The 288358-nt window shown below is 39.7% G+C and overlaps 5 protein-coding genes and 1 long non-coding RNA gene across 16 annotated transcripts; 3 read left to right on the top strand and 3 right to left on the bottom strand.

The window, feature by feature from the left end:
- Positions 1 to 12089: 12089 nt before the first annotated feature.
- On the top strand, positions 12090 to 13977 carry CKS2 (CDC28 protein kinase regulatory subunit 2). The gene is made up of 3 exons (XM_081943995.1): positions 12090 to 12296; positions 13059 to 13186; positions 13692 to 13977. The coding sequence occupies exons 1-3, from the start codon at positions 12238 to 12240 to the stop codon at positions 13742 to 13744; spliced, it is 240 nt and encodes a 79-aa protein (XP_081800121.1). The 5' UTR covers positions 12090 to 12237; the 3' UTR covers positions 13745 to 13977.
- A 2500-nt stretch (positions 13978 to 16477) lies between these two features.
- SECISBP2 (SECIS binding protein 2) lies at positions 16478 to 48743 on the top strand. Of its 7 annotated transcripts, XR_014174435.1 has the most exons (19): positions 16478 to 16638; positions 19740 to 19888; positions 20815 to 21058; positions 23280 to 23448; positions 23918 to 24150; positions 24953 to 25016; positions 25418 to 25575; positions 26039 to 26188; positions 27808 to 27909; positions 29494 to 29628; positions 29807 to 29945; positions 31126 to 31295; positions 33034 to 33205; positions 34204 to 34363; positions 38587 to 38807; positions 38974 to 39128; positions 42017 to 42215; positions 44832 to 47045; positions 48495 to 48743. XR_014174435.1 is itself a non-coding variant. In XM_081942013.1 (18 exons), exons 1-18 carry the CDS (start codon positions 16609 to 16611, stop codon positions 44939 to 44941), a joined length of 2715 nt encoding a protein of 904 aa, XP_081798139.1. In that variant the 5' UTR covers positions 16478 to 16608; the 3' UTR covers positions 44942 to 48743. The 7 variants fall into 7 exon arrangements, 6 of the variants coding, with proteins under 6 accessions (XP_081798139.1, XP_081798137.1, XP_081798135.1 ...); XM_081942013.1 differs by having other exon boundaries at positions 23280 to 23403; positions 44832 to 48743; XM_081942011.1 differs by having other exon boundaries at positions 33034 to 33199; positions 44832 to 48743.
- Positions 48744 to 68306: 19563 nt separating this feature from the next.
- On the bottom strand, positions 68307 to 180392 carry SEMA4D (semaphorin 4D). Of its 5 annotated transcripts, none has more exons than XM_081942017.1 (16): positions 180291 to 180392; positions 131624 to 131700; positions 95218 to 95599; positions 92472 to 92617; positions 91729 to 91791; positions 87894 to 87992; positions 85002 to 85095; positions 84210 to 84323; positions 83366 to 83517; positions 80670 to 80845; positions 80419 to 80575; positions 78201 to 78423; positions 76633 to 76748; positions 74278 to 74450; positions 72195 to 72238; positions 68307 to 70655 (listed from the first exon to the last, which is right to left on the bottom strand). In XM_081942017.1, exons 3-16 carry the CDS (start codon positions 95363 to 95365, stop codon positions 69742 to 69744), a joined length of 2619 nt encoding a protein of 872 aa, XP_081798143.1. In that variant the 5' UTR covers positions 95366 to 95599; positions 131624 to 131700; positions 180291 to 180392; the 3' UTR covers positions 68307 to 69741. The 5 variants fall into 5 exon arrangements, with proteins under 5 accessions (XP_081798143.1, XP_081798141.1, XP_081798142.1 ...); XM_081942015.1 differs by lacking the exon at positions 180291 to 180392 and adding an exon at positions 179587 to 179901; XM_081942016.1 differs by lacking the exon at positions 180291 to 180392 and adding an exon at positions 179399 to 179541.
- A 56985-nt stretch (positions 180393 to 237377) lies between these two features.
- On the bottom strand, positions 237378 to 250844 carry LOC309387357 (uncharacterized protein; the record flags this gene model as incomplete). Its single annotated transcript, XM_081943830.1, has 9 exons — positions 250822 to 250844; positions 246088 to 246142; positions 245212 to 245371; positions 242471 to 242560; positions 240771 to 240850; positions 240028 to 240136; positions 238642 to 238737; positions 238163 to 238273; positions 237378 to 237440 (listed from the first exon to the last, which is right to left on the bottom strand). Coding segments are annotated over exons 2-9 (711 nt in total). The 5' UTR covers positions 246090 to 246142; positions 250822 to 250844.
- Positions 250845 to 253609: 2765 nt separating this feature from the next.
- GADD45G (growth arrest and DNA damage inducible gamma) lies at positions 253610 to 256003 on the top strand. The gene is made up of 4 exons (XM_081944402.1): positions 253610 to 253887; positions 254148 to 254285; positions 254471 to 254684; positions 255260 to 256003. The coding sequence occupies exons 1-4, from the start codon at positions 253835 to 253837 to the stop codon at positions 255368 to 255370; spliced, it is 516 nt and encodes a 171-aa protein (XP_081800528.1). The 5' UTR covers positions 253610 to 253834; the 3' UTR covers positions 255371 to 256003.
- A 2168-nt stretch (positions 256004 to 258171) lies between these two features.
- On the bottom strand, positions 258172 to 265832 carry LOC309388011. Its single transcript, XR_014174707.1, has 3 exons — positions 265606 to 265832; positions 260888 to 261049; positions 258172 to 259409 (listed from the first exon to the last, which is right to left on the bottom strand). It is a non-coding gene; the product is annotated as an uncharacterized lncRNA (long non-coding RNA).
- Positions 265833 to 288358: the final 22526 nt, after the last annotated feature.

Below are 288358 nucleotides of genomic sequence, written 5' to 3'. Positions count from 1 at the left end.
AAAATATAACAAGTATTGAATAAAAAAGGTTAAGGCATGGGAATGAAAATGAAACTGGGAAAATGCTGTAGATGTTGGTCTTCAAGAAGAAAGTGGACCATACACCAGTGGCAAAAATCTAGAGCAGGGTGAATTCATGTATTTTACTAGAATGTTAATAAAGATGAAGAAATGGATGAAGAAATTTTAAGATGTGCAAATATTGATAGAAAATGAATGGGTGCTAAAATGAGAATTCAGTACAAAAGGAAGTATATTGAGATGGTTTGAATGAATGACAAATAATCTGCAAAACCAATTTATATGAAGAAAGAATAAAAAGAAAGGTTGAGAGGAAGGGGATGGCTAAAAAGTTGTAAGAGGCAGAATTTGTGGGATGAAGAAACAGACAGGTGAGAAATTTGAACGACAAAAGGCAATGCATGTATGTTCTTTAGGGGATTGTTTGATTTCCCAAGTGGGCTTTGGGCGTCAAACCATAAAGCAACGCAATTAAAACTGATTCAATGAAATTCCTACTGAAGGAAACAAAAACAGATAATGGTGCCCTATTCAGCTTGGGTCAAGGCATGATAAAATCAAACCAAAATATGAAACAATATGAATGTGGTGGTAGAAAAGATGATTTGCCAAAATAGGAAAACAATGGAGAGGTGAAGAAAGACATAAATAGGATAGACCCAGTTACAGAGATCCTTGGATGGCATATTGATTATTCTTTCTTTACTCAACAGATTTGCTGCTATGAAATTAAACTTAAGAAAATCTCCCACGTATGGTGCTCTGGACTCTATTTAAATTTATATGTCACTTGGGACCCAGCAACTTTGAATAATAAAACTGGAATCCAAAAGATTGGATAGCATAAGGAAGTTTGACTATTAAAAATAGATCACCACAAAAAAGAGAGGGTGGAACATAGAAGAAGATATACCTTCAAGATAACAGATTGGAGAACATGAGTGAGTGGACTTACAATACTGGGAGACATCACTACTGAGTTTAGCTTCTGGTTTAACTATAGTTTCTGGTGACAAACATGGTTATTATTTCTCTTTGAAGACAATTTCTTCACTGGCTTAATAGTGGATTTGGCCTTAGCTAGCAGTATTGAAAAACTGAGTTTTTATGTAACCAACCATGCTCATATTCTGCCTTAACAGTTTGTCCTCAGCCACACTGTCAATGTTGTTTATACATCAGTATTTGTTTTTATGATACATATGATTATTCTTTAACCTAACTCTGCTTTCCATTTCCATTCACAACACAACTTTCCCTTCACAACACATCGCTGCTTTGTATGAATTTACCACTTACTTTTTTTAAAGCCACAAAACAGAGGTCAAGATCTTAAATAATTGCAAAGCAGGAAATATGACAAATATAGGCATGATATGTAACAGGGTAAGCTGTATCTATCAACTTGCTCATTACAATTTCCTTCTATAGAAACAGGAGCACTTTGTGGGTGGGTATATTTTCATTATCTCCATTAAAAAATTGGGGTCATACCTCGGGATCTCGTTTCTGTCAAGACTTAAGATGATAGGTGATACTCATTTCTTCTGGACTGAATCACACAGCAGTCCCAATATGCTTTATTGCTTCTTTTGTCCTTGCTCTCTATATAATTTGTAATGGAGAGTTCAGATGAGGAGCATACGAAACCTTTCCTGACTTCTCCAGTATCGTATGCTGCAATCCTGAATAACTATGGCCTGCCCCTTTAACATTCTGTCTTGTCCAAGGTGAGACTGACGTCATATGAGTGGGTTGGAATGTTGCCATAGCAATGCAAACCTGTGGGTGGGAGATGTCAGCCAACAAAGTAGGTGTTCCCCATCCTTTCCCCTTCAGATACAGTACATTATAAGAATTGTTCAAATATGATTTTATTAGAGAAGACATTGTTGGAGATAAATTCCAACTCTGTCACCTGTCAGTGCGACTCTATGTCTTTTGCTCTGAAACAGCAATGGGTGAGTGGTACTGTTTTCATAGACACCTGGTTTGCTTCCTTGGCTTATCAGCCTTCAGGAGAGCTGCAGCCATCCAAATTTGCCTGTGATGAGAACATTATCCTTTTTGATAGTTTTGATATTTTATTTTCCAAAGCACCAGAGGCCAGGACAAGAAGCAATGAGTGTAAATTAATCAGAGAGAATCAACCTGAGAAACTTCCTAACAGTGAAGACAATTAACCAGTGGAACAGCTTGCCTTCAGAAGTTGTGAGTGCTTCATCACTGGAGGCTTTTAAGAAGAGACTGGGCAGCCACTTGTTTGAAATGGTATGGTCTTCTGCTTGAGCAGGGGGTTCGATTAGAAAACCTCCAAGGTGCCTTGCAGCTCTATTCTGATTGATTGGTTGATTCTGATTGATAGATAGATATTGGTATTGGCAGCCCCCTCTACCTCCATTTAATGTCAAGAAAAACAAGAAAATGGCACTCCCCTGGATTTGACAATCCCATTTGACTGCCTTAGAATATCACCAACTTGGCACGTTCATTCAAACACTGCATTCCGTAGAGAATGCAGGCATGAGTCATCAGGAGACATGCTGCTTTAGCTCTGCAGCTTATGTCTTGCCTTCATAGCAATAGCTGTACCAGCCTGGGCTATTCTACCCAGCAGCAGTGATTATTCAGTATTATCCAATGGTGGAGCCAGCAGAAAAGTATGCCATCTTCAAAGAACTCCAGCTGTGCTTCCATCCCTATTGTGTCTCAGCAGAATAAAGGTTTTGTTTGCAGAAGAAGGGGGAGAATAAGACCAGGATGAGGAGGAATGCCTCCTTTGTAGCCCATAATGGAGTGGTCACTCCATGGGATCAGAGATGTGTAACAACAGAGCCCTCACTCCTGCTCCTCGCCAGTGTGGCAGAAATCGGGGAAAGGAAGCAGGAATCTCAGGTTTTTTTGGTGCCAGTTCTCTCGGCATCCAAAAGCCACACTTCCCCTGCGCAGTGGATAGATGAAGCCTGTTTTCAGGGGAAGAGATATGGAGATTTGCAACCCACAGCATTGTAGTAAAAGAATCTAAAATTTCACTGTGTGACTGTCAGGTGCAAAACCAGTGTCCCCACAGTGATGTTAGAGCCACTTCATTGTAGGACTGTCAGTTGCAAAATTGCTTCCAAGAATTCACTGAACCTCAGAATACTCTATTGTCCCTGTTCTCCCTTTCATAAGGGGAACTGAATCTTCCTAGTGCTGGCAGAACTGACCTCCCAAAGATCTATATCCCATTCTTCTCTTCCCACTGGTATTGACAGAAGTAAAATAGAGACACCAAGGGCACAGTGGTTACTGTGCTGCTGTCAATCAATAGCTAAAACTAGAGGGGAGGATGTGTCAGCAGAAGCCTCAGATCAGTAAAGCTATACCATTATCTTCACTACTGGTTTGGTAGCGGGAATGCGCGTGCCCACGTGTGAATGAAGCATGTGCAGAAGGTTCTTGATGATGTCAGGGTGGGTGAGTGGAGCCTCGCGCCGCCACTACCGCTTCACCCAAACCAGTGCAAACCGGCAGCATACCACCTATGCCTCAGATGGCTAATAGGAGTTGGACAAGTGCTAAGATGCACTTTGCTTAGATGAACCAAATGGCACCGTTTATGCTGGAAGAAGCTGGAAAACATCATCTTAAAATCAAAGCAGAAAAAGGTTCTCCAAGTGTTGAGGACAAACTGAATATCATGTTATCTGTGTTTTTTATAGAATCTGTTTGCCTAAGCAGAGCCAATCATAGATAGCAGCTTGTGTAGAGGATCAATAAAAAAGAATGTGCTTTCCCTTATCACAAACACTGTAAATGAAAGTGATCCATTTCTATGTGTAATTTATACCAATTGAAGTGTATTTGGATTTGATATTTGTCATGACAGCTGCTAGATCTTCCAGGTATGCCACTACCAGGAATCCAGAATGATATTTAGAACACTGTATCACTGATGCAAGTTCCCCAGTGGAGAGCCCAAAAACTCTACCACTGTACTGGAGTAGCATTCACTGGAGAAAGAATCGCTGGTGGAAAAATAGCAGAAGTCTAGGGAGATGGAGCAATGTGAAAAGAAGTTGTTGATAGAGAAAAAGAGGAAGAGAAGGAGGGAGGAATAGATTGGATGAAGTTCAACCTTGTGGAAAGCTAGAAACTGACTGCAGATAAAGTGGAGGAAAGCAAAGACTTCACAAAGAGAGGACTGAATAGTGGAGAAGATTGTGTCAGAAATCAGGAATGCACTAGATAAGAAGAGTGAAATAATCAATCAGAGATCTAAAGGGTACATTTACTGAGACGATGTATGGGAGGGTAAAGACTGCTGGACCTGGGCGGCATACTTGGAGGAACTGCATTTGGGCCAAGGGCACAGGACCAGAATCGGGGTTGCTGGGCTAGGATCCTGGCATTGCAGTTGTGAATTGTGGGCTGCACTGTGATTGCTATATATCTTCCTAGGGAAGCAAGACAATCACTTTCAGGCCTTGGGTATGTTCATGAGATCACTTGGCATGTTGACCAGTTTGTACAATGCTGATCAGAAGCTTCAGTGGATAACTTGTCAATAAGACAGGGCAGTTGAAAGGCCTCCTCTGTGGTGATTCTTCTTGATCCAACTCTGGCAACAGGCAGAAGTGAGCGAGGTTGAGGCAATAAGGACATTGATACAAATCAAGAGAGATGATGTAAAGTTTTGGTGTGAGGAAATCAGGAAGCTAGAGTGACATACCACGTTGCTACTGTACCAGATTGCAAGTGAGGCTTGAATGGGATTAGCCTTGGGATAATGGTGATAAGATGCTGACCTTGTTGATTGGCAGTTCAGCAGTTTGAATCCCTAGCACTGTGTAATGGAGTGAGCTCCCATTACTTGTCCCAGCTTCTGCCAACCTAGCAGTTCGAAAGCATGTAAAAAATGCAAGTAGAAAAATAGGGACCATTTTGGTGGAAAGGTAACAGTGCTCCATGCGCCTTCGGTCTTTAGTCACGGCGCCATATAACCACAGATGTCTTCGGACAGCACTGGCTCTTCAGTTTAGAAACGGAGATGAACACCACCCCTAGAACCAGAAACAACCAGCACGCATGTGCAAGGAAACCTTTACATTTACTTTAATGGTGATTCATTAGGATCTATCGGTCTTCCAGATATCAGAATACAAGCCTGAACGGGTGAAATTAGGAAAGCAGATTGTGTTCATGACCAATAGGGTTATGGTGAAAATGCTTGGCTAACTATTAAAGAGAGTCCTGCAATTGCTTCTGGTTCCAACTAGATTGACTCTGATATCAGTCTGCTGTTGATAAATTCCTGACCGTGTCTTATCAGTTACTGTGTTAACAAAATCATATTCTACTAAATATGTTAACAAATGAAGACAATAGTCTGTATGCATGATTGTTTTTAGGTTAATTTATATTACACTGAAGTTATACATGTGAACTCTTATAACTTCTGATAGTACTACTAATGGGAGATTGAAAAAAATTGACTTTTTGGTTATAAATTTCTGAGGCAAAATGAAATCACTTTGTTTTTTAAAAAATGGAGTGAGCCCTGGCACATGTATAGTACTATATGAATATCAAAAATGATTTACAGGAAATCCTTGACTTACACTTGTAATGAAGCCTGTGATGTTTATAAGTCATGATGGTTATAGAACAGGTCATATAACTGATCCGATTTTAAACCTTTTTTGTGATGGTGGTTAAGAGAAGCACTGAACATGTTTAGCAAATACTGAGGTTTGTTAAGTAAAATTTATTGAGGGGATACAAGCAATAAGACTATTAACATCCCATGGGAAATATTTTTTTTCTACACAAAAAATTAACCTAAAAACCAGAAGAGTACTTGAGACTTCTACTTAAATACCCAGTGTTGTATTTTTTCTGACTGCAATATCAGTAAGTTCAATAGCGCTAAAGCTATTGTTACTTCCAGTTTGAATATTGTATAGACAAATCAAAGTGCATTCCTCTGTAAAGGTTGAAAAATTGAACACAGTGCCATGATCATTCTATCCTAAATACATACAATTATAATCCATTCATCCAACATTGAAATTTCAAACTGAAGAATAATAGTATTGATTAGGATTATATGTTATGTTGGTGTCCTAGTTTTTTTAAAAAAAACTGCTATTGGCCAAATTCACACAACTCACTAGTATCAAACTAAGAAACAAAATGAAACGGTATCACTGACCAATTTGTTAACCTGGATCTTCAGAATTCCAGGTGACAGGAACTCTGAGTTTATAACCTATTTCTATTTTAATTCCAATGTGGGATAAAATGTAGTTTACTATATTATTCAAGCTATAGGTTTTTTTTAAAGGATTTAAATGTATTTCTTAAAATCTTGCCAAACATCTTGTAAATCTGTTGCAATACACAGTGATTAGATATTTACCCATTAACTTGGAAAGTATTTAAAGTAAACTAATGTAAACAAATACCAGGCAAGGACATGAGGTAAACAACTTGACTGGATGCTTATAGGGATAGGATTGCCTTGGAAGCATATATCCTGGTATACGGAATTTCTAAGCAGCAAGAACTTTCAAAGCTGCCAACATTTATACAGGGAAAATGTTTAAAGGCAAAAGCAAGTTGTGTGACATGCGGTCCTAATATAAGCTACAGAGTTTAACATATTAATATGCCAGTAGATTCCTGTTCCCAATCTGGAATCCATAGTGTCATAAAATTTCTTGCAATCACCAAAGGGCTGTGTCAGCTCTTCTCCAGTCCATCAAACTATGTAAATTATCTATTCTTATTGTGGTCTTGCAAAAAAAAAAAAGAATCCTATTTAGATACCTTTATTGCCAGGTTTTAGGCAAAATGTGACCAAATTATTTAGGTTTCTTTATCATTATTAGAACGCTGTAGAGTTAGGGCTATCAACTGCCCTTTGTCAGATATATAGAAACATGGATTAGCTAGTAAAAGGCATTTCCTATTTCAGCTACCTTAAATCAATTTTCTGATCTGGTTAGAGAAGATTAACTATCCTGTTCTATTCAGAGAATGCAGGAGATCCAGAGTTCAGGATTTCTATTCAGAGAATGCAGGAGATCCAGAGTTCATGTTTGACATGAAACATTTAACTAGATTTCTATTATAAATTGAATGTATTTATTGGGCATCATTTTACAGTATATTTAAAGTAATAAAATATAAATAAAAATCTTTATATTTAAAAAGTGACACATAATATGAATAACACTATTTGGGGAAAAAACATGTTTAATAGTACATCAATCCATACTACATTATGTGTTAGAACTCTTGAAATCTCAACTTATTGCTCTGAGTGAGATATTCAGATCTGAAGTTGTAAGATAATTTAGATATAAAGTTAGATTTAAGATATGGCAGGAGATAATTATTATTGGCAACTCAAGATCACTTCCGGTTCCTGTAGGTGACGGACGTGTTGTCCGCTGCTCGTCTCCCTGGTGGGCTCCGTTCAGGAGCACGGGGGCCCTGGAGGGGTCTTCTGCCGCAGGGCGGCTTGCTGGAATTCCCCATACTCGGCGGGAGCCGGCCGGGGTATTTCCAGCCTCGCCCCAGGTGCCGGGGAGCAGAGGGGGGGGCGTGAGACAGCTGCGGGTTGTCTGCCCTTTCACCGAATGGGCTCTGGGAGGAAAGAGCTAAGCGAAAGAAGAGCAGCTGAAATGCCGGTGGGGAGAGAACCACCCTAATCTCCTTAATCATCGTTAACAGATAAGCAGCAGACTATTGTAAGTTTTGTTCAATCTATTTGAAACTGGAGGATTAGAGGGGGGTGTTTCTTTCTCTTTACCCACCCCCCCCCGGACAAAGCGGCATTTGAACTATCTCTCTCTATATTGGAAGGGAGAGAGAATAAAGGCTGACTTGCCACTTGTACTAACTATATGAGAATGATTGATATCACAGCTGCAAGAGGTGATCGCTGAGCTGTTTTCTTAAAAGGAAAAAACTTTATGGAACTCCTTGTTCTTCTCTCTGCGAAAGGAGGAGCCAAGATGGAGCCCCTCCGTCTTTGTTTTTATATCTATAAATGAAGCCTCCCTTTTAAAACTACCTTTGGAAAAAAAATCTCTGGTATTTGTCTTAATCCCCCCCTCTGAAGGCGCTCTGGACCTCTCCCGTTACGTGGTCTTCCTGATTAATTTGGACTATTTGACTTTTCCTCTTTCTGGTGTACCTTCGTGCCTTGGAACTGTGAAGGAGAACTAACTTTATATTTTTGGATTTGCCTGCCTCCTGGGACCGACACAGCTGTGTGCTCCACTGACGCCATTCTCTTTGTAAAAGACCTATCATCTCTGAACGCAGATAAATGGGGCGCAAAAAACCTCCAACGGGCAAGTCATTCTCGGCTCCTCCCTCTGCCACCTCCAGTCCAAGCATGCAGCAGACGAAGATTACTTCATTGTTACAACAAGAAGGGACTGGAGAGAGCTCAAAAGAACTATCTGTTAACCAAATGTTTCAGGAAATTATGAGGGGTCAAAATGAGCTGAAAAAAGAGGTGGCAGATCTTAAAGATGAACAGAGCTGTACAACAACATTTAACAGAAAACAAACAAAGAATTGGGGTTTTGGAGGAGGGGGCAGCTGGATTGAGGGAGGAGGTTAAGGCAGTCCGGAAGGGAAATTTAGAATTGCAAAATTTTATGACAAAAATAGAACTTGAAAGAATGTCCTTTTTTCTCAGATTCCAGAACCTACCAGAGACAGAAAATGAAGATCTTAAGGATATTATGAGTACAATTCTAGCAGAATATATTAAGAGAAATAAAGAAGAGTTGTGATGGGATATGGATCTGGTTTACAGGATTAATTCAGCATATGCTAGAACACATAATGTTCCAAGGGAGGTACATGTTAAGTTTATTAGGAGGACCATGAGGGATGAGGTGCTAGGGGCCCAAAGGGAGGGACCATTAAAATATAAAGATAAAGAAATCACCATTCTAAAGCAAATTCTGAAAAAAATGAGGGGAAAAAGGAGGAAGTATTCCTCCTTATCAAAGAAATTATACAATAAAGGAGTTTGGTTTAGATGGTTATTGCCAGAGGGAATGTTGATTTTTTGGGAGGGAAACAGAATCAGAATTAATACAGTGGAGGAGGCTGAAGCCTTCATTAAAAAACATAGTTCCCTCCTAGAGGACGAAAATAGGGGAGGTGGTGAAAAAGGTAGTAATGTGCAAGATATGAAGGAGGGGTGTGTGTGGCTCCACCTGGGGACAGGGAGGAGGGAGCAATATCGAAAAGGCTCAGGTCACAAAAATAAATGTATTTGAAATACTATGATAATTGTTGATATACTAGAAAGTGACAAAGAGATGATTGAATATATGGATGATATAATGTAAAACAAGATTCTGTTTATGCTCATCTTTTATACATTGTTTTTAACATTGTAAAAACTGTGAGATTTGGAGGGATTTCTACCACTAGCAGGGGAGCTGCCAAAATTTTCTTTGTACCCTTTTTACCTTTCCCTATAAATGTTCAAAAACCAATAAAATTCTTTTTAAAAAAAGATTATTGGCAACTCCACATAGTATTTCTAGTTGCTCCAATAAAAATCATACTTGTAATTCCCACTTGTCATCTCCATTAGATAGCAAACTAATTTCTTTCTAACTACTCAGTTGGGATTTAAAAACCACTATGAATGAAATTTATGAGTAGAAATTTTGGAGCAGATCTTTTTTCTATTGATAGAAACTCTTGCCTCTAAATTCTATCTTTAAATAACTTTACATTTGTTGTTAAATTAAGCAGAGAAAAAGTACCTTAACATCTCTTTCTTACAGCAATGCTAAACTCTTAAAAAGTAATAAATGACAAAATTAAATGTGTTAATTCACAGACACAGATAGAGACAAAAGTCTGATTAGACTTTTTCTTCTTCTCTACTGGTTATCAGGAAGAGCTCATAGATTATTCTGTTTCAACATCAGCCTTGGTGAGGACAAAAAGATTGAAATGATTCTGAGTGTTTGAAAGTGAAAACAGTAATGGTTTGGAAGTGTGACAGGGCTAAAAACTTAAATTTACTTATCAAGAGTATGCTCACTGGTATTTAACTTCCAAGTTCTATTGTTTAGGGATTGTGCTAAAGATTTCATGAAAAAGCTTTAAAGCTACGCAGACTCCAATAATATGGTACAACTTAAAAAGAAGCATGTATGCTATGCAAATGTTCTGTTAGAAAAAAATAATAATAATCATTTGTGAGTAGAATCCCTTTGAACTGCTGAAGGAAAGTTCATGTCTGAACAGAGAGGTAAACTTTTAACACAGGAAAATAGAAACCTTTGAAGTTAAGACAAGTAGAATGTAGGACGGAAAACAAAAGAAAACCCCCATTTCAAATGTATGTGGGGAAGCAACGTACTTAGAAAAAATTTAAAACGTTTGGCCTACTCAAAAGAATGAAACTGAAAATGTGCATAGGTAGTGCTCAACTTATGACCATAGTTGATTCCAAAATTTATGTTGCTAAGGGAAACATTTAAGTGAGTTTTGCCCCATTTTACAAATTTTCTTGCTACAATTGTTAAGTGAATCATTGTAGTTAAGGTAGTAACGTGGTTGTTGAGTGAATCTGGCTTCCCCACTGACTTTGTCAGAATTTCACAAAAACTGATCACATGACCCCAGAACACTGCAACCACCATAAATGAGTCAGTTGTCAAGCGTCCAAATTTTGATCACGTGACAATGGGAATGCTGCAATGGTCATGTAACCATTTTTGAGTGCTATTGTAACTTTGAATAGTGACTGTTGTAAGCCGAGCACAATTTTTCAGGAGACTTCCTCTAGTCAACACCATCAAAACATTTGATTGCTACTCCCATCATTCAAAGATCCTCAATACTGGAGATTAGAACAGGTAGTCCTCAATGTACGGCCACAGTTGAGCCCAATGTTTCTCTTGTTAAGTGAGACATTTGTTAAGCTATTAATGCCCCATTTTATGACCTTTCTTGCCAGTATTGTTACATGAATCACTTCAGTTGATAATCTTAAGTGAATCTAGCTTCCCCGTTGACCTTGTCAGAAGGGTGCAAAAGGGGATCAGATGACCTTGGGATACAGCACCAGTCATGAGCCAGTTACCAAGCATCTGAAGTTTGACCACATAATCACGGAGATGCTTCAAAGATTGTAACTGTGAAAACATCCATAAATCATTTGTTTCAGTGCCGTTCTAACTTTGAGCAGTCGCTAAATGAACTGTTTAGTTCATGAAGTTGAGGACTACCTGTGTAGTCTGTCAGTGCTCACTAAATTGAGAACTGAGTCACCGTTTCCCAACGTTGGAAAGTCCATCCGTGGGAGGAAGATTTAAATCAGCTCTCAATGGTGCAGAGTTGAAGGATTTCTGGTAGGAGATGCTGGAGCCGAGGTGGGGTGAAAACGGGATCCTTGTATAGCCACACCCAACAGAAAGACTCGGATCCCTTCCCTCTTTGAGGGCACTCAGTAGAGGGAATGAGACAGATTTTTTTTTAAAAAAAGGTCTGCAAATCCTATATGCAAACACTATCTCTTTAGGAAAAGGATGAAATGGCTCCCCGACATATTACTGATTCTAGAATGCGATCCTTGTGGAGTTTTATTCTTAAAATATCCCACTTTTGATTGCAGTTCTGGACTCCGCAATTCATTTGAGAAAATTCTTGAATGAAACACGCCGAAGAATGAAACGACGCGGGCAGAAAATTGTCCTGAAAACAATATGCAAAAGGTGGGTAGCTATGAGCGAAGAGCAGCCATTAAGATAACAATAGTTAAGAAAAAAAATAACAGCTCTTGGTCACCACCCCGCCGGAGATATTGGAATCGTATACCATTCCTTCTGTTCTCGTCAGAGGGAGGGAGAGACAAAACCCGCCAGGTCTCAGCAACCAACGTCTGAATATTGCAAGCGAGTGTGTTTAGCGCCGCCGCCCCTCCCCCGTTGCGCCTCTGCCTCCGCTCTCCGATTGGTCGAAACAGAGACAAATCTAAGAGAGTGTCAAATAGCAACAGACCGAGGCCACGTGACGGCGCGCGCTCCCATTAGTTCGGGCTCCCTTCCAATCAGCGCCGAGATGTCGGATTCAAATTGGGTCGGGTGCTGAGTTGCTTTCACTGCAGTCGGTTAGTGACGAGCTCTGAGGCCGGAGGGGGATTTCTCTGTGGTCGCCGCCGCCGCCATTCCTCTCATAATGTCTCATAAACAGATCTATTATTCGGATAAATACTTCGACGAGAACTACGAATACCGGTATGAGAACGGGGAGGCTCGTGTTACTTCGTTTGTGCCGGTGGGCGGGGAGCGGGGGACGGGGTGGCTGAAGTCGGCTTTCGATCAATTTGCCTTTGCCTGAATGCATAGAAGCGAAACAACGAGCGGTTGGCCGCCTCAGAGTCTGTAACAAAAAGGAGAGCTGGGGAGCTTCAGGGGTTATTTAGGAAACGCCGGGGAAAAGTGGCATCAATGCCCACCAAAATTATCTTTATAGGTAGAAGTCGCCAGGCAAAAGAGCTGAGGCACTGCTAACGTACAGTAACCGCCTGTTGTTTTCATACACTCGATCTCTGAGGGAGTAACTTTTCTCCCTTTTCACCTGAACTCTTTATCCTGATCGCAGCTGGGGGGAGGGGGGATAATTGGCTGATCCGGGTTAACTCTCGGGGAAACCTAATGACTGAGTGGGCGTTGGCTGCAGTAATGGTTCTTCCTTGTGCATCTTCTAGATTTGGGGAAATAGCTTGATTGTGCATGGTGTGAATATTGAATATTGAAGACTTGTTTGTGGAACTGCAAATGTAAAGTAATATTAGATACTTTGGAAGTATCTGAATACTGCCATTGTTGATTACGTAGCTTCAGCCGAAGTAGGATTCTAAAGAATTTTGATCACTTCCAAAAAGCAATGGATTTTTATAGGAGATTTTATTTTACTCATGACTGGGTTCATGCATATTGAGTCAACACTAACCATTTTATGTGTGAGTTTGATATATACATTTTAAATCGTGATAGGCATGTGATGCTGCCAAGAGAGCTCTCAAAGCAAGTACCAAAAACACATCTAATGACTGAAGAAGAATGGAGAAGGCTTGGTGTTCAGCAGAGTCTTGGCTGGGTCCACTATATGATTCATGAACCAGGTAAAATAAATGCAGATGTTACATTTTTAGAAAATATTTTCCCTGTAGACTTCATGTTGCATTGATGTGAATGGGGAGTGTTTGCATAACCTACTGAAATGTTTATTTCATTTGTGGTCAACATTTTTCCCTTTCTATCATTTGGGAATTGAAGGGAAAAATACAAATGTAGTGTCCTATGTCAATTAAACTAAATTGTATAGTTTTTGCTTTGGAGAAGTAAACTTAGTTGTAACATATTATATTGTGATACAAAATATTTTGAATACATTTTGTTTAGCGTGTTTACATGTCTTTTAATAAATGTTAAATATTTAGTTGTGATATGACTTCACAATTTGTTTTGAATATGTTGGACTACAGTCTCATGTTCCATATTTGAAAGGGGATTTTTCTTTCCAAGTCAGTTACAATGGCAGTGATAAAGGGATGGATTTAATCAGCATGATTGGCAAGTGTAAGCTTTCACAACAGGCATAAACAAATTTCTATTTTTCTCTTGCAGAACCACATATCCTTCTTTTCAGAAGACCACTTCCAAAAGGCCAACAAAAATAACTTCTCTAAATTTCTGAAATTTTATGTACAAATGTATATATGTTGGTAGTATTCAGTGAATACTTGAGAAAAATGTACAAATAAGTCATTACCTGTGCATGAGCTGTATTATTCACAGCAACAGAGCTCAGTAAAATGCAAAGTTAAGTTGGCTGCTATGATCTTGAACTCTCATTGTTAACAAGTGCCTATTTGCTCTTGTCAATTTTGTTCAATAAAGTTTACAACTTACATGTAATGTGTTGACTATACAAATTTCAATGATCTTTGGTTTATATTAGCAATGTATCTTTCTATAACTGTTAGAGCAATTCATCCTGTGGCTTTTCAACTCCTAAAATAGGTCTGAAGAAATAAACCTGTTTTTAAAATTAAATCTTGGTATGTATTTCATGGATTTTAATTTCTTAGTCTAATTTCCATACATTATAAGAAAAGCTGTCCAAATTTTTAATAACAGCTGGCTTATTTCTCAGATCCTGCCTATAGATCTGATATTTTCTAATAGATCATCTAGTCATAAATACCACCTGCTGTGAAACTAAGAAAATTATCTATCTCAAAAAAAAAATGAGATTCATGGGCAAAACCAATTGACAAATTCATACTGATTTGTGGTAATAATTTGTTTCCAAAGTGCTTATGGATCAATTGCTCTGTTACCTGTAAAATCTTTCCCAATATTGATGTTAGAGTAAGTCTTACTATTCCTGGAAATGTATGTTTTTGAGAATTTCTCAAGGATAAATATTTGGCTAGACTACAGTAAATTCCTTAAAATCCTCTAGAATGCAATTCATCTGACTGGAGATTTAAACTTAAACGCACATTCCATCAACTTGTTTATCAATTTCATACTTCAACAGGCTGGAAGACAGCTGAGAGTAACACGATATTGTTTAATATAGCTAATTATTAAAGTATTACATTTAGAGATGGTAAAATGTAGGACCTATATGTAACAGGGAAATAATAGTTTGGAAATGCTAGAATTGAGCAGGACTTGGGTGTGGTCATTGGCAAGATGAGTCAGCGGTATGATACACTCATGAGAAGGTAGGTAACAGACATGGTTTGCATTATAAGAATTGTGTCAAGTGGATGAAGTCATTCCATTTGTTACTGGTATAATCACATCTGGAATTTCATGTATGATTTAGAGGTTTACATTTCCTGAATAATATTGATAGGTTATTGTACAGCAGGTGTGTCCAGCCCACAGGTTGCATGTGGTCCTGGATAGCTATAAGTTTGTAAAGTTTTATAATATGTGATTTTTGTGATGTTTATATAAGCTATATTACATACTTTATATGCAGCCTAAGACAAGCCAAAAGGTTGGCCAAACATGGTGTAGAGCAAAGGTGTCAAACTCAATCCTGTCATGGGCCGCATCAGGAGTTTGTTTGACCTTCGACATCTGGGGTGGGCATGGCCTGGTCATCGTGGCTGGGCCTGGGGCGGCAGGAGCCGGTCTCTCACTGTCTCCAGGACAGGCCAACCTGACAGCCTATCAGAGGCTGGATCCGGCCTGCAGGAGGTGTGTTTGATATGTCTACTGTAAAGGATTCAGAGGAGATAATGAAAATTGTATTGAGACGACATGCTTTATGAAAATAGGCTGAAGGAACTTAAGTTGTCTGGTTCTCCCCAGGGGATGGGGAGAACCAAGGGAGGCATGATTTAAAGATGGTTGAAAACTTCCATGGCTGCAGAAACTGACCAGAAATAGATATAAGGTGCGGCTACCTGTATATTGTTTAAATAACTTACTAACAGTGTTAACAATAGTGGAACAGGCTTCTTTTGGATATTGTGAGTTCTCTATGGATAAGTTTTAATAACTGCACAACCATCTCATGGATGTTTTAGTTTTTCTGCACATCACACAGGGCTAGGCTTAGATGATCTTTATGGTCCCTTCTAACTTTACGATTCCATGATACGTTCTTACTAAAACTTCAGAGCATAATGGCAGAACATCCTTTTCTAAGACTGAAACCTGTGAGTAGTGCCACTTTTTCTGTGTTAAGTCTTGTTTTCTCCCAGCATTTGGAATACTGATTCCCTTTTCTAAACTAACCCCTAACCTTTATATGATGTGCCTGTATTGAGAGAATAATGAATTTTCACTATGGAATCTCAGGCTCAAATCCCCATTTATCTAGAACTCATTCAACACAACTTCACACAGAATATTGAAGAGGATGAATGAGACTGTATGTAAACAGCATGCCACTTTAAGCCCTCCAAATAAAATTTGAAATACACCAAAAATACATGCAGTGCATTTAATGAGGCAAACAGGTTCCCAGAATGTCTTCTGCTTAGAAAAATCAAACGTAGCTATACATGAGATCTTATACATAGTAGTATAGGCTTGCTAAATATCAAGTGTCAAATGAAAGAGGAGCTTCCCAGGGCAATTCAGATGTATAAGGTCTTATGTGATTTAATTTTGAAAGGAAAAAAAGTCTACTGACGCGAAGTTCCAGAAAAATTGGAGAATAGCGGTGTATTGTAGCCAAGATTTTTGTCACTTCCTCTCGGAGATTGCGTACCAAAAGCTCTCACGATGGCCTGCTCTGCCTGTGCAGCTGGATGCGGCTTCCCTCCCGCGCAACCGCGACCCGGCGCGACTTCCTCGGGAGAACCGTCGAATACTTCCGCCTGCAAGCTTCTCTTTGCCTCTGGCGTCATGGCGACTGTCATGTGACATCTACACCGCTGCTGATTGGCCGTGATCCCCGGAGGCTCCGGCGTCGCTTCCATGACGGCTTTTGTGCGCGCCAGCGGGGTTTGTGGTGGAGGGTAGGGTGGAAGTCGCCGTTAGCAAGGCATTGACCTTTGCTTTTCTCCCCGCCATGACTTCAGAACGGGGAGCGGGCAATGAGGTAAGCGGGGAAACGGCGGTCAGGCTGGGTCTGCGGAGCACTAAAAATAAAGACCGGCTTTTCTTTTAAGTCGCCTTGGCCGTTGTTATGTAACCGGCAGCGAGAACTCCCACTCCCCCGCCCGCGATCCCGGTAAAGAGAAAGAAAAGGAAGCCTCTGACAGGTTTCTTCTTGGTAAACCACGTCGCTTGCTTTACGACGGGAGCCTCGAAGTGAAGGTGTAAGATGACAGTCGGTTCAGTTCAGGTGGGGAGTCCTTCCTCCTCTGCCGAAGGAAAAGCAAATACAAGCAGAGATCTGGCGGCCGCAGCCAAAGGCCCTTAGAAAAGGCACATTTCGAGTGTGTTTTCACAACCCGCTAAATTGTAGTTAACGAACTGTAGCGGAAAGTCCGAAGCCAAACAAAATGCGTCACATTAAAACATAGTGTGGTTATTTTCGTTTTAGTTCAAGTTATTTTAATACAAACTAGCGTGTTTGTTAACCATGGTTTACTGTTAAAATATTCTTTGAACGTAGCAAATACGTTCAAACGTAGCAAATATACTGTAAGCATTATCATTACAGGACATTGATAGATTCCATTCCGCTTTCAAGGTGGCTAAAATTAAGATGAATCTTGCCTATGGAATTGTTTTTCAATAGTGTATTTCCTTTTGCACCTAATTCTGTTCTCTAAACTGAGAAAGGGTTGCCATTTCTCTCTGTTCGTTTTTCAAAAACATCATATTTTAATGCCAAAACTTCCCACAAAAAACTAAAGTTCAGGAAACTTTTTCCAATAAAAGGAACATTTTACTCACTGAATATATTTATTATCTGACTTTCAAGACTTATCTGAGATAACATAAGGTACCTTACAATACAAAACAGTATTGTAATTTTATTTGTAAATATAAATGATTTCAAATAAGCTGAATTAAAATAAACAAAACAGCTTCCTGAAATTAACCGTATACCCAGGAATTATATAATGTGCAACAATACCATTTTCTTCATGTTAATATACAAATGGTTTGCCGTTGTCTTCTTCCAGAATTTTAACCTAGTCTAATTGAAAATATTGACACAACTATTTAAAGGGGCAGGGAGAGAGAATGATAGGAAGCCTGAAATTGGACTTTTCTTATTATTATTTGATCTATAAGAAACACTCCTTATGTAGTGGGTACTTCTTTTCTTACAAATTACAATGTGCAATGTGATTACAAATATAACAGATAAAAAAAATTGACCAATGCTTCTACTTATGACCAAATTTGTGTGTCTGACAATAATGAACACTGGAATAAGAGTAACATTGGCAAAACTGCAGAAGATAACTATCACAAACAGATGACAGCAAGTAATGATCTTTACATATATATAGAAGGTTATTTAAAATAATATTGGTAGCCAAATTAAAACTAGATGAAGCAATAGGTCATTAGTATTTCTTCTTAGTGACTATGCTTATCTGCATTTAGTAGCATTTCTTCTGAGAGCAAAGTGCATCCAGGAAAAAGTATTATCTACTTTAATTTTGCCATATTGTCTGACACTACTAGTCAAAGAGAGTTATTATTTAAATTTATTTACATCCTCGGTGGTTAGCAGTGCTAAGAATATTTTGTGGATAACATTATACATTCAAAATGAACCACAGTTATTCCACTTGGAGAAAGAACCAACAAGTGTGCAGTTCCATATGGCTTAATAGAACATATACAAGCACCTTAACGGTATATACTGTGATTTCAAAGAGAATAAATGAATTTACTTGAACAATATGATTGGGAATGTTGTAGAAGCTTAAAATAACTGAATCCAGTGTCTTGGCTCATTACATGGTATAGAACAATGGGAATTGCAAGTACTAATATTTAATATTTCACTTGGTTGGAAATTGGCTTTACCACCCCCCCCACACACACACACTCACACTTTGGCTAAGGTTGTATAGTATATGTTCTTTTCTGTTTTTAATTTATGAATTATTTATTTCATCAAAATGATAATTATGATTAGCTAATGGCTGAAAAATATGTGATGCAAAATTGCAAAATTTTCAAAATATGTAATTATTTCAATGTATTCAAATTGTCAGAAATGTAAAAATTATTCAATCATACTTTAGCTTAATATTTTTGTGATGTGATTTAATGTGTATATTTCACTTTCTGATTACATCTGCACTTGCAAGCAATCAGTATAAATTTGCCAGATTATGACTGCACTAATTGCAAAAATAAATAATTCATATTCTTGACCGAAACATTTAAGTTTCCTGCAATGTTTCTAGAAATAACCACTAGAGGGTGCACAGTGAAAGGGCATTTAACTGCTATCTGAATAACTTGCTGCTGTTTGGTTGCAACTTTATAAATGAAAGTTAACATAGAGCCAATGCAAACATACCACAGTGTATATGCATATTATAATTTTCAGCTCAAACCAATCAATTGCAGATTAAAGTCTTTTTCACTGAATGTTACTGATTATAATTTACAGTGGTAATCTAGTACGAATTGGTAGTTATTTTTTTTAACTCCCCTAAGTAGGGTGAAAAAGAGTGAGTAGCCCAAAGTCACCTAGCAATTTATGTTCTTAAGGAAGGATTAGAATCTTGTCTCCCTACTTCTTGTCCAGCACCTTAGCTGCTGATATTGTCTTTCTCTCTACATATACAAACATGCATACACACATAGACATAGATACATAAGCTAGGAATGTGAAATAAGATGTTTTTTTCTCTTTCACAAACTTCTACTTTAAATTACATCTGACATTTAAACTTGTAATGCAAAACTGTAACGGGGGTAAAAGGATAGTAGGGAGATTCCTGCAAAAGAAGAGAGATTGCAGAAAGGGAGAAACTTCCTAAAACCTATAGAAAGTCTTTTAACTTAATTTAATAGCAAAGATAGAAAAAAATATGTGTCTCTACTGCCTATACTATCTTTGCTGCTGATTGTAATTAGAGAATATACAGTTGGTATTTTAATGTCTTCATTCTTGTTTGAAGAGCAGAAGAATCATATTTGTTCTCATGTATATGCATAACATTTGAATTGATTGTGGATAATCTGAAAGTATATGTAATCAAAACTTATTTTGTAAAGCAGGGTATCAAGTTATCAGCAGAGGTCAAACCATTTGTCCCCAAATTTGCAGCAGTAACAGTGGCATGGTCAGAACCCTCAGAAGCATCTGTCTTTCCTGGATATTATACGACATGCTATCCATATATTCAGGAGCCATCAGTGAATAAGTATGTACCCTTTATGTCTCATTTTTGAGGAAACTTAACTTCCCAAGATCTTGAATTTAATTTTTTAAGTTTGGTGAATTACATTTATTGGTTATTTATTTAAGCAATGTATATGGCTCCCCATTTCAACAATAATTCTGAATGATATCATTGAAATGTTCCTTTAATATTTTAGACTATAATATTTAGTGTATTTCTTATGAGACACTTCAAAGTTGATGAGTGACTTGGGGCTTTTTCTCAACCCTAAATGTCTTACTTTTATTATCTATGGAATACTAAGAATAAGAACAGAGTTTAAATGGGAAAAAAAGACGATAATTAAAAGATAAAGAAAAAAAACTTTGAGATACCAGTTCCTTTTTTTGTTAGATTGTTTTGTGTTGGAACAAAATATAGCTTACCATTTAATCATTAAAGGGGAAATCATATTTATATAAAATAATTTATTTTCAAAAATATACAGATAAATGTTGATACTTTCACAACTTGTGATATTTATTATAATGTTATGTTATATGTTGATCAGAAATCTAAATATCTAGCATTAGCATTTAGAACTGAAATATTTTCCAGCTATCCTTTCTTGGTATAGTACTGCTTGCAATTTATGGAAGAAATTCTACATCTACACGTGTATTTTTGAATTTTGTAAATCAGCTTTCATTCCGTATCCCATGTCTTTTTATGTTTATTTCTTCTCAAAAAATTCTTAGCAAAATAAACCAAGTGATTTGTGACATGTTTAGAAAGCCATGTTTCTGCATTATAACAATTGTTTCATAATTTGTTTCATTTGAATATCAAACATACTATGATATAAAATAAAAACATACCTCTAGAGTGGGATTATTCTCCTACTATAGAATGTTGATATGCTTGAGTAACCTGTTCTGCTAAAAATCAATATGCTTATTCTGTTTAAGACAACAGCTATATATTGAAGAAGTACCATGGGATACCTCCACCTGTCTTTCTCAGTGTGCATCTCAAAATACTACAGGATGTACTTCTCTTGAGGAATACACCAATTCTCCATATTCTCTTACTGCCACACCAAGAACACATGCAGTTTCCAGCTTCCAGAGTCAGAACATTTATAGTAAACAGGGTAGAGAGTACACCCCACCACCTTCTTTGATCAGAAAAGAATGTGCTACTTTATCCAGGGTAAGTGATAACAGCTTAGACACCTATTTTCAGTTCTTTCTGTAATTTCACCTCTTGCTGTTCATTTCCAAATAAGGTGTTAATACTGTTGAACACTGCCAAAATGAGAACCTGTGGTCCGCATTCCAGCATGCTTTTTTATCCTTAGCTGTCATTGGGTTCACAAGTAACAACTGTGATTACACAATTAGATCCACTGTTTCAGCTGTGACCTTTCCTAAGACAAATCAGATGTGGTAACCATTGTCCATGCTTTGTATTTCAATGCATCTATTATAAAAAGCACTATAAATCAGGGGTTTCCAACCTTGGCAACTTTAAGACTTGTGGACCTCAACTCTTCGCTAGCTGAGGAATTCTGGGAGTTGAAGTCCACAAGTGTTAAAATTGCCAAGGTTGGAAATCCCTGCTATAGATAGTCCTCGACTTATAGCCAAAAGTTTGGGATCAGAACTTCCATTGCCAAGCAGGGAAATTGGTAAGTGACTGGCATTCAATTTTACATTAGCCACAGCTATTAAGTAAATCACCCCAGTTTTTAAATACATCCCTCACTGACTTTGCTTGTTGGAAGTTCCCTAGGAAGGTTTCAAATGGAGATAACATGAACCTGGGACATCACAGCTATCATAAAATGCATGCAAGTTGCCAAGCACCCAAATTTTGACTACCGTATTTTTCAGAGTATAAGACGCACCAAGTTTTGAAGAGGCAAATTTTTAAAAAAGTAGATAGGTAGATATAGGGATAGAGAGGGAGATAAAGAGAGACAAATACAGTAGGTAGGTTTGGGGAGAGAGAGAGTAGTTAGGTAGGTAGATAGATAAATGGATAGAGAGAGAGTGTGTGTGTGTGTAGGTAGGTAGAGGGATATATATAGAAAGAAATAGAAATAGAGAAATACAGTAGATAGGGAGAGAGAGAGAGTAGTTAGGTAGGTAGGTAGGTAGATAAAGGGAGAGAGAAATAGAGAGAGAGAGAAATACAGTAGGTAGATAAGGAGAGAGAGAGAGTGTGTGTAGGTAGGTAGGTAGAGGGATAGAGAGAGAGAAATAGAGAGAGAGAGAAATACAGTAGATAGCTAGATGTTTCTGCTGGCACAGCACTTGATCAATGTAATGATCAATGTAATTCTCATCAATCAGTTAAAGAGCAGAAAAAGGTTTTTGCACTCTGCAAACCTCCCAATAATGGCCCATTTCCCCCCCCCCCAAAAAGAGGCATGAATAGCCTTGGGGGGGCTTGCAGAGTGTTCGGGAGGGGGGCAAAAATGAGCAAAAACCAGCCCGTTTTTCGCTAAAACGGGCCCATTTTTCATCAAAAAAATTGCATGCATAGCCTTATGGAGGCTTATAGAGTGCTGCTGGGCATGGGGGGGGGGCAAAAAACGCCAATTTTTTGCTCATTTCTGCCCACCCCAGCCCCCAGGTGCTCTCTAAAAGCCTGCTACAAGCTATGCACGGCCATTTTGGTGAAAGGGCGGGGCTTCGGGAGGCAAAAAATGCTGTATTCGGTGTATTAAGACGCACCCAGATTTTCAGCCTCTTTTGAGGAAAAAAAGTGCGTCTTATACTCCGAAAAATATGGTGCATAACCTTGGGGATGTTGTGATGGTTATAAGTGTGTGCCCCAATCAGAAGTCACTTTTTTTTAGTATCGTCGTAACTTCGAAAAGTTGCTTAAATGAATGGTTGTAAGTCAAGGACTACTTGCGCATAGGGTTATCCTTGAAAAAAGCCTCAAAGCCTCAGTTAATACAAAATGCAGGAGCTGAACTGCAAATAGTATTTGAATTATATATAGCTAGATCTGTATTACTGCAATTTGTTTTCTTAGCAGAAATGAAGTAGTTAATATTAACAATTTTTAATGTTTAGAGGAATACTGAGAAATCATCTTTCCTATATGAACATGTCTGAATATTAGGATGTGAAGAAGAGGCTCATCTGTGTGCCTTCTCTGTCTGAGAACCAATTGTTAGATATATGCAAAAAGGCCTTCTTCTGCATTAATCCCAGGAAGAAATATACTCTCTTGTCAGTGTCTTTTCTTTAGCCATAACTTGTATTTTTTCTTCAATGCTCATTTTGTTTTGCTTGTTTTATTTTAATAACTGTTGAATATTTGAATAAATGTAAATAGTATAAATGGAATAAACAGGGAAATAATTTAGAAAAATCAACTTGAAATATGCATTGTTTTTCTTTGTTATTTTGTACAGAGACAACTGAAAAATAATGAAACTAGACTGGAGGATAAAAGGCCTAATAGAAGTGATTTTACCTGCAGATCAACCGAAAATTCCGCTTATATTCCTCTGCATAGCAGGAATCCTATTAAATCTGGTACACTGACTCACATGATTGAAAAAAAAGAGGCCAGAATACACAGTGAGATCATTTTTAGATTACATATATTATTAAACAGTATATTTAAAGATTGTTAAAATGCAGCACTTTCCCATCCACACAGAGAAATTATTCTGAAATGTTCTCTCTATTGAAATGAAGTTCCCGTAGAAGTCTGAGAAAAAAAATCAGATTTTGGATGTAGCTGGAACAGGGCACAGTTGTGTGCATCTACAAATTTGACACTTAAATCAAATGGGAGGGGGATGAAGGGAAACAACCTAATTAGAATTGAGCATGCTTAATGCGGACATAATCATTGGCTGGCTTAGCTGGGGAAAGAGATGAAAATCAAGATAGTATACAGGGTGGTAGAATGCAGCAGCTTTGAGTTTTTTTACATAATAATTTGTTTCAGGATTTGGCCTAAACATAATAACTTTAAAATAGTAAACTGATTATGGCTATTGAAAAAGGTAACCATTAGTGTTTACATTTTGTTTTAAATTAGATAGGCCTATTAAAGTTATGAATGGGAAGTTCAAGCAAATTCCAAACGCTGAGCATCTACCAGAACCTGCCTTTGAAATGACCTTGTCAGATTTCCCAAAACTCCAAGACCTAGAAAGTAACAATCTCCTGGATCTTCAAAAGCATGCATGGGGGCCAGTGGTCTCAGCAGAAGGAGATAAGCTGCCTCTGACACCTCCAGGAAAACTTGCAATTTCAAACATAACCAAAGAGGTTAGCCACTGGATAGTGTTTGAGATGTTGAACATAGAGGTGTTGATACGAAACTATTTGCTGATCAGTACAACTGCCAATCTCTATTAAGGAAAAATGAATAAAAATATATCTCCCATCAATAATGTCAATTCCATTGCATGTTAGAGTAAATTTGGAACTGAATTCTTAGTTACCAAAAATGTTCCTCTAAGTCTTCTTAAAATGACCTGATCATTTTATACATTATGTATAAAATATCCTTTTTGGGGGGAAAGCAAAAACTTAGTTCGATTTATATTTATAAAGAGAAACAGTTGGGTTGGCAACTAAAAATCAATATATCTTTACACTTGTATATATAATAATTTTTGTATGGGTTGGTTTATTCCGCTCTGTAATAATTTTGTAGTTGTCTCACAGTGAGATCAATGCCTTGAATGCATTCGTATAGCTTAAAAAAACCATGTATGTATGTATGTATGTATGTATGTATGTATGTATGTATGTATGTATTCGTATTTTATTTTCAGTGGCTCTTGTAATTTATAATTGAACGTAACTAAATATGGATTTTTCATTGTACATAAATTACACACTGGATCCTGAAGAATTCCTTTAATGAAGCAAGATATTTTCTGCAACAACTGAAGCTATTCTGGAACAGTTTTAATTTATTTTATTATGAACTATTATTTAATTTATTATCATGGTGAGGCTTTATTTTCTGATTGACTCTAAGTAAAGGTGCATATGATAAATTATTTTTAAATTACACTAAGTTGTATATATTTTCAACTAAAGGTGTTAATATTTACTATAGGGTGAAGTATGTCGGAAAAAGCATTTCACAACAAGACCTTTAAGTTCTTCATCAGATCCTGGAGGTAAGCACTATCCAGCATAATATGACCTGGCTTCATGTTGATGCTGTATCCTTCTACTTTAGAATTTAAAGCATTAATTCACATTCCAGTTCTTACTTTATAAATACATGTGCTTAAATCCATTCATTTTGTGTATAAAATATCCATACATGTAATTAGTCTGTTTCAACATATACAGTAATAATTGAGGATCTCCTGTTTTCATTTTACACATAAAATAGAAATCACGATTCCATGTGAGGTCAACTCTTAGTTTACTCTGATATTAGTTTAATAATACATTATGTGCGCAGTTCCTCAGGCAAGAAAATAACCAAACTCCGAGAGCATCAAAGACCCCTGATTTCAACTCTTAGGTTACTTTGGTATTGGTTTGAATAAAATATTCTGTCTGTTCTCAGTTCCTCAGGCAAATCCAGGCCTTTTCACCGAAATACCCTTATCTTGGGCCACTGTGCTTTCCCAAACTCCCAAAATAGTTGTTCCAGTTCCAGCTTCAATTCTGGCAAGCAATCATTCTGGAAGTAAAAAAACAGATAATGCTCCTGAGGATTACAAGGTATGAAGATCAGTTTCCAAGCAAAACTTTAGTGAACCGGCAGTATAAAATATTTAAATTCATGGATTCGTAACAGGAAGAATGATAATTATGATAAAAATCAAAACACATGGATAGTATTCTTGCCTTGCATTAATAAAATCTATTCCTTTAGAATATTTTTAATACAAGTGGTATAAAAATGAATATATGAGATTAAGTAACCCACGTTTTTCTTTCTTTTTCTATGCATACTGACTCTCCTGATCAACTTTCATTGATTTTCACCACATACCTCTTGTAGTTATATTCATTATTTTATCTATGTTTATTTATTTAAAAGATTTATATGACCGCCCATCTTAAATGTCTCCGGGCAACTCACGATAACAATAAACCAATAAATAAAAGGATCACACTCTGCAATACATTCTTGGCTTTGTTTTCTATCTCTCCTAAGAAATATTTACTTCTACTTATACAGAAATCAGAAAGAAGAGAAAATGCAAGTAACCTTGAAGAAACGGCAAATAAAAAAAAGAAAAAAAGGAAAAAAAAGAAAGCCAGACCATGCAGTGAAGTAGAGAAACTTCCTATCCAGAGGATTTTAGTTCAAGACCCTCCAAGAATTCAGGTGCTAAAGCTAATTATCTGACTCAATTAATTATTATGTGTTTGTGCAGGAATTATAGTACAGTATAATTTAAAGAAATAAAAATAATTATAATGTAGACTTCACACGACAATCAAAAATAATATAAATTTTATTTTATGTAGAATAAAAATTAAGCCTAAATTCCAGGCTTTAGTATAAATTTCTTCCCTTAATTATTTAAAATGTTAGGTCCTATTTAAAAATAAAGCTTTGCCCTTTTTATTTTACTTTTTAATGCCATGTGCAATAATGATAGTTCATGTGGAGAAAATCACAAACTTCTTATAAATGTTACACATTCTACTACTAAGTAGAAAATATTTTTAAGTGTTAAACTGATATAGTGTATAATAATTTTCTTTAAGTTTATAACTTGGATTAGTACTGTTTCCACTAAAAACTTTATAATATCTTCAACAACATTAGGGATTTGTTTTCCTCCCTGAATGTGAAATAAACAAATAGAGACACATACACACAGTAAAAGTAGAGGACACAAGAGATTGGCTTTGCTTGATGCCCTTGGTTTAGTAAAACCTACTTAAAATTCATCTTGGAGTGTAATTGTAATATTACATTAGAAATAGATTGCTTTATCACTTACGTCAACTGATTTCAACTGTACATTCTTAAATCTCTCATTGGGGTTTCTTTTGAGAGGGGTGACACATAAGTTTAATAAATAAATAATAGCTTTTGAAAATGGTGGCTAGCTCATGTGCTTTTGTATTTATATTCTGCTTTAGAGTTCAAAAACTTTATCCTTCATAATTAATCACACAAGACTATTGAAAATATATGTTCCATATTCATTTAGTTACTAAACCAATATGCTTATTGGATATATGAAAGATGCATGATGCAATCCTGAGAATTCAGACTCAGAAATTGGAGAGTCTTAGTTATTACGTCAACCTAGTTACAAAATTATATCAAAATTAGAAATGTTGTTTCTTTACATAAGACAGATGTTGCTTATCTTTTTAACCACTTCACATAAAAAGAAGGAAAACTACTCAGAATCTAGAACCTGGCATAATACTATAATGAGAGAGAGAGAAAAGGAAGGTTTGCTTCTGGGGAAAATGTAATATAGCTTAAACCAGAGCTAAATAATCTTTGGAGGCCAATGTCACTGTAGGATAGAACTGTATCAATCAGTTCTATCAGAATAGTCCTTTGAACTTCAGTTTGAGCTTCGGTGGCTGTATTATGGAGTTTTTCTGTGCATTACACATTTTCTTTTGTATTTCCCACTTAAAAATGATAAGAAAGCATATAACCAATATTTGCAGCGTGATTAGAAAAGGCTGTGTTGCCTTGAGAAAGAAAATCCAAGTAGCTTCTATCCTGGTGATATTCAGGGAGCTATTAGGCCTAGCTGTCTACCAAAACTTGGGGCAGATCAATGGCTAAGCTTCTTTTAGATGAGTCTTTTGTTTATATGTGATTTTCTGGGAGTTGGTAGTGTTCTTGTTTTAATTGTAAATGTGTTATTTAAAAATCTCAGGAGTTAGGCAGTCTCTAAATTGTATTTGTAAATAAATAAATTGTTTCCTACCCAGATCTACTCAAACAATCTACTTTGATTTACGTAGGATGTTGAAGAATTCCCAGATTTAGCAGCTGCTTTTGACAGAAAACATAAACAGGCAACTGAAAATATTCCTTGTTTAACACCTATTATTGAGAAGACTAAAGTAAGAATTATTATTTGTCTCTATTTTCACTTTTAAATGAGTATTCATTATTTTTATTTTTTATGTATTTGTTTTATCATAAAAGGTAAAATACAAAACAGAAAAACAAACGAAACAAAACAAAAACATATGTCCAGTACTAATAACAAAAAAGAAAAAAATGGCATACAAAAAAAAGAAAAAGGTGATTCAATGTTAAGTAAATTTAACATCATTTTTTAATGGCTGGGGTTTATTCCTTTCATTTCGAATTTCGGTCATGAGCACTTTGCTCAAGTCAATTAAATATCATGAAAAATAAATGCAGTGGACTTCATTTATCAGTCTAATGATAAATGATATCAGTCATAATAAAGGAATTAGGAATAAAAATAGGAGGAAGATACACTGTCAGAAATTTCCTTTGCCTCCACCAGTTCTCCTGCAATCCAATGAACAGGAAGGTGATATTATACAAAATATCAATATCACCTTTCTTAACCAAAATTCTTGAACTCTGCAAACACTCCTCATAGGGTTTCTTAGAAAATAAAAATAATAGAGAGCTGCAGCATTAAAAAATAATCTTGGAAAAATATCCTTGCTGGTTTGCATTTTCATAAAAGAGTGTCTTGCTAATTTTTATGGTTGGCAATTTTTGTGAATAGGTAAGTACTGAGTGCCGAAACTGGAGTATGTGCGTGCGCACACCGGAACAGTGGAACCCGGAAGAGAACAGCTGGCCAGTGCATATGTGCATGGCGGCCAGCTGCTCTTCCAGGTTCCATCATGCACATGCGTGCCAGACAGCTGGTCCATGCGCACCGGCCAGGTGCTCTCTTCCGGTTTCCAACATGTGCATGCACGCCGGCGTGAAGACCAACTGGCCAGCGCGCATGTGCGAGCCAGAACTCGGAAAAGCAGCTGGTGGTGGCGCGTGTGCTCACTGAGAGGGCTCTGTGTGCCACCTCTGGCACACGTGCCATTGGTTCATCATCACAGCCTTGTGGTCTCAAAACTGCTTCATGGCTCCCAATGTATTAAGAATAGCTGCTCTACACACATTAGAAAATCTTTGATAATTGCTTGGACCCAAAGTTCTTTGTTGATGACAAAATCCCCATGCATGCACAATGGGATGGACAATCTTATCACATATGGCACACAGAGAGATGTGAAACTAAAGAACTGAAGCAGGAATATCACTTGAATCCAAGCATGTCGTCATAATTTTGGAGTTAGTAACTAGAATCCTGTTAACTCATGAAGTTTGAAGGCTGTTACCGCATAAGAACTTAGATCAGTAAATTAAAATCTACAAGTAGTCCTTGTTTTGTACACGGCAACTTAGTCATTAAGCAACATGGTTATTAAGTGAAACAGCAACAATGTGTATGTTCTTACTTCAGTTTTCCTCTTCTTTATAGACCTGCAAAGGTTGTAAACAAAAGGACTGGTTGCAAAGTTTCTTTTTCATCACCATTTTATCTACAAACTGTTGTGAAACAAGTCAATTCCTAAATAAAGACTACTTGTGTTTAGATTACTGAACTGAGCCATAGTTTTTCATCCTTCTTAGCGTTTTCATTGTATTTGTTTTCCAAGGTAATCACAAAGCTCTCATTTGAGTCTCATGGCCATTCTCCTCCGAAGGAATTAATACCTATGCCAGATGTATTATCAACAAGAAAAACAGGCAAACTGGATCCACCGGCTCCAATAGAAAAAAAGAAAATGCAGGTAAATTTGTTTGTTCTGTGTTACACTAACTTGCTTGTGAGTTATACAAATATTGCTGGACAGGTATATGTCCATATTTTATTGTTCATATTTATATGTTCATATTTTATTTCTTAGATAAAATTTGGAATGGGAGAAAATCTGTGGTTTTTTGTTTTTATTTTGTACTTCTTTACAGGATACTCTGTCATCTAAGAAAAATAGAAAAAAGAGTCAGATTCCTGTGCAGCTTGATTTAGGGGATATGCTGGCAGTTTTGGAAGAAAAACAGCATGCAGAAAAATTAAAGCAATCATTTAAACCTCTGGTGCTTTCAGGTATGCTTTTGATACTGTTTCTCTAGATGATGACATTCAAATCTATCACACTCTTTCTATTTTGTACTTCATATCTTCTAAGGTGAGGTAATTATTGAAAGACTTCAATAGAAGGAATAGAAAGAAAGAATTCAGAGAAAGGATATTATTATATTATCTGTTCATAACAATGTCCAAGTCAAAGCTGCCAGTTCTTTAGCTTGTATCGACTGTCATATGCATCACGTTTTTCCATGTAATGCTTTTTCTTACCAGTATTTTGTCCTTGTTTTTATTACATTATTTCAATATTTACTTTGTTGTCCTATACATAAGTTTCAATTTTTAATTTGCATCAATGCTTGTTCTTGGCTGTATTTTACGTAATCAGCCAATGCATGTTTTTCTTCTTCAATAGTTTGTTTGATTTGAAGTAAACCTCTGCATCCATTATGTGGGGCAGGTATAATCTATCAAAACCACTATGGGGATATAGTGCATAGCTTTAATGTTTTTCAGCCTAAATGGTCCACTTTTTATATCATAAGTAAGTCCCAAGTATAGATGGCTTTGATAATATTTCCACCATTCAAATAATAATAAATTATGATTATCATGATTTGTGGGTAATCTACCATTAGTTTGACAGTCTTAAACACTGGATGGATATGAAAGATAAAGCAGACTGCTCCACAAAAGTTTATGGAAGCAGTCTGAATATATCACGCAATATAGTACAATAAATGTGGTCAGACTTTGAAATGCAAGGTGGTAATGACTTAACTGAATTTCAATGAAGTTTCATGACTTCTTAAATGTAATTTAAACATTTAGTGTTAAACACCAAACTGGTTTATTTGCAATAATAAGATAAAATGAAGGTATAAGAGAGAGAACAAACCATAGTATTTTATCATTAAAAAAATAGCAGTGATATAAACAACTAATTACTTTTAGCTAAAATTGATAATAACAGGACAGAAGAAATTGGCAGCAGTTTACTTTTCTAAAAAACTACCATATTCCCAAGGGAAGGCTTATGTATTGTATTGCTACATAAAGAAAGGAAGATGTTGTGTTATACATTCTTGAGTTCATGTGATGAGATCACTGCTAAACCTGAATTACACTCAAATGTAAGTAATGGCTTCAGATTTAAAGCCTCCATCAGATTACATTTATATATTTATATTTGTTTCAGTTGGTAGTGGAGTAACATTGTCCACAAAGGAACCTCCCAGAATGACAAAGGCTTCACCGTCAATTCAGAAAAATACTCCACACAACCCCTTGGACTCTAGTTCTCCATTGGTCAAGAAGGGGAAGCAGAGAGAAGTCCCAAAGCCAAAGAAGCCAACATCACTAAAAAAGGTACATTACCTAACCACTCCAAGTACAGTATAGTGTAACTGTTACTCCTTTGCCCTACCAACATTTCTCAACTGTGACAACTTGAAGATGTGTGAGCTTCAGCTCCCAGAATTCCCCAGGCTGGCTGGAGAATTCTGGTAATTGATGTTGACATGTCTTAAAGCTGCCATAGTTGAGAAACACTGTTATGGATGCTTCAGCCTTATATGAAATTCTTCAAACTGTTGCTATAAGAAACATACTAAGTACTAATACATTAATCCTTAGGGATGTTGGCAGGGGACAGAATGTATCTGCCTTCAGTGTGGAAGGGATTGCCATTCCCAAATTGGACTTTTCAGCCACACCAGATGCTGCATTAGGACCTCTTTTCAGAGCATGATACCATAGTCTTTTGAGACTGAAGGATGCCAATGTGTAGGGATGTGGGTAAGATAGAATTTGAGTGAATTCACTGTTAAGGTAGAATTGCTGAAAGAGTTTTTTGGGAACAGACTATTGAAATGATCAGGAACATCAAATCTATAAGCTACCTTATTTTGACACAATAGCATAACATTAGTACCCTCCTGTGAGCTACCTTTTAATTTAACATTAGAAAGATGCTTCTTCATGTTAATATAATGCCATAGTTTTCTCATAGGATTTATCTATTAATTTAAATGTTGCAATTAGCAACTGCTTGTCAGAGATGTGTAACAGCCCTTCTACTCCTCTAAAACTACACCACCAGGTCTGCCTCTACCAATAGAACAGCTCAAGGTGATGTAACAAATAGTCTTCTGTTTAGTGTGTGCTGCCACCATTTTGTTTTCTTTTTCTTAAACAGGATTGTAACAGGCCAAAAGAATGAAAATGTCCTCCCTTTTTTGCAATTGAAGGAATTTATGGGCATTTAAACTAATACCTGGTTTTTTTCAGTCTGTAAAGACCAAGGCCTTCTGATGCATGTTACCACATTGTAATCTACATAAGACATAAAGTGGCGTATCTGTTTAAAATAGCACTGAAAGTTTCTTAAGAATATACAGTAGTAGTAAAGAAAGCATGAGAGATGTTGGTTTTTTTAAAAAAATAAGGCTCAAAAAAGAAGTATTAACAAAGACACGATGGCTTATTACAAAATGTTAATGAAGTATTAGAAGAAAGACTAGCTTTGAAAAAATTGAATGAGGCTTACTTAGTGCCTGCTCAAAATCAAGTCAAATCCAAATACTATTCTTTCTGGATATTAATGCACATTGAAGTCTGCATAAGTCAGATTCTTTTCTGCATTCTGGAAGATTTCATTCACAATTTGAGCTTAGATTCCTGTTTCTTTCTTCACAGTTAGTCATGGCTCCCAAGAAAATTCCACAAAAGGAAAAGGGAAAAATGTCTAGCCAATTTCTCCCATGCTTCTTAGCTGCCAAGAAAGAGGTGTTGTCCTTCCTCAGGGATTTGGACAAGTGACCCTTTAGATTTTTGGCCCATGGGGGGTCAACATGAATAAAATCTGACCTAATGGGACTCTCTTAAAAGCCTACATTATTAAAGGCATTCATTTCAACCCATCCCATTGAGACGTGAACAGGAATTCAGTATTTTCACATATTTAAAATCTATTCACTTGCCTTACTACCTTTCTTGGAAAGTCAGACAAAAAGGATCTTAATGTAGTTAAATTTTGCCTGCCAACATTTTAGGATCCAGTTAACCTTATTTAGGGAGAGCCTAATGCAAGTATTTTCTTTTTAAGATTATTTTGAAGGAGAGAGAACAGCGAAAACAGCAACACGTTTTAGAACAGATGGCTACACCGAAGAAAGCTGATGCTGTTGAGCAGAATGCAGAATCTGTTCCTGATGACGAGCAATTTTGTAAAGCCCCCAGAGAAGGTGCAGGGTTCATGGACAACGAGTCAGGTCCAGGTGCTTGTAGGGAATGTTTTTTTTTTTTTAATGTGTTAATGAATAATTGGTTTGGCTTGTTTGTGGTACAGCTGCTTCTGCACATAAGCCTAGATATTGCTTTTTCCTACAGTGTGCACACAAAAAATCTTGTTTAAAAATTCTCATCTTCCTTTTGCAGATATAATTGCCACCTTTGAGCCTTTTGTAGATAGTTAAAACCTACAATGGACAAGGTTGGTCTTCATTACACCAGGCTTATATCTTAAATTGGCCTCTAGGATTGCCAGATTTTCTACATGCAAAAGGCACCGTTCAATTTAAAACAGGAACAGTAAAGAATTAGCTTCTCATATAACCCAAGGGACTTGAAAATGCGAAGAAGAGATAGTATTTCTATTTTATGCTTTAATCAAATTTTTAATGTAAATATAATGAGAACTATAACATAGTTACATTTAAAATTAGTTATACATTTAAAATCTATAACTATACACACATATATAGAGATATATCATATTATATACATTTAGTATATGTGTATGTATCACTTATTCTTCATTCTCAAGAAATATATAAAGTTTAACAATAAATTAAATATAAAATGCAATGAGAACATAAAATAAAGGAAAATGCAATGAGAACATAAAATAAAGGAAAATGGGGGGAAACTCATATAAATGTCTCACAGCAACAGAAATTTTGGGTTCCATTATGGTCATTTAGTCCAGGACTACCTGTATTTATAAATATGAAACATATTCCCTTTGAAGGATGATGATGTGATTATTTTAAATGTTAACTATTTGCTTTATGTACAAAGATTACTTAAACGTTAAATAGAAATATGTAAGACGTCCTGTTCTATGGTTTTCATTTCTGTAATCTCTCCTTATGTGGCCTGTCACTTTTCATGCCAGTTTCACTTTAATAATTCCTTAAATTAGTCAATAATACTTCTAAGGCTTCTTATCTATTAAAAAAATAATCATTTGTGTATTCAACTTCCTTTTACTTAGAAGTTGTAAAAGAAGTTGCAGAGTACCCGGTACTTCTGACGCAGAGTAATTCAGAAGTGGACTTGAAATGTACAGAATCTAGTGGCTCCGTGCAAAACTCCATTGCTCCATCACAGTTGAAATCCAGCTTTCCCAAAATCCATAGCCGAAGATTTAGAGAGTAAGTACATTGGTATCAGTCATTCAAACATTGCTTCTGTTATAGGCCTGGGAGGTCTGTGAAGCAAGATGCCTGTAAAAACTTTCAAATTGGATAGAGTAGGAAGATACCATTTCTTATTCCCCCCAACTTGGGTAACGTGAATGTTTGAAGGGAAGCTCTACTCATACTGATCTGAAATGTTACTACAGCTTCCCATGCAGTGCACAATTATGTTTTTTTCACGCTCATGTTCAAACAAGTAATTTTGACTTGAAATCTCCAGCTGAACCTCTGAAGAGCAGAAAGGGATGGTGCTGCCTCTATGGCCCTCTTCTGCATCCAATATGACTTCCTCCATGCGTTCAGTTACATGCTGGATTAGTAAAATTCTGGAATGACCTTAACTGTAAGGAAATTACATTTTAGGGTGGAATGGTAGATTTGCACTTTTGAATAAGCTTGTCCACTGGAAATTTTTGGTTCACCAAAGAAGAAATCAACATTTTTGAACTGTCTTACTCCCTTATATGTCCCGTTTGGTTCCGGTGATGTTAATTAGGTGTCAATTTGGTTCAGCCCCTGGTATAAGTAGGGGCAAATATCTTCCATCTTGACTTGTGCCAGGTAATAATCCATAGCTTGTCCAAAGACATTTCCTAATGATATCCTTCCACCTAATTGGTATTTTTTCCTTTTTCTACTTTGTTCAGTGTTGCCAAATGTAGGGATTTTTTTCCTCGTCCTAGTCCATCATACCACTTGTCCAAAGTATTCTATGCTAATCATTGTTTCAAGGGAGACATTAGATTTTATTTAGTCCAGAACTGTTTGGGGGTTTTTTTGTAGTCCACAGCATTCTTAAAATTGTCTCCAAATCTGAAATCCTCATTTTTTCACTCTAACTTAATGTCCAGGATTAATTGCTTTACATTTCTGCTGGTAAAAAAAACATGTATATATCTTTATTCTTCATGGTGTCAATTTGCCATTGCCATCCTGCTAGGGTTAATCTATTCTTTATTTCTGTAGAATACTGTCCATCCTTATTCTTGACCCTAAACTCCTACCTTCAGTTCTTTCAGCTTTTAGTTGTATGTTCACAATGTATATGGATTGATATGCCCTTTGTTTTCTTACTATATTTTTTCTTACTACATTAACCCATTTTTTCCACTTCTCATTTATTGTCCAATGTTATTTTGAGTCCAGAACAAGCCACCACATTCTAGACGTTCCACAAAATAATTTTAGGCGAGGAACAATTTGATAGAACTAAAATGAGAAATATTTTAGTTATTAAGTAAGTATAATCTTTATTGTCATTGTACTTAAATACAACGAAATTGATTAATCTTTAATAACTCCCTGCAGGTATAGACTAGTTTTTGCCCAACTCTACTGTGGTACTAGGAGCTCAAAGCCGCAGCATCTAAGCGCGCCAACATCTTGTTCTTATTCCATCTTATTCCAGGCTTCAAGCAAAATAAAATCTGGATGGGGTTAGTAGGATATTGTGTGCCTCTCTGTTAAGTAGTGCATCTTATAAAGTCTCCTTACTTTCGGCAAACAAAGTCAGCATTTTATGCACATATCAAATTTTTCAAACTTCCAGGTTTGTTTCCAAGTGTCTAGCCTTTCTATTCTTCTATAGATTGTCTGTATGATTTAAATAGAGCAATGTGTATCCTTTTCATACTTGCTTCCCAATTCTGAACAACTATTTTTTCCACATGTAGTTCTTACAGTGGCTTCTTGGTCAGTATAAAGGTTCATCTGAGAAATAGTTGGATGTTCTGGCATAACTACCCTGTTTCTCTGAAAATAAGACCTATCCTGAAAATAAGACATGTTTTACGTGTGCACATAATATAAGCCCTACACCCAAAATAAGCCCTACTTAAGAGCCTGCGGAGCCAGCTGGCTGCCCATTCCATCTGGTTGCTTGCAGTGCTGTATCCATGAGGCAGGGGTGGGTGGGTGGGGAGCCACCTCATGCACCTTGCAAAGGCTTACTTCAGGGCTTCCGCAGCTAGGCCATCCAAACCCCAACACCTGCCACATGGTGGCAGCACCAACAGCCATGTGCAGCAGGTGGTGTATGCAGGCCTACTTTTTCTGCTTGCTCAAGAGCCGCAGCGAAGCAGGAGGCCAAGTGATGTGCTGGTGTTGTTGTTGTGGCCAGAAGGTGAGGTATGTGTCTGGGCGTGGATGGCCTGGCTGCGGAGGCCCTGAGGTAAGTCAGTGTGTGGCATGTGGAGCAGCTCTACCCCCTGCCTCGCCTCATGGTCACAGCACCAGTGTGTTGCTCGGCCTCCTGCTCCATTGTGACCGCGAACAAACAAAAGAAGTGGGCCAGTGGTCATACAGGATCTTGCTGGATAGGGCTGCTAGAGCCACCTCTACAAGGCGAGGCAGGTGTTGGGGCATGGCTGGCCTGGCAGCAGGGGCCCTGAGGTAAACTGGTGCAGGGTGTGTGAGGCAGTTCCACCTCCTGCCTCATAACTGCAGCCCTAGCGTACCACATAGCCTCCTCCCTCCCCCCCCCACCAGCAGCAACAAGAAGTTTCCTGTACATGGAAAACAATGTACACATGGGTGTTGTGACAGTGGCTGACTATATCCAGACAGAGGGTGCTGGGTATGTATATCTTGGACCCCTTCCATGCTGGGCAGTTCCATTGTGTGAGTGTGTGTTAGTTTTCCTTGAACCACAGATCTGTTAGAAGTGCGGCTTGTATGAACTTCCCCTGAAAATAAGCCCTAGTGCTTATTTTGGAGCCCAAAAGAAAAGAAGACCTGGTCTTATTTTCGTGGAAACACAGTAATATATATTTCACATTCTGGCAAGACTTCTAGTCATAGTTATACTGTGATGAAGCGAGATATCTTAAATTATCTAATTAACTTTACTATCTGTCCCATTTCAGCTAGTTGAACTCATTAATAGAGTGATTCAGTTATTTTGTTTGCAATTATATTTTCCAATCTCCGGGCCTCATAGTGTTCTGTATATGAAGTAAAACTCTTAGTACCTTATCTGTTTCTTCTGTAGCTTTAAACAATTCAGTAGGAATTTCATCTATGTCTGGTGCTATTCCTTTTGACAGCTGGTTTAATGTCTCTTGTCCTTCACTTCTAGGGAAGTCAGTTCCTGAATATATTCCTCCGCAAGAAATGTTTCTATTATTCTGCAATCCTGTTTGTAAAAAATATTTGAGTATTATCTTTCCAACTTCTATTAACCTCACTTGCTTCTATCCAATTCCTTTCATGTTTCTTCCTAAGAAGTCCTAACTTGGCTGAAACCTCTCATGATTTTTTAAAATCTTTCTAAGGCTATCTCTACTTTCTTATCATTTGCTCTTTTTTCTACATTATTCTTTACTTTTTTACATTATTGAACTATTTAATCATTTCCTGCTTGATGTTGAAAGTCTGTGTTGATTTATCATAAATCTTATTGCCAGAGGCTTTAGCTTTCATCCCTTGTCTTTTCTCAGCTATCATGATCCTTAATCTGCACGTCATTTAAATAATTTCTTCTTTGAAATGTTTGAATTTTACAGGGTCTCTTATCTCTTCTGATCTCTCTTCAGGTTTTTTTTTCACATAAGTGTATCCTGTCTGTTCCCTTAACTGAGCTTAATTTCTGAATATATTTCTCCCAGTAGAACTTTCTTTAGCATTTGTTTAACTTTTAAAGTTTAACTTGCATATTTGACGTCAATGATTCATGATTTGTTCAACGATTGTCACCTGGAAATGAAGTGAATCTTCACTTCAAAAGATTGAACAAAGTATACTTTTTTGATCATCTGTTTCCTGTTATAAAGGAGATTTTAGTCTGATGTTGTACATTCAGTGATGTCCATTTTGCTTATGGTGTCCCAAATATTCACATGAATATTGCATAGCATATTTTACTATTTACTATTCCAAGTATTGTATGTCAGAAATCTAACTAATCAGGATATAGCTGTGTCTACATAAGGAAAATTTAAAATGAGGACAATTTGCCTGGCCTTTTCTTTTTTTGTATATATATTTCTCTTGAATGTTTCTCTAAGGCATTTTAGTCAGTATTTTTGTAGTTTATTTCATGGTTTAGAATGTATTTGTTCTGAACACAGACTTCTTATTTATTTATGTGTATGTATCTTTGATTTGAATGGATAAGAAAGAAGGTAGACAGGAGTCTCAGGCATTTGCTGAAATACTGAAACAATTGATTCTTTCTTTAGCTACTGTACCCAAGTGCTTAGTAAAGAGGTTGACAGCTGCGTTACAGATCTCCTAAAAGAGTTGGTTCGTTTCCAAGACCGCTTGTATCAGAAAGATCCTGTGAAGGCCAAGACGAAACGCAGACTCGTTTTGGGACTCAGAGAAGTGTTAAAACACCTGAAGCTGAAGAAGTTGAAATGTGTCATTATTTCTCCAAATTGTGAAAAAATTCAGTCAAAAGGTATGTTTTTTTACATTAAAGTATTTACCTAAAGCAAACAGATGACTTGTGATGTAGTTTAGTGGGACATTGGAAAATCCCTCAGGACATAAATGAAGAGAAATTAGTTACTCTGACCGCAAAATTCTTTTAACGGTTGATTCTTTTGTTTTTTTTTAAATCATAGGTGGGTTGGATGAGACTCTGCATCTCATAATTGACACTGCATGTGAACAGAATATTCCATTTGTTTTTGCTCTCAATCGCAAAGCTCTAGGGCACTGTGTGAACAAATTAGTGCCTGTTAGTGTGGTGGGAATATTCAGCTATGATGGTGCTCAGGTGAGTTGTGCTATAGCCACTGTTTGCCCTCTTCGGTTAATATTTCAGCTTTTAAAAGTCTTAATTATTAGTATTACAACATCTACTGCCAGCATTTAAAAAGATGCCAATCAATACTCCAGGGTATTTTTCTACGCCCTTAAGTAACTTGGTGCTATTCTAAGTATTAGAGCAATGCAGAATGGTTTGTTCATGATTACTTGTAGTAACCATGTTGCCACCCAGCAAATATGTCAATTTTATGCAGTTACTTATATATTCAGTGCAGATGTCTGTAAAAAGAAAGTTTCTGCGTGCATGGCTACAGGTAACTTTGTTTATTAGATTTATATGCTGACCATCTCACTCTCAAAAGCAACTTTTTTCAAATAAAAGTTGACTTTCATTGAATCAGGGCTCTGCACTGAATACATGGACTGCTTAGCAAGCAGGAATCATATCAGTGAGAAGATGGTTTTGTCTCAAATGTGTATATGTCAGATGCTCCTTTGTAATAAGTATTGAGCAACATGAAGAAAATAATGTTTATATTTGAAACTTCAGCAAATTACCGTGTTTCCCCAAAAATTTTCTTTTGCCCCACAAAATATGGCCTTGGGCTTATTATCAGGGAGGGCTTATTGTTTTGGGGTTGCTGGGCGGCTGCTCCCTTGCGAGCGGACTCCCAAAGCAGCTCTCCCAGGACACCGCCGCCACCATGCTCCGAGCATAAAGCTCCAAAGCTCCACTGCAGAGTCTTCCAGCATCAGCTGCTCTAGGATTGCTCTCTATGGTGGGCCGGCTGCTGGAAGACTCTCTGTCCGGCAGCCGGCCAACCATAGAGAGCACTCCTAGAGCGGCCGATGCTGGAAGACTCGGCAGCGGAGTTTTGGAGTTTGAAAGTTATGCTCAGAGCGTGGCGGCAGTGGGCAGTGGCAGTGCCCTGGGAGAACTGTGCAAGGGCTTGGTGAGGCTGGGGGCGGAACAGGCGCTCGTGCAACCCCTCTCTCCAGCCGGGCAGAGCTCCATGCACTGACCTAGCAGGTATCCCTAATGTGCCAAGCCGCGGGAGCTGGGGAGCGGGCAGAGCGCCACGTGGCTTGGCGCCTTAGTGATACCCCCTAGGTAAGTGAATGGCACTCCGCCTGGCTGGAGAGGGGATTTGCCAGGCGGCTGCTCGTGAGCGTGGTCACCTCATGGCTGCTTCGCCCCTGAGGCTGTGCCCAGCTCTTCGGAAGTCCGCTCGCAAGGGAGCAGCCGCCCAGCAACTCCCCCCTCCAGCCAGACAGAACACCACTCCCCAACCTAGCGGTATCCCAAAGGCGGCAAGCAACGTGAGCCCCTTTCCCCTTCCTCCCAGCTCCCGCGGCTTAGCGCCTTCGGGATACCGCTAGGTCAATGAGCGGTGCTCTGCCTGGCCGGAGGGGGGTGTTGTCCAGAGGGTTTATTTTCGGGGGTGGCCTTATATTTTTGCCCACGCGAAAAATGTGGCAAGGCGTTAGTTTCAGGACAGGTCGTATTTTCGGGGAAACATGGTACTTTCTCTTTGCTTTCCTGCCTACTCCTACAGAAATGCCTTTTTGGCTGTAGCAGAATATTATTTCTAACTTATTTGAAGAAAGAAATCGCTGCACTTTCCCCATGCCCCAGTTACTCCATATAATTCAGAACATAGTATATTACAATTGTAAACAAGATGCACTGTGTAGACACATTAAAAAACAGATAAGTGATTAATCCAAGGTCCTTTACAAGAGAAGATATACCTATTTCACAACTGCACCCACTTCCCAATGTCAGTGGGGAAAAAAACATAATTTTCCATTTAATTTTAGTATTGCCTTCCCAGTATTTCAGTCTCCAACAGTAATTGCAGTTGTTGGTTTATTAGCATCAGTCCATTCCCTTATGTTGGTGCAACATCTAGGGTTTTTTGTCAAGATGATAAACTCTTTTGCTGCTTGGTTTAACTTTACATTCCTAGATGATAGCAATAGCACTTAGACTTATATGCCACTTTACAATGCTTTACAGCTCTCTCTAAGTGGTTTACAGAGTCAGCATATTTCCCCCAACAATTTGGGTCCTCATTTTACCCACCTCGGAAGGAGAGAAGGATAAATCAATCTTGAGCCTGGTGAGATTCGAACTGTCAAATTGCAGTCAGCTGGCAGTCAGCAGAAGTAACCTGCAGTACTGCACTCTAATCACTGCCCCTCCCCCAGATGATCAACTTATTAAAACTTAGTATGATGAGTTGCCCTACATTCTTATAAATAAGACCCCATTTGTAAATACTGTGAAGTTACTGATGAATCAAGAAGTTTCATGGCTTATGGATTCCTAAGGTGGACTTTCCCTGAAACAAAAATAAGTAAACTGGTCTTAATTATCTGTACAATTGTATTTGTATCATGCCGAGTTCATGTAAGTAGAGTTTGTTTTCACATACAGTTAGGATCTTGGCCACAGAGTCGTCCAGAGGCACTATAATATGAAATGAATTTTTACATAGGTATCATCACTGTTCAACAGTTTTTTGGTTTCAGTGTACTGCGTTTGTAAATTCTGATTGCTAGCAAATTTTATATAATGTTACTAGGTATTCTCTATTACACAATTTTCAGTAGGCAGTTCAAGCACTTTAATTTCCTGTGTGTTTTATTATTTTATTAAATGCTATTTTCCAGAATCATTTTTGTAGTCTCTTGTGTTTGATGCTTTAGCTTTTAAAAATAAAAAGCAAACAAACCCTTGATTTCCACATACCATTGAAGTTGGGAATACATGTCAGCGTGAGACTGTTGAGTTATTTAATCCCTGAACATGGAACTATGCTATTTGGGGATAATCAGTTATATTTGATGAGAAAGTTCTAAAATGCAAAATTCCCAATTCTTATAAATCAGGACTACTTTCACAAAATGGTGGAATTGACAATGGAAGCAAGGCTGGCGTACAAGGAGATGATTTCAACTTTAGAGAAGGAGTCAAGTGAAGATGTAAAACAAAGTGACTGTGTACTCCAAACTGATCAGGAAGAGAATTGTGCACTAGATAATGGTATAGTGCCCTTTCAAGAATCTGAAGAGGATGCCCCAAATTACAGTGAGTTTTCAGGGTCTTTGTTTAAATACGTAAATTATTTTTGGTTTATCTGTATATTTTCATCTTTAAGGTAAACAGTTTTATGATAGCAGAGATAGCACAGTTCAGTGATTACAGAATGTTCTGGATGACTCGAGAATGTTCTGCTCTCCCACTACAACTATGCCATCCTTGGAGTACTTCAACATTTTCAAAAGTAAATTTCTTTAACCAGCAGTAGTTTTAGAAGCTTCAGAATTGAGTTCCAGGGGAACAGAATATTCTGGAATATTCTTCAATTGCAGATTTGCACATTACTTTGTTGTTGCAGAATATGTCATTTAATTCTTCAAACCTTGAGTACGCTAATCTTGGTTTGTTAATCCTTGCTGCAGTTTGTATTTCAGTCTTTAGAGTGATGTCAGAGGCTGCCTTTAAGCCAGTCTTGCCTTGAGACTTCTATAGCAGAATAATAGTGTAAAGTAGTCTAATACCCAAACATAAATACAGGTATTCCTTGAGATACAACAGGACACTTAATGAACATTCAAAGTTACAGCATACACCCCAAAAGTTAAATACAAATCGGTTACAAAGTTACAAATTCTGCAGTGCCCCATGGTCATTTGCCCTTATCACTGATCATAAGAAATGCTGCAGCATACCCACGCACCTATTTCCCTCCATCCTGTCCAGCCAGGTTCTCAGAAGTGCTGGGTCTGCTTTGCCAACATACTGGGTTCCATGCACTTTTCTCCACCCCCATCATCATTCGCTTACCTTTTGACGAGCTCAGGAAGTTAGGGTAGAGAAGGCCGCTCCCTCATTGGGCAACGTGGCACAATCAAGAGGAAGAAATCCAGTCAGGTTTGTTTCCGTTGCAATTCTTTCCTCTCCAGCTAGCATAAACCACTACGATTTCCTCTTAACTCTGCCAGTGCTAGCTTTTTACGCTAGCGGTGCTAAGAAAAAATCGCACCTATTTTGGTTCCTTGCAAGTCTTTCCATCCCAGTCAGCATTAATTGGTGTGATTGTTTCTTAGCGCCGCCAGCTGTAGCATTACGCTAGTCTTAATGCTGGTGCTGCTAAGAAGAAATCATGGTGATTTACGCTGGCTGAAGAGGAAAGGCTTGCAAGCAGTCAAAATAGGCACGATTTCTTCTTAGCTTTACGCTTCTCTTATACTGGTAGAACAAAGAAGAAATCCCATCTCTTTTGCTTCCATGGAAATCCTTTCCTCCCCAGCCAAGGTAAATCACTACTGATTTATGCTGATTGGGGAGGAAAGGCTTGCAAAGAACCAAAATAGGTGTGATTTCTTCTAAGTGCCGCTAGTGTAAAACTATGCTGGCGGAGCTAAGAAGAAATCGTAGTGCTTTATGCTGGCTGTAGAAGCAAGAATTGCAAGGGAAGCAATCCTGATTTCTTGAGCTTGTTAAAGGATGACTAAGTGAATGGTGACAGGGTGGAGTATGGATAAGGCCCATAGGGCTTTGGGGAAACTGAGGGACAGGAAGCAGAGCATGGGATATTTTAGATGGTGGGGGAGTCCTCCTGGGAGTATCTGTCATTGCACTAGGACTCCCTGAGTTTGTCCCGGTTTCTCCCATCCCTGAGTCACCCCATGCTCTACCTTAGAACCCACACATTCTTTAACAAATGTATAGGGGAAAGCAGGGACAGGGGAGGTCTTTAATTAGGTGCTTCATTTAACACAATAATGGAGCATGACTGGGCAGGCTCCACTACTGTTGTAAGTCGAGGACTACCTGCACTACAGATATCCAGAACGATACTGCCTCTTTAGGAGAAGCCAAGCAAAACCATCATTACCTTGTTGATCTCATTTGTGATAGAACATGTATTTAAAGTTGAATACCCTTCTCAGAGCGGTAGAACACCTGTGTTATGTTTGGTCTCAATTATAAGACAAGTTTGAATCAGTGCTCTAGATCAGGGGTCTCCAACCTTGGCCATTTGAAGACTTGTGGACTTCAAGTCCCAGAATTCATCAGCCAGCAAGCTGGCTGAGGAATTCTGGGAGTTGAAGTCCACAAGTCTTCAAGTGACCAAGGTTGGAGACCCCTGCTCTAGATTCTTCCACCAACACACGTATTATTTTTTCATTTCTGATAGCAGTACTTCTTCTGAATGCAGGCCATATTGTGCTTTACTGACCAAACAATATATTAATACAAGGGTCTCCATCCCCAGGTCTGAGGTATTGGTCCATAGGAACTGGGCCGCGCAAGCAGCGGGAAAGCAAGTGAAGCAAATGCATCTAGGTTGAGTGCAAAACCATCTCCTCCCCCAGCCCCACCCATCCATAGAAAAAATGTTTTTCATAAAACTGGTCACTGGTGCCAGAAAGGTTTATGAATGATTATGTGTATTTTTTGTGATCTGGAGCTCAATACAAGAGTTGCAAGTTTTGAGTGGGAAATAGTTACTAGTTAGCTACTATGGGGAACCATTTTTCCAACTCTAGTATTCTCAAAAGTATAGTAAAACTACATTGCATTCCTACCTTTTACGTTGTAGCCTTTGTAAGAATTATAGTCCATAACTGTTGTTAATATGTCTTTGCCCAGAGGAAAATCTTTTTTTTTTGTGTTTTGTTTTGTTTGCACCTCTAGTTAAGATCTGGAAGCAAAAGCTTGAAAAGGAGTATAATCCCTACATCTTGGAGCTGGAGAAACTGTCAACAACTGACATGTTGCCCTTGGGTGTTGAGGAGCCTCAGTAAATCAAGACTACCTTCTTTGGCATTATTGACTTTTACTTTATGTGTGTGTCTGAGTGTATATAGACTTGTAAATAGTGAGTTACCTAAATTTAATTATCTGTAATATGGGATAGAAAACCCACAGTTGAATTTCTGAGATAATTTAATGCCAAAGAATTCAGAGCCGTCCAATAACTTCCCTCCAAGGACGGATTCAATGAAAGCGCTTGGCTCATCCAAATGGAACACAGAATGAGACAGAAATCGAATCAGGTTTGTTTGTATTTTCATATAGCAAAACTGTAGAGAAAGCACCTTTAGCAGAATGCCAGACAGCTAGTCTCTGCTCCTATAAGCACAGAGTCTCCAATCACTGTTCTCATGATTTCCTATAATTATATCACTGGATTGATACAAATGAACTGCATTGCGCTTGTAAGTGGTTGCTTTTTCTCTTTACGATAGAATACACAACTCTGCATAAAATAATATGAAATGAAAAAAAATTGAAGGGAACACCATTTATTTTCTCTGGGACTTTATTGTAAATATATAAAATATACTAATATATAATGATTCCATTTGGATATATGCAAATTAGCAAAAATGCAATACTGTCAGCTGGTTTATTTTGTGATGGAGCAAGTTGGTATAGGTCATGGGTTTGTCATTAAAAGATGGTAGAAGCAAAGCGGAATTATTAAATACATAGAGAATAATCATTAATTTATTGGTACTGTATTTTCCTATTCAGTCTCGCTCTACAGCTTGATATTAACTTTTGAAGGCCTTTGTAAAGCCTTGGAACTGACAGATACATTTGTTGCAAATATCCTGAACGGGATCATCTCAGCTAGCAACTAAAACTTCAGTAGTTGGTGGTAGATTAGAGTCATGGGGGCTATGACGGTTTAGTGGTGAAGATGCTCACCTCCTAATTCAAGGTAGCATCAGATATTTCCTAGAGCGCAAAGAAAAAAAAATCTGTAAATTTTGCATGGTGTTAGGAAGGGCATCCAACCAGTAAAATGCTCAGCTCCATTGGCCCACCTCTACCCCAAATTAAGGGATTAGAGGGTTGTAAAAGGGAATTTGGTAGTAGATTTTAGTCATAGTTACAAAAAATGTCCATCATATGATAGCTTACTTTTTGCATACAAAATAATTTCTTTGTTAATGGCTATCTTTAGAAAGCTAGCAGAAAGTGGCAGCAATGCAAGGTGAGAAGCAGGCAATGTGAAATGACTGAGTTTACTAAGCACTCTTTTCTACAGTTTTGCTCATTTATCCATGCTAAAGGCAGTTTAACCTAGCAGAGAAAAAAGTGTGAAGGGTCATTGTGTCCTAGAACAGCAGTCCTCAACTTTTCTGGCTTGGCAACTCGGCAGTGGGGAGAAGAGGAGATAGTTCCCTATGAGTGGCAGGTGAGTGTACACAAGCGCACACAGCTCCATTTTGCAAGCAGCCACCACTTGCTTGAAGGGAGCTTCGCGTGCATGCACATGCTCACCCGCCACTTGTGTAGCCCGGTTCCAAACAGGCCCGGCCCGGTAGTGGGCCACAGCCTGGGAATTGGAGACCCCTGTCCTAGGATGTTAAAAAAAACCTACAATCCAGTCCTTTGTATTAGCTTTCCAGGACTCAAATAAACTTAGAAGCTGAAGAGAGGTTAGGCTGATCTATCAGCATAACTTTTTTTTCTCCAATGGAGCTGGAGGTATCGTTTCAGTCAGAAGAACCAACTGTTGTGTGGGAGTTTGACACCTCTGCTTGGACGGTTTAGCCATTCTTATTTTGCCAGAGAGATTGGAGGATTGTTCCATTTTGAACCATTTTATGATAAGCTTTCCAACATTTCAGTGTCTCGAGACAACTGAATAATTGTACAACTACTGTATTTTTTTTTTTTTTTTTGCAGTATGCTTCTTATATTGCAAAAGATGTTTGCATTAAAATAACATCATATATTGGCAGTTTCACAGAGAAAATGCTGCTTTTCTTACGTACTTGTAAAAGTGTGGAAATTTTCATTGTAATTTTCATATCATTCCAGTCACACTTGTAATTTACTAACAGGTGTATTTCCCAGTGCTCGGATTTCCAAATGCTATTTGCTCCTTTATTAGTAAGTATCAGTAAGTACTGGTAAGAGAATTTGGTTAAATTTTTATGTCTTCCTATGCCTTTATCTGCATAAAATGCAGATATCTTATTTCTCTATTAGCAATGCTAGGGTATTGGGGGAAGTTGCCTTTTGCCAAGGAATGTACTTAACATTTTTTAAGAACGGTGGGATTTTTTTCATTGTTCATCACATTTTGAAAACATATCTTTCTTACTTCCAAAGTTGACAGGGGTTTTTTAGTAACAGTTTTATGTTTTAATGCGCCTGAAACTGCATCACTAATTTTGAACAATTGTGGTTGGAAGATGTTCTGGTGGATGCAGAAAAAGAGAATTGAAGGTAATCTTAAGCTACCTCGATCTACAATAAAATGTCTTAAAGTCACTGCTGTGTGTTATAACGCTGGAGACAGCATAGCTCAGACTCTTGATTATTTGTAATATCTTTCTAGTTAGCAACACTTTCTACATTTCCTAGCAAACGAAAGTTATCAAGAAGTTGTGAATTTTCATTGGGTTCTCTATATATTGAAGTATGTAGTTTTAAAAATGGAATGGGGTTACAGGAAAACTCTTCATCTAAAGGTCCAGCATGGGACTAGCAAGTGTGCCTCAATGATTTGATAAGATTACTGATAATTGGGAATGTTGTGATTTACCTTGTGGCATCACTATGAATTTCTGCATATTCTGCAAGAACTCTGAATTCTGCTAACAGAAATTTAAAACCAGAGAAACAGATTCTGCTAACGGAAATTTAAAACAGGGAAACAGATCCCATCTTGTTTGACTTGAGTGGATGACTTGATTTCATACATGGTTGTATTCATACATCCGTTGAAGGCTGATTGCACAATATGTTTCAGCAACTCTTCTACCAGGTTTCCAAGTAAAGTTTGTAAACTGAAACAAAGTGTTTTGCATGAGAATTGGCATAACTTAGCTCTGAGCAGGATTAATGGTGTAATTTTTGCTAGTCATACTCCATCTTCATTTTTAGGTGCAGTGTAGTTGTAGCAGTTACAGAGTTTTCATTTACTTTGTCAAAATACATATTTAACTGTTTTTTTAAAAACCTGGTTTTTTTACTACCTGATTCAACAGATTAACCTTTTTTAAGGCTTCAAAATAACAAGATTATGACAACATTATAAGAAATAGTTGAATTTTTCAGGAGTTATTTGCAGGCATAATCCGTTTTCCTCAAAAGATCCCGCAGCCAAGTAACCAAAGGGAAAGAACCTACCTTGCCTGAATTATACTGTCTTAATACATGTATAGTGCAGTGAGATTTCATGTACTTTCCATGTACTAGACCAGCTGGAATTGTTCTTTTGAAATAGGCAAAGATCGAAGTAATCGGTCATGGGATTCATTGAATCTGTCATAATGCTGTCGTGCACATCTTGTAACATCCTTCTTCTTTTTCTTGGCATGGGGATATTTATAGAATACCTGATGGCAGCACTTCAATACACACTGTTCACATCAGCTGATAAAACAACAGGCTAGTTTCACGGCACACAGGTCATACCTGAGCTAGTTCGATGTCAGAGTATCTTTTCTTTTTCAACAATACTTTTAGCCTCTTACGCTGTGCCACTTTTGTTGCAACTGTCCTAAATAAATACGAACCAGAAATAGCCTTTTAATTCTTGTGAGTCAATGTACAGTAATAAATATAATAACTTGTCCCTGATCTTGCTAAGCATAAATCTTACTTTCTGCAAGGATTTAAGACTTTGCACACTCATATCAACTTCTCAATTTCTATTCAGTCTTTATTACAGTCACGGACCAGCGCAGCAACTTCTCAATAAACTGACAAGTGTGTAATTCATAAAAGTGCACTTTGAACTACTACAGTCATATTAGATTTCTGTGGGTCCTTTGAATTGGCTCTGGGAGCATTCTGGAATAGAGATTTTATGATGAAACTGAGCTAAAAATACCGGGTTTCTTCAGTGCATTTGCTGCTTTTGGCAATATGAACACAGTGGAGTGCCTAAGGGTGACGCATGAAAGTACAAGAAAAATCATCCAGATGGGGAAAAACATCCAAACTATCTCTAGCAATTGCCAATGTGGCAATTGAGAAAAGTTACAGGTTGATTTGCCAGGTTTCAAGCCAACTAATGTGAATTTAGAAATGGTAACTAACCAGCCTGAAGACTTCCCAAATAATATGGTAAAGTACATTGTGACTTGCAGGGTTCCTGTTTTGTGGCCAAAATGCTAACAGTTCTGCACAAACTAAGATAATTTTGCCAATTTCTTCTGGGCACCCTGCAAAAATAAATTTTCCTTCATTTAAACAAAATGAAAATTCAGCTGCCCCAAATGTAACACCTACCAATGTGTTTTTCCAATTTTCCAACAGTTTTTCATGCTCACCAATAACACTTCTCCAGCTAGCAAACTCTCTTGACCAGGTCTCTTGATAGTTGCTACCTAAAATTAGTAAGCAATGGGAGGAAGGGATTTGGGTTAGGTGCTTATTAAACATTCAAACACACGCACACATACATACATACATGTTTTCAGAAATTTTCACTGGTGTAGGTATGCTGGTCTTGTATTCGGGTCTTTTCCCGTGTAAGATTGAGATTGTCTTGGCAATGTTTCAGCAAGGTCTCACTCGCCATCTTCAAGCTGGGTTTTGGACTTAAAGTGTGATTGGAGCTGCCGTCTTTCTATAAATCTTGGTGTGGAGTGCTGGCTTTGTTTCAGTAAGTGGAATGATTGGTTGTATGGTTGTATAATGATTGGTGGATTAGTGTTGATTGGTGCTGGCTGTGTGTCTATTGTTGTTTTGTGTTGTAACCACAGCCAGCACCAATCTACCAATCATGATACAACCACACAACCAATCATTCCACTTACTGAAACAAAGTCAGTACTCCACACACCCTGACCAAGATTTATAGAAAGACGGCAGCTCCGATCACACTTTAAGCCCAAAATCCAGCCTGAAGATGGCGAGTGAGACCTTGCTGTAACATTGCCAAGACAATCTCAATCTTACACATACGTACATACATACACATACACACACACACACACACACACACACACACACACACACACACACACACACACATATATATATATATATATATATATATATATATATATATTATAAAGATCTAGAGGTAAGCATGTGATGCTATGAGAATAACATTTACATAGTTCAAATCATCGATTGGCAAGGGTGTTACTCATTTTGTAAGCTTTATTTAGATAAAAGGGAGTTACCTAAAAAGCAGATTAGTATATTGTGCAATAACATTGATAGAAAATATTTCTTTGTAGAGCATAGTCACCCATACTTGCTCATTTCAGCATTTCTGCTTAGTGTTAAATTATTGAGAGTCTGCCAAGTTTTCTTCTGCTTGGCAACACAATCCGGCTGCATCCTTTAACCACAAATGATAATTTTGCAGAGATGCCAATTTGCTCGTGTTGGAACAGGTCAGCATTCTTGATATTGTAAATCTGTATTCTCACTAGGTCCCCTTTTAGTGACTTGAAATGAGCAGCCAAGCTGGCCCATTAGGTTTGCTCAGCTCAGGACTTTATGTGTCTAGGGCTCTTTGGTTTTAGAGCTCTTTGTGACATCTTGAAATCTGAAAAGCCACTACCCAACAGAGACTCCGTTACCTTGTACAGTGATAGAAGAGGTAGAGGCTTTGCGCCCAGATTCTGAGATCAGCAAGCAAGTGTATTCTGCATCCTGTACTGTGGCATCTTTCACCCAGCTTAAGAGATGCACTTCGCCATTGGACAGCATGTGGGTTTGCTCATGCACACAGTTTGCCATTTTTCGCCCATTTTTTTTCCATACAAAATGTGCATCTCTGGACCCTGTGGGAAAGTGGTCAGTCATACAAATAGGATAAGTGCAAAGTCAAAAGCATTACAAAGTCTCCCTGGAACAGGGTACTCTAATTATACAGTTTTGTATCTGCTAGTAATCCTGAGATCTTTCAAGCAAAGTCTAGAGAAAAATTGGTAAAAGAAACGCTGTTTCTCTGTTATTTTGATATTGAACATCCAGTAGAAATGCCCTTACCTCCCTTCACCCACCTGCCTGTCATAACCCCATTGACATGCCTTCTGTGTTCATTACCTAGATTTCTTAAAAACAGGTTTGAAAGTTTAGGATTAGACACAAACCCATTTTACTAACTATAACTGGAAAATATTCTCCGCCCCCCTCCGGAAACCAATTGCTCCATAAATTGACAGGAGCCACTATCCAAAAGCCATAATGGGATGGCGCTTCCCCTGACTCTCAACACCTTTCCACTGTTCTCGTCAGTTTAGCTGTAAGCATTCTTTTTCCCGATGATTTCTCTAGCCCTTCAATTGAGATTATGTACGTATGTATATATATGTGTGTGTGTATGTATATATGTGTGTCTATACATACATACATATATACTATCTTTAATCCAACAGCTCAACATGGAATAGGGTACAAGCAAATGCACTTTCAATCTAGCCTTTCACCAAAGGTGCAAGGAGAAAGACATACCGAAGATATAGTAGAATGAGCACAAAACCCAAAGCTAGAAATGACAGATTGGACCCTCACAACTGCTCCAAAAAGTGCTACCAAGTCATCCTTTTAGTATATTTAATTTGTCTCTTGAGTTAATTTTCATCTTGAGACCACGCCTGCTTTGATAAATATGATCCCTGAAACAGTATTTTTTTAAAAAATCAGATTGAACCTTGTTCATAGAAAAAATTACAAATGCTTGCTCCAAAATAGATTTACATTGGATGAGTCCCTCCCAATTTATAATATCATATTAAATTGATCTCAAAATTTGCTGTCAAATGCACTGAAATAATGCTGTAAGCAGAGCTTTGAATACATATAGGTAAAATACGAACACTATAATTGTGGCATCAGGTTGAAATCCTTTCCTAGTTTCCAGCCTTTTGGGAGAGGTTTTCACTTATGCTTTGAGAATTGAAGAAAGGAATTCATGTTGGATGCAAACCGTTACATTGCGATTTCAAACACCACAATCTCAGGTTCTTTTCGCAAACTGTGAAGTGCTCTTGGGAGCCATTCCTACAACTCCTTTCTCAAACACGCTACCCCCAAAGAAACAAATGTCTTCTGATCTGGCCTGCAGATAACTTCTGCAGCTGACACCCTTCTGGTAGCTTCCCAAGCAACACCTTGGGGGTGTGACTGAAGACGTCCTAATCAGGCAGCTTTCCTCATTTTCCCATGAAGGTTTCAGAGCCTCCAAAACAGGATTTTCCCTTGTTTCAGCACAAACCAACTTCTATTTTCTCAGTGGCAGCAATACCCCTTCATTTCAGGTCACAGAGGAGTGGAATTTTCATTTTTACTTTAGATGAAGGGCTAATAAATACATAATTTGTGATTGCATAAATACACCCCTCACAGCGTTTAGAAAGTGAGAACAATTCATATATTAAAAAAATACTTTGTACTGACACTTGCAACCATTATCTCTACTTGCAACTTAGTGTACTCCAGATATATTAGACTGCAATTTCCCATCTTCCTAACATTCCATAGGTAATGGCCATAGATATTGTGGTTGGCAAATAGTTATGTTTAAAAAACAAAAGAGCTTTTAAATTGTAAAATTTGATGTGTACAAGAAATATTGCTGCACAATATTTGCGTACAATCAGCTCTCCAGGCCATACTGGTTAGATTTAAAATTCCTAAAATGTTTTGCATTTACATTTCTAACTGCAGTAAATGTTTTGGCAAATTATCCGGATTTTTTGGAGTATAAGACAAATCAGAGTATAAGACACATCAAGATTTTGAAGAGGCAAATTAAAAAAAAATTTTTTTTTTTTTTGCTCTCTGCAAACCTCCCCAAAACAGCCCGTTTTTTGCAAAAACGGGCTTGGGTTTTTTTTTTTTTTTCAAAAAAGGGCATGCATAGCCTTTAGGAGGCTTGTAGAGTGCTTCTGGGGGGTGGGGGGCAAAACCAAGCAAAAACTGCCCATTTTTTGCAAAAACAGGCCTGTTTTTTGGTCAAAAAGTGTGTGCATAGCCTTTAAGAGGCTTATAGAGTGGTCCTTTCGCTCAGGCCTGTTTTTCGCTCAGTTCTGCCCTTCACAGCCCCCAGGAGCACTCTGAAAGCTTCATAACGGCTATGCATGGCCATTTTGGTGAAGGGGCGGGTTTTTAGGAGGCAAAAAATGCTTTATTCAGTCTATAAGGTACGTCTTATACTCCGAAAAATACAGTAACTAGGCTGCCAGTTGATAACAGAAGTTGGTATTGTGTTTGAATTTATGTTTCTAAGATATAATTCAACCTTGGCTTAATGGCATTAGTAGAAATGATTATAGATGAGGACATTGCAATGAACCATTAAACTGAAACCATTTGGATGGCTTTGAATACTTGCATGTTTCATTAAAGGAAAATCAATATACTTACTTTCATTTTTCTTCATGTTTCAGCGATGCTTGTAGAATTAAAAAAAATATTAATGGTTATCAAATGCAGGCATTACATGTCAATTTAAAATATTAAACTGAGACCTGGAATTATATGCTTGGAATGCATACAGACCATCCAGATACTGCTTAATAACTCCCAGCAAAAGGAAAACTTATTAGCATCTTTCTTCTAATGTTTACTGGCATATGTATCCCACATTTCCTTTGCAGGTACATATGCTGCATGAAATGGAAAACAGAAGGTGGAAAGGGCTTTCGATCTGAAGGCAATAAATTTGCAGAATACGGAGGCATACACTTTCAATATAAAACAAGCACATTTGTAGTTCTTTATGCATTAAATCAGTGCTGAATTTAAATACAAAGCTGATTGTATCTTAAAGGTCGTCTAGGGCTCTAGCATTGCACATCAGCACCTGAGCCAAGTATAACTTTTCACACCAGAAGAATTCCGGTGCAGATATGATTTAAGCTGTGCTTCATATCATAATGCAGAGACTAGCATCTCACTTTTAAAGCTGCATATCTCTCTATATTTGCATGAGAGCAAGGGTTATTGTTGAATTAAACCAAAATGTGATCTGCCATTTTCCTCCTAGGTTTCAACCCAAAAGTTTCACTTTAAAGGTTATGTTCTTCTAGTCCATGTTCCCATTACTGATGATGAGCTATTGATATAAGACACTTTGCAAAGCTGCTTATGGAGAAAAAAATATACTTTCCATTACAAACAGAACACTGTATTCTGAAATGATGGAAGACCCTGCAACTAAATTCCAGATTTAGAAGCACACTTTAAAACGCCATTCATCTTAGAAAAAAGTTTGAAAGGATGGTGTGCTAATTATTATAAGCTCACAATACTTTGCTCAGGAAAAACCATTACGATAGTGAATCTTTTCAAAACTAAAATTATTGGGATGCAGGTCTATTGTTAGTTTAATTTGCAATGAATTAGTTTAATTTGCTAGAGTTAATCTAGTTTCAGTTGGATGAAGTCTCATTGAAGGTGAAAAAAATAAGATTATTGAGGATGGAAATCAACATGAGAGAGGAACAGAATCAAGGCAGAAGCACAAGGTAAATGCCAAAATAGATTAAATTATTATGCCTATGTTCTTAAAGTCATTTTTTGTGTATAAATTCAATGACCCTGATGGAAGAATCCTCATCCTAACATGGAAACTTAGCATGAGTAAAAATTTAATGAAGACTAGCCAAGGATTTTTCATGGGACAATATATGTGCCTTAACTTCTCAGTGTATATATCACACATTAGCAGATGTAGCAAACAGCACTTTCTAGAAAATGTGCTTAGGAGCACCATAACCCCAAGTAGATTGTAAGAAAACCAAAGCTGTTTTTAAAAATCAATATTCTCAGATTAAAATGGCTCCAGGAGAAACACCATGAAAAAGGGAATCTAAAAGATATGCTCCACCATAATACTATTTAAAGTGAGAAATGAAAATTGCATCTGAAGGAATCCGCTGACATTTTCATTTATTTTTCACATTTTTGAACCGTACATCTCCCTCAGAGAGGGACTCTCATGTTGCTGTGAACCACTGTGAGAGAAACAAAAAAGCTGTAACCCTTTAAAATATGAAAGTTCTTTTCACACAAAAGGACTGTTTGCTGTGTCTTCTAATTTCTACTCTGGGCACGTGGGAAGCAGGCCAGCAATTCTTCAGGGATGTCCATGGGGATGATAGAAAAAGACAAGATGGTGGCCATGATGGCTCCTATTGTTTTTATGTGTGACACATGATACCCATTAAAAAACAACAAGCGGACCTTTGATTATGCCATTATGGCCACCATCTTGGCATTTTTGACTCTGCCCAGCAATTCCTGAACCCCAAATTAGGGCTCTCTTCTTATTACCCTACAAGACACAAACTGGCATGATTCAGGAATTATAACTGCTTAATTGGTCCAGAAAACAGTAATGAAAAATTATGCTCCAGGAGGAGAAGAAAAAGGAGGAGCCATGCAAGTTGGGTCGTCTTTAAGAAAGATTGTGGTGAGCAAAACTGCCTTGGCTCCCACATATGGAATGGGCCTCACCCAGAATATGGTTGAATATTTAAAATAGTCAAATGGATTTAGCTATTTTCTTCAAGACACTACATCAATTAAAGTAACATTCTAGTAATTATTTCAGTATTTTAGGTTTCCTAACATACTCTGGTTTTTGGTGGGTAAAACATAGTGGAAAGAAAATCAACGTATTTCATGTTACCTTCAATCTGCCTACTAAACGAGATCTGGTGGCAAATTAGTTTCAATTATTTGTTTTAAAGAAATAAAGAAACATCTCTAGTGAACACTATAGGAAAGATAACGATTTAAAATCCTTGGGCCAGTAAAGATTGATTGCATTTGTATGCCACCCATTTCCCCTATAAAGAGATTACTTAAGTAACTTAAGTCCCTACAATCTTCAAAACTGAGCAGAAAAGGCTGTTTTAAACCAGGATCATAAAGCTCTCAACATATCAATTTTTACAGTTTATATGTTATTTTAAAGATGGAAAAGTGATTTAAGATCTTAATCTGATTTTTTTTTACATCTCAAAAACCTGGCATTTTCATAGTATATAAACTTTTTATACCCACTGTAGTCTTCCAATTTTTTTTTTGCTTCCCCTTCCAGAAAGAGTTTCTTAATCTCCTGCTTATCAGCAGTGGGTTATTGGTTTTTTGGGGTGGGTGGGGAGAGCAATGTTACACACTTCAACCTTTATTTGGCTTGGCATACTTTGCAGAAAGATTTTATCTATTTTTTTTATAACCACTAGGTATCCCGAATCAGAACATTTTGACATAATTAAACAACTGGATGTGGTTTGCATGAAGTGATTATTTTTAGGAGTGTCATGGATTGTTTTGAGTATCATCGTGGATGTGTGATTTATTTCACACAAAAAAATATTACACATAAGCAGAATCTTGGTTCTTGGAAGTTCTCTAGGATGCATTAGTATTATTATTATTATTATTATTATTAATAATAATAATAATAATAATAATAATAATAATAATAATAATAATAATAATAATAATAATAATAATAATAATAATAATAATAATAATAATAATAATAATAATAATAATTTTATTTGATTAGCCGCAACCCTCTCCCGAAGGACTCGGGGCGGCGTACAATCAAAACAGATAAAATACAGATAAAAACAAACATACATACTGTTGAATACCGAAGAGCCTGGCCAGCAGAGGGCGTTTGAAGGAAGCCCTCTGATTGGCCAAGGCGCGCGCTCCAGCCGGCGGGAGAATTCAAGGGTTTCTATTGGTTTACCGGCTGACAGCTGTAAGTATAAATAGCTGTCAGCCGGCTCGCGTTTTGTTCGTGCCTGTCAGCCTGTTCTGTTAATAAACCTGTTGAACTGACAGCTGCCTCAGTCTCCTCACTACAGATTTAACACTGGCGACGAGGACGGGCGACACGGACCCCTTCGTAGTGTCGCCAATGGCTACAAACGCCGCCTTTTCGCCTTTCAGGCCAGAGGCTGAGGCTTGGGAAACGTTTCTCGAAAGATTCGAGTGCTTCCTCATAGCCCATGACCTCGTCAGCCTCTCTCAGGAGAGGAAACGCGGCATCTTCCTTAACTATTGCGGCGCGGAGATGTTCGCCACTGCTAGGGCTCTTGCTGCCCCAGAACCAGCAAACTCGCTGCCGTGGGACGACCTGATGACTCTCCTCAAACACCACTACGAGCCCGCGCCATCCCGTTTCGCCCGGCGACAGTACTTTCGTCGGTGCATCCAGAAAGAGGGCCAAACCATTGCCCAGTACGTCGCTGCTCTCCGAGCTGAGGTGAGCCTGTGCGAGTTCAGCGACCTAGAAGAGGCGCTGCTGGAGCAGTTCATTTATGGGCTCCGCGACGTAAAACTGCATCGCCGCATTCTCGCTCGACCAGAATTGACTTTAAAAATTGCGGTCGATGATGCCAGAGCCTATGAAATGGCTGACCAATCCACCCCGGATTTCAGCCACCTCAGCCAGCACCCTCACGCTGCCTATGTGCCGCCTTCTCCCTACGCGGCTTCCTCCGCCTCCTACGCACATTCTACAGCCTCTGCTTTCTGGACAGAAGTCGATCAGACCGTCGACCGCCTCCAGTCGCTCTCCACCAGAGACGGACGTCAATGCCTGAGTTGTGGCGGCCGCCACCAATGATCTCAATGTTGGTTCCGTCAAGCCCTTTGCCACAATTGCGGCCGAAAGGGCCACCTGGCCGCCGTGTGCCGTTCCGCGCCTCCTGACAGACGACCCGCGCAACAACCTCCTCACCCTCCCCGTAATCCAGCCCATTTACCTGGCCGTCGCCAAAATTCCCTCACCGTTGGCGACCCGGCCACTGCTTTTCCTGAATGGCTGGTGGACTCGGCCTCTTCCTCTGCGGAGGGCCGAGGTAAGCTGCATCTCCCAATAACTTTAGAGGGAGTACCAACCTCCATGGAGGTGGACATGGGATCGGCTAGATCCATCATGTCATGGGACACATTTCACTCTTTGCTGCCTAAAATCCGGCGCTCTAGCCTATTGCCCCCAGACTGTCGCCTCCGTGACTATCAGGGGAACCCCATTGATTTGCTTGGCTGTGGCAAATTTAACGTTACCTATGGTTCCCGCCACGCCAGGCTGCCGCTCCTCATCGTAAAAAACCCTCTGTCCTCTTTGCTAGGCCTAGATTGGTTTAGGGCACTAGGGCTCTCAATAGCGGGGGTGCATTCCCTACTTCCCTCTCCTCTTCCCTCTTCTACTTCTCTCTCTTCTCTCCTAACTGAGTTCGCTGACGTCTTCAGCCCCTCCCTGGGTTGCTATACAGGTTCCCCCATTTCCCTAAACCTCGACCCTTCCATAGCCCCCATCCGTTTGAAGGCTCGCCGCCTGCCGCTGGCTCTTAAAGCCAAGGTAGACGCGAAGCTGGATAAGCTTCTCCGCCAAGGCATACTGGAACCCGTGGACTTCTCCCCATGGGAAATGCCAATAGTCGTGCCCTTTAAGTCCGACGGATCCGTGAGGATCTGCGCGGATTTTAAATCTACATTAAATAAAGCCCTGCAAGCGCACCCCTATCCTGTGCCCGTGGTGCAGCATGTTCTGCACTCCCTAGGCAATGGGCGCATTTTCGCCAAGCTAGACCTCGCGCAGGCGTATCAACAGCTGCCCGTGGACGAGCCCACCGCGCTTGCGCAGATGATAGTTACCCACCGCGGGGCATTCAAATGCCGCAGGCTGCAATTCGGAGTCAGTGTGGCCCCAGGAATTTTTCAAGGATTAATGGAGCACCTGCTCCATGCCATTCCCGGGGTCACCCCGTACTTCGACGACATCTTGATCGCGGCCCCCGATGCTGCGGGGCTCGTTCAGACGCTGCGTGTTGTCCTACAGCGCTTCCGCGCTGCGGGACTCCACTTGAAGGCCGAAAAATGCCAACTGGGTGTTTCTGCTGTAACCTTCCTCGGTTACCGCATCGATGCCGCGGGCATCCACCCCAACCCAGCTAAACTTGACGCCATCCTAGCTGCCCCCCCACCCCAATCTAAAGCGGAGCTACAAGCCCCAATTTCACCGTACCACCCGGCCAGCAATGGCCTGGCGGAACGTGCCGTACGCTCTGCAAAGGATGCCTTTGCCCGTATGGCAGCCCTTCCCTGGCCCGAACGCATCCACACCTACCTCCGTACCCAACACACCACCCCTTGTTCCTCCACGGGAAAAGCTCCCTCTGAGCTGTTAATGGGTCGCCGCCTCAGGTCTACGTTGGACCGCCTGCATCCCCTCTGTTCTTCCCCTCCCTTTCACCCCTCCACCCCCCCGAGGTCCTTTCTAGTGGGGGAGGAAGTTTTCGCCCGGAATTTTGCAGGGGAGCCAAAATGGGTACCCGGAAAGATCTCAGATGTAACAGGACCCTGCTCTTACAGGGTCCTCCTCTACGATGGGAGATCTTGCAGGCGCCATGTAGACCTGTTGCGGCGACGACCGGCAGAAGTTCCAGCAATTGCAGCCAGCGGACAGAAACAGCCAGGCCCTATCAACGCCGCCTGCCGGCCCAACCAAACACAAAATCCTAGCTCCGAGTCGGCGTTCCCGGTGCGTTTGGTTCCTTACCTGTTCTGTTGCATCCACCTCCAAGGGTTGGGCCTGTTGCGGCCGCTCCTCCGGCGCCTCGTCACAAGGGCGGAGCCGACACTCCTTCTGCCTCGGACACCATACCAACTATGCCGAGGCGTTCCCAGCGCGTGCGCAGACGACCGAGTTACTTGGACGATTACGCATGCGCAATCTGGGGGAAAGGGGTGTTGAATACCAAAGAGCCTGGCCAGCAGAGGGCGTTTGAAGGAAGCCCTCTGATTGGCCAAGGCGCGCGCTCCAGCCGGCGGGAGAATTCAAGGGTTTCTATTGGTTTACCGGCTGACAGCTGTAAGTATAAATAGCTGTCAGCCGGCTCGCGTTTTGTTCGTGCCTGTCAGCCTGTTCTGTTAATAAACCTGTTGAACTGACAGCTGCCTCAGTCTCCTCACTACAGATTTAACACATACATAAAGAGCAAAGACATATACATGTGCATGGAGGAGGTAGACTCATAAGTGAAAGACAATTAAAAAACACAATTTAAAATCCCATTAATAAAATTACTGAATTAAAAAACCCATCAGGAGCGTTATGAAGTTATGATTGAGCCAGGCCGGCTATTTGGAATAGGTGGGTCTTGAGCTTTACACGGAAGGAGCAGAGGTCAGTAGTGGTCCTAATATCCGGGGGGAGGTCATTCCACAGGGCTGGGCCCGCCACAGAGAAGGCTCTGCTCCTAGGCGCCGCCCCATGGCACTGTCTGGTGGACGGCACCTGGAGAAGTCCCTCTCTGTGCGAGCGGATGGGTCGTAGGGATGTATGGGGCAGAGTACGATCCCGCAGATAACTAGATCCTGAGCCATGGAGCGCTTTAAAGATCGTAATCAAGACCTTGAAACGCACCCGATAGACCACAGGAAGCCAGTGCAGCTCGCGCAGGAGAGGTGTCACATGGGAGTACTTAGTACTCCCCATAATCACCCGCGCGGCCGCATTCTGGACCAACTGCAGTCTCCGAGTGCATTTCAAGGGAAGCCCCATGTAGAGAGCATAGTATACCTCCATTGCTTGCCATATCAATATTTCTGTAGATTTTTAGAGCCAGTAACTGTCATGTAAATTGAATATTTTAAAAAAATATTTAATTTCTCACTACAAATGAAGCTTTCAGGGCTTCATTTTAGTCCTAGAACTGAAGCTAGGTAGTCTATAATTTCCAGCATCTCCCACTGCAGATGCCTCAAATTGCTCTGCCTTGAATTTTTAAAGTGAGGCACAGAATTCTTACTTTCCTGCCATCCCTATTTCTACAAATGCCTCTAGATTCTTGGCATCCAAAACACTTTATTCTGCACTTTTATTACTAACCCGCTAAGTAAGGAACGGATCTCAGTACTGCTCTCGGAGGAGCTTTCTAACTCATCTCAACCACGCGGCACAGCTGATTCCCCCCCCAGCTGTTTTACTTACCGTTGCTGACTTGGAAGGTAAGCAGCTGAGCTTCTAAATGCTCCATTTCAGGGCTGCGCGTGCAAAGCACACATGCACACAAAGTGTGCATTCACCAAACCGGTTGTTAAACCAGCCGCATCCCACCACTGGAGAGGACATATTCCTTGACATCTTTTGACATATGCTGGAGTGCAAAGTAAATGATGTTTAGACTACAAATTTCCTATTCATGAGTCTCTCAGCCTTAACAATTCCATAACAAAATAGACAGCAGATAGAGGAAAAAACCAGCAATCTCTGATTCAGCACATCTGATGACTATGGGGAAGTCAATCATACAATAAAGCATCATCTGAAAATTAATCACCGCAGGAGGCTCTACACCCAGCATTAACTTGAGAGATAACCAAGAAGCCTTTATCAATCCTTACAATCTCAACTCAACTTTTCAGTATAAATGTTACATCATAATTCTGAGTGGGACTGTACCCATTTTGGACCAACTGATATGTTTGAAATATTGAAAAACCACCATAGAATCGGTTACAAATTAAGGCGTGGAAATGCTCATTCACAGAACAATGGGTGTGGTTAGCTTTAAGGCTCCCATCTCCTCAAATGCCAAATTGATGTAGTTAAAAGAACAAAAACTTGAATACAAGAAAGAAGTGTAACTTGAGCATCAAAACAGACATTTTGTTCCATCCCTCAACACCCCTGGAATACTCCCTTTTCCTCTTGCACTGGAGCTGATGCTTTTTTTTCTTTCTTCCTCCCTCCCTCCGTCTCTCTCTCTCTCACACCTCACCCTCCTCTACTGGGCTTTCCTCAAACTTTTTCTAATCTCTTTTATCTATCTTTGCTTCATCCTTTCATGTTTGAACGACCTCCTATTCTTACTCCCAAGCATTAGAGAGGTCACTCTTCACCATCCACTAATTAGTTCCTCTAGCCTCCATGTCTCATCCCATAGTAGTACTGAGATCCATTCCTTACTTAACGGGTTAGTAATAAAAGTGCAGAATAAAGTGTTTTGGATCCCAAGAATCTAGAGGCATTTGTAGAAATAGGGATGGCAGGAAAGTAAGAATTCTGTGCCTTACTTTAAAAATTCAAGGCAGAGCAATTTGAGGCATCTTTGCAGTGGGAGATGCTGGAAATTACAACTACCTTAACTCCTAGTTTCAGTTCTAGGACTTAAATGAAGCTCTGAAAGCTAATTGCTCTTTTTTGTACAACGAGAAATTAAACACTTTTAAAACATGTATTTAATTTACATGAGTTATTGGCTCTAAAGGCCTACAGAAGTATTGATATGGCAAACAATGGAGGTATCCTATGCTATTTAATACTAATGCATCCTGGAGAGCTTCCAAGAACCAAGATTCTGTTTATGTGTAAGAATTTTTTGTGAAATAAATCACACATCCATGATGACACTCAAAACAATCCATGACACTCCTAAAAATAATCACTTCATGCAAACCACATCCAGCTGTTGAATTATGTCAAAATGTTCTGATTTGGGATACCTAGTGATTATGAAAAAAATAGATAAAGTCTTTCTGCAAAATATGCAAAGCCAAATAAGGGTTGAAATGACTAACATTGCCTGCACCTGCTGATAAGCAGAAGATTGAGAATCTCTTTCTGGAAGTGGAAGCAAAAAAAATGCAAGATTATAGTGGCTATAAAAAGTTTATACTCTATTAAATTGCCTGGTTTTTGAGATGTAAAAAAAAATCACATGACTATGATAAATCACTTCGGAATTTTTCCCACCTTTAATGTAAAATAAAAGCTGTACAAATTGAGAAATAAACTGAAATCTTTTTGCTTGTGTAAGTGTGCACACCTTCTTAGAAATAGGGATGTGGCTGTGTTCAGAATCAACCAATCAGATTCAAACTGATGTTAACTAGTCAGGACACACCAGCCATCAATTAAAATGGATGTGTGGAACATGAAGAACTGGAACTCTCAATGCAAGGTGAACATGATTTAGTAGGTATTATGGAAACCTGGTGGGATAAATCATGAATAGAATGCAAGAATGGTAGGATGTAACTTATTCAAAAGGGCAGAACAGACTAAAGGAAAGAAGTGGCATTATGGGTAATGCAAGTAAACAGCATGTACTGAGATTCAGGAATTTTTACACAAAGGTTCTAAAACATCTTGGTAATTGCAAGGAAGGGGAAACAACCAAGATTTGCGGTAGTTATACGGGAAGGTCTAGAGCCGAAGGAGTTCACTGTTCCTCAGATATCCGGGTGTGAGTCCCTTGGTGTGAAATGGGGCCCAGGGAGGCAGTTGGGTTTGCTGATTGTATACTTGGCTCCTCGCTATACATCAGCAGCCCTGCCCGAGCTCCTCGAACTGATCTCGGAGACGGCGGTTGAGATCCCCAGGCTTGTGGTTATGGGGGATTTCAACCTGCCGTCGACGGGAGCAGCGTCTGAGGTAGCTCGGGAGTTCATGGCTTCCATGACAGCCATGGGCCTGACCCAGTTAATTCAGGGCCCCACACACGAAGGAGGCCACACATTGGGCCTTGTTTTTGTATCTGAGCAGTGGACGAGTGATCTGGGTAGAGGGGATTTTACTGTTACACCCCTGTCATGGTCAGATCACTCATGTCTCCGGCTTGACTTCCCTGGCGCTACCCCCCACTGCGAGGAGGCGGGACCAGACGGTCCACGCTGGTACCGCCCCAAGCACCTGATGGAGCCGGATAGGTTCCAGACGGAGCTTGGGCCATTACCTGTAGTCCTGACCCGCGCTCGGTCGGAGGACCTAGCGGCCGCCTGGAATAGGGCGGCGGCTGGGGCCTTGGACCGGGTTGCGCCTTTGCGACCTCTCCTGCGGCAGCGACCCACCCGGGCTCCTTGGTATACCGAGGAGCTGAGGGTGATGAAGCGCCACAGGAGACATCTAGAGAGCAGGTGGAGGTCCTCACGCTCCGAATCTGATCGAACACAGGTAAGATCCTACTTGCGGACCTACCTTGTGGCATTAAGGGTGGCCAAACGTAGATATTGCGCCATCCTTATTGCGTCCGTGGATAACCGCCCTGCCGCCCTGTTTAGGGTGACCCGCTCCCTCTTGTCACAGAGGACACAGGGGGCAGGCACCCTTACAGGGCAGATCAGAGGAATTTGGGGAATATCTGCAGGACAAAGTCGCTCAGATCCGGAGCGGATGGGCCCCACTCAGTGGACCAGACGGGCCGCCAACAGCGAGTCTTGTGAGACCATCCTGGGAGGAGTTTGATTCTGTTGCCCCCGAGGATTTAGATAGGTTGCGTGGACGGCTGCGACCCACCACATGTTTAATGGACCCGTGTCCCTCCTGGTTGGTACTGGCATCTTGGGAGGTGACCCGAGGCTGGCTTCTGGGCCGAATGCCTCATTGGGTGAGGGATCCTTACCAACCGCCTTGAAAGAGGCGGTGGTGAGGCCCTTGCTTAAGAGGCCTTCACTCGACCCAATGGAGCTAGCTAATTATCGTCCAGTCTCCAACCTTCCGTTTCTAGCGAAGGTTGTAGAGAATGTGGTGGCGCAGCAGTTTCCACGACACCTTGACGAATCCGAGTATCTAGACTCACGCCAGTCCGGCTTCCGACCCGGGCACAGCACAGAGACAGCCTTGGTCGCGTTGGTTGATGATCTCTGGAGGGCCAGAGATAGAGGTTGTTCCTCTATCCTGGTCCTATTAGACCTCTCGGCGGCTTTTGATACCATCGACCATGGTATCCTATTGCGCCGGTTGGAGGGGATAGGAGTCGGAGGTACCGTTTTGTGGTGGTTTGGCTCCTACCTCTCCGACCGGAGGCAATGTGTGTTGACGGGGACAGAGGTCGACCCCGAGGCCACTCACTTGTGGAGTGCCACAGGGGTCGGTCCTCTCGCCTCTCCTGTTCAACACATATGTGAAGCCGCTGGGTGAGATCATCCGTGGTTTTGGGGTTGAATATCATCTGTACGCTGATGATACTCAGCTGTATATTTCAACTCCAAACCACCCCAACGAGGCTGTCGAAGTGATGTCCCGGTGTTTGGAGGCCGTCGGGGTCTGGATGGGGGACAACAGACTTAAACTCAACCCCTCCAAGACTGAGTGGCTGTGGCTACCGGCACCTCGGTTCAGCCAGCTGATCCCATCGCTGGCCATAGGGGGCGAACAATTGCCCCCTGTGGAACGGGCGCACAATTTGGGCGTCCTCCTTGATGCCCGGCTGTCAATGGATGACCATGTGGCAGCCGTGGCAAGGGGGGCGTTCCACCAGGTTCGCCTGGTGTGCCAATTGCACCCCCTACTGGACCGGGATGCCCTACGCACGGTCACTCATGCGCTGGTGACGTCCCGCCTGGATTACTGCAACGCTCTCTACATGGGGCTGCCCTTGGGACGCGCCCGGAGACTGCAGTTAGTTCAGAACGCAGCCGCGCGGGCTGTGATGGGGAGTTCGAGGTACTCCCACGTAACACCTCTCCTGCGCGATCTGCACTGGCTGCCTGTGGTTTTCCGGGTGCGTTTCAAGGTGCTGATTACCATCTTTAAAGCGCTCCATGGCACGGGACCTAGTTACTTGCGGGATCGCATCCTCCCACATACATCCCTGCGGCCAATACGCTCACACAGGGAGGGACTTCTCCTGGTGCCGTCCACTAGGCAATGCCAGCGGGCGACACCAAGGAGTAGGGCCTTCTCTGTGATGGGCCCAACCCTCTGGAATGACCTCCCCCCCGACATTAGAACCACTTCTGACCTCCGCTCCTTCCGGCAAAAACTGAAGACCCACCTGTTCCGACTAGCAGGCCTGGCATAATTCAACTGTCCCTCCTGGCAAATGTATTATATCTGGTTATTTTAGGTTTTTTTTAATTTACTGTATTTGTTTTTAGGGGTTTGAATTTATTTTACATCTGCTTTGTACAGTTCTTTTAACTACATTTTAACCTCCTCCATGTCAATTGTCAACTGTACATATTTAATTTAATTTTATTGTATCCTGTTATATTTTGTATGAACTGTACACCGCCCCGAGTCCCTTGCGGGAGAGGGGGCGGTCTAGAAGCATTAAATATTATTATTATTATTATTATTATTATTATTATTATTATTATTATTATTATTATTATTATTATTTTTTGGAGCCAGGTGCTAGAGATTGTCAAGCCTGATAGAAAATGTAGATAATGCTCTCCTAGACACTAGGATGACTGGCAACACAAATGGTTTAACATAGAAGCTGGAAGGAGCAGAACAAATTACTCTGGGAAATGAGAGGGGAAGGTTGAAAGATAAGAAAATCAAGACTAAAAACTAATTTACAATGAGTCAAAGTATTAACAGAGGTAAATGATCAGAGAGAACGAAGGAGTGATTTAATGTTTCAGCAAAGGAAAATTTACCCAATTCTAATCATCACTTCTGAAAAAAGGAAGGGATGAAAGACACCTTGAACTTCCTGATGTGATAAGTGAATTTGTGCAATCTGTATCATGAATAAAAGCAAATAAATGCTGTAATTATGGATGCTTTTGACAGATGGCTTTGCCCACAGATTTAGTTATCTCCTAACATTCATTTGGAGTTTTGCTCCCTGTTTTGCCTGTGCAAGTCTCTTCGGCTTTAAGAAATTCTCCATCTTAAATTGCCAGAGATCTGGGGATTCTGGGCCTCTTGCTGTTTGGCAACTCCTACTTCAGCATCAAAATTCAGAACCTTGTCAAGCTGCAACAATGAGCAGAAAGCATTAAAATGTAAATGCAAAGCCCTTCATTACCGCAGGAACAATCAAAGGCATAAGAATAGGATTCTAGATTATACAGGACAGTGAGGCACATATGAAAGAGATCTGAGTGTCTTGGAGCAGAAACTAAAAAGATCTAATTATATGAAGCATTTGCAGAAAAAGCAAATGGAACACAGGTAGTTCTCAAGTTACAACCACAATTGAGCCCAAAACTCCCTAGTCCAAATTTCCCCAGGAAGCTGCCTATATCGGAAAGCAATGGCTTAGATAATCAGGGTCCCTTTCCACCCTTAGATTCTATAATTCTATGAAATTCTAAATCCATTAATAAAAAGCTATTCCTATTCTGAGATGTGTGATTTATCTCACTATAAAAGGTAGGATTAACACCTCACCAAAAGCTAATTTAATAATTCTATCAAGTATAATCAAGTATTTTTAATTCAGATATAGTAGAAGCGTGTTATTAAAATAGTGCTAATAATCTCGTGTGTGTGTGTGTGTGTGTGTGTGTGTGTGTGTGTGTGTGTGTGTGTAAATGTATGCAAGAGACAAAAACAAAACATAACCAAGAAATCAAGATTATAGAATAACATTCTGGTCAGAGAAATGTTTTTATAACATCCCTAGTTACATTTCTCTGTTCAGAGAAGCTTAAAAGAAAGTCCTGAGTTATACTCACTCACCTGTAGGATATAAATCAGGTAGCTCAATGGTTCTGAACCTTTTCTTCATCAGAGACCCCCTTTAAATACCTTTTGTGGCCACGGATGGAGCATGGCCACAGATCCCCAAGAATTAACTCAAGATTTAAATCATAACATTCCTTCAAGCTTTCAAGGACCCCCTGTGACATTGTCGCCCCTAAGGGGTCACGAACCACAGGTTGAGAATCACTGGTAGCTTGAAGAAATTAATGTCCCAACTTCTTCCTAGCTCACTGGAGGCTTAAGATGGCATGCTACAAAAATGTAAACAACAGCACTTTGGTAAATAAACAAAACCAGACAGTGGCCGCTGGAAGGATCTTCTGACTTACCTATGGCTTGACAAAAGAGAAGGAAGGTGCTATGAGCATTAACATGTAGGATCTGGTCACTTAGGAAAGGTGGTAGCAGTGTAACTGGAGCATGATCTGTGATAGACCAAATTTCAGGTTGAGGGCAGCTGGATGACGAGAAATCACTTCCAACACAGGATAAAGAGGTACCAGTTGGAGGAAATGCTACAGAAGCGGAAGCAGAAAAGGAAAAAGAAGAAGAAAAGGGCACTAAGGAAAAAAGTCTGCAAGAAACACATCACATGCCAAAGAAATAATGTGCATAGGAAAGAAAAAGAGGAAAAAATAGAAAACAGAAATGGAAAGGAAAGTCATGGGGATCCTGTCTTTACTCCACCAACCAAGAAACCAAACCTTTATGGATTTTATTGTGATATAATCAATCTAAGGCTCAATAATAAAGATGAATGCAATTAATTTCAATATTTATTCCATAACCTTTTCACATATACATAGTTAAGATAGAAAAATAAAAGCAAAATGAATCATACAAAATATAAAACTATTCACAGCAATACCATCTAAGAGAGGTTGGGGAGTTAACCAAAAAAAAGGGTTTGGGGATAAATTTGCTACTGAACAAGGAGATTTCTTGCTATTCCTAACCTCCCTGTTTCTTATAACACAAAAGAGAGACACAGAGACAGCAAAATACAAGTATTAAAACTGTACATCACAAAAGAATTTTACATACAAATAGTGCCACTGTGAACCACATTTAATGTATTTTAACCCATGAAGAGATAAAACAGTTTTTGGGCAGTTTTGGTTTGTCTGTCTTGTTTCTTTACTTGATTTTTTCAAATGTTGATGGATGATGTGACAAAAGTGTGAAAACATTTGGCAAAGTTGGCTATGGGTGTTGTAATATGATTACTTTCCAACTGTGAAAAATGTTGAAAAATAAGTATTCTCTCTCTTCAGGGACATCCATCAAATGTTTGTCAAATTCTGCATTGTAAACACACAAGGCTCTCAGAATGTGTGTAGTTTGGTGACAAGGCATTGTCCACTTTTAAAAATCCCAAAATGTAGTTAATGTGGCAGTGTCTAACACCTTTTTTTTTAAAAAAAAAATCTCTTTCCTAAACTACATTTCCCCATAATCCAAAATTGAGCACTTATAGTGATTACCATACCATCTCTTAAAATAATAAAACAAAATCATTTAACCAAAACGTATCCCTGAGAACCTTATGCAAATCTATCCAGACCTGTCCCAATATACAGCATATTTACAAAAAATACACAAACTGTTTGGGAAAACTCAAATGCTTCTTTCATCAACAATAGTTAACAGACAAAATACAATGACGGCAGTACATTAAGCATTATAAATCACTAGATGCAAAGAAATGTCCAAAACTGGACAAAAAGCCTATAATTTACCAATCTGATAAACTAAATATTATTTCCAATTTGGAATTAAACTGAAATTAGATTTTTAACAGCAGTTAAATATACGCAAGCTGTAGCTACTTAAATCCTTTTTGGCATGGATTTGCAAAAAGAGTTAATTTTACTTTCTATGGAAACAGGAAATAAAGTAGTATGTGCAAATGTTAAATCAACCTCAAGGGGGGGGGGTGTTGAAATTTACAACTGGCCATTTGAAATAAAAATGCAACAAACACATGAGAAAAATAAATGTGGAACAAAATGGTTTTTAGAATACAGCAGATAGTTCTTTGTTCAATCCGGTTGTGAAATGACAAAGTATCACATACAGAACGATGACATGTAAATAGCCCTTTGTGGCCCAGTTATCACATTTAAATGCACTGTATTAAAAAAAAAATTATAATAATCAAACTTTCATCAGAAAAACTGGGACCAGTTGCCTTTAATCAGCCTCAGCATCTGAGTCAGCAAATTTCAGTTCACACTTAACATCAAAAGGTTTGTCCTTGGCATCTTTGTAAGACTGCGAATGGTCCTCATCATGCTGAATGTGGCCATTTCCATAGTCTGCTTCGGTTTCATAGCCTGTGTCATGTGCTGGCTTTGTATGTTCTCCACTTTGGGTCATAAGACTGCCTGGCTCCACCAAGGTCTCTTTCACACTTTGCTCACAATCAGAAAAATCCGCCTTGGGCTTCTTCTTCCCAAGTAGCATAGCTGAACGGAACTTCAGACACGGGTCTGGTAAATATCCTTTGTAACAATTGTAGACAAACAGACTCAAGAACAGCACAAAAAAGAACAAAAAGAGAAACATCAAAAGGGAACTATCATTTGCTTTTAAAAACATGGTCTTTTCAGGGACCTCAAGAAACGACTTGGTGCGTTCAAGACTGGAGGCAGTGCTCATTAGCATTGGGACAAGAGGATTTGTTTCTATCCTGGTTGTTGTGACTGGTACAACTGTTGGAATGTGAACAGCTAACCTTTCAGTAGGAAAAGAAGCCATTTTGGATGCCGCTCTGTTACCTTCTGTTTGTGGAATAGGCTGCTTTGGGCTCAGAGTGGTATGCTGAATTTTTTTCAGTTCCAAAACATGCTTAGCCAACACTTGTGAAAACTTTTGATTCTTCACTTTTTCTTCTGACAGGCATTGATAAACGCCACTGTCACCTTCAGACAAATTGAAGATGAGCAATGCTTTCTCCAGAAGACGGTACTTAGGGCTTTCCACCTTTAGCACATCATCCTTGAATTTCCAAACCACCTGTGCCAGGTTGGATTTCTTTGAACATTTTAACTCTGCAGTGCTCCCATGCCCGAAAGTGTGCTGCAGAGAATGTTCTCTGACTTTATCTGAAATGGCAAAATAAATGTGAAACCACGTCAGAAATGACTTTTTGAAGAGAAGGGGACACCAATTCAGCCATATTGGGTCATCAAACGCTCATAATGTCAGTGCAGGTAGCCTATTGCACCACACCTATGGCAGTATCCAACTGGTATCCTTCTGTTGACAGGAAGCATCAATCAGGGTAATACAATGGAATGCGGTCCTTCAAATGCTAGGCATTCATGGACTAGTTTGGAAGATGGCACAAGGCCTGCAGAGTTATATGATATCATTGAAAACAAAGCATTATTTATTCTGTTGATGAATGCCTCTGTCAGAAGACTTCACAATGGATATGACCATTATTAGTATGAGACAAGATACAACTTACATTATAAATTATACCCAGGTTCAACTAAACAAAGATGTGTAGGACTTATCTGCCCTTATATTTGGAAGTGGAAGGAGGCACAGGGGAAAATGTATGAATGATCCTAACAGATCAGAGGAAAAAAGTCTAACAAATTTAAGTTGTATGATCAGAAGATAATAGTAACAAAATATGGTACACAGGCTTAACTTCAAAACAAACAACAAATACAACAACAAATATAACACAAACTTGGAAAGATAAACTATCTCAAAAGAATTATAATCTTCGAAAATGAACTTTGTGTTTAAATAATCTTGTATAGAACAACCTGTATTTTAAAACAGTTAATGCTTTTAAAACAACTCTTATGATTCTTTTGTACTTTTAATAGGTTAGCTAATATGTAATCTAAACCAGAAACAGCATCACTGGATAGACAGGCTTTCAACGTTCAGAGTGCAGCCTAATTAAGGAATGTCCGTTGTTTTAAATGGCCAAATGTGCCAAATGTTACTTTTATCAATTTTGACCACAAAACAGGCTTATCATGCACTGGAGTTGGAAAAAGGCTGCATTGCAAAAAAAAACTATTTGGAGATTTGACCAGAATTTGAAAATAGATTACAGCTAGAACAGTTCCATGTTAACAGTAATAATCATCCCTGGACATGGAAATTTTGTTTTGAAAGGCAAGATCTCTCAAGAATTTTTTTTTGTCAGTTTGGAAACTCTTTCTCAGTGGATGAGGAACAAGAATCTATTAAAAAAAAAACTATAAAAATCTCATAATTTAGAGTAATTAAATAAAAACACCGAAACCATGCTAGATTAAAAATAGTCTACTAAGGCAGACTCACAACAAAGCCTTTGTGTAAGGCTATTGTTTGGTGTTTCTCAGAGTTTCTTTTTATATGATCCCATGAGTTCATGTGTGGGCTATTCCTGGTTTATGCAATTGGACAGTTCCATGATCGACTTGGTTATGAATCCAGAGATGATCATAGTCCTGTTTCTTCAAAAATTTTAAGAGTAGTTGCAGAATAAATTAGGGAGCATGTTAAAAATATAAGCAATGTGATAACAATCTATATATTGTATGCAAATGGGGAATATTGCCTGTAGAAATAAATACATAAATGTATCAAACATTTATTCTGTTATTCAATCATTTATGAAAACCAAAGCTTACCTGAACAAGAAGAGGCATCTCCACTTATGTTCTGAATCCAATCTCTAGAAACAATATATAGTCTGAGATATAATAAATTGCCATATCCTGTAGGTATAACCTTACTGCAAAATCATCAGAACTTTTTAAAGTTACACAAATGCACCACTAATTATAGCTAAAAATATTCAAATAAATATAGGGGAGAAGCATATTTGCAGAATGTTATGCTGGTTTTTTTAAATCAGCTGCTCCTTGCAACAAACAAATTCATGAAGAATTCATGCAAATTCATAATTTGCAATGTTACTCATAACTTGTCTGTTATGGAGATATAGCGATATATATGATTGGATGATATGATTCATTATGACTTATCAATGAAGAAAAATGGTATGCTCCAGATACTATTTTTAACCACCAACCTTTGGTTCTCTTAGCACACCTTCATAGAAAGGGGAGAACTTCCAACACATGAAAGAATCCTCATGCACCAGTGTGACATTAGGTACAGAAAAGCAAACAGGAAAATATATGACATTTGAAACTAATGCATGTGTGTATAATCTGTTAACCCTGCAGATTAACAGATATCAATCTGGAAGGTTTGAAATAATTATTCTCTGCAAATCAGAACAATCCACAAACCCCTTTTTGGGGAGATGACAGGAGCAAATGACCAAGGCAAAATAAGACCAGAGTGTCTAGGATGGACAAAATGGCTGATACTTGTCATTTTCCTAACTTCCTTATTCTCCATTTATACTAGGCACAAATGGGTGATCCCAATTTAAAGTAAGAAACTGTGAATTTTCCTCCTAAAAATATTGTAAACAATAATTATGTAGATAAAATGCCTTGCAGTACTTCCATGAAATGCAAATAAAGGTGAAAGTACCAGTTGGTTTGGAAAGAATAGTAATGCAGGTTAGTGTAGTCTATAGTTGAAAACTTGGGAGATTGATCTAAGAGGTGTGTTCTGATTCATGTAACTTGTTCTCTTATAGCCTAACTTGCTTATGCATGAAAATAAATATGTAAGAGGTCCAGAACACAACAGCCAAAACTGGGTCGACAAAATAATAATTACAGTATTTAGATTGAAACAATACTAATTTCCTTTTTCTCACTTCTTCCCTTCCTCTCTGATACAATTAAAGGTTGTATTTTTCATTTATGACAGTTCGCCATATCATCCAAATCTGACAAACTCTAATTAATCTCATTTAAAAGCATGGTTTATGAAGCTGGCTTATTTCCATAAAATATAGCTTAATTTAATTGCATATTAGAATTTAGATATAATACTAAAACATTGTCTTGGGCCACATACAAACTATATAATATCGTTAATGTATAACTTTATATCAGTTTGTATAAATAACTTTATTTTTAGTTATTTTGTGGGTCCTGTCCAGAACCACCTGCAACCTGCGAGATGTGCGTTAGACATACCCAAGCTAAACTAATCATGACCTGATTTCGCCAAGCAAAATATTCAAGATATATATTTTACTTTGCATTTTATATATTCTGCATTGTATTTTAGAGAGTTTGGCTTAGAATTAAATTATGTTAAATTGTATATATTTTATGAAAATTACAACATCTCTATTAATCTTCAATTCATATTATTTTCTCTAGTTCTACAAACAAGTTAAAGTAGCAATTTATACAGTTTTTTAAAATTATGAGTAAGATCCATTGAAGTCAGCTACACCTAGTTCTAAGTAAACGTACACAAAGCTAATTATTAAGTGTTCTGATCCCATTGTTCACTGGAAAGTTGTGAGGTTTTTCTTTTCTAAAGCGTTATAAATCAAGTTTTTCAGATATCTTTTTCTCTTTCATCCCATCCCTACTACTTTTCAGATTTTACTAACTATCCATATGCTTAAAGTTCTTTTTCCAGATGAGGCAGAAAGAATTAGAACAAGAAATAGTTTCAAAAGAATAAAAATAATATAGGACTGTCAAGATGTTGTATTTTGTGCAATATGTATGCTTAGAACTGCTCACTGAATGACATTTTAGTAGTTGATTCACATAAACACATTTGATCTTCATTGTAATATATAATGTAGATGCATCTCATTACTTTTACCTGTTATTCTCATTTTCTTTGAAGATATCACCGCAAAGGGATTTATGGGGGTTCCAACCACAGTATGGATCTCTTGCCAGGACACAGTCCACACAGGTACTATACTTTTCACAAAATGCAACAGGTGACTGGACTACTCCTGTATTGGATCCTGCATAGAGGTATTGCTTTCCCTGCAGAAAATACCAAGACAAATCGGTAGAAGAGGGCATATTTTCCTTCCAACCTCAAGCAAGAAAGTAGCTACATAAAAAATTGAGCTACAGTATTTCTCAAAAGAAAACTGCACTGTTGTGAACTAACAGCCTGTGTAAGCCATGATATACAACCATTGTCAAAACTAACAATATTGGGCTGCCATGGGACTAAGATGCCTAACATAACTTCAGACTTCCAATTTGTACTGATTCCAAGGATCTTCACTTAATAAATTGTGGGATGTTTTTTTTTTTTTTACTGTGAACCAGAGGAGTAATGGAAACATCAAACATCTATGGTGTCTTATGGACAGAGTATTAAGACAATTACTTACTATATATTACTACAGCTGTTGATGTTGCAACATTCTTTTCTCCATTAAGGAGATGATTGGGATGTTAATATAAGCTTCCAGCCCTAATCTTTTTAAAAGAGATAACTAAAATAGCTTATCGTTATTTTAAGATATGCACCGCTTGGTTTAAAAAGCAGGAATTAGATAAACATGGGAATAAGCAGGACTCATCCATCATGCCTTCTAAACCATCAATGTGGTTTGCTAATTAATAGCTTGGCTTGTTGTGTAACCTCAATCCTACTGGTTTGTAAATCAAGGATTACGATAGGGATGGATAATCTTTTTCTGAACTATGAATGCAACTACGATGCCTTTGGTGGCATGGTGGTCAAAGATGGGGGCCAATTGCTTTTAGGTGCCGGGTACCAACACACTTTTACTCTTAAGCCCATTTCTCAATCAATTTACTGTTTAAATTCAGTAGGAAAATTGCCATGTTAGGGTGGCTTGATTTCAAAGTGTTTGGGGAAGATTTGTAGGGGAGATGCAAATGAGAGAGGTCTGTCTGTTCTCATTTCTAGCATTATTTTTGAGAAACATAGGTAACATTCATGTTGCTGAAATTTGCCGTTGAATTTCAAGATGCCAACAATGGTTTGATCAACAAAGTATTAGAAACAAATTGTGGCTGAGTACTGTGTGAACTCCCTCACAGAAAACTGAATGATGTCAGATCATTTGTTATTTGTCCATTGAGCACAGTAATTCTGACACTAGTTCTCCAGGCTATTAGCCAACAGAATAAATTAAGATACATTAGACTTTTCATTAAATTAAGATACATTAGACTTTTCATTCTTCATGCAAATATAGACTTATCTCTGAATGATCACATTCCTTCCTGCTTGTAGTCCCAAATCAAAAAGCTATACAGGTATCCTTAATTTAGGACTGCAATTGGGAAGTGATGCAGTTGTAAAGCATGATGCACATAACTTGCAACATAATTGCAAGTCCCAGGTGGATTACAAATAGGCTGGCAGGTGGATTATGTGGCTGTTGCTGGGTGGAAAAAGGTGAGGAAGTAGTAGAGGAGGTGTAGTGCCAGCACAGCTGCTGCCACATGGGAAACGATGTCTGAGAGATGGGAGTAGGTGAGGCACAAGGGTAGCAGATGCTATTGGGTGGGAGAAAGTGCAAGAGTGGCTGGGGAGGCGTGGTATGGGTGCAGCAATGCTCAGGAAAGGTGTGCAGGTGGCTGGTGTTGCACAGCACCAGTGTAGACTGGCTGGGGAAAGGTGTATGCATGAGGAAGATTAACCCAAGCAATTTGTGCCCTTCCCTGTCAGTTTCCCCATTGACTTTTCTGGTGGGAAGATGGCAGGGAAGATCACAAATTGTGATCACATAATTATGGGATGCTGCAAGCATCATAATGGGAGCCAGTTGTCATGCACCACATAATTCTGATGGCTGGAACATGAAAACTGGTCAAAACCCCCACATGTAACTTTGGTCGCTGAACGAGTACTTGTTAACTGAAAACTATCTGTAATCTCCAAAAGCTGCATGAATACAAACAATTACAACTTGATGCTTCTGCGACTAAAAGTGAGCACATTATGAGAGTCTATTTGGGTCTTTGAGTCTTGGCATAGACTCAAATCTACCCATCACCTAGGGAGCTGCATCTGTCTTGCAGCCTAACAGACAATCGAGTTCCCAATAATCACCCTGAATTCAGCTGATTCCTCCCCCCCCCCAACCCACCAATCTTTACATATTGCAAGCTTTGATTTCCTCAGGCCTCTTTTTCCCCCAGGATTACTACAATTTCCTTGCCCTCACTTCAGCCCTACCTTTTTGGAAGAAAGCAAGAGAGTTTGAATAGAATCAAAATTTTGGAAGAGCTGAATTTCTTCCATAATATGCATTCCATTTTCATAGCTGATTGCTTTGTGAAGAGCACCTTGATCTGAAATGACAGAAGGCAATCTTTTTGGCAGCCGTGTAAAAATAAACACACATTGACCATGCTTGGGAGTCTACAGATTCCTTCTTCACAAGGGATTTCAAAACCTTTTAGCTTTCTTGCTTTTTCAATGTTTTGCATATTGCTTTTTACATATAATTGCCTGCTTCAGCAGTTTTGCCCCTGATCCAATTTTTGCCTCAGCTTTTATCTCCATTCAGTTGCTTTTAATTTTAGATAAACTGCAGTGGTTTATGTATGCACCTCTTGAAAAGTAGAATGGATTCTATAACATACCCCACACCTGTATCAAATGAACATGCAACAAGTCTTTGACTTACAACCATAATTGAGTCAAAAATTTCTGTTGCTAAATGAGACAATTGTTAAGTGACTTTTGTCCCATTTTACAACCTTTCCTGCCACAATTGTTAAATGAATCACTGCAGTTTGCAAGTTAGTAACACGGTTGTTAATTTGAATCTAGGTTCAACATTGACTTTGCTTGTCAGAAGATTGCAAAAGCTGATCACATGACCCTGGGACACTGCAACCGTCATAAATATGAGTCAGCTGCCAACCATCTAAATTTTGATCACGTGATCATGGGTAATAAGTGTGAAAAACAGTCATAAATCACTTTTTCCAGTACTGTTATAACTTTGAATGATCATTAGAGACTGTTGTAAGTTGAGGACTACCTGTAGTATCAGCAGCTATTACATTGCCCAGAAACACCCAGTGAAATATAAAATTTTATCCAGTGATAGAAAGTTGACAATGACACAAACAGGACATTTCGTAATAATTCCCAGACTGAAAAGATAATCTCTCTTTTATTTAATTGCTAAATTTCAGTTAAGATCTTCAAATATACGAAGGAAAACTTCTGAAGATGCATACAGGTAAGTCCTTGACTTACAGCCATGATGGAGGCTGGAATTTATATCTTAAATTGTTACCATCATAAGCCAAGGCACCACCTGAGAGAACTTGATTTTACAACCATGTTTACAATGAGTCATCTTGGTCATTAAGCAAGTCACATGGTCATTAAGAGAACCATGTGTTTATTAATTGAATCCAGCACATCCAATGGACGTTTGCTATTTTCTACTGAAAAATGCCATAGTGGTTACAGCAATATGGAGTACTGCAATCGGTCAAAAAATTAATCTGGTTCCCAGGCACCTGAAGTGTGATCATATGACCAAGAGCGCAGTTGCAATTTCAAGGACTGAGTTGTAAGTAGCTTTTAAAAAATCCATAGTGACTTTTAATGGTCATTAAACAACTAATCTTAAGTCGTAAGAGGACTATGTAAGGAAGCACTTTTCATTAATTCTGGGCCCCCTTTTCTCCCACTTTCAGTATAACTGAAACTAACAACATTGGGTTGGCCTATTCAACTTCACTGAAAAGCCACCTCATCTTAATACAAAGTGGAAAACTCACCTGTCCCGATAAACATGACATCATACAATGTGCCATTCAATGCACGGACTTGGTCCACCACAATCTGGGTATACTTCACATCACGCTTGATCAATCTGGGTCTGTCTCCTATTGGAGTCACAGAATCATCCATCAAAGGATGGTCTTTGACAAACTGTAAGGTTTTGTCAGGTAAGTTGAGTGTACTCTTGAAATTTTCTCCTTTGGCCTCCTTGTTTATACACTGTTCCATGAAAAATAAACAAAAACACACAATATGATTAATGAACACTTAAAAAGGAATAATACAGGCAGTCCTCGACTTACAACAGTTCAAACAGTGACTGTTCAAAGTTACAATGGCACTGAAAAAAGTGACTTAAGACCATTTTTCACACTTACCACTTTTGTAGCCTCCCTATGGTCATGTGATTGAAATTCAGATACTTGGCAACTGGTTCATATTTATGACCACTGCTGTGGCCCAAGGTCTTGTGATCCCCTTTTGTGACCTTCTGACAAGCAGCCAGTGGGGGAAGCTGGATTCACTTAACAACTGGGTTACTTACTTACTGGGTTACTTACTTATCAACTGCAGTGATTCACTTAACAACTGTGGCCAAGAAAGGGGGCAAAATGGGAGCAAAACTCACTTAACAAATGTCTCATTTAACAGCAGACACTTTGGGCTCCATTGTGGTTGTACGTCGAGGACTACCTGTACAAGCTGTAAAATAAAGTCTCTGTTGCAAAAATTATCTAGTTGTATGAACTAATTTTTGTATTTTTTCAAGAGGCAAAACTCAAGACTTTCCAAACTGGATGAAATTAACCTCAACAATGGGGGAATTATCCCATTTGCCTTTTAATTCTCTTAAAAGATAGTCTTTGGAAATGAAAGAGCACATTGGGAATCTTTAACATATAACAATAGCAACAGCACTCAGACTTATATACCGCTCCATAGTGCTATACAGTACTCTCTGAGAGGTTTACAAAAGTCAGCATGTTGCCCCCAACAATCTGGGTCCTCCTTTTACTGACTTCGGAAGGATGGAAGACTGATCAACCTTAAGCCCATCAGGATCGAACTTCAGACTGTGGACAGTCTTTGCTTACAATACTGCATCCCAACCACTCTGCCACCAGGACTCTTATAACATATGATCAAACAAAAATGGCACTTATCATGCTTTTTAATGTTTTGTGCTGTTTTCTTTTGCAATGTATGCCACATATAGTAACAACATCTGAGCTGGACAGTTACATAACTGTTCTAAGCAAATCAAATAGATAAGCATATTTATTCCTCAATTTTCTCATCAAAATTATTTTCCATATATGGCTAGTTATTAACACCAGACAAGCAAACCTAAAATATACATTATAATAATCTTAAACTAGCTAAATTGAGGCACTCTTGGTGCTCTCTAAGCTTGGCAGTTTTCTTGTAGAGAATTCATTACCCAAATAGGTTACATCATCTGTACGAGTTATGAACAACCAAGCTCAAAGAGCACCAAGGATCTCTCATTTCAAACTTGAGCTACAAATATTCTCCTTTATTGATACTTCTTAATTAAGCAAAAGAGACAAAGGATATCCCTATCACTTAAGACTAACCCAATAGATGGTTAGAAGAGCTTCTAGTGTTAAGACAAAGATTATGGTTCTCTTAAAATCCTCCCCTGTGGTCTTCAGGGATACTTCAGGGATACAATTTAGCACTTATTGATGATATTATAAATAAAGATGAAACTTGCAGCAGTTGGTTTTATCTACCTTGTCAAGAAGTGTAACAAACAACTCATTTACTCAGACTGGTGCTACTATTGTTTGGGGAATTATCACTATTAAAGTTAGATGCCATCAAAAGTGTATTTGTGATGGGTTCCGGACCCCAGTGCAGCTGGTACGCTGCGTATGGGGCGGGGCGTCCTAGACGGGCACGTGTGCTGTGCATGCATGCACACACAACCACCCTGCAACACCCAGCTGGTCGGCGGAGGTCGCACAAACGCCGCATGCTGTGCGCACGTGTGCAATGGGCCAGTCACGTTATTAAACGGTATGGTGGCCGCTTCTCCCGGCTACTACCAGTACGGCCGTAGTGGGCCATACCTCCCGGAACCCACCACTGAAATGTATCTGACATTGAATAAAAACCGTCCTTACAATTGTTTTTTTAGAAATCAAGGAGAGGGAACAGCAACCAGTTTGCAGGTTATCCAGAACTTACTGCTCCAGGCCGTGGCTTAGGAATTTCTCCATTGTATCGCAACCATTTTGTATGGGATTGTTCAACTGTGGTGCTTTGCATGAACTTTCCTTTGGCAAAAACATCTTCCACTGTAGAAATATTGTAGGCACATACTGCTGAGAGACCCACATTATTCCTTAAAAAAAAAAAAAAAAACATGGAAACTTATTCAACCTTTTACATTCCTGTGGTAACAAATGGTCCTCTAAAACAAAAAAGCTATTACTTACAACTGAGGAGTAAAAACCCCATAAATCACTGGTTCTTTTAAATTTGAAGTCTTTAGGATAAAAATATCATTGACAATGTTGAAAAATAAATTTTTCTCTGGGATTGAACAAAACAACCGAGCTTTGAGGTAGGTAGTCCATTTTTTTTGTAAAGTTCGATGTCCTCCTTGGTCCCCCTTGAAAGAAAAAAAAAAAGATTTTCATTGTCCAAGATCAATATTTTTTTAAAAAAAAGTTTTGCACTGTTAAAGCATGAGTACATATAAAAATATGAAATTTGCCAAGCCACGTTTACATTTTAAGCACTTACTTAAAAACTGCCAAACACTGAGGAAAAGTTCCAACCTTAAAATATCCATATCTAAACTTAACTGGAAATGTTCTGACCACAACGGGGACCTTTCTGCTACAATATGGAGGTATCAATGGTCTGTCTGGAGTATGTCTTTGCAAAAGTTTCAACATGTTATTAATAGACAGAATGGGAGATTTGAGAACTGAAGTGTTTTGACTTCGGAACATATTGTATACACACACTCACACCAAAACTTTTCAAATAAATAAATAAGGCCCTGTAGGCAGTCTGTGCTTTCACATAATTTTATATTAATAAACGCCATTCAGCATCTCTATAATGTTAATGACTTGAGGGCTGCTGTGATAAATACAGTTTTTTTCCCATATCCCAAACAATTTTGGCATTAGGAAGAATTGTGTCTTTTCCCTGTGCAACTAAATTGATATCAACCTGGGGGGCAGTTGAAAATGTTTGTTTCCCTCTACCTTTGTGATACAGGAAGAATTGTGCTCTTGCACTGCGAAGGAACAGGAAGCCTCAACCTCCAAATAATGAATTTTAAGCCAGAGCTTCCAAAAGAGAAACGCGTTACACTGAAAGAATTATAATTTAAAATATCCCTTGTCTTCAGCCTTTGCTGCAACCACTTTTTCTTAAAAAGTAGACATCTTTTCCTAAATACCACCAGCAATGCAAAAGGATGTGCATATTTTTGTGCATGTATATCAGGCATGAAATGCTCTAATCTTCGCTACTGGTTCAAAAGTGGAAGCGCGCTTGCGCATGGCGCTTCTTCACATGCGCAGAGAATCCGTTAGGACGTCTGGGTGGGTGGGCGGCGCCTCCGCTGCCACCACCACTACTGGTTCTCCCGAACCGGGGCGAACTGGCAGAATACCACATTTAATGTATGTGTATGCCTTCAATATATTGTTGACCTCCTGATGACTGCCTCAACTAGTCTCTGGAGTTTTCTTGGCAAGATTTCAAAAGTAGTTTGCAATTAACTGCTTCCTAGGGCTGAGAAAGAGCACTGACAAAAGATCATCCAGCTAGCTTTCACGCCTAAGGCGGAGCTAGAATTCATAGGCTCCCAGTTTCTAAGCCTGGTACCTTAATCACTACATCAAGCTTGCTCTCATATTTACCTATCCCCTTCCATATAATTCCATATTAAAAAATGGGAATCCAGATTATATATTAGTTGTGCTGACAAAGCTGTCAGTGGGCAGAGAACCATCATTGCCACACCAAAGCACATTTGGTAAAACTGCTGGGATTTCACAAATCTTGCAGACTTCAATCAGCTTGAATTGCTTAATTACATGTTGCAAATTAAATGCACAGCCTAATATGTTACAAACTCTTCCACCCACAATAAAAGTACAAGGAGTATTAAATGTTCTTGGGGGGAAAAACATTGTTTCATGGTAAAAGGAACTTTTTTACTGCACTCACATAAAGAGTGGCAGAAGCACATAGATTATCAGTAGTTTTCTCTTGGCACGGAAGGACACATTCCAGTCAAACAAGTTTGATACCTTAATGGCCAAGTGGTCACTATTTCCCAATTCCCTCAGGCTGACAATGACTGATAAGTATATATGTGAGGAGAGAAATTTGTGATAGTATTATAAAAGCCCTTGGTTTTTCAGGATACCATAGCAGTGGTGAAATTCATTTTTTTTTACTACCAGTTCTGTGGACGTGCTTGTTGGGAGTGGCAAAATCCCCATTTCCACCCCACTCCAGGGGAAGGATACTGCAAAATCCCCATTCTCACCCCACTCTGGGGCCAGCCAGAGGTAGCATTTGCCAGTTCTCTGAACTACTCAAAATTTCTGCTACCGGTTCTCCAGAACCTGTCAGAACCTGCTGAATTTCATCCCTGTACCACACCAAGCCTTTGGTCCTCCCCGCCGCCCAATTTTCACAGACATTTAGCAATTCTAGTAAGCAATTCTGTTCTCTCAGCAAAAAGCTATACAAAAAGCATGAACTGTTGAGAGTAATTTGGATTTTTTTTAAAAAAATGTTTCCTTCCCACGGAAAACTTGTTATGGCCTTCAAGATGCTGATAAACACAACTTTTGAAATCCCTCACTATAAATTATGCTGGCTGGGACTACCAGGAGTTAGCAACATTTGGCAAACAATGGAAATTATGGCTGTCTACAAACAGTCCAGTTTAATGTTAAAGTGCTCTGTTGGAAACACAGCAGATCTAATTTAAAGAATGGCAAGTTTGGCTCTTAAGCAGAAAGGCCAAACAGACTAATACTGTTGCCCTTGGGGATAGGCTGCAAAGAAAAGGCATGTCTGGACTGACAAAACAAATTCTTGTTTCAACTGGTTCCTTCCTCCATCCCAGAAAGAAATAGAAAATGTTTTCACCCACCTTACAAACTCTAGCTATCCTTGGAATCATCAGTTTGTTAAGGAATTCATATTCCACTGATACCTCAGTGAAAAAGAAGTACACTTTGTCGTCATCTTCATCAGGGCTTTCTGGATCAGCTCTTATCACATCAGCAAAAATAAAATTTGGTTCTATATAAAGAAAATATAAACAACATTGACTACCATTGTAATTATTCTCCCATGGCCCACTTTTCTGTAATGGTTCATTGGATACTTTTTACTATTTCTATTTTCACAAACCTAACAGGAAAAGCTTCGAGACACCACAAACTCTTTTCATGGATTAAACCGAGAGATCAAGATTTACGTGCATGATTGAATGAGTGATTCCAATCTAAATTCCTTGTTTTTCAAAATAAGAGGCAAATACATGCGTAGCTCCCAAAACATGTTTTGATAAAATAGCATTGGATGAAACCCAACAAAATATTCTATGGGGAAGAGAGTTGCAGAAACAGCATGTAAATAACAAATTGAGCAGGTTATTTTCCTTGCTGTTTGCTGGTTGAAAAGTCTCCAGGTCATTTATAATCAAAACCAAATTGGCTAAATCAAAACCAGCGTCTAAATACTGAAATAAGTACTTGGAATTTTGGCATCGGTTTCAAACATAGATGGAAAATTCAGGAAAAAAGGTTATTTTCTGCAGCTGTGGGTTTGAAAGAAGCACTGGTTGTTGTTGTTTTTAGAAAAAAAATAGGAAAAAATTTACATCAGATAAAACCTGACAGTTTTTGAATAACATTTTAGCGTAGGTTTTTTTAAATTCAAGGTCATTGTTAAAATTTATCTAGGATCAAACCCCCTCTAAATTTCCTCACCATTAAGCCAAGGAATTGCATATTCTGTCCTTAGTGGATTTTGCAGCGAGTTCCTAGAAATAATAGGTTCACTTCCTAAAAAATTGTAAGATGTTGCAGAGTAAAGATCCCCATCTGTGGAACAATAACAAAACAGAATAAAACTAAATGTATTTCCCTTGAAACATTATATGACAAGCTATTTTGCTTCCCCATCCTGACTACAATTAAATTGCTTTCTTCTTACCTGTCAAATCTCTATATACCATTTCTCTATTTTTTTAAAAAAATACTCTACTGCTTTTAAAATAATGACAGGGAAAGGTTGCTTTTAAAATAATGACAGAGAAATGTTGCTTTTAAAATAATGACAAGAGAAATGGGAGAAACCCACAAATGATAAAAATACATCCATTGTCAAAGAAAAATGTTTTTTTTTAAAGTGAGAAAAAATTAACAAAAGAAAAATATAACGGTGCAATCCTTTAAATGTAAATAGTTACAATTCTGTATAGTTATTTAATGCAATTATTATTTGATTACATATTTATTCCTAATGTACCCCTTTTCTATTCCTATATAAACTGCATTCGTTGGTTGAATTCTTTGGAGTACAAATAGAAGAGAGTGATTTTTAAACATTATGAGGAAAGCAAAATTTAATAAGAACTGCTTGTGCCAAATTACCTTTTTTAAATCAGAAAAATTCTGTTCTAAAAAAATAGCTTGAAAGAAACTTTACTACTGCTAAACAAACATGTATATCTTCTTGATTTTCTTTCAAGAATAACATTGTTGAAATTATATACTTACCAACCATGACTGATGTATAACTTTGGGCAGGATCAAATGGGCACCTTCCTTTACCATCTTCATTTCTCCCCATAAGCTTAAATGTTGTCAGATTCTACAAAACAGTTTAATTTTTTTTATTTACTTTCTATTTGAAATATAAGTAGCTACATTCCACCTTACAGTTGTGAACACATGGAATATTTCTGTTCTACCAATTAATTTTTTTTAATATAATCATTAAGATTTCTTTTGAAGTAGTATACACAGTACTTCCTCCTTCCACTTTTCTCTTCAACAATCTTTTGAGAGACGATTTGGTTGAGAGTGGATGATTGGTTCAAAATTACCAATGAGTTTCTATGCTTGAGAGTACAATCCTGGTCCAATACCTGAGCTGCTATACCACACTGCACCATATTTCTAGTCCATTTCCATGATAAGAAAAAAAAGATATGGGGGGGGGGGAGGTTAGAATTTACAAATGGAAGATATCATTTGGAATGCACATAGACACATGCAGAGGTATAACATTTCATTTTTGGATCAGACACTGACAAAAGGATGATGTCGTGATTATTCAATTTATTCAAATATTTTTATTACTGCTAAGGGCAATTCAAATTGGCAAACAAACAAAAAACAAAATAAATAAAATGTCAATGGGATTGGAATATACAAAGACCAAACTCATGCAATCATTTTTGAAATCATCTGTTGAAATATTCATAACTGTTTCAACTCATTCCAGACTTCAATCCATTATCTCCTGGTAAATATCCCAAGACCTAATTTAAATAACAAATGAGATACTGCCTTAGATGCTAAAATAATAAGGGTCTTTCCCCATGCCATCATCTCAACATAAAAGAAAGGAATTTAAACGTATTAAGAAAATCAGATTTTGATATCTTAAAATATGCCATTTTTAAAATTTCAGAATAGCTATTTTAATGAAATTAAAAGCCTTGTACTTAAAAATGAACAAAATCCAGAATTGTTTAATTTTAGCAGGACTCACATATTTGTACTGTATGAAATCATTGAATCTTATCAACCCTATAACATTGCTATATTAATTAACAAATGAACCAAAAAGTTATGAGTGTGCTCTGAATTATAAAGCATTTGCTTTGGTAATAAATTATCACTGTTGCTTTCCACTCCATATACAGGAACATGTGTAAGGGGACTGTTTCAAACGAACCACAAGGCTCAGTTCCGTCTTCTGGCAAAGACCTGGAACTGAATGACATCTCTGCCTTTTCTTCATTCACATTCGCACAGCCTATTTGCTGCAACCAACTCACCGCGGGAGAACTCGCCATGGGACAATTCAACTTATTCAATTTAATTATTTAAAATAATTAAACATTAGTTTAATTTTTATCATTCACATTTTATTATTAGTTTAATTGTTATCATTCACATTTCATTTGTCCCTCCTTTGACATCCTTTCTTTAATGAGTCTATTCCGCTATTTCTTTGAAATTAGTGCAACTGTTATCCTGCAGTGAGTTGTTCTGCAGCAAGTTGGCTACAGCAAGTTGTCGTAGAGAAGTAATGCTGTTGCAAACTGCTTATTCTCTGTTAATGTTTTTCTGCATTGTGTGGAATTCTGGACCCATAAGACTATAGGGAAATTCCACTGGTTCTGGATAGTATTTGTTGTAAACAGCTGCCCTCCATTTGTGAATGGTGATCAAACAGGGGATCACCTCTGTTTGAGAATGCGTGTGTCTTCCCTGGTTTCACAATGTGTTAGAAATCTATAATCGTCTGCAATAAACATTGAAGAGTTGAGTCCTCATTTAGAAGACAATTGAAGGAAAAATTAAGGTTGCAGTCAGAGCAAAATTAAGAATGACAAGAGAAGATGTGAGCAAAGCTTCAGGAAAAAGTGATATGGACAACTGGGGTACACAATAGAAATAAAGTTTGATATGCTATGGAGATTATTGATTATATTCATTCACGTCTCAGGTATAAATATGCAAAAGTATTTTGCCTAAATATGTAGGAACCCTTTTATTACCGTAACTTTGTTGCCACCCAAATCAGAAAACCGATTAGCAGTTTGAAATCAATACATTATGTAACTATTTTGATATCCCAGTTTGTTCTGAAAGTAACATCATTTTGTCAATTTTGATAAAATAAGGAAATGTTTAGAGCCCTGGATTAAATGTGAAGAATACTAAGTTTGACTACAAACATTTGGGAGAGCTATGCAAATTCAAGTTTTATTATGCCAAATAGTATTCTAATTCTTAGGAGATCGGTGGACAAAATTATGATAAAAATTAAGAGACAAAAGAGTGGAAGTGAAAAAAAGTTAGAATGTCAATACATGATTCAGAATGTTAAAGAATGCTTCTAATAATAAAGAAACCCATTAAAACAACAGAACTGCAATTTAGAAATGGGAACTACGTGGCTTTAAAAAGTTGACATTGTTTTTGAAGGGATGTTAAATAAAGAAAGTTCACAAGAAGAAAAGTTCACAAGAATTTTGTCTTTGAGAAACACAAACAAGAGCAAAATAAAGAAGAATGATAATATAGAATAAGATGTATGGAAGGCAGACAGGTGTATTTTTGTTAAAAAGAAGGATGTCATTCTGAAGGATTCAGAATTGAAAAATAATGATCAAGTCAGGAGCTGACAGGGACCAGAGAAATGGAGAGTCAAGAAGTGTGTTTAAGTAAAGAAACAAAAGGCGTATCAGGCATGGAAAGGATATTTCCATATGTACTGTAAAAACAACATTTGTAAATTAGGATGTCTTTATTATCAAACATTTTCTAAGAAATTTTAACTGAACTCTCATTATGCAACATGGGCTTTTGCTCTTTACACTACTGAACATAATTTTCCAGTTGTCTCTAAATAAACTTTATTCTCACACTTACCAGATGATCACAGATAGGCTGAAATGCATTTGTTCCACACACATAGAGCAAAGTATCATTCAAATATTGTAAGACACGAACATAGTTAAGGCACTCCGTCTGTAAAACAAAAAGAAAAAAATTGACAGGAGAGAAAATGAAGACAATCAATCAAAACCTCAATGTTTTTGTAAAAACTCCAAATTGGTAACATAAAGCCATTGTGCACACAGGTAAATTTCATCTCAACCATCCTGAGCATCCTGTTGCTATTACAGCTGGTTACTAAAAGGATTAGTAACTCTATTGCCTCTTTCTCCCCTTGCTATTCACTTTTCCTTTTGAAGTTCCGGTTCCGGCGGCGGCGGCGACGGGCAGCTCTTTGCCCGCTCCGGCTCCCCGGTGGGCTTCCCCACTCCTTGGGGGGCACAGGACACCCCGCAGAGGGGTCCTGCCGGAGGGGCGGCATCGTGGAGGATTCCTGCAGCGGCGGTAGCCGGCGGGAGCTCTCTCGCGCGCCCAAGGCACCGGGGAGCAAGCTCGGAGGGCGCTTCGCGTTCCTACGCCTCGCGCCTCGCTATAAGCCGACTGGAGAATGCTACAATTGAAGGAAGCAGCTGCGGTGCGGTGAGGTTGCTTCTCTCTTCATCCCTTACTTTGCATGAAGATTTACTCAGCTTTTAAAACTTTAAAATAACTTTCGGAGCATTTTGGAGGTGCGGCTGGAGGGAGGGGGGTTTTCCCCCCCCCTTGGACAAGCGGTGAGAAACAATTTTGCTCTCAGCCCCCGGGGAAGGAGGAGGGGGGAGAGCCAACGAATGAAGCCTCACTTAGGCTGAGATGATTTTCTTTTCAATTTAATCTTACATATTACAATGATTTGAGGACTTTTGGAACTTTTTAAAAACTTTGTTACGCCTCTGTGCCCAAAACTGGCAGGGCAAGATGGCACACTTCCGTTGTCTTTATGAACTCTGAAACCTGACTCCACCTTTAAAATTCAGGCTTCCGGTCTTTGTCTCCGTGTCTCCCAGAGGAATCTCTTGTGGATTGGTATTTTTTTCAACCTTCTAGGGGAAACGTTCTATCTATTGCCAGACTTATTGGAGAGATTCTCTTCTGCCTGGTTCTTCTGCTCCCGGATTCACCTGGCTACCCTTCTTTTCTAACTGCTTACTTCATATTTGGACTGAACTTCTAACGTTATAAAGGATGGCATCTAAAAGACCCCCTCCTGGAAAACCTGGCTTTGCCACTTCTGCTCCAACATCCGCAACATCCAGTCCAGCCACACAGTCAAAGATAACAGAACTGATGCAACATAAGACTACAGAGATGGACTTTCAACAAATGCTTCAACAAATTCTACAGGGCCAGGAGGAAATCAAGAAACAGCTAAGGGAAATGAAAGATGAAATTAAAGAAAATCAAGCCCAAATATATAAGAACTCACAAAGACTGAATCTTGTGGAAGGGGGGGTGGAGGAGGTGAGGGGGGGGGGTGGAAGCTGTGCAGAAAGGGAACAAAGATCTTGACATCCAACAGATGAAATTAGAATTTGAGAGAATGTCCTATTATCTTAGATTTCAAAATGTTATAGAAGAAGATGGGGAAAATATAAGGGACATCATGACAAACATTCTGGCTGACTACACACACAAAGAAAAACAACAGATGGGGTGGGATATAGACCTGGTTTATAGAGTGAACTCAGCTTACGCTAGAACACACAATGTACCCAGGGAGGTTCACATTAAATTCCTTAGAAAAAGCACAAGAGATGAAATTCTGGGTGTACAAAGGGGGCAAGCATTGACATATCATGATATGGAGATAACCATTCTGAAGCAGATCCCTAAGAAGATTAGAGAAAAAAGAAAAAATTATTCGCAATTAGCGAATAAATTATACCAGAAAGGGGTGTGGTTTAGATGGTTGATGCCTGAAGGTATGCTGATATTCTGGGAGGAGACAAGAATTAGAATTAATTCACCCATAGAGGCGCAGGCCTTTATGGAAAAAAATAAAACACTCCTAGAGAAACCACCAGACACCACAACGGACACGCAGGACACGGGAGGGGCCAGAGCTCTGCCAGTGGAGGGAGATGGGGCAATAGCAAGAAGACTCAGATCACAGAAATAAATAAGAAAATCATATTATTATAAATTGATCGAAAGTGAAAATGGAATTATATTTGGATTTTATATTGTAATGTTTAATTTGATCGAATTTAATAATAGAACTAATATGCTGATTATAATCAATTATATACTAATGCATTATATATAAATGTATGTTACGGGTATGGAGGGAGGGATGCCTCTCACATTTTGCAACTGCCAAAATTTGTATACCTGTCCATTTACCCTTTTCCCTATAAATTTTGAAAAACCAATAAATTTTATTACAAAAAAAAAAAAATGGACCCATTTTCGCGAAAAACGGGCTGTTTTGGGGAGGTTTGTAGAGTGGAAAAAAATTTTTTTTTTAATTTGCCACTTCAAAACCTTGCTGCGTCTTATACTCTGGTGTGTCTTATACTCAGAAAAATACGGCAGTAGTTAAAAAATTGTTCACTATATTAGCCCATTTTGGGGCAAAATTTTAAACATGGGGCTTGAATAGGTCTCCCATTGCGGACTGTGAAAGGGAAGACATCACGTTTAGTCCTAAATAAGGTTCTTCATTGGGCAGAAAAAACTACATAGGTAGCATCTGGCAAATTCCCATCTGGGGTATGCTGTATAAGCTCTAAAGTGGGATGGAATATAGCTAATCTCTGTTTGCTTTCTATAGCTAAAATTCTTTCTTTAATAATTCTCATAGCTTGAGTATATTGCATGCCTTGAATATATTGTTGATGTGCAAGATGCACTACTGATTTCACCGCATGTGTAAGCATTGGACAAAAACCTATTGTTTTATTAATTTAATACAGTTTCATTGAATCTTTTTTTAGTGAGCTGCCAATCTAAGTATCATTTCCAAATATGGTAGGATGCTTCAAAATTCAGAATTCAGTTGCCTACTTTCCATCTTTAAAAATCTTTTGGAAGATAATGAAAAATTAACAAATTGACACTGATATCCAACAACTTTTCCACAAGCATTTGGCAAATTGGGTTTTTTTCTGAAATCCTACATCTATATAAACACTGCATGAGCCTACCAAAGAGATTGCAAAGAGTAAAAAATGATTATTTGATCCTTCTTTCATTTGGAGGCTATTTCGTCGGGCATCAAAAAAGAACCACAGCCTCACAGCATGGAGCTGGGAACATTTCAAATGAAGGAAGAAAGGGGAGATGCCAAATGATGGATTCCACATTTATGCTGTTAATCAAAAACTGATGTTCAGGCAAAGGAGATAATTTTATCATCCTAGTAGGGGTGGGGTGGGGGGAGGAAATTATTCCTGTTTCATTCAAAAGCAGCAGTAAAGAAGATGCAATGCAAATACCTGTGGGGGTTTTTCCCCCCAATAGGTTACCAATCCTTCAACACTAGTGTTTCCAAAGTGTTGCAACACAAAGGCAAGCCTGTATACATACAGGAGGTGAAGAAACAGGCAGAAGCAGTAGCTGATATAGGGAGTGACTGTCCCAGTTGAATACTGCTTCTACCACATTTAAAGAATGCACAGGAGTGTATGCATTCTTAGCAGTGCTTTGTGATTTAGAAAAAATCAACTATTGCCATACACATATACACAAATGTGGCACTTTTAGCAATATGACTTACCATGGAAAACTCACTCTACTGCAATTTTGATTAAAAGGCCACTAAATGTTTTCTTCATACCAATGCTTTCTTTAAAGTCAAATGGATATGGGACAATCAACATTTACTCACCTGTTTTGATTTGCCCTTTTCTGCACATTTCGTTTTCTTGTCTTCTGTTACCTTCCAAAACACCTGGAGGAAAACAGAAGAACCAATTGAAAGGCTTTTCTGATGCTATTGCTCTCAGCAATTAACACTAAAGCCAGAAAATAGACAGCATTCCAAGACAAACATAAATGAAAATTCTAAATTAATTAGGTACACTCTTGTCAAAGAACTTTCTCACATATACCTACTATTCTGGAGCTATATCAACACCAACTAAGTTTAAGCAACACCAACAAAGGGCAAAATTATTACACATTATATATTCTAATCTATACTGAATGAATTTCTGCAGTGATTCATTATACCCTGAAACCTAAAAGGTCCTTCTCCATGCTTGGAGACATTTCCTCCAGTGAATGGGGAATATAAGCAGCAGGAAAGCAATAATATAAAAGGCTACTGTGACTCAAAGACTCAGCAGCTGGAAAATAGCTGACAAGTTCCACCCAATAAAAGCATCTAGATTGAGTTTTTAAGCTTTTCATAAACCTATGCCAGAATTATTATGCTAGCAGAATTTCACCAGTAGCGTGCTTCTACTCAGAATATCTTTATAACCACAGAAATCTTAATATCACTCTAAAATGGTACTAGGAAGCAAATGGTACTAAATTCAGTGAGTTTTATCTCTGACTAAGCATATGTATGACTGCATCATTGGTCTCGAGCAGAAAAATCTGAGAACCATAAAACTGCATACCTACCTCTTCCTTTTTTTCCACAATGTTGAATGAATTTAAAGCAAATATAACTTCTCTAGCCCCCACATACAAAATATCTCTGTCTTCATCTAGTAACAAGGTTGAGTAGTTAGATATTTCTGGCTCTTGAAAATGTACCAGATGAACTTCTGTTAATAAACAATGATTTCAGAGCAAATGTTAATTCAAAACGTGGCAATCTTAAGGCAAACATTAATCAAAACAAGAATTTGTTAAGATTCTTCATTTTGAGTCATGCAATGTTACAGTAAAACAGCACAATCTACTAACTAGGATTTAGGGAAAGCTAAGAGGCAAAAATAACAAATTTGTAGGTCAAAGTTATATGAAGAAACCTGATGTTTGAGATTGGGGCTCTTACTGAAAAGCAAGCATGAGAAAAATGAGGATCCGATACTGAAGAATTAACCAGAAATATTGGAGTACAAATATTAGCGTATATATTAGGATTAATCTCAAGGTCAAAATAATTTGAGACAGACTTTAGAATGCTACTGGGACAAAGCAGTAATTGTTTCTTTAAAGTGTAACATATAACAATTATATAAGTATTTGGTTCTCTGACCATACATATTCTTCACAAGTCAAAGAGCAAATGTAAAGAGAATTAGATTTCATTCAAATGGCCCTCATTCAAGAGAGACTAAATCTTGTGACCTACAGTGAAAGATTTTATCTATCCAATTTTTTAGATTAGTTTTTCTCACTTTACAATAAGTAGAGAACATCCCTTTACTTAACCATATATATATTTCAAGGATTTGTTATTCATGGGTTTATGATAAGCAGCTTCAATGTTGGTATAAAACCCCAAAGGAGTAAAAAGGGCCACCTATATTAGACGGAAGATTAATCTAAATAAATAAAGTCTAATTTATTTTAGATGGTACAGCTATTCTTTTAAAGAAGTCTGATTTTTGTTGGGGAGACGGATACAAACATTTATCAGATTTAGTTTGCTTTAATCAATTTTCCTACTTTTTTTATTAAAACTTCTTTACAAATAGTTTGAAGAATGAAGAACTTTAAATTATCTGTCCTATTGTTGAAACTCTATTCATATTTTGTTGTTTCATTATGTTCCTGAATAGCAATATGAATTGTATTCTGAAAGAATAGGGGAAATGAAAAGTCATAAGGAACAATGAATTGCCTTTGGAGGTTGCCTCCGAAAACTGTGGGGAATAACCAAAGGCAAAGATAAAATGGCAGCATATAATGTTGCTTTCTATACTGTCACAGTTCCAAGTCTTGTTAGAAACTTCTGAATGGAACTTGCATTCCCATTGATTTTATTTTGGTTTTGAGCCAAGTTCTATGGATATATAAATACAATACTGCCTTGTTTCAGCACATTTAACTCCTCCCTTCCACGATGAATGAAAGTATGGTTGAAAATAATTAAGAAAACCTTGATTTGTTCAAACTAGCTGCATTTTTTTTGAAGAAAGCTATTTATCAATCTGATTTGAAAGCAAGGATAAGCAATTTGAAAGAGCTATACAAAAAAAAAAACACCCTGATCCAACATATAGATTTAAGATTATGTTAGTCCAAAACATAAGGAATAGTTGCTGACAATGGAAGAAATGCTATCTTGGATGTAATGAATTTCAAAGAAATAAAACCTATAAGGGTTTCAAGATATGGACATACTGAGAGGGAGACTCAGGGGCAGGTAAGTACAGCTGGGATCCACAAACATGGTGCTGACAGCCATGGAGCTTAATGAGGCCACCCAGGTACAGTGTATTTAAAGGAAGAGCAAAGGGCTGAAAATGTATCTCTGAGGGACTACAAGAGAAATTGTTGGGGCAGCTTTCCTTGAAGAAACATTGAATAAGCAATTAAACAAGTAGTAAGAACACCAGCTGAGGCCTAGGTTGCAGAACTCTTCAGCTTACAAGGTCTTTTGAATAGCAGCTATTTAAGAGGAACTGTTTGCCAATGGACGTCATGTACAAAATGTGTCACTCTTTGGCTTTGTATTGTATTTAATTCCCTTGAGAACTGCAGTGTTAATTAATCTATCAAGTTATGATTTTTCTTTAGCCAACCCTTGAAGTGGACAACTTAATAATGAAACATTTCCTTATGAACCAGATAACAGATTGGACTATCATCATCACTCAAATTGATATCCACCAATTGGGTTACATTTACTAGTTAAAATAACTTATCACTTGAAAATTTCTCCTTAACCAATAGATTAGCCATATCCATACTGAATTTCTGGGAAGGGAATAAAAATAAAATTCCAGCTCTTATTACATGGAAATTATTTGCATTTAACTCTTGCTATTACATAATGGGAACTCATCATGCTTTATATCTGCTTGCTTCATGTACACTGTTTCTCTCTTGCAAAAACAGTTATATGAAAATATGCTCCATGTAGTGAGTTTAGGAATGGAACATTGGTCACTAAGCTACTTGCCTAACCAAGTTTGCATTCTTTCCTAAATGAACATTATTTCCAGTACTGTGTCTTATCACAAAGAAAAGAGAATTAGATAAGGTACACAAATGACCTAAATTAAATTCCCATTTATTTATGTAACTGTCATATTACAACAGTTTAATATTATCCATTCAATGTATTACACAGTACTTGCAAGTAAGATTTACCTAGCGTTTTTATTTCCATGAATTGTAAAGGTAGACTAGCAACATAATTAGAATGCATTAAATGCATATATCATTAGCATAATCTGAAACTATTTCTTACCTTTATGTTCCCACGAAATTCGGGGCATTGGACCTAATGCCACTGACATTCCAAGATATAAACTCATAATCCCATATAGAGCAAGAGCCATGTCAAACATTTTTGTTTTGCAATTGTAGATGGGTAAGTGCAGCAGCAAAACGTTCATTTGGCAGAAAAAAACCTGCCTTTTAATTTAAACAGCTTGTGCAAATATAGAAATCCAATTAAATATGCTGTTGATTTCTCGCCAGGGTGTTTGCAAAGATCTATTATTGGATCACTTCTTCCAACAAACACATATTTGCCACAATGATGAACAGAAGAAGCTTCCAGAAGGAGTCTCAGTAACTCTTCTGCTTCTTAAGCACATGCTTCTGATTAGTTGGACTGGAATATAAAACTGCAGAAAGAAAAGACAAGGAAGGAATAAAGTGGGCAAAGGTTTTCACAAATGAGTTCCAAACTCATTCTTTGTAGTATAGCAGAAGACTGATCTTACAAAAGGAAAGACTAGTTCATTTTTTTAAATAGGAAATTGACAGTAATATTTTCCATGTGGTCTTGTAATTTATTTATGAATAGAAGTTCAATATACTTAGACACACATTTGTACATTGGAAAAAGATGTGGTTTAATCTTTTTGAAAAATCCCAAAATAGAATAAATCATATACAGTATACTCACAGATGTTTAAGATACAGGAAGCTTGAGGTATTTCTCTGAATTCTGTACAAATATATCGTACTGGTTTCTAACATTCTCACAAAATGATTGCCATGGGGTGTTTATGAGTGTAATCAGTTACACAACTTCCATTAAAAAATGTACAGGTTTGCAAGGACCCAATATTTGATATAATAATGTCACTTCTCTGGTCCAGGGTATTATGGGAAATACACATTATTCCTGAAGCTGGTGCTTTTTGTGACAACATGAAAGTTTCTATTCTTAAAAAATAATAATTATACAGGTAGTCCTCAACTTGCAACCATTGGTTTAGCGACCGTTTGATGTTACAATGGCACTGAAAAAAGTGACTTACAACTGGTCCTTGCACCTGCAACTCTTGCAGCATCTCATGGTCACATGATCAAAATTCTGGCACTTGGCAACCTGTATGTATATATGAAGATTGCAGCATCCTGGTGTCATGTGATCACCATTTACGATCTTCCCAGTCGGCTTCTGATAAGCAAAGTCAATGGGGGAAGCCAGATTCACTCAACAACCTCATGATTCTATTAACAACTGCAGAGATTTGTTTTAACAACCATGCCAAAAAATATTGTAAAATTGGGTCGAATCCCTTGACAACCAGCTTGTTTAGCAATAGTATTGGTCTCAATAGATGTTGCAAATTGACGACTGCCTGTATGCAAGATTAGAAAATGTGGTGGACACTAGGAAACATAATGGTGGACAAATTATCATCCCTGGAGTTCATGCTGTGGATACAAATTAAAATTAAACCTCTGTATGCTACATGCATATTAAGGGCTACTTTTGTGACTACTCAAGGCTTTGCAGTATTAAAATTCCAATTTCATCACATTACTGGGCAGGCTGGGATTAGGTGAGGTAAAAGTAGTGATTATTTTTATGGGAGGTAAGTCTTGTAAACAAGAAAGACTACCAAGTGAAGTTTGTTTGTTTGTTTGTTTTATTGGATTTATATGCCGCCCTTCTCCCAAAGGACTCAGGGCGGCGTACAACATTAAAAAACACATATCACAAAAGTTAAAAGGAAATTAGATAAATATCCAAAAATACAAACCCAATTAATATGACAATAACATTTAAAAAATTAGATAAAATTAACAAGCCAGGCAGGCTTGCTGGAAAAGCCAACTTTTTAGGGCGCATCGGAAGGACCGGAAATCAGGGATTATGCGAAGCTCCGGGGGCAGCTCATTCCAGAGGGAAGGCGCTCCCACAGAGAAGTTATTTCTCTTTCCACAAGGGTCAATGTGCAAATTGCAGTTCATAAAATATAGTTGTGTTAAATACACATGATATCATCTACTGGAAGGCCTATTCCCCCCCACCACCACCAAAAAAGTAATTATAACTATGTTTTTTAATATGTCTGCGACCAATCTGTTTTCTACCCAAAGTTGTTTTTATCCATTTCAACATCATATATGTCGTATCATACTTAGAAATAATCTCAGAAAATTTACTGGGAATACAATTAAACATGTACAGAATTGTTGCCTTAATAAGTTACACAGTTATAATTATGTTTCTAGGCAAAAGCATATTCCCCCTTATTTTGTTTGTTCTGGTTCATTTTCTTTTATGCCTCCATAAAAGGTGAACTAGGAGATGTAACTAGAACAACTAAAAAGTACTGTGATATTGTGGCATACAATGGATATGAGGAGTCACCAAGAGTCAAGTGGCACACAAGTTTAACATTATTATTGTTATTATGATCACCATTATATCTACTAAAGTTAATATAACTTAGTATATCATACAATTTGCCTAATGGATGCCCAGCCTGACTTGATGCTGATTCTGGAACATAAACTGGAGGGAAAAAATCAGAGTTCCACCTTCCATAATACATAGGGAAATAACTAAATGATGTTTCCGTATTTTTTTCAAAATGGAACCAAATCTGCAAGAAAGGCTAAATTCTCGAGCATGAGACCCAAATTTTATAGAAATTGGTAGAGAGAATTTGAGGCATCTTACACTTTAAATAACAATGCATTCAGACCAGTGGAAGATCCAATTAATCCTTTGCCAGAACAATTTAAGCAAATCCCACTTTCTATTCTCTCAGGACCAATAGTAAAGTGAAGGACACTGCTAATAAGGATAAAAGAAAGGAAGAGACATTGGCACTTCAATATTGTTTACAATTTAATGTAGTAAAAACTGCGTGATGAAAGAATAATCTGCAATGCATGAATAAGGAGTAAGTAAAAATTAATAAAACTGAGAAAGGATAGGAATTTATATTATATATTTAAATTTAATTCTGTGGGGGCGCAAACCACAATTACACTGATCTCAGATGCACATTCGTCCATCCGGCCGCTTCTCAACACTGTTCTTCCCTTCTCACAGGCTGTACATCACCAGTTTTTGTCATCAACCACAGCTGTGGTCCACACATAAGACAGCTGGTTTCTTTCTTTTGCCACATGCAATACGCAAAACCAGACTATCTTCCTAACTTCAAACAAAACAGTGTGATGAGTTCCTCCCTCCCTCTTCATTTTCCATGTTGAGGACAGTATTTGAGTGCATGCACATGTGTGTCTCTAAAAGGTTTACTTAATCATCGAAGTGGCATCTTGTGCATTCCTATAACAAGTAAGCCCTAGTGCAGCGATGGCGAACCTTTTTTGGCTCGCGTGCCACAAGTGGGGGGAGCACAGGGGGGGGGGTCGTGTGCAGGCGTGCCACACCCATAATGCAATGCGCGACACCCCCCCACAACAGGCGCATCCCCCCATTTTTACATGCTTTTTTCACCCTCCCCAGGCTCCAGAGGCTTTATAGGAGCCTGGGGAGGGGGGAAAGAGCCTCCCCCACCCCCCCGGAGGTCCTCCGGAGGCTTCAGGGAGCGTCTGGAGGTTTCCCTGAAGCCTTTGGAACGCTTAAAATGACCCTCCGAGCAAACTGGAAGTGACTTCCGGTTTGGTCGGAGGGTCGTTTTAAGAGTTCCGAAGGCTTCAGGGACCGTCCGGAGGCTTCCCTGACGTCTTCGGAGCACTCAAAACGACCCTCTGAGCAAACCGGAAGTGACTTCCTGTTTGCTCAGAGGGTCGTTTTAAGTGTTCCGAAGGCTTCAGGGAAGCCTCCAGACACTCCCTGAAGCCTCCGGAGGGCCTCCGGGGGGCGAGGGAGGCTCTTTTCCCCCTCCCCAGGCTCCTATAAAGCCTCTGGAGCCTGGGGAGGGCGAAAAAATGGCTTTTAAAAATGGTGAACTCAGCTGGCCAGCGCGCACATGCACGCTGGCCAGCTGACAGGGCAGCGCCTCACGTGCCCTGACAAATGGTTCCGTGTGCCACCTGTGGCACGCGTGCCATAGGTTCGCCATCACTGCCCTAGTGAACTGGGAAAATAAAGAAATTTACAACTATTCGGCTGCAATACCCTCCTCAGAAGTGGGACTTCTTAGGAAGCAAACATTCATGAGGATGAGGTTAACAAAACCAAGCAGGAGAAGGCGGCTTCTCTTAGGCTCCAGCCTGGCATTACAAGAAAAACTATCTTTGCCATCAACATTCATTCCAGATATATTTTATTATATATATACACATTTTTATTAGCCCTTCTAAATATTTATGTAATGTGAACATTTCCCCAGAAATGGGATCACTGGCTACAAACTGGTGTAATTGCAGATGGCAGCCAAAAAGCCAAATTAATCTGACACAAATTTTGAGAAATTAAAATTAAATTCATCTGATTTCACAAAACAAATGTTTCCTCATGTGGTACAACTTACGAATTTCTGGATATAGATTTAAAAGAATATCCTGAAACTGCCAGTCAACTACTGAAATGTTCTTTGTGAAAAAAACGTTTACATTGCTTACAGAAGCAGGGTAAATACGGAAGGTATTTTACAGGTAGCATTAATCTCATCAAATACTGAACTTTTATCCAAAGAAAACAATTACATCCCATCAGAGAACACTAACTTGTTTTGCTAAAGTATCCTACCAATAGCTTTCAAGGCTCTTTTGGGGAGGGGGGATTGAGGATATTGGAAATTTTAATTTTCTATTTATAATAAACATTTTACTTTTTATTTTATTGCCAGTTTTCTATCTCTAGAGCTTTGCCTCTTGAAAAAAGTAACAAAACAAACATGTTTTATGGTCTGAAAATCCCCATTCAACTTCCCTGTTCCACACAATTCTCAGAGGGTTTTTTAAAGAGTTATTTGCTGGCTTTCACAGTTTTTTTTTATATACTCCAAAACTTAATACAGCATAACAGCACATGGCTTTTCAATGCTATTCCTTTACTCCTACAAATGGACACAGACTTTAACATACGTTGATGCTGCTCAGATAATTATGCATTTTTATTACATAAGATGTGATTTAAATCGCAAACATGTTATTATGCAATAACCTAAATGTTTACAGTTCTTTAAAATCATGAGGCAATGCAGAGAGAAGTCCCTTTTACCTCATGCACGAAACCAGTAGTTGCCGAGCAACTCAATGGCAAATTCAGTTATGAAAATAGTTCACAGACAATTATTTCTGCAGTAGTGCCTCTGGGTGAATGCGGACGAAAATCTTAGGATACAGGGAAGAAAATTAAAATGAAATATTTTTTTTTACTTTTTGAAACTGATTATTAGTTGGAATTAGGACTTCCTCTGAAGTTGATTATAAGCGTTGAATACTATGTTTTAGTTCTAATTCTTCTTTGAAAGATTAAAAGTCCTGACCTACTATTTTACTTCCTTTTCTGGTAGCTATTTTTTTTTATTTTCATGTTCATTGACAATCGTATTAATGTTTTATATTGAAAACTGGGATAAAATGATAAAAATGTTTTGGTGACTTTGCATCAGTTTATATTACTTCTAAAAATACTGCTGGCATTAAACAAGTGAATAAAATAATATTTAAAGCAGGAAACATCAAACTTTCTAAGATAATATCACTAAATAAATGTTCATAAAATGTGGATATTATCCCTCTCTTGTTTATGTTTTTTTAACAACAGAGAAATTCATAATTTCTGGCAAATAAAATAATGATTGCTTGTGTTAGTTCCCATCTCCTGTCCCATTTTGAAGATCTTTTAAAACTAGATTTTAACCCAAAACTTAATCCAAAATTAAGTGTTTTTTATCTCTTAAATGTAAACTTTGTCTTAGTTTGTGTATACCATATTTTATAAACAACTCTACCATGAGTCTTCTCTGCTCATAAAAAAATATTCAATAGAAACCCCTGAACACTAAAACTTTCATCTCGGAAAGACTAGCCAATTCAACAGCATTGAACCCTGGGGTTGAGGTGAATAAACTGAGTCAGACTAATAAATGGAGTGGTAGTGGGGGTCTGTGGCAGATCACCTGCTAGATTTCTTGAACCCAAAAGTTCCACATATTCAGATGTTTGAGAAAATTAAAAGAAAGCATACACGTAATTAAACATGCATATGGTTAAAATGAAAATGAGGCCAGAAAGAACAAGAGTAAGTATTATCCAAAGTTTTGCATGCAACAAGCAAAGACATTAAAATAACAGAGAAACACTTAGAATGAAATTCAACTCTCTTTTCAATAGAATGACAAGAGATCTGTGTTACTATATAATCTTGTGCTCCACATAATTGGAAGCCAGGCAGATGGATATGGAATCTGTTGACTCTCCTTTTAAAATATATTTATCTTTTTTTTTTTATTGTGGAGTACTTTAGTGGCAGAACTAATAATCTTTGTGTTTTGGGATAAATTAGTATGTGTCATCCAAGGAAACAGCTGCTATGGTTAAGCAGTGTTATCTACTACAAATGAGTCTCCATAAATCCCTCCAAAACAAAATTATTTTAAGATGTTGGGTTACATTTTATTACAATTATCCATAGGTATACATATATCAACTTATAACTTGAATTAAATCACTCAATATTTCAAATATATTGCAGTGATAAAAATAACCATACATTGGAAGTGCTTGCATCTACTTCAGGCTAGCACAAACCAAGTGAGCAGACAAACATATAATTGTGAATGGAAATGTCTAGCTGGATTAAATTACTGCCTCTTTATATAAGGATAGAAGAAATGGTTCTGGGAAGCTTGCAAATAAAAAAAGGCTATCAGAAATGTTTTTTGATATCTCTGAATTTAAATGCCAAACACAGTTAATAACTGGAAAGATGGAGCAATAACATGGGCATAGAAGAATGTTCTGTTATGCACCATCTTGTAAAAGTATCTTTGTATAACAAAGTTCTAATTTTTTATGGATGCAATAGTGTCTTTAAAGGTAAAGGTTCTCCTTGTACATAAGTGTTAGTCGTTCCCAACTCTAGGGGGCGGTGCTTATCTCTGTTTCAAAGCTGAAGAGCCAGCGCTATCCAAAGATGTCTCCGTGGTCATGTGGCCGGCATGACTAAACGCTAAAGGCACATTGGAGTACTGTTACCTTCCCATCAAAGATGCTTTCTATTTTTTCTACTTGCATTTTATGTGCTTTTGAACTGCTAGGTTGGCAGAAGCTGGGACAAGTAACGGGAGCTCACTCTGTTACATGGCGCTAGGAATTCAAACTGCCGAACTGCCGACTTTTCTGATCGACATGCTCAGTGTTTTAATCATTGAGCCACAGCATCTTTAGAAGCATCTAAAAAAGTCTCAAACAATGGCTTCCAACAAGCAGAGGTAACAGGTAACACATTTCCTTGATGGAAACAGTAACCTAACCAATAGACGAAATGTCCTATATTGCAGTCTCCCTGAGGGCTTGCAAAGGACACACTCCTCATAAGCATTCTTGGTCCAGGCAAATTTAAAGGAGGAATATCTTCTTGGCATCTTCTCCACATGTATAGCCAATACTGGACACAAGCAGCTTTAAGAAACAAACCTGTTGTTTTAACTGCTGCAGCTCAACATATGCCTTTCATGAAGAAGTAGTATACTCTGAGAAATATGCTTATACAAGACTTGTAGTCAACCAGTGAACAGCACTTCACTGTAGCAAGTGTATCCCTTGTGTGCAAAGCAGCTGCATATCTACAACATTGCCATTCACTATTATTGGTGAGCAATCTGCCAACTGCTGATGCTTAGTAAAATTTGTTTGACAAATCTTCTCCCAGCCAAGAGCTTGTTTAATGTGGTGTGGAGTACCTTTTTTCAAGTATGCTTATCAAGCGATGATAAAATGATCTAGGACAGAAAAACAAAATAATGGGCTTTGCATCTCTAAACTTGGCTATGAAAGAAAAAGTTTAAGACTGCAACAGTTAAACTTTGGAATATTTCCTTCACAGCTTAAACACATGGTAATAATTTCGTTGAAAGGATCTGCTGTGAAAATGGGAGTATCTTGTAGTGCTTTCCAGTTAAGTAGCAGCATACTGAATGTTTTATGTTTTAAGTGCAAAATAAAACATACTTGGTTTGTGTAAAATATTGTAGGAAACAATTCATCATACTATTAAGAGCTACTGTTTAGAAAGTGCTAAATAAATACTAGTAGTCCTTCACTTATGACTATTTGTTCAATGACCGTTCAAAATTACAACATGATGAATGAAAGGACTTATTTGTGCCAGTGGTGGGATTCAAATTTTTTTACTACCGGTTCTGTGGGCATGGCTTGGTGGGCATGGCAGGGGAAGGATACTGTAAAATCTCCATTCCCTCCCCACTCCAGGGTAAGGTTACCACAAAATCCCCATTTCCTTCCGATCAGCTGGGACTCGGCAGGCAGAATAGATGGGAGCAGGGGCAGTCAGAGATGGTATTTACTGGTTCTCCGAACTGCTCAAAATTTCCACTACTAGTTCTCTCCTTCAGCTCCAGGGGGGATGGGAATGAAGGCATGATAATATAAGCCTTTACTCAACTGACCACATGGCATCTGAACTCAATCAAACCTGGATTCAAACTCAGCCTAGAGGGTTGCCCTTGCACGGGCCCATGGGAGTCTGGCAACCAATCAGAATACATTTCTTACACAGGAACAGGAAACAGATAGGTGGGGCAGAACAGATTATAAAAAGCCCTGCAAGCCCTTCTCTTCTCTTCTCTTCCCTTCTCTTCTTCTCCACCAACATTGAAGCATGTGATCACCTTTCCTGTTCAGGACTCAAGCCATGCGGTCCTGTCCACCATTAAAACCATCTTTCCAAGCAGCCTCCATGTCTCCAGTGTCTTTTTCCCCACTTGGAGTCGAACCCAGAAGAACATTTCTTCCAACAACAGGCTGAACTGCTTCAGCTCAGACACAGATTTCTTATGCAAGAAGGAAGCATCCCTATGCAAAATGTTTTATTCCTGCCTCTCAGGGACAATTAGTCACTATTTACAATGCATGGAAGCTTCCCCCATTTTGGTTTGTATTTATTTATAATTTAGAAAAAGAACTGATTTCAGTTGGGGCGATTGAGAAAAAAAATATTATTCCCCATTCCCAACACTTGTCATTTTCTTTTAGAAAAATCTGCCTACCCTGTAGTGCATGCCTCCAATAGAAAAAAGGATACTCATCAATACTCTAGACCAGTGTTTCTCAAACTTGGTGACTTTAAGTCCTGTGGACTTCAACTCCCAGAATCCCCCAGCCAGCATAGCTGGCTGGGGAATTCTGGGAGTTGAAGTCCACAGGACTTAAAGTCGCCAAGTTTGAGAAACACTGCTCTAGACTATCTGAATATCATTAAAAGAATGAATTTTATTGCTGGGTTTTAAAGGAGCAGACTCTGTAATCTGTACTCCATGCAATACTGTGGGATCATCCAGCAGAGGTTGAGCAGGGGGGGGAGGGGGGGTTGTATGAGATTGGCAGTTTGAATTCAAAAGCAGCCATTCATGAAAACAAAGCCTTAAATCCTTTGCCTCCTAAGAGTTAACAGAATGTTTTGACAAGGATTCCTCAGGCAGCAAGATTCTTACATGCTGCTAGAAGAGTAGAGGTTGTGTAGAAAGGAAAATGCAATAGATTTTACACTGTTGAAAGTTTGGCCACAAGGCCTTCAGTGTTTTTGTCTGTCAAGATCAGTTAAAGGGCTTAAAGTTAACTATCTGTCAGACATTAGTTGCCATGAAATACTTGTCATCCTTCATTCCCATGCACGAATGACAGTCTTTTCAGACAAGCGAATACAGAAAGCCATTTCCCCAAATACAATTCCAGAACGGTAATTGTTTAATTATATGGTTGTCAAAACCATAAGTTCAATACATACAGGCAGACAGGTTTTCATGTTGTTTTCAGTGGAATGATTTCTAATGGCAGAAAGAGAAGCTGTATTTTTCATCAGTCAGAAGAAATTACTGCTGATTTGTTTGGGAAACTTGTCTCCTTTTTCTGCCTTATTTCTGATATTCTCAGCTTGCAGGCCAAGGTGCATGCAAATCTGTCAGACAGGATTCCCAAACCTTGGCCACACAATAAATAAAAGCCCAAATAGTCTGGAGACTGGATTTATGCATATACAAATATATGATGAGACCTCTGACTGCTTGGAAGATCCAGACAAATTGTAACTAATGGGTGGGTTAAAACTCACAAATGGTCTGATTTTAGCAAAGTTGCACAATTTCCACGTTTATTGTTCGAACAATCTTTTCAAGGCCAGTTTTTTTTAAAATCAGTGGCGCCATAGGAAGAAAATAAGTAAAAGCCAAAATAAAGCCAAACATAAACAAATGGAAAGGATTTTATTATGTCTGCTTAAGAATATAATTTCAGAGATGCCTGAAAAATATTGTATTATAGTTTCAATAACCAAAACTCCACTTTTGAAAAATGACATCATTCCTTTTCCTCGCCCCAATGTTTCCCCAATTTTTTCTATTAAAAAAAACTGATGAAGAATAACACTACCTTGTTTTTATAGTTTTCCATGCAAAATCAGAGTAGCACATAAAGCTATTTTTAAAACAGGGAGAGGATTATCAGAAAGCCACTTGATAATTTCTGTGGATTGATCTTTGTAGGATGACAGATGCCAGGAAAACTCTTACAGCAGCACCAGCCTAAAACAGCTAAGATGTTAAGAATTGTCTGTCTATCTGTCTGTCTACCTATCTATTTTATCTTTTAATACTGTACATTAACATCAACACGCAGCCACATGTCATTGCCTTTTAAATTTTATTTTATAATAGATAAAGAAAAGGCAGAAGTAACATCAGGAAGGTAAAAAAGAAAATTTACTGAGCCAAAAATTATCGATAAAGAAACTTGTTAGAAACTATTCTATATATTAATAAGCTAGCAGCAAATTAGCTTCGTAATTGTTTCAATTCTGAATCAAGCTTTTGGGAGAGTCTGAGTAAAAACTTTATTTTTATTGGACAAAGATTATTATATGCAAACATAATTATTTATGTTTGCATATAATTATTTTCTCAGGTTTAATGCACTGCTATTGAAAGATACAAGGGATTATATATTAGAATGTCTAAGACTACTTAGATATTCTAATATACCATCCCATCAAAAATACTTGTCACTTCAGATATTGTGCCACTTGGACATTAAAAGTGACAATATGCATTTATAGATTAAAATGTAGAAGAAAGAGAGAGGGAGGGAGGGAGGGAGAAAGCTGTCACCATTTGGAACTTGTCAGTTTCTCTCTCACGAATCAACTACTTTTAAGCATTTGTTTTATGTGAAAGTAAAAGGTGAAGGTTTCCTTGTTACTTGTATCTGACTCTAGGGCTTGGTGCTTATCTCCATTTTTGGGGGGCAAGGGAGCCAGCATTGTTCAAGGACAATTTCTGTGATCAGATGGCCTGCATGGCTATATGTCAAAGGCACTTGGGACACTGTTACCTTCTCTGGGAATTAATCTATTTGTATCTCCATGCTTTCGAACTGCTAAGTGGGCAGGGTATATTTTTGTATAGCATAGTAAATAGTAAAACTCCAACATTATAGCCCAGAAATCTTCAGTGCTATTATTAAAAGAGAAATAAAGAAGTGCACTGTTTTACATTTTTTTTCTTAATAAAATTATTATTTTGCTCTTAGTAAACTATGAGGAGAAAAAGTGTTGGCATTTCAATTCAGAACTAAACAAATCTGCCAGTCACTTTCCTTAATAGAAAGTAGGCGCTATTTTACTACTCATTGTGTGTTTTGGTTTGGGGTCGGGGTCTTTTATTGCAGTGTTTTAACATTGAAGTGAGAAATTCCAAAGTTCAAACAACCCTGGGAGCCCATCCTCCTGACACAAAAGCTTTGCTTTCAAATCCCAAAGGCTACATGATAAATTGGAGATGGATGATAGATAAATTAGAGATGAAAGGATATGCAATAAAAGAAAAACTGGTTTGCCACTATCTATTTGAAAAGTTGAGTACTCTAGGGTTGCAAAACCTCTTGCTTTCTAAATTTGAGAACCTATCTTGAAAATGAATCCTCAGTAACAAAGGAAAATTCATCAAGCAGAATTACCTCCATTATATTCTCCTTCTACTGTGAACGGTCAGATGCTAGCATGAGTCAGATCCCAATATATGGTGGCCTACCTAATCTGCCATGAAACTTGCATATGATAAGCCCATTTAATATATAAAATGTAAAAGTCCAGTTCTGGAAGAAGAGTGATTCAGTGAAACTAAGTGTTTCTTATTTGTCAGAATTATGTCAGTTGTTTTCTCCTCGACAAAGCATACCATAAGCATCACACTTGGAAGCAAAACAAGATTTTAGGTGAATTTCTATTCTCTGTGAGTCTTAGTACTGGGAATGTCTCTGGAATTTGTCAGCAGAGCCATAGCCAATTATTTCCCACCAATTAGCCATCTTTCTGTCCTGATGAATTGAAATTCTTGGGGAACCCACACTTACTTACTTTAATCCACTGCTAATAAAAGAACCCACAAGAAAAGGATAAGGAAAAACTAAAACGCTGTTTAGATTGAATAGGAAGGGAAACTATTCATTAGTGTCCTACCTTCTGTACATTTATTGCTACAGAACCTGAAACGTTTACATCTGAATAAACTGCACACAGATAAGAGTGTGGAATTCTTCTCAGAAAAACGTGTAACTGAAATCCAATGACCTTCCTGAAGGACATTTTTCAACACTGATTTGAACAATTCCTCCAGGACAGTGATTCCTAGAGGGATTTTCAAAATGAGCTCAGAAATCTACCAGATGGTCTGCTAAAATTTCCCCACTTTCACTGGCCAAAGTCAATTTGTTTCTTCAGCCTTGTCTCTGCATGCCATGATGGTCAACTGGCAAAAATATCCTTATCACACTAGCTCCTATCTAACCATCTGTCTCAACTGTCATTGCCTACATGAATGAAATTCTTAGTTAAATTTGGAATGCTGACTTTTATTATAATATTTTGGAACCAACTATAAAAAGTAAAGAGCTTCTTGTGAGAGTCAGAATTATTTTTGGCTACCTTAGTTGTTAACAAAGATGAACATTTTTGTGATTTTAGAAACTGGACATAATAGGGGAATAAATACAAGCCACAATTTGGTGTCAGTTGTGATTTACAAAATGATATCATGTATTATAACACATAACACTGGAAATATTAATGAGATCTTTGATCAATGGAGCAGAAATTAGCAGCTACAATATCAACAGTGTCAATAATAATGTCTGATTCAATGAATAAACAGTATTTAATGAATAAATTATCTCAAAAAATGTAAATGAGGAAATGACAGATTAGATCAAAAATATCTGACAAGGCTGAGAAAGTACTGAAAGTGACATTATAAATGACAGGTCAAGAGAATGATTTGGAAAATGATGCATTATAGGGTTCATAAAAGAAAACGGCTGAAATTTTAAAAACTAAAGAGGAATTACAAATGACAGAGAGTAATCTTGAAAATGTTTTCTGATTGGACCTACAAAAGAAGATTGTTATAAACTCTTGAACTGTGTGATGAGATAAAGAAAAATCGAAGACAAATAAAATCCTACAATAAAATAAAGATTAAATTGCCAGAAATAAAAAGAAATGTAAAATTGAGTTAATCAAAGTTAAAATAAGACATATTTGCAATTCTACAGACTTTTAGATGAAACAGGGTTGAAAAGTTGATGTTTTACAGGTTTGTTTATAGATAAGGAATAGAATACCAGTTTGTAAATTTATGGGCAAAAAGTTACTAAATTTGTCTATACATAATGAACACTGGAAGACACCGCTTTATATACCGTATTTTTCAGAGTATAAGACGCACCTTTTTCCCCCCAAAAGAGGGTGAAAATCTGGGTGCGTCTTATACTCTGAATGCAGTCCTACCCACCCACCTGCCACCACCCTTCAGCCTCTGTTCCCAAACTTCTGATTTACATGTTGGGTTGTTTTTCGCCCTTTGGAGGTTTTGGGAAAGTTTCCGGAGGGCAAAAAACGGCCGAAAATGAAGGCCAAAGTTAGCTGGCCAGCGTGTGCATGCTCACTGGAGCTGACAGGGCAACCCCTCAGGTGCTCTAACAAATGGCTCCACATGCCACTTGTGGCACGCTTGCCATAGGTTCGCCATCACGGTCTTATTGCATAGATTTTCCTACCCTTTAATCTCTAATTATAGTTGTAGGACTGAATAGATTCTTGCCCACAAGTTTAGTGTGTTGCAGAATATATACATATATATTTATTGAATAGACAATGCAAGAAAAATTTTCATAAATGAAATGCATCAAGAATTAAATTCATTTTAATAGGAATTTCGGTTGCACAGAACAATTTCCCACTTAACTCTGTGGATAGTTTGCTTTAATTCTAGAAGACACACAAAGCTAAAACATCAGCTGCCACTATGATGAGCTAACTAACAAAGCCCATTTTAAGAATGAAGTAAAAGCAGTCATTTTGTTCACCACTTTCAAGTTAGTAGCTGTTTAATTTGCAATTATGTCTCCAGTTAATGTTCCCCATCCAAGGTGGTTCATAATTTTTTTTAATCAAAGGCTTTTTATGGCTATAAAAAAGGTAATAGACCTTTTTAAATAATCGCACCATTAAGTATTTTAAGGTCTCTTGAATATCTACAACAATATCAGATTACAGTAATTTGTGACAAGATTGATCATAAATGACATGAAACAGCTGCTGAAGGAGAACTGAACTTTAGCATGACTCTATAGGAGATGACTAAATTCAAGTAAGCTATTGCGTTTCAGAAGATAAATGTACTTTCTAAGAGATTTTGTTCTAATTCATCTTACAACCTACAATTTTGGATATCATTGTTAAGTTAAAAAGTAAGAGAAGATGTTTCACTTTCAATTAATGAACACAAGCTGGAGATGTCTTTGTGTGTACTTGCATATATGCCTTTATTTTTTTGGATCATGATATATATTTTTTTCTTTTTTCTTTCTACATTGACCAAATTGCTGCACTAACAAAATGTGAACAAGGAAAAAAGGCAAGAGCTAACATGACCTAAATTTGGCAATTCTTTCATTGCGAAATGAAATAAATGCCTTGCACAAGATCACATTCTAACCTCTACAGTAATAATAAGATAATTATCATTCGTTAGTTCCTACTATCATAGATTTGAAATACCTGTACGTTTGCACCGAAGGAACGAAAAACTTTACAGTATTCTTCTATATAGCTAGTATAGATGTTATATAACATGAAACGAGCATTTCTTACTATACATACAATGCAGCGATCATTCACAAATTTATTTCTTCCCGGGTATAACTTGTGATATTCAGCTAATGTGATATTCATTTTTTTTTCTGAAAACAGAAATAGGACAAATTTGCACCACTTATATTGCTGTTTGGTGATAGCTCTAATATCTAAAAACATAGCTTCAAATGAATGATTAAATATGATTACTGACTTGCATTGCCATTGTAATTCTTCATAGGAGCAATAATGACAAGGTAACACTTTAGGTACCATTGTAACTAAGCAAATAAGCAAAGAAAGAAAAATGGGTAAACTGAAGCAAATTAAAATAAAAATTGTTTATTTTTATTCAATTCTGTATTTAGGACAGATACAGATTTATTGCATCCAGAATGTCAAATACAGAGAAAGCTTCAAAGCTATCTTATTTTTGCAATGCAGGATTACCAAGACTTTACTTGCTGGTAATTTCCTAATAGATAGTCTATACCAGTGATGGCGAACCTGAAGGTGCACGCACATGTGCTCACGCACGCACGCACCATAGTGCCGGAAACCTGACAACCAGCTGGCTGGCACGCATGCACATGTCGGAAACCCGAAGATCAATTGGCTGAGCTAGGGCGACGGAGCGCATGCCCACAGAGAGCGCTGCCATAGGTTCGTCATCATTGGTCTATACCTACGACTATAATTGAGACCAGAACTTTCATCTCCAGGTGATGTGGTTAAATCATATCCAATATTACAGTCTCAAGTGAATCACTGACTATGGTCATTGAGCAAATCGTGTAATCGTTAAGCAAATTCAGATCCCTTTTTCAGTGCCACCATAAGTTCAAATTATCATTAAATTGAGGTCTATCTGTACAGGATAAAGCATCCTGTACAATAAAATGACTCCACTCATGGAATACAGCTTTACAGATGGAAATTTCCATAAATATATCGCACACAAATTATCCTCTTGACATAGCATTAGATACTAAAAGTCTGCCCATCCTCAGGCCTACAAACTTTCTACTGCAACATATACGCTCTTAAATCAAGAGGTACCTGCCCAGAAGTTGTATTTACTTGCATAAATATTCAGTTGGGAATTGCACAAGTTTTCAAGTTCTGTTTTAAGAATTTTTAACTAATATTACTTATTAGTTAAAAAAACTGCAGAGGCAACTCAGTGAACAGGCTACAAATTTTTACCTTGTTCATTCATCATTAGTTTTAATTACGTTTATCCACTCAAAATATAAAGTTATCTTAAGAAGCTAAGGATACATTAACTAAAAATGTAAACTGCAAAATGCACTATCTTCATGAAAAAAGACTTAATTTAAAGCAATTAAATTAGTTGATAACAGAAATAAAATTAATGGTATGTCCATTTATGATGTTCATCATAATTAAGAGGCTTGAGATGGTAAAAATGTCTGCCTACTGCCAAAAAGACAATGAAGATACTGTCAAGTAAGCCTTTCAGGAGAGTTTATTCTAGAGGGAGGGAGAAAGCTATTTAAATGTGTAGAGTGCAATTGATTTTTAAGAGGCTTCAAGGGGAGAAAAAATCTTAAGATAGAAAAACCAGTTATTTTTGTCATAATTAACTGCAATGTCAGATTACCCTATGCTTATGCTATTTTGTGTGTGCATGGGTCTGTTCCTTCAAGGAACATTAATTCTGCATAAAACAAAGAAGTGATTTTTGAATAGCAACCGTATAGGGTGGGATAGGGAATTCTGCTGGTTGTTAACCTAACGTATCAAAAAGGCATCAGCTTAGGAAATAAAATTGTGTCTAAATTAAATATTACTGACACTGTTATACAATGAAACCCCAATTTACCAGACCTCAGCACAATAAGCTTTCCATTCAACGTGGACAGCTAAGCCTTTCAAAGAAGGGTCTACAGGGAACTCGCTACCGTCAACTCGCCTTAGGGCAACTCACAATAGCCACGGGACAACTCGCCTGCAGGACAAGAGTTACACTAATATTGAAGAAATAGTCAAACAGAATCATTAAAGAAAGGATGCCAAAGGAGGGACAAAATAAAATATGAATAACAAAAATTAAAATATTTTTAAAATTATTTAAAATAATTGAATTGTTGAATCGTCCTGCAGGCGAGTTGTCGTGCAGCGAGTTGACCGTGGCAAGTTTGCTGCAGAGAGTTGTTCCATTCCGTCCAAAGAATGTGATTGCTTTAACACTTTCCAAGAAAGGTACTTTGTTTACATTAACATCCTTTGTGAAGCACCTCTTCCAAATCATTTGGACAGCCCTGTCATATATATTTAAGTAATTAGGAATGGTTTATAAAATGTACAAAAAGTTATTTGTGCTCCGTCACTATGCCTACTAATCTGCAGATAAAACTGTACTGAAGGAATCATAAACCAAACGAGTAGGTCGCCTCTGAAGGAAGGGAAATTGAGAGTTTCAGAGGCCAATTCAGAAATACATTACAATGCCTGCGTTTTCTAGGGGCAGACGTGAGATTCTACCGGTTCAGACTGGTTCGTAGCTCCGATTATCAGTTGGGAGTGAACCAATTTCACTGGTGGGTTGCAGGCGGTACGCCCCGGTACAGGTGTACTGGAGCCTGCCCGGGGCACTGGATACCATTCCGGTACTGTGTTCCAGAGGGCCCAACCACCCACTCGAGCTCCTTACCGGTCTTTTAAGTCTTCGGTGCTTCCGTGCACGGCACATACAGTGGCTGCACGATGCTCCGCTGAGCAGCTGGAGCGTCATGGAGGCTTGCGGAGGTGGTAAGACGCATGCACGCACTGCGCACGTCCATGTGGACAACGCCAGGCCCGTTCCAACCGTACCGGGTGGAGCGGGATCCGGAACCCACAACTGACCAGTTTACTCTGACTTTCAGCTGGTCCCGCTCACCCATCCCTGTGCTATACTCTCCTATATTCCCTTTTCTGAAGCCCAGCTAACAGGGGCGGAAGAGTAGATTGCCGCACCTCAGCTGTTTTCCTCCCCAGCAGTAATGTGGAAGGTGATTTCTCCGTAAATTGCACACAGAGCATGCATAAGGCACATGTGCAAGTGAAGCGAGTGCACCCTCAGCAAACCGGTTGTTAAACTGGTAGAATCTCACCCCCGTCTAGGGATATGCAATATTTTCAATATATGATAAATTCCAGTGGCTTAACGTCAACTAACTAGAGTTTCATTCGTATTAAACTCAACGCAACATCTATATTCCCATGTAAAATGAGACTTTTAACTGCCAGAATATATGCCTCCAAATTAGGTTTGGCTTATCTGGGAGTACACACAAGTAGTTTTTGACTTATAGCCACAACTGGAACTGGAATTTCCATCATGGTTGTAAAGCATCATCATGACCTGCATTGATGTACAATGACTATTCTGGTTTTCCCTATTGCAGTCATTATCTGAGAATTACGGGTTGTTAAAGGAATATCCACCCCATTCAAGACATCACAGGCTTGGTTCCTCATAGTCCTGAGCCTCAGTAGGGTAAGGGACCCTAATGTGTGGATGAGCTTGTGAAGGAAGGGAAGAAATGCTTCATAGGAAGCAATCAGGAGAAGAGAGGCAGGAGTCCCCACTGTTTTAACAGTCAGAAGAAGATAGGACACCACCTATCTCCTGTTTACAACACTGTCCTTTCAGCAGTTCTAAGAAGGTTCCACACTCATCTGCACTATTCAGGTGATCCTGAGGGCACAGATAAATCTCCAAGTGGCCTCAACAACTCTCAGAAAGAGTGCTAAAGACCAGATGACTGCAAGGAATATAAATCCGTCCAGCCTCCACCCTTCAGTCAGAAGTGAAAAAGCTTCTTGCATAAGAAATGAAACGTCTTTAAGGAAAAACAAAGTCCAGCTGCCTTTTGAAAAGCACCTTTGGGACAACTATGACCTGGATGACTGAGAATCTCCATAGACAATTAGAGGAAGAAACTTAGGAAGGATCTGTCCTAATGGTTCAAGAAGTTAAAAGTGGCAGCAGAAAGTCTGTCCTTTCAGACTTAACATATTCTGTTAATGTAGTCTTTACAATAAAATAGAATTCGTTCATCTTGTCAAGCTTCCTATCTGATTTACCTGGGAGGCTGGCAGGAACCGCCTCCAAATCTCCCCCCTGCCAGACTCACCCATTTCTGCCTAGTCTTTGCCCTTTTTGGCTGGCAGGCACCCTGCCTTGCCAGATGGCAAGCAATCGTAGAACTTCATAGCCCTGCAGCTGGTTACCACACCCCAGGAAGCCTCAGCAAATGCCAGCAAGCATTCATTCGACCAGTTGCCTTCTCTCCCCAGCTCCATGTGGCTCCCCAGATCACCCCAGCAAGCAAGTATTCCTTTGCTAACATTGCTCAAAAACCATCAGGCGGACTTGCCTTCTGAGTAGACAGAAGAGGTAGGGCAGGAGAACAGTGGTTGCTCTCTGAAGTTGAGAGGACAGAAATATCAACCCCTCCCAATGCATGAGCTTGCAACACAGCAGCAGCCATGAGATGGCCACGCTCGCCGCCTCCTGCACCTCAAAAATAATAAGACCTCCCCCCAAAAAAGGCCAACCGCTTATTTCAGGGGTCAAAAAAAACGCCCAAAATTTCGGGGAAACACGCTCACCTTTGACTTACAACAACCACCATTGAACCCAAAATTTCTGTTGCTTATCAAGGTAGTTGTTAAGTGAATTTTGCCCCATTTTACACCTTTCTTGCCATGGATGTTAAGCAAATCACTGCAATTGTTAAGTTAGTAACACAGATGTAAGTGAATCTGGCTTCCCCATTAGCTTTGCTTGTCAGAAGTTCTCAAAAGGGGATCACTGCAACCGTCATATGAAACAGTTGCCAAGCGTGTAGATTTTGATCATGCAACCATGGAGATGCTGCAACAGTCATTAAGTGTGACAAATGGTCACAAGTCACTTTTTTCAATGCCACTATAACTTCGAACGGGCACTAAACGAATTGTTGTAAATCAAGGACTACCTGTACTGTTTAAAAGTACCCATTATATGCTTGCAGATAAGCCCACCTGCAAATAAATTGGCTCTCAAATCTTTATGCAAAATATTACGAAAAATGTATAATCCGTGGGTTTGGATTAAAAAATGTGAAAATTAAAACGTATGAAAATCTAGAGGGTCAACTTATTTCTGGCACATTTACATAGTATTTTTATTTAAAAATTGATGGTCATTTTATCCACAGATGGGCTTATCTGTTTATTTATTTATTTATTTATTTATTTATTTATTTATATTTGGTGCTTCTAGACCGCCCCCTCTCCCAGAAGGGACTCGGGGCGGTGTACAGTCCATAGAGAATATCACAAATAAAAAATTAAATATGTACAGTTAGGAGGAGGTTAAAATGCAATTAAAAGAACTGTACAAAGCTAATATAAATATAAATTTTTTAAATCCCTAAAACAGACACAACAGATTAAAAAACCCCTAAGATAACCAGATAATAATACATTTGCCAGGAGGGACAGTTGTAATTATGCCAGGCCTGCTAATCGGAACAGGTGAGTCTTCAATTTTTGCCGGAAGGAGCGGAGGTCAGAAGTGGTTCTAATGTCGGGGGGGAGGTCATTCCAGAGGGTTGGGCCCATCACAGAGAAGGCCCTACTCCTTGGTGTCGCCCGTTGGCATTGCCTAGTGGACGGCACCAGGAGAAGTCCCTCCCTGTGTGAGCGAATTGGCCGCAGGGATGTATGTGGGAGGATGCGATCCCGCAAGTAACTAGGTCCCGTGCCATGGAGCGCTTTAAAGATGGTAATCAGCACCTTGAAACGCACCCGAAAAACCAGTATATATAGTACTAAACAAGAGTTGTAGGATTTTTTTTAATGTTTTTTTGTCCTATTCTGCACTGTGTTACAAAGCATTGAATTTGTTTATAACCTGCTGCTCTACATAAATCTGGACTGCAATTTCCACAATTTTCAAGCAAATCAGGCATATTCTCTGAGAATTTAAGGACATCCTCATAATGGTGGTAAATCCCTATGATGCACAAGGCTACTACAGTATATAGCTATGCAATGCATAAAACTAACATCACAGCATCTTGTGATAATGTTGATCAGGAGCGATGAATGTTGAAGACCAAATTATCTAATAGTAATAGCTGTGGCTGGTAATTTCTCACACACATACACAGACACATACTGTAAGAGCTGTGCGTATTATTACTCATGAAGAAAAATAAACTGCTAATTATTTTGGCAACTACATACCCACAAGGATTTAAAGGAAAATCCATTTGAATATGAATGACTGAAAGCCTGGAACTACTTAAATGGAATAGCATAATTACGGTCTTCAAAAGAAACTTTATTTTCTCAAGGCTCCATTATAAGAATTAAAACACAAGCTCTAGGTTTATTATAAAGGCAGGAATTATTACACCTTTACTGTGCAATGCTCAGCAAGTCTAAAAAAATTCCAAATAAATTAAATTCCAAGTGACAATTAAAGCATTTATAGCTCTTTCACACACACATACTTTGCTTCCTGTTGATGCCTCTTCACTGGAATGGCACAGGCATACACCCAAGAGCTAAATCCTACTCGCTGCACTGCTTTTGAATTTGAAATCACTGCCAAATTAAAAGTTCTGGGAAAAGTTCAATATCTGAGAGAGCAGCTGAGCAAGAAAATGTATATAGTGGTGCTTAAAAGTCTGTAAATCCTTTTGACTTTTCAATATTTCTACATAAATATGACCTAAAATATTATTTGTTCTTTACACAAGTCCTAAAACTGGATAAAGAGTAACAAAAGGTGCCAAAAACAGTATCCTTGTTCACTGATTTATTGAGGATAATGAGCAAAGGCTACCCATTTCTGTGTAGCAACTACTATGTGAATCTTTGCTTTCAGTTAACTGGTGTGCCAAGCCAGAAAAGTTGGGGATTGCTGCTCCAGAATGAAGATCAGGACTTTGACTTGGCCATTCCAAAACATTAATTTTCTTCTGCTTTAACCGTTCTTTGGTCATACAACTTATGTGTTCTGGAATAGCAATAGACCTTAGATTTATATACCCATTTACAGTGCTTTACAGCCCTCTTTAAGTGGTTTACAGAGTCAGCATATTGCCCCCAATAATTTGGTTCCTCATTTTACCGACCTCAGAAAGATGGAAGGCTGAGTCAACCTTGAGCCTGGTGAGATTTGAACTGCCAAATGGCAGTCAGCTGAAGTAGCCTGCAGTACTGAACTTGAACCACTGCGCCACCACGGCTCATGTTTACTCACTGTATAACCCACTTTCTCTTAAGCTTTAGTTCACAGATAAGATACCCCGATTTTACCCTATTTCCCTGTAGAACTGCTGGTATAATTCAGAATTCATAATTCCAACAATATGGCAAGCTGTACAGAGGCAGCAAAGCAGGCTCAAATCATGATATTGCCACCCTATTATAGATGGGATAAAGTTCTTATGCTGGAATGCAGTCTTTGCCTTTCGCTAAACAATGCTTTTCATTCAAACCCGAATGTTCTATTTTGGTCACATCTGTCCACAAAACTTTCTTCCAGTAGCCTTCTGCCTTATCAACATAGTCTTTCATAAACTATAGACAGGCAGCAATGTTCTTTTTGGAGAGTGGTGACTTTCTCTTTGCAATCCTGCCATGCACGTGATTGTTGTTCAGTGTTTTTCTGATGGTGATTTCATAAAGGCTGGCATTGCAAGAGAGGTCTTAAGTTCTGCAGATGTTATCCTTTGGTTCTTTGAGGCTTCCCAGAATATTATATGCCTTGCTCTTGGTGTGATCTTGGTTGGTTGACTACATCTAGGGAGTGTGACAATAGTGTTGAATTGTTTCCATATCTCCCTAGCCGTGAATTGGTGGCATCAAAATACTTTGGAAGTAGTTTTGTAGCCTTTTCCTATCTGGTGAGCATCAACAATAAATCTTCTTTAGGACTTCTCATACTATCACTTACCTCGACACTGATTGTAGGTTGTTGTTTTTTTTGCACCCTAGGAAAGAAACATCTGCCGTTACCTCTCAATGGTGAAGAATTCACAAACTTCTAAGCGCATCTCTTTCTCTAAGTGCGCCTGTGTAAAAAAAACATCAGATGGAAGAGAACAATATCCACATTTTCATTTACTGTCATCCTGATACTCTTACTTCTAGACTGGGATACAATAACTTTTGAATTGTCATCTATTCCTTCTCATCCATCCAATTTTTCTTCCATATTTGCCATATAGTATTCAGCTTATTAAACAGTAATACAACAGTGCAAGTGTGTAAATGTGCAAGTAGGGCTTTTGTTGGAATTTATTGTCAAGGAAGAGATAATAATAAAACATTTTGTTGATGTGAAATTCTTTTACTTTATCCATTTGGATTATCTAAACTCACTCTCTTAACCCAAGAAGCAAAATGTTGTTCTCTGAGACTTTAATATATAACTTAAGCTTTAAAAGAGAGCCTTGATCAGAACTATAAGTGAGAACCTTTTGTCCTTTTTCACTGTTCTTCATCTAATATTTCAGCCTTTGGATGCCTACATGCAAACATATCAAACACAACCTTGGTCTTTCTCACCACTAACTTGCAAATTAATTTTTTATGCATTTGGGAACAATGTATTGGTATTGAAAGACCAAGTAAGCAGTCAGAATACACTGGCTAAATTTCTCCTGATGTTGCTCTATCCTAAGAAAATACTGGGGTTTAGTTATGAAACGTTTCAGATGCAAAATCATGTAGTATAAAAATAACAAGTTATTCTCCATAATATAAAACAGAAGTCATTGAGCATAGGACAACGTGCCTAAACAATAATCTAGAATGCTTTAGAGCTAGCTGTTCATAGGACAAGTGTTTCTTCATGAATTAATGATACCTATTCAAAGTAAGCAATGATATTAAGCATAATACTTCAGAAAGAACTATTGGGTTTTTTAATCCATTGTACAGGGATTAAATACAGGTCACTTTGAACTTTATGTTAATAAGTGGGTATACGAAACGTACTGCATTTTTATGCCATGCTACCCCATTTCCCATTCAGAAATCCAGGTGCAGATCTTTCATAATGCGCACTTTGGATTTGGTATCAAGTTATGGGAGAACATGACTATGTGAGAATTATGGTAATAGAACCTCTGCCTGCTGAAATCTCTCAGTGCATTACGTTTGAGTCCTGACAAACACAAAATGACCTCTCCTCCACCACCGCTCAGCAATACTGAATAACAGTGAGAGGAGGCATTATTGCAAGCTGATGATTAACTATGAAAAAGAGGCACGTTTTAAAAAAGAATTCATGGTTTAGACAGAACAATGACAATCATATTGTAAATTAGAGCTTCATGTGTAAGCCAACATGTTAAGCAAAACGTAAAATAAAATTAGGGATTACCCCAGTAGATAGCCTGGATTAAAGAATCTACCAATCGGGGCAAATACCAAGTCCATTCTTCTGTCCCACATAAATTTTTGTATTCCACGTGAATGTACAAAAGCAAAGAATTCACAGATTAAGTTACTAGTACAGCCTCACATTTCAAGGTGTATAGTCTATTGCATTGTGTTAATTTTTCTTGAGAACAAGCCCAGGAAAGAATGCACCACAATAACTTGATTATTCTCCTTCAAGCATATCAATCCCTCTGACCTTCCACTTAATAACATTTTGCCATTTTATACCATTAATTTCTCTATTTTGTTTCATTTAAAATAGCCTTGTGCACCTTGTTACTCACTATACTGAAAAGTGCCTGCCACAGATGTTCTGACACCTGGAAGGTTCCTTGGCAATTCTCATGTATTTGCAAATTTCAGTCTAGCAGCAAACCCAGAAAGTTTGTAAAGTCTTTGGCAAGATTCCAGCTTACTAAACCACCACACTAGATTGCACAATTGTGGAAAAGATTTAGAAACAGAAAAATATAACTTTTAAGTGTAATTTGTTATCTGGCCATTTAAGTTGTGGAATTTGAAATATTTACAGCATGCAATTCTTGTGCAGCGTACAGATGCACAGATTACTTGACTTTTTTCTCCATCCCTCCTCTTCATATTTCTACATCTGATTTAAACACAATTCAGAATCTGATGGGATGTTAATGATGAATATATTGCAACATTAACTAAAGTCTGCCAATTTACTCCCCCCCCTCCTTCATTTAATATTCATACAAAATCCACCCATACAGAACTAGGTATTGCTTCTTCCTGAGCTGATTTTCAAAAAGAAGGATCCAGAGAACAACGGGCACATCAGCTTGATGTCTTAGCCAAGCACATTTTTGTACAGATTATCAAGCATCATTTCTATGGATGAACTTGTATTGACCTGCAACAATTAACAGGAACTAGGATAAGTCAGTCACAAAGGTCAGGCTAACCCTATCTTCACCTTTGACTGAGTTAGCTTAGCAGATCAGCATACAGTACAGACAACTGTATACTGGTCTGCAACAAAGCAATTTTTATTGAATACCATGAGATACTACCCTTAGAATGTGGATATAGTTGAGGTAATAGCACTGTTACTACTCGAGCCATGGTGGCGCAGATACTGCATGCTAATTCAACTGCTCACTCCAGGAGTTTGATCCTGACCAGCTCAAGGTTGACTCAGTCTTCCATCCTTCTGAGGTCAGTAAAATTAGGAGCCAGATTGTTGGGGGCAATATACTGTCAATATGCTTAGAGGGGGCTGTAAAGCACTTAGAAGCGGTATATACGGTAAGTCTAAGTGCTATTGCTATTTAGATGGACTCATAATTGGTTGAACAACTGCACCTAATGGTTCCATCTCAGCTTGGATGGATATATTGAGCAGCAGCTTAGATGAAAGTACTGGGTGGATTTTGTGCTGGAAACTGTGCTCAATATTTTTATCAATAGCTTGGCCAAGGGAGTTGTGGGACGCCTATAAAGTTTGCAGAGAATACAAAATTGCAAGGAGTGGCTAACATTATACGAAATGGAGAATATTCAGAAAGATGTAGGGAGGCTTGAGCAGTGGACTGAAATAAGCAAGATGTAATTTAACAAGAAATGCAAAGTTTTGCACCTAGGTAAGAAAAATATACGGTGCAAGGATCGGGAAGGGGAAGACTTGACTTGGCACTTATATATGGAGAAAGCATTTGAATATCCATGTTGATCAGACATACACAACAGTTGCTCCAAAATCAAGGGCTATGTTGGGCAGCACTAACAGAAGCATAAAGTTAGATCATGAAAACAAACTGCTACCTCCTGAACTACTCTGTTCAGACTCCATTTTGAATATTGTGTCCAGTTCTTGGTATCAGATTTTTTTTTTTAAAAAAAAGGCAGACACAAACCAGGGGTGGGTTCCTGCCAGTTCTAACCTCTTCTATAGAAGAGGTTCTGCAAATCTACAGTGCCATTTAGAACCGATTCCAGCTCCCTCCCCCCGCCCGTCCGCACATCATCAAAAGGGTCTTGCAATTTGACAGCTTTAAGACTTGCGTGCTTCAAATGCCAGAGTTTCTGAGCCAACATTTTGGTTGCTAAGCAAGAGCGTTGTTAAGTGAGTTTCACCACATTTTACAAGTTGGCCACACCCACCCAGTCACATGACTGCCAAGCCACTCCTACTTGGTCACATGGCCGGCAAGCTACTCCCACCTGGTCACATGCCTGGCAAGCCACTCCCACAAAGCAGGCCACACCTACAGAAGAGGTTCTAAAAAATTTTGAAACCCACCACTGACACAAACTAAGATAAGTTAAGAGATTGGTTATTTAATGTTTGGAAATGAAGCCCTACAAGGAACGGTTAAAGGATTAGAATATGTTTGATGCAAAACATGATAGCAATCTTCATTGGGGAGGGGGGGGAGAGGGTTGAAATACATAAGAGACAATGTGCTTGTTCATTATTGCTCATTCCAACACTATTCCCCTCGTGATCAATCAGATGTTTACCATAAGTGCACAGGAACACAATCACACTTTTTTTTTTGGGGGGGGGAATCTTAACAACTACAAGAGAGGTGGGGAGGTTGCCTCTGAAATAAGAAATAGCATATAGTCATCATGATGAGTAGCCAGACAGCTTTATCTATATGAATGTGTGTCATTCCCTTATTACATTGTTTAACTATATAACTATATAAGGTGTGGGGGGAAATGCTGTCTTTCATTTGCAACGAATACCCCATAATTGAGTTTGACTGGATGACTCTGGCTTCTAGTTTATGAGCTAGATTCCCTCTGGTTATCTTCTCCCCATCGTCATTGCCTTACCATTCACCTTCAAGCTAAAAAAAAAACACCCAAATATTACAATCTTTTTCATAGGAAATGATTCAGATTCCTCTTTCCTCTATAAACTTTGGCACAGAGTCAAATCTAAAGGGCATGCTACATATTTTTGGCATAGATTAGAAACTTCATTATTTTATCTTGGCCTTTAAGCTTTCAACATCAAGAAAAATAAGGTTTTGGCCTGGCACTGAAACAACAGCAAAGCAAGCATCAAATGAGTCTTCCTGGAGCAAGAAATCTAAAAAATAGGAAGCGAGGGCACAACTGGGAGACCCCTCTTACACTCCTGAGGAGGGATTCTGGTGACAATCCAACACCCAGAAAGGCTGATATGAAAGCAGACATTCCCTTGAGTAACTGGCCTCAAGTTGAACAAATAGCTTTAAAGACAAGCACCGGCAATGGAAATTGTGTTGGGAACTGTATAATTAATTAGCCTTAGGCATCAGATAAAATGCATGTAATTAAATTTATTAATGACATTAGATGTTCTAATACAAATGGTTGCCCAGTTTTTCTGCAGGAAGAAAAAGACAGAAGAAGGGATGTAAAACACAGGGAGGTTATAACTGAAAACAAATATTTCAATTCAGTTCAATACAATACAATACATAAATAGATACTGTAATTTTTGCACTCACCACACTATAAAATGCACATTAGCTTTAGAGGAGGAAAACAAGAAAAAAAATCTGCCTCTGCCTCCCAATATCTATCCGGTATTCATCTGGTTAGCGTCCTTGCAGCAAACAGCTTGGTCAGCTTCAGCACGTGATTGCAGCCCCAGCACGTGGCTCCTCAGGGCTCTGTTCCGTTGTACCCACCACCGGTCAAATGAGCTGAGTTGCTGCCGCAACGGAGAATGCTGGAGTGTTCGCGGGCGAACAGCTGATTGGCGGTTGGATCAACCTCCCGGAATACTTCCGATTAGCTGTTCTAGGCAGCAGGGATTGGCGGTGATACCCGCCGCCTAGAACAGCTGATCGGCAGTATTCCAGGACGCCGATCCAACTGTCAATCAGCTACTCGGCAGCAAAGACTCCAGTGTTCCCTGTTGGCGTCGAACAGCAGAAGTGGTGACAGGTGGTGGCGGCAAATGCTATAGCCGCACCAATCCCACTCCCTCCACCGGAAGTCACTCTATAAGACACACAGGCATTTCCACCCACTTTTTTGGAGGGGAAGTGTGTCTTATAGTGCGAAAAGTACGGTAATACTGAGGCAGGGCATCAAGAGACCCCTTCCCCCAGACACACCTATGGAAATGTCTTATTGTAGAAATGACTATATCTGGGAATGAAAACTGAAAAAACATACCTATCCTACAAGGACAAGATGCTCTTCAAAATCATAATATAAAAAATGTGTGGATTTGCTTGTCCTATTTTTTTTCCAGAATAGTATTTTTTTTACAAAAAAAGTTACATGTTTGGAAAGGCAAAAACAGTTCTCTCAAAATAGTTTGTAATCTCACTAACTTTGGAATGCTACACAAATCACAACAATTTAAAATTTACAAATCCATCTTTTAAAAGTGTATTTCCTTACCAACACATGTTTTCCAAACAGATTGAAAATGCTATTTTCTTCAATATCAAATAATGTAGGGAGCCCCAAGGACAGAAAACATACACTACCATAATAAATTATCATATACAAATTTTCTCTCGTGTAATTTTCAAATATGCCAAAATTTGCAAACCTAATTGGCAATCAATAAAATGCCATTTAAAAAGAGGAAAGTGGGTGCCCAAAGAAGCAATATTTCTCTCTGTTCTAATTGTGAGCAAGTCTGCTTCCCACACAAACTGGACTATGACACTAATCCAACCAAGCAAAACAAAAACCAGCTAAATTCAGACTTCAATTTATCCTAGCACTTGTTGCTAGGAAACCTTTCAACCTCAGGGTCATTTTGTTGATTATCATTTATTAGGCACATGTTTAAATCATTTTAAAAGACAAGCTTCATTTAGTTTTCTGCACCAAGTGAGCAGGCACACACACATACATACACTCACTTGGACCTTTTCTTTGTTTCACCATTAAATTACAAGTTCACCTTCGGGGCATGCTAAGAAATGTTTGCGCTATTGTTTCTGTATTGATGAAACATTCCTTCCAGAAAGCTATTGGGCACTGCATACTTTGTACACAGTGTAAGTATTTCTTATAATTAACATTCACTCTTTGCAGGAATGGGCTTTGCTAATGCTTCAGTCTTTTCTATAGAGGGAGACTTTTTAATTTTGGGCTGCATCACTTCAAACCTCAGTATCTAACTCCCAGCTGACTATGAACTATTATGCACCTGCATTGAAAATTATCTGATTTTCATGATTTCTGGTATGTCTTTTATAAGATGGGAGGGACATTTGTTACTGGGACTTAACACTGATTTTAAAAACAAAAAGTACATGACCTGCTAAGCTTATTGAACAAAATCATTTACATACATCGGCAAAGCTCTATGTTTAAACTACATATCAGACAGATACTGCTGTCTAAACTTCGTCCTAAAATATATCCAGTTCCTTTATCTAACACTCTTTCTCTGATTCATAAATGGAGATTCAAAGCAAAAAGGAGACACCACATGCACAAAATATGTTTCTATCCAGATAAGTCCTCAATTAACAACCATTCGGTTTAGTGATCATTCAAAGTTACAACAGCACTGGGGAAAAAATGATTTATGACATTTTTTCCTAATTACGATGCAGCATCCCCATCGTCACATAATCAAAATTCAGATGTGTGGCAACCGGAACGTACTGATGACGGTTGCAGTGTCCTGGGGGGTCATGTGATCACCTGTTGTGACCTTCTGACAAGCAAAGTCAGTGAGGAAGCCAAATTCACTTAGCAGCCATGTTACTAATTTAACAACTGCTGTGACCCACTTAACAACTGTGGCCAGCAAAGTCATAAAATGGGGCAAAACTCCCTTAATTTTCTTGCTGAACAGCAGAAATGTTAGACTCAATCATGGTCATAAGTCGAGGACTACCTGTATAGCACCTAGAACTCTTGAAACAACTTGAAAATTAGCCTTGAACCAATAAGACTTGTAATCACTTGATCATGGGAACCATAATTAACCAGAGTTATTACGAAGAAAAGGCATCTTCTTTCAGATATTTAGAGTATGAATAATTACTACCTTCCCTATCTCTGAATCTCTTTTGCCTAAACTTGTACTAGATTCCTTAGGAGGATGCCAGAAACAATATGGAATTTTTTAATGAGTTAAAACATTGCTTACTTTTTCTAATCTTCATATTAATACATACAGATGGGATTCACATTATGCTAAGTCAGAGGTGTCAAACCCGTGGAGTCACATTGTCATCATGTGACGTATAGTGACTTTCCCCCCCCCCTTCGCTAACCCGGGTGTGGGCGTGGCCAGTGTGTGATGCATGCGGGCCGTGAGTTTGACACCCCTGTGCTAACCCATTTAGTTCTGTTTAACTTTGGTTTAGAATCTTGTGGAAATCTAACTACTGTATGTCAACCACGATTTATGTGCTAGAAATATATGAATCCAATCTACTGTAACATATTCAACAATAAATATTTTAATACAATATATAAACAAATGATATTCATTTATTAATGGGGAATTTTCTTGAAAAATGAAATCAACTTACCTGGTAATTGAAAAGAGGCAAAAGAAGATTAAGTATTATGAAACTAGAAGGGCTGGGAACATACTTGACCCAGTTCCAGATCTCTTTTGTGTTGAGAAATGGCCTTTGCATTCAATTCTACATTTTGTTCCCTATCTATTTCCAACATATTTACAAGCTATAGGAGATCATTGAATTTAGAAGGAGGTGTTAGATCAAATGACCAGGCTGAAAACAACTTTATTTTTACTTTTCAGCTAATGAAGGGGTGTCAAACTCACAGCCTGCGGGCCAGATGTGTCACGCGCTGGCCATGCCCACCCATTTTTGCGAAGGGAGGAGAAAGTTGTGATATATCACGTGATGAAAACGTGATGGTGCAAGTTTGACACCCCTGAGCTAATGCTAGTAAGACTGCTGATGCAGGCAGTGAGAAATTAAGACTTGTGTGAATAAACCGTAGTTCAGTTCAATAAATCATCCAGCATAATTGCAAATTCTTCTGGAAGCCACATTGTTCCTTCTAATCTAAAACATGGCATGAGACTGTTGGATTTTCTACTGTTCCTGGAAGATCAAGTGGCAGTGGGGACCAACTATTCCTTTGTTCAACTCTATTCTCCACCCCACCTTTAACATTCATTAGAGGGGAAAAGAAAGAATGTGCTTCTTAGGCTTTCAAATGAATTTTGAAAGACTGCCCTTTTCTGCAGTCATTCAAGAAAGTAGGGGCAATGCTCAATTTTCAGAAAGTGGTCTGAAAAAGACTGACATTTTTACCTGTTTGTTGAAATATGACAAGGGGCAACTTAATTCTAATGATCAAATATTGGCTATACAGATAGTCCTTGTTTAGAGACAGCCTTGGACAGTACCTATTAGCAGTTATGACAGTGATGGAAAAAGTAACTTTGTGACTGATATCTGCATTTCTGATCTTTGCAATGTCTCTCGCATTAGTCTTTCTTCACCAATGCAGTAAGTTACTACACATTCTCCTGTTCCTGACCCATTTTTTCCTTTTCCTCCTAGCAGAGCAGCGATGTACAATCAAGCTACCACTTCCTGAGCTGCTCTTCTCTGCAGCACCGTCTTCCCTAAAAAATGCTAATGACAAGGTAACAGGCTCAGCTGTGACCTTAATTAGTTAGTTTGCACCAGCTTCCCTAAAATTGACAAGACCCTATCCAGTTTTACACTAAAGCTTTCTCCTAAGCAGCTCAAAAATAAAAAAATAAAAAGCCAGTACTAGCACTTTGCTAAAATTGTATATTCCACAGTGTGCCTGCTTACTCTCTTGTAATCCCTTCCTCTCCAATGATTTTTCACTTAATAACCACTTTATTTCACAAGCGTTGCTGATTCCAATTGCAGTCACTAAATAAGGATTACCTGTACTTGCAAGTAAGTTCTCCAATATCGGATAGATACAGGAAATTTTACCTTGCACATTTATTTCCCATAAAGTAGACAATTTGTATATTATGTATTTCTCCATGTAGTACAATAAAGGTCAATTATAAGCAGCAGTTAAATCTCCAAATGACGAAGGAAAATGATTAAAACCTAGCCTGCCATAAAATTATGCTGCCATATAGGCTTTATCCAAGTGTAAACCTTACCTTAAGCAAGGTTCAATAAATTACTGTAACAATCCTAACATCATGGCATTGTTTTTCTATCCAGATAATATATTTGTTCAAGAATTCAACAATTATAGATTAAATCAATTTGGGAAAGAAGGTTGTGTCTCAAATACCGAAACAGCAATATCAGGGATTAAAAGTGAATACTTTTAAAAGTATTTTAAATTTGTTCAATTCTCGACACTATAAAAGGATGACAGCTATTGAAGTCTGGGCAGCCAACATAAATTAGATAATGAAGAGGCCATTTTGTAATAAATTGATCATAGTATAGTATAGTATACCCATAGTATACCCTTCAAATACAAGGACATTTTTTTCTGCTCATATTGGGCATTTTATTGATTCTAATTAAGTACAGATTCCCACAGTAACAAAGGTTAATGCAATGTCTGGGTCAAAGGATATCTAGAAAGTAGGCACAAACTGCAAATTAATCGTTTTAAAAAGCAGATCTTTGCTTTTCAAACTGTATCCCAAAATACCACTTAAGAGCACATACACTCTGAAAGATTTCACAAAGTGTATGTTTATTAACTAAGTTTACTACTAAAAAGTAATTAGTATTAGGGAATAGTAAAACATCTTTGTATCCTATTCTATTGCATTTAAGATGTTATAGGTCCGTGATGGAGACCTGAGGCACTAGCCCTATGGGTAAAATGGAAATTTGAGAATGGACTTCCGGTTTGCTCGTAGGGCCAGTTTTAGCCCACTGGAGCCCTCAGGAGGCTTCCCTGAAAGCTCCAGAGGGTAAAAAACGATACTACAAGCAAACCAGAAGTCACTTCAGGATTGCTCGTAGGGCCGGTTTTAGCCCTCCGGAGGCTTCCCTGAAAGCTCCAGAGGGCAAAAAATGATACTACAAGCAAACCAGAAGTCACTTCGGGATTGCTCGTAGGGCCGGTTTTAGCCCTCCGGAGGCTTCCCTGAAAGCTCCAGAGGGTAAAAACGATACTACAAGCAAACCAGAAGTCACTTCGGGATTGCTTGTAGGGCCGGTTTTAGCCCTCCAGAGCCCTCAGGAGCCCTCAGGAGGCTTCCCTGAAAGCTCCAGAGGGTAAAAAACGATACTACGAGCAAACCGGAAGTCACTTCGGGGTTGCTTGTAGGGCCAGTTTTAGCCCTCCGGAGCCCTCAGGAGGCTTCCCTGAAAGCTCCAGAGGGAAAAAAATGATACTTCAAGGAAACTGGGAGTCACTTCGGGGTTGCTCATAGGGCCGGTTTTAGCCCTCCGGAGACTTCCCTGAAGACTCTAGAGGGCTAAAACCGGCCCTACAAGCAAACCAGAAGTCTGTTTCCTGACTTCCAGTTTCACCCTAGGGCTGGTTTTTCGCGCTCCGGAGGCTTCAGGGAAGCTCCTGAAGTCTCTGGAGGGCCTCCCGGGGGGGGGCTGTTTTCGCCCTCCCCAGGCTCCTATAAAGCATTGTGTTGATGCAAAACTGTGAAGATGTGAGATCAATACAATTTACAGGGAGTCCATGTAATAGAATTGAGGAAAAACAAAGACTATTCATCTTGCTTTTAGTCGATACTTAATTCATAAAGGTAGGTTACAGGCCATGCAGAACACCAGATAACTAGCAACATGCAAGACTTCTTGGTTGTTGTAGTAGTCACACCGGCTGTAGATGGCTTGGAAAACTGCATTTGAAACTTTATGTGCAAAAATAATTTAAATTTATAATCTATAATGACATTTCATCTAAATATATTAATCTCTGATTTTTAGCCTGCAAAAAAAAACCAAAACAACCCCAGCATTGGTTGTGTTTTATTGGTTGAAGAAGGTATTAGCTTTTTTTTCTGTTTTTAAAAAGGGAATATAGAACAATGAAGGAAAAGATAACAAAAATTCTAAAGATCAGGTTGTTTGAAGAACCTAAGTATACTCATTTTGTTAATTAAGGCTATTTAACTATATGTGATAACAAGCTTCAATGAAATTTATTGCCATTTTAAAAGCTTTATGTTTCTCCAGTTTAAATGAAAACAGTCTTTGTATAAACTGGTATTTTCCTTTGTTCTCAAACATATCAAATAAAGAATAGAAATTGAATTTATCCAACCATCTTCTATTACCGTGTTTCCCCGAAAATACAACCTGTCCCAAAACTAAAGCCTTGCCACATTTTTCGTGTGGCCAAAAATATAAGCCCACCCCCGAAAATAAACCCCTTGGACACCCCCCCTCTGGCCAGGCAGAGCACCGCTCACTGACCTAGCGTTATCCCGAAAGCGCCAAGTCGCAGGAGCCGGGGGGGAGCGCTCATGTTGCTTGCTGCCTTCGGGATACCGCTAGGTTGGGGAGTGGCGTTCTGTCTGGCCAGAGGGGAGAGTTGCCGGGCGGCTGATCCCTTGTGAACTGGCTCCCAAACAGCCGGGCACAGCCTCAGGGGCGAAGCAGCCATGAGGTAACCATACTCATGAGCAGCCACCCGGCAAATCCCCTCTCCAGCCGGGAAGAGCGCCATTCACTGACCTAGGGGATATCCCTAAGGTGCCAAGCCATGTGATGCTCTGCCCGCCCCCCAGCTCCCGCGGCTTGGCACATTCGGGATACCCCCTAGGTCAGTGCATGGAGCTCTGCCCGGCTGGAGAAGGGGGTTGCGCGAGCGCCTGTTCTGCCCGCAGCTTCACCAAGCCCTTGCGCAGCTCTCCCAGCCCATCGCCGCTGGCCGCTGCTACCCGCCACCGCCCCACTCCGAGCATAACTTCCAAACTCCAAAAATCGGGGACAAGTCTTCCAGCATTGGCTGTTATAGGAGTGCTCTCTATGGTGTGCCGGCTGCCGGACAGAAGAGTCTTCCGGACAGAGTCTTCCAGCAGCCGGCCCACCATAGAGAGCACTCCTAGAGCGGCCGATGCTGGAAGACTCGGCCCCGAGTTTTGGAGTTTGGAAGTTATGCTCGGAGCGGGGCGGTGGTGGGTAGCAGCAGCCAGCGGCGATGGCCTGGGAGAGCTGCGCAAGGGCTTGGTGAAGCTGCGAGCAGAACAGGCGCTCGCGCAACCCCCCTCTCCAGCCGGGCAGAGCTCCATGCACTGACCTAGGGGGTATCCCGAATGTACCAAGCCGCGGGAGCTGGGGGGTGGGCAGAGCACCACATGGCTTGGCACCTTAGGGATATCCCCTAGGTCAGTGAATGGCGTTCTTCCCGGCTGGAGAGGGGATTTGCCAGGCGGCTGCTCGTGAGTATGGTTACCTCATGGCTGCTTCGGCCCTGAGGCTGTGCCCGGCTCTTTGGGAGCCAGTTTACAAGGGAGAAGCCACCCGGCAGCCCCAAAACAATAAGCCCTCCCTGATAATAAGCCCAAGGCCATATTTCATGGGGCAAAAGAAAATAAGCCCCTGTCGTATTTTCGGGGAAACACGGTAGTTTCTTGACATTTTCTAATCCCTCATCACATTTGTGTTTTCAGAATCATAATTGCCATTCGCTCTCCATGGAATGAAGATAAGAGGGCACAAGCAATAATATACTTTATTCCCAAAGGTTTTGAAAGGGGAAGAGAGAGAGAGACACACAGACACACAGACAAAAAACTTACTGGCAACAAAATCCTTGTAGCTGCTGAAGGAATCTTCCCACATGGCATCCACAAAAGCCACGATGAGGAAAACAATCCTACAATAGGTTCAGAGAAAGAGAAGGAGGAAAAAAAGAGAAAGGGAGAATGTCTTGTTAGTAATGCCATTCCAGTGAAAACGCCTTCTCAAAGAAATTGATCTCAAGGCATCTTTATGCCCAGGAGAAATTTGGAATGCTAAGTACATCTTTCTTATAGCATTAAGTATCTTGTTCTTATAGCATTATTAAAATCTACAATCACGCAACAAAGGTCTCTAATAGTATATCACTAATGATTTTCACTTACATCTATACGGTTACAATAGATTTATTCCTCTATTTCTTTAAAGCAGACCTTTACACCTCCCGGGCCACATCCAGCTCTTCGGCAGTACCTGTGTGGCCCTCATGAGGTCAATTGCAAATTAGAAATCAAATTTAAATAAGATGTGACATATATTCTTATCAGTAGCAACTACCATATTTTTCGGAGTATAAGACGCACCTTCCCCCCCCCCAAAAAAGGGGGTGAAAATCTGGGTGCATATTATACACCAAATGTAGCCCCACCTACCCCCACCAGAGGCCAAAAACGTGAGGCATGGAGGCAGCGATGGTCTGTGGCAATCCCTGCAGCCTGGAACAGCTGATAGGGGTTTTTCCAGCAGTCTGATCCACCACCAATCAGCTGTACTGAATCAGGCTGCAATAAGTGCTAAGACTGACCTGGCTGGTCAGAGTTTGCAGCAGCAATCACATTCAGAAAGCACACACAAGTAACTGATTCAGCAGGATTCAAAATAATAATAATAATAATAATAATAATAATAATAATAATAATAATAATAATAATAATAATAATAATAATAATAATAATAATAATAATAATAATAATAATAATAATAATAATAATAAACAATATAATACCAAAAGCAGGTTTTCCAAGGTAGCAGTAAATACAAGCAAAACACAAGCAGTTTCACTTTCAGTTCTCAGCTAAGTTCCTGTCTTGTTGTTGCTCACACAGCAAATACTAGAGTCCAAATAGCCCTCGTTGGCTGACTTAGTTGCTATACCTATTAATTGGCTGACCAAGTAATGAACTCTCACACACTGACAGAAAGGTAGCCAGCTGAGTACCATGGATGGTGGTAGGCAGAGGCAAAATTTTTCTTCTTCTCATTTTCATTCCCAAAAACTAAGATGCGTCTAATACTCCGGAGCTTCTTATGCTCCGAAAAATATGGCAATCGAAAGCGTATAATTTACTGCTCTTTATAAAGCAATACAATTAATATTGAGTTAAATTAAATTCAGTCTTCGGCCCTCCACAACAGTCCCATTTTCTTTTCTTTTTTAAATATATTTTTATTATTTTTACATTTAAAAACAATGCAATACCGCAGTCGGAGTGACCATACATTCACATTATATACAGCTAGTTTCAACCATTAACAGTTAAACTACTTGATACATTGTCTATCCTTCTGTCCAATCACAATATATACATTTGTTCCAGTCTTGTCATCTTGTCTTATACCAATCATAAAATCTATTCCATACTTCAAAATATTCTGATTCCCCTTTATTTTTAAGTTCAAGAGTGAGCCTATCTGCTTCTGCACAGGCCAAACAGTCCCATTTTCTTATGTGGCCCCTTGGGGAAATTAATTGGCAATTCTTGCTGTAGAGTCGAGGTGTCAAACTGGAAGCCCCTGGGCTGGAAGCATCATGTGTAGGCCACGCCCATCCCAGCTCCATGAAGGGTAAAATGTCACAAAATGTCATGTGATGGCAACGTGACACGGTGAGTTTGACACCCATGATACAGAGCATTACTTTTTTAAAATAGAAAAAGAAAAAAAAAGGGAAGGAATTGCCTAGGAAGCAATGTGCGAAGAGTTGGATTTATGAAACCTATCAGAGCCTGAATCAGTTTCCCACTATGGGAACTAATGCATTTTACAAGATACAGGAACTTTCCACCACTGAAGTTTATACCACAAACACTCTTATGTGTTGATTCTTGGTTTTATGTCTTCTTCCAGCCACTATGAAGTGTGGCAGTAAAATATACTTCTTGTGAGACAAATTCAAGTCAAAGGTCTCTGGAGTGTTTGCTACTATCTTGACAGGCTGAGACACAATACCTTTGCCTGCAGTATCTGCTGCTCAGTTTTTTGTGTCTAAAATCTGAAGACTGCGTGACAGATCACTTCCAGTTCAGTCTGTCGATTTGGTACTCTTGAAGTCACAATTCAAGAAGTAGGCCGTTACACTAAAGTCACTGATCTTCTGTATTTGTGTTCGTACTCTATTTGTGTAGTATTGTATAGTATTTATACTTCTTAGTTTGATTATTTTTCTCTTCCCTCCTTCGTCAAGCACACACTGGGCACTGCATCAGAACAAATGAATTTATCTCTTCCCTTCCACAAACCCAGCACAAGGTCAAAACTAACATTGTTTTACCCGAAGATGCCAAGACACTTAAATTCTACAAATAAACTTATTATGAGAAATTAAATCAATGTCCTAAATTCCAAAAATAAGTCTTATTCAGACTCCCTTTATACTGGGGCTCTCATAAAAAGCATGTTTTATGATTCTTCCAAAAAACAACATAGTTCATCAAAATTAAATTCAGTAATGTAAGGTTATTTACGTAAGAACAGAGTGTTCTGATGCACTTAAAAGTAATGTAATTTGACCCATTAGATTTTTTAAAAAAGTAACCTATGGTGGGAGTGCTGACCTTCAAGTAAAGGAAAACGTTTAAATGTTCTGTTGACATCTGAACTAAAGAAAGAATAAAAATATCACCTCCCTTACCATCTGTACACAGCCTTCAACAGCACTCTGCTTTTCTGTTGATTATGGTTTATTTGAAATGATGGCAACTTATAATTAACAAACTAAAACCAAAGCAGAATCATTTTTCTGACATTTCAGAATTTTGCCAGCTTGGAAACTACACCATTTACGTTTAAAAACATATAAATTGTTTCACATTATGAAGATTTTTTTAAAATGTCTAAGATGATATTCTATACAGCAATTTATCTAAAAACTAGTCCCTTCACTCATAGTTTGTAGGAAAAAACTGGAAAGTCCTGTCACTGCTTCTTGGCTGATAAACTGCTGTTCAACAAATAATCCTTCTCTGTTCCTCTATAATAAAGAACTATTAATCCTTTCAACAATTGCCTTCTTTTGTCATTTTGCAGTGCAAATCAATATGAGCCCTAAAAAACATCTCAAGCTGAACATGTGATACATTGATTAAGGGGCTAATTCTCTGCATGTATAAATAAAGCACACAGCATTTATAGAAGAATGATGTTCAGAAATGCTATTATTTAGGCTGTCTCTGGGTGTACGGTTCCAAAAAAAACAAAAACCAATGAACGGTTCTTTCTTTGGAGGCTAGAAATGATACAGCCATGATGGGAACCTATGGCATGTTTGCCAGAGGTGGCACACAGCGCCCTCTCTGATGGCACATGAGCTGTTGCCCCAGTCCAGCTCTGCCATGCATCCTCGCGCACCTCTCATTGGCCAGCTGGTCTCTGCCATGCATGTGGGGGGGGCATGTGCATGCACAGGGGGCTTGTGCATGCATGGGAGGGTGGGGGCATGCAGGGGAATGCACGTGCATACATGTGAGGCATGGTGCATGCACAGGAAACACATGTGCATTGCATTTCAGGGGTTCGGGTGCATGAACACAAACATTCAGGTGTGTGCACACGTTTTGGGCACTCGCTCCGGTAAAGGTTAGCCATCACTGTGATAGAGGATTGGTTCACCTAATTTCATATAGTTCTTGCAGCTTTCCCCTTTGTAAGCACCCATGGACAAAGACACCCTGTTAAAAACAACTCCACCAAGGAGGAATGCTGATTAATTCTTATCAACTGTACAGTAAGTGAAAATGTTGTGTGTTAGGATTATACTTTTCCTGACAGTCAAAAAGAAGTATATCTCAATGACCCTCAGTAACAGGGTAAATAACATTTGTTACATAAAAAGTAGGCAATCGTTTGGCCTTCTGGTTCAGTATAATGTTAAACGCATTTTGTGAATGCTTCAATAAAAGGCTTGCCAAAGGAGAGATAGTTATGGCACTATAAGCAACACTGAGTGTTTTAGAGCTGGGCATCGTTCTGCATCTGAGGGCAAAAAGGTGTTTTGGCAAGTGTAATTCCTGTGCCGATGTATCTTCTCCTGGAATCACACTGAAGCCACAAAGGATGGACAAGTGGTTGGAGAAAGAGATCCAGTTGTTCAAAGGAGTAGCAATCAGAGGCTTCCCAAGTAACCTTTTTGTCACACTTGTAAGTGGCTGAAGGAAGGGAGCAGAGGTGGGATTCACTCACCTTCCCTACCGGTTTGCAAATGTCAGTGTGCTTGAGCTCACTCACATGGACCTGATCTGTGCATGCATACCACCTTCTGTGCATGCACAATGCTCGCACATTACATTGGGGCAGGTGGGTGGAGCCTTCTGAAGCCGCCCCTACCAGTTCGCCCAAACCAGCTGAATACCACCTCTGGAAGGGAGGTAAACAAAGCACTGAAAACACTGGAGTGGGGGGGGGGGTGAGATGGGAGTTGCTGAGGAGAGATGGTGAGAGAGATAGTGTCCTACACACCAGCTTTATTCTATTTCTCTAGCAAACAATTGCTTCATCTGGAACCCAGAACAAAGCATTCTATGTTACAGTTCTGCTATACATAGTGGTACTGAGACTGTTTAGCAGAATTTCTCAAACATAATACAGGTATTCCTCAACTTACAGCCATAACTGAGCCCAAAATTGATGCTGCTAAGTGAGACATTTGTTAAGTGTGTTTTGCCCCATTTTACGATCTATCTTGCCACAAGTTGTTAAGTGAATCGTTGCAGTTGTTAAGTTAGTAACATGGCTTTTAAGTGAATCTGGTTTCCCTACTGACTTTGCTTGTCAGAAGGTCGCAAAAAGGGATCACATGATCCCGGGACACCGTAACCGTCATAAATATGAACAGTTGCCAAACACTAGAATTTTAATCACATAACCAGGTGGATGCTGGAACGGTCATAAATGTGAAAAACAGTAATAAGTCACTTTTTGAGTGCTGTTGTAACTTTGAACAGTCACTAAACAAACTGTTGTAAGTCGAGGACTACCTGTAGTTTGTTCTAGGTTGGAAACAGAACATATTTTCCATTCCACATATACTCCCGCTTTTAAATTAATTTCAGGTAATACTAACAACAGCTTCTCATGCCATATGTGAGGAGTACTAGAAGGTACCATTATTAAGTAAAAGCGGGAACAGAAACTCTTCCTGCTGGCATCTGTAAACCTGGCAGAGTTACTGGGACTCATTTACAAGAATTTCTCATACTAAGTAGAATTACAGTACCCAATGCATCTGAAGGGCGACAGGTTAGAGAAAGATGACTTAATATGCAAAATAAGTTATTTTTAAAATTAAACATAGTAGCAAAATAACGAAGCAAGTAAAAATGGGGGGGTCTATTTTTGGTGTTACATATTGTTAATTCAGATCATATTAATAAAAGTGTAATCATTCAATAAATATTTAAGTTACAGCATTCCTAGAATAACAAATAAAAAAGCAAGCCTACTTAATTACTTGGTTTTGTTGCCATTTCTGATTGCTTTGAAAAATGTTCCTGCTGAAGCGGGAAAGCTTAATTGATTTAATAAGCAACACGCTTTTTCCCACTTTCCAAATGTTAATAGAAAAGATTCAGAGTTGCTTTGCAAGGTCACCATGTGTCCCCCTCCCCTCCCAATCCATTTGGAACTGAACCAAATGGAAATTATCAGTCTCTGATCAGCTGTCACACAACTGCAAGTTTGAACACTTTAAACCGACAATCTGTTTTCTGCAAGTCGAAACACCATTCATCTTTTAGACCTTCTTTTATTCCACAGGTCAGAACACTTCAAAAGCTGAAAGTGTTGCATCGTCACATAGTTTAGCCCAAATGCATTCACCCCCCCCCCCACTTAAGCGTTTCTTAGCACAGTCAAGCCTCATCATGTCCACAACAGCCTCTCTCACCTCAAAATAAGGAGGAAAACATGCTGTTGCAGAGTCATTTGTGCTGCAATAAAATGCAAAGTGTTTAACCCTCAGATATATTTATCTGGTTTCATGTATTCAGAAAGCCATATGAAAGTCACTGTGAAACCACCCATTTATTTTTGAAATTACCCAAATAGTAAAACATGTAAGGTATGTTGCATGTCCCCAAACTCTTTAAATCTTAATATTATTTCTTCTAAAGAAATTTTGAAATGCTATTACGCTTTGTAAGGATTCTTAATATAATATTAAGTTATACACCTTAGGCCCATTAGCCACTTTGCATCAACTCCAGTGGTGGTATTCAAAATTCTTTACTACCAGTTCTGTGGGAGTGGTACGACTTTGTGGGTGTGGCAGGGAAAGGATACTGCAAAATTCTCATTCCCTCTCCACCCCAGTAAACTGCTTTCCAGCTCCATTCTTCTGTTCAGGGCAACAAAAGAAGATCAGCTGGGAGGCAGTGGGGGCAGGGACAGTCCATTTGCCGGTTCTCCGAACTACTAAAATTTCTGCTACTGGTTCTCCAAAAATGGTCAGAACTGGCTGAATACCACCTCTGATCAACTCATAATAGCTATAAACCAGGGTTTCACAAACGTCTAGTGGTTAAAGCACTGGAGATCTTGAATTCAACTCCTGCCTAAGCCATGAAAGCGAGCTGGGTGATTTTGGGCCTAGACACTCTTAATTCAGCCAAACTGACTTCATAGGGCAGGGGTGTCCAAACTTGGCAACTTTAAGACTTAACTTTAAGAATTCTGGGAGTTGGCTGAGGAATTCTGGGAGTTGAAGTCCACAAGTCTTAAAGTTGCCAAGTTTGGACACCCCTGTCATAGGGTTATTGTTATAGGGAAAATAGGAGGAGTGTTTGCTGCCTTGAGTTATTTGTAAAAATAATAAAGGCCAGAAACAAGCAAACAAAGGTGTACTTCCTTGGGGGGAGGTACATATAGAGTCCTGGGGAAGTGTGAATAACCTTTTTAGTTATACTTTGTTGTAAATCCACATTTCCCAAAAAAATATTTCTATTGTTTTCATTGTTTATTTATGAGTGGGTTTTTTTTAAAGATTTTTAGAAGAGATGTGAACATTAAGGTTACACTAAAGAAAATATGATGGCAAAAAGTTCAAGAATCCCTCCTATAAACAACCAGCAATATTTTTCCTCCTGAGCTATTTGTACCAAAAGGAGGGGGGGTGGAACCTAATTGGCATGCATCATAACCAAAGATTTCCACAGAGCATCAAAAACACAGTTCCTATTCTACTCTGTGTGTGTGTGTGTACACACATACATACACATGCCTAAGGGAGGCCTACAATTCACAAATAGACTCTCATTTCAATAGAAATATCCTAGTAACAAAGAAGACAAAAAGGAACAAGTTTTCTTCTGCTCAATGTGACTTTTGATAGCTTCTCAAAAGCAGTAGAATGGAAAAGTAACAGAAAATGATCTTTCCCAGGCTAATGGGAGTTTTCAAAATTCCAAGTGGCAGATAGAGCAAGCTTTGAGACACCACACAACTTGGAAATGGACTTGAACAATGCCTTAAGCAATCTCCTATAATAGAGGGGCTTTTGGGACCACCCCATGTCAAACTCCTTCTTGCTTCTCATCTTTTTTTCTGGGACTTCCTTTTGCTACCAGTTCCCAAGGCATTTTCTTACCCTTCCCTTCACACTTCCCTTGTAAGTGCCAAATTTACAAGGTAGTCACGGCAGCAAGAGAAACCATGAACAATTGGAACTGCAATCTTCATTTCTTATTCAACAAAGTTGCATGCCTCTACTGATCCAATGTGTTGGTTAGAATCTTCTCCAAATAACAATCTGTGTCAGGAAGTCTAACAAGCAGAAACATTATGTTCCTGAAGGGTATTTGGAATGGCTACATCAATTCCAGGTGATAGCTTAGACTAACTGTTAGAAAGACTAAGTATGAGTCATGCAGGAAAAGAATTTACTACTCACTTAAACTAATACAGATGTTTACAAAGATATTATAATCTGTGAAAAAGGTTATACTACTGAGTAACTTAGGTATGTGCAAATGAAAAAAAAACCAAGATTGCTCAAGCTAAAACAATTGTTTTTTAAAAGGACTGTATTTGGAAATAAGTAGAAATAATCCACAATGCTAAGGGAATGTCTGTTTTTAAAATTTTGGCCTTTTCTTGCCCAGGGTTGCTCAGGGTTATATACTTTTTCAAGATAGGTCTTAACCAATCCGTGGTATGCCAGAAACCAGTTCAAACAAACAAGTGAAGCCCCGTACATGGGATACAGGCAGCATGCAAACCCACGCGCCCTCCGGTTCATGGGAAAAACCTCTCTCCATGGAACCTGTGCCTGGTGGGGGAGGCTGTTCTGGACTACAACTGAGAATTTTGAGGGGGGAATGATTTATTTTTGCATTATTTCCAAGAAGAGAAGGCCAATGTTAAAAGAAATGTATTATGAATCTTCCCTGCTACTTTCTGGTAAAAGCAGCATGTTTTATTTATTTATTTATTATTCACACATATAATTTGAATTGAGCAACTGAATTCCTTTCTTTGCGAAACTTACAATGAAATGGATAAAATTTCCCTTTCAATGCCTTGCTCCTTCTTTTAACAATTGTCAAGGTAATTTTTACTTAACTGAAATATCCAAGGTATTTAATGAAGTCCCTGTGAAAGGAAATACTTTAGAATGGAAATGTTTCCTAAGGTTCATCATGTAAGAATCACCGTCCTGAGGACCTGATGCTTTCTTTTCATTAGGACACATTTATTTTTTAACAGTAAATGAGAAAGTAACGTTTTAGTTCTGCAGCTTATTGATAATAGTTTGGGAACAGAGGCGTGTGTTATCTTACCCCTGAAAAAAAATGCCCATACTAATATACTAATTACTAATTAATAGTTACATTATTCATTAGTCTAGTTGTTAATGATAAATAATAGGAGGTTCAGTTTTTTATTTGGAAAAGAATGTTTCCAAAAGTCACATTTTCTTTACAAAACACAAGGATCAGAGGATTACAATCCAGAACAAATTTGCTGAAATGAAACTCATATCTCAATGCTTAAATGCTTTAAAGCTGGTTAGGAAATGGCTGGCAATGGAACTAGGGATCTACTTTCTCACATGCAGCATCATTCAAAACAAAGCTATGTATCATTTTCTAATAGTTTTAATTATTAGACCTATAGAGCAGTCATTACATTAAAAAGCAAAATCTACGCACAGCAGAATGGGGCCTGGATTTACTATTTAGCATATCCCATTTACATCACAAACTCAGTTAAATATCATAGGCTTAACAGTTAACTAATTCCTTTCTGTTTGTAAAACCTACCAAAAGGGAATCCTTGGTCTTGTAAAAATAGATTGCCATGGGCATAAGCAAATGTGTAATGATATCATCAGATGATACAACTGATATTACTTGCATTAGATGCATTATTACTTGCACAACAGTGTCATAGTATGTGCTCAACGTTCTTTCTATTAGTGGAAATAAGCCATTGTTTGAAGCTGGCTTATTTCTGTTAACCATATTTAAGATGTACCATGCTTGGAACTGGAGACAGCAAGTCATGCTTAGTATTTTTTTAAAAACCAACTCAAGGCAAATTTCCAAAATTTTCTGCCACAGGAAGAGAGGTGAAACTGGGATAACTCAAGACTTTTTTTCTAGCTTTATTTTATTCCTAACAAGATTAAGATGGTTGCGCTTTAAAACCAAACCAGCCAGTGAAAATAGATAGACCTCCAGATACGGTATTGATCCCCAAAGCAAAGTGCTTTAATGTTAAAACAATCAATGCATAAATAAGTCAGTGCTAAGTTAGCCCAAATCACAAACTGAATGGCAAATTCAGAATCCCCTAATTAGGCTTGACTTTAATTAATTTGTTATATCAATATCTCATCTTTTCTCTGAAAACTCAAAGGCAGTTTACCTTTCATTTTATCTCTATTACACCACCACTTGCGAAACTGGTTGACTAGGAGAAAGTAAAAAATAGGTGCCTCTCTATGGTCTATGTCTTGACTGGGACTGTATCTAATATGACAATAACATCTAACAAGTATACCATAGCAGCTCTCATTAATTCCACAACTGTGATTATAAATATGACTAGATTTTACACTAAAATCATTTACTTGTAAATATATTAACTGATAGATGATACCTAGTAGCAAGGAAAACAATGCCAGAAAAATCTATCATCCACTTTCCTTAACTTGCCCCATATTAAGACTGAAAACATGGTTTCAATTGTAGGCCTCAATGTTAAGACAGACAATCTAGTTTGGCAAACAAGTCTAGAAAGCTAAGCAAAATATACCCATTCCTTTCGATAAAACCTCATACATTGCTAAAATTGTGCAGCTCTGGAAGCCAACTTGAAAGGATGACAATACAAGTAGTATTTTATAGAACATTTAACAATTAAAACTTTGAATCCTGTTCTGAGTTACAACTCCATCTGCTTCTGTTGAAACCATATGATAGCTTAACAATTGGGGATTCTTGCTATGGGACAATCATTTTCTCAATGCTCCTTGTGAACATTATTCAACGCAGACTGAAGCAACATAAACATGGTGGAAAGAATAAAGATTACTTTGTCTAAAATGCCAACAGACAAACTGCCTAAATCATTTGCATGGTGAAAATAGTAATTGTTCTTCTTGGTGAATTGGTATTCTTTTTCCATACGTATATGGAAGAAATATACACATATATAGTATATAATATACTGGAGATTTCCTGGACAAATTCCCAGAGTTTCCTTAGCAAGGTTTTAGGAAGTGATTTGCCATTACCTGCTTCTTTGGGCTGAGAGTGTGTGCCAGCCTGTGTGACCCAAGATCACCCCAGCTAGTTTTGTTCCCAAGGAGGGACTAAAACATATAGTCTCCCAGTTTCTAGACTGATGTTTTAAGCATCAAACTGGCTTTCATTTATACATACATAGAAGCACAATTCTAATGAGGAAATTGTAAATAATCACAACACTGCCATTTATCCCAATGAGCTAGAAAACACCTTCAATATACCTGTGAAAAAGGAGAGTTGAAAGCTGGCCAAAAATAAATAAATTCTCAACCAGGTTTCATTCAGATAAGGGCTCAGTAAATCAATAATTTCTACATAAGGATTTTCCACATTTTAAGGTAAAGCAGGCTGCTACAATGGGATTGTGTGTGTTGGTGTCTGCAGTTGCACTCACTTGTTGAGCAGCTTCCAAAGCAGTCACTCCTGACCAAAGGTCACCCTTGTCTCTTTAAGGTTTCAAGCAGAAGCTGACTTGTACTCCTGAGTGTATAAATGTAGCCTGTAATTAGTAAGATAGTTGCTACTTTATAGTTAACAGTCTAAAAGGCATAACCCAGAATAATAGGCATAACCCAAAATGGGAAGGGAGGAAGAATAAAACAAGGTCGATTATCAGTTTTAAATGTCTTACCATGCCCAGCAGGGACAGAAGTAGAGCAGATACTGTATTGGAATGACAGCTGCTATTGAGGAAAAACAAACAGCAGCTGGTTTCTCTATGTGATTCAAGAATCCTGCTCTTCTCTCCAGCTCCTATCATGTATAAAATCCGGTTGCTTCTGTAGCTAATATATTGCTTGTGTATCATTTTACCAATTTAAAATTGCCTGTTCTGATGTACCATCCCTAACCCCAGCTAACTGAATGATGTTTAATTTAATTTGATCTGGTGTTTCTTTTTCTTAGTTTGTGATACCTTTAAACTGCTGTTTATTCGTTATTTAAACTGGGAAACTGCACACACACAAGTGGGCTATGGGTAAGTTCACAAAGGTGTTTTCTTGCTCAGTCAACCTGTCAAATAGGAAACTGGCCTGGACTACCAAGAATGGTTGTTGCCTTGTTCTCACAACACCCAAAACAAATGCAGATGACTATAGTTGGAATCTGGAATTCTACCTCTATTATAATGTACCATCTCAAACTCAATTTCTTTTTTTTATACTAGGAAAGCCCTTTATTTGTAGAACATGGCACTATTCTGTCGCAAACAAAAAAGATAGAAATTCACTCATGTGCCTTTGCTTTGTGGGGATTGTGTGTGTGTTTGTATTGTTTAAATGTTTTAACAATTTTTAAAAATGCCCAGAATCACTGGGCGTCAGGCAGTATATACATTTAAAATATTAAAATGCAATTTAACATTTATCTCAAATTATGATGTATAAATTTCTTTGTACAAGGATGGGTGAATTTGGACACATGCACGGCTGATAGGCAGATTAATCCAACCTCTTAGCCTTGATACCTGTCTATTCTTTTAATGTAATCATAACGGTAACAAGACATGTATTTCTCATACCTATAAATAGCACTATTGCACAAATCTGCAATCCAGTTTAAATGGACTATAAACATTTTTGAGTACACGCTGAAGCCTGCATTTTTTTTACAACCATACCCATTCCTTTTAGGCAGAAAGATAAATGGTCAACAGAAAAGGCAGAATATTTAAATTATTTGCAGGCAGGATATTGAGACTTCTTATGGCTGAGTCATGAAATCATCTGCAAGCCTACAAGCATTACCACACCTCAGGCTATCAACTTCTTCAATCAAAAAGAAGAAAGAGTCTAGTGGCATTTTAGTTAAAGACTGATTAATTCATTACTGTATAAACTGTAGTTTGCAATTTGTAAGCCTTCAAGTTACCACATGAAATATTTTCTTGCAACACTCCTCTGGGGTAAATTAATGTCTTCACCTTCTTACAGGTAATATTGTGTGACTAAGCAACAAGACAAAGGACAGATAGCAACTTAACTCCTATGAATAATGGCATTTCCTGCTACTCATACCCTCTTGTAATGTTAAATTGTAAAAGCTTTTGAGCAAAAGCCAAAACAAAAGCCAGCAGCCCTTTTGAACTCATGGCAGTTTTTTCTTTCCTCCACTGGTGCATTTTGCTACATTTCAGCACACAAGATTCTTATTTGAATAATATGTTTTACTGTTTTGTCTGATACTGATCCCCTCAACCCTTGATTTTGCTAAATTGTAACTGTGATTAGATTATGTCACACATAACCAACCCACTGCCTCTGGTTTCAATGGGCCTCAACCCGAGCCTGTCTGAATGGCAGGCAGAATTACTCAATATTCATTACTGTTACTATGGTTTGTCAAACTCACGTCGTCATGGCGGCATCACGTGACGTATCGGGACTTTTTCCCCCTTCACTAAACCGGGTGTGGGTTTGGTCAGCATGTGATGCATCCGGCTCGTGGGCCAGGAGTTTCACAGCCTTGGCTTATAATGTCCAACTTCAGAAAACCAGTCAATATTTCTCCCTTGATTCAGTTTTCATATTTTTTTTTATTTTGTAGGTTTGACAGGATCACAGACTATAGTAATGATATTTAACATTTCACTGTGAAGAAGTAATTAGCTAATATAACAAATTTTAAAAAAGCAATTTGTTTTAAATTAAAATAATCAATCGTTACTGAGTTTTTAAATAAATCTTGAGTTTATTTATTGGTGAAATGCCTTCTTATTAATGCTTATGTGCCAATGGATGTGTGCTGATGATTCACTAGCCCTGAGTTATTTAAAGGGATGACTCCAATTGATTTCCATGGCAATTTGAAGTTATCACTCCCCCAGCTAAGGAGAAGAACAAGGGTGAGGCTGTTAATATCAGAATGCCATTAAGTTATTTCCTTTATCTCCTTCTAACGTTAATCATATTACACACACACACACACACACACACACACACAAAGGGAGGGAGAGGGGGGGAAGTGCTACACACCTTGAAAACTCACAATAGATTTCTGACCTGCTTACTGAAAATATTGAAAGCAGAATTCTGTTGCTGCAGGATAAAATATCTATCTATCCACACATCTGATTTATATAGCCACCCATCTTACAATAAGTTACTCTGGACAGCGTACAACAGTATACTAAAATAATAAATATATAAAAACAATCACTGTAAAATTTAACAATAGTTTAAAAAAATGAAAAACCATATGGCACAGGAGAGTGTAATTATCAGCCACAGTGATAAAACTATTCTAAGATTTCACAAAACCCTCCAGACCACCAGGACTGGTGACAAAGCCAGATCTTGAGGTAACTCAAGGCAATGGAGAAGGGAGTGGATGTTCCAAAAGGTAGGTGCCACGATAGAGAAGGCTCATTTTTGGGGACCCACCAAATGTAGATTCCCTGTTGAACAGAAGCCACACCATGTCTTCTGTACCAGAGTTGTTGGGACAGGCAAAGGTAATGTTAATGTAATGCGATATGTATTTAGGAAATTTGCAATGTTGAGATAGAGATTAAAAGGTTATGAAGTTAAATGACTTTTCTTTCTTTCAACAAACTACTAAACACACAAACATGTTAGGTAAGATATGCACACTTAATACATTGAACTGCCAATCCAGGGTCCTTTTATGGCGATGCTAGGATTGCTCCTTCCAAAATTCCCATCCAGCAATTGTTTGTGTTTGTTGGGAATCCTGGAAGTTGGTCCCAATTGAACTTCAGGAGAAAGTTTACTCCAAAACAATTGCAAATGTTTGTAAGATTTTTAGGATATTTTAAAGTCTCTTTATCTCCTGCATTAGACCAAGGAACAAAAGATTTGACTAATTTTATCTTCTTTTCATAATCCATGTCTCAGAAGTTGACAAGAAGGAATTCAACAAAAAATATATCACTACATACACATATCCAAGGAAAGTTCTGCCTAGCATATAGCTACGGTATTAGCCAATAAAAAAGAAAATTTAAAAATAAAAGAGGAATCAGCAACTTTATGATGCACTGGACACCAACTTTTAAATACTAAGTGTAATAAACAGTGATTATTAAAACAATTTAAATCAATATTAAACTGTATTGGAAAAGTGAATATACTTTGTCAATTTTATATCTTGTATATGTACCTTTAGGTGCTTCCAGAAATGTAATTATGCAAAAGTCTGAATAGTTTTTTAAGCATATTAAAGATTTTCTTTTCTCCTACTACAATCAAAGGAGAGAGAATGAATATAATATTTCCACCTGGGCAGTTAAGCATGCTAAGCCGTTACTGGAGACATGCCTCTAGCACATATTTAAAACAAGATATCCTAAATTTAACAGTTTTAAAAATAGACAAGGTATTCTCGTTACCGAGTATTACCACAGTTTCTGCATGAACTAATATTAATTTATAGAAACACATTTCAGGCAGACATACTTTATCAAGACACTTTGGCCTTTAAAGTTTAATATACAAGCAGTTTTGCTTTAATGTGGAAAAAAGGGACATATAACTACCATCCTTTTTATCTGAACTGAACCCTGAAAACTTTTTAAAATGTTTAAATTTTCCTTTGTAAAATCCTGATCTTATGAAAAAGTATCTGCAACTGTCTTCATGTAATCAGAACCACCATTGGGGTGAATTTTCTAGATAGTATAAACTTATTACAGTATTTCTACATTCTTCTAGTCAGTTTGTGGCTCCTTAAGAGAAACCGCTTCACACACTACCTATTCTAAATCTACTTTGCTCTGACTTTTCTTAGACAGATTAATTCACATAATTCCCAGCCAACAAGGTTGATGACCAAGCTTGTTGGGAACTGTGAAAGAACAAGGTAATAGAAGGCCATGCTAACATAGTTTGGATTTGGCTTAATCTGGGTGTTAGGCATTGTATTACTTGTGCAAAGCCACTATTTGTCCAATGAATGGCTTTGTACAATGCATAAAGCAGGCTACTGAAGTATCAGTAGCTTGTGGCTCAGACTCTGTGGCTCAGTGGCTAAGACACTGACCTTGTCGATCAGGAGGTCAGCAGTTCAGCGGTTTGATTCCCTAGTCCTGCGTAATGGGTAAGCTCCCGTTACTTGTCCCAGCTTCTACCAACCTAAAGCCCGTAAAAAATGCAAGTAGAAAAATAGGGACCACCTTGGTGGGAAGGTAACAGCTATCCATGCGCCTTCGGCATTTAGTCATGCTGTCCATATGACCATGGAGAAGTCTTCAGATAGTACTAGCTCTTCGGCTTAGAAACGGAGATGAATATCAGCCCTAGAGCCAAAAATGACTAGCACGCATGTGGGGAGAAACCTTTACCTTTTACCTAAAGTATCATATGATTTAACAAGACTTGATTTTAAAAAAGGACAGCTTAAGACAATGTAGTAATTCATCTAATCTTTACTGTATTTCGTGAATCAATTAGTATAGTTAATGTTATTTTTTTTTTCATTCTAAATGGTGGTCAATATAGAAAGGAATTTAAAAAATTCAGTCTTCTCTATCCCAGCAGAGGGGGAAATGTGCAGGCTTAATAGTAAGCCTAAATCATGTCATCATGCTTTGCTTTACTGAAAGATCTGTGCATAAAAAGATTTTAATTCACTCTGAAAACACTTAAATATCAATAGGTTTATCCTTTCCAATTTTGTATTAATATTTTTGTTATATAAACCATAGACCATAATATTCTCCCTCTCCCCCTCACACACAAACAATAAAGCCTCTGTGTTAAATCAAATGCATTTCTTGGTAACTTAATTATAATTTTATTTTTTAAAAGCTGTTTCTCATGCAGCTTAGATGCACAAAAATATTTAATTCATGAATGCAAATCAAATGTTTGAAAAGAATTCACATTGGCACAACTATGAACCTGAACGCAATTTAATAATAACCTTTATTTGCATGGTTCTTAGCCTGGTTCCTTGTAATCTTTGTACTCAAGCAGAATTATGCAAATACCAATGCTTTCAGTATCGTATACAGCAAGAAACTGTACAGTTTCATGTTTTTGTTTGGACCATTTGAAGATAAAGGCTTACTTGAATCCAGGAACTGAGATTTGCTATTGAGTGGAAAGATCCTGAGAAAAGTCCACAGAATGACAAGATTCTAAAGACTATTTTAAATTCTAAATCTCTTGCAATCCAACAGCATTTGACATCAATACTACTTTCTTTAAAGGAAAACAAATCCAATATTGAAGAGAAAGGTCAAACATTCATTGAAGACTGTACCAGCCTTGGCAACGCTGTTCAAATTATGATGGGAGGAGATCACACTATCGCATTTTACATTACATTAATAAGTTAAAAGTTAACAAAGAAATCCCTATGTGTTATTGAATTTTGTTAATAATCTAAAGTACATTTATGATTTTAAAAAGCCTCACTGAATTCTTCTAACAATCTATCACTGAAATAACTGCCCTAAATGGCTGGGCTCAAGCCTATTAGGTAAGAGTCTATTAAGTCTCTTTAAATTTAATATACATAATAAGCAAATCTTGCACAGGGAATTACCCATTAAGCAGCTCACTTTTTATTCATTTGTGTAAGAATGGAAACAAAAATGTAATTGGGGCTCACTGTCTCCTCTCTTAAACTGTATAACATCATTATCTCTCTGACTCCAAATGAATAGGGCGTTGGTACGTACCTGATATGCCTCTTCTCATAGTGGGGGAGGAGTATCCAGGATCGGTTGACCTTGTCCTCCCTTGATTGGACTGATTCAGATAAGCTCTTTTAGCCACACCTTGGTCACCAGACTCCACCCAGTTATCGGCAAAGAACTCTATCCGACTCGCTGTGTCATCCACTCTAGACTTTATTTTAGTTTCAAACCTTTATTTACTGCTTCAACAGAACAGTTCAACAAACAACATAACGGTTTTGCAACATACCCATATCAGGGAGGGGCTGGATACTCTTCCCCCACTATGAGAAGAGGCGTATCAGGTAAGTACCAACGCCCTTTCTCCATAGTGAGGGGAGAAGTATCCAGGATAGGACATACCAAAGCCTACACGTCCCTAGGGAGGGTTACACATTTGAGTATATGCCCAAGCTTATGCCTGTGAGACCTCTCCCCCGCCTTGTGAACAGCCTGCAACATCCTACGTCCGAATGAGGCTTCCGCAGAAGCAAAGGAGTCCAACTTGTAATTCCTCACAAATGGTGAGGGGGAAAGACCCCGTGGCTGCCCTACAGATCTCAGATAGTGAGGCCTGCATGGCCCAGCCGCCGAAATGGCCGTGCTTCATGTAGAATGCGCTGTGATAGAGCTCGGTGTTTGCAGACCCCATGCCTGATAGGCAGAAGCAATACAGGTTCTTAACCACCTGCCTATCATGGTGGAAGTCACCTTGTTCCCCAGGGACCCCGGCTGGAAGGAAACAAATAGGGCTTCCAACTTCCTGTTCGGCCTGTTCTTCTGAAGTAAATCCTCAGAGCCCTCCTCACGTCCAAGGTGTGCCACTTCTTCTTTAATGGGTGAGAAGGGTCCGGGCAGAAATTGGGCAATATCAGCTCCTGCGAGAGATGGAAGCAAGAACACACCTTGGGTATGAAGGAGGGGTCCAACCTTAGCACTACCCTGTCCTGGTGGAACACACAGAGATCTTCCCTGGTAGACAGAGCCTGCAGTTCGGATATCCTCCTGGCAGAGGTGATGGCCACCAAAAGTGTCAGGAACTTCAGAGAGACAGTACGTAATGATTTGAACGGAGGGCCTGTCAGAGCGTCCAACACCTTGTGTAAATCCGAGGAAGGGTACCTGTGCACCGTGGGTGGTTTAAGATTGGAGGCCGCCTTGAGGAACCACCTGACCATCGGATGGTGAGTCAGTGTCCGAGATCTACCGTAAAGGAGTACCGATGAAATGGCCGAGACCTGTCTCCTAATCGTGTTGGGAGCCAACCCTCTGTCCAGCCCCGCCTAAAGGAAGTCCAGAACTTGTGCAACAGTGGCCGGGGGGGAAGGGGTCTTCCTGCTGCTGGCCTTGTGGCAGATGCGCTCCAAGGCTTGGTGCCTCTGCCTTTCATACTTGGAGCTAGGCTTGGGGGGTTTGGATCCACAGCCTGCCTCTTTAGCCCCGTTGGTGGAGATATGCTTCCTTTTGGCCTTTGCCTTGCCTCCCCTGCCCTTGGCTGATGCCTCCGAGATGGTTTCTAACCTTTTTAGGGGCTCCTCAGTGGTTGCTGGCTGCAGGGCTAAGTGCTTGGCTCCTGCCGGCTTCCTCTGAGCTGCTGGGGGCCGCCATCTTGGACCACATGGTTTCAAAATGGCTCCCGGCTCCAAATTCAAAAAGCTCCTCTTCCTGGGAGCATGTGAAAGTGGATTGTGCCTTTGCAGGCTGCCACGTGGTTTCCGCTGCCGCTGGGGGCTCTCTCTCGCCTCCCCCTGCCTCCCGCAGCTCTTTCTGAGCCTCTCCAGCTCTTACCTTGTTCTTTGGCGATCGCTGCCAGCGCAGGCGCTCCAGGGCGTTTAAAACGCCGCAGTTCGTCGCCCAACCCGAGGGGAAGGGTGGAGTGCTCCGTTGCCCTTAGAGCAGTGATGGCGAACCTATGGCACGTGTGCCACAAGTGGCACGCGGAGCCATTTGTCAGGGCACGTGAGGGCATGCGCGCGCTGGCCAGCTGAGTTCACCTTTTTAAAAGCTATTTTTCGCCTTCCCCAGGCTCCAGAGGCTTTATAGGAGCCTGGGGAGGGCGAAAAGAGCCTCCCCCGCCCTGCCCCGGAGGCTTCAGGGACCGTGCGGAGGCTTCCCTGACGCCTTCGGAGCGCTTAAAACCACCCTCCGAGCAAACCGGAAGTGACTTCCAGTTTGCTCAGAGGGTGGTTTTAAGCGCTCCGAAGGCTTCAGGGAAGCCTCCGGACGGTCCCTGAAGCCTCCGGAAGGCCTCCGGGGGGGCGGGGGCGGGGGAGGCTCTTTTCGCCCTCCCCAGGCTCCTATAAAGCCTCTGGAGCCTGTGGAGGGCGAAAAAAGCATGTGAAAATAGGGGGGGTGTCGTGCGTTGTGCGCGCATGCGCACTGGGGGGGGGTGTCGCGCGTTGCATTATGGGTGCGGCACGCCTGCACACGACCCTCCTGCGCTCCCCAGACTTGTGGCACGCGAGCCAAAAAAGGTTTGCCATCGCTGCCTTAGAGCCTCCTTGGGCGTCGCCCTTGCTGCAGAGGCCTCTACGGAGCTCGCTTGCCTGTCTTTGGTGAGAGTCCTCACTTAGTGCTCTGGGTCTCGCTCTGTGACCTGGGCTGCACACCACCTTAGCGGTTGCTGCTTGGGCTTTCTACCCCCGCTGGGGGTTTCACCAGCCTCTAATGATTGATCAGGCAGCGCGGAGGCAATTTCGATCACTTTTGCAGCAATTGAAAATATTTCCTTTAAGTTTCTTCAGGATCTCAGGATGAACACAGCTGTCTATTGATGGACTGAGTCGATACCTGGGTGGAGCCTGGTGACCAAGGTGTGGCTAAAAGAGCTTATCTGACTCAGTCCAATCAAGGGAGGACAAGGTCAACCTATCCTGGATACTCCTCCCCTCACTATGGAGAATCTGTAAGATTCTCACTGGAAGTAGTCCGTATCAGTCTCTAATCACTTGCCAGAAAAGGAGCAATTAGAAGCATTTTTTTCTTCAGTAAGCATAATGGTTCCTGAATTGAATAAATGTCAATTATCATATTCTCAGCACTATTTTAAAGCTGCCCACAAAGAGAAAAAAAATGTCCTAACGCAGCATATGATTCTCACTTGAAATACATATAAGGGATAATTGTGCATAAAAGACTATTGGTCCTGGACTGCAAAAATGAGTCTGGTCGATGGCAAGATGGCAGCAATAAGATATGGCCCTCAAACTCTCTGACACCATCTAGAGGTCATTTATATTTGTAGTCTAGATCTGGTAATCCTAATATACTGCATATACATTTATTTTACAAGAAAAGTATTTAGTGGATGTGCTCACTATTATTAAACATATATTTGCCTTACTTTTGTTTTTCCATTTTATAATGCAGTGTCACTTGTTGAGATGGGCAGCTATAGAAATCAAATCAAATCAATCAATCAATCCTATTAGTAAAGTTTATGGAACAGCTTTATGGAAAACAATTCCAAGTCTTAAACTCTTGTGTCAACCTTTCAGTGGAATCATTTCAAAGTAGTAGGGACAGTGTCAAATAAATATTAGGCAATCATGTCTTCTTGATAAACAAGACTTCACATTATCAGATAAGAGATTTTTTTAAATTCATTATTATGAAACTTCCTACAAAATATGTTGTAAATTAATGGAAGCACATGAACCTTTCCTGTTTTCATACACAATCCCATTATGGCCTGTTTTATGCTATTATACGTAGTCCTGTTTAGTGACCACAATTGGGACCAGCAATTCGGTGATTAAGCAAGTGGTTGGTAAGCTAATCTCCTTATGATCTTACTTCAGCTTTCCTTGGGTTTATGGCCTACAAAGGTGATAAATGCAAAGATTGGTCATAAGTTACTTTGTCATCACTATCATAACTGAAATGGCTGCTAAACAAGGTAGCTGCTAAATGAAAAATACCTGTACTGTAATGCATTGTGTATGCATCCATTCTATCAATCAATATTTTTTAATCAAAACTGACATTTTTTCCCTTAGCTCTTGACAGTTCAAAACATTTGAATAAGGGACTTGATACTGTCACTGATGACACATATATGAATGTACAAGAATTCAACAAAGCAATTAGGATAATCCATACTGGTGAAATGATGTCCATTAAGTTATAGAGACGGAAGTGGTTGAGCAACTAATACCTAGGTAATATAGTACAGATGAACACATTTAAGAGATGACTTGAGAAAACACATTCTATAGAAAAATGAAATCTCAGACATAATTAATTTCAGTAAGAATTCTGCATCTTGCATATATCATTTATCATCTTGCATATTCTTAGAAAATAAAAATAGGCAACTCCAAAGTGGTACGTCTTTTGAAAACATATATTTATGCAGAAAATGCCTAAAAGAAGTAGAAAGCACCTGCAGAGACTCTATAAGAAATGGCACATAGTAAGTTAAACAAATTACCTACTGATAAACTGATATCTTTTGAGGGATGATATTACCTGCGGGACCGCATCTCACCTCATACATCCCTACGACCTATCCGCTCTCACAGGGAGGGACTCCTCCAGGTGCCATCCGCCAAGCAGTGCCAGCGGGTGACGCCTAGGAGTAGAGCCTTCTCTGTGATGGGCCCAACCCTCTGGAATGACCTCCCTCCCGATATTAGAATTACCAATGACCTCCGCTCCTTCCGACAGAAGCTCAAGACTCACCTGTTCCGACTAGCTGGCTTAGCTGATTGACAGTTCCATCTTCCACCTCCTGGCAAACATTTTATTGGGGAATTTTTAAGGGTATTTTAATATTTGTATTTTAACTAAGAATTGTACAGTATATTTTTTACCTCCTCCGTCTACGTCCACGTCTATGTCTATGTCTATGTTCATGTCTATGTATTTGTATATGGTTTTTTAAACATGACTGTACACCGCCCCGAGTCCTGCCTAGGAAAGGGTGCGGTCTAGAAATAAAAGTTATTATTACCGTGTTTCCCCGAAAATACAACCTGTCCTGAAACTAAACCCTTGCGACATTTTTCGCGTGCGCAAAAATATAAGCCCACCCTCGAAAATAAACCCTCTGGACAATCCCCCCCCTCCGACCAGGCAGAGCACCGCTCGCTGACCTAGCGGTATCCCAAAGGCACCAAGCCACGGGAATGAGGTGGGGGCAAAGGCGCTTGTGTTGCTTGGTGCTTTCGGGGTACCGCTAGGTCAGTCAGCGGCGCTATGCCCAGCTGAAGAGGGGGGGGGGGTTGCTGGGCAGCTGCTCTCTTGCGAGCGGGCTCCCGAAGAGCCGGGCACAGCCTCAGGGTCGAATGGCTGTGTTGCGCTGTCGCAGCAGCAACGCAGCAGCCATGAGGTGACCAAGCTTATGAGCAGCCGCCCGGCAACCCCACTTTCCAGCCGGGTACAGCGCCGCTGACCGACCTAGCAGTACCCGGAAGGCACCAAGCAACGCGAGCGCCTGTTCGCCGCCCTCCGCCTCCCGTGGCTTGGTGCCTTCGGAATGCCCCTAGGTGAGTGAATGGGGCTCTGCATGGCTGGAGGGGAGTTCGCAGCGGCTTTTCCTCTCCCCGCTCGCGCGAAGGGCATCTGCGCTGCTGGCGCCGTCCGCCGCTTGGTTTTTTTTTTCAAAGCACGGAGGATGGATGCCGCTCTGGAAGTACGCTCTATGGTTGTGGGCTGCAGATTGTACAACCATAGAGCATACTTCCAGAGCGGCATCCATCCTCCGTGCTTTGAAAAAAAAAACCAAGCGGCGGACGGCGCCAGCAGCGCAGATCCCCTTCGCGCGAGCGGGGAGAGGAAAAGCCGCTGCGAAACTCCCCTCTCCAGCCATGCAGAGCCCCATTCATTCACCTAGGGACATTCCGAAGGCACCGAGCCGCGGGAGGCGGAGGGCGGCGAACAGGCGCTCGCGTTGCTTGGTGCCTTCCGGGTACTGCTAGGTTGGTCAGCGGCACTATACCCGGCTGGAAAGTGGGGTTGCCGGGCGGCTGCTCATAAGCTTGGTCACCTCATGGCTGCTGCGTTGCTGCTGCGACAGCGCAACACAGCCATTCGACCCTGAGGCTGTGCCCGGCTCTTTGGGAGCCAGTTCACAAGGGAGCAGCCGCCCGGCAGCCCCAAAACAATAAGCCCTCCCTGATAATAAACCCAAGGGCATATTTCGTGGGGCAAAAGAAAATAAGCCCCTGGCGTATTTTCGGGGAAACACGGTATTATTATTATTATAACATGTTTCCAAAATTCAAAATGTGATCGCTGGCTCAAAAGAATGAGAATCCTTAGCTTAGTGTTACTGTGTACCAAGTTACTTATTCAACAATAAGTATATAATAAATTATGTCATAAAGTAAAAATGAACCTACCTCACCAGAAAAATTACAGGGGGAAATTCAGCCAGGGATTTTTAAGAGATTGACATGAGCAGGAAGATATCAGTTCTATATGATCCTCCAAGATGTCGTTTAATGGTATTTGTTCAACTATTTAGTGAAGTGAGGTGGGCCCCCATTTTCCTCTTCTTCCGTAAAGGTGTAAAAAGATGGTTCTGTGGCCTTTCATGAAGTGTACAACGTAGCATGTAGGCATGGGGCTGGTTAGTGCCCTGAAATCCCTTCCCCTGCCTTTTAATTAATTTTTAACATTCCTTGGCTCTTTCAAACTTTATATACTGTTTTTATGTTTTAAATATTTTATTGTACTCTGCCCAGAGTCCCTTTGGGAGGGACATGAGTGGTTCTTAAATATAAATGAAATAAATAAAATAAATTTGTTATAATGACTTAATATAATAAAACATTCTACTTAATTCTAAGTATTCCTTGAGTAGTTAGCTGAAATTATGGATCAGAATAGAATGAAGAAAGTACAAACACTATCAGAACAGTGATTATTAAGATAGGAAGCATACATTTTACTCCAAAAGTTACAATGAATTCATAGGAATTTTGTATATAGTTTCAATCAAGGCAAAATACATCAAAATTGGGCAAGTGACCAAGAGCAATTAATCATTAATTTGGCAAGCAAACCAAAAAAGCTGTCATCCTGCTTTAGAAATGAGTTTCCTTTCAAACACAAATAAAATAAGAAATGAGATATAGAACTAAGGAATATGTATATAATAACAAACCCATAAATTCTGACTGCTTATGATGCTATTTCAGAAATGCCTTAATATCTGTCCATCAAGGATTACTTTGATGTAGCTCTTTCTGACAGGAAATCTCAGAGATTGAACTTGTGATCATCTCATATTTTTGCAATTAAGGTTTCCCTTCTAAGCCAATGCAATGTGAGGAAGGAGACATCACTCATCTCTGCTTGACACAGATTATTAACATGGGTATATGAGAGAGGAGCACAGGAAGATAAAGTTTCAGCTCTCATTCAATAGGCAATTCTGGAAATGATACACATTTTTAGCCTGGTCTAATTAATGGAGTAGTTGGAAGGAAAAGTTGGAACTGCCTATCAATCACTCAATCACTTTAGGGATTTAAACTAATAAAATGATAATTCATTTGCACTGAAAAATCAACATTAATTTAAATGTTTTAGGGCAGGGGTGTCAAAATCAAGGCCCATGGGCCGAATCTGGACCCAGGGGTGCTTAAATCTGCTCTGTGGGGCTGGCTGGAAATAGCAAAGGACCAGCCCATGATGCCTCTAGTAGCCAAAATTGCTGTTTTGGCCAGAAAAGTGCTGGAGGCGGCAGTCCAGGCCAAAAATGGGGGTGCGGGGATCGTGCACACCCCCTGCACAGCCCATTTTGGCCAGCAAAGTGCTGCAGGAGGCATCTGTCCCATCTCCCCTCCCCCATGCCTGCTTGCGGAGAACTGCAATGACGATCCGGCCCTGAAAGAAATCCAGTTTGACACCCCTGTTTTAGGGACTAAAGGGTTGTAAATGAAGTGAAGTGTTCTTTGTTTCCTTCAACATGCTAATGTGTTTTAAAATCTTAAGACAGAAACCTTTAAAACCTTAAAGCAGAAAATCTAGATTTAACCCAGCTAATTTTCTCCTCCTCTCAAAACAGTAAAGCCATCATTGAAATGGGATTTGGGAGGTTTAAAATTTAGAGATGTACAAGTTTTGAGCCCACAACAATTGTTTCAATTTCATGATGGGTTATTACAAATTAACAGTAGTACTCCAATCAGATCCTGGCCAATATCATAATATTCTGTGCATGAAACTGGACAGTTCTGAGTTCAGACCATTTCACAAAAGGACAGGATGGCAGTGGAATTCATTAAGCTCAAACCAGCAAATCATAATATGGAACATATGAATCAACAGCAGAGATGGAGACGACTCCCGGTATCTGAAGGCGACGGACGCGCGCGTCCGCTGTTCGCTTTTTCGGTGGGCTCCCTTTAAGCCTAGGGGGAGCACAGGGTGCCTTGGAAGGGCGCCCTGCCGTAGGGGCGGCTTGCTGGGACCCCCTGGAAAGTCGGTGGCCATGGGGGGGGGGTGTCCAGCTTTGCCCCAGGAGCCAGAAAGTGTGGGGGGTGCGCAGAATGCCACCGCGCGCCTTTGCCGAATGGAGCCTGGAAGGAAACGATCAATTTGAAAGACACAGCTGAAGTGCGGTGAGGTGGGAAGTCTTCCCAAGTCTTTTACTGTTTTACTCAATTGATGAACTGCAGTTTTCTTAGAACTTTGTTTCAACCCTTGGAAGAGTTAAGATTGGAGGGGGGGAATTTCCACCCCCCTCGGAAAAGCGGCACTTGCAAAATCTCTCCCTCTCACAGGAGAGAGAGAGAATTAAGAACTTACTTTCACTTCCCCTAAACAATGGGGAAAAAATTTCTGACCACAATTGCGAGACAAAGGATGGTTGAACTGACTCTTCTCTAAACTATATATGGGAACTTTGGACTTGTTGTTTCTTGACCACCTGTAAAGGCTGAGCCAAGATGGCCAACTTCCTCCTTCTTCTTCACCTTCATGAATGAGATTCCTTCCTTGCAAGATTTTATGGCTCTGAACTAGTCTCCACCCCAGAGATCTCCAGGAGCCTCCCTAAATACGTTTTTCCCTTGGATTTGGAATATTCTGATTTATCTAACTGATCTGGTGTTCCACTAGAAGATTTACTCTCCTTTGGGTTTGCCTGCCTTGTGATCTCTACCAGCTGTGCTCTTCCACAGACGCCATTTCTTTGTTCAGACTTATAACTATCTCTGAGCTTCATGATGGGTCCTAAAAAATTACTGCCTGGCAAGGCTTCTTCGGCCCTGACATCTTCTACATCCAGTCCGATTACTCATCAGTCACAATTGGGGTCTTTTTTACAACCTAAAGCCCCCAAAGAGAGTTCAAAGGACATATCTATTCACCAGATGCTTCAATCTCTCTTAAAGGGACAGGACGAACTGAAAAAACAACTGACAGACCTAAATGATCAGCTCAGAGAAACGCAACAACAAGCTGCACGAAATGAGCAGAGAATAGGTGTACTGGAGGAGGGTGCGGTTGGGATGAGGGAGGTTAGGACAATCCAAAGGGGGAGTGTAGAATTTGAAAACCACATGATAAAAATGGAATTTGAAAGGATGTCTTTTTTCCTTAGGTTTCAAAATTTGCCAGAAATTGAGAATGAAGATCTTAAGGAGATTATGACCACAATATTAGCAGAATACATTAATAGAGATAAACAACAACTCTGGTGGGATATTGACCTGATTTATAGGATTAACTCAGCATATGCAAGAACACACAATGTCCCAAGGGAAGTTCATGTTAAATTTCTCAGAAAGACCACAAGAGATGAGGTTCTACGAGTTCAAAGGGGGGGGACCACTAAAATATAAAGATAAAGAAATAACCATTCTTAAACAGATTCCAAAGAAAGTAAGAGACAAGAGGAAGAAATATTCCTCTTTAGCAAAAAAATTATATAATAAAGGGGTCTGGTTTAGGTGGTTATTACCAGAAGGCATGTTGTTTTTCTGGGAGGGCAGCAGAATTAGAATTAACACAGTTATGTTTCACTAAAAAACATAATGCTCTCCTAGATGAAATGGGGGATGTTACACAAGAGATGAAGGAGGGAGGGGGCTGAGGCTCTGCCAGTAGACCGGGGGGGGGGGGATGCAACAACCAGAAGACTCAGGTCACAAAAGTGATTTGAAACATTATTGCAATTGTGGTTATAATGTACCTTCATGGAAGTGATACAAAAAATGATTGAAATATATTGATGACTTAGTGTTAAATTCAAAACTGCTAATATCTATTCAAATGTTGATGTTTTTCTATTTTTTTCTTTATTGTAAAAGTTGCGAGATTTGGGGGGACTGCTTTCCCCCGCACGATGTAGCTGTCAAAATTTTCTATACCCTTTTTAACCCTTTTTCCCTGAAAAAATTTGTAAAAACCAATAAAACTTGTTATTAAAAAAAACAGCAGACAAGTCTGTGATTTATGTATAGCATTATAGGGAAAGAAAACAACAGGCAAGAGAAGTGGGGGGAGAGAAGTATTTGTAAACACCTCTGGATCCTTGAGGTGACATGTTTGTCTTGATAAAGTGATGTAAAAATACATATGAACTTACACATAAAGTTCCCAATGAAATACGTGAATCATTTGTCTATGGTGATTCTCAGTCATCCAGGTCATAGTTGTCCCAAAGGTGCTTTTTCAAGAGGCAACTAGACTTTATTTTTCTTTGAAGACGTTTTGCTTCTCATCCAAGAAGCTTCGTCAGCTGAAGCTTTTTGGATGAGAAAGAAATGTCTTCAAAGAAAAACAAGTCCAGTTACCTCTTGAAAAAGCACCTTTGGGACACCTGAATCATTTATTGACTCCAATCTACCAGCCCCATATTATATTCAACAAAACTATTTTGTACAAAATATATTACTAATTGATCTCATATTCTAATATTTTCAAGCAAGTACTGATACAATCAGCATTCTGCTGTAAACTGCATCAGCTTGCCAGAAAAGGAAGTAGGCAAAACCATGCAGACAAAGTGATGGAAATAAAAGTCAATGTTTAAAAGAATAGAAAGCACTGCTATTTGAAAGCTAGCTCCACCCTGTAAATCCTGTAAAAAGTTTTGGCATAAGGTAATCATGACAAAAAGCCTCAAAGGAATACTTAACACAACATGTATTATTTGAATGACACATACAAGTAAGCTTTGAGGTCAATAAATGTCACAAAATTCTCACCACCTAAAGCTTTTTCTTCTCAACATTTGACCTTGCACTTTCAAAAGCAGTCTGCTGTGTCTGATTCTATAATTGTGAAGGTATTATACTGTATGTAAACTTGCTAAATCCAGACTATGGCTATTACTTTAAAAAGTGTCTGTGTTTGCTAATTGGAAATCGTTAGCAGTTTTTAGTTTCTCTATTTAAATTTCTGCAGCAAATTAGTCAGTCAATATTACTTCCTAAATCATACTATAAATTTGTATAGTTTAGACCAGTGGTGGGCAACCCGCGGCTCGGGAGCCACATGCGGCTCTTTACACCCTTTAATGCGGCTCTTCTGTGTGCCGGGTGCCCGCTCCCCTCCCTCCTCTCGGGCTTCGGAGGGAAGCTTCTGCAAAAGCCCGGGCGAGTGACAACCAATTTTGGTCCTATGACTGCAGAATGCTGCAAAATACCATAAATGCAGGCCAGTTGTTGAGTGTTTCAAATGTGATTGGAACACTCAACAAGGTGACCACAGTGTGTGTGTGTGTGTGTGTGTGTGTGTGAGTGAGAAAGACAGACAGAGAGAGGAACAGAGAGAGGGAGTGAGGGAGGGAATCAGAGAGAGACTGACAGACAGACACACACACACACAGACAGAGAGAGACAAAGAGGGGGAGGGAGGGAGAGAAAGATAGACAGACAGAGAGACACACAGAGTGAGTGATTAAGTGAATGAGTGAGAGACAGACACACCCACATACACAGAGTGACAGAGAGAGAGGAAGGGAGGGGAGAGAGACAGAGGGAGAGACAGAGACAGACACACACACACACAGAGTGAGTGAGAGACAGACAGACACACACACACACAGAGTGACAGAGATGGGGGAGGGAGGGAGAGAGAGACAAAGAGCCAGAGAGAGAGAGAGAAAGAAAAAGAAAAAAAAAAGAAAGTGGGAGAGAGAGATGAAATTAAAAACAACAACATACAAACCTGACTTACTCAAACTATCCAAGGAAATGCAAGGCCAATGTTCACATTAGTGGTTGTGACTTTGTCAGTCAATGTCAGGATGTAATTTTCTCTACATTGTAAGGCAAATTTTACGGAATTTAACGTTATCGATAAATAATATCGTTCTAAATTTTTGTTTTATTAGTTGTGTTATTTGTATCCTCCCGACCTATGTGGATACTTGCATGCAGAATATTCTCAATAAAAACTTATTGAAACTAAAAACAGTGTACCATCCTATGTATTTTCGGTTTTAAAAATGTGGCTCTCAAAGTAAATTTCAATCGTGGTTTTGGCGAGATTTGGCTCAGTTGAAAAAAAAGGTTGCCCACCACTGGTTTAGACCAATGCTTCTCAGTCTTAACAATTAAGACATGTGGATTCAACTCCCAGAATTCTCCAGCCAGTACTGTTGGGATATACTGAGAAATATTGAGAAAAAGGTTGAGAAATACTGGTTTAGAGTATTCTGAGAACTGAACCAGTTGGGAATTGTTTAGCTCAGAAATCAGCAGTCTTTGGTTTTCTTGTGTGTTCTCAACTTCATGGTCAGCGTGTACCATATTTTTTGGACCTATAAGATGCACCTGTGTAAAAGACGCAACAAGATTTCGAAGAAGTAAGAAAAAACAGTTTTTGTCCTCCCCGACCCCCAGGAGCACTCTGCAGGCTTCAGCAGGGCTGGGAGAAGACAAAAATGCCCCCGTTTTTGCAAAAAATGGGTGGAAAATGGCAGTTTTTTGCAAAAATGGAGGTGTTTTTGCCTTCTCCCAGCCCTGCTGAAACCTGCAGAGTGCTGCTGGAGGCAGACAAAAATGCTTCCATTTTTGCGAAAAGCGGTTAGGTTTTTGCAAAAATGGGGTGCAGGGGCAGGGCCTCGGGAGTATAAGACGCACCAACATTTCCATGGTCCTTTGGGGGGGGGGGAGATGCATTTTATACTCCGAAAAATGATAAATCTTCCCAGGTTATATTAGCTAATAATAGTGAGGCCTCTGCAACTAAGTATATCTAAATCACTCGAGGTTTTCAATAATAGACTGGAGAACAATTTGACTGGGAAGGCTTCTGCCTTGAGGAAGGGGTTGGACTAGAAGACGTCTGAGGTCCCTTCCAGTCCTATGATTCAGAAGAACTTTTATTTTGACAACATATAGCAAACAAATCCTGAAAAGGTGTTACAATAATTAAGATGCCAAATGTTTCAACTGTCTTAATCACCTTAGTCATTTTGATATTTACAAACACGTTGAACAGAACTTGTGGATATTTCTTGCAATTCCTGAAGGGCCATAAATCACTCTTTTGGCAGAGACAAAGAGAGCTGTGAGAGAACCTGAACACCAGAAAGATTCGTTCCAATTATTACAATAATTCTAAAAAATATTGTATGTCAGTAACCCACATCGCCAGATGGGAAGTGTCCCTGTCTTTGTGGCACAACTGTGTCCCAATCCAAAAGTTCTGTGGAAGTGATTTCAAAAGACATTATCTGCCCTGAAAATAAATGTGCGCCAACTTTAGCATGCTTGCACCTAATCTAGAAAATTGCTAAAGCTACTCATAGCGATATTCTTTCTGACAGAAAGAAATACAATCTTTCCAACAGAGGACACCAAAACCGGTTAACTCCTGTCCTCACCTGTCATTTTCAGCCCCACAGGAAGTGGCATAGTAACAGCTATCAGAAAACCTTCCCCAAAATAACTGTGTTGCTGCAATCCAAGAGATTTGATTGCACACATCTACACAAGGTGCTTTCCCATAGCCCACTTACTTTTAAAGCTTTTTAAAAATAGTCTGACATGGTGCCAAAGCATTAAATATACTTACCAAAATAACACTAAAACCATGCAACTGTATTCTTATTTTAAACTGCATAAGCTTTCTACCAGTATGACTTGAAATATCAGGCCATGATTTAAAAAGAAATTGGAAAAGGCCTAGAAGATGATTGCATGCTTCATTACTTCAAACATCAAAATGGACTTTCTTTGTGAAAAGCACTCCCATGTAGCTAACACATAAATTCTACTTGCAGATTCAGTACATGAAAAATGGGTAATCTATGGACCCCTGCTGTCTGTCATTCCTGAATTGCTGCATTATGGAACGAATTGTATAAGGCCTCTCCTACTTCAATTTTACACTGTGGAGTTTTTTAAAAAAATCAATGGAAAAGTTATTCAGTCTGGGGTTTTTTTTTTCAGAAAAAAAAACAAATATTTCCTCCCCCCCTCCCCCCCCCAAAAAAAAACCCACTACACATGCTCATTCATTGATAATAAGGAATGGACACAAACTGCTAATTCTGCTTTGGACAAATTTGGCAATTTGAAACTTAAATTGAATATTTTCAGGTGCTTGAGTTAAACCTATGTGTGAGAAATTAATGTCAGAATATTTTCCAATGTAAACTGAAATTCAAACTGTGCTCTATATAATTCCTTATCCCAGATTTACATTTTTGAAGTTTTCAGTTCCTTTTACCCCTATATTTTCTATGAAAGATTTAGGGATGTGTCAGCTTCTCTTAGAAAGTTTTCTATGGAAATAAAGAAAAAATCCTTGTAACCCCCACTCTAGGTAGCACATTTGCCTCGATGAAGCACTGTTTGATCCTGAATTTAAGTGCTCAGAAACAACAGAAATAAGAAATATGAACACAGATGGAAGCCATGTGCAATGGCCAGCTTTCCCCTCAAGTTGCCATTCCTATTTGCAATCAACACAAAGACTCCCTCTGCTCTCCGCTCAATGAATGTACATGTGACACATTTACATGTGTTTGTGTGTGGTAATGTGTATGTATGTGTATTTATATACATACATATACACCTCTGCCAGGAGCCAGGGCAAGGATGAGAAATTATACTAACTGAATAATCATTTTAATAACTACTAATTAAAATTAATTGCCTGGAAAATAAAGTACCACGTTTACAAGATGAATGGCCCCCACCTGCATATATCAAGCATTCTATCATGCAAATCACTCACACCCAAAAGCACACTCCATGCATGTTCCCCTCCATGCAGCAAAAACACTAAATAGAAAAACAAAAAACAAAAACAGTAAAAGAGAGAGAAACAGGATGTCAGCCTCTAAGACAGGTAAGAGTCATTAGGCGATTTAAAAAGAAATTTAATGGATGATAATAATAGTAAGCTGAAGGAACAGTGGAACACCTAGTTAGGTGCTGCAAGGAGATCGCACAGGCTTACTACAGACAACGGCATGACAAAAGTAGCAACAACAATGTGTTGAAACATCTGCAAGAAATACCAACTGCCTGCAAGAAAGACATGGGGGGACGACCACAAAATAGACAAAGTGATAGCAAAAGAAGAAGCTAGTGCTCAGGATTTCAGAATTCAAATAGAAAATAAAAGCATAAAAATAGTAGAAAAAATAACCATAAATAAAGGCCAAAGATAGTGTCAATAATGACAAAATCACCACCAGTCAATTGCAAATGTAGCTTTACTTGTAACAGCTTACATCCTACAGTATAATAGGCCTTTATTTGCTGATATAATCAAACAATATCTGCCTATCCCAGATCTTTGGAAAGGACTCAATAGGATACAAATGCAAAATCCAATCTAATCATCTGTCTGACTGGCGACTAACTATAGCAATAATAATTCATTAAAATTGTCAAAATCCTCCTCTACTTCAAATTAAGCATAATCTAATTAAAGGAGAATTGTTTTGATTTTCTTTCTGAAGCTTTTTACTTTCTCGGGATTCAAATATCTTTTCTTACCAATTTGGCATTCCCTATTTTCAATCAAACCCTCATTGCTACATAAAAGGGACCTGGACCTGGAAGGGGAACAAGACAACAAATACTTTTTTAGTTGTTATAAAAAGGGTTAAAATCAGCACCTTCAAAGGAAAGAAGATCCTTGTCTTTCAACTTGCCACAGCCAACTCACCACGGCCAACACACCACGGCCAATTTGCCACAAGACAATTCACTGCGGGACAATGTAACCATGCAATTTAATTATTTAACATCAATAAAAAAACATTTTAATTTTTGTTATTCACATTTCATTCTGTCGCTTTTCCATCCTTTTGCACAAATATTAAGTAGTCCTAAAAATTCAGCTAGTCAGAACTAGTTCAGGATATATTGCAAACACCTAGATATGAAAGGGTACAAGCAGAAGTCAGTCAGAGATCTTTCAATTCCTAGCATATTCATGTGCATTATTCCAATACAGATAATCCTTGCTTAGTGGCACTCAAATGACCATTCAAAGTTATGACATTGCTGAAAAAAGGAGACTTGAAACTGGCCTCAAAAATGCAGCTGTCAGTTTCCCAGTGGTCATGTGATTATGATTTGGGCAATTGGCCACCAGAGTGCATTTATGGCAAGACAGTGGTCCAGAGTCATCTGATCGCCATTTGCATCCTTCACACCCAGTTTATGACAAGCAATGTTGGGGGGGGGGGGAGCTGGCAGGAAGTCTCAAATTTTAGTTATTTGCTTCATGACACCAGTCAAACTATAAGTCAAGTGCAGTTGTGTGATATTTCACTTTACAACTAAGTTGTTTATTGACAAAATTGCCAGCCCCCATTGCAGTTACTAAGTGAGGACTACCCATAACTCTCTCACATAAGCTTATATGCTCACCAGACACAATAAAATACTCCCAGAATTTCCTCAGGAAATAAAGCTCCAATAGCTTTTCAAAATATATTTATCATCTATGTGGCCTAGGCAATTAGTAAAATCGAAACACTCATTTGTTCCACCACACCCAAGGAAAATAATTTCTAAATTATATGCAGGATTACATAACATTAGTGTATCTCTCCTGTATGTACTTCAGAAGCATAGTTTATATGTTATTTATTATTATTGGATAAAACAAGCAACAGTGCTCAAATCTAAAAGAGTAAGAACGTTTCAACTTTACATTTTCCTCAAATCAAATTTGGATTGGATTTTGCCCACTTTTCTCCATTGAACTAGATGAACTGCAGCAAGCATAGATACCATCAGATAATGTCCTAGAATTGTTATTTTTCAAACTAGGCCCCCTAGAATTAATTTCACAGAGGAGGAACAAAACCCTATTATTTTAGCCTCTTGAGAGAGGGCAGGTTTTTTCCTGGCCATTTTCAGGCCAAAATCGCCCCCCCAAAAGGCTGAAAATCAGCCTGAAAACAGCCCAGAAAAGCTGGCTGTGAGAGGAAGAGAAGCCAGGTTAGCAGGACACAGACGTGTCCCAGATCCCCTCATTTCAGAAGCAGCAATCTCACACTCTTCCCCTCTCTGCTAGCCCTTCTTTGCATGGGATCAGTGGTGGGTTGCAGGCGATATGCCCCGGTACGGGCATAGCGGTGCCCTCCGGAGCACCGGGTACCGTTCCGGTACGGAGCTCCGGAGGGCCCACCCGCCCGTCCGTCCTCACCTGTATTTGAGCTCTTCGGCGCTTTCGCGCACGGCGCATATGGCACCTGCGCAATTCTCCGCCGAGCAGCTGTAGCCTTGCAGAGGCGTTGCAAGAGGTAAGGACGTATGGGCGTGCTGCGCGCGCTGCACGCATTCATGTGGTGGACGCCAGGCTCCGTTGCACCGTACCAGTTGCACCAGGATCAGGAACCCACCACTGTACGGGATCGCCCAGGAACGGAGATAGAGAGGGGGAAAAGGGTGGCATTTCTGTGTGGCACTCTCCCCTGGGTACAACAGAAAGGGTTGATAGCTGACATTCAAAATCTACATATTTTTTATGAAAATGTTCTGGGCCCTCATAGGCGTGAAAACCATCTCTTAGAAAATAGCTGTGTGCCAGTTTCATTAAACTGGTAAACATATTGCAAAATGCAGAAACTATTCCTATCTCTTTAGAACAAAATACATGCTTATGCTAATCATTCTTACGCTGTGATGCAGTCTTCAACGAAATCAAATAGCACTTAGACTTATATACTGCTTCACAGTGATTTAAACCCTCTAAGCATTTTATAGAGTCAGCATATTGCCCCCTTACCAACCTCGGAAGGATGGAAGGCTGAGCAACCTTGAGCCAGTGAAACTCAAACTGCTGGCAGTCGGCAGAATTGGCCTGTAATACTGCATTCTAACCACTGCACCACCATAGCTGTTGTCACTCACTAGTATACATCCAAGCATATTTACCTACAAATAAATTCAACTATGTTTCAGCATATAATTTCTTAGAAATATGTTTCATGCTGTAACCAGGCAAAATTAAGGGTCTCTGTTATTGACAAGTCATATATTAACAGGTCTGCAAGATTGAGCTGTGTTCACTAAATAACAGTAAGACAAACTCTAGGTGTAATGTAAAAACACCTTATTTACATATTGCCAATTATTTATTTTACAATATAAACTCTGAACAGTAAGAAAGAGCTAGAAGATAAAGCCCTGACAATTTAGCAACTAAAACTATAAATACTAAGAAGAAGGAGGGGACAATATAAATACTGAGTGAGGGAGGGAGAGGAGCAGGACAATCTGTGCAATTACACATGTGGTTGAAACCAGTTGCTTGATCACTGCAGGAATATCAAATAACATTTTCTGTTACTACACAATGAATCCTTGCCTCGGAAAATGGGTAGACATCTGGGCTCAGAACATAAGTAGGATGAGGCCCATTTAGGATTCTGATAGAATTTAGGCTAAGCGGAGAAGTTAAAAAACATCTTACAAGGCAGCCAAACAAACCATTTCATATAGTTACCTCCAGAAAATTGCACAAATGTGTGCATGAAGTCACTAGAAGGTCTCGGTGTGAGGGAGATTTTCACTTTTCAGTTCAAAGCTTGTACTGCACATTAGATGTTTGTTCATAGAAGTGCCAAGCTGTACAGCCTAAAAATGCTTACTTCAATGACTACCAATATGAACAAGAACTGAGATCAAATTTTGTGAGGCAGCTGGACTTCTTCTGACCTTGTGAAATCAGGAAGTAGACTGGTTTTGGTATGCAAAAGCCACCTGTGAATTGCATCTGTATCTGACCTTGTTCTGTTGGTTAGAGGGGTGCAATTGGAATAGAGAAGTAATAAATGGTTCATAGACACAGGGGGTTGTGCTTCTTGCCCTGAAGGAGGAAGTGGTGTAACTCCTTCTGAAGATCAAACACTAGTTTTCTTTGTTTTGGAGAAGATAGTAGAAGTGCAAATGGAAATAACCCTGGATGGAATAATTTATATAGATTAGCTCTTAAATATAGTTTCAGATTCTGGTATACAGATGGTCTCTGCCAAGACCTGGACACTGGGAGAACATCCTCTTGGATTTCTCAAGATTATCAATTATCCTTTTAGATTACCTGAGAACAGTGTTGGAAGCACTGTCATTCAGCGGTTTCACTCCTAGCTGTGGAATATAAGAAAGATGCCCTTGATGGAAATGACCGTTGGTCTTACCTGAACTGTTGCTTTAGGAGGTTTTGCAAGATTAGCCAGGATTGGGTTTTGTGATGTCCAATTGGCCTCGAGACAAGAGTTAATCTGAAGCCACGCCTCTGTGCTCCTTGCTTCTGGTTCCCAGTTTCAACAAGTCAAGACCACTGCAAAACACCTGAAACCAAGCACACTCCCCCATAAGGGAAAACACCCTACCCCCTGAACTCCCCAACCCCTGGACCAACGCTAGGGCGGGAACCTGGCTAATCCTGCAAAACCTGCTAAAACAACAGTTCAGGTAAAACCAACTGTCATTTTCCGGAAGAATGTTGCGGGATTAGCCAGGATTAGGACATACCCAAGTTAACGTTCCTGGGGGGGGGGCACTATTCTGGGCCCCTCATGCGTTACCACCTGTTGTAACACCCTACAATCAAACACCGCATCAGCCGCATGGCTTTTAAAAACGTGCCCTGACAAATGGCTCCGCCTGCCACCTGTGGCATACGTGCCATAGGTTCGCCATCACTGTCATAGACCAATGCGATGGCCAGTTTGATCCACCTCCCTATAGCCGAGGAGGACATCCTCTTCCCCAGGGAAGATGGATAAAAGGAAACGAAGAGCGCCTCAGATGGCCTGGAACAGTTTCGGAGAAAGGCTCCACTCCCCATGGTCGACCGTGGCCCGACTGAGCCAGTCGGTTTGATGGTTGTTCACTCCTGTGATGTACTCTGCCTTGAGCGATCAAATATGCCTCTCCGCCCAGGTGCCGAGTGTCATCGCCTCGGTTCAAAGAGCTCTGGAGTGTGTCCTGCCCTGTCGATTGACATGGGCCTTCGCCGCCACGTTGTCGGTCAGCACCAAGATGTCTCGATCCCGAACATGGTCTTTGAAGTGCTACAATGCCAAGTGAATCGCACGCAATTCCAGCCAATTTATATTGTGTTGGAGGTCCAACCAGGCCCAATGCCCCTGCGCCATCCGGGACTCCAAGAGAGCTCCACACCTGTACAAGCTGGCGTTTGTTGTCAGGATGAGGCGCTCCGGCTCCCTGAATTTGCAGCCCTCATGTAGCACTGGGGAGAGCCACCACCTCAATAACAGCTACACCTGTGGTGTCACTAGAACCTTTTCCTCAGAATTGCTGGAGTTGGACCTCTGATGCAACAGGCGACGCCACTGGAGCGCCCTCACATGTAGACGAGCCCAAGGAACCACTTCTATGCAAGAAATGAATTTCCCCAGAAAGCTGGAGAGCACTACTACAGAAACAAAACATTGACTTCTAACTTGTCTAACTAAGGCTAACAAACTAACTTTACGGTCGTGTGACAGGAACACCTTCCCGAGCTTAGAGTCTATGATGTTCCCCAGGTGAGGAATCCTGGTGGTGGGAACGAGGGAACTCTTATCTAAGTTAACCGAAAAACCTAACTGCTGTAGTGTGGATAACACCAATGAAATGTCCTCCCCCGCCCACTCAAACGATGCTGCTTGGACTAAGATGTCATCGAGATAGCATTGGACCCTGACAGAGCGCACACGGAGGAAAGCCTTGTGCAACAGCAACCAGCACGCGTAAGACTGGAATGTTTTACGAAGGGTCAGCTTCGCCTTCTTATCCTCGGCCTTCAAGTAATCAGCCACATCGCCGGACACCACTGTTGATGTGGAAGCTAATGCCACCACTGGAGGGTCCATTGTGGGCACCTGCCAACGCCTCAGAGAAACTAGGTTCCATGTTAAAGAACCTCCTATCACTGCTGCTGGGGTTAGGAAATGTTCCTGGCTTTTCCCATTGCTTTTTAACTACCTCTAGGAACAACTTAGGGGCAGGGATGTCTTCCTTCGCTGGAGGAGGCTCTGAGTAAACTCGATCATCCGGACCACCCTCCTTGGCACCCTCCATCTCACCCAGTTGCGCTGTGGCCCTGGACTTGCGCAACAGTGACTTGAACAAATCCGGAGGAAACAAACCAGAGAATGCTGCTGCCTCAGGTTATGAGGGATGCCACCATTGCGGGTCGCACAGACCCCTTCTGTAACCCAGCAGAAATTCCATGTGAAATTGCAGAGGAGATAAACCTCTGAATGCTTGCTGGAAGCTGCTCCATGTCTCTAACGAAGGAATCCTCCTCCTCCTCTTGTGCACAGTCTTCAGACTGTGGAGCCAATGATGGCCTAATGGGACTATTCCCCCCCGGGGGTGAGTAGGGGGATTGGACTAGAAGACCTCCAAGGTCCCTTCCAATTCTGTTGAAACTGAGGTTTAGTAGAGGCTCCCATGGCCCGTGTGGCAGCACTCTGCTTGAAGAAATAGGTTCATGATTTAGCTTGGATTCATAGCTTCTATTTGATCATGTGGAGATTTTGGTTAGGAGAACATTTGCATAGTATTGGTTGATGTACCAATTGCAATCCTTTCTGAAATGGGAACCTTTGGGGACAACCAATCATGCCTTCACCAGCTTGAGTGATTTACTGCAATTTATTCTCCTTACCTTTAAAGATTACTTGGACATTTCAATTGCTGCAGAATGCAGCAACCCATATGGTGATAGGCAACAACTGTTTCAACGTTGTAACATCTAAACCAGTGGTTCCCAAACTTTTTCAGTCCACCGCCTCCTTGGTGCTACAAACTGATCCTCAGTGCCCCCCACCCAGTGGTGGAGTTTAATTTTTTTTACTACCGGTTCTGTGGGCGTGGCTTGGTGGGCGTGGCTTGGTGGGCGTGGCTGGGGAGGTCATGTGACTGGGCGGTTTGCACGACGGAAGGAAGATAGTAACAGTAAAATTCAAAACTGCAACAATTGCACATTTATTCAAAATCCAATTTAAAAACCTTTTTAGTTGATGTTAATTCAACAAAATTGTTCAACATGATCCAGTGATACCAGGTTTTCAAAGTATGATAGTCATTTATCAAGAACCTTAGTAACTAGTAACTTAGTAAACTCAGTAAAATTTAGTAACTACTTCACTGTTCAGTAAATTCTTAATGTGATGGATGGGCTTGATGAAGTGATACCAGTTTCCCAATGTCTGGTTTTAAGTCACTTAGCAGGAGTCTTAAATCACCATGTTCAGTAATCTGGAGTCGATTTCTTTGCTTGGAGAGAAGTTGGATGACTACATTGAAGCCACGGTCCACCAAGTATGATGTTGGAAATGCAACAAGGAGCTTCTTAACCACTGTCCATAGTGCAGGATAGCGATCAGAAATTTCTTTCGGTAACCAAAACTCTTGGTACGATTTCTTAAACTTTGGCTTCAGCTCAATGTCATTTTGCAGCTCTATGAGTTGTTCCTCCACTACCACATCTTCCTCAGTATCTGAAAATGGATTTATCACCCAATCTGGAATTTCCATCAAAAGAAGATCCTGATATCACTCAGACATCTAAGTCTTAGAAAGTCAGAGAAACAACTTTAGCTGGATAGTCACATCCCTGCAATAACATCATTGCAATTTTCAGTTTCATTAATTTCCACAATATCAACACTAGCTTTGCTACTAACCCCTTCCAAACCATCTGCATAGTCTTTAAGATTTGGTGGTCTAAATATCAAAAACAGATGACTCACATCACACATCTAAGCAAAACTGAAGTACAATCTATTTTTCCTTTTTTAAAAAAAATCTCAATTTTAAGATTTGCATTAGTTTTCATCCAGTCCCCATCCAAAAATGGCAAGAAACTCTGGTGTCATTTGTTTTAAGCAACCATGGACAGATAATTGCTCATACTTGCCTTAATATTATTGGCCAAGTTTCTTATTGGCTATGCTAACCAAGAGGTGCTTGGTCATTGTTAACCCTGCTGCAAAATTTATGTGTGCACATATCCATACATACAAAGGCATACAATATAATCTTATCTCCTTCAGATTGCAAATTATTTTGCACGACACAAACATTCTGCCTTTAAATGCTTACATGGTTTCGCCGAACCAACTATTCAAAACCAATAATTCCGCAAGAAGAGAGGATGGGAATGGGGATATTTCAAAAACTAAACACATATCCTAAAAGAAAATCCACCCGCGACCAGCATTGAGTGGAGCTTTTATAAACTTAGAATAAATGAGCTGGAAGGGACCTTGGAAGTCTTCTGGTCCAACCACCTGCTCAAGCAGGAGAACCTATACCAGAGGTCTTCAAACTTGGCAACTTTAAGACTTGTGGACTTCAACTCCCAGAATTCTCCAGACAGCTATGGGCTTCAACTCCCAGCTATGCTGGCTGGAGAATTGTGGGAGTTGAAGTCCACAAGTCTTAAAGTTTGGGGACTCTTGACCTATACTATAGTAGTTTATACATATAGTATACTATACCTATATCAAAAAAAGCTCCCGTGAGTTTAACAACACCCGTATTTCCAAGGCTAGAAACGGAAGATTGCAATGCAAGCTCCCTCCTGCTGGTAATCCAAATCTTCTTAACCAAAATCCACACCATCAAAAGGGAGCGACCGCACTTCCGCTCATCACCCCCTTCTCTGTTACTTTTACCTAACAGCATCTCTATGCAAAGGGATGGCACGAAATATGTGACCGTTTTTTAAACCAGTGGCAAAGAGCTCTCTCGCAAGCTCAACTAGAATTCGATTGGTGGGGTTTCCCCCCCAAACAATACCGTGCACGATCTCCCTACCCACTGACCGTTTTTTTAAAAAAAAAACTTTTCACAAGCCAAGCCGGTTGGTTAAGACGCCAGCGGTGTTGAAGGGTGGGCAATTAAAGTGTCGTGCACCCCTCTCCTGGGAGGAGGGCAGTGATTGGAGGGGAGGGTGGTGACGTTGCTTAAAGGGAAACCCGCAGCTATTTCCAGGTTTGTTTGGGTAATTTCGTCCTGCCCGCGCTAATGGACTTTAAACAATCCATCTTCTGCTCAGCAAGTTTCTCCTTTCCATCTGAGAATTAGCTAAGGGGAAGCTACCAACCTAGGGGCGACGCCCTCTGCAGCCAACACAATGCATGATCTTTTTTTCTTCATCCTTTTAGCGCCCTCCTGCCGCCCCCCTTGTCTCTTAGCGCCCCCCTTCCTCCCCCCTTTCCTCTTAGTGCCCCCCTAAGTCATCCCACCACCACCCCAGTGGCCGGTACCGCCCACTTTGGGAACCACTGATTTAAACTGTGGAGGTTGTATGGTTGCCAATATGTTTCCAAGATTTCAAAGCACTGGTTTTGACCTCTAAAGTCTTACAGGTAGTCCTTGACTTACTGTTTGAAGTTGTGACTGTGTTGAACAAATAGTGGTTACAACTGGTCAACTTTTAAAATCTGATTATTTTACTAAGTTACAAGCTATTACTGAGGTATAAATGGGAAATTGTGCAAAATGCCTATATTCAAGTAAGATACACAATGAAGACAGAGGTTAAATATAACACTTTAGAAATGGGACCATACTTAAAAAGGGAATGTTGTACTTACTGCATTTATACATGTTCTTCTCAGCAAAATTAGATAACATGATTTAATGTTTTATTATTTATCTATGAATATAGTACTATTTTAAACACGGTGGGTGGAATAAGTCTCTCTCTTAAACTGCTGTGTCAAAGTTTATTTCTCAAAAGCACAGAGAACTGATAAAGTGGAATACAATGTTCTGGGAAAACAATGACAGAAATTTTGGTACACTATTGCAACATCTTTTGTTTTTCACAAAGTGTTATCAGGTCATGAGACATTCTTTCTGATTAAATAATTGACGAATGGTCCCTTTTAGAATCCAACTGTTATTTCTTGATCAGAAAGAAAGTTTCACTTGTTAAATGTCGTGGAATATAGTATAATGTTTGTGTTTCCTTTTACTGTGGAAAGTTATTCTTATCTAGAAAAATATCTGAAGGTACTCATATGGGTCACCTCTGTAGCATCGAAATTAATTGTATGCTAGCCATTTTCACATGATTAAGTTCCCACACTTAATAATTGGAAAAACAAGTTAGCAGCAGAGAAAAAGTTTAGAGCAGAGACAGAATTTTAATCAAATAGAAAAAATTCCTTCTCAGTAAGCAGAGTTTTACTCCAACGTAGTTATTCTGCACTATGTATGTATTATGTCACTTTTACTCTATTCTACTCAAAAGCATATGGATGTCTTACATCACATTATTAAAACTAAAAACAGTAAGTAAAACATAATAATAAAACTGATGAAGATGAAATGTGATGAAAATGTAAAAAAAATATTCCCACATGACAAATTTAGGATATCTCAACTAAAACTCAAGATAATAATTTAAGAGATAATAGACTTTGTCTTTGTAAGAGCAATTCGTGACAAATTTTGTTCCACTAAAATTCAGTATTATTAGATGTAATTTCCAATTATGTGTTGGATCTTTTAGCTTGTTAAGGGGGGAACTCTCCCCCCCAAAAAAAACCTGATACAAAAAGGTGTGAGAACAAACTGGGAACCTGAGGTATGAAAACAATGAGAAGGCTGCACTGTAGAACTGCATGTACCCATTTATAATTTCTTCAGTGGCTTGAAACTGATTACATAACCAGAAAGATCTACACAAATCTTCTATCAGGCTGAGTTGCCTTATAGAACAACAGGAGTCAAGACATTACGAAGTCTTTCCCAAGTAGGTACCCTCAGGACATTTAAGACTGTATGTCTAGCATGTACCCTGTAGCTGAAGACTGGTGGAGGGATCTGAAGTACTGAACTGAACTAGATCCTCCAGTAAATATCATGAGTAAGCAAACTGCTAAGAGCAAATTATTTCATTGAACATCCTGGAAGTCACCTGCCTTCCAGGCTTGGAGATCCCAAGCCATTTTATGCTTTAATCTATTTCTGGTATGTTTTCTGTAGTTAAAGAAAGGGACTGAAGCCAAGACAATATAAATTAATTTGTGTGAAAGCTCAAGAAAACATCTTGGGGAAAAATGAATGTTCTGCACAAATTACTTTCTACCAGATGGAGTAGATAGATATTACAGAGTAATATATACTGAAGACTGTAGGGTGGGGAAGGCTACTTCATACATTTATCTATTTGATCTAGTGGTTAAGGAACCAGGCTAAAAACCAGGAAGACTGAGTTCAAATCCCATTTTAGGCATGAAAGCCAACTTGCTAACTTTGGTCCAGACACTCTCTGTCAGCCTCACAAGGTTTTGTGGAGAAAATAGGAGGAAGGATTCTTATAACTATGTTTGCTGCCTTGAGTTGTTTATAAAAATAATAAAGGCGGGATTAAAAAACATAAATCTACATTTGTCTGCAACCAATAGACTGAAGTCTACTAGCCTTGTCTATAAACTGGTTCATTGTTCCATAAGCAGCAAGAGACATCACTGAGAGAAAAAAAAACATCTCATTCAAAAATGAATGCTTGCAGTTAGTAGTAGGGGTTGCACAAAGCTCTTCTTATCTGTTTTGCCAACTCCAAGTGCTAAAATAAAACTTTCACAGTCTAGTAATTTCTGTTTTCCTATTTTAATACTATTGTCTAGCAAGTTCGACCCCCTCCTCAGTGATGTGAGAGGGGGAACTTTTCAGCATTATTCCCAAAATTTGGTCTTAAATGTGCGCATTGGTCAGAACACGAGTTTCTTCAAAAAATACAATTGTATTTTTGAACAGTTGTTAAATGAGGTAACTGCCAAATGAGGAGTAGCAAAGATTGCTATTTTCATGTCTTAGTTTTTCCCCAGATAAAATATGAACACATCACTGCCTATCCATTAGATAGTATGCTGTGAGGGATTATGATGGTGCAAAAATTTATTAAATGACAGGGATGAAGCAGGCATGGTTAGTGTAACAAACTGTGAAAGGGGCTACAAATGGAACAAATACGATATTTAAGGTTGAATCGAAGGGGATAAGATATAAAAGGGATTCCTTGCTTTGAATGGCCTTAAGCCTACCCCCCCCCTCTGTTTCAGTGAAATAATAAATTATAGTCTAGTGGCCTTCAACATTTCCAAATGTAACAGTAATGTCTTATCCTAATTAGTCCCATAATGGTATCCAGGTTTTGCCTTTTTTTTTGCTTTCTCTCTTTTCTCTCTTTCAAAGGTTTGAGAAACATCTGTATGTTGCATGGAGATTTGGGAAATCTTTTTAGATATTGAGTAGGGGGCTACATGCATATGTTTGCATAAATTCATGTCAACTAGAATTTATAGTAATGAGATTAAAAAAACAAGGAATCTGTACTTGTATGAAAAAAAAATTGTTTCTGATATATCTCTTTTATTAAAAAGAAAGTCTAAACAAAAACTTAGTGGATCTCTTCCACAAGGCCACAAGATTATATTGCACTATAGCACCACCCACTTGACAAAGCCTTTTAATCCTGAGCAACATTCACTCCTTGTGGTATAAAAATTATACATACTTCTTGCTGAGATGCAAAACCTCCATATGGGAGTTACACAGCATCGTCAGATCACACCCACATAAGGGACAGGTATAAGGAAATCTTTTATATCCACTTTGAAGTCCATCAGAACCCATCGTGGTACAATGTCTAAGGTGGTACTTAGAATCAGAGAGGCTGAAGCTCAGGGACAGCCACAGCCATGGAAGCTCACCCGGAGATGGGATACAAGCCTAATGTATAAAAATCAGTGAATAAAGTACATTTAGAACAATAATGGCATCAGATGTCATTTCTTCCACACCTTAATGTCAGGATCACTGCAGAGAGTTTGGTCCAAAATCCAACCACACCAATGATCCCACTTTTAAAACAATAGCCAAATTAAACTTAACTTGAATGAATGCTAAGAAAAAAATAACATACTGGTAGAATGCAGTTTAGCATGAGGATTAATAAAGTTCTTTCAGGCTATGAGGAGTGGGTAAAAACAGGCTCATGCATTACAGGGGGGGGGGGCGCTTGCCAATAAAGCAAGAGCTCATTGGAAGATAGATGCATGTGAACAACAGGTGCAGCTCAGCCCCACTCCACATCCCCTCCTCTGTTTGAAATAGCAAATTCCAAAACATTCTATTCATGACCTGAAGAAACACAGGCTGAGAAAGCGCTCTTTGCTTTATCCATCCCAGCTTCCTGAGGATATTATTACAACTCCAAATAATACCGACTCCCACTGGACAAAATGTGCCAAGGTCCCAGGTCAGGGAAGGTTCTCCTTTTTACTTTCTTTGTAAAGCAGCATTTTAAAAGAATAGCTTGGCACTCTTTTAAAAACAAATCTATCCACAGACTAGTCAAAGTATATAATTATTACTACTATTAAGAAAACCAATAAATCTAGCGAAGTCTGAGACTACCACTCTCAGCACAGCAGTGGGAATTAGGTTCTCCAGAAATTGCTGAACTGCACCTTTCAGCATCCTTCACATTGATCATGCCAGCCACAGCTGCTGGGGCTTCTAGTTCAGAAAACATCTGGAGGACCAGATGTTCTCCACCCCTCTTTAGAAGCAGCATTTCACTCCTGAGCCCATAACAAATAACAGCATAAGAAATTTAAGGTAACAGTCTGGTATAACTCAAATTTAAATGTAAAGCTAACATAACAGGATTTCACATTGATTGTTTACTCCTGTATATGTCTCTCCTCCCTCCCCCCCCCACCGCCCATATTATCTCCATCTTTACAAAGGGTTCTTTCCTTTCAGCCTTCTCCTTATGAAAGTGTCACTGGGGCAGCAGAAAAGGTCTTTGAAATGGTCATGAACAGTAAGGTTGAGCGGCCTCAGTAAATCATGACAGAGCAACAGCGGAAATCCACCTCTTCCATTGAACCTTAGACACAAAGGGGATTGCATGATTCAGACTATTAAAAAGAGCGGGGTGGGGGGGTGGAGATTATAGAAGGCAGGTGAACGTATAAACACCGATTGCTAAGAAAGAAAGCCAAAGGTCACATCATCAGACATTTCTGGGCAAAAGCAAAGAGAGGGGGGTGTCAACCGTCCTATGGAAAAAGAGTGAAATAAACTGAATACAAAATGCAGCCCCTAAAGCAATTAAAGCGCCCACCCCCCGAGTGGGAAATCCCTCTCCCCAACGCACGAATGCAGCACCGCACTCTTGAGTGTTTTTTTTCCTTCCTCCAAACCTAATCCATTAAGCAGTGGAAACGTTCTGGTATTCGTTGTAAGGCGATCCGCTTGTGGAAGGTAAGGGATGTGTTTCAAATATCATGGGTCTGCGAACCACTCTCCATAGTAGAAAACTAGGGCGGCCAGCCACTGCAACTCCACATTTCCTTTATACTCGCCCGCCACTGCCAAACAACCGCCACTCCCTGCCAACTAGATTGGGGGAGGAAAAAAAAAACCAAACCCACTACCATTTTCCAAAGACCATTTTTTGCCGATCATGTAAAACTAGCCACCTTCTTGCGTTCTCGTCCCTCTTTTTCTAAGCCAAGGATCTACTGTTTATTCCACGCCTGGCGGGGGATACATTTCCAATGCAGACACCCCGCCTCTCCAGTAGCTACAACCGACCGCGCACCGATTACTCTCCACTCGCTTCAAATGCCTACGTCGCCCGGGTCTTTCTCAAAAATACCGTCTCTCTCTCTCTCTTTCCTCCCCCCCCCCCCCCGCTCCTGCACGATCCCCGAGCTCCAGGGTTGTGCAAATACGAACCTGAGCAAAAGCCTCGCCGCTCTCACAAGATCCTCAAGCGACTGTAGGGGCTTGCAAAGCCGTAGAGCTGCTCCTCGCCGCCTCTTTTCTCCTCCTCCCTTTCCCGCCCCCGCGCTCCGCTGCAGCAGGCTTGAAAGAAGGAGGCTGCGGTCAGCAGCACGCATGGGATACGTCGGAGAGGAGCTTACCTGCTACACTGCCTTCCAACTTCTTCGTTAGTCGCGGCTTTTGTGAAGAACGCGCCCCACCGCCGCCCCCGGTTGCAGGAACCGTTCAGCCGGGCCAGGCCGCCCGCACCGTCAATTGATGGGAAATAAAAAGGAGCCCGGCCGCACTGAGAAAGAGGAGGAGTTGGTGCCAGTGTGTAACAAGTTTGGGTTGCCCCGCAGATATGGCGGCGGTGGCGGCGGCTCCAGCGAAGGAGGAGGAGGCCGCCGAGCGAGCCAATGCAACAGCGGGCGGGCCACAGAAGCTTTTCTGCCCTCCAGCGATCCGCTTCGGGGAGGGAAGCCCGGGGAGAGGGGGTGGTGGTAATGCCTTGAGTAGCGGTGGGGGGGGGGGGCGGAGATTTAAAAAGCAGGGGCTGAGGCGAGGAGAATCACCGGAGGAATAAGACTGGGTTTATTTAGGCTGGGATTTTTTCCCCTCCTTTCCCATTCGGTTCATTCAATTCTGATCAGGATCATAATAACAATAACAATAAACCAACAACCGATCTTCGAGATCATATGAGCGAAAGTCGGGGGGGGGGGCTTGTACCGGGAAGACCTTAGGAGAGATCCACAGACATACGCATCCATCTATCTTTGGCTCCCCCCCCCCAAAAAAAAAAAGATTGCAATAGCCCTTTGCTTCTAAGACACCAAGACTTTGATTCATGTGCTATTGTTACCGGCTCGCTGGTGGTTTTTCTGGGAACTGAGTGCAGACAGGCGAAGGTATTGCACAACGTAGGTGTGTTGCAAACAAGGATCAAGGATCACTCCGTTCCTTGTAGGGGCGGGGGAATATCATTTCCTATTTTCTTGCTATTACACAGAACTTAAAAGTTTGTAAAAAAAAAAAAAGGCGCCCTTGTTTTTTTTAGGAGCGTTTGTATGCTAAGCCAAACAACCATAATCTTCGGTTGTTTCTCCTATTATATATTTACACTTTGTCTGGGAGGTGCTCATTTTGAATCACCGTTTGCCCATAACGCGGCCATCTTCTCTCCCCCCACCCTCCCCAAAGGTCAATGACTAAAGGCCTTCATTTCCCAGAATCCTGAGAAAATAAATATTAAGAAAGAAGCACTTGCTCCTTAAACTGCCAGCTTCTTGACAAGTGGTTGTCTGTTAAGACTTTGCTCGCACAATCATTATTTCAGTAGTCCTGTTAGTTGGTAGTTACACACCTTTCCCACTGAGATGTGGGAGAATCTCAATTTATCCTTGCTAATAATATAAACCAGAATACAGGTACTCCTCAGCTTACAAAAGTTTGAAAGTTACAGCAGCACTGAAAAAAGTGACTTAATGACAGGTTTTCACACTTAACAACCATTGCAGCATCCCTGTGGTCATGTGATCAAAATTCCGATGCTTGCTAACTGATTCATATTTATAAAGGTTGCAGTGTCCTGGGGTGAAGTGATAATCTTTTGTGACCTGACAGAGTCAATGGGTGAACCAGATTCACTTAACAACTGAGTTACTAACTTAACTGCAGGGACTCACTTAACAACTGTGGCAAGAAAACTCACTTAAATGTCTCACTTAGCAATATAAATGTTGGGCTTAATTGTGGTAAATTGAGGACCACCTGTAATAAACCTGTTGGTTCAGGAAGTCTGTTCCCTCTGAAATCTTCAAGCCTTTGCCCTATAGCTAGTAAAATGGAGAAAATAAAAAGCAATCTTTAGTGATCTTCTCCTGACTAGCAATTCTTGTAAAAATTAACAGTTGCCATATTAATTGCAAAGCCTCCTAAAAAAAAGCCCGACACAGTCAAGTAAAGTTTATTTTATGATAAACATATTTTTACACAACAGGTAACATCCAAATCTGATCTTCCAGAATACACTGTTGTTTTGCTAACATAATGTGATGCAACCTTACATTTTTTTCAAATGTTTGTTAAGCAGACTTTTCCTTGTCTTAATCACCTTTTTTGGGAAAATACTTTGAAAGTATGAGAGTTTGCTTTTGAAACTTATTGGAAGAAATGTCCTTCTGGGTTCAGTTCCAAGTGGGGAAAAAGACACCGGAAACATGGAGACTGCTTGGAAAGATGTTTTAATGGTAAACAGGATCATATGGCTTGAGCTCTTGAACAGAAAAGGGAGATCACATGCTTCAAAATGTTGGGTAAAGAAGAAAAAAAATGGGGTGAGATGTTGAAAGACCCTGGTTTTATGCCCTCTCTGGCCTTTGATCTTGATCTTGTATTGTGATTGGTTGTCAGACTCCCATGGGGCCATGCAGGGGCAACTCTGTAGCCTGTGCTTTGAGTCCAAGTTTGGTTGCCTTGCTGGCTGATGTAATTTTCTCAGGTGCCTTGTGGTGAGTTTCTGTAGAGGGTTAATCCTACCTTTGTTATGAAGAGTAGACTGGCTCAGTCCTTTTAATGGCCCATTGACAAAGGTGGAGGCTATTAAGAGTGAGTCTGTTTTCTGTCTAAAACATGTTTCTCCATTTCTTATCCAGGGAAATATAATATTCTGCCTTTTTAATATTTCCTAGGATATTTCATTCTTCTAGGAGAGGGGTAGATGCTAACTTCATACAATCTGATGCAAAGTTCCACTGAGTCTGGCACAGTAGCTGTGCCATGTTAGGGTTGCGAAGAAAATGCAATTGCTACATCCTCACATCATTGCTGTGAATTGGTGAGCTAAATGGTAGAGGACATGTTTTACATTTCCTATTCTGATCTCCTTACCTTATGAAAGATTTTTAAACCCAGAAGAGCCAATGAGAGTCAAATATAGGCATGGAAGATTCAGAACTATTCTGAAGAGGGAATTTTTGCCTTCCAGATGTTACAGAATGCCTAGTAGATTCATCCATTAGGATTAGCAGTGGAGGATATAAGATACCACCATTCAGTAATTTTTGGAGGACCAGAGGTTCTCCAATAATGGAACAGATGTGCCAGTAGTCTGATTTGGTAGGAAAATCATCTACCTGATATCCAGGTTGATAAATTTAGAACACTTTGGTTGCCAAAATTGCAGAAAAAGTCAAATTTATCCAAATGTGTGTGTCTCCTTGGCAACAATATAGAAATGTTTCATCGTCACTTTTTTCAAGTCTAACCTGTTACTCTTTATTCAAGTACTAAATCCATTCTTGTTTTTTTTTTTTCTTAAAATCACAGCATCTCAATATGCAACTCTTAAATGAAATAGAGGTGGGAGCTAACAATCTATGGTGTGTATGGCTGTCCCGGTACTCAACATAATTAAGTTGTTAAATACAGTATATACAGCTGGCCTTTTAAATATTAAGAGTAAAACTTATCATTTGTATATTGTGTTTTCCTTTCAAAATAGCTAAGATGGTGTTTATACTTTGCCACTCACCCCTCCATTTTATTCCTAAACAGTCTCTTTGAGCAAGATTAGGACAGGAAGATGAGTTGCCCAATTATCTAATGAGCATGATGGTTAAGCAGGGCTTGACCCAGACATAGATCATATTCATAAGGCACACCATGCTATTTTGTGGTTTTGCTTACTGTATCATCCCAACATAGGGTTATTTTGAGGTTAGATGGAAGTTCTAACCACAGTGTCACTTTGCAAACTGGAGCTATTCTCTGCTGTTCTACTTTTGTTTCTTATTTCTTCTGATTCACAGAGACTTTATTTAAAAAATGGGGTGAAAAATCTTTAGCCTTTATGGTCTTTATGACCCAACTTACCTGATTGGATCACCAAAGGCTTTTGGAGTGGGGGGGGGCATTTGCAAACAAAAATAAAACAGAACATGCCAGAGACCAATCAACCCTGATAAGTACAAGCAAATTGTGAATTGCTGTGTTTTGTTTTATTTCACTGGGCAATGCTTTTATCGTAGTACCATTGAGTCATATTTAGTATCCCTTGTCAATGTGTTCATGGGTTCTCTCATACTACTAATTCTGGCTTTCGGTCTCTTTTTTCACTTCCCTTTTTTCTCAGACATGGGGGAAATTGCCTGTTTTGTTAAGTCTTCTTTTTTCCGTCTTCACAAAATAGTTAAATTATGTTACCATAATTGCTGCTGCCTTGTTGGAAATTTTGTTGGAAATTTAGTTACTGAATGATTATTTGACTTACATCACTGACCATTTAGTAGCTTCTATAGAATAAGGTTGGCTAATCCTCAGAGTGACTAAACTATTGTAATAAGTGTAAGAATGATCAAGATATTGTGTTTTCCTTTTCTCTCCTTTCTACTTGGTCACTGATAGGCAGATGTGTTTTCAGGGGCAGGAGTAGACAAGGAGACGCAAATGACCATTACATATAGTCCTTGACTTCCAAAACCACATTTGAGACCAGAATTTGTGTCGCTAAGCAATGCAGTTGTTTAGTGAATTGTGGCCAATTTTACAAGCTTTTTTGTTGGAGTTGTGAAGGAAATCACCCAATCACTAAGCGAATCTGCTTCGCCCATTGAGTTTGCTTGTTGGAAGCTGGTTAGGAAGGTAGGAAATTGAGATCACATGACCTTGGGATACTGCAACCATCATAAATACATGCCAGTTGTCAAATGCCAGAATTGGGTTCATGTGACTGTGGGGACAATGCACCAGTCGTAAATGTGAGGATTGGCCGTAGGTCAGACTTAACTGAAGAGTTATACTTCTCTTGATATTTAAAAGGCCAATAAAAGTTAGTAGTATATTTAACAATGTACTATTTTTTTCAACACTTGTAACTTCAAATGTTCATTAGACAAATGGTCATAGCCCTCTTGTATGTGTTTCATCATGATGGTGCAATACTGTTTTCATTGTTTTGATGACAGTTTTTGATCTTACAGGTGCCTCTGCTTATAGAAAGCTTGCCTTACACTTCAGGGCAATACTTTGTATTACACTGATTATTTGGGCAGAGACTAATAGCAATTTATTTTTTAAGTACCTGATACAGAAACTTCAATGCAATACACTATATTCCACTGATCATTAGAATTTAGAATCTGGTGCACACTTGAGGCTAAACTCGTATCTGTCCAATGCGTCCAGGTGAAAAACTGGACAACCAACGTGGCTCCACTTCCATTAAGTTTATTCCCACAAATTTAAACAAGCAGACCAATCTAGTAAAGTGAATTTAAAGTGGCACATTAAAGTAGAAGCAAATTATACATTGCCTCTCCCCCTCTTTCCTCTCTGCCTGAAGGCCACAATTCACCACAGGAAGAGAAAATATTCTAATTAGATAACCACTAGGTTGATTGTTAAAAAAAAGGTACTGGGTCCAACAACAACGAGCTTCCTAGAGTAGCCAGTTATGAAAGTCACAAAGGTGGCATGAAAACAGAAAGTTCTTATCTTGTCTTCAGCAAATGATTTTTTTTAAATTAGGAGGTTTCATGTATCATAAATATCCCTTAATAGAGCTGTCTTCCAAAGCTATACTAATCCTCTCTTAAAGGCATCTAAATGAGTTGCAATCACTGTGTCTTTGGCTGAAGCACTGTCCAAATAATGGTTTTCTTTTATCTATCCTGAATCTGCCAATCAATTTATTGACCCTTTCAAGAAGATTCCTAATGCTACCAATCAAAGGACATTGTGCAGCAATGCCCCCCCCCCTTCCTCTTAATGGGTTATTCTGTGGTAAGAAAAAAGGATGGGAAAAGCAGGAGGAAAACATGAGAGACTTGTAAGTGGGAGATATTATCAGGATTCCCTGTAAAATGGTTTGAACAAAGTAAGACAATTTTATGTTAAGGGCGTCACGTAGAAACAGCCCCAGAATTATGAAGGAGGAAAACCTTTTTCTGTCCCTTTTCTATCTTGGATAATCTTGTGTTTTCATTTTTTCTCTGTATAATCCCTTTCATGTTACATGTGTGTTCCAAAAGCGCTTGGATTTCTAGAAGGGTGATAACAATATTCTTTATATCCTTATATTTTTTTCTATCTTGGATAATCTTGTGTTTTCATTTTTTCTCTGTATAATCCCTTTCATGTTACATGTGTGTTCCAAAAGCGCTTGGATTTCTATAAGGGTGATAACAATATTCTTTATATCCTTATATTTTTTTTTCAGGAAATCTTACTGTAGCATAGATTGGCCATGTGGTGCTAATGGTGTCAGCATTAGCAGTTGTGAAAACAACTTTGGTGAAAGAAATTCCATCCAGAGTAGTGTTTGTTTTATCAATGTTAATTGCCAAATAGTGTGAGCAAGAAGAAGCAAGGTTAGGGAATAGAGACAAAGGGAAGGAATACAGTATTGGAAAGAGTGGAACGACTCAGTCAATAGCTGGAAACTTTCCCAGATCATCTCATTTCCTGAGTAAGGCAAACAATAATGATGTCTAGTAACTTGTTCCATTTAAACAAACAAACCGGACCTCAGAGTTACAGCGAGCGGATAAAACAATACGAAGAAGCTAAGGGCGAATTCAGGGATGGTTTGATGTGAATGTGATTGTGCAGAGTCAGCTAAAGTTCTGCCATCAATTTCTCAGGGTTGAGCATTTTAAATTATCTTTGATGAAAGCCCATATTATGGAACTAAGTAAATGCAATGACAGTGCAATTAAGTATAGTCTTGAAATACTTTTCATTTCAAAGAAAAGGCTTTCCAGATGACAAGGCAGTTTTAGCCATTTGTGTAGCATCCTCACTGGCCTTTGCAATTGTGTGGTATTCTTGTGTCAAGCTGTTTTATAGTTGAATGGGGAAGTATCTTGAAGCCTGGCAAGTTTTACTATAGAAATGGTAACACTTGTTTCCTGGCCTTCAAGGGGCAGTTTGTGCTTTCAGGGGTGAGAAGGTAAGTGGGAGACATTCTTGCCTCATCCCAGTTCCCACCCTGGGCTTCATTGTAAGGAAATGCTGGTGTTATGAGCCACAGATCTGAAAGGCAATGGAGATTTGCCAGCACAGTGAGAGGGAAGCTTCTATGGGTCATTAGTCCTTATCATTATACTTCTTAATGATTTCTTTCCCTTGAACTGTTTTCAGCAAACTATATGTGACACTTCCCCCCAAGCAACGAAAAACATTCAGAAACACTTGTTTTCATGCAACATAAAAGAGGGAGGACACTAGTGGTCTTTCCTCTTGGTTTGTGAAGAACATGGTGGATTTTTAAAATATTATTTCCAAATCAAGTGAACATCAGAAGGAAATTATGTAAATAGGTTTGAGACTCTATCCCATGGCACCCCTCTATTTAAATTATTTTAATGAATTTAATGTGCTTATTTGCTTATTTTGTTAATTGATCCAATATATTGCTGGGGGTAGTATATACTTATATAAATTAATGTAACATACCACACATTGCAGACAAATTTCAGATGCATGTCCATATCCAATCAACTGGAGTGCAAAGATCAGAAAGTCTGTATAAATATAAGAAGGATGATGCTTGAGCTTCTAAGAGAAGCATCTCCCATGGGGCCACCACAGAGAAGGCCTGCTACCTCCTCCAGGTCCCATGAATGTCTAAAAAAGAGGCACTCCAAGCAGGATTTATGACAGGACCATATTACATGGATACAGTAAACTTTGGCAAGGCAGGTCCTTATATAATCTGTAAAGCAGATCTTAATCTGCTATCCTTAAAAAGGCTTCATAAATAATAACTAGGATTTTGAATTGAGCCCAGAAGCTAATACTCTAGGAAGACAGAACAGCAACCTTGCAATGAAGACACTGTCTCACTAGCAGTCTGGCAGCTGCATTCTGCTTTAATTGAAGCTACCATAGGGTCTTCAAAGACTGTCCCACCTGTGTGCACCACAGTACTCCAACCCCCTGATGACCAAGGCATGAATTATAGTTGCCAAGGTATCTAATGGCAAAATTGAAGAGGAACTGATGTGGGGGAAGAAGGAGAGTGCAAAAGTGGCTTGAAACTCAATATTAAGAAAACTAAGATCATGGCATCTGGCCCGCTCAATACCTGGCAAATAGATGGGGAAGAAATGGAGGCAGTGACAGCTTTTATTTTCCTGGGCTCCAAGATCACTGCAGATGGGGACTGCAGCCAAAAAATTAAAAGACGCTTGCTCCTGGGGAGGAAAGCTATGACAAATCTAGGCAGCATAGTAAAAAGTAGAGACATCACCCTGCCAACAAAAGTGTGTATAGTCAAGGTTGTGGGTTTCCCAGTTGCAATGTATGGCTGTGAAAGTTGGACCATAAGAAAGGCTGAGCACCAAATAATTGAGGCCTTTGTGCTGGAGAAGACTCCTGCGAGTCCCCTGGACTGCTAGGTGATCAAACCAGTTAGTCCTAGAGGAGAACAACCCTGACTGCTCTTTAGAAGGCCAGATCCTGAAGATGAAACTCAAATACTTTGGCCACCTAATGAGAAGGAAGGACTGACTGGAGAAGAGCCTAATGCTGGGAATGATTGTATGCAAAAGAAGGGGATAACAAGAGAATGAGGCGACTGGATGGAGTCACCGAAGCAGTTTGCATGAGCTTAAATGGACTCCAGAGAATATTAGAGGACAAGAAGGCCTGGAGGAACATTGTCCATGGGGTTGCGATGGGTTGGACATGACTTTCCAATTAAAAACAACAACAACAACAAGGTATCCTGGGTTTACTATTCAAGCAAGCAGGCACTGTGATAGAAAAGGCACGCTTACAAGATCCTACTAGATAATATTTGTTTCATAAGAGGGCACCTAATGCACATCCATTCTGTTGGATATTATCAGACAGGCAAAAGAAATGTGGTTCCTTCCGTAATCGGAACTGTGAAGGGTTTTAGACGTAATATCTAGCATCTTGAATTACATCCAGAAGCCAATTACCTGTAGTGCCACATTATGGATCATCTATAGATTCTGAGTAGTTTTCAAGGACGGGTCTGTGTAGAGCACATGTTCTCATGAACATGCAAAACATACTATGTTTTGTTGTTTGAAACATCTCAGCCAAAACCAATCAGATCAGTCTTGTATGCCTTTTATACTGGATTGAGGAACCTATAACTTCCACCAAATTGCTATCTTTTTACATGCATGTGATGCATGTTATAAAGTGGGTGAGGTTCAATCATATAGTAATTCTACCATTTTGACTATTCCTCTCCCTGCCCCATGGATGCCCCCATGTGGAGGAAAAATTCTAATGATTAAATTTGAGAGGTGCAAAAACAGACCTACATTTATCTACCGTTTCTCTGAAAATAAGACCCCCCCGGATAATAAGCCCAATTGGGCTTTTGAGCACATGTGCTAAAATAAGCCCTCCCCTGAAAATAAGCCCACCCCAAAAATACTGCATCACAACAGCAGCCATGAGGTGACCACACTCGCCACCTCCTGTACCTCAAAAATATTAAGACTTCCCCAAAAATAAGCCCAAGTGCTTATTTCAGGGGTCAAAAGAAAATAAGACCCTGTCTTATTTTTGGGAAAACACAGTGCCAAATTGAATGGAGGCTAATAGCCATTTACTGTGACAACTCTATTCTTCCTAGTAAGAAAGCAGAAATATGTTTATTAACTTCCAGTTGAATTCCTAGCTGCCTCTTGTAATCTTGTGTTCATCTTGCAATAAACATTGCGTTCATTTGCTTCAGCTGCAAAATTTAATGTCACTTGCCCAATATTCACTGTATATTGCATTTTTAGAGCAAGAATAAAAATTTACAAAAGATGTTGGAACTGCAAAACAATCAACATCACCATTAATACCTGGCTGCATCAGTCTCAAGACAATATAGCTGAAAGCTGTTGAAAAAATCCAGTATTTTGTCTCCTCATAATGCCAAGAGATGTGTCATAAAAGAAAGGCAGCTAAGTTCTAGCTTGTCTAATCCAAAGATGCATCTTTGGTCCTTTAGCTCTATGATTCAGTCGTCCTCTGCCGAATGAGTAGTGATAAGATCATTAATAATATGATGTGTGACATGGAGCTGACTCCTAACTAATACTTTAAAGTAACCACAGACATTTCAAAAGATTCATGACTGACCAGACAAGTCAGGTAGAGGCAGTAATCAAAGCTTTTCTGCTGAATCCTACAAAGCTAGGGTTTTAATGTTAGTTTGGTTAACTAACCAACTAACCTCTAAAATACAGAAAATGTAATTAAATACCATTATACGCTATACACATTATATTAAATAGGTATGAATAAATGCCTCAAAGTTTGGTACAATTGGAACATATCTCTTAATCTTAAAGTTTCAGAGGAGCCTTATATCCCGAGGCAAATAAAAATACTTTAATTAAATTCTGTGTTTTCTGCACATTAGATGCAACAGATATTAATAATGAAAACCTGAATTAAAGTAATCTACAAAGCCTGAATGTTCATATATAAAAAGTCCTCACACTGAGTAGAAGCTATTATGCCTATAGGCTTTGGTAATGGCAGACACTCAAATTAGAAAGACATGTCAAAATGACAAACATTTTAGTTGTGGCAATGCTGAAAATGGTAGTGGAGGAAAGACAACTCAATGCAAGTATCTCATTTGCAGCATTTTTAACTGTTTGCAACAAGGAAAAACAGTTCCCCAGTTCCTGGGATTTTGATACACAGACAATAGGACTTCCTTAGCAAAGAATATTAGCAGTCTGCTGTTTAAAATGAACAACAAAATATCTATGTGGAATCAGATCAGATGAAAAGTTTAGTGTGTGAACTTTTAACAAGTGCAAAGTTCCACACTTGTCATTCCCTATCAAGAAAATGAGTGAATGAAGCTCTAAGTGACACTTGCGAGCTTGATTTATTCACGTCCCAGTGAATAGAAAAACAAGATTGCCACCTTTACCAGGAGATATTAAGCAACCCTCCCTGACCTACTGTTTTCAAATACATTGAGCCACAAACCCCACAGTTCCAAACGAGAATAAGAGTTGCAATTCATCTGCATTGCATGTAATGCATCAAGAAAGGGGCATGCTAGGTTGGGAAAGCCTGCCCCGAAATGATGAATACTGACGCATGTGTGACTGAGTTGTAACAAACATTCTCCTTTCTGTAGCTCTGGTGTTTTGATAAACATTAAGTTTGTATAAATATAAAATTGACACATGAAACAAAATAAATTATTAAAATTTATCCTATGCTGGCATCAAATGCTGGTTTGTTGTTTTCAAGAGACAGATTAAACTCAAAAACATCTGCATCGTAGGACATCTGAATCTGTGATTGAACTCTTATTCATGTATCTCTCCCACATTAGTTCATTAGTGTATTAACATAACACAATATAAGTTGACAACTTGACACAAATTAACAGCTAAATCTTCATTATCATTATCACTTGAAGCTGCTTTCAGTAGTATTTGTAGGTACATCATAAGAACTGCAAACTCAAAATCCCCAAAACAACATTGCTTCCAGTAGACAGCTAATTCTCCACCAACTACAAAGAAATAGATAATATTTTTATGTACACATGTGCCGGGTACACACACTCAAATATTGTCTTGAAGCAGGTATATGAATTTTCTACAATTCGTTGTAACAATTGTATAATATAAACTCTTGATTTACTAGACTAGACCTTAGTTTAAGATAGTAGCAGAAAACAATGAAAGTAATGTCCAAACTGATGGGCTAAACTGCTAATTGGTATAAATTAAATTGAAACCATAATTGGTATATAAAATATAGCTGCTTAACCAAAAAACATGTTACGCTTGGGCTTTGAATTTTTCATTGATTATCAAATAGTACTGGGGGCAAATCAGAGTACTTATTTCAATCTATAAAGCTGTATATGGCTTAGTATCTAAAGTAGATACCTATAGAACTGCCTTCTCTTATCTGGTTTGGTCCATTTAATGTTCTTCTTGAGTTGTATCATACTTTCAAGAAATAATGGGGGAGAGGTCAGGAGTTGATAGTCTAGACCCGTGATGGCAAACCTATGGCACGCATGTCAGAGGTGGCACGCAGAGCCATTTCTTAGGGCACGCGGGGCATTGCTCTGTCAGCTCCAGCGCGCATGCATGTGCTGGCCAGCTGATTTTGGCTTTCATTTTCAGCCATTTTTCACCCTCCGGAGGTTTCCCTAAAGCCCCCAGAGGGCTAAAAACACTCCAACACGCAAACCAGAAGTCAATTCCCAAACATCCAGTTTGCACATTGGGCTGTTTTATGCCCACCGGAGGCTTCCCTGAAGGAGGGCCTCTGGGGGGTGGGGAGGCCGTTTTTGCCGTCCTCAGGCTCCTAGAAAGCCATGTGGCATGCGTGGGGCAGTGGGGTGTATGTGTCACATGTGCATGCGCAGGGGGCACATCACAGGGGGCATTAGGTTATAAGGGTGGCACGCACAGGTATGCAAGTGCGCGCGATATTGCTCGCTCACTCGCTCGTACTTTTGGCATCCAAGGCGAAAAAGGTTCACCATCACTGGTCTAGACTTATGTGGAATGTCTTCATCTTAGAATTAAGGCTTGCTTTATCCTTCTAATATTTTAGGAGCTACTAAAGCCAAAACCTTTTAAAAGATCATTTGGTTGAATCATTCATTATTCTCATATTTAATTTATTTCCTTTTGAATTACTCAGATTGATTTAATTATTGATATTTTATTCAAATCTGTGATTATCTGTTTTATTTATCACTGTTATTATAACTTTCCATTGTATTATTATAGCTTTCATCAGTTGTCAGTTATAGTTTTATTGGTTAATTAGTTACTGTGAACTTTTTAATTATGGGTGTTTTTGTCTGTTTTCTCATAAATGTATGAGTCTATTTGGATTCAGGCAAAATACAAATGAATAATAACTGAAATCATACTTTCAAGGAAGAATAATCTGCTCAAAATGCTAAAAGTAGGTAAATGCAGGATTGTATAAAAGTGCTTTAGCCCTGTAACATACCACACTGTTTGCTCTGTAAAGCTTAGGAGCAGGTTTGAGGGAATTGAATAAAATTGATAAATGTAATGTTGCACTCACATAACAAACTGGTAATATATATAAAACAAACAGCCCAGTGAATAAAAAAGGAAAGGAAGAGTTCCTTTTCATCCCTTCCCTTCCTTTAACCTGCCTTTGTTGTGTTGGCAGGATTTCAGTCCCTGTGATCTTTGTCCTCAGTTGAGAGGCATGCAAAGACCTGATATACATGTTGCCCTGTTAATTGAATCTCTTTTGCCCAAGCAAAACCAGATCATTGTTCCATCAAGTATGGGGTTACAGAAGTTTTTTTCTGGAGATGGGAGGAGGTTTATTATTATTATTATTGTCAGGCAAAATTATTTATTTTCCCCCCAGTGGCGTTTACTACTGAGTTTCTTATTTGAAAGAACAAACAGTAGTGCACTATCTCATTACCTCTCCAGCATCAATTAAATAAAATGCTACATGATAGTTTGCTAAGAACTTTATTTATTTATTTATGGGGGACTCTCTTGAACAAACAAATCTTCTGGGAACAGAATTCCGACTGCCGCAGACACATAAAATAGACTCAGAAAGATAAAGATCAAGAGCTTTGATGAAGAGCTATTACAAAACATAAAAGAACATTTTATTGTGGCATAGAGTGTAGAGTGAATCTCCCATGCATAAAAAAAATAAACTGGAAAAGACTGGAAAAACTCTTCAGTATTTATGGGTAACCCATTTAAAGTTTACTTATTCAATTGCAGAAACAACATTTACTTTCCTTAGTACCTTTTAGGAATCAGCAGTCACAACTACGTAGTCTTAACCTCTGTTCTATAACTGTGGTCATGAAGAGTTGGATTATCTAGATCTGAGTTCTGTGGATATCAAAGAAAATTTATTAAGCTTTTACTTCTCTCTTTATAGTGTTCCCCTGTTTACTTTTATTTTTACTTTCCACTGTTGATAAGATTTATATGCTACAGTGCTTACCATTTTTAAGTATTTAAACTACAACTTATGGAATTGAAGTTTTAAGTAATATTGACTACTAATGAGGGGAGTAATTGACAATGGCCATGTTTAATTGGTGGATTGTCAATAAGGAAAGCGCATATTGTTTTGAAACTATTTCAGACATTTTTTCCTGGTAGATTTGCATTTAGTAAAATATGAATATTGTTTGAAAGAAAGATTCCTCTACTTAACTAACTGAAGTAAGGAATTTTTTATTAGGACCACCTCCCCCGAGATTAAACAGTAAAACTGGAGGACTGCACTTAAAATCTACACTCTTTTCTTTCTACAATGGAAATAGCTACATATCTTTTTTCATCTTTGCATAAGCATTAAGCTAAACCTAAAACACATGAATGCTTCCTGGAAAGTAAATATATCTGTGTAAACTACTCAAGCTGCTTTACTGAATCATGACATACCAAGAACTATCCTTTGGAGAGGATATTTGACTGAAACTTACTGAATCATTTACCGTATTTTTCGGAGTATAAGATGCACCCTTTTCCCTCAAAAAAGGGGCTGAAAATCTGGGTGCATATTATACACTGAATGCAGCATTTTTTGCCTCCTGAAACCCCGCCTCCTTCATCAGAATGGCCGCACATAGCCTTTAGGAGCCTTGCAGAGTGCTCCTGGGGGCTGGGGAGGGCAGAAATGAGCGAAAAATAGAACATTTTTTGCTCAATTCCCCCCCCCCCGGCTCCCAGGAGCACTCTATAAGCCTCCTAAAGGCTATGCATGCCCTGTTTTTGACAAAAAACAGCCCTGTTTTTGTGAAGAATGAGCCCGTTTTTGTGAAAAATGGGCTGTTTTTTGCTCATTTTTGCCCGCCGACCCCCTAGGAGCACTCTACAAGCCCCCTAAAGGATATTCATGTCCTTTTTTTTGAAGAAAGAAAAAAGGGCCATTTTCGCAAAAAACAATTTTTGGGAGGTCTGCAGAGTGCAAAAACTTTTTTTTTAATTTGCCTCTTCAAAACCTTGGTGTGTCTTATACTCCGAAAAATATGGTACATATAACTAATCAATATTTATTTTTGAGTATCATACAGAACAACCTTTATTTGTTTTTTTATTGTACATTTTAAATGAAGCTCAACAGCTTCTAACTCCAGGGACTTATCTATATAAGATTTCTTGGCAACAAATAATGTTGTGGTTTTTTTGTTTGTTTGTGTATCTGTTGTATGGATTTTTTGACCTTTTCTTGGTGGTTCTCCTACCCTACTGTTCCAATCTAGGCTATAGCTTTAGGATTTTTTTGGTTGTTTCCCATCTTACTAATAACCAGGTCTGATCCTGGTTAGCATTTTGTAATTAGCTAAACTGGCAATATATTGCTACCTATCCTGTTTCCCTGAAAACAAGACCTTCCTGGCTAATAAGCCCAATCGGGCTTCTGAGCGCATGTGCTAACTAAACCCTCCCCTGAAAATAAACCCTCCCCGAAAATATTCAACTGCATGTGGAGCCAGTCCCTGCCATTTCCTGGTGGGGGAAAGGGGGGTGAACATGCCCCATGTGCCCCACATGCACATGTCATCCACGCGGAACGCCCTTGCAGAGGCTGCTCCCACACACCCTAGCTACTATGCCTGTTCTCTTAGTGATGGCCACAAAAAGGGCGGCAGGCCCAGGGACGCTAGGCCTGGCAAGAGTGTGCCAGAAACAGAGACAGAATTTCCCACCCTCTCTTGATCAGCTGATCCGCAGGCCAAGTCCTCCTGCACCTCAAAAATAATAAGACTTCCCTGAAAATAATACTAAGCATTTATTTCAGGGGGGAGGGTGAGAAAATAAGACCCTGTCTTATTTTCGGGGAAACATGGTGCATGAGCATGCATTTATTTATCTGTTATCCGTAGCTGTACAAGTGTAGTTTTAGCAAAATTGAACTGGTACAAAACTGAAGGTTCTTACATATATATTGTAGGAAGTTTATTGTCTATCCAACTCAAGCCACAGGGTTTCACTTGGGTTTTTAATTTATTTTTAGTTATTTTTTAGTAGTTTTCTTCTTCTTTTGCCAGAATTACATAGCTGAACAGGGTATCTGTGTATGAAGCAGAAAGAGGCTCCAGAAAAGATCACTGAGTTGTTTGTATTCACTGACAGAGCCAACCCATCCATCAGGCATTCTTGCGCTGTGTTAGAGGGCGGGGAAAGGAAAAAGGAAAAAAAAAAAACCAAATAAATAGACTTGAATAACAACAAAATTAATACAATTGGATATCTAATAGCAATCACAATTTAATGAAGAATTTCAAAATAATTTTAATAATTTTATTAAAATAATTTTAATCCATTTTGGGGGGCAACTTTATGAATAATACTGTAAGTGCATTGTACTTAACCCAAGTAGCATAGTATGTAGCAAGTAACACACAATCAAATAGTTGCTAGTAAGTCTTTTAATTTGGTAAGCAGTTGTTGAAGAAAATCCAACTAAAAAGACAACCTCTCTTTCTATCTCTATTATTTGTTGTTTTCTTTCTGTTTTCAAATGGTACAAATTAATTTTCACAGTGGCAGTACAATAAAAAAGCAGATATAAAACTTGTTAATGATATTTTACGTATTCTATTTTTTTCTTAGCCCTTTAACCCATATCTCAAGAATTACAATGAATGAATTACAATGAATATACAGTATATTGCCGGGATAGTGATGTTCAGTGGATAGTTTATATGAAGCCACTTCCTTACCGTTGGTCTGGTAAACTAAAGTGGCCCGCAAAAGATTATTTTCATGTCTAAAGCAAAGGTGATGGGCAAATGAATGAATTACAATGAATATACAGTATATTGCCGGGATACTGATGTTCAGTGGATAGTTTATATGAAGCCACTTCCTTACCGTTGGTCTGGTACACTAAAGTGGCCCGCAAAAGATTATTTTCATGTCTAAAGCAAAGGTGATGGGCAAATGCTGCCCATTTCATCATACTTACTGCATATAAAAGATAATAAATAGGCCAACTAGTTTGCTCCTTTTTTATAAAAAAAATAAGCATGTAGCTTACCAGGACTGGCTATATGCTGTAAAATGGAAACAGTACTGCTTCCTGTTTTGTGAAGCCTCAACAGTTTTTGGTAACTGGTCCATATCCCAAACTGCATTATAAAGTCACTGTCTAAACAACTAATTCCCACAACACTATATTGTGCCCTAGGATAGGGCTGTCAAACATGCGGCCCATGGGCCGTATGCATCACGTGCTGGCCATGCCCATGCCCGGTTTAGTGAAGGGAAAAAATCACGATACGTCATGTGACGCCGCCGTGACAATGCGAATTTAACACCCCTTGTCCTAGGATGTCAAACCACATAGTAGGGCTGTATTACTATTACTTTTTCATCTTTCCTACTTCCTTTAGCATGACTATAAGTTATTGTTTGAATCCTATGATTTATGCTGATTTAGTATCCTGTGACTATCACTGGGTGTTGTATCTTATGATTTATGTTTGTGTTTTATTCTTATGATCATGATCTATCACTTTTGCTTGCATGTACCCTGAGAGCTTATGCACCGCAGATAAATTCCTTGTATCTACAATCACACTTGGCCAATAAAGAATTCTGTACTATTCTATGTGTATTTCTGCACATTAACCCAGGAATATGGTTAACATTGCCAAATGCTCAATATATGTCTGATTCATTGCAGCAAAAAGCAGAGTGATAGGTGAGGAATTGAGGCTGCATCCAAACATCAAATTCATAGGAGGTTTCTTGGATAAAACATTGGCAATGTTAAATAGGGTATATAAGCATTTAATTTAACAAACATTTTACATTTCATCACTTAATATAAAGTATTATTTTATTTGCATACACTGAGTTAAGTAAGATGTGGGAGGTTTGATTATTCTGGCCATCATCACCCAGTTTACCTGTAATTCCGGCTTTTTTCCATGGAAGAAAAAAAGGTTTGGATTCTTATCACCACAAGATTTGCTCAGAAATAACTCTTCACAATTTACCTGTCTACATGGAAGTTCATCTGCTAATTTTAAGCCTTTTGGGGAGCTAATCTTACCTGATATTTAAGCAACAAATATAACTAATAAACTGAAGAACAGGATAGCTGGGAAGCAATAGGAAGTGAGAGGGATTTTTTTAATTCTTAAATTATGTAACTATAATATGCATACTACCAAAATGGGGGGGGGGGGGAACAAATACAAACAAATAAGAAGAAAAACAAAGACAACCTACATTTACTAGAATAGATTTACAGTGCAATTCAGTTTTAAACAACAAATTAAATCTTGCCATATTGGAATCATAGTGATCTTTTTCATTAGCAAAGACCCAGTTTCAAAGAGTGAAAATAAACACATATCTTCAAGCCAAGATTTTAAATCTGATTTACAGTAAAAGTCACTCTCTAACAAAACAAAACCATGTTCTTGGATTTAAGGTCAGACTAATAAATTCCAAGTTTAACATCCCAATATTCCAATAGTTTAACATCAAATAAACATTTTTTAAATCTTGTTTTTCATTGATAAAATTATATTAGCAATAGTTTGACTATCAGACCAAAACATTGTATCTGTATTATAAAAATGTTGACACCCAATTCTTCTCAAGCATTCACAGAGGTGTCCAATAAACAAGAGAATTAATATGTTTAATGAGCTTGTCTTAAGGTCTTAAAATAGGATCTAACATTTATTAGGTGCTGAAAGTTGTCAAAATTTATTTTGAAAGTTGTAGCAGTATTTAGCATGAGCCAGATATATGATACAGTCTTATACCACACACCAGATATGCACTAGAACATTGGCATGCTCAATGCCGTAAACTGCTTAGAGTCTACCACTCGGGATGTGTCTAGTCTGGCCATGTTATTTTCTAACATTAATTTGCATCAGAATCAGTGAGGTATTGCTAATCCCTAGTGCTTTAACAAAATACAGAAACTAAAATTTACGGGTCTCTTGATAAACACATGCATAGACAACTTACATATTTGATAAGACTATCAAATGTGAATTGCTTTTCTCATAAACTCTCACAAACCCAGGGTTCTTCACATCTAAAATACAAGTTTGAAAGGACTTGTCTTTAATTTTTGCATTTTTAGTGTCATTCTTCCTCTTCTGGCATAAACCTTAATATATAAACAATATGATTGATGAGGATGACAGTGGCACAGTAAGGTCAATGACTTCCTCATCTTCTACTGGCCCCTTAAGATATACCCTGCACAATTCAAATACTGCCCTTTATTGCCATTTTAACTTGGAATGTGAGAAAAAAACACTTGATTTTCCCAACTTTTTTTGGTTATATTGATTCTGAAAATAGTGATCTGCTGTTTATAAATGTTGGACTTTGAAGAGATTGAAATACTCATGACAGGAACAAGAAGACAAGCAAACAAAAAAGCAATTGCTAAGTTCCTGAGAATTATTAGAGGTGGAAGAGAAATCAATTGAATTGCTACTGGGTGTTTTTTGTTTGTTGGTTTGGACCTAGGAATCTCTTGGAAGATTGATACTACTAATTTTTGAAGATTGATACTACTAATCTACTTCACTCCATACCCATTTTGTTTTTGATTAGTGTGATTAGCAGATCTCGGGAATTCTTCTGGATGATAAAGGAGAAGCCACAATCTCTGTTTTGGAGAATCTGCATATAAATGTGGAGGAAGTTGTACTGAAGTTGCAAGATTTAAATGCCAAATGTTGAAATAATAGTGAGGGAGGAGGGTGAGGTTTGTGGTAGGATTAAACTGTTTCAACATTCTGTTATAAACAGTCAGTGTTGTAATGGGAAAATGATAATATCTTTTATTGGGCTATTATCTTGTAAACTTACATGAATAAGGGTATGTATTCTGCTTTTGGTTTTAAAATGGGCTTTCCTATTTGACTGGGAGAGTTGTTTAGCATGTAAAAATTGCAAACAATAGGTTTTAAAAGATTGCAATGCAAAAATAAATGCTATTGAAAACGATTTTAATTTTCTTGGGTGCTATGGTACAAGCATGCAAAGAGCAGAAGCAACTTTGATAGATGGTTTAAAATCTAGGTAACTATGAAAAGCTGTTATGCCAAGTAAGAAAAAAAACCAGACAAACAGTAAACAATCAAAAAGGGAAATCAGGCTGGAAAATAAGATCAGTTTGTGAAGATCAGATGCAAGCTAACTAGAACACCTGAAAGAAAATAAGGTAAAGATCAAGAAGACAAAAGAATACCTGATAAATATTGCCTAGAAACAAGGAAGATTAAGGAAGCACCGGAAAGAATAAAGCAGCAAATAACAGCTATAGCCAAGATACAAAGCTCAAACTGCACACTAGGTAGAATTTCCAATTTTAGCCAAATCTGAAACATTTATATCAATCCATCAATGAAGAAATTGTAGTGTTAATAAGTCAACACCTATCACAGAAGAAACAATGCAGTTTCTTGTTGCAGTTGTGACAATTCAAAGAAATATAATACAACTAGAATGCAGCTTGAATAAAGGAGGTGGGTAAGAATAAAGACACTGAAGAACTTATAATAACAACAGAAATGATGGAGAAAAGGGCAAGGAAGATACAGGATTGGTCAGCACCAGGTGAAGCTGAACTACATAGAGTTTGATTGAGATATATGGCTGGTCTGCATCTACTTATTTCCAAGCAGCTTAACACCATACTGCAAAGAGGTATGAATTGAAGATTGGTTAACATCTGGTAAAACCTATCTAATAATAAAAGATACAATAAATGTGGCAATAGCAACAACCAACCAGAGACCTGTTTCCTGCTTACTTATGACTTTCAAATTACTAACTGGCATAGTAGCTGCTGAAAATCAACAGCGTTGTTAAAAATAAGCTCTTTCCACCTGAGCAGAAAGGATGTCAAAAAACTGGGGTGGGTAGGGGGTGGACAGAAGATCAGCTCCAATTTGATGAGATGATTTTGGAAAACTACAAGAGAAGAAAGACTACCTTGAATGTACCTTGGATTGATTACAAAAAAAGCATTTTACTCACTGCCACATGACTGAATAATCAATTGTCTAGAAATAACAGAAGCAGTGGTGGGTTCCTCCCGGATCGCACCGGATCGCGCGCGCTCCCTTTCAGCGCTCCACCTGGCTTGCGCGCTCCCTTTCAGCGCTCCACCTGGCTTGCGCGCTCCCTTTCAGCGCTCCACCTGGCTTGCGCGCTCCCTTTCAGCGCTCCACCTGGCTTGCGCGCTCCCTTTCAGCGCTCCACCTGGCTTGCGCGCTCCCTTTCAGCGCTCCACCTGGCTTGCGCGCTCCCTTTCAGCGCTCCACCTGGCTTGCGCGCTCCCTTCCGGCGCTGAAACCGGAAGTACAGTTTTGCCCGGCCCTGGCGAAGCAACGACGCCTGCCTGCGCTCCACCAGCTCGGCTGGGAACGGAGATGTTTCCTCAGCGGAGCGGAGCGCCTGAAAAGTCTTTTCAGGTGCTCCGCTCCGCTGAGGAAACATCTCCGTTCCCAGCCGAGCTGGTGGAGCGCAGGCAGGCGTCGTTGCTTCGCCAGGGGCGGGGCAAGACTGTACTTCCGGTTTCAGCGCCGGAAGGGAGCGCGCAAGCCAGGTGGAGCGCTGAAAGGGAGCGCGCAAGCCAGGTGGAGCGCTGAAAGGGAGCGCGCAAGCCAGGTGGAGCGCTGAAAGGGAGCGCGCGCGATCCGGTGCGATCCAGCAGGAACCCACCACTGAACAGAAGTCAATAGAAACTTCAGAAACTTTATTCAAAGACCAGTGGCACAATGGAAGACAAAATTGCCAGTCAATGGTGATAGACCCAAAGAGGTTAGTATCAAAAGAGGAGTCTTTCAAGAAGACTCACTATCACCATTATTGTTTGTCATTTCACTGATTCCTCTGTCAACAATACTGAATAATTCAGGCTATCAAACATCAAAACATCTGCCAGGCTATCCCACCTCCTTAATCAAGATGAACTGAAGATATGTGGAAAAACACCACCTGAAAACGATTTACTATTCAACAATGTCTGCATATATAGCCAAGATATTGTTATGGAGTTTAGACTGGACAAAAGTGCCACCCTCACCATCAAAAGGAAGGAAATAGTGAAAACTGATGGAATCAAGATGCCCTATGAAAATCACATCAAGGGTCTAGATATGAATATCTGGGCATCCTTCAAGCTGACAACATCAAACACACTGAAGTCAAGAAGGTTAAAAGTGAATATATCATGAGACTGGTGATCTTAAAGGTCAAACTCAGTGGAGGAAATACTAACGAGACAATTAACATCTAGGAAATTCCCAGTCATTAGATACACAGCTCAAGCAGAACTAAAATGGATTCAAGCAGAACTAAAATGCCAGGATAGGAAGATCAGAAAAATAATGACAATGAATCATGCCCTTCATCCACACAGCTATGTTGACAGACTCTGCTTATCAAGGAAACTAATGGAATGATTATTTTCCTTATCAAGGAAAGCGATGATCATGGAATATTGCAAGTATACTAAGTATATAGTTGAAGAAGAAAAAAAGGGCACTTTTTATCTAAAGGACAGTGAAGAAGATGCACTGAAGCTACTATATCATGAAGGTTACTGAGTACTGGCAGACCAAAACTGGCTTACAAGAAAGACCAAATGAAAAACTACAAAATAGACACAACAAGGCAAAGTATTACAGGACATTTTTTTAAAAAGCTAGCAGGCCAAACATATAACAATAAGAACTGGCAATGGCTAAGAGCAGGAAAACTGAAGAGAGAGGTCTAATTCTGGCTGCCCAAGACCAAACTGTAAGAAGAAATGTGTACAAAGTCAGAATTGAGAAGATAGCAAAAAGCAGCAAATGCCACCTCTGCAAAGAAGCTCAGGAAATGATGGACTACTTAGTTGCCGTGAGAAGATCATAAAGACTGACTATAAACAACAGCATGACAAAGTAACAACAATAGTGCAACAATATTTGCAAGAAACACCATTCGCCTGCAAGCAAGAAGAACTGGTGTGATCACTAAATAAACAAAATAATAAAAATAAAGAAGTTAAAGTGCTCTGGGACTTCAGAATTCAAACAGACAAGCACCTGCCACATAACACCCTAGACTTAACAATTTATCAATAAAAAAAGAAACCAAAGCTGGATAGTGGAAGTGGCAGCATCTTGAAACAGCAGAATGAAAGAGAAAGAACTGGAGAAAAAAAATGCAAAATACAAAGACTTGCAAATAGAAATAGAACACCTAAGGTAAAAGAAAGCAAATATAGTACCAACAATAATAGACATCTCTAAAACATCTGGAACACCACTTGAATACCATCCACATTAATAAATCAGTCAACTGCAAAAGGCAACTTTACTTGGAACAAGAGGATCCTTGGTCATCTCTGAGCTTGGTTGTTTTCTTACAGAGATTTCATTAACCAAACTAGGTACCATCAGTGTTAGTCTAGTCTAAAAAACAACACTGGAATCATACTGACTACATTTTCCCCCAGTAAAAAAAAATGGAGAAACTGTACTCAGTCAACAAAAATAAGAAATGCTGTCTGCAGTGCAGATCATGAATTTCCTCTTCCAAAATTATAGTTTCAACTAAGATTATTTCAACAGGCAGACAACCCAATGCAAATATGTGGAGAAGAACAGATATTGTCTTCCTAGACCGAATGTCAAAAGGATAGAGCCATCAAATAAAGACTTTTGCCACTTGGGGAAAAACTGTGACAGAACTAGACAAAATATCAAAGCACAAAGATATTACACTGACAAGAAAGGTAATATCAAGACCAGACTACTCATTAGAAGCAATAATAACAAGGAAGCTAGAATATTTGTGACACATGATATAAAGACAACATTCACTGGAAAATAAATGGATGCTTGAGAAAAATCAAGGGCAGTCAAAAAAAATCAGTGGTATGACAAAATCAAACAATGCTAATAAATTATCTCATTCTCCTGTGTATAGGACAGATTGATAGATGATGATGATGATGATAATAATAATAATTGATTTTGACAGGATCACCATATAACATTATGGCTGTTTCATATAGCTTTCTATTTCCTCCACATATTAGAAGTGACAATGCAGAAGAAGCCTTCATCCTACAGTGGATAGACAATGGCTAAAATAATGGTTAGAAGTGAGGAGGGGAATTATACTAGAACTTTGTCTAGTGATGTATGTATATTACTCTGGATTGGGCCCTGGTACTGACATTCAGATTCAAGTCTATTAAATTTAAAATGAAGCAAAAATCAATTTGTTCTTCTGGTTTCCTTGACTTCATTATTACAAGATTATTTTCATTTCTAAAAAAGCTCCCCTCCACCTTTATTCTAATTTTAACCTTTTTGGTTAATTTTAATTTAATTTTCTTTAATTTTCTAGGTAGAAACCTTCTCTACCTATTGAAAGCCAGACCTCTACCGTACATGCAAAAAGGTCAAAGTGGAAATGAAAGATACATAACAGCAAACAGAGTTTAAATACAGTTAAACTTTATGAATTACTGCAAACAAACAGTTCTGGTTTTGAAAAGGGTGTGCTTGTTTTTACATTGTCAGGCGATATCACCATTTCTTGGTAGAGAGTGAGAATTTTATAAGCAGGTGGCTGGCTGGGTATCAAACTGATATGTGAAACTACTTGGTTTGTATGTGTATCTAGAGTAAATGATCTCTACAAACAGTTCTTGCCTTTTCATTAGCAAGACTGTGTTGCATAGAGAGGCTGATTACTTAAGAGAGAGATCTGCTGGTACCTGCCTCAGTTGGCAGCTGGGGCCACTTGAAAGTCTGTTACTCCAGAGCTGATCTAGATAAGCAAGGAGTGAGTACAGATTTTATCTTCTGCACATATTCCCAAGTTTTCATTTTAAAACGGTGTTGGTATCCACCCAGTTTGAAAGGCCAGCTCTGCTGTTAACTTCAAAGAAAGGAAGTCAGGGAGATGTTGTAAAGAATAATTTTTTAAAAAGAGTTCATGCTGGAGATAGCTAGGAAACAAATAAATAAATGGCTCTGGCCCAAAGATAGAAGTATTCCATGACTGAAGTAAGAGTCAGAGGATGAGACAAATAAGTCAATAAATTGACCTGCTGGAATTTTCAGCTATCCAGATAACTGAATAGCAGCTGACCTCAAGCTATCTCAGATACTGTTTCAGTGTATGAACAGGCCCCAGCAAAGGGTTTGATGCTTTGATCCCAGGATGTTCTACTTCTATCTAAGCCCAGCTATTCCTTTCTGGATTGGCTGATGCAATGGTCTTTTTCTGAGTAGACCTTCAAGGAGCTGCTTCCAGCAATTGGCACTTCTTGGGTTGTTTTTCCTCTTAACTTAAAAATGCTCTTACTTTGGGGTTTGAGTTGGGTTGGGAGCAATGGAAGATGATTCTGACAAGTTGAGATAGAGGCTTCCTGGGATTGATTTTACTAGGTTTTTTATTCCTACTCCTCAAAATAAGGCTATTACTACTACTACTACTACTACTACTACTACTACTACTACTACTACTACTTTAGGCTTACCATTTGAAAAAAAAATCACAACATTTTGTTTTTTGTGAAGTTTGCAGCAGAATGTTGATAGACTTTGTAGATCTCATCTGTGAGTTGAATAACTGCCTAATCAGGGGTATGATTGGATATAAATATGTGCACAAGAGAGTCATGTGCTGTAAGAACTGCTGTCGTGCAATTACAAATATTTGATTACTTTGATCTTCCCTAGATATCAAGGGTCTGATTCAGATGCCATGAAATCTAGGAAACATGCATGGATTTTTGTCTCTTCTCTCTTATTTTGTCAGCCCCTCAGAAGATTTGAGAGGGCATCTCAGTTTTCTGATAACTCTTTGAAAAGCACAAGGGCTGCAAGGGAAAGGTGGAATCACAAACATGGAGTACCTATTCCCATTCTACATTCCCATTCCCAGTACTAACTATGGGTAATCCTTGACTTACAACCACAATTGAGCCTAAAGTTTCTGTTGCTGAACAAGATGGTTGTTAAGTGAATTTTGGCTCATTTTACGACCTTTCTACCACAATTAAGTAAATCACTGCAATTGTTCAGATGCATAAGAGTGAATATTTTGAACATGATTTGATTAAACAGACCTTTAAAAACCACTGGGTTGGCAAAGGATATACACATTCCACCATTATCACTGTTTTATTTGCCCCCCCCCCAAAAAAAAGTATTTCTATGTTCTTTAGTCAAAGTTGTGCAGAGATAGGGTAGGCTCCAGTTAGTGGTGTTCATATTTTCTAAACTTATATGCATGCAGAAAGCTTGAGAAACAATGTTTGGGGAAATGCACTCTTTTTCCCCCCATTTAATTGCATTAAAATTACTTGATAACAAAAGTTATTCTAATCAGTTATTTTAATGATTCTGATGGAGGAAGAAGGGAGAATGTTTTGGGTATGTTGCTTCCAACATATATCAGGTTCAAAAACAGGAAGTACATTTTCCCCTATGGTTTTTAATTTGCATTTATTAGCTTCATAAGGAGAAGTGATAATCCCAATGTATTAGCTTATGCAGTTATTGTGTTTCTGTAGAATAATTTATCATATTTCTTTACTACTCATATGTTTCACAATCTAGAATGTCTATATAGATTCAGGCACTCTAATGCATACACCTAGTGGTTGCATTCATCTCAATAGCACACAGACAGATCTGCTCATGCTAATTTAAAAAAATTCTCTGTATAGGTTTATCAGTTAACAAATAGGAAATATTTCTTGCGTAACATCTTATGTACAATCATCAGAGTGCAATACTAGAAAATTGGAATTACCCAACTAAGTTCACTGGCAATAGGCTCAAGACATGCCAATTTGTAGGATTCATTACCACGTGTCATGAACATACCCACAAGCTTAGCCGGTTTTAACAGGATTAGATGATTTAATGGAAATTGCATAACAAGAACATGGGTTTTGATAGCTAAATGCACAAAGGTAATACAACTCTGAAAACAGTTCCTGCCTATAGATCACGGGGCTATCAATTATGACAAATTGCTCGCTAATCTATATAAAGCTTCAGTATGAGCTAACATTTTTGAGGGGCTTTTTTTTAAATGTTAACTCTGTTTTGGATTGGAAGATATGAATTACTGTGGATAGATAGATGGATGGATGGACAGATGGATGACTGGATGGATGGATAAGGCCAAAGAGAGCACATATATAATACCTGTCTGCAAATCTTTAAAGATGCCATCTTTTCTTACAATTATGCAGTTTCCCCTGCAGTTCCCATGTCAGCCTTGAAAATGACGCAGAAGCTTTAAAGAGTTGGAGATAGGTGCTAGGTTTGCACCCGAGAACATATTTTTGGAATTGAGTGTAAGTACTATTCTCAAATACCAAGATATACCTCATAAACAGCTTACATATAATAAGAAATATATCGGCACATTTAAATCTATTATAATAGTATAGTTGAGGAAATGAAACCAAGAGCAAATCCAGTGCTGTTTATGCAAAGTGAAGCAGCAGCGGATATTGGAAGTGAAGAGGCAGAATTACATACTGGGCTTATGTGCATGAAATGATGGAAGGAAAATATAATTTATCCATAAACATGTTTTGTGCTTCTTAATGTTGGGTATTGTATTGTAAATGCAAATGTAATTTGATTCAAGACTGGCGTGTTACTTTCTTCTAGCTGCAGCTTTAAAAACCCTTGATAGATGGATTGTAACCCTGCCGTTTGCCGGAAAGAACCACTGTGTGCCTTGGATTTCAGGAAAGAGATTTGTGTACCATTCGCGTAGTCTAATTGCTCCTCAGCTTAGACACTAGTCATAGATTTGGCATGGAGCACTGCAAAGAATAATCACAAACCTATTTGGCTTCTGTAAACAAAAGTGGGACAAAGGGGAAATCCCAACGTGGCAGCCAAATTAATTATGGCATGAGTTATAAAAGGGTAGGAAATACAGATAAAGCTGGTTTACCCCAAGCCATTCTGTATACCTCTCCGTATTTTCCTGTCTTTGCATTCTCTTTCATGAATTCCTCAGCTTTCTTTTCTGAAAATCACATAACTCCCTCTAACCGCAATATTTCCAGATTTTCCTTTCTTATTTTTTATTCATATACTTGCTTTCCTCGTTCATTCTCTCTATCCTGTATGACCAACAACCATGCAGTACTTATTTTCACTGGTCACTTTTCTATTCAATACACATTCATTCATTACCCATTTATTCTTGACATTATATAATCTTATTCAACAAATATCTTCTGTATCCCATTCCTACAGTATTAACTTCCCTAACTTCCATATAATTTGGCAGGCATAATCATGTTCAAAGACATTATTGCTTTTTAAAAAACAAGTCTGTAGATCTGGCTGAACATGAGGTTATTTACAGCAGGAGTGAAGAGCCAGCTTCTTCTATCCATCAATTCCTTGGTGGGTGTTCTCTAATATATTTTGTTTTAACTTAACCTTGCTGTGAGGAAACTGGCCAGCTATGCTTAAAACCTCTTCTGAATTGTCTGGGAAAGCTATTCCATTGCCTGGTCTCTCCATTCACTTCTGCCAACATTTCTTTGCAACAAATACACAAAGCTGACTGGCAAAAGGTTGCCACTTCCTGGTTCATTCATACCTATCTAAGGAAAAAAAAATCAACAATAATTACTTCATTGCCTAAGGCCCTAAGGAAACCGACATCTGTCAATTAAAGTCACCCCTTTTGAACAGCACAGAACCTAGCCAGAAGCCCGTAGGGGTTGTTTTTTTCTTGCCTATTCCTGAAGTTCCTGGCTTGTATCTTGTATCTGAAGTCACTGGACAAGAAAATAAATATCAAGAACCCTAAATAGGTTTACCTTGATTTGGTTTATACATTTAGTTAGAACAATTTTGGGAGGACATGATGTCCTATGCAGTGGTGGGATTCAAAAATTTTTACTACTGAGATCACTTCCGGTCCCCAGAAGCAACGGACGTTGCCGTCCGCTGCTCGTCTCTCCAGTGGGCTCCTTTTAGGAGCACAGGGGGTCTTGGAGGGACCACCTGTTGTAGGGCGGCTTGCTAGAGCTTCTGGAAGCGGCGGCAGCCATCAGGGGGTCTCCAGTCTCACCCCAGGAGCCGGGGAGCGAAGGGGGGCGCATACCGCAGCTGTCGGCTGCCTGTGCCTTCGCCGAATGGATTCCGGAAGGAAATAATCAATCAGAAGTTGCAGTGGAAGTGCTGGAGGTGAGAAGTTTGCTCTAATCTCTTTTAACACCATTTAATTGGTGAGCAACATCTTTTAAATAATAATAATAATAATTTTTAATTTATTAGCCGCTCCCTCTCCAAAAAGGACTCGGGGCGGCGTACAATAAAACATATAGAACATAAAAACATATGTGCAAACACATAAACAACAAATCCACACATATACAAAGACATACATGCACGGAGGAGGTAACAATTACATCACATTAAGAATGTTAAAAATCAGTCATTAAAATACCCCTTAATAATAACACAATTTAATTTAACACAATTTAAAATTTAAAAGGAAGTAACTTTTGCAAGTTGTGGATTCAATCTATTTGAAGTTGCAAGATTGGAGGTTTTTTTTTTTACCCCCCTTGGCTAAAGTGGCATTTGGACTCGATCTCGGAATGGAGTGAGAGAGTAAAACGTTGAATTAACCACTTATACTAACTATGAGAAAGATTTACATCACAATTGCAAGAAGTGATTCCTGAGCTGTTTTAAAAGCCTTATGGAAACTTTGGATGCATTGCTCCCTGGTTCCCCGTGAAAGGGGGAGCCAAGATGGCCCACTTCCATCTTCTTCTTCACTCTTATAAATGAAACTAGCCTTCGAAACTACCCTTAAAAGAATTTCTGGCTTTATATTACTATTACCTCCTGAAGGTCTCCTGGAGCCCTCCCTGTTTTGTGGTCTTTCTGGATTTGGATTATTTGATTTTCTTCTTCTGGCTTGGAACTGTGACTAAGGATTAACATTCACTTCTGGGCTTGTCTGCCTCCTCGGCAACACCCAGCTGCGCATTCCACAGACGCCATTTCTTTTGTATAAGACTTACACTTATCTCTGAACTTAACAAATGGGTAAGGCAGCTTCAACACCTACCTCCTCTACATCCAGCCCAACGACCCAACAGACAAAAATTTCATCATTCTTACAACAAGAAGGGTCTGGAGAGAATTCAAAGGACTTATCAGTTACCCAAATGTTCCAGGCTATTATGAAGGGACAAGAAGAACTGAAAAAAGAGCTGACAGATTTTAAAGAACAACTCAGAGGCATACAGCAGCAAACAACAGAAAATAAACAGAGGGTTGGTATACTGGAGGAGGGCGTGGTTGGGTTGAGGGAGGAGGTGAAGGCAACTCAGAAGGGGAATAGAGAATTGGAAAACTTCATGGTAAAGATGGAACTTGAAAGAATGTCCCTTTTTCTCAGATTCCAGAACCTACCCGAGACAGAAGATGAAGATCTTAAGGATACTATGTGTACAATCTTAGCAGAATACATTAAGAGAGATAAAGAACAGTTGTGGTGGAATATGGACCTGGTTTATAGAATCAATTCAGAATATGCCAGAACACATAATGTTCCAAGGGAAATCCACGTTAAATTTCTTAGGAAGACCATGAGGGATGAGGTTTTGGGAGCCCAAAGGGGGGGGGGGGACCACTAAAATATAAAGATAAAAAATTGCCATTCCTAAACAAATTCCGAAAAAAATAAGAGATAAGAGGAGGAAGTATTCCTCCTTATCAAAGAAATTATATAATAAAGGAGTTTGGTTTAGATGGTTATTGCCAGAAGGAAAGTTGATCTTCTGGGAGGGAAACAGAATTAGAATCAATTCAGTTGTGGAGGCAGAGGCCTTCATGAAAAAACACAGTCCCCTCCTAGAGGACGAAACCATAAGAGGTAGTGAAAAAGGTGATAATGCACAAGATATGAGGGAGGAAGGGGCTGTGGCTCTGCCAGAGGACAGGGGGCAGGGATTGAAATATTGAAAAGACTCAGGTCACAAAAATAAATGTATTTGAAATATTATTGTAATTGTTGATATATTAGAAAGTGGTAAAAGAGATGATTGAACATATGGTTGATACAATGTATAACAAGATGCTGTTTCTGCTTATCTTTTGTCTTTTGTTTTTCTTTCTGTAAAAGTTGTGAGATTTGGAGAGATTTCTACTTTCAGCACGATGTAGCTGCCAAAAGTTTTTGTATATCCACCTACGCTTCCCTATAAATGTTTAAAAACCAATAAAATTCTTTTTTAAAAATTACTACTAGTCATGTGGGTGTGTCTTGGTGGGTGTGTCTTGGTGGGTGTGGCAGGGGAAGGATACTGCAGAATCCCCATTTCCTCACAATCAGCTAGGACTCGTGAGGCAGAGTATACATGGGGGTGGGGCCAGTCAGAGGTGGTATATACTGGTTCTCTGAACTACTCAAAATTTCTGCTACTGGTTCTCGAGAACTGGTCAGAACCTGCTGAATACCACCTCTGGTCTTATGCTATCTCATGACTCACTGTTTTGTTCCTCTATTCTCTTGTCAATGTGAATTGAAGAAAAATAACAGCTCCCAAAAGAAACCAGCATGGCTGCATAAAGAACTCTCTGACAAATTGAAAGACAAAAAAGATAAGTATAAAAAGTAGAAAGAGAGGGGCATAACTAAGGCAGAGTATCAGCAAATAGCCCAAGTCTGTAAAGATGAAGTGAGGAAAGCTAAGGCTCACAATGAAGAAAGGCTTGCCACAATAGTAAAAAAATAACCAAAAAAAAAAAAAGCTTCTTTCAACATGTTAAAAACAAGAAAAAAATTAAAGAAACAATTGGTCCATTGCTGGGAGAAAGTGGCAAGAAGGTGACAAGCAACAGGGAGAAAGCAGAACTATTTAACTCATTTTTTGCATCTGTCTTTACACAAAGGGATAAAACACTCCAACCTATCGAAAACAATACCACAAAAATCAGATTAGGAACACAAGTCGAAATAGGGAAGAAAATGGTAAATGAGCACCTGTCTACCCTAGATGGGTTCAAATCACCAGCACCGCATGGATTACACCCTAGGGTGTTATATTCCTCGACCTACGACCGGTCTGCCCTGCCTGACAGCTAGCAACAGCCAAGCCGCACCTGATTGGCTAAGACGTGGCTTGGCTGAGCGCAGGCTGTTTACCCCGTTACCATTGGCTGCCCTGCTTGACAGCTCTGTATAAATAGCTGTCAAGCAGGGAAGGTGCTGAATCTCTCCTGCATATAGTTTTTGACTCTGGCTGTTGCAATAAACCGTTCCAATTCTCCTCAGACGTGTCAAGCCTCATTCCTACGCAGTGGCGTAGCGTGGGGGGTGCAGGGGGTGCCGGCCGCACCGGGCGCAACATCTGGGGGGGGCGCCCTGACTCGCCCCGCGCCGCCCTTTGCCGGACTGTGGCCGCCTCTTTCCGCGCCCGGCTTGGCCCGCGAACTAAGCTCCCCAGCCCCGGCCCGCCCAGGCCCCTCCTGCGCACCGCCTACCTCCCAGCGGAGCCGCCAAGACCCGCCGCGCCACCCCCGCGGGAGCCGAAGGAGAGCGGCGCTGCGCTCTGTCTGCCCGCAGCTGCAACGCCACCGCGTCCTCCCGCTCCGCCTGGAGCGCCCCGGGGAGCCGGCGCCTTCCCGAAGCCCCCGGTGCGCCTCCCACCCCCGCGGCACCTGCTTCCCTTCAGTCGAGCCTTTTCCCGCTGCCCTGTCGAGCTCCTCCTCGGGAGGAAAGCAGGAGGCCAGCATGGAGAGCCTCACTTGACTGATGCGGAGCAAGGGGCAGCTGCAGTCGGGCCGCCCTCAGGTTAGGGGGCGCAAATTACTTGCCCCGGGTGCTGACAACCCACGCTACGCCACTGTTCCTACGCCTAGACTTCAATACAGGGTTCTGAAGGAACTGGCAGACGAGATCTCAGAACCACTGAACTATATCTTTCAGAGATCCTGGAGCACCGGGGAACTACCAGAGGACTGGAAAAGAGCTGATGTGGTTCCCATCTTCAAAAAAGGGGAAAAAACAAATCCAGGAAACTACAGACTCATCAGCCTGAGCTCAATACCAGGAAAGATTCTGGAAAAGATAATCAAGCAACGAATTAGCAAACACCTAGAAGTAAACAAAGTAATAGCCAAAAGCCAACATGGGTTTGTCAAAAACAGGTCATGCCAGACTAATCTTATTGCATTCTTTGACAAAGTGACAAAATTAGTGGACCAAAGGAATGCCGTCGATATAGTTTACTTGGACTTCAGTAAAGCATTTGATAAGATAGACCATAACCTACAACTAGATAAAGTAGAAGAATGTGGTTAGACAACATCACCACGTGATGGATTCGTAACTGGCTGACCAACCGCACTCAATGTGTAGTCCTCAATGGAACTGCATCTATATGGAGGGAAGTATGCAGTGGAGTACCCCAAGGCTCTGTTTTAGGCCCAGTACTCTTCAACATCTTCATCAATGATTTGGATGTGGGAATAAATGGGGAAGTCATCAAATTTGCAGATGACAGGAATAGCCAACACTCCAGAAGATAGGCTAAAGATACAGAAGGATCTTGACAAACTTGAACATTGGGCACTATCTAATAAAATGAAATTCAATGGTGAAAAGAGTAAGGTTCTACATTTAGGCAAGAAAAACAAAATTCACAGGTACAGTATAGGTGGTACCTTGCTCAATAGTAGTAATTGTGAGAGGGATCTTGGAATCCTAGTGGACAACCATTTAAATATGAGCCAGCAGTGTGCAGCAGCTGCCAAAAAAGCCAACACAGTTCTGGGCTGCATAAACAGAGGGATAGAATCAAGATCACGTGAAGTGTTAATACCACTTTATAATGTCTTGGTAAGGCCACACTTGGAATACTGCATTCAGTTTTGGTTGCCACGATGTAGAAAAGATGTGGAAAATTTTGAAAGAGTGCAGAGAAGAGCAACAAAGACGATTAGGGGACTGGAGACTAAAACGTATGAAGAACGGTTGCAGGAACTGGATATGTCTAGTTTAATGAAAAGAAGGACTAGGGGAGACATGATATCAGTGTTCCAATATCTCAGGGGTTGCCACAAAGAGGGAGTCAAACTATTCTCCAAGGCACCTGAGGGTAGAACAAGAAGCAATGGGTGGAAACTAATCAAGGAGAAAAGCAACTTAGAACTGAACAGAAATTTCCTGACAGAACAATTAATCAGTGGAACAGAAATTGCCTCCAGAAGTTGTGAATGCCTCAACACTGGAAGTCTTTAAGAAGATGTTGGATAGACATTTGTCTGAAATGGTATAGGGTTTCTTGCCTAGGCAGGGGGTTGGACTAGAAGACCTCCAAGATCCCTTCCAACTCTGCTATTGTATTGTATTGTATTGTATTGTATTGTATTGTATTGTATTGCATTGCATTGCATTGCATTGTATTGTATTCCTTTCCATCATGTTCTTTTACACACTGAGATTGCTTGGAAACACTTGTTAATGTGGTTGTGCAGGATCTGTAGGATTAGAAAAATGGGAGCAGCATCCCAATTGTAATGTTTAAATGCTATGTTTACTGGTTTGTCTGACAAGGTGAAAATATATCAGAAGACCCCCTCTGACTTACTGTTAAGAGTAAGTCCAACTTTCACACCATTTGACTTCAACAAGGTTTGGAAAGTCTGCCAGTATCTTTAACTAGGAAATGATGGAGAGTAAAAACTGAGGATTGGAAGTTAATTTCATTGCTATATGAGCCACGGTGGCGCAGTGGTTAGAGTGCAGTACTGCAGGCTACTTTTGCTGATCACCTGCTGTCAGCAGTTTGGCAGATCGAATCTCACCAGGCTCAAAGTTGACTCATCCTTCCATCCTTCCAAGGTCGGTAAAATGAGGACCCAGATTGTTGGGGGCCATAGGCTGACACTGTAAACCACTTAGAGAGTGTTGTAGAAGCACTGTGAAGCGGTATATAAGTCTAAGTGCTATTGCTATTGCTCTATGGATATTGCAGTCCAATCAAGATAGTGCACCACCCTCATTTATATGACCACTATGTGAACAAAACTGGGCACCTGCATGTTAGTTCACCTGATTGGTTACTTATTAGGCCAAAGAGATTTCTCACTCTTCCATATCTTTAGCTAATCTACAGATCAGATTGCTTCTCTGTCAGAAACAAGTCACTTCTATATCAAAAGACAATGGCCTGAACCCCTAAGTCCATTCTAAACAAGAAGAAGGATTTCTTGGTTTTGCCTGGTGACATGGTTACAGATCTTTCCTCTGGTACAAATCCTGGAGCGGGGAAGATAATTTTTTTTTTCATTTTGATGGAAATAACTGAAAAAAAATGTAAATAGAGGATTGCAGGAACAGGAAAGAATTCATTTAATCACTATTTATAACACACACACACACACACACACACACACACCAAACAGAAGATCTACAAAAAGAGGAAGACTTACTTGTTCTGTTTAATATTTTAGCAACCAGTTGCATTCATGGCAAAAATATAAAAGTGATTGTTGTCTTCCAGGATTTTTAAAAAAACTTTTTCAGTCCAGCTTGGCATTCCCTGATGGTGCCTCATAAATTCCCACCCAGTTTACATTTTGAGATTAGCTAAGATTAGCTCCTCTCCCATATCTCCAGTTCAGAATCACCCTGAGATGACATTTTTTAGGTTGACGAATTTCCTAGTAGAAGGTGTCATGCATTCAGGGATAAAGGATATGACTGCTGTAAAACTTACACAGAGAAGAATGGCCTTCTTTTTTGCTTTCAGATCCTGGTTTTTGAAACCTCTAAAGCAGTGGTTCTCAACCTGTGGGTCGGGACCCCTTTGGGGGTTGAACGACCCTTTCACAGGGGTCGCCTAAGTCCATCGGAAAACATGTATTTTCGATAGTCTTAGGAACCGAGACACCAATTTTATGGTTGGGGGTTACCACAACATTAGAAACTGTATTAAAGGGTCGTGGCATTGGAAAGGTTGAGAACCATTGCTCTAAAGAGTTGTGGTGGAGCTTCAAAACTTGCATTCAAGTGAGGAACATGAAGCCTGCCCTATCTTTTAAAGTGTTTTCCCCTTAATTGGGATGGGGTTGACACAACATGGAATTTTAAAGAGAAATTTAAAAAAAAGCAGTTGACATATAGCTGTTGATTTCCTCAGCGGGTTGTTTCAGCAGAAGTGTTTTATCTTCAAAGGAAATGGCAGGAAGCCTCTCCTCACTCAAAAGCAATATAGAAGTCAGTGCTTGTTTCTTAGTCTTCTGATGTTTGTTCATTTAATTTGAGCAATTTCAGAAAGGTTCTTTGCAACTTATTTATTTTTCTGTAGGTAACACATGACAACATGGATCTCTCTCTTTTCAATTATATCAATTGAAATATGAAATATTGGTCTATGTTAAGCCTTAGTCATTAATATAAAAATAACTATTGAGTATCTACTACACATTTTTAGCTAGAATTCACTCATATCTCTCAGTGGCATATAAAGTGCAGTCAAGTTGTCTGTGCGTCTATGTGTATTTGTCTATGTATATACATATACATATATATTATGTCGATATTGATGCATAGTATATTTATAGTGGTGTGGTGACCTAGTGGTGAAGATGCTCACTTTCCACTCGGAAGGTTGAGAGTTCAATCCTAGGTAGAGGCTGATTTTTCTATCCTTAGGCACGAAGAAAAAATATCTGCTGCAAACTCCACAAGGCATCAGGAAGGGTATCCAGTCAGTAAATGCTCAGTTCCATCCAATTATCCCGACTCTACTCTGAATTAAGGGATTACAGAGTCATAAAAACGGAGTTTTTAAATATAGCATATTTGTATACACACACAATTGGAAAATGTACGTAATGGGAATTGTAGACCAACATATTCAGATCACCTGGCTCAAAAAAAAACCTGTTCTTCTGCTATTAATTGTATCTTATAGGCAATTCTGCCTAAAATTACTATTTAAAAAAAATCCTTCTAACATCATGGAACATAGCTGTGTTTCCATGACATGTTAACTATGGTTTAGTGAAATGACTAGTTGGCTTGGCTCATACCACATCACACTCTGGACCACAATCAAGCCAACCACATATCAGCCAGACATGTTGTCTGATTTCAGCTACCAGCGGAAGATAATTTTGATTTTTCCTCTACTGCTGTGAAAATATCATCTGCAGGTTTTTGTGAATATTTGTTTACAAAAGATTTTGCCTTTTAATAAAATGTATTAGTCAGGAAAGGTGATACCAGACTCTATCTGATATTTTTTCCCCAGATTCTTTCAGATCAAAGTACTATAAAGACATAGAAGCTGATTTGGACAGTTGGCAAGCTTAACCGTAGCCGATGCACCAGCACCCAAATAACTGATTTCCTCTCTTAGCTGATGCAGAGTCTACAGTGGGGATTAACAATTAACACAGCAGGTCCACACCTCTGAGGGAATGCCAGCATAATCCCTTTTCCTTGCCAAGGTATGCATGGAAATGAGATTGTTAGCTCGGCCTCTGTGGATTTCACCAGATGTCATTGGGTACAGATTAGAGGCAGGAAAGGGAGTGTCTCAGCAGCCAGTAGTTTGCCTTTGCTAACATGATTATAACCTGCACAAGGACAAAAATATATGCTAGAAGATACCCTGCAATATTAAACAACTGATGCCGTTACACAGTCAATTCAAGGCTGTCGTTTGGTCTCTAATAACCACTTTGTTTTTCCCCTGAGAGGGAGCTGCCTTCAGGTTCCTAGCGGAGCAATATCAGGGAGGGAGGGAGGGAGGGAGGGAGGGAGGGAATATGGGAGGTTACATGGGTTGCTGATAATTTTGCTTGGTTTGCAATTCGGTGAATGGAAGAGGTTTTCAGGCTTCGTGTTTAAAAACTATATATACAACGGAGCATAAATTATTCACTCCAGTGGACATTAATCAAAGAACAATAAGTATTAGCAGATCAGAATGCTTGAAATTGGGTTGGTGGAAGCAAAAAAATCTTGATGCGCAAACCCCTCAGGGTAGGCAAAATGACCTAAGAGTCTACTTGTGTTTCTCTGATTCGATTAGCTTAATTGCAACAAGACCCATCTTTTCCTAATGGAAATCTCTGCAAGTCAATTTAAACTGTCCTTGTACTATCCAAAAGACCCAATCTTTTGGTTACGTCTTAATGTTTAAAAAGAATATTTGGCAGCTTTTGTGAAGTAAAATGAAATTTTTCTTCCACACAGCCTTAAAACGGAAAACAAAACAAGAATTGTTAGAAAAACAAACAAGCAAGCTCTCCGCACCATCCTTAACCATGAGGCTTTGCTAAAATAACAAACGCATCCAGTACTCTGTAATATAAAAAGTTGTTCTTAGTTTCAAGGAAAACCTCTATAGGTATTATGCTGCCCAAAACACAGTCTTTAACTTTGTGGGAAGAAAAAAAATGAAGGGAAAAAAAAACCTTTCTAAGGATAAGCATTTGAAATGAGGAGACCTAGAGGTTAAAAGCTGCAGAGGAATTGGATTATTTGGTGACTGCCTGAGTACGCCTTCCATCTGCTTTATGGATGAGCCTTTAAGTAAAAAAGAAAAGTCACACAGTAATGTATAGGGTTGATAGTGTCATCATTGAGTGAATTAGGATTTAATGTGTAATATATCACCTTGTGAAGGGACGCAGTGGCTCAGTGGCTAAGTTGCTTTTTGATCAGAAAGTCCAGTGGCTCGAATCCCTAGTACCACATAGCAGAGTGAGCTCCCGTTACTTGTCCCTGCTTCTGCCAACCTAGCAGTTTGAAAACATGTAAAAATGCAAGTAGAAAAATGGGGACCACCTTTGGTGGGAAGATAACAGTGTACCTTCGGCATTTAGTCATGCTGGCCACATGACCACAGAGATGTCTTCGGATAATGCTGGCTCTTCGGCTTTGAAACAGAGATGAGCACTGGTCCCTAGAGTCAGGAACGACTAGCAAATATGTGCAAGGGGAACTTTTACCTTATACCACCTTGTAGCATGGTCTGTAATCTTTTGAATGAATTACAAATTGAAAGGATGAAGTTACTTATTGTCCATGCACACATGCCCATTCTGTATGCACGTTCCCTTCCTTCCAATTTTCATTAACTATGGAACACCAGTGCTATGGTCCTCACCAATTAAGTGAAAGTTTGATCAACTGATAGGCAGAGATTGGATTGATTGGTTTCCTCCTATTAATGGCAGGATAACATTTGCAAACTATTTCCTGCTCCAGCTAGCCTATAGGAAAAACAGGGAGGGCTCCCTATGACTCTACCAGCCAAACTTTTTCTTGACAGGAGCTCAAAATGCTGCTAGGTTCATCCATGCTGATCATAAATGTAGAGAAGAAATTTAATTGTGTGTTGTGGCCCGCCAGCGGCCAGTGGAGCTGGCAGCAGATTCAGATGAGGAGGTTGGGGAGGAACATGGGCCAGTCCTGGAGTCTGGGGAAGGCTCTGATGAGGGCTGTGTGTCGGAGACAGAGATGGGGCCAGGGCCATATGCCAATTATCAGCTGCCTTCAGAGTCAGACGTCAGTGAGGCAGATGAAAAGCTGAAGCCTGTTCCCAGTGTGTGCATGCACAGAGTTGCCAGACGAAGGGAACATCTAAAGAACAGGGGTCGACTTGGGAGTAAGACCACAGATGGACGATGAATGGCCCCTCCCAAAGGAAATAAAAGAGGAGCGAAAGGGGAGTGGAGTTTGCAGGAGACAATTAGTTTGCTTAATTGGTCCATGACTCTCCAAGAGTCCTTGCCAAGTTTTGCACATATCAGCTTGGCAACTCTCCAAGCCAGATAAGGTCTGTAACTGTAGATCCTCCCTTGAAAGACTTTGCTGGATGAATGAGCAGAATTTATAGTACATTAATAAAAGGGGTTTTTGTCGGGACAAGGAGTTTGCTTCAGGCTCTTGGGAAGCCTAGATCAGAACATTGTGTTATTCTTTAAGTTTATAGAGGCTTACAGTTAAGTCCAGAAAGTAATACTGTTAGCCTAAATAAAAATGGAACAATGAAAATACTTCTTAAAAGGTAAAGTTTTGCTCGAGTAGAGCTCAACTGCTGGTGTTTTCTTCTTCAGCAGTAGTGCAAAAACAGTCTCTTTGTGTTTGTGTACTGGCCATGTAATACTTTGCCTTGTCATGTCTCTTTTATAGTCTTCATTTGGTCTTTCTTGTAGGTTAGTACTCACTAATCTTCATGGTATACTAACTTCAATGCATCTCCTTCATTGTTCTTCAGATATTCTTCAAATGCCTCTTCTTCAACTATCTGCTCTACTTGCAGCATTCCACACTCACCTATGCTCTTTGGTAAATAGAGTCTGTCAACAAGGCTACATGGATGAAGGGTATGATTCATTGTCATTATTTTTCTGGTCTTCCTACCAGGGCTTTTATTTCTGCTTGAGTCCAGTTCACTATTCACTAACTGTGTACGGAATACCGTAGGTGTTACACTTGCCCAGGTTTTAATTGCCTTCATGATGTTTCCTTTGCTGAGTTTGGACTTTAACATCCTCTTTATTTTCATGATGTTTTCACTTCTAACCTTCTTGATTTCAGTGTACTTAAGATTAGAAGTAAATACACCATAAGAGTGAAGAAAAGTGTACAGTCCAAATTCAGTTGCTATTAATATTGCCTTTGAGTTGCCATATTTTTCGGACCATAAGACGCACCATGATTTTGAAGAGGTAAAATAAAATAAAAAAATTGCACTCTGCAGGCCTCCCAAACCCTCTGCACGGCTTGTTTTTTGGGGAAAAAAATGGGAGGGGGGCATGCAGAGCTTTGGGAGGCTTGTAGAGTGCTCCTGGGGGCTTTGGTGGGGGGGGCAAAAACGAGCAAAAAACGGCCCGTTTTTCACAAAAATGGGCCCAAAAAAAAAAGGGCATGCAGAGCTCTGGGAGGCTTGTTGAGTGCTCCGGGGGAGGGGGGGGGAATGAACAAAAATTGTCTGTTTTTTGCTCGTTCTTGCCCACCCCAGCCCTCAGGAGCACTTTGCAAGCCTCCCAAACCCTCTACACCAGTGGTTCCCAAACTTTTTCAGTCCACCGCCCCCTTGGTGCTACAAACTGATCCTCAGTGCCCCCCACCCAGTGCCCCCCACCCAGTGGTGGAATTCAATTTTTTTTACTACTGGTTCTGTGGGTGTGGCTTGATGGGCGTGGCTGGGGGGGTGTCATGTGACTGGGCGGTTTGCACAACGGAAGGAAGATAGTAACAGTAAAATTCAAAACTGTAACAATTAATTGCACATTTAGTCAAAATCCAATTTAAAAACCTTTTTAGTTAATAATTCAACAAAATTGTTCAACATGATCCAGTGATACCAGGTTTTCAAAGTCTGTCATTTATCAAGAACCTTAGTAACTAGTAACTTAGTAAACTCAGTAAAATTTAGTAACTACTTCACTGTTCAGTAAATTCTTAATGTGATGGATGGGCTTGATGAAGTGATACCAGTTTCCCAATGTTCCCAATGGTTTTAAGTCACTTAGCAGGAGTCTTAAATCACCACGTTCAGTAATCTGGAGTCGATTTCTTTGTTTGGAGAGTAGTTGGATGACCAGATTGAAGCCACGTTCCACCAAATATGATGTTGGAAATGCAACAAGGAGCTTCTTAACCACTGTCCATAGTGCAGGATAGCAATCAGAATTTTCTTTCTGTAACCAAAACTCTTGGTACGATTTCTTAAACTTTGGCTTCAGCTCAATGACATTTTGCAGCTCTATGAGATGTTCTTCCACTACCCCATCTTCCTCAGTATCTGAAAATGGATTTATCACCCAATCTGGAATTTCCATCAAAAGAAGATCCTGATATCGCTCAGACATAGTCTTTATGCAGCATGTCCAAATGGTCACAAAAAACTTGAAGATCATCATCTTGTATCCCACCTTTCTCTTCTAGCTCAGAGAAGCTCGGAAATTGGTATAGCTCGCGATGACCTATATTGCGCTTGAATAGAGTTAACGTTGAAATAAACGTAGAGATGACAGATTTGGCCTTAATAAGATTGACCTCATTTCCTTGCAACCGCAAATTCACTTCATTGAACTTTGCAAATAGTTCTGATAAATAAACAATGCCATGCCTGATCTCTTTGAGTTCACCACTGAGCAAAGCATTCTTGTCTTCAAAAAAACTCCACAACCATGTCAAAAGGATTGCAAAAGCGTCTCACACAGTTGCCTTTTGATAGTCAATGAACTTCTGTATGAAGCAGCAAACGATCAAGATTCTAGGAAGGGAAGGAGCAGCCTAGCAGCAGCCAGAGACCTCAATTACCCAATCAGAATAGAGCTGGAAGAGACCTTGGAGGTCTTCTAGTCCAACCCCGCTCAACCAGGAGCAATCCTATATAATTTCAGACAATTTCAGGCTGTCCGGTTTCTTCTTGAAAGCCTCCAGTGATGGAGCACCCACAATCTCTGGAGGCAACTTCTGTTCCACTGATTAATTGTCCTCACCATTAGGAAGTTTCTCCTTAGTTCTAGGTTGCTTCTCTCCTTGATTAGTTTCTACCCATTGTTTCTTATCCTGCTTTGGAGAACAGGTTGACTTCCTCTTCTCTGTGGCAGCCCCTCAAATAATGGAAGACTGCTCTCTGGTGTGTGTCCCCCCCCACAATCCTTTTCTCTACACTCCCAATTCTTGCAATTGTTTTTCCTATGTTTTAGTCTCTAGGCCTTTAAACATTTTAGTTGCTCTTCTTTGCACTTCTTCCAAAATCTTCCAAAGTGCATGGAACACTGTTACCTTCCCACCAAAGGTGGTCCCTATTTTTCTACTTGAATTGTTTATGTACTTTTGAGCTGCTAGGTTGGCAGAAGCTGGGACAAGTAATAGAAGCTCACTCCGTTACACAGCGCTAGGGATTCGAACTGCCGAACTGCCGACCTTTCGATCGACAAGCTCAGCATCTTGATTTAGTAAATGTTCAAAATTACAACAGCACTGAAAAAAGTGATTTATGACTGTTTTTCACACTTAAAACCATTGCACCATCCCTGGGGTCACATGATCAAAATTGGGATGCTTGTCAACTGGCTCATTTTACGAAGGTTTCGAGGGTCATGTGATCCCCTTTTGTGACTTCTGACAAGCGAAGACAATGGGAAGCGAGATTCACTTAACAACCATGTGACTCACTTAACAACTGCAGAGATTCACTGTAACTGTGGCACAAAAGGTTGTAAAATTCACTTAATAAATTTTTCACTCAACAACAAAAATGTTGGCCTCGGTTGTGACCGTAAGTGCTGGCTGCCTCCCAGTGAGCCTGGGGGAGAGGGGGGGCATCAGCTGGGTTTCAGAAATACATCCCTAGTGTTTTTCTCCAGTCCCCGGGGAGTGTGTGCGGGGACCACACCCGGCATTCCTCCAGGTGCCCAGAACCAGTTTTTCCCTGTGGAATGCCAGGGAGACACAGGAGATTGCCGCCCCAGCAGCGAGTCTCCCCTGGATGGTCTGAGCAGTCACCCATCTAGGCCCCCATCGTCCCCGGGCTAAGTCCGAGCCTACAGGAAGCAGCAGCATCCCCCTCGCCTCCCACGTGTCCTCACCTGAGTCTTCCCCCCCCCCCTTAGATGGGGAAACTTCAGCAGGCGGGATTGGCAGGCGGCGCTCATCGCCTAGGAGATGGGAGGGGCAGGGGGGCTTCGCAACCCTCTGCATTGGCCATGTGTTCTAACCGGGGCTACGTGGGGTGCAGAGAATTTGGGGCCAAGAGACGCGTGTCCTAAGTCGGCCTTGGACCGCATCCCCCCTGCCCTCCCAGTCCCTGCACCAAGGCTTGTCCGGATCCCCGAAGGGCGTCTGGCGCAGCTGCTGCCTCGCCCACCACTGGTCAGGGGAGGAGACGGGAGAAGACGGAGCCCAGGATGTGCAATCCTCTGCTTGTTATGGAACGAATGAAGAGAAAGAAAAATCGGGCGAGGAAGCAGGACAGCTGACACCGGGCAGCATCTGCAGTACAGAACTGCATGGGGAAGGGCCACGGCTGGCCGTTCAGCCCGGCATTCACCGCTCCAGGCGAGCCGTAGGGAAAGAGAGGGATGGGGCTTGGAGGGCATTGTCCACTTCTTGGGAATAAGAGCTGTGGCCTCGGGCAGCTGCCCACCTCCTACCCTACAACTCACGACAGACTTGGAAGGGACCTTATAGTTCATCTAATGATCTAGTCCCTTGCCTCTTAGCGCCCCCCTGCCGTCCCCCTTGCCTCTTAGCACCCCCTAAGTCATCCCACCGCCCCCCCAAGAGGCGGTACCACCTACTTTGGGAACCACTGCTCTACACATCCATTTTTGCAAAGGGGGCGGAGTTTTGGTAGGCCAAAAATGCTGTATTCAGTGTATAAGATGCACCCAGATTTTCGCCTTCTTTTTTGAGGGGAAAAAGGTGCGTCTTAAACTCTGAAAAATACTGTAGTTTTTGACATCTGGTGGGTGTCTAAACAAATCCCTGCAGTTTTCTTGATATGATTTTTCATGAGTGGTTTGATAATGCCCCTGTCCAAGGGCTGAAAGAGAGTGACTGACCCAAGTTCACACAGCTGGCTTCATGCTTAAGGCAGGACTAGAATTTATGGTCTCCCAGTTCTAGTCTGATGCTTTTAAGCACTACACCAAATTATCTTAGTGTTAATTATCTTACCGTATTATCACTTACCAGCTGTGTTAGGCTGGTACAGGCATAATCCTCTTCCTTCCAGCCCTTAGCAATACCCTTCATGACTCTTCTGATTTCAATCAATCAATCAATCAATCAATCAATCAATCAATCAATCAGCATAGAGCTGGAAGGGACCTTGGAGGTCTTCTAGTCCAACCCCTTGCTCAAGCAGGAGATCCTATGCCATTTCAGACAAGTGACTGTACAGTCCCTTCTTAAAAACCTCCAGTGATGGAGCATCCATAACTTCTGGTGGCAAGCTGTTCCTCTGGTTAATTGTCCTCACTGTTAGGAAATTTCTCCTTAATTCCAGGTTGCTTCTCTCCTTAGTTTCCATTCATGGTTTCTTGTCCTGCCCCCTGGTGCTTTGGAAAACAAGTTGACCACCTCCTCTTTGTGGCAGCCTTTCAAATACTGCAATACTGTTATCATGTCCTCCCAGTCCTTCTTTTCTCTAGACTAGCCAAACCCAAATCATGCAATTGTTCTCCATATGTTTTAGTCTCCAGGCCTTTAATCATCTTAGTTGCTTTTCTTTGCACTTTTTCCAAAATTTCAACATCTTTTTTGTAACGTGGTGACCAATTTGGGGAGCTAGAAGAAATTGCTTTTTCAAATTGGGCTCGCCTGCTATCCATGTTGCAATATTCAAATCAACAACCGAATGTGTTTTGGGAGTGCTAAATCCACGCTCAAAACAAGCCCACCAAGTAGCTGATTTGGGAGATGTGGTGGGCAAAGAAATCATGTTATCCTGCTTTACCTGGCAGTTCCGATGACCAGGATGGAGTTGTTTTGACAGTAGGTTTGGCGCTCTATTAAAAAAAAGTGCTAAATGTGTCTTCAAAACAAGCTCTCTACACAACTAGTTGTCAGGCTAGGGAAGCTGTAAAGTGGGGGAGCCTTACTAGGCGGCATTCCTTAACCCAGGAATCAGCTATACTTTGGGCTTCAGGAGGTAATCAAATGAGAGATAGGAATCCTGACCTCTGCAGGTGTAGTCAGATGTCAAAACCATACTCCACTCACACGAATGGGGTGTTTGGCAGAAGATATCTTATCAACTGATGATGTTCAGAAAGGTTACAATTAGCAAAGGCAACGCCACCATCTTACTTCACATAAACAATAGTCCAATAAGAAAAAAATAATGTGGGTGAAGAAAAAAAATACATGCAGGAGTGCCTCCATAAAATGATTACCTAGCCTTTCTGGTTTTTCTGAGGAGTGGCTCATACTTATAGGTTGATATAAACAACTAGAGTAGAAATAGAGGAAGGTAAGGTAAAGTTTCCCCTGGCACACATGTGCTAGTCGTTCCTGACTCTAGGGGGCAGTGCTCATCTCCGTTTCAAAGCCGAAGAGCCAGCGCTGTCCGAAGACATCTCCGTGGTCATGTGGCCAGTATGACTAAACGCCAAAGGTGCATGGAACGCTGTTACTTCCCACCAAAGGTGGTTCCTATTTTTCTACTTGCATTTTTATGTGCTTTCGAATTGCTAGGTTGGCAGAAGCTGGGACAAGTAAACAGGAGCTCACTCCGTTACATGGTGCTAGGGATTCGAACCGCCAAACTGCTGTCCTTTCTAATCAACAAGCTCAGCATTTTAGCCACTGAGCCACCGTATAGGATACAGAATAATAACCCACTCATAGGTATGACAATAGTTATGGCACTGATAGAATTGTATCCTCATGGTATGCAAAGATTCTATTTCATATAGAATAACAGAATTGGGAGGGACTTTGGTGGCTTTCTAGATTACCCCCGTTCAACCAGGAAACCCTATACAATTTCAGTCCAATCCCTTCTTAAAAACCGGCGGTGTTGGAGCACCCATAACTTCCCGAGGCAAGCCATTCCACTCGTTAATTGAAAGTTAATCAAACTTTTCATATTATAGGCATACTGAGTACATGAGGTGAGCTAACATGTCCAATACTTTCCCTGCTGTGAACAAAGAAGTGCCATTTCTGAGTTACATGATGAACAATGTATTTGCTCATTTTGTTTAAAATCCTAGCTGGTTGTGACTTATTTCTGAGTAATGTCTATCCAAATATAAGTTTGGGTGTTTGTGTGCGCGCAATTTTGCAGGGGTAGTAAATTTCAAAATATGCGCAGGGGGCCTGAGTTGACATACTAATCTTTAGTTGACTGAACCAAGGTGTGGCTGCGCTGCGGGCAATGCATTCTTTAATTGTAAATCATCTAGCTGTGAAAGGGTTGAACAGCCCATGGGTGAGGTAGGAAACGATTTTAATGATACAACTTCATATCCAGCTGACTTGGAATGATAATAGTTTGCTGCATCAAATAAATTGTGGGTCTACTTCAAGCAAGTTCATTCTTGCTCCAGTTTCTTCAATGCACAGGTTCAGCTGTCTCAAGAGTTGAGGCTGCAGCCTACACAAATTATCTGCATAGAGTCTCTGAAATCTCTTACCTCCTAAATCAGTGATCTTTTAGAGCCTTTCCTATCTGCTAGTCATCTGATTATTGAGAGCACAATGCACAGAGAGATACGCTATGGGTATATTTGTTTTGTTTTGCATTCATTAGAGCAGGTGTAGCCAAGCTCTGCCCTCGATTTCATCTGGCGCCCTTGTTTATTGATGCTTATTAGAGAACAATTTGGTCTGAACTGGAGAATCTATTCATTACAAATAATTCGTATTTGTTTCCTTGAAAGAGGAAATCTCATTTCACGGCAACAGCTTGGAAGGGGAGAAAGTTTCCAGGGCCATCTATGGGGAAAATCAGCAAAACCTGCATGGTGGCATATGGGGTTTGTAGTTGAAACTACGCCTCTTTTATACATTATTCTGTCTTGCTCCCCCCCAAACCACGCCCATATTTTCAATCTGATCTAACATTATTCAGATGTCCCAGGCAATATTCATAAAATTGCCTGGAAATTACATAATTTGAGGATGGGGGAGGAAGGAGGGAGGGAGGGAGGGAGGAAGGAAGGAAGGGAGGGTGGGAATTGCATTTTGTGTGTGTGTTTGCATATGCATGCATGACTCCGCATTAGGGTAGAGAGCTGTGGTGAAATGTAAAAAATTTAAATTCTAAATTTAAAAAGTGAAAAGAAAAAGCTTCCAATGATCGGGTAGATCAGCTGTGAGCCGCACGATCGTTGCAAGCTTCCCCCCCTCCCACTTTTTAAAGCATTTTTTTCCCTGCCACTTCAGGCAAATAGGCAGGAAAAGTTATGCTTTAAAAAGCAGATAAAAAGTTTCAGAGGATCTCATGGCTCACAGCTCAACTGCGTGATTCCCTGAAGCTTTTTTCTTTTTACTACCATTTCGCAGAACCAACGACAATTGTCCCTATTGGTTTGTGCGAACTGGTGCAAACCGGTAGCATTTCACCCCTGGTAGAGAGGAGAAAAGTAATGGGGGACTCAATCCTTCCACTTAGGGAAGCTCTGCTGGTACTCCAGCTCTCATCCTTCATTGTTCAGGCCTAGCCAACTAGATATGAAACTTCCATCAGTTTCAGTTTTGTTTGTTTTTATTATTTATTTTCTATCGATCACATTTCTGAACCACGCATCACCCTCAAAGAGGGACTCTAAAGTGTATTCAGGAAGGCTGCCCGATAAAAATGACACTCTGCTGAATATTTTATTCTTGAAGTCTTCGGATGGGGGGATTCTGGGGTTAAGATTCCCAAGATATGTTTGCACCAATACCTGAGAGCGGGCCACTAGCAAGAAAATAATTGCTGAGTGCTAGCAATTTGTGCAATATGCTATCTTCACTATGATTAGGGCTACCAGATGTGGGCTGCAGAAATCCAAACAACCACTAAATGGAAGCAAATGGACACAAGCATCTGTTAACATGTTATTGTCAAGACACAGTTAATTGTGTATTGTATCTGGTCTTACTTTAAAGTAATAATTCCCAATCTTGGTAACTTTAAGATGTACAGAGTAGAGAATTCCTGGTGCTGAAGTCCATATATCTTAAACTTGCCAAAACTGAGAAACATTATTTTAAAGTAAATATAGGGGAACTGATCTGGACACATATCTATTGTAGAATATAAGATGATTTCTATTTTTACTTCTGCTATATGATTTGTGGAGTTTTTTTTTAAAAAAAATGGAAATAGGCAGCAGAAAAATTGTTCCACATTGTTGGCAAGGATGTACTTAGACTTGTGCATAGAGTCACCAGGAATCAAGTCAATTTTGTAATTAACTTTACAAAAGCTTTTAGTTTTTAAAGCAGGTTTTCCTAGCTTAATATCTTCCATATATTATATATCATGAGAAGTGTACTTCACCAATCTAGAGGCCAGTGGGCACAGAAAAAGATAAAGGCAATACTGTAGTTAAAAATATAAAAGTATAACCATAACAGCTGGAATTTATAATTCCCAAAAGTGAGGCACACATTTGCAAGTTTTTTCTTCCCAGCAAATTTGAGAAGTGCCTTTAATGCAATCTAAATCTACTCTGAATCTAATTAGCCTTGCTGGAAATGTGCCAGAAAATTTCCAAATGATTCAAAAGAAAGAAAGAAAAGAAAGCATTTTTTGCTAGGAGGAGTTTATCTGATTAACATCTTTTGGATAGCTACAAATAATGATTTACAATGCACAAAATTTCATTTTTTGGCTATCTCTACGATATCAAAGTCATAGTTTACATGCAGTGTAGAGACATTGAATATTCTTGAATGATGTTTTGATGAATGCAGTGTTGTGATATGAAAGCACAAAATGTATGTCTCCTCTTACTATGGAAACAGTGTATTAAAGTGTTTTCTTTGTTTCTTAGTTTTAGACAGATAACTTACATATTTATGCCAAGACAGCCTCCTACCAGTACTTACAGCTGTTAGTGCAGCTGTTGACTCAGAATCCATCCATCATTAGGCCTTTAAAATGGAAGTCTCTTAACAGTTACTCATAACTTTTTATTTAGCTGACGAGATGTCACACAAGGTTCAGCAGACACCAGGGAACCTGATCACCAGTGTGTTTGATCTGAATAGTAAGCAGATTGAAAATGCTGTGTTGCATCTTTGGCAGTCATCAAATGGGAGCCATAAACATTTCATTGTCCCTACATCCAGAAGTTAGGAACAGGTCTGTGACTTCAACCTTTGGAGAATGAATCTGTACAACTTGAAAAAAGCTTTGATGGGCAGGGGAAAGTTTAAGTACTTGATTCATTTAAAACGACAAGTCGAACAACATTTTAAGGCATATGGGTACAACTTCGTGCATGTTTATTCATAAGTAAATGGGCTCTATGAAGCATTTGTAGAACCACAATTTTTAAAAAAAGATTTTCCTTGTGTGCGACTTAGCCAGCATTGAGAACCAACTGTTTTTGGTTAGCTTACTTCTGTCAGATCAGGAGCTCCAATGCTGACCTTAGTCCAGAACTTTATATTACACTTTATTCTGGCCCTTCATTTTTCCTCTCATTGAAGAGTTTTGTTAGAGTGAAAGCCAATTTAAACTCTTGGTGCCATGTTTAAGGCACTGAGGTTAGCTGTTCCCAACTACTTACTCTATTTCCAATCTTTACATAGTCATGTTTCTACAACGCATCAGTGACGTGCAGTGAGGTTTATGGCTGGTGAGGCTGGTGACATCATCAATTGATCATCATGAAGGGAGGACTGTGACAACTTTGATCTTTGCAAGCGTACAAGCAAAATACCCCGGGATCACGGTGGCAGGGACAGCAACTCCTTCCGCTGTGCTGCGGAGAAGAGCCACACTGTGCTCCTCAGCGCTAGCCTCAGATCAGCACGAGCCACGGTCCCCTTCATGTTGGCTCAGGATGGAGAGGAATGGGACCACGTGTGCAGGAGGCTCCTCAGCGCCAGCCTCAGATCAGCGCGAGCCGCGGTCCCCTTCATGTTGGCTCAGGAAGGAGGGGAATGGGACCTCGTGTTCAGGGGAAGGGGCGGTGAGGAGCCTCCTGCACACGCGGTCCCATTCCCCTCCTTCCTGAGCCAACATGAAGGGGACCGCGGCTCGCGCTGATCTGAGGCTAGCGCTGAGGAGCACAGCGTGGCTCTTCTCCACAGTGCAGCGGAAGGAGTTGCTGTCCCTACCACCGTGATCCTGGGGTATTTTGCTTGCACGCGCAAAAAAGAGATGAAAGAGAAAAGGGGATAATTTTTTTTCCTTTTTTTTCTTTTCATGATGAGAGGTGAGGCTCTGCCTCCCCTGCCTCCCCTGACTGCACGTCACTGCAACACATCAACAAGACCAGGAAATCCAGCTTCAGGTTCAATTTAACTAATGAGTTTACAGACTTAATATCTTACAGCCCAACCACTTCATAAGGTTGTTATTATGAAACTAACATGGGATGAAATCCTCAAGTTTACCTTCTTGAGCTCCTACATGAAAAGTGAGATACACACGCAATAATATTTCAGTAGACAGTTGGATAAGATTGTGCTATGTATTAATGAAATACTTCGTGCAAATGTGGTGATTCCTTTATTAGAATAAGATAGAACGTTTCACTTAGAGCTTTATAGATTGAACAAACATAAAAAATAAAACCAAAGCATTTCTAGGAATGGGGCCAAAGTGAATTTAAACTTTTGGGTATTCATTTAACATTTTAGGAACAGAAAAAAACCATTAAATGTTTATTAAAAAGGGCTTCCTTTCAGGCTGTAACACCCAATGTCATTGTATTCCTTTGGGATTAAGAAAAAAATATGCTTCTTCTGCCATCTAATGGTCAAATATGGTATTTATATTTTCAACCTGAGAAAATCAATTTTTCTTTCTCCCTAGCATGTCTCCTAGCAACTGGAAACTTTTTTTTGCAGTAGAATAGTCTATGTGTAATTAAATTAAGGTTCGGTAGATTAGGGAATCAATAATAGCTTATGTAGCCAGATCAGATCTTGCATATTTGAGTTACAGAGCTTATTTCTGTATGACATAGGGAAAACCGGAGTAGACTAGTTCTCCATATATAGGGCAGGCATCCTCAGTTGGTACTTTAGATGTTTTGGACTTCATTTTCTGGAATTCCCTCCCAAGCATGATCTTTGGGATGGGTAATAATGGGAATTAAAATCTAACACAGCTAAATGAAGAGGAAATTGAGGGATGTTGTTTAAGAGGAAATGAGGGGCTTTAATGATAAAGCATGTTATCCTATAACTGAATGCTAAAAAAAAAAGGTCCATTAAGTTCGATAGTATTTATTCTCAAGGAATTAGCCGGGGATATTTACTTACTAAGTACTACTGGGTCATGTGGAATTAATACCTGAGGATAAATATGCACCCAAAGGAGATGGTTCTATGTACATTGAAATTGAAGTAATCTTCATTGACTATATAACTTGGAATTTTCTTTATAATTCAGATTCAATAGCAACACAATATGCTATGAAATTGATAGTGTTGCAGAGGAAAGCAATGGAGTTAATGGAAATTTAGTGTGGTATCATATTGTTGAAAGAAATGTCCTTCTGGGTTCGGCTCCAAGTGGGGAAAAAGACACTGGAGACATGGAGGCTGCTTGGAAAGATGGTTTTAATGGTGGACAGGACCAGAAACCAGAGTCCTGAACAGAAAAGCTGATCACATGCTTCAATGTTGGTGGAGAAGAAGAGAAGGGCCGATGGAGGGGCTTGCTAGGCTTTTTATATCCTGTTCAGTCCCACCTTTCTGTTTCCTGTTCCTGCGTAAGAAATGTATTCTGATTGGTTGTCAGACTCATATGGGCCCATGCAGGGGCAACTCTCTAGGCTGAGTCCAGGTTTGGTTGAATCCTCAGAGTTCTCAGTTGCCATGTGGTCAGTTGAGTAAAGGCTTATATTATCATGCCTTCATTCCCATCCCCCTGGAGCTGAAGGGGAGAACTCTTTATTATGTAAAGGGACTGGCTTGGCCTTCTTAATGGCCCATCGACAAAGTGGGTGGACGCAGGAAGCTACAAGGAGCTATTTTCAATTTAAAACATGTTTCTTCCTTTTCACATCCAGGGAAATATAATATTCTGCCTTTTCAATATTTCCTAGGATATTTCATTTTTCTAGGAGAGGGCTGGGTGATAACTTCCTACAATGTTAAAGCTAAAATATAGAGAAGTTGTATTTCTACATTTGTACAAATTTCTTTCTTAAAAAAGATTTTCCACATTACTCCCTACAAGGATATTAATAGCATTTAAAAATACATACATTTTCATATGTAAACAGTTCTGCTTATCAGTGAAAAGAAACAAATCTAAATTGATGTCAAGGGTAACAAATTTATCATTGCAAGCAACACCAAAGCTCTCTTTATCTCACAATATAAGAATTAATGTAGGTATTCTGGTTAAGGAATTTTTTTTGTCAGATCATGGTAAAAGAGGAATATAAAAAGAACAAACCAACCCAAAACTTTGCTTTCCACAAAATAGCTTTATTTAATACATTTCTATCTAATATCATACTCTAATGTCCTTTACTTTCTTCATGTTACAATTGTTACAATTTTTTATATCTACATGTAAAAAGGCTTTTGTGGTGCTTTTGTGCTGAGGTAGTTCTCATGATATAAATCTGAGCCCTCTCACCTTAACCCCTTATCCCAGCCACAGCTCCATCAGTAACATCAGCCTCAACTGTAACTTAAACCCAGCACTAGCCATAAATATGCACCATAGTACTAATTTTTGCAATAAATTTAACCTCAGCAATTTTTAACATTAATCCTAACTCACCTAATGGCAATGTTCCCTCTAAGGTGCGCGGCTGCGCATGTGGCAAGAAAACACCGCGAAGCAGTTTGCAACTGCCATGCAGTGATTTCTACTGTCATAGGGTCCGGAAGCTGGGGAGGTCCTTTGCAGGCGACTAGAACTGGCCGCCTGCAAAGGACCTCCCCGGACTTGTTTTGATGAGCGCTAGATGACTCATTGAGCCGGCTGCACCCGCTCAAACTATTGTCAGTCGCCCCGTGTTCAGCAAAGCAAGCCTGGGGAGGTCCTTTGTGGGCAGCCAGTCCTAGCCGCTTGCGCCTGGCGCTGCGGCTGAAGTGAACCCCAAAGCCCCCACCACCACTAGAATAACTGCTGCTGCTGCCTCCTCCTCCTCCTCCTCCAACAGCACCACCACATTTGCTGCCCGACGCTGCGGCTGAGATGAAGCCGCCAAAGCTCCCGCTGGCAGCCCTGCCCGTGGCAGCGGCGCCTCCCCCTCCGCTCGGAGTACCTGAGCTGGGCCCTGCATTACCCCTGCCCCCTCCTCCTCCGCCGTGCTTTTGAGGAGCCATGAGGCCGTGGGAACCAGTAAGAAGGCGGCGGAGGGGGCAGGAGCAGGAAAAAACCTCCTCGTGGCTTCTCAAAAGCACGGCGGAGGAGGAGGCAGTGGCAGGGGTAACGTGGCGCCCAGTTCAGGTGCTCCGAGCGGAGGGGGAGGCACCGCCGCCGCTGCCACGGGCGGAGGTGCCAGCGGGAGCTTTGGCAGCTTCACCTCAGTCGCAGTGCTGGGCAGCAGATGTGGTGGTGCTGTTGGAGGAGGAGGCGGCGGCAGCAGCAGTTATTCTGGTGGCGGTGGGGGCTCGTCGGCATCTTCAGCGGTAGCCCTGCCCCCGGTGAAAAACCTCGAAGATGGAGCAGATCCATGCAGATGATGTCGCTGCAACATGACTGGAGGAGGAATTCTGGGAGTTGAAGTCCACAAGTCTTAAAGTTGTCAGGTTTGAAGACCCCTGGGGTTTTTCCCCCTAAAGGGTTAGGGGTGCAAGGATTTTGTAACTTGACAGCTTTAATACTTGCACACTTCAATGCCAGAGTTCCTGAGCCAACATTTTGGTTGCTAAGCAGGAGCGTTGTTAAGTGATACTGATATTATATAGCACTTTTAATTAAGCGGGTACCTTGAATAAACATAACTGAGTTTCAAAAATACTGATTTAGTTGTTGTCTTAGGTGACATCTGTGAAAAAAATTCAGGTGCTCAGGCATGAAAATGTGCCGCTCAAACACTATACTTTTCTGATCACATAGAGGGAACATTGCCTAACAGCACTACACTTACGTATCTTAATCCTTATCCCAGCCGGTATGCCCCAGCATGGGCATACTAATGCCTGCTGGGAGCACTGGGTACCGTTCTGGTATGGTGCTCTGGAGGGCCCACACACCTGCCCGCGCTCCTTACCGGTATTTGAGCTCTTCGGGGCCTCTGCACACGCGCTTGGAGCATACGGTGCCTGTGCAACGCTCCGCCGAGCAGCTGGAGCGTTGCGGAGGCATCGTGGAGTATCACAGGTGGTAAGTATGCATGCGCATGTTGTGTGTGCGCGCGCATGCTGCATGCGTTCATGTGGTGGATGCCAGGCTCCGTTGCACCGTACCAGTTGCACCGGGATCTGTAACCCACCATTGATCCCAGCATGCAATTTAATCCATAAAGAAATAAAAGTGATGCTACCCGGTAGTACAGTTCATATCAGAACATTCCTGTTCAGAACAATTCAGGCACTTGAAACATAGAACATAGAATAACAGAGTTGGAAGGACCTTGGAGGTCTTCTAGTCTGGTGGTCCCCAACTTTTCTGGCTTGGAGGACCTACAGGAGGAGTGGGGGGAGAGGGCATAGTTCCTGTGGGTGCCAGGTGGGCGCGCATGAGTGCGCACAGCTCCGTTTGTGTGAGTGGTGGGTGAGCGCAAGCGGCTGCCGCTCACACAAGGGGAGCTTAGCATGTGACCGCAAGTGAGCACTGCTCATGTGATGCGGGGCTCGCACATGTGCATGTGCCCGCTGGCCGCTTATGTGACCCGGTTCCGAACAGGCCACTGCTTGGGGTTTGGGAACTCCTGTTCTAGTCCAACCCCCTGCTTGAGCAGGAGATCCTTGGAAGGTGGAAGAAGGAAAAAGCAAGTGTCTCAATAAAAGAACATGCTCTGCAGTGGAATTGACCCCAAACATCTATAGGAGTGAAGTACTCTGGAATATTTATACCTCCGAACATTTGCATTTCTAATTTGGATTTTTGGGTCTAGATGTTTTCAAGCAAGTAAGATAAAATGTGAACTGAAAAGATGAACAAGAGAGGCGTAGAGTAAATTTGAAGCCAAATACATTAATCAGGTTCATTTCATTAGAAAATTCCTCTCTAGGCAATCTTTTTTAGTGGTTAATAGCAGGGAATCAAGTCACCGTGAAGGTAGCAAAGATTCTTCATAGAATAGGGGAAAAAATTAATTTTTTAAATGCAGTGGCCACAGTTGTAATCCCAGGTTGACAGAACATAGTTTTAGGGGAGAACAGTCTTTATATAATGTACTTGAGGTAGTCCTCAAGTTATGACCACAATGTGGCTAAGTGAAACATTTAAGTGTTTGTCCCATTTTATGACTTTTCTTGCCAGTGTTGTTAAGTGAATCCTTGTTAAATTAGTAACACGGTTGTTAAATGACTCAGGAATGCCCATTGACTTTGCTTGTCAGAAGGGACAAAAGGTGATCACATAACCCCAGGACACTACAACCGTCATAAATATGAACTATTTGTCAAGCATAAAATTTTGAACATGTGACCATGGGATGTTGCAACAGTTATAAGTGTGAAGAATGGTCATCATCATTGTTTTTCAGTACCGTTGCAATTATGAACTATCACCAAATGAAATATTGTAAGTTGAGAACTACCTGTATAATGTATAGTATAAAATTTGATGATTATAGTTTTCTCTTCCACCTCTCCCCATATGAAGAAATAATCAGAACTGAATGTATCAAATCCAAACCCAAACCAGCCATTAAAAAAAAGTTATTGTTATTAGTTACTTTTTATTGTCATCTACCCATTAAGTTGCAACTGCACTTGAAAAAATACTGCTTTATATTGGACTCAAATATACCAAAGAAGCCCTTGCAAGATGTCTACAAGGTATGATTTAAAAAAAAAGTCAACATGGCAGCTGTGACACTGCAATCAAAGCTTCAGCTGGTTTTTATGTGCACAGCTGCTATCTTGACTTTTTTCATCGCTTCCTATGGACATCCCTGGTCCCTAATGTGGATTGGGCCCTAGAACATTGTACCAATAGTTCCTAACTCCTTTTAGGACTGTGGGGACATGTGGAACTTGAAAAGTATATTGTAGGCATTCCTGCTATGATGATCACAGAAAGTAAAAATAAAATAAAATATCCTAAATTCATGCATGTAGATACACAATTTACTTAGAATCAATCAACTTTTTGTAAAAATAAATAAATTCTTAAGACAGAAAGCCTGGTGAGGAGCAGAGGAACACTCTATAGACACCAAATCTGAGGCTTTGGTTATTAAAGCATATGATTATCTCATTTCAGCTAAGAAAAATGGATTAGAGGTGAGTCCAGGGGTGGGTTCCTGCCAGTTCTAACCTCTTCTATAGAAGAGGTTCCACAAATCTACCGTGCCGTTTAGAACCTGTTCCAGCTCCCTCCCCCCGCCCGTCCGTACCACGCTTGCCCCGCCTGCCGCTCACTGATTGGCTGGCTCACCAATCGCCCCGCCCACCTCTAAGAGTCCTATCTAAACCTTAAAGTCTTAAAGCTGTCAAGTTTGAACACCCCTGGGGTTTTTGTCTAAAGGGTTAGGGGTGCAAGGGTCTTGCAACTTGACAGCTTTAAGACTTGCACACTTCAATGCCAGAGTTCCTGAGCCAACATGACTGGAGGAGGAATTCTGGGAGTTGAAGTCCACAAGTCTTAAAGCTATCAAGTTTGAACACCCCTGGGTTTTTTTTCCCCTAAAGGGTTAGGGGCGCAAGTGTCTTGCAACTTGACAGCTTTAAGACTTGCGTGCTTCAAATACCAGAGTTTCTGAGCCAACATTTTGGTTGCTAAGCAAGAGCGTTGTTAAGTGAGTTTCACCACATATTACAAGTTGGCCATGCCCACCCAGTCACATTACTGCCAAGCCACTCCCACTTGGTCACATGGCTGGAAAGCCACTCCCACCTGGTCACATGGCCAGCAAGCCACACCCACAAAGCAGGCCACACCTACAGAAGGGGTTCTAAAAAAATTTGAAACCCACCACTGGGTGAGTCCTCTGTGATATGAAAACCAAGAGAAAGCTGGGAGGTAGGACCAAAGAAATTAAGGAGAAAACAAAAAAGTGTGTGTGTATGTGATACAGAGATAGAGTGAGTGAGTGAGAGTGAGAGACACCAAGCACAGGTAGATAAGGAGGAAAGAAAATTTCTCATTGTTTCTCTTTATTCGGACAGTGCCAGATTTTCCCCAAATATTCTCTCATTTCATAAGCCTGGAAGAATGAAGAGAAAATATTGAAGAATTAGAAATGTTCAACCAACATTTGAACACTTCTTACTTTCTATCCAATAATAAAAAAAATTTCTATTACTTTTTTTGCAGGAGTGGGTTCCTGCCGGCATTACCACCGGTTCGGCGCCTGAAAATTTTTGTTGTTCTGTGCATGTACAGAACAGAAAATCAAGATGGCGCCGAAGAGGATAGAACCGGTTCAGTCACGTGTCCGGCCAAGTTACTACCGATTCGGCTGAACCGATACGAACCCATCTCTGCTTTTTTGGTCTGCTAATTAAGGTTTGACTAGAAAAATACTAATTTCACTTGCCTTCTCCAAGTGGCAAGCATCAAAGCCTGTAAAGAAGAGGTGGGTTCCTACTGGTAGGGCTGAGTCGGTAGTAACTCGGCCTGCCCTGCCCCTGAACCGATTCTCTTGGCAGCACTGTAGGTGTCGCCATCTTGTTTTTTGCACGTGTGCAGAAGCATTTATTTTAGTACTGCGCATGCGCGCATCAAGTGCGTGCGCACAGTGCATCCCTGAGTGAACCGGCAGTAGCAGCAGCTGGAACCCACCCCTCCAGTAAAGCCATCTCTAGGAGCGCCCTCCATTGCTGTAGATTTCATAGATTAAGTGAAAACAGTGATGTTTTGAACTCATCTCTAGAATTGTTTCCCATCCTAGATCTTCAGGTTAATGTACAAAGATGAGGTACTTACATCATAATGAAGACCAAGGTTATGATAAGCTTCCATAAGTAGATAATTGGTGGCCTTGATAGCCTGGACTTTTTCTAGACGATTGTTGGATGTTATGTACTTTGTGAAATGCTGTGGAAGAAGGAAAAAAAAACTATTCCAGAATAATTTAATCACATAAATGTCTTTCCGGGGGGGGGGGGGGGGGTGTTAGTTGTGACATGACACCCTGTCAGATAAATTTCTAAAAGAGGTACCCATCCTTCATTGCCCAGCCAAGTTTTAGTGACACATGCCAAGCTTGCTCTCTCATAGGTTTCCTGCCTCAGCAGAGGGTTGGACTACAAGATTTCCAAGATACCTTCCAACTCTATTATTCTGTTCTCTTCTGTTCCTACAGCACATAAAGCTGAAGTGAGGATAAGAAGCTGGTTGGTTCTTCCTTTCCTCTGTCTATTTAGGGGCTATTATTCACCCTCATCTTTTTTTTAAATACTTACCCCCAGGATGTTATGGAGATGCTCTATTGTTGGTGCCTCAGCCAACAAGCCCTTAAGCATTGCTGCAAAAGCCATGGAAGCTTGTCTATATAGGGTCTGCAAGAAAATAGAGGAAATCATTGCTGTATTATAGTCTTGCTCTCTAGAAATTGTACATTTGAGTTATGTGGGTGGTTGCTGTTTTTTTGAGTTAGTCTTGACTTCTGGAAATTGGTTAGACAAGTTGTTTGCCATTGCCTTTTTTCTGGGACCGAAAGAGAGTGACTGGCCCAAAGTTATCCAGGTGGCTTTATGCCTAAGGCAGGATTAGAACTCATGGTTTCCCACAGTGGTGAAATTCTATTTTTTTTACTACTGGTTCTGTGGGTGTGGCTTGGTGGACACGGCAGGGGAAGGATACTGCAAAATCCCCATTCCCTCCCTACTCTGGGGCCAGCCAGAGGTGGTATTTGCTGGTTCTCCAAACTACTCAAATTTTCTGCTACCAGTTCTCCAGAACCTGTCAGAACCTGCTGGATTTCACCCCTGGTCTCCCAGAATATTATCTTAAAGCCCTGTGCCAAACAGATTCTCAGGAATATGCTATAGAAAACTGTTGTGGGCCAGCAGGAGCTGTTGGAGCTGCAACCAGACTCTGACAGTGAGGGGCCTTATGAGTCGGCTTTGGAAGATGTGGAGGACCCTGGACAGGGTTCCAACTCTGAGCAGGGATCAGAGAGGCTGGTTGGCCACCAGGAGGTGCCTGAGGCATGGAGCAGTGGTGAAAGCCAAAGGGAGTGTGCTCCTGAAGTCATGCCTTGGAGCAGTGGGGAGAAGACAAGGGAGGTGGTCCTGGATGCCCGGCAATGGAGGGCTAATAGACGTAAAGAACAGCTATGCAGTTACAGGAGATAATTGAACTCAGGTGGTTGTAATTAGGCTCCTCTCAAGACTGTATAAAAGGAATGACTTTGCGCAAACTGTTCGCAGGAATCAACGTATTTACTAGAGCTGGAGAAGCTATCAGGGCTGTCTTGGCAGGCTGGATTGCTGCCAAGGTCTAGTCTGTGCTGGATTGCTGCCAAGGTCTAGTCTGTGTGTTAATAAATCCTTGCAATATCTTTGTCTCGGTGTGCTTTGGTGTATGAAGAGGGGGGGTCAGAACAGAAAACTATATTGTTTTGCCTCATGAAATGAAATCCTATTTTGGAAAAAGATTTAGACCGTAAGAATCATGTGGCAACAATAATGGAGTATTTACAGTATATTGGCTCCTTCACTTTCCCTGAAAGTTGCAAAATTCCCTCCTAGTTCAAGATTAAATATAAATTTGTACTTTTAATCAGACAAGTATCATAGATCCAATAGGTGCACATTCTAATATATTCAATTTCAGTAGAAATTTACCTTATCACAGATTTCTAGTTGCCGTTCAGGTCCATTTCCTATGAGACGTCTTAAAACAATATTCAGCAACCGTGTTTCCAGATCTGGGGTTATGGGTGGCTGGATTTTGCTGGCAGGAGGTGTGAGATTCTCAGTTAACAAGATGCTGACCAGAGCTTGTAACTACATACATATACAGAAAGTCTGCTATTAGGAGAGACTCTATGCTCCTGATGCTGCCAAAAGCCTAATTATCTGCTCATGAATCCACTACAAGACCATGGTCCTAGACAGTTCGCATTCCTTCTTGTGAGGGAGCAGCTCTGTTGGAATCAACATTATTCTGTTTACGTGTAGATATGCAGTATCATATTCTAACATTTTTGCAATACATGCAACTTTCTGTGTGTTCATCATAGAAAAGGGAATAGAAATCTTTATATGAAGAAATGAACAGACTTGGTCCATTTTGATGGGGGGAAAAGGTAAAGATGCTTGAGGCACTTTTTTTAAAACAGATTTTTATAAACAATAAGTTTGAGGATCCAGAATTTATCTTTAAATCCTTTGGAAGAACCAACAATATTCAATTTATTGCCGTCAATTGTTGAATTGTCAGGATTTATGGGTGCTATTTGTTAGCTCTTTTTTCTTATTTTTCTGAAAAGCAAAGCTTTCTCTCTGTCATCCATAGAACTATTTTTAATCTTAAACCACATCGCTTTAATATTCTTTAGAGAAGGACTGTTGAAGATAAAACCCACCTTACGTTAGCAACTGCATTCATACAATTTATCAGAAGAAAAAGAGCAAGAGGGTGGTTATAATGTTCCTCCAAGGTTTCCTAGGAGAAAATAACAAGAGAACAGAACATTAATTATGTGCCTATTACAGGCATTGGCCCAGGTTCCTACAGCTTCTTGAGGATATTCCAGCATTTCCAAAACAGAAAATACTAAAGATAAAGAGTCTACTCTAGATGTTCTTTTCTTTAGGAAGCTGCTAATCTCTTTCCAGACATCCCCCCCACCTCACAGAAAATAATCTGCACTAAAATCTGTTTTCATACTAGTAGAAATTAATGGCTCTGTCCTTTTTCCCCTTTTTAAAGAAATGATTTTATTAATGATTGTAATTTAAAAACTGCAAATATAAACTTAAAAAGTAGAATTAAAAAATAGAAAGAAAAAGGGGGAAGAAACCGAAAAGCAAAGAAAAAGAAAAAAAAAATAAAGAAATGACTGCCCTCTTCTCATAATAAATACGAACAAATTTGGTAACTTATTACTGTATCTTAAAAATCACAGATGCTCTCTTTTTACTATAACTCACATCTTAACTATAAAGACTGGACTTTACAGCATATATTGTCGATAAAGCGTTTGTAGAACATAGATGTGTAAAATGGAAAACAGTTTTATTATTGATATTCATTTCTGTACTAGTTTTTGTTAAGCTTTCCTTTTGTAAAAGAAGTCCTCCCCCCTATGCATGCACATCCCCACCCATACCAGCCACTGAAGGGAGAGTCAAAAATCAGATCAATTGTCCAAATTTTCATGCTTTTTAATTGGGTTTGGGTGAATCTGGTTATTGGTGATCAAAGAAAACAAAACCTCTAACATGTAATCTGTAACAGCCCCTATTGGGCTACTGGGATCAATCCAAAAATGTTTACCTATATCACTGACTTTGCATATTGGTGGTATTTTCTGTTCCCTTCCTTCCACTACCCTTTTTTTCTCCAAAGGAACAGAATAAAATGATGTTTCTATACTGATCACCAATGTTTCCACATAAAGCAAGCAGGCGTACATTTCTGTGTGCATAAACCTTTATAGTTGATCAAATTTACAAAGTGCTGAGTAAGTGATACTCACAATTCTCATGTGGGTCACATCCCATGGCCACAAGATCATCATTTGTGACCTTCTTTATCGGCTTCCTATAAGCAAAGCCAATAGGGAAGCTGGCAGAAAGCAGCAAATGGCAACAACATGATGTCCTTGCTTAACAACCAGTAGTGATTTGCTTAACAATGGCAACAGGAAGTTATCTGACATTGTGCTTTATGACCACAGCAGCCACAGAAATTCTGATCCCAAGTTCTATGGTTACCAGAGGACTACCATTATATGACTGAAATCATCATAGCTCTGATCAGGGTCGGATATAGATGAAAAGAGGCCCTAGGCTATTCCACTTATGGGGCTCTTTCACCTCCCATTTTTAAGTTTGTAAATTACATGAGAGATAATAAAATACATCATTACTGTGATATATATATCAATATATTAAATTAAACATGTTGTAATTGGTACTAACCTTTATAAAAAATGTGGCACGGATAAATAAAAGGCCCCTCTTGATCTTGAGGCCCTAGGCTGAAGCCTAGTTAGCCTATAGGAAAATCCGGGCTTGGCGCTGATACTGTTGGTACAAATGATAAGAAGAATACACTTACCACAATTGTTTCCACTATTTTTCCTTTTTCTGCCAACGGGCCATAGACAGTATTCATGGCATTCAAAAAGTTGATAAATATATCAATGCCCTGGAAGTTACAAAAGTCAGAATGTTAGTCAGAAAATTTAAAAGGATCAAAGTATGCTTTCTATAATTATTGACTACATTAGGTTGAAGTTGGTGTAGATTTTTGCTTTCTGCTATCTCTTTCGGGACAACCCAAGTCACAGAAAAATTGCTTAAACGCATTGCTTTGGAAAGTGGAGAACAACATGAGTTTGCAGTATAGTCTAAAAGTATGTATAGACTATATCTATAGCATTTTTACTCTAAGAGCCCTTGGAGGACTTTTAAGTCCTTCTTTCCTTCCTGAGCTATGGTGCTGCAGTGGTTAGAATGCAACACTGCAGGCTGCCAGCAGTTCGGCAGTTCGATTCTCACTGGCTCAAGGTTGACACAGACTTCCATCCTTCCGAGGTTGGTAAAATGAGGACCCAGATTGTTGGGAGTCCATAAGATGACTCTGTAAACCGCTTAGAGAGGGCACTGTGAAGCAGTATATAAGTCTTGTTCTGTGGAGCTATCTCATTAAGATTTGGGACATGTAATTCCTCGTTTGGGAGGTAGAGAATCAAGCAAAATTAATGAATACATCCACCATGTGCTTTTGACATATTTGTTAAGTAATTAAGCTCCCCGTTGGGAGAGCGAGTATGCAGAAAAGCGTAATGAGAGTGATATTGAATAACACACACAAACCAGCATACAGAAACACTGAATAGTATAAAAATATAGTAGTTTACTATGAAGAAATATAGAAGTATTCAGAGTTCAGGTAACAGTCCAAGCCATACACAGTTCAGTAATTCAGTTATCAAATAGTCTCAGTTTAACACACAAAATATAGCTAAACAGTAGCAAACCACAATACCTCAAAATACACCAACCAGCTTCTAACAAAACAGAGAGAGCTAACAGTCATTCTGGCTCCCTCTTATAGCTGCATGAGGTAACAAACCAATTACACCTCTTAAGCATTTAAAGCAACAGTAAAGTAATCATAGCTTATATACATCGCCAAGCCAAGCCTAGGATTACATCCCTAAAAATATTGCCACATATAACTCACAGATGTATTTAATTACCTATTACAAATTATTTTAAATGTAATATTAAGAATGATATTGGGAATGCACATGACCTAGTGGAAGAAAATGAAGACGACATCCTGAAATATTGGAGGAGGAATGTCTAGCATGGCTCAAATCGTTTTTCACCCAATTTCAAAATTTTATCCCTTATATAATTATACGTCAAAGAGTGCAAATGAGTTATAATTGGTAAATGCACAGGCAGTGCAGAGAATTAAAAACCCAAGAGGGCAATCCCCACTGATGTAGAAGTCTCATCTGATACTCAACAGAATGCAAAATCTAGGTAATTCAGCCACTAATCACGGTCCTCTAAAATCAGTTGAAAAATGCCAAATGGGGAATCCACATTTTAATGCTGCTGTTTGGCAGTAACTCAGTCACCTCAAATGACTAATGCCCCATTTCACTGACCACACGACATTCCCTTTGTTGTGTTAGTGCAGCAATGGCGAACCTTTTTGGCACCAGGTGCTGGAAACCTGAAGCCCAGATGGCTGGTGTGCATGCGTGTGCTGGCCAGCTGGTGTTTGGGTTTCCGGCACACGCAAAGATCATCTGGACGGCGTGCATGGGCGCACCAGAAGCCAGAAAACCAGCTGGCAATGGCGCTTGTGCCCACAGAGAGGGCTCTGCGTGCCACCTCTGGCACGCATGTCATAGGTTCACCATCACAGTATTAGTCTAACAGTTTAGCAGCAAATGACTGCAAAATCTCACCCAACCTGAATTAACCAGTTTATCAGAAGGAAGCCAGCTTTCCTCCTTCACTGTTCACTTTCTGCTGCCATTATTACCAGGAAAGCAGGAATCTGCTTCCCAAAAGGCAGTTGATCCCTTGACTTGGCTAAGCAGAATAGCCGCCGTAAATCTGACTGCTGCGGTTTTGCAGCTGTAGGTAGGCCAGTGGTTCTCAAATAGTGGGGCGCGGCCCCCAGGGGGGGCGTGAGGCTCCGTAAATGGGGGCGCGAAGGCTCCCTTTCCATCTGGGTGCAAACGAGGGGGCCGCGGCCGCCGGTGCACAAAGAGGTCTTTGTGGCCTCGCTCGCGTCTCCTCTGAGCTAACTGGCGGCGAAGGCAGCAACGGCAGGTCCCATCGGCTCCTCTTCCTCGCCGGCTCCTCTTCCCCGCCCCTCCGCCTCCGTCCTGCTGGCCGAGCAAACAAGCCTGGTAGGCAAAGGCTGACATTTAGCTAGGCAATCAGTGCAAATTTCCAATACCGTGTTTCCCCGAAAATATGACATTTCCTGAAAATAAGGCCATGACAGATTTTTGGGGTGGGCAATTCGGGGGTCAAAAGAAAATAAGACCTTGTCTTATTTTCTGGGAAACAGATCCCCCCCGGCCCTATTGTTACTTTTACTGTACTACTAGAGAGAGATATAAATATACAGTAGTGATGCCATTTGAGCCATGATATCAGACACCTCTTGTGAATTAAGTAAATTATGTCAGTCTAGAAAGGAAGCAGATTATATAACTTGCATCACTTTACAATGATATCATGACATGTGTGATGCTAACACACTACTTTGCCATTCCCCAGAAGAGCCACTTTTCAGACGACTTTTTTTTTTTTTAAATATACCTTTTCTCCATTATTTATTTGAATATCAGGGGAATATGCTGGTGGAATATCTCCCCCATTGTCCTGTTTGCTGGTGTGTTTTTCTTGATTATTTTTTCCTTCTTTCCGAAGTGGGGAAACCTTTGATGTCATTTTACGAAAGAAGGACAACACTTGTATCCTAGAACAACAGGGGAAAGCAACAGGAATTAATGCACTTCCATCTACAGTAAGGTAAAGGTTCCCCTTGCACATATGTGCTAGTCATTCTCAACTCTAGGGGGCAGTGCTCATTTCCAATTCAAAGCCAAAGAGCCAGTGCTGTCCGAAGACGTCTCTGTGGTCATGTGGTCCAGCATGACTCAACACTGAAGGCACACCGAATGCTGTTACCTTCCCACCAAAGGTGGTTCCTATTTTTCTACTTGCACTTTTTACGTGCTTTTGAACTTCTAGGTTGGCAGAAGCTGGGACAAGTAACGGGAGCTCACTCCGTTATGCGCTGCTAGGGATTTGAACCGCTGAACTGCCTACCTTTCTGATTGACAAGCTCAGCGTCTTAGCCACTGAGCCACCGCGTCCCTCTTCATCTACAGTACATGGCAGCAATTCATTTGTAATTCAATACATCAAGTATGATGGGAAGATCCTAATGGCTTTTTTGCAGACGCCTCCTCGGGATTTGAGATTGTCACTATCTTTAATTGTATTGGGATGTATCTCCACAGAGAGAAGAACTTTTTTCTCATAATTGGAGGCTGTCAAAAGGAGCAGCCACAGAGGAAAAAAAATGAATTTGAACAAGACAATTGAGCCTCCCTGTGACTGCTATTGCTTTTATCTCCTTTTCCACACTGCTCTGGAATATAGAAGCCATTTTAAAAAAATTGTACTTACATTGTGTGTATCTTTCACTGCCTTGTCTTTCCAAACCAACAATCAACAAACAGACCTAAATAATAAATACTTAGACATGATCAACAAGTAGCTGTAAAAAGGCAATGTCATAAATCAAGGGAATAAATTACTCCCTTTATGAAGAAAATAGATGAATAAAAGACGCATACATACATATATAAATTCAAGCATCCTAGCTAATCAATAATGATGAATATGTAACAACATATTGAAAAGAAGTCATTCAAAAGCTCACAGATCCAACTGGCCCAGAAGACTACCAAAGGCCTCTCTGACCTTGGAGATCAGGAGATGATTTCACAATGGAGACCTTATCATAATGGCGACAGAAGAGAGGTCACAATAGCCTTACCAAGCTGATGCAACTTTAAAGCATTACCCTGTTTAGTCCCAAAGGGCTGTTTTTTTCTTTCTATTTTTTAAAAAATCCATGTTCAAGGTGCTGTATGATGACTTTTTGTTATGTCTCCCTCTTTTCTGTGCTGCACCATCCTCTTGTGACTAGAGTCTACTGCAGTGATGGCTAATCTTTTCCGGACTGAGTGCCCAAAGCGTGTGCGCTTCCAAACCCCCAAAATGCAACGTGTGCGTGCATGTGTGCCCTCGGCATGCCTCCCACTGCCGTGCATGCGTGCACAATTACCCTGCACGCGCATGCACATTAGAGACCCGAAGACAAGCTGGCCGGTGGGAGGCACGTGTGCATGTGTGGCAGAGCTGAACTGGGGCAATGGCTTGTGTGCCATCGGGGCGCTACGTGGCACCTCTGGCATGCATGCCATAGGTTTGCCATCATGGGTCTAATCCAGGGGTGGGTTCCTGCTAGTTGTAACCTCTTCTATAGAAGAGGTTCCACAAATCTACCGTGCCATTTAGAACCGGTTCCAGCTCCCTCCCCCCACCCGTCCGCACATCATCAAGATGAAGAGCGAGAGGAGGAATTCTGGGAGTTGAAGTCCACAAGTCTTAAAACTGTCAAGTTTGAACACCCCTGGGTTTTTTTTTCTCTAAAGGGTTAGGGGTGCAAGGGTCTTGTAACTTGACAGCTTTAAGACTTATGTGCTTCAAATGCCAGAGTTTCTGAGCCAACATTTTGGTTTCTAAGCAAGAGCGTTGTTATGTGAGTTTCACCACATTTTACAAGTTGGTCACATGGCTGGCAAGCCACTCCTACCCGATCACATGGCCCGGCAAGCCACTCCCACCCGGTCACATGGCCAGCAAGCCATTTCCCCAGAGCAGGTCACACCTACAGAAGAGGTTCTAAAAAATTTTGAAACCCACCACTGGTCTAGTCCATATTGCAATACTCCATTTTATTTGCATTGGGCAGAACTGACTTCAAGTAGGGTGGCCAAAACTGGACACTTCTATAATGAGTTGGATAAACTAAAACATGTTCAAAGAAGGGCCCAGAAGATGACCAGAGACCTGCAAGCTATGTCCTATGAAGAAAGTATGAAGAAAGTAAGGCAGCTTATTATAATTATACCAGAAGGGTGTGTGGTTTAGATGGTTGATGCCTGAAGGTATGCTAATATTCTGGGAGGAGACAAGAGTTAGAATTAATACACCCATAGAGGCACAGGCCTTTATGGAAAAAAATAAACTACTCCTAGAAAAACCTGATGATCCTTCACCAGACACACAGGACACGGGAGGGGCCGGAGCCCTGCCGGCGGGGGGGGGGGGGGGGGATGGGGCAACACCGAGAAAGCTCAGATCACAAAAATGAGTAAGAAAATCCACCTGACATAAACTGATCGAAATTACCAATTGAATTTATATGCTGACTATATGCTACTACTTAATAATGAATTATATGTAAATGTATACTATGAGTATGGAGGGGGGGCGCACCTACCGCACACTGCAGTTGCCAAAATTTGTAACCTTTCCCCTACCTTTTTCCTTTGCAAAATACTAAAAAAACCAATAAAACTTTGTTTAAAAAAAAAAGAAAAGAAATTAAGGCAGCTTCGCCTTGAGAAGAGTGAAAGGAGGTTCCTCGAGGACTTATAAAGTATCTGAAAGTTTGTTACATAGAAAGCCAACATTTCTTGGAATAATTGGTTCAAATTACAGAAAGGGAGGTTCCACTTCAATTGGAACATTAATGGTAACCGAGTTCAACACTAGAATCAAGTGTCCAATGTGGTAGTCTGATTTAAGATACTTTCTTTATATTACAATTTGAAATTTTAAGTTTGAACAGAATTAGAAATTAGGCTTTGTCTGTAACTGTAATATCAGAGTGAATTTCTATGAATAATTATATTGTTTATTAATAATTCCATTTACTTATTAAGCACCCCCTTTGTGGATATATCCAAGCATGCATCTGTTGTATATGTTTTAGGTTGGAAAGCTGCACTGAGTAAGAAATTAGACTTGATGGCCTAAATCTGTGATTACGAACCTACGGCAGATGTGCCACAAGTGGCACGCAGAGCGGTCTCTGCGGCCATGCCAGCCATCACCCCAGCCCAGCTTCACCTCACATGCATGCGCGCCTCCCTCTGGCCAGCTGGTCTTCGGGTCTCTGCAGTGCATGCGTGGAAGGTGGGGTGCATGCGGGGGACATGCATGTGCATGCGTGGGGAGCACACTCACAGGGGAGCTCGCGTTGCATTTTAGGGCCTTGCCCAGCACTCCTGCACCCCGTTTTGGCTTCCAGGTTGATGCAGGAGGCCTTCCAGGCCCAAAATGGGGCATGGGGGTGGTTTCCAGGTTGGTGCAGGAGGCCTTCCAGGCCCAAAGTGTTCCCCCCCCCATGCCGTGTATTGGACCTGGAAGGCCTCCTGCACCAATCTGGAAGCCAAAACAGAGCATGGGGGTGCTGCATGAGGAACCTCCATGCCCCTTTTTGGGCCCGGAAAGGTTTCTGCACCAACCTCGAAGGCCAAAATGGGCGAGGGGGGAGCACATGTGTGGGGGGCGGGGGAGAGTGGGGGGATCACATGCACATGAATGGGGGTTGCACACACATGCACGGGGGTGAGGTACATGTGGGGTGGGGTCACGCATGCATTGCATTACGGGTGCAAGCATTCGCACGCGATGTCAAACATGCACGCTTTCAGCACGTGACAAGAAAAAGGTTAGCCATCGCTGGCCTAATGCTCTCTTCTGATTCTATAAAAAGGCCTCTCCACTGATTAATGGACTCAGAAAGAAATGTGAACTGAACTCCTCATTTTTTCCAGTTGAGGTTGTGTTAAAGAAAACCAGCATTCCTTTTGTTTTTAACCCAGATGCTGGTGGGTGTATCATATTCAGCAGAAAGGGAAGATATATGTCCCTGTTGAATATATTATTTCCTTCTCCTTCTCCCAGTGCTCTAAAAAATGTTCGCTAATGGCCCTTTTTATAGCCAGAGAAATGCCGACTGAGAAAAAGTCATTCGGTGACCTTTGAAACCTCTCTTTTGTGTCATTTGTTTTAGGTCAGGCAAAGCATACCGTCTCCAAACAACTTCCCAGCTGCTCAGTCTACCTCTAAATATGCCTTTTAAAGCTCTAGCATTACTATTTGACTGTTGTGGGTGGAAGAAATCAGATGCAGCACTTCTTTCTTAGATGAATGAGCCAAACATAAAATTCTCTCCAGCTGAACAAATGCCTGAGCTTTGTGTAATATCCCATGTTGTGCTATTGATCTTAGTTGTGTGGTGTTTTAATTGCTTTTCCAGAAAACCAACTGTTCCATCTTCCAATCTGAACCCAGTTTAAAAAAAATACTTAGAGGTGATCTGGATTTGTTGTTTTAATTTGTGGCCACTGAATATGCTATGCAATTTATTTGATCTTAGTAATATAATAATGGTATTATCATGCAGTGCCTGCATTTGTTTAACCCGGGAAACAATATTTTAATAATATTTTAACGATACAAACAAACCAATCAATCTAACAACTTCAGATTGTTTGTGTCAATCAATCCAAAGGTTAAGCCAAACCTAATTTTGTAATTCCCAGAATTCTTCAATCAAATTGCATTAAAGGACAGGTCTTCTGTTTCCATGATTATTGAGAGAGCTTTGATGAAGAACTTCATTGCAGAAGAGCATGCAGCCTGAGCATAAACATTAAAAAGCTATGTGAGGTTATGTGTAAAAATCAATATTTCAATAATTTCTCCCTTGTGTGCCTTTCTGGCTTCTTTTTCTTAAATTTGCATGTGATCAGATATATTTCTTGACCCAAGGTATATGGGTGGCCAGTTACTGCAATCTACTGTGATTCTGTCTTGCAATGTCTTCTACTACAATGAATTGTATACTTTCTTTGATATAATAGCATTTTAAATCTTGTTCTTTCTTTAAAGTCTGCGTCTAGTATTCATTGTGTTCCACTATTTCAATTTTTCCCACCAAGCTTCTGTTATAGAAAGTATCTCTGTTCTCTTTTGCAACTAAACTTTACACTAAAATTCTCATCTTGACTCAAAAGATTTGAGTACAAATCAAAAGATTTGTAATGACTAAATTACTCACAACCAAAAGTTGTCCATTTCCAGAAGAATATCCCTGATATGAGAGAATGCTCATCATCCAAAGTCCCTTTCTCTGAAACATTCTTACACTTGAAATGATGGCCTTCTCCCTTAAGACCTTTGTTCTTAGCTGTTACCAGCTGGTATCTTGGGAATTGGGTGAAACAACCAGACCCAAAACGTTCTAATTTGCATATTTCTTTGCTCTAGTTCAGTTACCTTTGTTTCAATGGAACAAACTGGTTTCTTCAGCGTTTAGACCTCATTGCCCTAAGCACAAACCCATGACTTAATCCACACTGCAATTAATTGAATATCAGCCAGTCCTCCGGGTTTTTTTTTCATACTACCAGTAATTAGTATTGGTAAAGTCATGCTAATTATTACTGGCAATTTGGATTCCTTCTTTAAATACTCTATGCTCTAAAAACCACATGTTATCATTCTGCAATATTTGGATCCCTAGATTCCTCACATGGTCGTTAAGTTCACTTTGGCACTACTTGTATATCTGTGGAGTTGGGAGACCAGCATGTTTCTCTCTCTCTTTTGCTGCTAAATATCTGTGGTCCTGTTTGCTCTTTAGTACTACAATTGCTCTGATTGGAAGTTTCCACCTGCCTCTCTTTCTTTTTAGAAAGAATGCTGGCTAGGACCAGACAAGGCAACTACATAAACTGACTGTATTAACTTGTGACATTTCTTATCTACAGTATGTAATTGAAATACTTTTGGGAGCATATTTTTAAATAGAACTTGGTTATGAATTTGTAAGCCAAATTGCATTCACATCCCCCCCCCCCCAAGGGATGACTGGTATATCCACAAGGTGGCACAATTCTGTTTCACACAGCAAAGGTTCTCCTTTCAAAGGACCCAATATATAGAAACTGCTGCTTTCATGTGCCAGAACAAAAAGACTACAAACCCCAGAGGGTAGGGAGAATTTGCAAAAAGAATTAACAGGGGCTTTTTAATCTGCTGTAAGCAGAATAAAGCCTGCATTTTATCCACCGGGAGGCTTTATTTCTTCTCTTAGAAACGAGTTTTAGTCAATTATTACAATCAGAAAGATGTATATCAATTATCCGGCAGGTGGAGCTGTTAACCTAAAATTGCTGAAACCAAAGCTAAGAGGCAAGGGAAGGGGGGAACAGCAGGGAAGACCTCTGCATGAATAGGACGTTCATTTTTTTTAATTCAAAAGACAAATTATTTGTGCTCTTTTCTCTATTTGAAAAAGTTTTTTAAAAAAATAATCCAATGAAGAAACAATTGGATTCTCCCTCCCCCTCTCTCGTTAATTGCAAAGAATACTCTTCCAATCCATTCCTTCAGTGGAAATTTTACAAGCAGGCCAGGAGGACAGTATAAAACTTGCACCTTTGATCCCCCGTCATCCATGCACTAATATTGGAATATTTAGCCATCCTGCTGCGTAGCCTTCTAGCCACTGATAACCTCACTGTTCAAGACAGGGGTGGGCAACCTGTTGACTTCAACTCCCAGAATTCCTGAGTCGGCATAGCCCACCTTTCTTCATCCAAGAGATGCCTACTATCTTCCTAGCTGGTGTCTGTTACACCTTGTTGCAATGAATTCTATAAATGAATCATGGTCCCCACTGAGAACTTTATTTCCCTTGGATCTGAATCTTCATTTCTCACTCCCAAAGACGAACTTGGGGGAGCCCACCCTTTCTGAAAACAGGTGTAGCCCTTTCTGCTTTTCACTTGGTAAGACTGGCCCAGTCAAGCGGAGAGGGCCATAGGCCAAGTGTGCTTAAACATGTCCTGCAATGTCTGAATGCCTGGCCTAGGGGCAAAGACAAAGGCTGATGAAAGCACAGCTCGGGGCAAAGACAAAGGCCGAATAACGGAGCCTTTTGAGAAGGAGACGGGATCGCGTGCTCCGAAGGCCTCCAAATTCAATTGCACTTTGGCAATGTGCGCGCAAGTGGAGACATTCATCAGCAGGAGCAGATTGGGCGACCCAAGAGAGTCATGCAATTGTCCCCCTCCCTCCTCGCACCCCTCCCCTCCGCCCTTCAGCGCCAAAGCAAATCTTCAGCCAGTGGCAGGTGGACAGTGCAGCTATGAAGAGAAAGCCTCAATTGTCCGCCCTCCAAACTGCCACACGCCAGACCTCCGCTATTGTGTGAGGTCTCCATAGAAATGCAAACGAGCAGCGTGTGCCTTCCACAATCTGCTCACAGCAGCAGCTCATTAGGCATGCCGGACTGGATCCACTCTCATTCTGGTGAACTTTGCAGGAACTTCCCGTCACACACACACACCCTCCCCCTCCCCACTGGCCACATTCAGTCTCCATTTGTAGCAATAATAATAATAATAATAATCCCCGATGTCGGAGGGCTTCTGCAAAAAAGAAAAAGGCCGTTTTGAGATCCTACTAGCCGTTAGAAACCTGACCTCTGGGACAGCTGCAGAAGTGGGGACCCCACGGCGGAGTGCCCACGCCTTGTTCATTTGGCTTGGGTTTGGCAACAGAACAAATTGCTTGGTTTGGGAACAGGATGGAGGCGAGACTTTGCAAAGGGAACCATTTCTTAACAAGAAAGAAAAGAAACCCCCGCAAGGAAAACTCGTATCGTGTTGTAGCGCGGTCGGCGGAACCTATGCCACAAGTTGCCCATCTAAGACAAGCTCCTTTCTTTGAGTCATCCGGCGCTCTTCCCCCCCGCCCGTTTCAAAGATGAAGCTATGTCGGCCGCGGTCTGCCTGGTAACATCATAACAAAAGCAGCTGTGGCAGATTCGAGGCATTGAAAATCCCCCGGGCCCCTTCCACGCTATTTACCCGCTCACGGCCCCCCACTCCACAAGCCCCCCTCCTCCCACGTGGCTTCCCGGCACGAGCCGGGTCTACCCGACTTCTCGGCTTAACATAACAATACACGCCGGGCTCAGCCAATCAGAGGAGGCGAGATTCCGGCAGCTGCCGGCACGGTAGCTCCGCCGCCCTTATATAAAGGGCGAGCGCGGCTCCTCGGCAGTCAGACGCAGTTGTGACTTGAGAGGAAGAGGATTACCTGAGACAAACTTCGGCTGTGGATTTTGTTTTCTTCTTCATCTCCCTTTTCTTTATCTCTTTTGTCGAACCGCTTTCCGGAAGATTATTATTATTATTAATTTTCCCTTCGAACTGCGGAGCCAGCCCTTGTGTGGATAACCCTGGTGTTTTATTTATTTTTCCTTGCCTTTTGGACCATTATGACTCTGGAGGAAATTCACGGCCAGGAATCGATGCCTGAAACGAGCGACAGGTAAATGACTAGCCCGTCGGAGCGGCTGCTTTTGAAGGCTTGAGCCCCGGGGAAAGGGAAGGGGTGGGGGAGAAAAAAAAAGGACGAGGCGCTCTTGGACGCTGGGGAAGAGGGGAACCTCGCGCGAAGCCGTTCCTCGCCTTAGGTGGCGAGGCTGAGCCGGAGACCGGCGCGTCCGTTGTTAAGCCCCGGCGCGGATAGACCGCGACTCCCTCCTCCTTCCCGGCACTGATCCCCGCTCTCCCCGCTTCTCTTTGCAGTAGCACCACTAGCAGCGCTAGCACAAGCGGAACCAGGATGCAGAGTGCCGGCAAGGCTCTCCAGGAGCTGCTCGTTGCTTCCCAGCGCCGTGGCTGCCTTACCGCCGGCGTCTATGAATCTGCCAAGCTGATGAATGTGTAAGTATCTTGCTCGGTCTGCGCGAGGTTGGCTGGCCAAAACAACGGGGCCTGCCTTTAAACTAACCACCTTGGTCCTTTGGGAGAGAGAGGGCTTTAAGCTCCTTCACCCCCCACCCCCCATGGTTGGAAAGTATCCCCAGATCCCTGCTAATCTGCTTCTCTCCCCCTCGTGTTTTCTGCAGCGATCCAGACACCGTGGCTTTCTGCGTCTTGGCCGCAGATGAGGAAGACGAGGGAGACATTGCCCTCCAGATCCACTTCACCCTAATCCAGGCTTTCTGCTGTGAAAACGACATCGACATTGTGAGAATAAACGACATCCAGAAACTGGCTGCCATCGTGGGTGCTGGGGAGGAAGCTGGGGAGCCCGGAGATCTGCACTGCATTCTCATTACGGTAAGTGGTGCTTTTTTTTTTCTCTTTCTTTCTTTTTGGTATCTGCTTAGAAGAGGGCTGTTCCCTTGAGCTTGCAAAATTTCCCGGTATATTTGTGACTTTTTAATACTTGACCTTTATGCAGGGATTAAGTAGAGTGTGGGATTTCCCCTGTTTCTCGCTTCCTCCCTCTACCCTGGGAGTTGCTTCTGTGGTGCTAGTCATACTTCTCAGTATTGTAGCAGAATAGCAGCTGCTAGAGCACCTTTTTGAGCCTCTTGGATATGTATATATATACACGTATATATTTCTATGACTAGAAACTCAAAGCTATGAATTTCCAACAATAGATTATTCTCAAGGAAACCAATTTTGTGCATGGATTGACAGCTCTGAAATAATAGCATGCGAATACTAAGCAACTTTAAAAAGTACATTGGTTTCCGTACAAAAGCATTACAACTGATATTTGGGATATTGTAGTTACTTTTATATAAAAATGTTTTCCTTACTTGTAATAATAAAAGTATTAAATGGTTTCTCATTGACCGCTTTCACTAATAGCTTCTGTATTTGTATTTATTTTTTTATTGTAGAATCCCAACGAGGATGCTTGGAAAGATCCAGCCTTGGACAAGTTGAACTTGTTTTGTGAGGAGAGTCGAAATGTGAATGACTGGGTGCCCAATATTGCCCTTCCTGAGTGATGGAGAGGCTGACTATCCAATGCATAGAAGAGGTTCTCACACCTTTTGTTGCATTCCCTCATCCTGGAGTTACTCATCTGGGCAACCCAACAAGTGGCTGATTCTGGGGATTAGCCCGGTCAACAGCTTGGATTAAATCGCTCAAGTCAGCACACGGTGGGATCTTGTGGAGAAGAGAAGAGGGCCGGGGATGGCTTATTATGCCAACAGGAAGTCCCCACTAAACTGCAGCGGTAAGGAAGCTGGCACGTCTGGAGCTGAAAAAAGGCATCCCATGTTTTAAGGAGTAGAAGAAAAGAAAAACTCTTGCTGGTTTCCAAGTGAGATGAAATGTTTGCGGTAGCAAAATATGGGAGAAAGTTGGAAAACTGAATACAGGTGGCATGTGAACAATATGTGGCCACTGCAATCAGGAATGATTGATGGGGGTATTTAAAAAGTCCCCCAAAAGACTCTAAGCATAGTACACATTGGTACCATTGTATTGATATAAAAAGTTCAATGAAGACTGATCTGTCAGAGGCCTTTGGACTACATTTTCTGCATTGAAGATCAATTTTGCAATAATTTTTAAATGAATTTGATGTTGCTGTCGAAGATCTTATATATTTTGTAATAAATTTTGAAAACTAACTTCTATGTAGTGATGGTCTTGCTTATAAGGGGTGGTTGGGAAATGGATTTGCAACCAAAGTTTTATCTATTTACATATCTTATCTATCTACTAGAGGAAATATTCATGTAACAGGAGATACTCCAGTACTAGGGGTTGAGGCACAAGTGTCTGCTACATTTTTGGGCTGTAAACCTATTGCTTTTTAAAATAGGAGTGCATTTTCTACAGTGTGCAGCTCTACAAAACACTGGTTCAAATGTACTGCTTAGCATATACTATGGAGATAACCAGAGCTCCCTAAAATTTAAAGTTCTAATAATAATTAAAAATGATTGGGAGTTATTTTTGCAAGTCAACACAATACCTTGCATACAGATGAAAAGTTTTAAGGTTTGGAGCAGCACAGTTTTGTATCATTGGGAAAGATTTAGGCAGCGAGTGGTTTGGACAAAGGAAATGCCTTCCATTGAAGTGACTTGACCTTTCACCCACCACATTGCAACAGCTGCTTCTCACAACAGCTTGCAGGACTAAAGAGCTGCATGTGTAATGAGTCCTGCTAATGTAGGTCGCCTTTGTTGTGCATTGAGGGCACAGCACATGTTACTGGCCAGCTGAACATTCAAAACACTGAAGGAATAAGACATTACAAAAATGGTTTTGTAGTATCAGATGCCTGACATTGACATGAGCACTGTTCATCCAAAGATAAAAGCACTGGAGCAATGTTTCATACCCATCTTTCTTTCTCTTCAAACACATTTTATCCTGCACAGTTGATTTTCGATTGAGACAAGCAGACTTAGGCTGAAGTATTGGATAGAATTGCACTGGAAATATGCAGATGGAGTGCCAAAAACTTGCAACTGCTTCAAGCTGTCTGCTTGTTTGTCCATCTGCCATTTGCTGCAACAAGAGAATCATTTCAGCTTCTCAGTTGCTGGAAGAACATTTTCAAAAGATAAAATTGATATAACGTGTGGACATTTGGCTCTTCAAAGACTGTTTATTTGCCTTGGCATGGTTTGAATTAGATACTACTATGTCAATTTTAATGAAACAATAAACACCCCTTTTCACTATTCTTTAATATATAGAAGATCAGTCACATTTTTCATCTTAAAAATTGTGTAGTAGAACTCCAAGGTGTAGTTAGGTGCCTTTGGGGAATGAACATTGTGTGTCTCCTTTCACTCCAGTGAATGAGCACTCTGAAGCTCACCAGTGTCTGATATTGTTTATCCTTACATTTAGACCTGAATAGCTGTTTGCATATTTGGGGAGAAACATCATTTGCAGCCCTGGTATTTAAAACACTTCCTGGCATGATTTTATATATCACATTTCCCATGGTGCCATTGGTATATGCTTTCACTAGCTACAAAAAACCTTTTAATTGGTGTTGCAGCTGACATAAGGAAAGGGCACTGCACCATGTAAACAACATATATTCCCAAGTTAAAAGTGTACTGTCACCCCCTTCACATGTAATTATGATTCTGTGTGAGTGCATGCACACATGTGCACCTGTGTGCCATCAAGTCACTTTTGACTCCTAGTGACTACCTGGACTAATCCCTGCATGGTTTTTTTTTGGCAAAGTCTTTCAGAAGTAGTTTGCCATTGCTTCTTTCCAAGGACTGACAGAGTGACTGGCCCAAGGTCACCCAGCTGGCTTTGTGCTTAAGGAGGAACTAGAACTCATGGTCTCCCAGTTTCTAGCCTGATATCTCAACTCCCTTGCCAAACTAGTTCCCTATTATGAGTTAAACTTTTGTATTCTGATTTCTACAATGTGCAAGGGCAACTGGATAGTTTATATCAGCAAAAGACTCAGTGAAATGAAATTCCTTTAGTTCTTGATAGTCAAACTGAATCTGTACTACAATCAGTGAACCCTATTTCCTATATACAATATGAACTAATACATTGGAACTGAGATATTCTGAATCATTTCAAGCTCTTTTATTACTAGATGTGGTGGAGCTCAAAACTATTCTAAAGCCTTATCACAAATGGCTATGACTAAATACCAGTGAACTTCTGGATGAAGTTGCTAAAGTAACTCTTTGACCATGCCTTGCTCAGGCAGAAGATTGCATAGGAGACCTCGGTTACTCTTGGATTGATAAATATATTTTTTCAAGGACTTTACAGGATTCTGCTAGTTTCTACCTCTCTCCTGGTGTGGTCTGTACCCAAGAACTAGGGAAAAACAAACACTATCCTGGAATAACTTAGTGCAGAGCATGAGTCAAAAGCAGTGGCCTGAAATAACTTAATAAACTGTTGAGCTGATAAGATGGAAAGAAGACCTTAGAACAAAGCAGGCGTATTGTGTTATAAATGGAGAGACAATTTGTTGTGTACACTAGTTATACTTGTCAAGAGCAAAGTTATACTTCATTTGTCTAAGCAGGAAAACAAAACAACATTCAATGAACTTGCTGCCCTGAGGTGACACTGTTTCAACCATGTGACAATATGTACTATAGAATAGGTTGGTGAATGGAAGATCAAAGCTGTGGTTGTTTTTCTTGATAAGTCACTCCAAAATGTCCTAGCACACTAATCCTAGAACATATCTATTCAATAGAAAATCCAGGCAGCCCTATAAGCTTCATTGGACCTCACACACATTTTGGATTGGAGATGTCCCCAAACCCTTAAAGTAAGAGCAGCAAATATACAGGCTTTCTGGTTACCTACATGTGAACTTGACAACCCATTTTCTCAGTTATAGCCGAACCTCATCATCCTTAACCATTTTCTATACTGGCTGAAATTAACACAGTCCTCAACAATGACTACAATGGTTTGGTCCTTCATTCCTGCTTTTATTATAGATATAGCAGTAACAAAAAATGCAAAAGAAAAAAAAAGTGGAAGTCCACGGAAAGTGCATTGAGCAGAACAAATCTCTTTACTGTGTATTCACTGGCCCAACAAAAGCTTTTGACACTGTAAATAGGGAGCCTCTCTAGACCCTCCTGAGATACTAGGGTTGCCCAAGAAAATTTGTGAAGTTGATTCAGCTACTCCATGATGGAATGACAGAACAGGTCCTCTACCATGGTGATGCCAGCTGCATTTGCCATTTCTAATGGAGTGAAGCATGGCTTGTGTGCTAGCCCCAGTCCTGTTCAATCTGTTCTTCCTTGCAGGTTGTCACATACTGTCAAAGGTCTGAAGAAGGAAGTGTATATCAGGTTTCTGTTAGGTGGCTGTTTCTTTAATCTCTGCTGCTTGGATGCACAAAGTACCTTTGTGGGGTCATTAAAAAAAACCCATCTTTGCAGATGACTGTGCATACCAGGTGCACAAGACAGTGTTCTACAATTGATGCTGAAGACATTCTAAGATGCTGCTTTGCTCTTCAGCCTGACTATCAACCCGAAAAAGACTGAAGTACTTTATCAGCACCTGCAAAATACCAACCCAATAGAAGCAAAAATCACCGTTGATGACATCCAGCTGTCAAATGTAAATAACTTCAAATTCTTGAACAATGGGTCTCTGAGCAAAGAAATGGACTCCAAGATCAGCAAGGCCAGTCAGGCTCTGGGACAACTGCATTATTAGAGCACTCAATTAACACAACATTTGTATCACCACAAAGCTGAAAGTCTACAATGTTATGATCCCTTCCCTTCTGTGTAGATGTGATTCCTGGACTCTGTAGCAATGACACATTGCAGTGGAGAAATTTCATGTGTCCTGTGCACTCCATCCTTGGCATTTGTTGGCATGACTGTCTCTTCAACACAAAAATCTTGGATTATGCAAAGTCCACCAGCATTGCGTCTCTGATTATCAGAGCCCAGGTGCAGTCGGTGGGACACACCATTAGAATGGATGACTGTAACATGCTTCACTATTTGCTCTACGGTGTATTAAGAGACTGGAAAGAGGCTACATAGATATAGTGGAAGCAACAAACAATATGTCTTGTAGAATACTGTATATCATACTCAATAGTTTCAGTAACACACTTCCAGTGACCGACATATGGCAGCAGATTGGGAGATGCTATTATTAAGAGCCATGGTGGTGCAGTGGTTAGACTGTAGTATTGCAGGCTACTTCTGCTGACTGCCAGCAGTTCAGCAGTTTGAGTCTCACTGGCTCAAGGTTGACTCAGCCTCCCATCCTTCCAAGGTCGGTAGAATGAGGAGCCACATTGTTCAGGGCAATATGCTGACTCTGTAAAACCGCTTAGGGAGAGCTGTAGAGCACTATGAAGTGGTATATAAGTCTGTGCTACAGGTAAAGGTTTCCCTCACACATATGTGCTAGTTGTTCCCTAATTTAGGGGGGAGTTCATCTCCATTTCAAAGCCAAAGAGCCAGTGCTTTCCAAGATGTCTCCGTGGTCATGTGGCTGGCATGACTAAATGGTGAAGGCACACAGAACACTGTTATCTACCCACCAAAAGTGATTACTATTTTTTTAGTTGCATTTTTACATGCTTTTGAACTGCTAGGTTGGCAGAAGCTGGAACAAGTAACAGGAGCTCACTCCGTTACGTGGCACTAGGGATTCGAACTGCCGACCTTTCTGATCGACAAGCTCAGCGTCTTAGCCACTGAGCCACTGTGTCCCCTTGTACTATATAGCTATTGCTTTTATATGGAAACGAAGTGTGTGTAATGGCAACATAAGTAGAGTGTACAAGTGAAATTATATTTAGCTTTGGGATGTAACATTTCCAGTCCTGCAAGTGATAATGCTGATTACATTGTAGGCTTCTAGATCTACACATGGTGGAATATGGAATCGGATCTCTGGTGGACACCCTGGCATATAGAATATCGGGTTAGAAACTGTGGACATATTTACACAATCTACATGCCTCTTTATGTAAGCAAATTGCACAAATAGAACATACAGTATATGCCTACAGATGTATTTTATCCAATGACATGTGGGCACTTGAGGCATGTATACATGGGACATTGCATGCTCATGACTTCCATGATTGATTCAAAAGTGTGGCGCTAGATCAACTGTGATTTGATTCTCAGGATAATGGTTGCTTCCCGCAGGTGCTCTAGAGCCTTTGCCTAAACGGGTAAAAGGAGTAGGAAAGGGTCACCAGGGTTCTCAATAACATCAGTATCAATGTCATCGTCAACAAATGTCAGCAGCAAAAGTGCTATCCAATTACATACTGTCTTGATTCATACCACTGAATAGACGCTTGTCTTATGACCTATCTGATCAGTAATGAGACGGGAAGGATAGCATCTACCTTCTCAGCTCATTACATGGACCCATTGCAAGCATCCATTAATACAAAGATTTACATCATCTACGGACTCCTGCATATTGTAGGGCATGTAACAACCAGTAAGAACTGATCTTTCATACGCTTGCACAATATTTTATTTTATCCCTCAAAGGTGTAATCAGGTTTGTCAGGAAATCTGATTTTACAGACGGGGCATTAGCTCAAGGAAAACTGGGATATGTGTGCTCTGTGTATTTTTACACATATGTGGATACGCAGTACATTATCATGAAATAAATAAAACCAATGTATGGAAATGGCATACTATGCAAAACACAAAAAGATTGTGCAACAGCTACCTATCCCTGCCTTCTAGATATATGATTATCAGTTATTTATCTTCCCAAAACCAAAGCTAAGGCAGAGAGTAATGTCAGAGGCAGCAGACCAATGCTTTCAATCTTGGCAACTTCAAGATGTGTGGACTTCAACTTCCAGAATTCTCCAGTCAGTATGCAAAGTCCAAATTTAAATCCGCTGATCAGAATGGCATGCAGACTTTGTCTCTTGGACAAAGGCTTTAGAGGCATTCCATACTAGTGAATTGGTTCATTTATTTAGCTCTGTGCATACCATTGCCCTTAAGAATCAAATGTGAAACTTCTCTTGGTTAGTTGTATCACATCAGACTCAGTGGTGGGATTCAATTTTTTTTACTACTGGTTCTGTGGGTGTGGCTTGGTGGGAATGGCAGGGGAAGGATACTGTAACATCTCCATTCCCTCCCCATTCCAGGGGAAGGTTATTGCAACATCCCCATTTCCTCCCGATCAGCTGGGACTAAGGAGGCAGAGAATAGAAGGGGGTGGGGCCAGTCAGCGTTGGTATTCACCAGTTCTCCGAACTACTCAAAATTTCCGCTACCGGTTCTGCAGAACTGGTCAGAACCTGCTGAATACCACTTCTGATCTGACTGCAGAAGAGAGGAAGATTTTGCTTCCTGAAAAGAAATAGGGAGGGGAAGTTGGTAGAGGGACATGTGAGAGCTCTACTGACTTTATATAATTCATCACCTTGTTATCTAATATCTTATATGTACCATTATTTTTTATTTTTTAATAAGCCCAATGAAGCATTTGATTCCTCATTGCATCCCAAAAGGGAAGAAACACATCATGCAAGAGAGTATTTTGTTATTTAACTTTAATTGGCTCCGTTAGGCATATTAGGGGCTATCTAATGTGGTAAGTATCCAAAGTCAAGTTTCATCCCATCTCCAGATATTTTAATCAATTAATACAGGTGACTTTCACTGTATTTATTATTTACAAATATTTAAATTACTCGTGTGCTGCTTTTCTTTGTTTCATCACCTTAATATTGTGTACTTCAATTACTTCAGTTTCTTATATATCTGAAGTATCTTACTAAAAATGTTGTCAAGGGAGTATGCCCTATGATATCTTAGCTTTGAAGTTCAGCATACAGATTTTTTAAAAAATGAAATAAATTCATAAGGAGCACACAAATGATCAGGAAGTGGAGATCTTTGAGTTTGCTTTGTCTTCCGGCCACTTAATCATCATTCCCTATTTACCCCTTATGTAGAATAGCATGTCTGCACAATGGATATTATATTTTGTAACTAGTCCCTAGATCAGCCTTCCTTAAACCACCTGGTGCCCTCCAGAAGTGTTGGGCTAAAGCTCCCATCCTCCCTAGTAAATGACACTAAAATGTGGAGCTGTGGACTAGGACATCTGGGAAGCACTGACATGGAAGAGGATGCCTTTAACTGATAAGGAATAAAACAGGAAACTCCAGATGAGAAGATTGCCTTGCTTTCTTTTCCTGGCTTTGAATTGCATGAATGGACATGTTATTTCAGCTAGTTAATAGCAAGCTCAAATCCAGTATCTATATGTGCATGGTTTACATACATTAAGCTATTATACTATGGAAGCATGTTAGAAAGTAAAGTAAGAATACCATGGTTGGGTTGCAAAAATCTGGAAGTACACTAGAAGAAAACTATGATTGAAAACTGGTTGGCCAGAATTTTTTTCAGCAAAAATATAGATGATACATTTCAGAATTACTAGTCACAACTCTTCATGCTAAAGTCAAAGACAATGTTTTAAGTGTGTGCATGCGCGTGAATCTGATCAGCAAAATATGGAATATAGTTGTACTCTTAAGGCTAATTCATAAATACTGATATATGCATGTCATTGAGTGGCATACATTCTAAGGACTTATCTCTGCTTCCCCTCCCTCCACATATCATTGATTTCTCAAGAAACTCAGGGCGGTGGGCATGATTCTCTCTCCATCCCCCTTTTATGTCTATTCAGTTGGATATGATGGAGGCACAACACAATCAGCCTAATTGAAATATGTGGCTGTACAAGGTTGGTACTTGTCTTCTTTGGTTTGGTGTACAATGTACATCATTCCTTTCCATTAGTTTTTTTGGTGAGGATAATGTAGACCTACCACATCTGGGCTACAAAAATCTGGACAATCACTATACGGCGGAAAAGTGTTAGAATTTTCTAATTTTTGTCTCTGCTGTTCGGTGGTCATCCAGATTTTTGTAGTTCTGATATAGCAACTCTAATTTATCAGGACCGAAATTCAAAACATCTGCAGATATCACGTTATCTCTTCCATCATGCTCTCACTCATTGATGATTCATTACCAAAAATATGTTATTATTAAGTGTGTTATGTAAATATTGCATCTCTGATTAACATTTCACACCAGAAACCCAGTACTGGATTTTGTACCTGCTGACTGCAAAGATCTCTTCACAAAAACATTCCTAAGAATGTTTTTCAAGAGTCCCATAAAACTTTAAATTTATTATGGACCATATTCCACTATATAAATATTGTAAATCCTTTCATAGCTTCATCTCTGCTGGATCTCTTTCAAACCGTCAAAGCAAGATAGGAAAAATAATTGTCAAATGAGCTATGTACGTTATTTAAATTCACATGATGCTGTAGCTTTGGACAGTTATGATTTCTGTTCCTGTGTAGAAAGCACTGTTTGCAAAAGCAGTGGCTTTTCACCTTGATTACAGCATTAATCCAAGTACGGTAGCTTGTGATAGAAACAAATAGCTCAGGGTTCCTAGATCTGACATACAAAGATCCAGATGGCCTCCAAATGCAGCAAAGAATGTCTAGAGTGGTAGAGAAAACAAATCTAACAAACTGGAGGTTATGTTTTTTTCTCCTCCATGTTTTTGTGGACATGACCATAACCAAACCCAGATCTTCTTTGACTAATCTTACCAGACCTTAATTGAGCCTCCCTGCCCTCTGCAAACCCATCTACCGGTATATGGGGAAAAAATAAAACCTTTGCTCATTAGCTCCAACAGAGGCCAAGGGCAGCCCTAATAAGGGAATTGCATAGTAATCAGGTGAGAAATGCTAACATTCCATTCTCAGTCACTTGATGATCTCAACATTCCATTCTCCTTAACAAGAGAGTTTCCCAGCTCTGTTGCCCCGCCCAAAAGGGTAGCTTTGCCTAAAAATGCAGCAGTATTATACTCCAAATGCAGTACCTTGACAAGAATCTGTCTCCAAAGTGACCAAGCAAATAGATCTCTAGAATTTCCCACCTTGTAGCTCTCTATAAGGCCTTTGCTTTCCCATCCTTCAGGTTCTTCTTTCTTGTAAAATCAACAGGCACTCAACAATGGCAATAAATCTGGTTATTTCTCCCCAGTGTTTTACTCTACTTCTGAATTACTCATGACACAGATTGTTTTTGCTGCATCCAATGGTCGTTGCAATGCCACCTCTTGTATACTCTTTATCCAGATTCCCAGTAACTAGATTTCTTTTCTAAAACTGAGTATTTTAATTTAGCTCAAGCGATGTGTGTGCTTTCTTAGTGATGGGTATATACTTTAGAAATCAGTTTTTTGAAATCTTCATCAGCCTAGGAGAAAAATAATATAGAAAGTAGGAAAAAACCTAGCCTCTTATTTTAGCTGAGAAAAAGTCCCTTGATTCACCTAAAGTTTTACCCACCATAGTCACCTTGTTTTCAGAGAAATAAACAGTCAGCAGCCACAACTTTAGATTACCAAACACCCTTACATAAATCACTGAGAAAGCTTTCCCTGCCCTTCCCGGCAACTCCTGGAAGCAAGTAATAGAGAAACCAAGTCATTTCTTAGTTTCTCTTTCTCTGAGCAATTATGTGGCCTATTTTGCCTGTCAGAAGCTACTTCCTTCCAAGCGAGAGCTGCCAACAGATCTATTTGTTCGGGAGCATTTCATTCCCAACTTTCCTTTTTGTCCAAATTCAAAACTATATATCCAACCATGGAGAAAAATGCAAACAACTCCAAGAATATTTGATACCTGCCCACTCCTGCTACTATCATTTTTTCAACTGGTTTCTGAAAGTTGTGAATTTAGCATTAGCACTGACTGGGTTTACCCCTCCTCCTTCCAAAGACCAAAAACTCTTGCTGAGTCATAGAGTTGCAACTCTCTTCTAATCAAAGTCCTGTGCCTTTAACACTGGTTATCAGGCTGAAATTCTACAAGTAAACCTTTCCCTGCCCTAGAGAACAAAAAAACCCACTGCATGATTAGATTTGGCTCACTGCGTTGTTATAGAAAGGCCAGGAATCCTCCTAGAGAGGATGCAGACAGTTCAAGCCATGGGCAATTGCCTTAGGGAAAAGATCAAGTCACTGATTCAAGTAGCAGAATATTTTTTTTTACACTAAGCAGCCACAGTTTTTCAGGCTTTGGGGCAGGAGTTTCTATTATATTTGTATCTTATTTTTGCTATTAAAAACTCAAAGCAGCAAGCATTATTTTTCCTGCTATCCTACTGTATATTCCAATTATAAGTATATACATGGATAGGCAGGAAATAAGTCATTGGTCAACATTGCCCAGTAGGTTTAAACATGGCTCTTCACATTCCTGCCTTATACTAACTATGTTAGACCGGTCTTAAAAAAATCACAAAATTAGATCTCACTTATTTTGACCATGTCATGCAGACGAATTCACTGGAGAAACAAATTATATTTGGAAAAGTTAGCGCTAAAAGGAAACCAGGCCCCAAAGATCCAGGGTGACTGGACACTGTCAAAGCTGACACCAGCCAGAACACAGAAAAACACACAGAAGTCATGCAAGATTAGAAAATATGGAGAGACCTTGCCCACAGAGCCAGACACAACCAAATTAATAACATTATCATCATCAGACTTGTCTTATTGATGGATAAGGACAAGCACTTCATACAAAGGAAAAGAGACGCTAGGTATAACTGAGTTTCCGTTGGCAATGAGTAACTTTAGGGCATTGAGAAAAATCCTGCTGGATATCATCTCCTCTCTTCTAACCATTTTACTATACTACTCATTGATCTCTTTTATATTGCCTACAGAGGAACAAATAGCTTTTCAGGAATATCCAAAGGACGTGTGTAATCTATGGCTACTTTCAGTCAGGTGGCTCCTATGCAAAGCTTCTCCCTGACTAGGTAATATGATTTTTGTGACAACATCTCTCAGCTATACCAGCATTGTGATAATCACCTGAACCCCACATCTTCAGCTATTGATCACAATCACCTAATTTTTTATGGGGAATTGTTCCATAAGATCTTGGGTTGCAAAAGTACAATTGAAAGATTGACATTTTACTGTGAGTTTAAACTAAGGTATTATAATATGAGATTCCAGGGTCTCCAGTATATCCCCAGCCCTCAAAAAATCTTTGTTAAGAGCCTCAAAAACCTCTGTGAATACTTCTGCTGAATTATTATCTTTTAATATGGCCTAATAAAACTATTCAGTACATGTACTTTAAGACTCTTTGTCCTGATCTTGTATTCTTGTTGGAGTATTATACTCTGCGTATTCTTTTATATATTATATAATGTCTATTTTATTAATTATATATTATATTCATGCCGGTATAGGCCTTACCAGCCACCTGCGGACACATCGTGGGCAGCCCACAACCTGTTAGATGTGAAGCTTCTCTTTGAACACGATCATCATAAATCCTATTATATATCAGACAAAGATCAACTCTGTATAGGTAGTCCTTGACTTAACAACCATTCATTTAGTGAGCATTTGAAGTTACAACGGCTCTGAAAACAGTGATTTATCACCAGTCCTTGCACTACAATGGTTGCAGCATCTTCACAGTCACATGAGCAAAATTCAATACTTTGGGCAACCAGCATGTATTGCAATGTCTCAGGATTATGTAATCTCCCATTTGTGATCTTTCCAGCCAGCTTCCATCCAGCAAAGTCAATGGGAGAAGACAGAGTCACTTAGTGACTCTATGATTTGCTTAGCATCTGTAAGTGATCCACTTAACAATCATGGCAATAAAAATAAAATTGGACACAACTCACTTCACAACAGCCTTGCTTACAAATGGAAATTTTGGTACCAATGGTGATAGTAAGCCAAGGACAACCTGTATTTTAAAAAAGGGTTATATGGAAGAAGAACGTGAAGGGGGTATGGGACAAAGGTGATAAACAGCATGAATTAGAAAGTAAAATCAAAATAAAACCTATTGCATACTTGTGAAACTAAGAGCAAGGAGAAGAATATAATTCATTTATGGTAAATGAAAATGGCCTTTTCTGGACTTTATGAAAATATCCAGGAAAGTGATGATGTAGGTTTGATTATAAACAAAAGCCCTAAAGCCTATGTCCAAAACATGAATTTATAGAGTTGTGGGGTAGGTATGAAAACAGGAATTCATAGGCAGGTGATAACTACATAACATTGTTGTGTGAATGCCAATAGTGGAATAACTAGATTTGAGTTTGGGATAAATTGTGGAACATTCTGAAAGATGCGATGTGGGGAAAAAATATTCTGTTGAGCTCCATGAATAACTGAGAATGAGACAAGACAGATAAAGAACGTGGGCCATTTGGAGACCTAAGAATGAAAGTGAATGCTTACTTGTGAGCATTTAGAAAAAAAAAGTTTTGTTTATTTCAAATAAGTGATTTTAAAAAAATGACTAAGACCTGCTATTGCAACATAGTACCCCAGGATTAAAATACTAAGGATAAACTGTTGATAAAATAGCACTCAGTGCTGCTCATATGGGGAATAATGTTTTGAGGAAGATGTTTTCAATTTCCTTTGCTAGAACTCTCTGTATAAAATGTTCAAAGCTTTCATTTAAGAAAATCATAACAATTGTTATGTACATATGTTGTACAGTACTTTCATTGACATAGTTGTTTACAACTCATCATTCATTAATTTGCATCCAGCCTACTCCATTATAGTAATGTTCTTTGTATAAATGTAATAGGAAGCATGCTTTACAATGAATAGCACAACTGAAAGACAGAACAATAACATGAAATATAACAAACAATTGGAGGAATAGGTTAATAAATTAATTTTGGGGGGATTTTGTTTTTAAGCCCAACCTGAGGATAGCAAACATCATGCAAATTAGCCATTAATAGGCACGTAGACATAAACAATATTTACATACTATGCAAAAGAGAGACTCAACAAGCCAAAATGGGAACAAAAATCCTCTCCACCAACAATCAACACCCAGATGAGCATAGATTAACTCCAAGATTAACATCAGATAAACAATCAATTTTGCTTGCTTGCAGTAGGTGTAAGTTTAAATGGACTCCAGAAGATGGTAGAGGACAGGAAGGCCAGGAGGAGTGTTGTCCATGGGGTCATGATGGACATGACTGACTGACTAACAACAACAATCAAGAAGTAAACAATACACTGATCAAGGAACTGCCAAGGAAACTAACAGTAAACAGTCCAATTAAAGAACTTCAAGATCACTCTCACCAACAGATCCCACTCATTCCAGCAATGATAATGTTACCTAAATTGGGTGATGAAGTGTCTGCAAGAACATAACCAAGCTCAAAGAGCACCAAGGTTCACTCATTTCAGCCTTGAGCTACAAATATTCTTCTTTATTGGTACCATCATACTGTGATAAGACTTAGACATACCATACTTAAGACAATCTATGTTGTGTAAAATAAGAGTTGTGGTGGTGCAGTGGTTAGAATGCAGTAGTACCACAGGCTAATTCTGCTGTATATCGGTGGTTTCATTCTCACCCGGTAAAGGTTGACTCAGTCTTGCATCCTTCTGAGGTGGGTAAAATGAGGACCCAGATTGTTGAGGGCAATATGCTGACTCTGTAAACTGCTTAGAGGGAGCTGTAAAGCACTGTGAAGTGGTATATAAGTCTAAGTGCTATTGCTATTGTTCTAACCCAGTAACGTTAAACCACTGGAGATTTTGTAGTAGTTCTGTGCTTTGGAAATGAAACATGGAAGTATCAAAGTGGTGACTGCTGAAATTGGCCATCACCAACATCTGAATCTTTTGTATGGAAATACTAGGAGGGAAAATGATTTTAATCATTTGATTTTGCAGTGAAATGGAAATCAAACCAGGAAGAATTGTACTAGAACTAGATACTTTTCAATTTAGTGTTTGTAAACAAATCTTTTGAAGGAGCCCTCTACCAGATAATTCAATAGAGAGCAGCTGGTAGCCAATCACAATGTCAAGTTTCCATCCTATGATAGCATTGAAGGTTATTCAAGGTCATATCACTTTACAGAGTAGTATGAACACTTGCAACATTTGTCATCATCACATGTTTCTTCTGGAATAACAAGCAAAACTTCAGAGGGTAGACTCTAGGGGCATTGTGACTGATGTCCTATAGAATAGGGTATAGGTCTGGTAAGAAGATTTTTCATTCTATCTGACACCAATTTTGCACATTTTTCACTGCATAAATCTTAGCCCTGGAAGCTGGTAAGAATGTACAACATCTTCATTGTAAAAATTATTTTATTTCTTTTTGGGTCATTGTGTGGTTCATCCACTTAGACAGACACAGTGTAAACTTTCCAATTTGCAGGAAATGAAGGAATGTTAAGGTCTTGCTTGAAAACGTTACTCTGGCTTTATTTATAGAGCGAGCTATTTAGGGCAAAGGGGAAGGTGTCTGAATGGAGGTTTTGCTCATTCTTGACTAAAGTGCAAGTTTGCTATTGAGAAATAAAAGAAATACATTGTGCTATAAATAGAAAGGTCACCAACTTCACACCCAATTTGTTCTAGATACGTCTAGCCCTGAACAGATTAATTTAATGACAAGGGAGCAGTTTGATCTATAAGTCTCCATTTCTCAATGCATGTTCCACCCTTACTTCTTAGAAACAAGAGAACATCTGATTGAATTACCTATTGTCACCTATACATATCCATGGCAGATCTCTGGGACAGGAATTGTTTTCAGTGCTCATGCTATGGATGTCTGGATCCCTTCCCCTTTTTTCAGTTTTATGCCACTTTAATCCATAAACCTGATCACAATTCCAACGTCCAATAATTAAAATTAAAATATAAAAATTAAAATATGTCATCATAATACCAGCAGCAACATCCATCATAAAAATAAACACTAGCCATCAATGCATCTGGATTCCTCTTCTCAGCTTTGGGAAGAGCTAAATAACATGCCCAATTCATTCCTGGAGACTAACAGAAGGGGCAGAGATTTACAGTAATAGGGATGATGAAGCTATTCTTTTTTTTCTGGGGATAATAGCTCTAGATGTGGGGGAGATGACTGAAAAGGATCTTCTCCTGGTCTGCTCTAAACAATACACTGTTGGATCTAAATCCTTTAGGAAATCCTCACTTGTTGGGCGGATTCCACATTGAACAAGAGCTATCAAAGGTTGTTTCAATTGTTTATCAAATTGTTATAAGTGGACATTCTAGATGAACACCTGTACTTTAGCCTGTAAAGATAGGATATGCTCTTAAGGCATCTGCTTATTTGGAAGAAGTGTTGCTATTGACCTTATGAATAATTGTTTGTTTATATGTAGCCTGCCAACCTAGCAGTTCAAAAGCATGCAAATGTGAGTAGATAAATAGGTACCGCTTTGGTGGGAAGGTAACAGTGTTCCATGTGCCATGGCATATAGTCATGTGGCCAGATGACCACAGAAATGTCTTTGGACAATGCTGGCTCCCTCGGCTAAGAAATGGAAATGAGCACCATCCCCTAGAGTTGGACAGGACTGGATAGGGCAAACCTTTATCTTTATCTATCAGGAAGCTCATGCCTTCTATATAATAGATCCATTCTCCTGAATTTTCTTTCTAAATGTCAAGTAAATGTGTGTTGCCAGCAATCCAACTATCTCAATTCTAGAGCTGCCATATCTGGGTTGCAAAAATCAGGATGGCCTCTAGATGGATGCAGAGATAGAATTGCCTAGATCTTTTTGCTGCTATGTAGACTGTTGCAGTTGTCCATTCTACTATATTTATGAAAGATTGTTAACGAATTAAATATGAAGAAGTTTGAACATGATAAGTTGCTTTGAAATGAAACAGAACAGACAGTTATCTAACTAATTCACTAAGACATTGATTTCAAAAGTATTTTGCTAGGCAGTATTGCAGCGAGGTCCCAAACTGCAAAGGACAGAGACTAATCAATACGTGGAATGACCTACTCATGTGTTCTCCACACAGTTCATTCCCTTTGAAACATAACATTGAGTCATAAGAGAGAGTTGGCCTTGCAGGTGTCTGGATGTACTCTTTGGTCAGAGCTGTGTTAAGAGCATGAATGAATGAGTAGGAGTGTTGACTTCTTCACAGGATAGGATACTTTGATCCTGCTTCACCTTAAGCAATACATAATGATGCACTTAACCTTGGATAGAAATCATCTTCACAGTAGTTCGCATGCTATAACAATTATGTGTAAATTATTTCCTGGAAGTGGCCTGTGTACACACATGTATAGAAGAGGCAACTTTGAAAAGAAATGAATTTTTGGAATATTGTTTATTATTGTCATTGCAATCTGGGTAGGCATTTGTTGTATGCAGCTAAATACATGCATATATTCAAAATGTGATCAAAACTCTTAAATCAGTTTTAAATGTGTTTGTTGATCCTTGCAAAAAAAAAAAGGGGGGGGGAGGGAGAGGAGAGGAGGGAAATGATGACATCCTCATGACCTCCCTCTTGCTATTCCTTTTTTATACATCTACTCCCCCCTTGTGATAGTTACCACATCTGTTTGAATACTCTTTCTGTTTTTCTTCCATATTGAAGAGAGTGATTAGGCTGCGTCAGAGTTTTGTAAAAGCTTCCTCGTCAACACTGGGAAGTTACTTCAGCTGATCAGCATGTAGTTCATAAATTCAAACCATAATAAATCCCAGTTATTTCTATTCCCAAAGCCTTTCATGGACACCTCTAACCAGTTGTCAGCATTTAGAAAGGGAGGCCTATAACTGGTATGCTGTGAAGTATGAAAGCAAGCCATATTCATTTCCATCTTCATAGTCTCAATGCCATTCTCATTCCAATGTGCAACAAGTGAGCGGAGGCTTTGCCATTAGGGCTTGGCGTGTGTGGGAGCTTCAGCAATGTGGAAGGACGAATCTGGATTCCCATGGAAAAGCTGACTATTCAGAATTGTTTTGAAAGGCTGGTTTAAAAATATTGCTGCTACCTTATCATAAATTGCCAGGGTATGCAGAGAAGCTGGCTAAAATGAGTTTTTATGAGAGGCTTTCTTTACTCCAGGGAATCAGGCGTTATCTGAAAATATTTCACAATACTTACACACACACTGCACGCGCACACACACACGTACTGTGTTTTCCCGAAAATAAGACAGGGTCTTATTTTCTTTTTGACCTCCAAAAAAAGCGCTTTGCCTTATTTTTGGGGAGGTGTTATTATTTTGAGGTGCAGGAGGGGGCGAGCGTGGTCACCTCATGGCTGCTGCTGTCTTGCAATAGTTTCAGGGGAGGGTTTATTTTAGCACATGCGCTCAAAAGCCCGATTGGGCTTATTGTCCGGGGAGGTCTTATTTTCAGGGAAACAGGGTATATATAACACACACACACAAAGATAGAGAGATAGAGAGATAAATAGATGTGTGTGTGTGTGTGCGTATTATACACACACACACACACACACAGAGTGGGTAACTGATGTGCCCAATTTTGGAATTTAATTTGAGTTTGAGAATTGTTGAAAAATGGAGAAAAGTTATAAGGTTAACGAGGTTAACGTGAAGAATCAATAAATTCAGGTTCTACCTTTCACAGGACCATTTCATCTCATTTTTAAGCATCTTGATCTTCCAGAAAAGAATGAAAATATTTTCACTTTCATTTTAAACGAATCCCCGGGAATTTCAAATTAGTTGCATCCAAAGATATCATTGAATATTCAACCACATATTTTGCTTTTGCATGTTGCATTTTTTTTATCTTCCCCTCTGCTCTTCGTGTTCCTCTGCAGTGAAATTCAGCTTCAAAGAATTTTAAATGTTTTCAATCCTACAGATAACTGCATCATATAGGGATTTCAAACAAGAATCCAAATTACACTACTGTACTTTCCTAATAACCCTGGAACAGTTATCAAAATCGTTCCCTCCTTCCATCCATCACGATCAATCAAAATAATATCAAAATAAAAGAGCTTGAATTGACATGTGAAATTTCTTACCATTGGGTCAATGCAAGGATCATTTCCTAAAAGTTTAATTTCCAGAACACTGACGATTAGAGAAACCAGAGGCAATAACTTCTCTTTGAGACTACTGAGTGCTCCTTCAGTTAGAAGAATTTTGTTTCCAGAGCTGCATTTGCTGACAGAAAGTTCGGGATGGTTTTGATTTTAAATGTCTGAACATAATGTATCTTTTCTGTGCCTCGGAGACTATACTGATAACATCACACGAAGCTCATCCAGAAAAGAAAAAAGAAAAAGAAAAGAAAAGCAGAAGAGGGGAAGAAATACCAAATATGGAGTTTAGGTTGACTTTGGCTTTGTAAAGTCTTCAGAAAATCTTGTATTATCCTTTGTGCATCCATTATATCAATAATCTCTTTCTCTCATGACTGTCAAAAGGCATAGATAAAATTACTTTCCCTGCTTATTATCCAGTCTACCTATGGAATAAAATGTAGTACGATAGGTTGGTGATTGCGCACTTCCCTGTTTAAAGAATAACTTTCAAAAGTTTTATCATTTCTTCTAAATAAAATGCATATGAAGGTAACACAATTAGAGTCTGTTCTAAAACAATGTACATCCCTGCGGCCAATCCGCTCTCACAGGGAGGGCCTTCTCCTGGTGCCGTCCACGAGGCAATGCCAACGGGCGACTCCAAGGAGTAGGGCCTTCTCTGTGATGGGCCCAACCCTCTGGAATGACCCCCCCCCCGATATTAGAACCACTACTGACCTCCGCTCCTTCCGACAGAAACTGAAAACACACCTGTTCCGACTGGCTGGTTTGGCATAACTTTAACGTCTACCTCCTGGCATACACATTCTTACTGGTTTTTAGAGGGATATTGTTTTAAATTTAACTTGATATTTTAAACTTTTGTATTGATTTATTTATTAGCTGTACAGTTTGGCATATTTTACCCTCCTCTTATACATGTATTTATATAGTTATTTCTACGTTTTAATCTGTTGTATTTTGGTACGGACTGTACACCGCCCCGAGTCCCTTTCGGGAGAGGGGGCGGTATATAAACGCTAATAATAATAATAATAATAATAATAATAATAATAATAATAATAATAATGTTTACTCAGAAATCAGTCAAACTGCTTGCATAATACTACATAAATAGAACTTGCATGGAGGAAGATAGAAACCTACCTTTGAAAGAAAAAGAATCAATCCCTGGATGGTTAGTATGGACTTGGACTATTAAGTGCTCCTTTGCTTGCAAGAAAGTTTATTGTGAAGAGCATGGATTTATTAGTGTTCTTTCAGAAATTAAAGATTGTGACTGGGCATTTTAAATATGCTTTCTTTTTATTGATCCTGTGGGGATGAATTGCAAAGTACTCAATGCCCTTGGTACCAACTGAGTTGCTACTTTGGAAGTTCCTGCAGCAAGTTGAATGTAAGGCCCACCAGATCATATTGGCTTGCTTCTTAATACATTTGTCATTGTAGTCCCAAAGGTGCTTTTTCAGGAGGCAACTGGACTTTCTTGTTTTTTCTTTGAAGATGTTTCGCTTCTCATCCAAGAAGCTTCTTCAGTTCAGGATAGTGGAGAATCCCTTTGATGAGAAGCGAAACATCTTCAAAGAAAAAATAAGAAAGTGAAAAAGCACCTTTGGGACAACCATGACCTGGATGACTGAGAATCTCTACAGACATTTGTGATTGTACTATTTAGCTTTATTAATGCATTATGCTGAGTGTTTTGCTGTAGGCACGATGGTGGGGAATGTAGAGAGATAGAATTGGGTGCCTCTCTTGAAGTGTTTTGTGCAGGGATGGGTACATAATTGAAGGAGGGTTTTTAAAATAAGGAAAACTCATTGTAGATACTTGACATTTATTCTATTTTTGGTGTCTCCCCTACCTTTCAGGAGTAAAGCAACCTGCACAGGTCAGTGTATCTTCTGATCATGCGCTGCTATTTTAAAATATTAAGTCAGTCCATTATATGACAATTTCCATGTGTAATTTGAAGATGAGAAGACTAACAATGTTTATTAGTGAATCTGAGTGATGGGTTTATTGGAGTTCATATTATCCAACTTTGCCTCCTGGCGATTTGATCCAGCACCAAGTAGCGTGCTTTCTTTGTTGCCATTCCAACTTCAACAGTCAGTTTCATATAGTGATTAAAGGCACTGGGAAAGAAACCAGGAGTTCTAGTCCCGTCTTAATCATGATGCCAACTGGGTGAGTTTGGGCCAGTCACACTCCCTCAGCCCTAGAAAGAAGGCAATTGCAAACCACTTCTAAAAAAAACTTGCTCAGAAAACAGCACTGAACATTGATTATTCTGTTTCTTATTTTATTTATTGTATTTGATTTTTTGCTTTATATGCATTGTAGCCGACCTTAAAACCTTCTGGATAATGAGCACATAGATATATTAAACAAATCAATGGTGACATTTTAAAACCTGTGAATTTTTTTAAAAAAATACACTTTACTTAGAAAACCTAAATGGTAATACATATAGTTAAAATATTTGCTATGTATATTGTTTGGCCTCAGTGACCTCCCAGCTGTAAAATTTCAGAGTGTTAGAGAATGTGAGTATTAGAGAAGACCTTTACTGAATAGCAAAATGTATTATTCCCATTTAAAAAATAATAATTTGCACAATAAATTTTGAGTAGATATGACTTCAGGGTTTAAGGGATATTAGACATGTTTCTTATAATCTAACACTTGATTAGTTCAATAAAACATCTTCTTAGGGTGTATCACATAACTTTGATTGATTTTAAAGGCTGGCTTTTATTTTTTTCTGTTGGAGCTGTATTAAATTTAAAGGAATTTTGATATATAGTATACATTAATGATGTATTTACTTACAGGATAGATACTACTACTATGGTGAACAAAGTTCTTTGAAAGCAATTAAGAGCCGAAAATATTAATGCATTTAAATTGTTGCAAAATGTGCTCACAGAAGAATGTCTCTGCTACAAACTCTATTACCTGTAGTCTAAAGTTTCATTGCTTTTCTTTTGAATATTTTTTAAGCAAAATTCACTGAACTCACCCAGATGTGGTAAATATGTTGAGGATTGTACCACGACATCTATTCCTATTCTTTTCCTATTTTTTCTGATTACCAAAATTCCCATTTACTGTAAGTCATAGAACTGCAGAACACATTTTATTGATAGATTGTGAAATATGGGGAAAAAGGGAGTAGATTTCAACTCTTTGGGTATAAGTGACAGAAGCAAACAAGAGACACCCTTCTGATTTCTTCAGCACTTTCAAACAACGAGCAAACGAGTAATGAGAGATCCTGCCTTGCCTTTCTAGATCAACTATAGCAGCGATGGCGAACCTTTTTTGTCTCGCGTGCCACAAGTGGGGGGAGCGCAGGGGGGTCATGTGCAGGGGTGCCGACCCCCCCAGTGCGCATGTGCGCACAACGCATGACCCCCCCATTTTACATGCTTTTTTCGCCCTTCCCAGGCTCCAGAGGCTTTATAGGAGCTTGTGGAGGGCGAAAAGAGCCTCCCCCCGCCCCCCCAGAGGCCCTCCGGAGGCTTCAGGGACCGTCCGGAGGCTTCCCTGAAGCCTTCAGAATGCTTAAAACCACCCTCCGAGCAAACCGGAAGTGTCTTTCGGTTTGCTCGGAGGGTCAATTTAAGCACTCCGAAGGCGTCAGGGAAGCCTCCGGAGGGTCCCTGAAGCCTTCAGAACGCTTAAAACCACCCTCCGAGCAAACTGGAAGTGTCTTTCGGTTTGCTCGGAGGGTCAATTTAAGCGCTCCGAAGGCGTCAGGGAAGCCTCCGGAGGGTCCCTGAAGCCTTCAGAACGCTTAAAACCACCCTCCGAGCAAACTGGAAGTGCTCGGAGGGTGGTTTTAAGCATTCCGAAGGCTTCAGGGAAGCCTCCGGACGGTCCCTGAAGCCTCCGGAGGGCCTCGAGGGGGGGCTCTTTTCGCCCTCCCCAGGTTCCTATAAAGCCTTTGGAGCCTGGGGAGGGCGAAAAATGGCTTTTAAAAAGGTGAACTCAGCTGGCCAGCGCGCGCATGCGTGCTGGCCAGCTGACAGGGCATCGCTTTGCGTGCCCTGACAAATGGCTTTGCGTGCCACCTGTGGCACGCGTGCCATAGGTTCGCCATCACTGAACTATAGAGTACTTTCAATGGCATGCTGGGAAATAAAACATGGCTTCTAGTTCAACAAGCCCTGCTTATACATGTACTGATGATCATCAGTATTGCTTGACTGCTGGCGAGTCTCTTCTTTATTTCCGTGGTAAAACCATCAATTGTAACATCCATTTCAAGCAGAGGTGGCATTCAACAGGTTCTGACCCATTCTGGAGAACTGGTAGCGGAAATTTTGAGTACTTAGGAGAACTGGCAAATACCACCTCTGACTGGCACCTCCCCCGTCTATTCTCTGCCTATCGAGTCCCAGCTGATCGGGTGGGAATGGGGACTTTGCAGTAACCTTCCCCTGGAGTGGGCAGAGAATGGAGTTTTTACAGTATCCTTCCCCTGCCATGCCCACCAAGCCACACCCACCAAGCCATACCACGCCCGCCAAGCCATGCCACACCCACCAAGCCATACCACGCCCGCCAAGCCATGCCACACCCACCAAGCCACGCCCAAAGAATGGGTAGTATAAAAATTTGAATCCCACCACTGATTTCAGGGATTGTTCTTGAGAGCTGCACATATAAATGAATAATATTACAAAACATAATCTATATCACAGAGCATAAATAAATCTGATATTAAAACTGCCAGAGAGTCACATGCAATATAACTCCTCTGGAATATTGAAAACATGACCCCAACTTAAACTCTGAAACACTTCCCATTGCTCACATTTCAGATTCTACCACATCCTCAAAAAGATTTGTTAATCAAACCCATATAACTGATACTTTTAAATTATTCTCAAGGGAATCCACTGTGCGGAATTCTTTAGGAAAATGAAATCACTTAGTTAATGGCTTGGAAGGATAATTAGGAAAGGTGTCATTTCTCTGGTCCTCCAGTGACATGAGCCATTTGGATTAAAACTGTGGCCCTAGTACTATCTCACTAGGGTCTATTTTCTGGGTTTAGTCCAGGGCACTGAAGCATGAGTGCTTTATTCTTTCTTTCTTCATTACTGAAAGATAACTTATATCACTAGAAAGATTCAATAACTGAATTGTAAAGAAGGCACTATTTAATAGCTACTCAGTGAAAGAGGATATTGTGGAGCTACAATGTGTGGACTAGAAAGATCCAGAAAGCCACTTTTTTGGCACCCAATAGATACAAAATACTCCCGCTGCGGCCATCTGGTGCTACATGAGTTTTCTCAGCCTAGATCTAGCTAATGTGAATTTCAATTTCAAAGCTTCCCATTTCTGTATTTTCAGCTGCTACAAGGACAGACATGGTTCTGCCTTTTCTGTGACTAACATCTCCAAAATCATAGCGCACAAGAAGATTTTAAAATAAATGTATATTTATGCCATTTATCAACATCATTTTGATAATATTCACAAGTGTGTATTCTGTGCTTAGGCGACTATGTGTGCCGTAACTATTGAAATAGAGATGAATAGAGAACTGCTTTTGATTATAATGGCTCAGTTGGATTCCTTGGAGCTTAAAGTTAAACTGGCCTGATTTTAAATTTACATCTCATTTTTTTCTGCTCCAGTCTTTCACCAGCGCTGTAGTGGATGGATTCATTCAATGATTTGGACAATGATGTCCTCTGAAATTCAATACAGAAATGTTAAATTCATGCAGAGAATCATAGCCTGTAATATTTGACTACAGTAGGACTCATCTCTTCAGGTGGCTTTTTTCCAACAGATTTGTCACTGACTAAGACTTTGAAGAGCTCCAGGCCTTAAACATCTGATGTCCTTCTCAGAAGTTGGAAAACCAGTCAATGTAATTGATAGTAGGGGACTTATTCCATTGCTACACACTTTGGATTCCCTGTGTAACAGCATTCTCTCACCACTCACCACTCATAATCACCATTATCTGATGCTGAAATCAACCAGTTTTCCATTTAGTTGTAGATTATAGGTTGGGCTTGTACACTCATCTGATATCTTGGTTTCTGCATGGTTTCACTGCCTCATTAGTCTAAATACTTCTGATAGAAGTCTTTTAGGTCCTCATTAGAAACTGCCAACATTTGAGTATATTCTTTCAATTCTTTTGTGGTAGAATTACTCATTCATCACATGGAACTATCCTGTCCACTAGGGCTGTATCTACTTTGGAAGAAGTTCTTGAAGTTTCAAAGTGATTTTTCTCTCTCTTCAGAAGGCAATTGGACTTTCTTGGTTTTTTTTGAAGGCATTTTGCTTCTCATCCAAGAAGCTTTTTCAGTTCTGACTGGATGATGGGGAATGGAAGGATTTGAAACATCTTCAAAATAACAACAGGAAAGTTCAGTTACCTCCTGAAAGCACCTTTGCAACAACTATGAGCTGGATGACTGAGAATTTCCATAGACTTTGAGAAGTTCTTAAAGTGTTAAACTATATGTCTTTGCTCTCCACAAAACCTGCCCATGTTTTTTGCATGCTTCTTGTACCTGAAAGGTGCCTGTGCTTTAAGAACTTTACTCATAAAAGCTAATGGAATACTTTAAAGCAGCTGCACCTTTTTTCACATTCATGTGGATCCCTGACAAAAGTAGACTATATTAATAAATAGTAAAGGGATGCTGTGCACATGCAAGAATGAGATCCGAAACCCTTCTTCAAGAACATTTTCAAAATATGCCATCATCCTGGTCAAGACTTCAATCTCTTTAGCTGTCTTTTTTCTGCAAGGGTTATACTGTTCTATAATAACAGTGGAGTTTTTGAACATAACATTTCTTAGTATTTGTATAAAATTATAGACTTTCTTGGGTTTCTTGTGGAGACACAAAGGTTGTTTAAATTGGCAGCATATGAAGTTCCTGCAAACAGAAACTCTCTAGTTGCTGCCTAATGGAACAAGATGACCTTAACATTGCTTTTGTTAAAGGCAAGGCGTTGGCAAAGAGTGGATGATATTTGAACCACTGTTCATTCCACATGCAGACTTGCACAGTGAAATTTAAAAACAGTGGCCAAAACGAGGAGTGAGGGAAACAAATGCAATGTGAAATAATTTCTGGGTGGGAAAAATGATGCTACATTATTTTGAATTAAAATAGTGCTTCTTAATGTCCAACTTACATATGACATGCTGATTGTATAACACCTATGCCCTTGAGGCAATTTCTAACCCTTCTGCCTGCCAACACAGCAACAAATATTCTCTTCTATCGGCCTCCTTGTTAGATCTCTTTCGTTCTCTTGAATACATTACATTCACGTGATAGGGTCCTCGAAGCATCTGCACTGAACTGATTCCATCATCATGGCTTTATTGCAGCAGAGGAGAGAGGTGTATGTTACAAGTTGGTACGGAATCTCAGAAAATAATGTCAAGAGTCTAAATACATCTTTGATTTGATCTAGATGGGCCTTTTGTTGTTCGGTCAGCCAGTTGCTTTGGGAGAGTTCATGATCAGATAGATATCATTTTGCCAGGATTATCTGTCACTAACTCCTTCTTTGACTTCTTATCATCTCATGCTTCTTTCATTAATGATAACATCTAACTATCTTATCTTCTGTTGGTTTGGTATAATATTAAGGTATTAAGGTCACACTCTCTCAGTCCAACCAACCTCAGAGGGCTGCTATTGTGGGGAAAATAGGAGGCAGAAATTTTACACATACTGCCTTGGGTGGTACAACAAAAGTGGGATATAAATCAATTAAATAAAGTTATCATTATATTTGCAAAATAAATATGAAATAAATAAAGTGATAGCATACAATCATGCCTTAATTTTGATGGAAACTATCCAGTGGCTTGTTTGACTGATTGCTGTTCCCAGGGGGGTGCGAGGTTATTACTTTTATTGTTCTATGTTAGGTTTTTTTTTTTTTTTTGGTAAGCTGTCCAGAGTCACTGAGAGAGAGTGGGCGGTCATATAAATTTTCTAAATAAAGAAATACGCTCCCAATTTAGTACAAGTTAATTGCTGCCTATTCTAGTCTGTTGCTTTCCAGTCATCCTGCAAATATTTTAATAGGCAGATGAGGTGGTCTAGTTAGTATATCCATCTTTTTGGAGGGCTATCCATGTGATTTACTTAGTCACAAATGTTTGCATAATTAATAAGTCAAAAAATGTATCTTTTGGAGTTCCTTGCCTTTTCCGTTACTCCTCAGATGCTAGCAGTTTGATCTCTGTTGCCCCTGCCGCTTCTGAATCCAGTTTCTACATCTGGCAGTTCTCATTCCATGCATTGCTGAAGTCTGGATTGCAAAATGTTGAGCTGTTATCTTACTAGCATGTCAGATAAGAGTAAGTGTCCAGTATTTTAAGCATTCTTTAGCATCATCCTTTTTTGGTAGTGGAGTATAAACTGACCTTTTCCAGCTCCTTGGCCACTGCTGTATTTTCCATACCTGCTAACAAATTGAGGGTAATGCTTTCACTGTTCATCTGATAAGGTTATAAATAGATCTGCTGGCAAACACAGCACTTGCCCTCTGGAATGATGTTCCCCCAGAAATTTAGGTGACTCCTATCCCTATAACATTTGGGAAACTATTAAAAACTTGTCTTAAATGTGCTTTTTCCAAAAGCACCACTGGACTCCCCTCCCCCCATTTTTCCCTTTGAAAATGTTTTGCTTCTCATCTAAGAAGCTTCTTCAGTTTTTGTTCAGTTAAGTTCTGAGAACTGAAGAAGCTTCTTGGATGAGGTATAAAATGTTTACAAAGAAAAACCCCCAAAGAAAATCTAGTTCTCTTTTGGAAAAAATACCTTTGGGGCAACCATGATCGGGATGATTGAGAATCTCCATAGACATTTAGCCATGCACTGTTTAAATTCTATTCTTCTCCCAGGCCTAGGACAGAGTGATTGTGAAACCTCATTTAGTTACAGTATAGTTCAGTGATGGCTAACCTTTTCGTTGCTGGGTGCCAAAAATGCAAGCACGCACCTACTATCACGTGTGCGTGTGCCGGCACTCATAATGCAAAGTGCCCTCCCTGCACATGGGCATATGTGCACAACTCCCCCCACTCCCCCCACGTGTGCCACACTGCTTGCCTCCAAGCTGAGCTTTGTATTTCTTCTGGGGTGTCAGGGGAGGCCATTTTCACCCTCCCCAGACTCCAGGAAAGCCTCCAGAGCCTGGGGAGGGCGAAAAACAGGCCCAATGAGTCTACCGGAAATTCGGAAATGATCCGTTTCCGGCTTCCAGAGAGCCTCTGGGTGGGCTGGGGTAGGCAGTTTTCACCCTCCCCAAGCTCTGAAGGCTTTCCTGAATCTTGGGGAGGGCAAAAACGGCCTTCCCCGCCCTCCAGAGGGCTGAGAATCAGTTGGCCCGCATCCACATGCATGCTGGAGCTGATGCCCCATGTCCTGGCAGATACAGCTTCACCTGCCACCTGTGGCACGTGTGCCATAGGTTCGTCACCACGGGTATAGTTGGTATACGGCCCACAACATGTTCGATGTCAAGGTCCTCTTTGGACATGAGGGACGAACATCACCATCAGTTGGTTTAATAGTTGATACGTTTCCCCAGGCATTTGTGACTTTTTATATTTATTATTTTCTCTTTAATTAAACTATTCAGAATAGTCAGGAGTTAGGCTGCCTCGGAATTTCAATTTCAATTCAATTTCAATTTATTTGATTTGTTAGCCGCTCCCTCTCCACAAGGGACTTGTACAATAAAAAAGCACATATATATATACATATACACATACATACATTTGATTAAAAAAAATAAAATTCAACAACCCCTGCAGCTTAATGGTTAGCAGTATTTTTAGGGCTCATTTCACTTTTCAGGCTATCTAATTCAGTGATCAAATTGTATACATTTGGGAACTTTTTTTGGCATGGGTCTTCAGTATACCTATACCATCTTCCTACTCCTGTAAAGTTTTGCCTTTTCTCTTGCTCATCTTTATCTAAAATATCAATTTAGGTACTTTTCTTAAATAAATTGATTTGTCCAATTATTATTTATCTTCACTTGGAATTCTCTCCTTTTTTTTTTTTGCATTGCTGATCTTTATATAACATCTTGCCTTTTCCTTCTTCTCCCTGAGCACAATATTTTACAGGGACAAGTCTTCCTCTCTCTTTCTCTATTGTTGTTTGTGTCCTCTCTTCTTTCAACATATCTATTTGGGTTATTCCACCTCCTTTTGCTCTTTTACATTGCTGAATATTTTTGTTCTTCCTCCTAATGATGTCATGAATTTCAGTCCGGAGTTTTTCAGGCACTCTATTTATCACATCTGATCCATTAAAGGTATTCTTCCTTTTCACCACATAAACGTTTGAAATGTTGAGGTCAGATCATGGCAACCTGGTGATTTCATTTATATATATATATATATATATATATATGTATGTATGTATGTATGTATGTATGTATGTATGTATGTATGTATGTATGTCAGAAAACAAATATATATATATATATATATATATATATATATATATATATATATATATATATATATATATATATATATATATATATATATATATATATATATATATATATATATATATATATATATATATATATATATATATTAGTTTAGTTTGGTTTGCAGCTCTGCAAAAAAAAAAAAAAAACTAACCCCAAAAAACCCAAAACGGTCTAAAGCACACTCAGCACTAGTTCTTTTTTAATTGATTGAATGCATTTTATCCATCTTTTGCTTGCAGAGATGTTGATGTTGTCCATAGTTGTTCTTTTGGCTGTTGGAAGAAAATATTTGCTGTAAACCAGGGGTGTCCAAACTTGGGAACTTTAAGACTTGTGGACTTCCCCATGCTGGCTGGGGAATTCTGGGAGTTGAAGTCCACAAGTCTTAAAGTTGCCAAGTTTGGACACCCCTGCTATTAGGTATCATGTCCAGCTATTCTAGCTATTATTTGATTTCCAACTTTAAAAATTCCTGTAATTAGCATGATGTCCGATTCTGAAGTTCTGGTGACAAAATATTGCTAGTCCAACCTCTTCATTTGTGATGGAGAATAGAACTACAATTTTGATAGGCTTGTTTTGGATTCAAATGAAGAGGTTTTGTATTATCCTGGAACATAAGACTTTAACGTTCATTTGTTAATAATGATTTTCTAACTTCTATGTTTTCTTTAATCTAGCCCCACGCTCTTCTGATATAAAATAGCCTATTCCAATTCATTTCAGTTTATTGATTCCTGGAATATCAATATTCAGTTTTGACATTATTCAGTTATTCTGACACAACTTCATATTTTCCTTGCTTCATAAGTCTAGCATTCTGTGTATCAGTTGTATACCTATCTTTGCAGTACTGAATTCTCTTTTTGTTTGTTGGCATATCAGCAACTGGATGTCTGTCTTTGTATAATCTAGCCATACCACCAGAGGTGGGCTTCAAAAATTTTAGCAAGGGGTTCTCTGCCTGGTTGCTGGGTGGGTGTGGCCATGGTGGGCATGGCCTGGTCAGCCTCCTGCACCACAGCTTGAGCCTCTGGAGGGCAAAAATGGCCTCCCCAGGCTCTGGAGGCCCTCTGGAGGTCAGAAACATCTTCCAGTAGGCCCATTTTTCACCCTCCACAAGCCTCCATTTGTGCCCTATACTTACCTGCATCCAAAACGGACAACGTGGGGACTCCTGGGAAGGGCGGGTGGGCAGGGCCAGCCAGGAGTGGGATTTGGGGGATTTGGGGGGGGGGGTTCTCCAAACTGCAAGGAATATTAGCTAGAGGTTCTCTTGAACCCCTGCAAACCTCCAGCATCCCACCCCTGCATATCACACGCACTAGTGTTATATATACTGTTTCTCTGCTCTTCTCCAATAACTTGTTGGAAACCTATTGACCTGGGAAGATCATCTTTTAATATAATGTTGCTCCTCCCTTATTTGCAAGTGTCATTTAGAGTTCTTGGCAAAGACTTGGAGGATTATCATTTCCTTTTTCAATGATTGTATCCTGTCTAATCTCTTATCTACAACCTGACCATTTTGGATCTTCTGAGAGTATATATTTTAAATGGTATAGATCACAGTGTCATTGAGATGTATAAGTGTCTTCATCATGTAAGGTAATGAAGAGGACTGAACTTTTACCTTGTTTATTTCTGTTTCAGAGAAGGAGAACACGAACCTGTGGCTCTTAAGGAAAATTTAATTGAGTTTTCTGGGACTTACTCTTACATTAGCTAAATATGTATTATGCTACTGAGGTCCTTCAGTGAAATCAGTGCTGCAACGTAGTGAAAATCTAGACAGTATTTGGATGCTTCTTGTGTTGCCCTAAACATGTTTTTAAAGCCTTAAAAAAAAAAAACCCAACTCCCTACTTTTGTGGGCTCTTTAATGACCATCTGGTTGTTCACACCTGACACACTGTCATTATTTTTGGCATTTATTTTCAATTCTCTTGTTTAAAAGCTAATAGCCAATGGAAGAGCTAAAATGATTGTCAGAGCTTATGGCCTGTGTCAACAATTGCAGCAGAAAATAATAAGCAGCTGGAGTGAATACATCCCAGCCCCATCTTTAAGCTCATGTTTTGTTCATTCATGAGTCTATTGAACAAAATAATGCTTTGCTACAAAGGTAAACCTCTTTGTAGACAGCAAGTTCAATTCATGAACAAGATAAAGAGCTAAATTTGCAACATATGTTATTTACAACAAACCAATTGGCTTCCTTTAATCAGAAGACAGAATAGCTTCATAGGAGCAATCATTGTTTTCCTCTCCATAAGGCTTGGTGCTTATTCGACTCTTTTTAATTTATGTTTTCATAACATCATTTAATGACAGCACAAACCCTATGACTAAAGAGTAAAGCCTTACCATTTTCTCTTATGAACCTCCCCAGCTGTTGCTAGATCCCTGGGAACGGCTTCCTTTAGACACATTCTTGCTGACTTTTTCCATCACCTGTCAATGTAATGAATTCAAAGGCAAAAAGGTAGGAAGGTAAGGTGGCCATGAGACATTGGTTATAGGGCTGAAGGTTCCTGGACCAAAAAAGGTCACAGCTAGACATGGGGATGTAATATTTTCTTTAGGCATGCACACTTGAGGTTTTGGATTAGAAAGTCCTGACTTTTCTAGGATGAAACCAACATGGCTGGACCTAGTTTTACTTTACTCCTTATAGAAGAGGAGTGGATTTAAACATAGCCCTGATTTCATCCATCATGTCAAATATGACCTTAGATATTTAAGTCTGGCCTCCTTTCGAAGCTTGCTAATTTTATTTGGACAATGTGAATGCAGATACTAAATATAATTTCCTTAGTATGCATATAGCATATTATAAAGTATAAAAGTATATGACTTTGCCCTAAAATTAGATGTGAAGAGAGTCAGATTAGGAAAGTAAAAAGAGGAAAAAACGAATGAAATTGCACATACTTAAAGAGTGACATAATATTTAACAAGAACAGAGATCGTTCCAAAGAAAGTGTTACTATATAGAAGCTGGCATGGAGTTTGGGAAACAGAAGCAATTCAGCCGAACAAACTCTTTGGAAAAACTTTTCTCTTGCTAAATTTCTGCAGAATTCATGAAATGGCAGGTCAATAAAGAAGAAGATGAATATTTAGATTGTCAACTTTTTATTATACATACCATAGAAGTTTAGTCACCCTCTGGCGTGTACAAATAAAGCATGACAAAATGTTGGGGAAGGCTTTACTGCTTCATTCACTACACAGAGCATAGAAAAGTAGTTCTGGTTTTAAAGGAGATTTAATTTAAGGTAGTTGCCTTAAAAATGAGCATTCATTCTTATATTGTAATCTATAAGAACAGCACCAACAATGAATCAGAGAACTTAATAGTAAACAAGCTTGAGATGGGAACTTTACTACTTCCTTAATATTTCACAACCATTATTCCATAGAAAGACATCTATTATAATAAAACTCACAACTTAGAGATGTTGCAGTCTGTAATATAATACAGTTACATATCTTTATGTCCCATTTCCCAGTCCCCCTGATCTCTGTGGCACAGAGAATTTGCTTTATCAATTTTGTGCACAAAAATTGGTCCTTTTCACAAACTTCTCTGTACTTGATGTTATCCTTGAAGAACCTTCACTATGCTAAATGAGATCTCCAGAGGAACTTGATTTCAGATGAGCACTTATTCCTCAAGGTCACATTATTTTTCAGTAGAAAATCTCACAAATAACATCTTTTTCCTGATAGTAAAATACTGTGATTACACCTAAAATACTTTTCATTGCACCTAAAAACAGCTACCTGCAATAAATGCCTAATAGTAGACCTGGCCTGTGTAATCCCTACAGAAACTGCCTTTGGAGTATTTTATGGCTTTCTACTCTTAACTACTCTTTCTAACACTAGTAAGTTTGTTACTGTGTTTTTTCCTTATACTTTTTGTACTCCTGCATTTTCCATACTGAAACAACTTTACATACAAGCTACCAAATA

This window comes from Natrix helvetica, assembly GCF_964273705.1.
Source record: "Natrix helvetica genome assembly, chromosome: 2".
NCBI lineage: Eukaryota > Metazoa > Chordata > Lepidosauria > Squamata > Natricidae > Natrix > Natrix helvetica.
This window is presented reverse-complemented; position numbering and strand designations above follow the sequence as displayed.

Coding starts and splice junctions, on each gene's coding strand:
- SEMA4D (XM_081942017.1), bottom strand. CDS start 95,365: ATGAACGTTTTGCTGCTGCACTTACCCATCTACAATTGCAAAACAAAA. Junction 91,792..92,471: donor TTGTGGAAAAAAAGGAAGAG/GTAGGTATGCAG, acceptor GTTTTCCTCCAG/GTGTTTTGGAAGGTAACAGA. Junction 70,656..72,194: donor AGATGCCTCTTCTTGTTCAG/GTAAGCTTTGGT, acceptor TTGCCATTTCAG/ATAAAGTCAGAGAACATTCT.
- SECISBP2 (XM_081942009.1), top strand. CDS start 16,609: ATGACTTCAGAACGGGGAGCGGGCAATGAG. Junction 26,189..27,807: donor AAGACCCTCCAAGAATTCAG/GTGCTAAAGCTA, acceptor TGATTTACGTAG/GATGTTGAAGAATTCCCAGA. Junction 38,808..38,973: donor TGAAAAAATTCAGTCAAAAG/GTATGTTTTTTT, acceptor TTTAAATCATAG/GTGGGTTGGATGAGACTCTG.
- CKS2 (XM_081943995.1), top strand. CDS start 12,238: ATGTCTCATAAACAGATCTATTATTCGGATAAATACTTCGACGAGAAC. Junction 12,297..13,058: donor GACGAGAACTACGAATACCG/GTATGAGAACGG, acceptor AAATCGTGATAG/GCATGTGATGCTGCCAAGAG. Junction 13,187..13,691: donor CTATATGATTCATGAACCAG/GTAAAATAAATG, acceptor TTTCTCTTGCAG/AACCACATATCCTTCTTTTC.
- GADD45G (XM_081944402.1), top strand. CDS start 253,835: ATGACTCTGGAGGAAATTCACGGCCAGGAATCGATGCCTGAAACGAGC. Junction 253,888..254,147: donor ATGCCTGAAACGAGCGACAG/GTAAATGACTAG, acceptor TTCTCTTTGCAG/TAGCACCACTAGCAGCGCTA. Junction 254,685..255,259: donor TGCACTGCATTCTCATTACG/GTAAGTGGTGCT, acceptor TTTTTATTGTAG/AATCCCAACGAGGATGCTTG.